This window comes from Taudactylus pleione, unplaced genomic scaffold, assembly GCF_031769625.1.
Source record: "Taudactylus pleione unplaced genomic scaffold, aTauple2 ptg000085l, whole genome shotgun sequence".
Lineage (NCBI taxonomy): Eukaryota > Metazoa > Chordata > Amphibia > Anura > Myobatrachidae > Taudactylus > Taudactylus pleione.
Genome location: NW_028284487.1, coordinates 16,061,461 through 16,349,818, shown reverse-complemented (window position 1 = coordinate 16,349,818; position 288,358 = coordinate 16,061,461). Strand labels below are relative to the sequence as shown.

The 288,358-nt window shown below is 43.7% G+C and overlaps 3 protein-coding genes across 3 annotated transcripts; 1 reads left to right on the top strand and 2 right to left on the bottom strand.

The window, feature by feature from the left end:
- Positions 1-37,915: 37,915 nt before the first annotated feature.
- EML3 (EMAP like 3) lies at positions 37,916-104,115 on the bottom strand. The gene is made up of 23 exons (XM_088468390.1): positions 103,817-104,115; positions 102,509-102,643; positions 95,647-95,713; positions 91,845-92,123; positions 70,244-70,344; positions 70,058-70,093; positions 65,320-65,443; positions 65,050-65,199; positions 63,713-63,782; positions 61,021-61,122; positions 60,599-60,694; positions 60,229-60,363; positions 59,292-59,430; positions 55,776-55,927; positions 55,095-55,220; positions 47,344-47,475; positions 44,565-44,632; positions 44,236-44,324; positions 43,903-44,093; positions 42,915-43,002; positions 42,114-42,212; positions 39,229-39,359; positions 37,916-39,077 (listed from the first exon to the last, which is right to left on the bottom strand). Exons 1-23 carry the CDS (start codon positions 103,836-103,838, stop codon positions 38,892-38,894), a joined length of 2,718 nt encoding a protein of 905 aa, XP_088324516.1. The 5' UTR covers positions 103,839-104,115; the 3' UTR covers positions 37,916-38,891.
- Positions 104,116-140,712: 36,597 nt separating this feature from the next.
- On the top strand, positions 140,713-254,585 carry ROM1 (retinal outer segment membrane protein 1). The gene is made up of 3 exons (XM_088468388.1): positions 140,713-141,384; positions 245,929-246,175; positions 253,980-254,585. The coding sequence occupies exons 1-3, from the start codon at positions 140,804-140,806 to the stop codon at positions 254,184-254,186; spliced, it is 1,035 nt and encodes a 344-aa protein (XP_088324514.1). The 5' UTR covers positions 140,713-140,803; the 3' UTR covers positions 254,187-254,585.
- A 682-nt stretch (positions 254,586-255,267) lies between these two features.
- Positions 255,268-286,619, bottom strand: B3GAT3 (beta-1,3-glucuronyltransferase 3). The gene is made up of 6 exons (XM_088468387.1): positions 286,168-286,619; positions 284,015-284,134; positions 283,704-283,827; positions 282,659-282,989; positions 258,280-258,570; positions 255,268-257,511 (listed from the first exon to the last, which is right to left on the bottom strand). Exons 2-6 carry the CDS (start codon positions 284,094-284,096, stop codon positions 257,413-257,415), a joined length of 927 nt encoding a protein of 308 aa, XP_088324513.1. The 5' UTR covers positions 284,097-284,134; positions 286,168-286,619; the 3' UTR covers positions 255,268-257,412.
- Positions 286,620-288,358: the final 1,739 nt, after the last annotated feature.

Here is a 288,358-nt window from a genome sequence, read left to right as displayed (position 1 = left end):
TATTTAAGACATTTCAACAGTTGCAATGCAAGTTTAAAATTCCAAAGCAATACTTTTATAGATATCTGCAGCTCCGTCATGCTATGGCTGCACAATTTGTGCATGCGCCCCCAGAGCTCCGAGATTCCCCTGTTAAAATGCTACTGTGAGCCGCTGGACCTAGGCACTTAGGCCCTTATTCAGAGTCGATCGCAAGAAGCGATCGCTCACTCTGAATGAGGGCGGGCACTTCTTGTTTTGAAGTGCTGCCTCCAGGTTGCAAGCTAAGCTGTGGGTTACCACCCACAGCTTAGCTTGCTATCAGGGTGATGGTCGCGATGGTCATCACCATCGCGACCATCGGGGCTTACGACCAGACCCTAAGGTTGGGTCTGGGCACTCGTAAGCCCCAGGGAACTTCCTGCTCTGATCAAAGCATTTAAGCCTGCAGTCCAGCATCAAGGGACCCCATTTTTCTGCAGGTGCCTAACACTAGCATATATGCCTAGCACATCATTACATTGCAGTTAAATGTACTCACCTCCTAGATACAGAGGGACACATCTATACAGATGCTGAGCTGCAGGCTTAAATGCTTTGATCAAATCATGACAAAATCCCCTTTGTTTTATTTGCTGCACACACATAAATTTGCAGTATATTATTGTTAGCGCCGATAGCAAAAGTTTTTCTGTTTTGTATACATATATGGCATTAATATTGCCATGCTGCTGGTACCATGTATGATATGGGTAAAACCGAGTGCGGGCATATTTCTTTTCTGTTTTATTTCAAAATTTTGCCTTGTGCTATCATGGCAGCTTTCAATTAAGGCTATAAAAGGCCTAGTTGGGTGTGGCTAACAGCCAGCCCTGTATAGATGTGTCCCTCTGTATCTAGGAGGTGAGTACATTTAACTGCAATGTAATGATGTGCTAGGCATATATGCTAGTGTTAGGGGCCTGCAGAAAAATGGGGTCCCTTGATGCTGGGCTGCAGGCTTAAATGCTTTGATCAAATCATGACAAAATCCCCTTTGTTTTATTTGCTGCACACACATAAATTTGCAGTATATTATTGTTAGCGCTGATAGCAAAAGTTTTTCTGTTTTGTATACATATATGGCATTAATATTAATATTGCCATGCTGCTGGTACCATGTATGATATGGGTAAAACCCAGCGCGGGCATATTTCTTTTCTGTTTAACTTCCTGCTCTGTTTGAGCAGGAAGTTCCCCACTGACATCATCAATGATGTCAGTGGGGCCGCCCCCAAACTGTCACTCAACATCGACAGCTCGCCTCGTCTGCTACGAGACCCCTAGCGACTGAGTGCGCATCGCTAGCCGGGTCTCGTGCATGTGCACAACGGAGCCGGCTCTGTCGTGCGCATGCTCTGTGGGGACCATCGACCCGGTTGCGAGCACATCGGTGCTTGCGACCGGGTCTGAATGAGACCCTTAGTGTCTGTTATGTATGCAGCCATAATGAGAGTGCACCATGTTACGGATTTACCATCTATTAGGCACAAATGGGAGGTTGACCTGGGAACACTTGCGGATGATGAGTGGAAAGGTGCCCTCTGTAGTCCGAGACTGTCCACTACTACAATTTGGTTTCAACAAATCCAATTTTTCTTGCTGCATAGTATATATTTAACACCGGATCATCTATTTAAATTTGGAGGTAGTTCGGATTCAAGATGCCCTCTGGAGTGTAGATCCCTCGCTGGTAATTTTTGGCACTAAATATGGACATGTCCTGTTATCAGTTCCTTTTGGGTGGCGGTTATTCGTATACTGGTGTCTAGTGGGGTTCCCCGAGATGTGCTCACCTCTACGGTGTGTACTCTAGCTGTAATTGAAGAGGATACATTGGATAAATATTTTACGCAATATGTTGCTAATCTGTGTATGCTCGCTAAAGTTTGCATAGCTAGAACATGGCTGGCCCCTGATGATCCAACGCTAGGATCGTGGATAGCATTGGTGAATGAGACCATGGCACATGAGAAATTTGTTTACCTAGCCAGGAAGGCTGAAAAAAAATTTCACCTTGTCTGGGGTAGATGGCTAGACTCACCCAGCGGCGTACAAAGCCCTGCCGGGCCCAGGTAAAGAGTGGGCGTGGCCTAATCGAGGGAGGTGTGGCCACACTCCCTTGAGCCCCAAAAAAACACTTGTGCAGCGCCGCAAAGCTGGGGAGGGGGGCGCTGTGAGCCCTTCAGCCTGGTGCAAAGCCAGGGGGTGCGCGATCAGTGTGATCGCTCCCCCCCACAGACATATGAGACTGCTGTGGCTGTCACTGCAGCTCAGCACATGCTGTGTGCTGGGCTGCTGTGAGAGAGGGAGAAGGGAGGGGGGCGTGGCGCCGGGCCCCTCAGGAAGCCCGTGCCCAGGTAAATAGTACCCACTCCCCCCTCTCGGCGCCCCTCGACACGCCATATGGGCAGAGAAGGGGTAATGTGAGATCCGACCAGATGTGGGTAACTAATGGGGATGGAGTTGTGCGAACTGCCTAAAACCTGCACTTTCTATGATCCGCCCCTCAGGAAGCCCGAGCCCGGGTAAATAGTACCCGCTCCCCCCCTCTCGGCGCCCCTCGACTCACCATATGGGCAGAGACGGGGTAATGTGAGATCCGTCCAGATGTGGGTAACTAATGGGGATGTAGTTGTAACTGCCTAAAATCTGCACTTTCTATGATCTGGTCAAGGTAATGTCTATATAAAGTGTTGCTGTACACTCAGGAGCTATGTAGTTGCCTCGCTGCCATATTGTTATTGCGTTTTCTCATTTTTGTATGATATGTAATATATATATCGAATTGTACATTTCTAGTCTAAATATATGCTGTATTGTGTTTTATTCTGTTTAAAACAGTCGGATGTATTTAAAAAAAGAGACCACATCTACAATGTTTATTGTAATGTGTAAGTTTTATTTTATTGCTGTATGTTTGTTTTTCTGAAAAATAAAATAAAAATTATTGAATTAAAAAAAAAAGAATAACTTAACACAAACATGAAATAAAAATAATAATAAAGGAAACACTAAAGAAAATAGTCAAAAAAAGAGGGGGAAAGGGGGAATACATGTGCACAATATACAAGCATTAATTGACAAATCTATTGCATACAATAACAACACTTTACAGTAATAAAAAGATAATAAAAGGAGTGACGATAGGTCATATAAAGACCCCAAATTTGAAAATGGAAACTAATTAAATTGTGACTGGGATAAAGCCCTTTATTGAGAAATGGAGACTCCAGAAGAACTAGCTACTCCTGCTTCAGTCTTAGAAGTGACTCGGTAATCGTTCCACCCAAACCACTTCACCAGTGGGTTATTAGTGGATGATGAATAGGGAACCCCTGGTGTCTCAAAGTCACAGTGGGCCTGGACTTTTGTTTCTATCGCATCAAGCTGTGGTATGTCATCAAAGCGTCAGTGCTGAGCTATAAGAGCTTTCGTTGCAATTAAACTCTGTCCAATCGACTTCCGGTTCTGGCTTCCATGCCCTAGCAGCCGAGCTCCGGAGCTCCGTTGCTACGGCGGCTATTTCCAGCCATAATCGCCGAGTCTCGGCGTCCTAGGGCTCCCAGCCTCCCCCCAGTGCCTGGTGATCTCCTCAGGAGCTTTGATGGAGAGATTTTTCTCTCCCACTATGCCACCTAAGTCACAAAGAGTGAAGCCATCAAAGGGCCACGAATCCAATATGGCGGTCACGCTGGGAGATCAGACTCTGCAGGCAGCCCCTGACACCAGGCTCTCCTCGGCACTGGATTTATCCTTACCTTCCTCTGCAACAGCTACAGTCCCTCCCATTACCTATTCTGTGCTGGTTCAGGCAATCCAGGATACTATAAAGCACCTGCTGCAGGAGCAGGCAGATCAGTTTACACAGGCTATGCAGCAAATCTCTACACAGGTTACCCAGCTGAAGAAAGACATGGAAGTGCTGGAAAATAAGGTAGGGGCTAATTTTCATGATATCCATGAGGTCCAGACTCTCTCAGCCCGTTTACAAAAAGACTCATATCAGATTTAGAACAAGCTAGATGACCTGGAGAATTGTTCCAGACTAAATAATATGCGTGTGCGTTATACCAGTTTTTATCCTTGTTGGATATTGATGATACCTGTGCAGATCTAGTTGTCGAACGTGCTCATCGTATTGGTCCTGTGCGTGAACAGCACAACAACTGCCCTCATGTGGTGATATTTCGATATTTAAATTATGCTCACAAAGAAGTCATTTGGATGGCATCCCGTCGCCAGCGTGATCTGTCATGGGAAGAAACTAAACTGATGATTTTCCAAGATTACACTGCAGAAGTGACGAAGGCCACTAGGAATTCTCACCTGTCTGTTCTCAACTCATCAAACGGGGAAAGAAGTTTTCTCTTCTATTTCCAGCTAAGCTAAGAATTTTTGATGGTACCAATCTGGTAGATTTCGCTTCAGTTGGATGATGCCCTCGCTTATCTCCGGGAGTCACAGATGACCGGTTCTTCCCAACCTCATTCATCACCTAAATCTACGATGGACTTACCGAATTAGAACACTTTCCATGTCACTATGAATCAGCTGAACACTGCTCCAATTACTTATCAGCATAATGACAAATCTCTATATGTGCTTCTTGATCAGGACCTGGTTTCGAGATTTTCTTGTGGTCACATATGGTTTTTCATATTTGTCTATATTCCTATATGAATAATGCATTATTATTCTGTTTTTCTATTTGTACTGTTGATATGCCATCTACTGATGTCCTTTGAGGTTATATTTTATATAGTTCTGCTATAGGCATATCATGTCCCTGACTTATTGGTTATTTTTGTTACATATATTTCTATTCAGTTAGCTAAGTGTATGTGTTGGGGTTACTCCTAATATAATATTTATCGCCAGATTAGTTGCGGCCAGCTAGGGGCCCTTGGCCCTGATCTGTTGGTGTATTTCATTTTTCTCTATTTTGATTGATCGTGGAAGCTCTCTTTTTTCCATGTTGGTAATGTTAGATCAAATGACCTCGGTTTTTTTGTCTCATTGGATTAACAATTTTTTTATTTTTTTATTTTTTTTGAGTATTATTATTTTTTTGAATTTATTTCAATGTGTTTTTTTATTTTTTCCCCTTCTTTCTTACCCTTTCTTCCCAGGGATCGATCCACCCTGCACAGATTACTACCCGATAGTCTGTTACGTCTGAATTCAATAAGTTTATATTTTATTACTGAGATAGTTTCTTATTTTCCCAACTTCTGATAAATGGTCTCGTTAAAACTATGGTCATGGAATGTAGGCGGTATTAATTAGCCGGTGAAAAGGAAATGTATTTTTACTTATCTTAGAAAATTACATATAGATGTCGCCCTTCTACAGGAAACGCATCTTACAGATTTAGAAACGTGTAAACTGAATATGTGTAATAAGGTTGTGCTTGCTTCCGCCTCCTTCAATCCTAAAGCTAGGGGTGTGGTGATACTTCTAAATAAATCTCTTCCTTTTGTGATTCATTCATCTGTTATTGATCCTGAAGGGATTTTTGTGATAGTGGATGCCCACCTTGGCGTCAGCATCTGGCTCCTGGCATAGACTCCTCCCCTTACTATTCCTGACTCCTCCCACATCTTAGACAATGCTCTTACATATATAATTCATATTAGAACAACATACAAGTGTACATCATTCTCTCTATTAAAATACACACAACAGAGCTCTTCCTGCCAGGGATTCAAACGTGTCATGGTCAGACATTTGGTATTTGGCTGGTGCTGTTAGCTATATGTGGTACGTCATTGGTGTAGGTCACACACAAAGAAAAGGGAAGGCATTTTCCAATTGACCAAGCCCTATCTTAGCAGTTGTAGAGGATTAGATAGCATTCACTGTAGGAATTTTTAGGGCAGGGGTGCTAAACCACACATCTGTACACATCAAAGCAGAGCCATAACTACACATTGTGGTGCTCTGTTTACATAAAGAGCATTGGTGCCCCCTCCACACCCCAAGGTGGGGAAGAGCGTGCCGTAGGCGCGCTACGAAAAAAACAGGGTGTAGTCTCGCTGGCAAAGGGTGTGACCACACAATAGTACCTCCAATTCAAATTATGCAACACAGTAATGCCCATTAGTCACATTACAGCGCACAGTAGTGTCCCTTACACATTATGCCACACACCTTAATGGCCCTTACACATTATGCCATACACCATAATGGCCATTACACACATAGGCAATACTAGACATTTGGTAATGGGTGGTCCCAGCAGGGCTGCCAAGACAATGGACAGGCCCAGCTATGGTGGAATTGCATGACTACATGGGAGGACATGGCAACCCTCTCATTTACAGCATGATTATAGTGTGAGCTGCTGTGAAGGTGTGAGTTGAATTGTGTGTTGTTGCTGCATATTGGAGATATTGGTTATACCTCTCCTGTACTCCCATGCGACTAAAGATATTTGGGTACTTTGTACCCATCCTCCTGGGTCCCAGTTCCGACCCATCACCAGAACTTTTGTTTCCTAGAGAGTTTGCCACTACATAGATCTCATGACCTTTACGTAGCTAAAAAGTTTCTATCTTCAACTCTAGTCCCTGTGATGTGTTGTGCTGGGCATACACTATCAGAAGATCGCCCTGATAATTGTACTGTGTGCGGGCGACCGAGCGTAAAATATCAATTGGTCGGGCATGCCGGATGGTCCTGCTTGCCTGTCCGATGCGAATTTCTGTCAATTAAATGTCGGCCAAATTCGGCAGTGTATACCCAGCTGCGGCCCACTGACAGACATTTCCCTTTTCCTTCACCGGGAAGGAAAGGGGAAATGTCTCCTCCCCAGGGGCGGAGGACAGAGTAATCCTGCAATATATGTTGTTGTTGGGGGCCAGGCTGCCAGATAAAATGTCTGTCGGTCTGACAGGCATTATATCTGCCAGTGTATACCCAGCATTAGGAATGAAGCTGCATCAACAACATCTTCACTCCGCTTACAGGACTCCTGCCCATGCCTGGTCTGCTGACTACTCATGTGCAGCGGCCACTGCTGGGGAGGGCTCCGGGCAAACACCGGCAACCCGTACACATCCCATATATATATATATATATATATATTATATATATAGTCATTAACGTCCTGCACTCACACCTTAGAAGGTCCTTTTTACTAGGGTGCTCCTCTTTGGACTTGAGCCAAATATTCATACATTCATATGTGCTACATACCAAAGTGCATAGACACAAGGGCACTCACCAGATTTCTTCAAAAACAGTGTTCAAGAGTTTATTTCCCATCAGTGCAGACAAATCATTCCAGGTTGCATTCAAATAACTCCAATGTTTCGGTCTAGAAACAGACCTTTATTCAAGGCTTGCAATCCATGTTTAAATTCATTTAAACTCGCAAAAGATCAATTCAACCGTCCAATACAGCAACCATCACAAACTGCATTAGGCCAGGTCCCAGACATAAATACCCCAATTCAAATCACATGTATCAGTAAGGCAGAAAACCCGGATAGTAATCCGCTTCATAATACCAAAACATCCTGCACTTACTTCCAGCTAAGGTGCTGCATGCCACTCCGGCTTCCATCTCTGTCACCCTCATTCCTAAAAGAGCATCAGCTGCTATAATCAACCCAGCCAATGCACTCTCATAAAATTGTCATCTGTGGGGTGCTCTTCAATCGGTGTGTAATATATATATATATATATATATATATATATAATAACCAGGGGTGCACTCAGCAGTATTCATGCAGTATTCATTTATTGTATCATATCAGTAAGAGAGTAATCAGAGACTTCATATCAGCGTTTCGGTCCGGTACATGGACCTTTCTCAAGAACGCTGCATACAGTAAGTGGACTAAACACACTATATGGGGGTACTGTATATACTGTAGTGTGTTTGGTCCACTTATGGAGACGTTGATGTGAAGTCTCTGATTATTCTCTATGTGATATAATGCAATAAATGAATACTGCATGAAGGCTGGTGAGTGCACCCCTGGATATTATCTTTTTCTAAAAAATGTTTGGACTTAATGTAGTCCTTCATTGGGTAGCAACCCCAGCACTTTAACTTGTGTGGACCTTTCTGGATGTGTGTATGTATATATATATATATATATATATATATATATATATATATATATACATACATACAGTCAGGTCCATAAATATTGGGACATTGACAGAATTTTCTGATTTTGGCCTCTATTCACCACCACAATGGTTTTGAAATGAAACAAACAAGATGTGCTTTAACTGCAGACTTTCAGATTTAATTTGAGAGTAATTACATCCAAATCGGGTGAACGGTGTAGGAATTACAACGGTTTCAATATGTGCCTCCCACTTTTTAAGGGGCCAAAAGTAATGGGACTATCAACTCAAAAGCTATTTCATGGACAGGTGTGGGATATTCCCTCGTTATTTCATTATCAATTAAGCAGGTAAAAGGTCTGGAGTTGATTCTAGGTGTGACATTTGCATTTGGAATCAGTTGATGTCGACTCTCAATATGAGATCCAAAGAGCTGTCACTATCAGTGAAGCAAGCCGTCATTAGGCTGAAAAATCAAAACAAACCCATCAGAGAGATAGCAAAAACATTAGGTGTGGCCAAATCAACTGTTTGGAACATTCTCAAAAAGAAAGAATGCACCGGAGAGCTCAGCAACACCAAAAGACCTGGAAGACCACGGAAAACAACTTTGGTGGATGACAGAAGAATTATTTCCCTGGTGAAGAAAAACCCCTTCACAACAGTTGGCCAAATCAAGAACACTCTCCAGGAGGTAGATGTATATGTGTCAAAGTCAACAATCAAGAGAAGACTTCACAGGAGCGAATATAGAGGGTTCACCACAAGATGCAAACCATTGTGAGCCACAAAAACAGGAAGACCAGATTAGAGTTTGCCAAACAAAATCTAAAAAAGCCATTACAGTTCTGGAACAACATCCTATGGACAGATGAGACAAAGATCAACTTGTACCAGAGTGATGGAAGAGAAGAGTATGGAGACGTAAAATAAACTGCTCATGATCCAAAACATACCCTCATCAGTGAAGCATGGTGGTGGTAGTGTCATGGCGTGGGCATGTATGGCTGCCAATGGAACTGGTTCCCTTGTATTTATTGATGATGTGACTGCTGACAAAAGCAGCAGAATGAATTCTGAAGTGTTTCAGGCAATATTATATGCTCATATTCAGTCAAATGTTTCAGAACTCATTGGACGGCGCTTCACAGTGCAGATGGACAATGACCCGAAGCATACTGCAAAAGCAACCAAAGACTTTTTTAAGGCTAAAAAGTGGAATGTTATGCAATGGCAAGTCAATCCCCTGACCTGAATCCGATTAAGCATGCATTTCACTTGATGAAGACAAAACTGAAGGGAAAATGCCCCAAGAACAAGCAGGAACTGAAGACATTTGCAGTAGAGGCCTGGCAGAGCATCACCAGGGATGAAACCCAGCGTCTGGTGATGTCTATGCGTTCCAGACTTCAGGCTGTAATTGCCTGCAAAGGATTTGCAACAAAGTATTAAAAAGTGAAAGTTAGATTTAGGATTGTTTAGATTGTCCCATTACTTTTGGCCCCTTAAAAAGTGGGAGGCACATATAGAAACCGTTGTAATTCCTACATCCTCACCTGATTTGGATGTAATTACCCTCAAATTAAATCTGAAAGTCTGCAGTTAAATCACATCTTGTTTGTTTCATTTCAAAGCCATTGTGGTGGTGAATAGAGGACAAAATATGAAAATTCTGTCAATATCCCAATATTTATGGACCTGACTGTATATATACACATACATACACACACATTTGGCTCAATAAAATTTGGGGGGCAAATCTATTTTTGATACCCTGATATTGCATATTTTCCTGCACACCTGGAACACACACACATACATATCTATATATCCACAGTCCCACACGCACACACATATATATATATATATATACATATACACACACACATATATATATATATACACACACATATATACATATATATATATATATATATACACACATACATATCTATGTATACACATATAGCCCTCTGACGAAGTCTGATGATGAAACGCGTTAGGGCGGGGCTTAAAAGACGACTGATCTATCCAGGCTGGTCTCGTGGTGTCTGCCTCTCGGGTCACCCGACACGCCATTACCTCGTGGAGAGTCGTGGCGTGGTGCACAGGTCTCCTGCGGTGTGCGGAGCTCAGAGTTTTGCCTGGTTTGGATTTTCTTCTGCCATGTGGTAACCAGTCCACAGAGTCATCTATTGTGGTACGAGTATACTGATGCTTATGCTTGGATGACCAGTACTGTGTTTCTTAAATAAACTGTAGATGCACTATGGAGCGCCTTCTTTTGTGTTTCCATCTCTATATATATATATATATATACACATACACACAGTGTATATATATATATATATATATATATATATATTCCAATCTGGAATAGCGGCATTCTCAGCGGACTTAGAAATAAATGCAATGACGCACTGTGTGACTATCACTTGGATACTATATACAGTATATATATATATATATACACATTTATACAGGCAACTAAGAACTGAAAAGGGGTTACAGCCTCACCACCTACCTGCAGGTTGGTGCTGCTGTGATCATCAGCTGGTGGGTGATCTTGCATTCGCGGGGGATGCTCTTGTGATCGCGAGGGAGAGGGGGGGCACTGGCGGGGAAGGGGGGGCACCCGCGGGGGGTGCACCTGTGATGTGCTGCACCCAGGGGCAGCAAAAGCTCCGCCTCCAGCCAAGCATGGGCTGATTTACAGACACTAGAGCCCATCTGTCCCTCTGGTAATTGCATTAAATTACACTATGTGGCGGCGGCCATTTTGGAAAGGATTTTTATCACATAGATGGCCGGGCATCTCAGCAGCTGGACCGGCCCATCTTGGCATCGGCCCTTCTGGCATTTGCCAGAATTTCCAGATGGCCAGTCCAGCCCTGCCCAAATGTATATTACAAGTTGTTTTTCAAATGTTTGTTAGCTATACTCTCCTTTATGTATTCTTCAGAATTGTAGGGGGCGATTTCAATTTAGTCTCTTCTAATACTTCGGATAGACAAAGTATTAGAATAGTATTTGGATAGTCGTTCTCCCCTACCTAAATTTGGTGTTCCATTTTTTGCTCAACAGTTCCAGCTCTCTGATGTTTGGAGGGTGCAGCATCATAGGCAAACGCAGGGGGGGTTTCCGTCTGCCTGGAAACCCCCCTCCCCAGCCCACACCATGACCACAATAGAAATAGTAATATTATAGATTGTTACTACTGCTGCATGTTCTTCTCAGTATCACAAATTAATTAATTATCACCACCTTTGGATCTTTTAACATGTATCAGCCTGTAAAAAATAACCTGTGCACCAACTAGAAGATTTGGAAAACATGCACTGTTAGAGATGCACTGCTATAGAGCCCAACATGTACATATATGTCCAGGGCAGTGCTCAGTGCCAGATTAAGGTCCACATGGACCTGGAGCTGAAATTGAGAAAGGGCCTATTGTGTGCCACCATGGGTGTGTCCAGCACAATGAGAGTGTGGCTAGTGATGATGCCGGAGAAGCGGGGACCTTTGTCAAGACAGCCAAGAATACAGCATAGTACAGAAGTCACCAAAACACAAGATAAAAACATTCACCTACATTAGGCTTCTTATATAACCCTATCAATAAAGTTAATAGCCACAATGTGGAAATAGGCAGCAGCTGTGGCCCGTGACCCGGAAGTGACATCACTTCCGGAGTAAATAATTCTCATATATAAGCCAAAAATTAAAATTGTAAAATACTATGTGGCTGGGCTAGCGTGACATATGTCAAGGTTTAGCACTCATCCAGCATGCCACAATCAAACAGCAGTACTGGGGAGATGCCACATTGGTACCGTCCATGTACCGGAAGTGACATTACTTTTTGACCTTGTCAATTCCAGTTCACGGACTGCAGCTGCTGCCTATTATCATGTTGTACATTCTTAGATACATTCTTTAACTGGATCTGTTTCCATAGACATTTCTCATATAAATAATCTGTGTACACACACACACTAATTGCGTAAGGTCTGCCACGTCTCCTCAGTGGGGGGGGGCAGAGGAATCCTGGACTTGCACCCCATTGGCTACCACTGCCAGGGGAACCTGGCAGAGGATGACCAGCCACTGGGAACAAGTATGGGAGCATGAGTTAGGGTAGAGAGGCAGGATGGAGCACATGGAGAGAGGGTAGAACAGAGCAGTTAAGGGTCGGATGTCACACACATACACAGCGGGACACGTGTGCAACCACAGCGTGGTACAGCGAATGGCGGTTTATCTCTGTTGTTATATTTAGGTATACGTTCCCTTGAATGAATCAGTCGGGTTACATTATGGTGAAGTTGCACCTAATTCTATTATGTCCCTGTTGAAATTTTATTTAGAGTTGTGACATACCAGTTGTTTTAATACAATATATATGTCATTATGTTGAACTGAGGTCTTGAGAAAGGTCCAGATGTGTACCAAAACGTCGACCATTAATACGATTCCTTTCATGTCCTAAGATGAATAAAACTTAATACGTTGTCAAAACGGAGAGAGCATCCTTCCTTCCAGGAACTCTACATGTGTATATATATATATATATATATATATATATATATATATATATATATTAGGGGTGAGCGGGTTCGGTTTTACTCGGTTCTTATCGCCACTTTACCGCAATTTCGGCTCGATTTCATTCGCTATCCAAAACACGTGTTCGGCGATAGCCAATAAAAAGATCCGAGTAAAACCGAACCCGCTCACCCCTAATATATATATATATATATATATATATATATATATATATATATCTATAAAACTTGCAGGGAGCGGAGCACTGAGTCTCAATCTATGTACCTGATCAGCCTCTGCAACAGAAGCCCATTCCCAATTAGCAGCACCAGCACTTTACCAATCAGCAGCAACACGCAATCCCCGATAAGCAGCAGCAGCACTTTCCCGATCAGGACACCCTCAGTCGCCATGATCAACTGTCCACCTTCACGGAGCCGATTGAGCTATGCTCAGCTGCTGTCGATGGACTTGACGGTGCTGTGCGGCGGGGCTTGTCACATGGTGCAGAGGGGGAGGAGGAGCTGAGAAACTGTGTGTGCAGTGCAGGGATGGTTTATGAACTTTATGAAACCTCCCACTGCACCACTGGTATTATGCCCAGCGCTGGTAGTTGATCTGCCTGTGGGATGGGTAGGCGGGGAATTGCAGTTTCAGTGGGCGGGTATTGAGCGGGACAGGGGCAGCCATAGTACATACTGTAAATATTTGTTTTTGTCTCCAGCTGCCCTGCAGATCTTGTGAGGCCTATTCCAATAGAGGGCCTGGAGCTGTAGCTCCATCCGCCCCATTGTTAATCCGGCCTTGGCAGTGCTAGGTTCTTCTGCTGCTCCTCCAGGCTCTTGGACTTGCTCCAATAGTCTGGAATGGTGCCCACATCTAAAATAAAAACATTCAGCTCAGGCAGGATGGCCTACTGACGCATCTAATGGCTTACTGTGATCGCTGGTCCTGTATATGCTGGAATTATTACACACTTTGTATGACGCTTATTAAAGCTGGTTAAGTACTAATTCTGCCCTCTTCATTGACAGGCAACACTCGCTCTAAAATTAAGCATTTGGAAACCCCCCTCTGGAAATTCTGCGTTTGCCACTGATCATCCTATTGATTGTGAAGTTACATGTCTCTCTGCTGCGCATGGTATGTTATCTCGGATTGATTACTTATTCTTAGCTACACATTTATTGCCTAGAGTCTGGGATTCGGCAATAGAACCGATCTGCATCTCAGACCATTAGTCTAGTGTGGTTCACTCCTACTGTAGACCGTGGTCCCTATCGCCAATGGCGAATCCCTACTAATCTGTCTAATTCCTTAAAATTTAGGAACATGTTGGAAGCAACGTGGCAGTCATATCTTCATGATAATAGCGCAGCAGCACCCTCAATTGTTCTGGCAAGCCGGTAAATCGAGGGGCTATTTTGTCTTTTGTAAAACAACACTCTTTATATATGAATGCTTCCTATGTTACAACACAGGAATCACTCACAGAAGCCTATGAGGCTTATAAACAGTTTCCTAATCCTACTATGAAAGATGAATATTTACACTCTAAAGTAGAATTTGATACTGTACTTTTTCAAATTGGTGATAGGTTTGCTTTTCAACTAAATTTTCGTTTTCATATGCACGGCAATAAGGCAGGCCGTTTACTCTCTAATATGTTAAAAGGGGCACATTCACCTTCAATCATCAAATCCCTACAGATGCTTAATGGGTCTTATGTTCACTCTGGTAAACAAATCTCTGCTATTTTTCGTGATTTTTATTCTGCTTTATATGCTGCTGAGATGATTAATTTAGGATGTGAAAAAGTATTTTTGGGAAGGTGTGACATTACCCCAGATAATGGAAGAACAGGCGGAGGCCTTGACAGTTCCTATATCCTTAGATGAAGTTACAGCTGTTGTAAAAGCGCAAAAAAAGGTTTACAGCCCCCGGCCCGGATGGCTTCACAGGTGAATATTATAAAATTTTACTACCTTACATAGGTGACACATTGGTTTCCATGTATAATGACATTATTGAAAGGAAAACATTGCCCTTGTATTTTAATTCTGCTACTTTGTAGGTCCTCCCCAAGCCTAGTTGCGATTCGGAGCCCCTGGGATCTTACCATCCCATTTCTTTATTAAATTTAGATTATAAAATATTGACAAAGATTATTGCAGATAGTCTTAAATTGATTCTTCCATTTATCATTCATGTTGATCAAACTGGATTTGTCTGGGGTAGGCATTCTGTGGTCAATCTGCGTAAAGTACTTGCAGTACAGCAATGGCTAGAATCAGCTGGGGAACCGTGTGACGCTGTCCTCTTGTCATTAGATGCCGAAAAGGTTTTTGACATGGTAACATGGGATCATCTATATGAGGTCATGGGTCAGTTTAGTTTCATTTATTCAAACAGTACAAACTTTCTATTCTGCGCCGTCGACTCGCCTGTAATGGTTATCTATCACCTCCATTTCAGGTAGAACGGGGCACGAGGCAAGGTTGCCCCCTTTCCCCACTTCTATTCGCGCTCACCCTGGAACCCCTGGCTACAGATTTAAGACACCTTCACAGGAATCCGAGTGGGGTCAAGGGAAATTAAATTGGAACTTTTTGCGAACGACGTGCTTTTATTTGTAAGCAACCTGGCCATTTTGGTCCCCACGATAATTAACCTTTTGGCTATCTTTGGCTCCTTTGCGGGTCATAAGGTTAACTTAAATAAATCTGAATTTTTACCACTGGGTTCTGATTTTTCCCGTTTTTTTGTGGCTCAGCTTTCCAGGGCGGGCGCATCTATGAAATACCTTGGCATATCTATCACCTCTCATTTGTCAGGTTTATATAAGGCTAATTTTACTCCCACATTAACTAAAACTGAACATTTATCGGATAGTTGGCAGCTGTATCCTTTGTTACTGTTATGCCGCATAGTGGAACTGAAGAGGATAATTTTCCCCAAATTATCCTATTTAATTCAAATGTTGTCTTTAAGCCTTTCTAAGAGAGATATAGGCTCTTGCTCTAATCTTTTTTTAAAATTTATTTGGAAACATAAAAAGCCCCGATTCTCTTTGGCAAAGCTTCAATTACCTCGCACTCAGTGGGGTGTAGGGATTCCAAATTTGATTAATTTTACTAGAGCAGTGTTTTTTCGCTATGTTGTGGATTGGATTTATGGACGTAGCTCTTACTCTAACTACTCTTTAGAACTAGCCCTTTTTTCACCATATTTGCCATGTGCACTATTACATGCTCCTAGGTCATCTATCCCCCATGACATATTGAACAATATCCTTTTTAGGGATACATATTTTTCTTGGTTAGCTGTTCATTGGAGTTACAATGCAATCCCCATAGCTCCAGGTTTACCACATTTTAGGGAAATCCTCTTTTTCCTTCAGGACTTGAAAACGTTATTTTTCTACAATGGCGCTCTAAAGGTATTGCTGCTATTCATAATATCTTTGAAAGGAAAACATAGTGCCACCTGGATCAAAGTCTCAAAGATAAATACAATATTCCTAATGGACAGTTTTTTATGTACTTACAAGCCCGGCACTTTGCACGTTCTCTCCCTCCCCCTTTGCTTGGTAGTAATGAAAAAGATGATCTTGTTTCTTTGCTTACCTCACTTGCTACTTTAAATTATAAAACTAAATGGCTCACCTCCCTTTTAGTACAACGTCATGCGACCTCTTTTTTGTCAACTACAGTGAAAAGTTGGAAATATTTAATTCCTGCTTTGGAGAATCAGGAACCTCTCCTAAAATATTATGTCTCTACACTCCGTTACCTTTCTTCTGTTTCTTTACACGAAACCCATGTAAAGATATTATATCAAATGTATATTTCACAGGCCCAGAGGAGGCATATGGTTGCTGAAGAGACAGGTCAATGTCCCAAGTGCCATATTACTTCTGCTACTATTTATCGTAATATATGGGAATGCGGAAAGATTCGGAAATTTTGGGGCAAAGTAATGTTTTTTTTATAAATTACCTTCTCTCTTTGCGATTATGTGCTGATCCATTGGCTTTGCTCTGTTCTAACTACGACAATCGGTTTCTAGGCCCGCACAAAAAGGCATTGCTTCCACTGCATACTACCATTATAGCAGTGGCGAAAAAGGTCATAATGCAAAATTGTACAGTGAAAACAGTGGCGTCCCTCCCCGTGGTGTCACCTGGTGCGGAGAGGGACAATATGCGCGCGGCACAGCCATGCGCTGCTGAAAAGAGGGCGTGGTCATGCTTACAGGAGGCGTGGCCTCGCTGCCGAACCCGCGTGGTCCTGTTGTTACTGGGGGGCAAGGGGGGGTGCCGGAGCTGCGGACTGCCCTGTGTGCAGTGCCGGCCGCTCCCTCACAGTTGTCAGGAGCCGAGTGCTGCACTTATTATACAGTGCAGCACCCGGCTCCTGTCACTGAGGGGGAGTCTGCACCTTGGTGTCACCCCTCGGCTGGTGATACCCGAGTGCGGCCTGCACCCCCCTTGTGTGACGCCACTGAGTGAAAACTCCCCCTTTCTTAAGCTCGGTTAAATGTTTACTTTTGCAAGTAATGTATTATGATAGGCGAACAACTTTACCTGATATTGAGAAGGGTGTTAAGTTTTATTCAAAATTGAGTTTCTTTATTGATAACCTGACTCACATAAACAAGCATCCATACTGATATTATTTGAGACAACCAATTGGTATTTATACAGAAAACTGTCTTGAATTGTATAACAATTGAAATGCAGGAGGACTCTCCCCCTCTTCTTTCCCCTTTCTCACTTCCCTCCCTATTGTATTGTTTTTCTTATATGTAATATGATTTTGATTATGTTTATCTCAGTCAAGTTGTGTATTTATGACATGATTGTATAATCTAGAAAGAAGAGAAATGAAGGAATCTGTATCTGGTGCACTATATTAAAATGTAACTTTTATTCTTTTACTTAAAATATTCAAACAATATATAAAGCAACGCAAAATATTGGGTTAAAATATAGTAAGAATTGTTTATAAATAAAATAGAAAAAGTGATTAAAATAAAAGAATATAATTTCTTTTAATGTCCGAGTGTCAGGTTATTTCTCAATAAGACATAATTTCAGTACTGTTGTATTGATGTTTAAGGCCCTCATTCAGAGCCGTACGCTCTGAGCAGAGCGCACGCTCTGAATGAGGGCCGGGCTCCATTTTCATGGAGCGTCCTCCTGGACGCTCGTATAGCTGTGGGTCACCACCCACAGGCTATACGAGCGTGCATTGTGATGGTCGCGATGGTCGAGACCATCGCGACCATCGAATTTGCAAGCCAAAATCACTAGTGATGTCAGTGGGCCGGCTTCTGACGGGAGGCGTTCCCGTGGGAACGCCCCCGTCAGGGAGGCACGCCCCCGGCACGCCCACCAAAGGGGGCGTGCTGTCAATCAACATTGACAGCACGCCCCCTTTGATCGGACACAACGAGCGAAGGACTTTCCTTCGCTCGTCGCGTCTGGCGCATGCGCACGACGGAGCTCCCTCCGTCGTGCGCATGCTCAGTCCATAACATCGACCCACTTGCGAGCGGACAGCCGCTCGCGAGTGGGTCTGAATCAGGCCCTAAGTGGTTAATTGTACTGGTTTCAATAGTATAATGGAATTTTCTACTATAATTTATAACTCTAATTGAACCGCGTTAGGTTAATACCACCTGGCTGGTTCTAAATCTCCGATGGAGTGAAAATGTATCCCTTGTATTGCTGTCTCTAATTGCAACAAATGTTAATTAAATGTATCAAACATCATTGCTGCTGATTGTAGTGGATACAGTTGCAATTAGGGAAGAGATAGATCCCCTTCCGTTTCTGTACGATAATGTCATCTGCCAGTGCCCGACACATTCCCTACCATCCAAGTGGGCATAGAGGGGGAATATATTCTTGTGGCGAGCGTAGCAAGCCACCAAACCCCCAGCGCGGCAAGCGAAGCGAGCCCGCAAGGGGCCAACTTTCTTATTTTCATGGAAAGTGTGGGCAGAAACCTCCACTTCTGCCCTCACTCACGTCACTTCCAGGCACGGCTAGTTAAGGGGATTTATACTCTTTCGTTGCAATTATGAGAGTGTTCTGCATTCTAAAACCTCCAGCGGTAACTGGATTTGTTTGATGAGGTTCCTCACATCATATCCCACATGTGATTTCTGCACTATCTACTTCATACATGGTAATAACATTGCCTGTGTATTTACTCTAGTATTGTGGACATATATACTGTAGATATCTGATCCTGCGGAGAATCTTCACCGACCTCACTAGATTCGGTTTCTAGGCATAGTATTCACAAGCTTTAGAATGATGTCCTGTCTTGTTCAGTACTCTCTATACTGGGCTCTGTGTAATTGATTGCAATAGGAATTATTTGCATACACAGAGTATGAACTTCTGCAGAGTTTTTCCCATTTATTCAGATAATATTGTACTTCCCTTTAGAATCCCTATATAGGGTTCATTGTGTGCTATTCTTTTAGGAACCTCATATTCAGTTACATGGTCAGCGCACTTGTAATTATGATTAGTAGTATCCTTTTGATGTGCGGTGTCTGTGTATATATATTTTGAAACTGTAAACGTCACTTATACATTCACTGCATGTGCTTTATTATCGTGACTTCACAGTATTTACTCCTTAAACTGAATACTATACCTAGAAACCGAATCTAGTGAGATCGGTGAAGATTCTCAGCAGGATTAGATATCTATAGATGTCCACAATACTAGAGTAAATACACAGGCAATGTTATTACCATGTATGAAGTAGATAGTGCAGAAACCACATGTGGAATATGATGTGAGGAACCTCATCAAACAAATCCAGTTACCGCTGGAGGTTTTAGAATGTAGAACACTCTCATAATTGCAACTGTATCCACTACAATCAGCAGCAATGATGTTTGATACATTTAATTAACATTTGATGCAATTAGAGACAGCAATACAAGGGATACATTTTCACTCCATCAGAGATATAGAACCAGCCAGCTGGTATCCTGACACAGCTTCAATTAGAGTTATAAATTATAGTAGAAATTTCCATTATACTATTGAAACCAGTACAATTAACCATTTAAACATCAATACAACAGTACTGAAGTGATGTCTTATTAAGGAATAAACGGACACTCGGACATTAAAAGAAATTATATTATTTTAATCACTTTTTCTATTTCATTTATACACAATTCTTACTATATTTTAACCGGGTGTGGTATAAGAGATAGACAGTAATTAGATAGACAATGTCTAGGTAGACACCAGATGTAAACAGACAAATGGTCGACAGGGTCACAAGGTCGACACGAACATTATTATTTTTGTTTATCCCTAATCTTCACCCCAACCCTTCCCTTGGTGCCTAACCCTCCCTCCTGGTGCCTAACCCTAACTGTCGGGGTAAGTGCCTGATCCTAACCGTCCCTTCTAGTGCCTAACCCTCCCTCCTGGTGCCTAACCCTAACAGTGGTGGCTGCCGCCTTCTCTCTCCTTCATTCTTCTCCTTTCCTCCGGGTGCCAGCCTGTCACCCACATAAGAAGCTCTAACCCCCCTAGACAACACTGGAGCTGCTGCTTGGTAAGGTATGTTATGACTTTTTGGTGAGTAAAAAGGATTAATGGGTGGGTGAGTGTGTGTGTGTAGGGGGCTTGTGTGTGTTAATGAATGTAGATAAGCTTAGTGATAGTGTGTGTATGGGAGTGGTTTCATTGAGTGCTGACAGGGTTAGTGTGTGTGTGGGGGGTTAATGAGTGGTGGCAGGGTGAATGTGTGGTTTAATAAGTGCAGACAGAGTTAGTATGTGTATGGGGTGGGGGGTTGGTTTTATTGAATGCTGCAGGGTGAGTGTGTGTGTGGGGAGGTTAATGAGTGCTGGCAGGGTGAGTGTGTGGGGATTAATGAGCACTGGCAATGTGTGTGAATGTTAATGAGTGCTGGCAGCGTAAGTATGTGTATGGGGGTTAATGAGTCCTGGCAGGATGAGTGTGTGCATGTGTTAATGAGTACTGAAATAATTAGTGTGTGTGTGGGGGGGGGGGTCATGAGTGCTAAGGGGGTGAGTGTGTGTGTGTGGGGGGGTCATGAGTGCTGACAGGGTGTGTGTGTGGGGGGGGGTTACTGGGTGCTAACATATATTGGGGCACAGATGTGGTATAAATGTGTACTGGCATAATAGGGGGTCTTTTGTGGCATAATTCATGGCTATGTGGACTACAATACATTTGGTGCACAGCTGTGTAACACAACTTGGGTGCACAAATATGTGGCATATTATGTTTTGGGGGTACAAATGTGTGGCATATTATGTATTGGGGGCACAAATGTGTGGCATATTATGTATTAGAGGTATTGATGTGTAGCAGTATTATGAATTGGGGATACAGCTGAGTGGCATATAATAAATTTGTGGCACAGATGTGTGGCATATTATGAATTGGTCAGTGTTATGAGGCACAGTTTGATTTTGGGGCTCTGCTGTGTGGCATATTAGTTGGGGCATTTCCATATAGTATATTATAAATTGGGACACTAATGTGTGGCATATTATAAATTGGGACACTAATGTGTGGCATATTATAAATTGGGACACTAATGTGTGGCATATTATAAATTGGGATCACTAATGTATAGCATAGGATGAATTGGAGGAAGCAGGGGTGATGGGTGAAAGGTTGTCTAGGGCGCCCAAACACCTTGCACCGGCCCTGGACTTAGGTCTGCGCAGTGTATTGCAGTCAGCATTTAGCTCCTCCCAGGATCACCACCCACTCCAAAACTACCTGTAGCCAATCAGATTTTGTTATATTATGCATGGTGTGCTATTGCGTAGAGATCACAAACTTAGAGACCGTGACCATATATGAAACAATGTTAAATATGGTCAGTTTAATACAGTAGTAAAATAGTATGTAAATGCCTGATTAGGTAATTATTATAATTTACAACTGATGTTAATATATTTACATAGTTGTGAAAATAAACTGTGGGCTCTGATGTCAGCACTTTAGTGTTCATTAGGATGCCTGTGTAGAATAGGGAATAATGCCTTCCTTAATGCCAATTATTACAGAGATTAGAATTCACTTTAGATTTTTGTGACCTGTATATATTTTATATGACAGAACTTTATTGATATTGGATAAAACCAATGCAGAGATAGAAATGATAGCGGACTCTGGATTAGAATAGCTTTGTAGTCATCCAACCAGTAGGCCGCTATTAATTATTGTCCTATGTCAGATGCTCAGAGATTATTACAAACGGTGGCCAGCAGAAGTCATCAATACTCGCACAACACTGAATTTAACAATTTCTGGTGGTTTGCTCCAAAGTACCAGTTGGGGTATGAAGGGGGCAGAGGCTGTATAAGTACTGCAGAGACAACAGTAGATTCTTCACATTTGACTCCCAACTCGTCACAGGGGGAGTCTTAAAATCATATAGTAGACTTCCGGTGGGCAGACCTAACAGACTGGCCTCATTTTTATAGGGCTCCCATGGCGTCTCTCTCCCACCGCGTTGCAGCACGGTTTGGAGAGGTTTGCTGGACTCCCCAAGTCATCCGAGGATCCCCGGGATACTGCGGGTAAGAGCGGCATTTACCTCGGCCCCCCCGCACTGCTTACACACAGAAGTATGGCCGCACAAAGGAAGTGGCGCTGCCCACGCCGCCATATTGGATTACGGCTGGGTACACTCTCACCTCCCCCTCCAGGAACAGCTGTCTGTGGGGCAGACGACTATGGATGGTCAGCGGGGCATTCGGCTGCCTTCCCCAGGCTGGCTCACTCCTGTACAGCTCTCTCCGCATATAAGACCTCATGCGGCCGCCATTTTGAAGACTGGTCAGATTGACCCACGCAGCACCTGCTTTCCCCTCACAGCCTTCTACTTCACCTGCCTACACTGTGGTACTGTGTGGTCGCCTTTCCACATTCAAGGCTTCCTCCTCCTCTCCCCAAATTTCCCAGCCTGTTTTCATTAACTAGGATACAGGTTTTATTTCTCATTTTATCCATTTCTTGTATCTGGATCGTCTGGAGCTCCCTCTAGTGGCCTTGGATTTACCTACACTCCATTCTATTATATTATGGAGAAGTTTGTGGCTAGACTGCAACGTGTGCCTAAAAACCAAACGGCTAAGGGGAAAGAAAAAAATACAACTTCTTCCTCCACTCCTGGCTCTCCTACGTCACCCCCCCACTGATAACATCTTGGATGGAGTGGCTAATTCGGCTCAATTTAGCACTGCTTCGCTAGCCAAGGCTCAAGAAATATCCGAACTACTCTCTCCTTTGCTAGATAAAAAACTGGCTGGCCTCAAAGAAGCTATAGATTCTGCACTCTCACAATTTAAGGAACATGGCCGACGCTTCACAGAGGCAGAACAACGTATCTCCAACATTGAAGATGATTCAGCGATTTTGGCTATGCAAGATAAATTAGAAGACTTGGAGAACAGAAATCGTCGTAACAACCTGCACCTTATAGGCTTACCGGAATCTGGAAAACAAACAGATTTTATTGACCTGGTATCTCGTTGCTTGCCCTCTGAGCTCAACTGCCCCATCCCCTCTAATACTCTCATCATCGAACGAGTCCATCGCATAGGCCCTGATCGGTCGTCATAATGACGGTGCTGAACTACCTGGACAAGACCCGTATCTTTGATGCCTATCGCAAGTCTGAAGGACTTATGTATCAAGGACATAAATTATTGCTGTTCCAAGATTTCTCATACCAAGTGGCGATGAGAAGAGAGTTTTCACCTGTCTACAAGGCATTATTTGATCTAGGTCTAAAATTTGCATTAATGTATCCTGCGAAACTGAGGATCCTACATGACGGCAAACAGCACTTTTTTGATTCTCCAAAGCCTGCGAAGATCTTCCTGGACTCTATCTGGTGCTACTGCTTCTATCATTGATACCGATGACTGAGAAGTCATGTCTTATCTTTTATATCCACTTGATATCATAAGTATGGAGAGTTTACTCTCAGATGTATACATTTTATATCTGCTTTATTGTTTGTTATTTTTCTTACTAATTACTGGATATCTATGGCAGAAATCACAAGCTATCTGCCGGTTTACTGCTTTTCTCCTTTTTTCTTTCACACTCACCCATTTATCACCCTATTTTTTACTTCTCTTTCTCTTTACTTCTCCTTTTACTTTTACACTTTAAAGTGTTTATATGGGCCCACTTGGACTCATTCCTGGGTTCTTAAAATGTTTCAAATTTGTAAGGCTGCATTATGTTTATTATTTTTCTTATATTACTGGTCAAGTTTCTGTCTTCTGTATTTTTCTTCAGTAGGAATTTCGGTGATTAATTGTAGACTCTCCCTGCTCGTTGGGACTGGGGGAGTCACATTTCCCCTAGGTCAGACCATTCTGTTATTCTATAGGACAGGTATAGGATAATATGTTGCACCCTGTTATTGATTCCACTACTGTTCAGCAAAATTTAAATTTTATAACATAGAACGTAGAGGGTTTAAACTTTAAACACCCCTATTAAGCGTCTTAAAATTCTACAGCAACTTAAAAAATTTAAACCTGATATAGCAGTTCTACAGGAAACTCATTGGAAACAGGGCGATCCCAATATCCTTCGAGACTCTTTGATAGGTGACTATACAGCAGCATCCTTCACGTCCAAGAAGCGAGGGGTGGTAGTGGCCAGGTGATGGTCGCGATGTCCTCGACCATCGCGATTGCGACGAGACCCTTGTGGTAGGGTCTCATCTGCAGCAAGCCCCAGTGAGTTTCCGGCTCTAATAGAGCCGGAAGCTTACCACTGACATCACTCGTGATGTGAGTGGGGCCGCCCCCAAACGGCAGGCGTTCCTTCGGGAATGCCTCCGTTTGCACACCCACCCCCCCTCCCCGCCTGCAAAACGGGGCGAGCTGTCAATCAATATCGACAGCCGCCCCGTCTTGTAGTGAGCCCAGGAGCGACAGAGCTGCTGTCACTCGCTGGGGCTGACGCATGCGCACGCCGGCTCCGGCGTGCGCAGTGGGGGACCATCGACCCGCTTGCGAGCGCTGTGTGCTCGCGAGCGGGTCTGAATCAGGCCCTCAATATGGAGGGAAGATTTGTATTTCTTAAACTAACTTTGGAAAGTGAACTATTTACCCTTGTTACTTTGTATGCTCCCACAGGTTCCAACTATGTGTTCTTTTCTGACATTTATGCTCGACTTCAAGGGTGGGCGGAGGGAGCCCTTATCTTGGGAAGGGACTTTAATACCACTCGTTCTCCTAGTTTGGACAGAACAGGAGTATCAGGTGGGTGGCGGGGCAGCACATCTCCCTCATTACAATTGCTAATTGACTTCCTAACCTTAGTAGATCCATCCGTGGAGACACCTCCATCCCCTGGCTTGTGTCTACACATTTTACTCACATCCTCATCATTCCTCGGCTAGATTAGATTTTTGGCTGGTCATCGATTCGTTACTCACTAGGATCCAAACTGCACATATTGAAAATATAATCATATCTGATCATGCTCCCTCATAGTTTTTATTACAATGATCTACTCCCAAAACTTCTTCCTTTAACTGGAGATTCCATTCATATTTATATACTACTGCTCCCAGCATATTCTTGCTGCATGATACTTGTAAAGGACTACTGCTTTGAACAATTAACTTAGATGTAATGTTAAATTAAGTAGTATATCACTGCATAGTATCTGTAGTTGATGGTTTAGAATATAGTTTTATGTTTGTGTTTTCTTAGTTCGATTCTAGGTATATAGACCCAGATGCTAGCTTAATGGTATGTGCTGTTTGTTTAAGGTAATTTATTGCTTGCAATAATAGTGGGAGTGTTTTGGGGGTAGTTAGAAATTAGTGGTTTCACATGCTAGGTCTCCTATGTAAGGTTCATTAGAAGGCTGGACTAGCCTTGGCTGGGTGCCCTATCTTTAGAAGTGTCCTATTTTAAAAGTGTCAACTTCTTTTTAAATCGATTAATTGGCGTTATATCAGTGTTAAACAGCAGTGAAACAGAAGGAAACCCACCAAACTACAAACAAACAACAACCTCACCATTAATTGGACAAAGTGGAATGAACAATTGTGAGTTCACAGTCTCCATACTACTAGCTCCTGTGGATACATAACCAGGACTTTCATTATTGAACTCCCTGTCTGGTGGCTACATAAACCTGGTGCCTCCCTTCCTACTATTGCTGCTGGCTCTGTGCTTTACATATAATCCTAATGCATACTTATCTCGTACCCTCCAACATTTTGCAGGTAAAAACCGGTACATGGGCGTGGCCACATATATCAGGGGCGTGGCTACTGAAAAAGGGGCGTATCCATGGGTACTGTACATTGGAGCAGCTGGTGCATATTGCTGGCTGTTTGTTTTCAGTGCCTACGATTATACATATATATATATATCACTTGGGGTGTTTATAATTTATTTACATTATTATATGTAAATACTGGGCGGGCGGGCGGGCGGACTACCTACCTCTCTAGGGGAACAAGTGCATTGTGATTGTGCACTGGTTCCCCTACAGCCGCCGAGGAGTTGCAGCAGCCGTAGCTCTCAGCCTCGCAGTGAGTCATTGTCTCGCGGGATGATGACGTCATCATCTCGCGAGACTTTGACTGGAGAAGGTCCTCGGCAGCCTGCTGCAAGTAACAGCCGAGCTGAGAGAACACGGAGGTAGGAGCCGCCTGTCACTTAGCAGCGCTGCGGGAGTCTGTGTTCCCACAGCGCTGCTATTGATATCTGGTCTTTTTACTAATCCGGTACAAACAGTACAGCCCGTTTGCCGGTACAGACCATTAAAAAACGGTACTGTACCGGCTAAATCGGTATAGTTGGAGGGTCTGTTATCTGTGTTATGTCAGTTTACCTCTATAATAATGTACTTTTACCTTAGCTCTTTTTCTAAGTCTTATATCATCTAGCTCCTACCACTGTATATTTTACTATTTAATTTCTGCTCCCACCAAATCTCCACTTTTTTATACTCAATAATAAACTTCTGAAGTACAGACTCTTTTCCCACACTGTACTATTACTTACGTTTCTGGAAATCTGCTCTCTCCTACATTCTGTCTTCATTCCTACTTTTAACTTTTCTTCCCCTATTTATATCATCCTTACTATTACCATGTTTTCTTCAAATCCCACCTTCACTCAGTGTCTACCTAATCTTTTGTTCTGCCCCTTGCTTCCACCTTTATCCTTTCCCCCTTGTCTCTTCCATTTCCTCTTCCCCTTATCTCCTCTCCTCTGTTTACCTTCCTCCCCATCTTCTCCCATTACTCCACTTTCATTCTCTTATACTCCACAGGGGTCCTACAACCTCACTGCTAATCCCTCCTCCCACTCCCCTCTCCATGTCACTTTACCCCACATCCATCCACACATCATTAATTTCCCTTCCTGCCCACCTTCTACTGGCTCCCCTTCTAGCACTGGAGTCCGCACCATCGCTACACTCTATTCAGCTCGGTCCCCCAAATTAATCTCACCCCCACGCTACAGCAACCCTGATAATCTCATTCAAATCTCTCCAACAAACTCTGTCCCTCTATCCTGTGCCCTCTGGAATGCCAGGTCACTCTGTAATAAACTGGTCCCGACCCATGACCTTTTCATCTCCAACTCCCTGAATCTCCTAGCTATTACTGAAACCTGGATTTCACCCTCTGACACCGCTTCTCCTGCAGCTCTCTCCTCTAGGGGCCTCACCTTTTCCCACACCCCACGACCTGGGGGTCACCATGGTGGTGGTGTTGGGGTCCTTCTATCCCCTGGTTACTCATACCAACCCATTCCCTCTGAACCATCCCTCACATTCTCTTCATTTGAAGTCCATGCTATACGCCTCTTCCACCCAGTACACCTCCAAGTAGCTGTCATTTACCGTCCCCCTGGCCCTCCCTCCAAGTTCCTTGACAACTTTGCTTCCTGGCTCCCTCACTTTCTCTCCTCAGACCTCCATTATCCTAGGTGACTTCAATATTCCAATTGATATCCCCACAGAATCCTCTGCCTCCAAACTCCTCTCCCTCACATCGTCACTTGGTCTCTCCCAATGGACCTCCTCACCCTCCCATGTGAGTGGCCATGTGCTTAATCTGGTCTTCACACACCGTTGTGATATTTCTGACCACCTCAATTCCCCATTCCCTCTTTCTGACCATCACCTTCTCTCTTTTAACCTGTCCCTCTCTCCTTCCCCTCCTCTACCTCCAAAAGCCTCCATTACTAAGCGTAACATTGACGCTATCGACACAGGTTCCTTTTCTTCCCTGCTTGACTCACTTCTCTCCCCTATCCTCTCTCTCTCCTGCCCTGAACAAGCCACTTCCCTATACAATGCATCCCTTACTTCTGCTCTGGACTCTGTTGCCCCAGCGATCACTATTCACACTCGCAGATCTACTCCTCAACCCTGGCATTCCAAATGCACCAGATACCTGCAAAAGTGTTCTCGAACTGCCGAGCGACAGTGGAGAAGATCACGCTCTAAGGCAGATTTTCTCCATTTCAAATTTATGCTCTCATCCTATAGTGCTGCGCTCTCCCTCTCTAAACAGTCATACTTTAAGAACCTCATCTCCTCTCAGTCCTCTAAACCCCAGCGTCTCTTCACTACTTTCAACTCCCTCCTTCGCCCACCCCCTCCTCGTCTCCCCACCTTGCTCACTGCCCTTGACTTTGCTACCTACTTTACATCTAAAATTGATTCCATACGTCAGGACATCATATCCAACCAGTCCCCCAGCTCTCCACCTCCTCCTTTCCCAAATCACCCCTCCCCATCAACTTTACCAACTCTAACATCCTTCTCCCCTGTATCTGGAGAGGAAGTCATGGCCCTCATCCGGTCCTCCCCTCCTTCCACCTCCCCCCTTGATCCCATCCCCTCCCGCCTCCTCCGCTTCCTCTCTCTGCCTGCTCCCATCTTGCCCACCTTATTAACCTCTCCCTCTCATCAGGCACTGTTCCTTCTGCATTCAAACATGCCCTTGTCTCCCCCATTCTTAAAAAACCTACCCTTGATCCTAACCTTCTTTCTAACTACCGACCCATCTCTCTCCTCCCCTTTGCCTCCAAACTCCTTGAGCGGATTGCCTTACCACTTTTCTTTCCTCCCACTCCCTCCTTGACCCTTTTCAGTCTGGCTTCCGTTCTCTCCACTCCACTGAAACTGCCCTCACAAAAGTCAGCAATGACCTCCTTGCTGCCAAATCCCAAGGCCACTACTCTCTTCTCATTCTCCTTGATCTCTCTGCTGCTTTTGACACTGTGGACCACCCTCTCCTGCTGAATATCCTTCACTCCCTTGGTCTACGTGAAACTGCCCTCTCCTGGCTGTCATCCTACCTCTCTGAACGATCTTGCTCAGTTTCCTCTCACGACTCCTCTTCCCCCCACAGCCTCTTACAGTAGGTGTTCCCCAAGGTTCTGTTCTTGGTCCTCTCCTATTCTCCCTCTATACTTCCTCTCTAGGTGAACTCATCAGCTCTTTTGACCTCCATTATCATCTCTATGCTGATGATACTCAAATCTACCTTTCCTCCCCTGATCTCTCCCCCTCTCTTCTGACTCGTATCTCCAACTGTCTCTCTGCTGTCTCTTCCTGGATGTCCCAGCGATTTCTTAAACTTAATATGTCTAAGACAGAGCTGATCATCTTCCCACTCTCCCACATCACCTCACTTCCCACTATTTCTTTATCAATTGATGGAATAACTATCTCATCTAGTCCCAAGGTGCGCTGTCTTGGAGTTATCCTGGACTCATCCCTCTCCTTCAAACCACATATCCAGAATCTTTCACAGTCCTGTCGTTTCCATCTCAAAAATATTTCTAAGATCAGACCCTATCTCACCCAGGATGCTACTAAAACCCTCATACACTCACTGGTCATCTCCAGATTGGACTATTCTAACCTCCTCCTATCTGGCCTCCCCAAATCCCATCTCTCTCCTCTCCAGTCTATCCTTAATGCTGCTGCACGGCTTATCTTCCTCTCCAAGCGCTCTACATCTGCCTCCCCTCTCCTACAAGCTCTCCACTGGCACCCCTTCCCTTTTAGAACCCAATTTAAGGTTCTCACGCTCGCTCACAAAGCCCTCACCCAATCTTCTCCCATATACATCTCTGATCTCATCTCCATTCACGCTCCTCTCCGCCCTCTTCGCTCAACTAATGCACGCCGCCTTTCATGCCAGCTGATTACTTCCTCCCACTCCCGCCTCCAAGATTTTGCCCGCACTGCTCCCCACCTCTGGAACTCTCTCCCACTCCTCATCAGACTCTCCACCTGTTTGCAATCCTTCAAACGGGCTCTCAAGACCCACTACTTCATCAAAGCCTTCCAGCTATCATTCTAACTCCTTGCTACATGCTCCTTCGTCCCCATCTGTGTCAACCCAGTTTGTCTTCCCCCACCTTTTTAGAATGTAAGCTCTCACGAGCAGGGCCATCTACCCTCTTGTGCTTCTCCTTACTATAGTGTCATTTACTTCTTACTCACCACTAGGGCACCTAACACTTGGTTGCTTATGCTCTGTTGCTTATCTGGGTGATATGGTCGCTAATGTAGCAATATATATTATCCATGTCCTGTATTGTATTGTTCTGTAAGTCACTTGTATACAATTTGTTTTTGTACTTTGTAAGGCGCTGCGGAACACTTGTGGCGCCATATAAATAAATGATAATAATAATAATAATAATAATAATAATATACTTCTCCAGATTTCAAACAACAGATAGAACAACAATTCCTCAATTAGAATACTGATAATATTTCTCATGTTGATGATATTTCCTTATTTTGGGCTGCATCTAAGCCAGGGCTGAGAGGACACATCTTAATTCACGTTTTGTAGAACTGAGTAAAGCTCTGTCGCAGTCATATGCCATTATGTTACAGATGGATACCGAGGAGTCACGACAACTCTATCTGAATAATAAGAGATTGTATGACACACTGTGCATTGAGAGGGCGCAACATAATCTTGACTTTCAGAAACATTGCTATTCCGTTGGGCAAATAAAGCGGGCAAGCTTTTGGCTGGTGTAGTGCGAAGTCAGAGATCATTTACCCAAATTATATCACTAAAAGGTCCTTCTGGATCCCTTTACAAAACTGAAGATTTTGCAGACTCCTGCACATACCTTTGCCCTCTATTTTTCAATCTTTTGTCAGACTTAACAAACAATTAATCTCGGCATCATATGCCGAAATCCATTATAAATTACTGCATCGTGCTTATTTTACCCCTAAACTGAGATTCCTTACTGGCGCTTCCACCGACTCTGATTGCTTCAAGTGTAAACAGCCCCATGCAGATCTAATGCATTGTATGTGGTCCTGTGTGGAGGTACAGAGGTTCTGATCCCTAGTCCACGCATATACAGTATATCCACCACGTTGGGAATTAGCTTTGAATTAACGCTTGAGTGGGCGATGTGGGATATCCTGCCAACGTCTGAGTCATCTTGTCCCCCTAAAGGTGCCCATCAGCTATTAGCAAAGAAAACCATTTTATCCCCATGGATCTCTGCTGATACTCTGACGCTCACTCTCTTACATCACAGAATTTCATATTTATTTCATATAGATTGGTTGGAGTTATCTCTTAATAAAGATAAAGGGGTAGAGAAGTTTTTTGCCATTTGGCTACCCTATGTTCATACATTGCCCTCTCAGAATAAAGATACGCTCCGTACTGCAATCCAAGTTACAGCTTGGTATAACGAAGAAACTATGGGCCTGATTCAGAGCCAGACGCTATTTGTGCTCGCTCGTTCAGAAAAAGGGGCCGGCTATTTAAATTGAGCGCTCGCTCTTTGCGGTTTGTTGACGCCTCTATGTCTGAGCGAGCGAACGAAACATGCGCTCGCTACTTTGTAAAGACGCCCCCTGGCCGCTCGCATCCTACGTCATCTCCGCTATTTATTTGATTAATCGAGTACATCGAAAGGCATCTGAACTGCTCGCAGTGCTTGTGGTAGGATTTTCCTACCGCAATCATGCGAACAGTTTAGGCTAAGAGATAACCAAGTGACGTGGTCGATGACGCTGCTTTGTTAATTCTGCACACCCTTAAAACGCCCGTTTTGACCTTTTCGCACGCCTGCGTTCGGATCACCACTCCCCGTTTTCAAGCACCTTCCCCTGTTACCACCCACAAACGCCTCATCCTGTCACTCAAATTAGCAGGCACTCGCTATTTTGCGAGCGCTCGATTTCCGACCGCAATGACTGGTTGGCGCATGCGCATTACGACCCATGCGCAGATGTGCGAACATCGCTCGGAGCGAACGAGCGGCCGCTTACGAACGGCTCTGAATCAGGCCCTATATCTACAGGTATCCCTCCCTTTTAAGAATACAAATAAGAAATTGGGGGGCGGGGGGGGGGGATTTCTGTGGCTCGCACCGTGGGTTGACAAAATAGCTAAATTGTATGTTGGATTTTGTCAACCTTATTATAACTGGTGTATGTCTTGATGACTCTACACTCTCCATGGATTTTGCCATAGATTATTGCTGTCTACCTTTTTGATGTTTTGAGATGTTTATTGCAGTCTTACAATAAAATATGTTTAAAAAAAAAAAAAAATCATATGGTAGCAATGTGGAAACCCATTTTAGTTAAAACTTACTTGTCATTGCCTGAGATGGAGGACATATTTCTTTGCAGTTTTAGGCCTCTATAGTGATCCATACCTATATAGAATGTTGGAGTGGCTTACTGACAGCCAGCATACCTTCTTAAGCTAGGTACACACTGACCGATACATTGGCCGTTCAATTGGGCAGCGTGAACCCGCGATATGTCGGGGAACGTCGGCGTTCACCGACATATCGCATTGGCTATGCTGCACAGCCGATGGACAGATATGTCTGCAGACATATTTGTCCATCGGCAGGTGTGTACGGGAGGACAAACAGCGGCAGCCATGAGGAGGGGGGCAGGAAACGCCCCCCGCCGGGACACACCCCCTGGTCGCCGGGACCAGCAGCAAGACACAGACGGCACTGACTGCAACCTATTATGCTATATAGCAGCCTGGATATATCTAGTTCTGAACTAGAACAATAATAATAACTAAGGCCCTGATTCAGAGCCGGACGCTCTGACCAGAGCGCTCGCTCTGAATCAGGGCCCACCTCCATTAATATGGAGCGTCCTCCTGGACGCTCGTATAGCTGTGGGTCACCACCCACAGCATATACGAGCGTGCAGGATGATGGTCGCGATGGTCTTGACCATCGCGACCATCGAAACTGCGAGCAGAAGCCTGCGGTTGAGTTTTTCAACCGTAAGGCCAGGAGTGATTTTGGCTCTAACAGAGCCAAAATCACTCCCACTGACATCACTAGTGATGTCAGTGGGGCCGGCTTCAGACGGTATGCGTTCCCTTGGGAACGCCTCCGTCTGGCAGGCACGCCCACCAAAGGGGGCGTGCTGTCAGTCAACATCGACAGCACGCCCCCTTTGATGAGACACTCCGAGCAAAGGAGAGTCCTTCGCTCGTCGCGTCTCGCGCATGCGCACGACGGAGCTCCCTCCGTCGTGCGCATGCGCAGTGCAGACCATCGACCCACTTGCGAGCGGACAGCCGCTCGCGAGTGGGTCTGAATGAGGGCCTAAATTCCTTAGGCTGGTGGTCTGCATACAAGCTAAGATACCCAGAACCCATTAAGCTCACCTTCACCTAGTTATGTCCATGCTGCTATATAGCATAATAGGTTGCAGTTAGTGCTATTTTTGTATATATATATTTGATGTATTTTTTGGCGTTTACTTCGGCAGCAATGGTGATGATGTCACAGGAATGGACGTCCTCTCCACGCTGACTGCATGACGACGTCATCCAAATGCGCCGCCGGGCTTGTGAGCAGTCCCAGCTTCGGGGGAACGGCTTCACATGTGGTGAGATGCCTGTATATAAGGTATGTACTTGGTTTTTTTTGCTAGCTTGAAAAAAGTCTTCATTGAACTGAAACATTGATCCAGCAAACCGCTTCTTGTCAGCTGATTTGTTATGCTTTGAGTGCCGCACCTTTCGTTATATATATATATATATATATATATATATATGTTAACATACACACACACACATATACAGGATTTTAGTACTTACCGACAAATCCATTTCTCCAATTCCACAGGGGACACTGGAGCTAAGACACTGGGGTATAGCCCGTGGTAGAGTTGAGCCTGGCAATTTTAAATTTATTTATAAGTGTGACTGGTTCCTCCCCCTCTATGCACCATAAACCCCAGTTAGAGAAACTGAGCCCGAGTACTGGCCTGGCGTAGAGTGTCCCCTGCAGAATCGGAGAAATGAATTTTTCGGTAAGTACCAAACTCCTGTTTTCTCCTTCATCCACTAGGGGACACTGGATCTAAGACACTGGGGGCTTCCCTCCTGGGTGGCAGAGTGCTGATAAACCTGCAAAACCCTGCGGCCAAAACTGGAATCTAAGGCCGCAACGGTGTTAAAACGATAAAACCGAACAAAGGTATGTACCGTGGACCAAGTAGCCGCACAAGCAGAGCTGCGACGCAGAAGCACCTCTACATGCAGCCCAAGAGGTTCCCACCGAGCGCCAAAATGGAAACCTGTGGAGGGAGAGCACTGGCCATGTAAGCCTGAAGAAAGCCAGCAGGATCCATCTGGCCAACGTCTGCTTGGAGGCAGGCTCGCGCGCCATGCAGCATCATAGAGCACAAAAAGGGAATCCGATTTGCGTAATGCCGCTGTTCGGGCCACATAGGCTTGAAGGTCCCGAACAACATCCAAGGAGTGGGAAGCCTGGAGTCGTCCGACAAGACCGGGACTACAATCGGCTGATCGATGCCGAAGGCAGAAATCACCTTTGGCAGAAAAGCAGGTCACGTGGAAGCTCTGCCCGATCATCATGGAAGATTAGGTAGGGAGAGCCACAAGATAATACCCCAAGCTCAGACAGACGCCGAGCCAAGGCCAAAAGGAGAACAGTCTTCCAGGACAGGTACTATAGATCTACCTCCTCCAGAGACTCAAAAACTCAAAACAAAGTTGAGGTCCCAAGAAGAAGTAGGGAGAATAAAAGGCGGTTGAACCCGAAGAACTCCCTGAAGGAATGCATTTTAGTCTTAAATTTGCGGCCTCAACAACCATGCCATTAAATTCAGCTACTGTAAGGCAGGGTACATGAACGGACCCTGTGGAAGAAGATCCGAGCATAGAGCGACTGATATATGCCATGGCCGTGGCATTGTCTGACTGCACCCAAATGTCCAGACCCGACAAAAGAGGAGATGCATCCAGTAGGGCATTGTAAACTGCCCTAAACTCCAGAATATTGACTGAAAGGAGTGCCTCATGGCACGACAAGCTGTACTGGAATTGGCTGTCCAATACCACTGCTACCCAACCACAGAGACTGGCGTCCGGAGTAGAATGGTTCTCAGGATACCTTCCATGGCCTGAGAGCCATTCTGACCAATTCTCAGATCGCCTCTGCCTTGTCCGCTGTAAGGAACACTTGCTGTAGGCATGTATCCAGAATCATCCCCAGAAACTGAATGCATTGAGATGGCACCAGATTGGACTTCTGGAACAAGGACACCTGATCCAGAAGCTTTTCCACTGATGGAGCCTTGATAAGAAGGTCGTCCAGGTAAGAGACAATAGTCACTCCCAGGGACGCCATCACCTTGGTAAAAACCTTTGGGCAGGCGACAGTCTGTAGGGCAGGGCCCGAAACTGAAAATGAACATCCTTGATGGCAAACTGGAGGAGCACCTGAAGCGGTTCCCAAAATCTATGGTGTAAATACGTATCCTTGATGTCCAAGGACGCTAGGAACTCCGCAGCTTCCATCCCCGCAATGACCGTGTGTAGGGATTCCATTTTGAACCTGTGGAATGTTAAAAAGAGATTTAACGATTTGCAATTCAATATAGGCCGGACTGAACCATCCAGATTCGGAACCACAAACAGATACGAATAGAATCCCTGCGTGCGTTGGTGCAGCGGAATTGGAACTAATACCTTTGAGGTCAAGAGCTTGTCGATCACCTGTTACAACACTACCTGTGGTTAAGAAACAAACTGGGGGAGGAAAAGCTGAGGGATATAAGACTGCAAATCCAAACATCAGAACAAGTCTAGAACCAAATCTCCCTGAACTGAAAGAGATGAGCACGCATTGTGGGAGCCCCCAGGTGGGATGGAAACCGTCATGCCACAGGCTTGTCAGTATGCTTAGGGTTCAGACGACAGGCCGTACCTGGTTTTTGACCTCTGGTCCGTCCACCTCTTCTACACCTCTAAAGCTTTGCTTCGCAATCTGGTGGGGGCCGGAAAGAAAGGACCAGTGTAGGACAGTCACTGAGGAGGTCAAATAGGTACTTTTTCCACCTGTGGCCAAGGAGATCCATTTGTCCAGCTCTGGACCAAATAAAATATCCTCAGTGAACGGGAGAGCTACCACCGCCTGTTTGAACTCCGCATCTGCTTACCAGGCCCTAATGTGGGCCTGAGTCCATGATCTGAACCAATCCCTCAACTGAACGGGCCAAACCGAGCCCAGGCTGGTTCAGCTTGAGAAGAAGACAAAATATTAGTACTGGAACCTTTCCGTGCAGATTCTTGTTCCCTACGGGAAGCCGCCAACTCAGTGGTCAAATCGGACATGACACCTGCTAAGGTGGCTACCCAAGGTCTAGTTACAGTCTGACTAGGATTAACCCTATGACTCACAGGAGTCACACAATGCTGAGCCTTCCGAGCTGGCATGTGAAAACTTCTTCTTGCACTTAGTGCAAGCACCTTCTGAGAAACACCCTTATCAAAGGCTTTTCCTGCCATTGTGTCTCCAGGAGGGAAAACTGCGTCTCACACACACACACAGAGCTCTCTTGCAGAATGCAAGAAACCAGGCACAGAAGGCACAAGGAGAAATAGCACAGTAAGAAACAGCTACAGTATATAGGGGAGGAGGAGTGTACTTACAGGAAGATTTATACAATAATCTCACCAGCCCCTAGCAATTGACTCACAGACCCCAGCTACTTTTAGTGCTGAACAGAAGAAGCTGCTCAGCTAGCATAAGCAGCAATGGCTCTGCACTGAGACCAGAGCTGTAGTTTAGCTATCTGAGCCACACGTGTAGATGCTTGAGAAAATGATGCCGCTCCTATGTGAAAAAGCGTGCCTTGCAGGGGAAAAGCAGAACCCCCTTCCTGGTGATTGCCAATAGAAGGAGCCGGAATCTAACCGGCGCTGAATAGAGAGAGAGGTAGCCTCAAGCTTCACCCCCCAGACTGGGCTTAGGCATAGTTAGCTGACAACGTTAGCTTAATATTAGCTCTGTTACAGGAGAACCCCTGATTTGTAGGGAACAGGCAGGGGTAAAGTACCTCACACGGCAGCTTATAGAGAGTCTCTGCTGCTGCCGAAAACGCTGCGGTGGCTGGGGGTGTTACCTAGCCCGCCGCACTCCCCCTGCTTATCACGGGTGGTGGGATATACTCACCACTGTCACCGCCGGGTTGCTAGGTGTAGGGGCATGTGGGGACCCGGACACAAGCTGTGGTAAGCTGGGGCGTGTCCCCAAAGTCTAAACAACCCCAGACACTGGCCGCTGCAAGCCATGACAGGTCCCTCCTGGCGCCTCCCACATTGCAGGCAAACTGCTACAGCCTGCAGTCTGCCTGTTCTCAATCTTATATGGAAAGAAAAAATACTAATTAAGTAATAGGTTAACAAAGGCTGGAGACAGCTTAATGTGCCACTGGCTCCTTCAGGCACGTTTCTAAAACTGCGGCTGATGGTGCATAGAGGGGGAGGAGCCAGTCAACCTTCTAAATTAATTTAAAGTGCCACTCTACCACCGTCTATACCCCAGTGTCTTAGCTCCAGTGTCCCATAGTGGATGAAGAAGAAATATAAGTTTGTGATCAGCACTCTAATATAGCGCACTGTGTTATCGGGAACAACCGGTACTCGAGATGTCCAACCCTCACCGTTTTCTTAATTCACTCAATGGATTTGTATATTGCTATTTTTCAGGAGTACTGTGTCTCCCATTATAACTGGCAATAAAAAAGGCTTTCACACCTATCTGATTTTCACTAAACAATCATCACCTGATTACACCCACACACATCTACACTTACCCAAGGTGCAGCACTGGCTACAACCGTTTTTCACTTTATTAAGTCACACCATCCATAATGTTTCATATATATATTTAATAAAAAATCCATATAATTTGAAGAACCGTAATTAAACATATTTTATATACATTAGAGGAATGGAGGAAAGTGCTTTGGAGGGAAATTTAATCTTGGACAGAGGGAGGGTGTAGGGCACTATGAGAGCACACGGGGAGGAGACAAGATATATGGTTCTCCATTCAGTAGGTGTGGCTCTCATGTTAGTTGGGTCTGTACTGATGGCCTCCGCATAAATATCAGTTCTGTGTGAGGAAACGTTAGGAGATAGAAAGCTTTCCTGTATTTTGTGACGTGATGCAGTTGTAGAAATAGCTCACCTGCACATATTTGAAGCAACGCTTTATAACAGGACTAGTGCATTTGCCATTGTGTTACGGAGGTTTGGCTTGCATGTACCAGAAAAGTGCCTAGCCCTTATACCTCCAAATATATATTTTTAATTAATAATACGCATTAAAAGCAATAAATTCTGTACCCTGACAATGAAAATGTTGGGCTCTAGAAGCTTGATGCATAGGGGATGTGCATTCACTGTATTTATAATGTGTAAGTAGTATCAGGATATCTGGCTCTACCTTGGCGTGTCTGCATTTCAGTAGTTGTGGAGGCATCAAAACCCCCTTGGGCTCAGTTTCAAAAGTAGCATTTTCAGTATATTGATGTGAAGGTGAATTTAGAACTGCAACTCTGCTGGGAAATGTACTGAACATAAAACAAGGCCTCTGGCAGGTGTATACATATACTTGGTATATGGCACAAAGCACAACAGTGTGCTGTATCCTATTAAGACTTATGGTCTTGTACACAAGGTACAGGCACCTATATTGGAACTGTGGCCCGAAGATGCATTGGTGTTAAAACTGGCTCAGATTTACCTTGTGTGTAAAATGCCAGGCCAAGCTCATGGTTCTATGTCTGCGGACATGGCTCTGTGTTAGCTAGGGTGACTCTTGCAGGCTGTGACCCTCTGTCTGGGGAGGTGTCACTCAAAGGGGATTGATGAGGTGGAGGATAATGATTGGCTGCGAGTTTGGTGGACTCCTCTTACAACCCTCCATTGAAAAATGCTTGCATCTTTTCCACCCAACGAGATAAGGTAGCTGTCATCGTGAGTGAAGCGAACATTGGTCACATGACTCCCATGGCCAGAATACACATAGCTTGGTGCCTAATGGAGAGACGCATATGTAATGTGAATTAATTATATGAACATTGTTTGAGGTGAAGGACATGCTACCTGTGATATACCAGTTTGTGCAATATTATCAGTAATATAAAAAACTTGTTATAAAAATATATTAAAATGTCAGAGTTCATACCTTTGGCTTATTGCAAGGGTAGCGAAAGAGGTGAACTTTGCAGAAATCATCTGCGACAGCGATCATGGTCATCCCACGGGAGCGGGCGAGAGCGTTAATATCTGTCCCGTCAGAACCCTCAGGCCACACCCCTGTATAAATGACAATAAAAATTATCATTTTCTTTCTATCTATCAGTCAATCTTATATACATAAGGGCATACACTATATAGGTATACAGTGGAACTCTTCCAAACTATTTTTATCAAGCACATCTAGAAAACAATCAAATGATATCATACAGAGAAGACATTGTAAGGTAAAAGATTATACAGGCGGGAGTTACATGAGAAAAAACACAGGCAGACATTGCTATAGATTAGTACATTTTACTCTGGTGGTGTGTCTCTGATGGCTACCCCAGTCACTATGGTGGTGTGTCTCTGATAGCTACCCCAGTCACTCTGGTGGCGTATCTCTGATAGCTACTCCAGCAACTCTGGTTCCAGTGGCGTAACTTCATCCCAGGTGCCCGGAGGCAAGATAAATGTTGGTGCCCCCCCCCCCCAAAAAATATAAAAATAGAATTAACCATCCCCCCCAGCACCTATGCCAGCCCCAGCTGCCGTCGCCCCCCCTATGCAGTTCCCCCAGTAGTGGTCCCCCTGTGCAGTGTCCTCTGTAAGGGGTCCCCCTATGCAGTGCCTGCCTATGTAGTGCCCCCCAGTAATGGTCCCCCTATGCAGTACCTCCAGTAGTTGTGCCCCTATGCAGTGCCCCTGGTAATAAGGGCCCCTGTAGTGCCCCCAGTAGTAATGCTCCCTGCAATGCCCCAATAGTAATGCCCCTTGAAGTGCCCCCAGTAGTAAGGGCCCCTGTAGTGCCCCCAGTTGTAGTGCTCCCAATAGTGCCCCCAGTAGTAAGCCCCCTGTAATGCCCCCAGTAGTAAGCCCCCTGTAATGCCCCAGTAGTAAGCCCCCTGTAGTGTCCCAAGTAGTAAGCCCCTGTAGTGACCCCTGTAGTAAGCCCCAGTACTGCCCCTGTAGTAATGCCCCCAGTAATGCCCCCTGTAGTGCCAGTAATGCCCCCCAGTAGTGCCCCCAGTAGTAATGCCCCCCTGTAGTAAGCCGCAGTAGTGCCCCCTGTAGTAAGCCCCAGTAGTGTCCCCTGTAGTAAGCCCCAGTAGTGCCCCCAGTAATACCCCCTGTAGTAAGCCCCAGTAATGCCCCCTGTAGTGAGCACCCCCCGTGCGCGCACACACACAAACACACACAAAAAAAACAATACTTACCTTGAACCCTGCTCCAGTGCTGCTGCCGTCCGTCCCCGGCGCCCGCTCCTCGGAACTATGGGAGTAACATCATGACGTCACTCCCATAGTGCACTGCGGGACCCGGAAGCCGGAGCTCAGGAGTGAGCTCCGGCTGGCGTCGGGGGGGGGGGGGGAGAGAAGGAGCCAGGCGCCCCCTGGTAACACACTCAGCGGGTGCCCGGCATATGGAGAGTGTGGGGGGTGCGACCACACCCCTTGCACCACCCGTAGTTACGCCAATAGAGGTGGAGCGCCGGTCAGCGGCGCTCCTTCTCCATGCAGTGCCCGGAACGGCCGGGGGACAATGGAGCCAGGTGCCCCCTTCAGGGCTGGTGCCCGGCGGCAAATGACTCCATTTTCTCCGGGAGTTCCGCCACTGTCTGGTTCTATCTCTGATAGCTACCCCAGTCACTCTGGTGGCATCTTTGATAGCTACTCCAGCCACTCTGGTGCTGTCTCTGATAGCCACCATTAGGGCTTTTCTAGTATACAAGCCACCTTTCATGCCAATTGATTACTTCCTCCCACTCCCGCCTCCAAGATTTTGCCCGCGCTGCTCCCCACCATTGGAACTCACTCTCTCTCCCCATCAGACTCTGCACCTCTCTACAATCATTCAAATGAGCTCTTAAGTAAGACCCACTACTTCATTAAAGCCTTCCAGCTCTCATCCTAACTTGCTGCTACATCTTCCTTCCTCCCCGCCCACCCCATCTGTGTCACTCCTGTTTGTCTGTCCCTCCCTTAAAGAATGTAAGCTCTTTCGAACAGGGCCCTCTACCCTCTTGTGCTTCTTCCTACTGTTTTTCATTTATCTCTTACTCCCCACTAGGGCAACACTTGGTTGCTTATGTGGGCGTAAAGGTCGCTAATATAACAATGTTTATTATCCATGTCCGTGTCCTGCTTTGTATTGTATTGTAAGTCGCTGGTTACTTATATGTTTATGTACTTTGTAAGTCGCTGCGGAACACTTGTGGCGCCATATAAATAAATTATAATATTAATAATAATAGTATTTCAATCAAATAATTCCCTGCTTTTATAACTAACATGTCGGATTTCCTTGATTTGCCAATCTGTCCAAAATATGATCGTGATTGGTAAATCAGGGATTTTTAACATGACGCATTTCCCTGATTCCCCGATGGATTGTCGATCATTGATGGCCGCCAATCGGCATTTCCGATAGGCGGAACATCAGTGCTGGTTAGATTGGGGAATCGGAGATAAAGTCGCCTGATGTATGGGGCCCTAAAGACAGTTTAAATAATGTCATGGCTGCAGAAAGCAGGTAGGATAATTACTGACCCAGCAAAATAGACTAACTCACTTGTACATGATTACAGAAATCCACACATGTCCTGTTGGTGGTACTTGAGGACTGGAGTTAAGAACCTCTGCTTTAACTAACATTAATACTGTGTCAGCATAGTGTGCTCATCATCACAGTGTATCTGCCAGCAAAGCATACCAATTCCATGTCATTTACAGTATCACAGCATATACAGCAATGCAAAGTCACTTTTCCCATGACATACCTAAAGGTACTGTGTAGATTATAACCTACATTAGGTCATGCCCAGTCACTCACCAAAAACATGGTATCCCAGCACACATGTGTATGTCGCCCACTCACGATCTCTGCTTTCATATCTGTTTCTGAGAAGTTTACAACCCCCAGCGATATCCCCTATCATGAGTATAAGTGATACACAAGGAAAGAGTAAGTTATTTGCAGAAAGGTGGGAGGTTATCATACATTTTTTATAATGTCTTTTTCTATGTTACACAAAAGTGCTCACATTTCTTAAAGTTACTAATGTTGGGTACACACAGCAACGGCAGATCGGTATACTTACCAAACAGCCACTCCATATGTCTGGCCAGACATAACAACTGGGCAGGCAATTAGAATTGCCTGCCCAGTTGAGATGTCAGTGTCGGCGTCTCTGCATCAAGTGTACGTGTGGTCGGCAGGACGCCCATACACACATGCAGATGCACTGATGTATCTTTCGGCTGTGCTACAGGGCCGACCTGATATGTCTGTGAACTACATTGATCCCAGACATAACGGCTGTAACCACCCGCCGATGCACACTCACGACATATCGTCCGTTGATCGAAAAACTATATATCAACAAGTGTGTTAGCATTAGTTTAAAATGTGTTGCTTTATAATGTCAACTACTTATGAGATTATTGTTACAATATGTAGGACTGGATGCAATTCTGGCAAGTAAGCCGGTATTCTAACAGCACCAATAGTAATTTATTACATAGGGCCCTTACTGTGATAGTTGGTGCTTTTGCATGCTTAGAGATGCTAAGTGTGCTGATTTTACAAGCATATCAATAAACTCTTATATATAGTAGTAAGAGGAATACTCACAGTATAGTATCTCATAGTCACCAGAGTTTGACATGATATATTTTCCATCCTTGGACCAGTCCAAATGTGTGATAAAACTAGAGTGACCCTATGATTTAATAAAGGAAGTTAAATTACAATGATTAAAGATGCACTAAGGCTGTAAATGAGTCCTCATACCAAAATATATCGCCAAATACAAGAATAAATCTAAACCCTAATTTGTAGATTTAAGTGAAACAAAAACAAGTAAACGGAGAACATTTTTTAGCTCCTGAAAACCATGTTTGTATCCTTCATGAAAATCATTGTGAGACCAGCATTCAAAATCAGATGGGCAATTCCTCAGCGTTCAAATAATACAGACCATACTCTGCATTTGGAGCCTAGCGCGGATTTGGTGGCAATTGCGCCAAAGAAGACAGGTGAAATTTGTGTTCATTAAAAGAGCCACAATTATTGTGTACATAGGCAAATGTATTATTATATGCTATGCATTGGCCTCAGGCTATATACAGTTATGGATTTGAGGTCCATCCTCGGATAGGAGCCTGTGTTTGAGGATCGTGCGGCTATTGAGAGTTTAGGAAGATGAAGCACTTACACATTGAGCTTCAGCATTAGTCTAATATATATGAAGACTGGACAACTATCACTTCTGAGGATATTTAATCAGTTTTATATCTGCGCAAATATATTATTGGGGTGCTTTTTATATTGCATATGGTGAGTATAGAAGTAAAGTTAATTGGTAAAAAACATTTAGTGCTTTCTCTTCATTATTTGTTTTTGGTACAATTTTTTGTGAGGGTCAGATCTAAGGAGCAGCAATCAGGTTTATACATCTAAATAGTTACACAGAGTCATCAGCACCTTGTTTCATTGCTTTACATTATACCACATATCACTAAATAACACCAAACGAGAACAACAACTGTGGAATAGGGAGAGAGAGAGAGAGTCAGGTGATAGAGTGTGAAATAAATGAGATAAGAGAGCGGTCTCTTACCACACACTTTCCATATCGCGTGTAGCGCTGCACTCTCTCAGACACATAGCTATCTCCTTCTCCCTCTTCTTGAGAACTGTCTTTTTCTTCTAAAGAGCCGTCTCGTGAATAATCACCCTTGCGGTCTCTCTGACCTGTGCTGTATATGTAGATGACGTTATCATGGGATCCAATAGCCAGGAAATTCCCATCTGTAGGATAGAGAGGGTCAGGAGGAGCCATATGCAATGAGACCTACTGTGTCTGTGTGTAGACTACAGTTCTGCTAAGTATAATGACGATGGGATACAAGAAATAAAATGCACTGACAGAGCAGGCTACTCCTTATCTCACCTGGTGAGTATCTGACCACAGACAGCTGCTCATTGCCATCAGAGTACACAGACAGACTGCTGCGAGACTGCATGTCCAGGACCAGCCACCTGCAAAGGAGAGACATCTGACTCTGTGACAGACAATAAAGAGGAAAGAGTAGGTGAGAGAGAGGGCAACACTAGATATGGAAGTCAGTGACAAATGATAATATGTTGGGTAAGAGCAGCAGAGAGGAAAGCAGATAGAGGCAGCACAGAGCACGTCATATAAATAAAGGACAGCGCTAGAGAGATAAGGAAGAGAACATGAAGAGTCAAATGTATTAATAAATGTATTTTCCTTCTTACTTTCCTGTGCTCAGACCCACGCAAGCTTCTCTTCCATTGGGGTGGAAATCTGCACATAAACCATGATCCTAAAACAAATAAAAAATTATTAAGTCTGTCCATATGTAACCCGGGTATCTCCCAGTGTGCTTAATACACTCAGTAGTGTAATTCATGCTGACCTCTAGTGGCTTTACAAGAGTGGACAGCTAACATTCACACTGGCAGAGCAGCTCTGTGTCCGGACAACCTCTAGTCTACACAGGAGCACAAGATACACCCCTAACTGCTCTGTGCCATATACTGCAACCAACCTTCAATCAAACTGTGATACATTCATCACAACTGTTAGCGGCTCTACTGACCCCATTTAGCACAGAAGGTATGCCATAGAAGGAGCGTTAGTCCAAACTAAAAACTTTATTACATCAAGCTGTCAATCTGCAGATACTTGTTTCATCTTTCTCACCGTAATACATATGTGGCCATTTTTTTTTTCGATTACTACACCTAACCCAGCAGACAACTGTTGCACTGTATATCTTTCTCATAATTTAAATCACGTGGGAAGGGGATACTCCCAGGACAGTAGAAATACAGCTCTTTAACCAAAAAAATAGAGACTACACAGGGGAAGTGCAGCTCTCACAGCTACTCACCCAAATACATATAACTGGTCTGGTCACAATGAACCATAAAAGTGTCTTTTCTTTGTCTGACAGCACAAGTTTAATACTTTGCATATAATTTGCTTTGGTTTTGCATTGCTGTTTTTGTATTGTACAACACAACTACAAATTTATGTTCAAGTTGGCAATCTTCGTACTGTACAGAACTGTGCCCAATTATCGCTTGTCAATGCCTAATGTCATGCCATATTGTAGTTTGTCTTATTTTTAATTTCTTTCAAACTGACTAACACAAATTTACTAAGAAAACAATTGTGTCCAGTACTGGGTTTATAATTAGACCCAGGCTAGCCCTGTGTAATAACCTGTGCACATTAGCTGTCAGTCGTCTCAGTTTACATGGAACCTACCCTTAAAATCTATTGCTGCTGTTTTCAAACAACGTGGGTTATCAATGAACAGGGAAAAAACTGCAGCACTTAATTTCATTGGCAAATGCCCCTCTCTCCCCCCAGACGCACAGTCTGGAGCATGATCAACAAGTGCCAACACTTCATACAACACTGTAAGGCTGGGTACACACTATGTGATATGACGATGAACAATATATTGCATAGTGCATCGGCTTGTGTGTACATATGATATTATGTGAACGACGTTACGGAGAGTTTATGTTAATGCTGCAGCCGATGGGCTACCTACTGAGACACTCACGGCTGCGGCTCTATTCCGATGCTGTGTTAAGAAAGTCGCACCATCGAGCGGACATCGGCAGCACCATCGGACATTAGAGCAACCCTTTGGTTGCTCAGAATGTCTGACCATACATGGCTGCCGATGCTAGTGGAACTGTGCGTTTTAACACAATCCCTGACACCGCCACACACAACACAGGCTGATAGCCAAGATAGCTGATACTGCCAGCGGTTTGAGCTATCTAGCCTGACACAACCGCCTCTTTTATCTGGCTTTTTTACAGTGGGTTTTACTGGGTTTTGTGAAATCACAGGTTTATATATCTAGCAGTCCATATGTAAAAAATGAGGATGGTGATTTGTAGCGTGTTAGGATGGTGATTTGTAGCTTGTTAGGATGTAGCGTGTTAACATGGTGATTTGTAGCGTGTTAGGATGGTGATTTGTAGCGTGTTAGGATGGTGATTTGTAGCGTGTGAGGATGTAATGTGATAGGATGGTGATTTGTAGCTTCTTAGGATGGTGATTTGTAGCTTCTTAGGATGGTGATTTGTAGCTTCTTAGGATGGTGATTTGTAGCATGTTAGCATGGTGATTTGTAGCTTGTTAGGATGGTGATTTGTAGCGTGTTAGGATGGTGATTTGTAGCGTGTTAGGATGGTGATTTGTAGCGTGTTAGGATGGTGATTTGTAGCGTGTTAGGATGGTGATTTGTAGCGTGTGAGGATGTAGTATGTTAGGATGGTGATTTGTAGCTTGTTAGGATGGTGATTTGTAGCGTGTTAGGATGGTGATTTGTAGCGTGTTAGGATGGTGATTTGTAGCGTGTGAGGATGTAGTGTGTTAGGATGGTGATTTGTAGCGTGTAAGCATAGTGATTTGTAGCGTGTGAGGATGTAGTGTGTTAGGATGGTGATTTGTAGCTTGTTAGGATGGTGATTTGTAGCGTGTTAGGATGGTGATTTGTAGCGTGTTAGGATGGTGATTTGTAGCGTGTTAGGATGGTGATTTGTAGCGTGTTAGGATGGTGATTTGTAGTGTGTGAGGATGTAGTGTGTTAGGATGGTGATTTGTAGCGTGTTAGCATGGTGATTTGTAGCGTGTGAGGATGTAGTGTGTTAGGATGGTGATTTGTAGCGTGTTAGGATGGTGATTTGTAGCGTGTTAGCATGGTGATTTGTAGCGTGTTAGGATGTAGCATGATTTGTAGCGTGTTAGGATGGTGATTTGTAGCGTGTTAGGATGGTGATTTGTAGCGTGTTAGGATGGTGATTTGTAGCGTGTTAGGATGGTGATTTGTAGCGTGTTAGGATGGTGATTTGTAGCGTGTTAGGATGGTGATTTGTAGCGTGTTAGGATGGTGATTTGTAGCGTGACGTTTGGCTTTGAAAATGGCGCTTTGCTATGATTTTCCGGAAGTTTGAAGACTGCCAAAAAAGCTATTTTAATACGTTTACCGCATCTTCTGTGTCTCACCTCCAGCACACATGCCCAGCTCAGGGTATGATCAACACCATTCCAGATACACAATTGCTTGTCATGCCCAGATGTCATGAAGATATTCTGAGAGGGGTGTGTAGCCAATCCCCACAGCTCATCTATGTGCCCCTGTAAAAATATAATATCCAGTACAAAATAAGAAAAATAGGAAAAAATGCATTGATAATACACAATTAAGTGGATTTATCATGGAGATAAATGAGACACTCATAGGGAAAAGAGCATAACAATGCTGCAAGGTATTTAAAAACATCTGCCCCAAGCAAGAGGGAGTATCTCCTGCACAGACTGTCACAGCGATAGGAGGACTCACTAGACCACAGGGTTGGTGGGTGAAGCTATAAATGTTGGTACATTACAATTACTGCATTCTGACAATGAAGTCCCCTGTGTTATGATCATTTCAATTACTGTTCAAAATGATATAGTCTACAGGCCAACTTCAATTATCCTCGAAGTGAGGATTAGCCGCGATTCAGCGCCTGGGGCTATTCAATTACAGCGTGCAGGCTACACTTAATGTGGATTTCTGTTCACCTCTTCCTAAGACTCAAACAAAAATCTGTGTTAAATTGGGCTTTCTGCTCTTATGGCAGCTGCCACAAACGCTCCGGGGTAATGCACGTTAGCCGCAGATTTACAGCACGAGTAAAAGGGCTTTTAAATGTATAGCTGCGGGCGTTTAAGCTCTAGGCTACAATACTTTTCCTCACGCAGTAACATATCAAGGATAATTGAATTCAGCCTAATAATTCAATGAAATGAATAAGGTGTTACTGTGTAGATAGAGTTTACTGTTGTCTGCTACTTGGCCTTTCTAGATGTGCTAATGACTAGGTGTAACCATGTGATGCTTGCAAGTTTTGTATTACATCTCTGTATGTCTAGGGACAATATATATACTTCAGTCTTACTAAATGTATTATGCTACATACTTCTATGAAAACAGATCAATTCTTTTTGCACAATGCTCAAGATTTAAATAATGACAGTAAGGGTAAAACCTACCTTCGTGAACTCTCTTTCTTCAAAGTCTATAGGGTCCACAGGGAGACATTGGGGTGTAGGTGTGGCCTGGAGGATCGCACACCAACTGCAAAGCTTTTCAATCCAAGGTTGCTCCAGTCCTTTCCCCTAAGCCCCGCCCACAGCCTGAGGACACTTCAGTTTTGTTAACAAGCCCAATCCAGGAGCAGGATAGGAGACAAGGAAGACTGGTACACTGAAGAATCACACAGAGAGGGGTATTCAATAAGAAACATTAACTTCACTGCTGAAGTTAACGTTTCATATCGAAGTTTTTTTCTGCGTTAAGTCAGCTGCGCGCTTCCGCTTATCCCCGTATTCAATATCAAATTAACGAAAACGGGAAACTCCGAAGTTGGATTTGCGTAAAGTTACGAATTTTTCCTTAAAATAATTGTAAGACCCCCCTAAAGTTGTAAAAACATGGGGGAACACTATGGGTACCCCCGTTTTAGCCTTTAATTGAAAGTCGGGGATTTAAATAGCCGCAGCAGGTGTTTTTTTCCCGACATTGAAGAAGTGTTGCAGAAGAGCACTTAGGTTTTTTTTTTTCGTTTTTTTTTAAGTGGTCCCATCAAATTTGGGGTACATGAAAATGGGCACTAGCATATTTTGGTGTCCCTAAAGTCAGTTTTTAAAAATTCTGCATTTGTGCACCTGCCGCTATAATTCTATTCTAGAAAACACCTGCCGCATACATGCAGAATAGCCCTGAACCTATTTGCCTATTGTTTAACAATTTTTTCCCATTTTTTTTTTTTGCAACCCAAGTTTTTAATAAATTTTTTGGGGTGTCCCTATTTTTTTTTTTTTACTTTTTTTGACACAGTTCTTCTTTAAATGTCATTCTCAGGGGTGCAGGCTATTTTTAAGCCTGCACCCCAAAACCCCAATTCTGCACTTTTTTTCGACACCTATCCAATGGTGAAAAGTTATCACCGTTTTTTATCAAAGACTTTTCAAAACTGCGATAAGTCTTTGAAATTGAATACGGTGTAAAACTAAAACCAGTGATATTAACGCAAAAAAGTTTAAAAGTGCGATATTAACGCAAAAAACTGACTTATCGCTCCCATATTGAATACCCCCTAAGAGAAGGAAACAAGTGACCAATAGAAGAAACCCATAGAAGCCAGGCGCGTCAGGGCGGGTTCCCTGTGGACCCTATGGACCTTGAAGAAAGAGTTAACAAAGGTAAGTTTTACCATAACTCTCATTTTCTTCTTCAGGGTCCATAGGGCTCTACAGCAGTTATTCAAGGGCGGAAATGCTCCTGTGCTGATAGGAGAACCCTATGCACGAAGGAAGCATTCTGAGCAGCAAATTAATCAAAGGCATAAAACCTAAGAAAGGTGTGGACAGAAGACCAGGGGGACCCGTAGCGCAAGAAGAATGAGCAGAGACTGTAGTCGGCACAGGAAGGCCCGTCTGAGTGTAAGTCTGTGAGATAGTCATGCGAGTCCATCTGGCCAGAGTCTGTTTGTCAGCTGGCCATCTCCTTGTGGAATTCGTATAGGACAAAGAGGACATCCGATTTCCTGATGGAAGTAGTATGGCCCACGTAGATCTTTAGAGCACGGACCACATCCAAAGAGGCCTCACCTGCCCAGAAGTCTGGTAAATTATAGGCCAGAACCACAATTTCTGTGTTCAGGTTGAAGTGAGAAACTACCTTAGGAAGAAAGCCTGGGCTAGTTCAAAGAACAGACCTATCCTGATGAAATATCAAAAAGGGGGAGCACCATTAAAGGCCCCTAAATCTGATACCCTACGAGCAGATGCTATAGCCAGAAGAAACAGTCTTCATAGTGAGCCATTTGATATCTACAGATTCCAGAGGTTCAAAGGGAGGTTCCTGAAGTGCTTTGAGCACCACTGATAAATCCCATGGAGCCACAGGAGGGACAAAGGGATGTTGTATCCGTAGAACACCTTGCATGAAGGTGTGGACATCTGGCATAGAGGCAATCTCGCGTTAAAACCAGATAGACAAAGCAGAAACTTGCACTTTGAGAGATGCTAGGCGGAGGCCTAGATCTAGTCCAGCCTGAAGAATGGCAAGAATTCGAGAAACTCTAAAGACCCGATGGGCATAGTTTTGAGTAGCACACCATTGGAAATATGAATGCCAAATTCTGTGGTAAATCCTTGCTGAGGCCGGTTTACATGCTCTAAGCATGGTCTGGACCACAGAGCTAGAAAATTCTGAAGCCGTTATGAGGGAAGCAACAAGAGCCAAGCAGTTAAAGACAGACGGGCTAGGTCCGGATGTAGACAGAGACCCTAGGACAACAGGTCTACTCATAGAGGAATGTCTATAGAGAGTCCGAGTACCAATGACGTCTGGGCCTAGCCAGAGCTATTAAAAGACTGTGTCTCCTTCCTGTCTGAATTTCCGAAGCAGTCGAGGACTTAGGGATATTGGAGGGGAGAGATATGCCAACTGGAAAGTTCATGTCACTGACAAGGCGTCTATGAAGGCTGCGACAGGGTCCTTTGTTCTTGCTCCGTTAACTGGACGTTTGTTTTTGTGTCTTGAGGCCACGAGATCCACTTCTGGAGGACCCCATTTGTCCACCAGAAGCTGAAAGACTTCTGGGTGTAGAGACCTTCTCCTGCATGCACTTCGTGACGGCTGAGGAAATCCGCTTCCCAATTGAGGGACCCAAATTATTACTCCTGAATTCAGTAAGAACTGAATGGCTGTGGAGCAGCAGGGCCTTGGTTGAGTCCGATGGAGATCCTGTGCAAAAGAACTGTGGGGAAGGTCGCCTCAGGAAGGAGAGTGCATATCCTTGGGAGACCACTTCTCTTACCCAGGCATCTGACCTGCTCTGATGCCAAACCTGGGAGCCTCCAGGAAGAGGCCTGCCCCGTCAGGCTGCAGGATTGTTCATAGACTTGGCTGTGGACGTCTAGTAGCCCAGGCCTATTTGGTCCTAGGCTTGGAGGCCTTGGCTGACGTCTGGTGCCGTGGAAAAGACTGACCTTTGGCTTTTTATTGAGGGTGAAAGGACCGAAAGTATGACGTCCAAAGCTTTGTATTATATGCAGAGGGCAGGAACACCATGGTAGTCACAATTTTATCTAGCTCTGAACCAAATAGGATGTCCCCCGAATAGGGAAGAGACGTTTTGAATATGAATCTGCTTTCCAGGAATGGAGCCAAACAATACGACGGGCCACTACCGAAGTGGCAGATATCCTGGAGGCCAGGAGAGCTATATCCATAGCTGCCTCACCTAAGTAGGAGCCTGCATCCCTAATGTGAGATACATAGGAGAGTTGTTCCCATGAAGCATCAGAGGGAAGTGTTTGTTCTAGGGCTTCTGTCCAACTCTCAATGGCTTTCTCCACCCAGACCGTAGCCCTAGCAGGACAAGTAATAGCTCGTGTAAGAGTAAATAGCTTTATGACAAGCTTCTATACGTCTATCTGTAGTCTCCTTCAAGGAGGTAGCTGTGTGAATGGGTAACGTGGCATTCTTAACCAAAAAAGTTACATGAGAATCCACTGCTCGGGCAACTTCCCATTTAGTATAATCAATAGCTGGAAGAGGGTAAAAGGAACTAAACCGTTTGGGGATTTGAGACCTTTTACCAGGCATGATCCATGCTTCACTCATGTGATCAGATAGATGGTCTGATTGAGGGAACTCTGGTAAAACTACCTATTGTTGTTTAAAAAGTGCATTCTTTTTCTTAGGAGTGGGTGCATCCTCTTCAAATTGTAAAATGAATTGTACAGCTCTAACAAGAGCAGGTATATCTAGGTTAGAGGGTGGCTCCTCTTCTCTGGAGACAGAGGGCCTGATTCAGAGCCGGACGCTCTGACAGAGCGCTCGCTCTGAATCAGGGCCGGGCTATTTTTTTTTTTAACGGCCTCCTGGCCGCTCGCATAGCTGTGGGTGACCACCCACAGCTATAGCGAGCGGCCAGGAAGATGGTCGCGATTGTCAAGACCATCGCGACCATCGGGCTTGCGACGAGACCCTTGTGGTAGGGTCTCGTTGCCACAAGCCCCAGAGAGATTTCGGCTCTAACAGAGCCGAAATCTCTCCCACTGACATGACTCGTGATGTCAGTGGGGCTGGCCCCAGACGGAGGCGTTCACATGGGAATACCTCCGTTTGGGCAGCCACTCCCCCGGCCCGCCCACCAAAGGGGGCGTGCTGTCACTCAACATCGACAGCACGCTCCCTTTGTTGCGAGACCCGGAGAGACGGAGTGCCCTTCGCTATCCAGGTCTCTCGCATGCGCACTGGCCCACCATCGACCCGGTTGCGAGCGCACAGCGCTTGCGACCGGGTCTGAATCAGGCCCAGAGTCAGAGTGAGAGAGGTCTGCATCTTCAATTTCCCCAGATGATATGTCAGAATAAGATAAATGAGTGGACTGGGAGGAAAACAGAGCCCGTTTAGCGGGTTTGGTAGGTAAAGGCTTTTCCTTGTGTAGCAGTTGCTGCACGCCGTCGAAGTAGTAGCCAAACTCTGTACTGAGGTAGATAGTATGTCTACTCATGGGGGAGGCAAAGGATTTGCAGGGAGTACCTGCTGTGGCCATCCCACAAGGGGAGCCACTACAGGGGCCGTTCTCTGTTCCGAAATTTTTATCAGCATTTGTGAAAAGGCAGCCCAGGGGAGAGTCCTGAGGGAGAGACACCGACGCTGAGGGACCAGGGGCTGTGTAGCAATTAGTGTAAAAACCCACCCTGAATAAGGAGGGCCAAACCAGCTGAGCAGGCTTTACAGGACAACAGAATAGGGGCAGGATCCTGAGGCTGTTTATTATAGTTTCCTCTGCCCGCCATAGTAATGATACAATGCAGTAAACACATTGCAGTGTGGTGAAATATTAGTGTGCAAACATGCTATATATGACCCAATATCATATGAAAAAGCTCTATATATGGCATGATGTAATATGCAACAGCGTTAAAAATTACAGCATGTAGTATGCAACGCTATATATGTGCAACAGCGCAATATATGTATATAAATGTAGCACAATATAGTATGCAACTGCACTGCTGGTAGCCCCCCTGGAGTGACAGTGCTTTACAAATTAGTTGCAAAAGCGCTACATCTGATACCAGGGAGCGTGCAACCGCGTTAGATCTGGCACCATGTAGTGTGCAACGCGGTGTCAAGTATGTGATAGCCCTCACAAATGTGAGCTACAATGACCCTCTATACCTTAGTATGACAGGGTACAGTAGAGGAAAGGGATAGTCATGACAGTATAGAAAAGGAAAAGTTAGCGCTAGCACAAGTCACATACAAATCAGAAAGAAAAAACACATTTTCTGCAATGGGCACTAATATCAACTACACAGACCACAGTGGCTGGTAGGAAATAGCGCTGTATGACCTGGCCTTTGGGAGAGGTATACAGGGAGGCTGGACCCAGCGATTCCCGTAGATCTGCTTGCCTAAAATGGCTGCCGTGTGTCTCTGAGGGGGTGAAGGGTGATGGTGGAGCAGCCCAGGGAACACCAGGACCGCAGTGGAGCTGTGGGAAGGGCTGCAGGGAGAGCGCATTTTTCCCCTGGCTGACGTTAACCACTGGGTCCCCTGGCCTTAATTATGCCTCTGCGCCAGTATGTTAATGACCCGGTGGTCTAGTGGAGTGGTGGGCTGCCTCCCCAGTGTCCACATCAGCACCTTCGGTCTGTCTCCAGAGACAAGAATGCACTATTATGCGGGTCCCCGCAAACGGTGTTCCGCCTTACCTGTCCCCTGGATTCCGGGCTGCAGTCTGGGGATCCTGCTAGCTAGTTCCCCTCGGAGCACCGCCGGGAGTACCTAGCACAAGCTTGAATTCAGGGCGCCGCGGAGTGGTGATGGGGTGGCAGCACAGACATCCGGAGGACAGTCTGGTGCTGCTCACCCTTCTGGTAGAAATAAAACTGAAATAAATGAAAATAAAAGCTTGGGCTGCATAAGGCAGCCCCCTGTTATAATGGTGGTCCAGCTCCTTGCCGGACACCAACGAAACTGAAGTGCCCTCAGGCTGTGGGCGTGGTATAGGGGGAAGGACCGGAGCATCCTGGGATTGAAAAGCTTTGCTGTTGGTGTCCGGTCCTCCAGGTCCCACCTACACCTCTATGTCTCCCTGTGTAGCCCTATGGACCCTGAAGAAATACTGCGTAACTTTCATTGCAGTGGTGCTCTGCAAAATGCACAACGTGTGGTGTTCTGCAAGAATAACGATTCAGATATGTTTTGTCATTCTCTTTCCAGCGTTGTGGTGCGATTCCTATTCTTGTAGCGTTCAACATGATTGTCAGTCCTATAGTGTTCTGTAGGACTCCGCGCTCAATTCTATAGCATACTGTATGACAGACTCAATTATTCATGTTCTGCAAGATACCTGTGGCTATCTGCATGATTCTCAAACTTGTTGGGGGTGATTCAATATTGCAGAACCTTTATGGGCTATGAAGGAAATTCTGCCATGTTTATTGCTGCAAGTTGCTGGAAAAATGTTCCGACTGCTGGCAACTCGCGGCCATCACTAACAATTGAATAACCGCCAGTTGTGATTTGAGGAATTCTAATGACTCTTGCGTTGTCCAGGAAAGTTCTCAATTCTGCAGTATTCCACATGATTCTCATTTATATGCTTCAAGAGTCTATGCTGCTCTACAGACTTGTTTTTTCACAGGAATTTATTCATATAATACAAATGTACTATTCATACCTGTATAATAGGTGTGAATCCCTGTTCCAGAGAGCCTTTCAATAGCACATTCTTTGTTGTACCAACAAACAGTTCTCCTCCAATGCCCTCTGCAATGGAACGCACAGCCCCAAACTGCTCAGGAATCTGTATAGGACAATTAAGAAATGTGGTGGAGGAAGCTATTGCCAAATCCATGGCCTATCCTGGATGTATCCTAGCAAAAAACACTGTGCAAGCATAAAGCATTCCAGTGATGATACATGGCGCTATTACAAAGTAGGCAGAGCAAGATGGGTGTGCACATAGCAAGCATTACATGGATGGGTCTGTGTGGGTACTTCATACTATATGCTTTATTATGTTCATTTCATGCAAGCTTTTTCATGACCATCTGCTGCCTGCTAAATATTTTATGGTGTTTAAATAATGTATTTTAAGCAATAAGTATGCACCTAGTAATCTTCATAGCTCCAAACATTCAAAAGTTAGGGTGAAATACAATTATCCATGTATTCCAAACACTGCTATTAGTTTAAATGAAGCCATCGTAAAATAGGAAAATATTCCACTTAATCTCATGCAAAAAACACTGAAAATGCTGAGTAACATGATACTGTCCCACAATATTCTGCAGATCCATGTTATAATGTAGCTGCTGTTGCTGCCTGACATGGTCCAGGCTGGATTCTTCCATCTCACCTCACACTCCTTAAGCTGACTCAGTGTCTGGCTCCATAACACCAAGCGCTTGTCCTTCCCTCCAGAACTCAGCACCTGGCCTCCTCGGAGAGCAGTGAGCGAGGACACGCTGCCGTCATGTGCACGTGTGTGACGTACTATCTGGTATGTATCTGGGAGAAATAATAATGGTTAGGTATAAGGTCAGTGTAAATGATCTGATTTTTATGTGTCATTACAACTGGGATATGTGCTGATATTAATAACCGCTGTGGTGATAAAGGAACGGCTGTATACAGACCATGTACTAGTGATAGGCAATATCATACACTACTGGAGGCCACGCAAGCTAGAACAAACAAATAGGACAGGAAGCAGGAAGGAGATCTGGGCAGCAAGTGAAAGCTCAGAGGGCTGCGGTCAGTCCTGGGGCCGCCTGTCACACATCACTGAATTATACAGTGGAGACACTTACACTCAATCAGGTGTATTTATAGTACAGTGTAGGAAACACAAATTAACTGTAACCAACAGCAACCAAACAGATACTACTGCTATATTAATAATTCAAGATAATGACTGATTGCAAAGAATTACAGCATATTTCCATTATGGATCTTCCATGTCAAAGCAGGTTAAAATAGGCGTTTTAAGGGTATATTTACTAAAGTGCGGGTTTTTAGAAATGGAGATGTTGCCCATAGCAACCAATCAGATTCTAGCTATTATCTTCTAGAAGGTGCTAGTGAAATATTAAATAGAATCTGATTGGTTGCTATGGGCAACATCTCCATTTCTAATAACTCTCACTTTAGTAAATATACCCCTTATAATCCAGATAAATTCTGATAACACAGGAATATGTGGATGTACAGGATTCGGTATGATTTACCGCCGGAATCCTAACACCAGCATAACGGCAGCAGTGGAAATCCCGATCGTCCTCAGGTAAGTATTAGCTAACCTAATTCTACCCCCTAACCCTATCCCTCCCTTAGGGGTGCCTAACCCGAACCTCCACCCCAGTACCTAACCCTAATCCTCCCTCTAAGTGCCTAAACCTAACCCCCCCTTCCCCGCTGCCTAAACCTATGTCCCCCGGGGAGTGCCTAACCCTAACCTCCCCCCGGGGGTGCCTAACCCTAACTCCCCCCTTCCCCGAGCCTAAACCTAACCTCCGGGGGGGGTGCCTAACCCTAAGTCCCCCCCGGGAACCCTAAAATGGCTATCCGCGCTCGGCGTTCCTTCGATCGGGACGCCGGGCGTCGGGCTCCCGGTGTATGTCTAATGACAGGCGTCGGCATATCGACGCCTGTCTTTGGACCCTTGCCGGGATATGACAGTCGGGAAGCCGGCTGTCGGGATTAGGTCCGCCGGCTTCCCGACTGCATACCGGATGTACATGTTCCTTCAGCAATTCACGAACATATGCATGCTTATGTATTTTACCATTTCCTGTATTGTAATTAAGAGCATATAGAAATGATTTAGATTATATTTATATAGTTGTGTGAGTTGCAGAAGGCCGCATTTGTTGAATGGGCTCAGGCCTAGAGAGGATAAGGCCTTCCCTTTCTCTCTAAAGTAAGCAAGTGTGTGTCTGATGCAGCATCCATCTTGTTTAATATTTTAGCTAAAGGTATGTTAAATGATGTATTAAAAAGTATATAGAGATTAGTGTTTTATTTCTTTGCAGGTGTGATTAACTGCAGAGATATGTATAGGTTAAACTGCTATATCCATTGTTCTAGCAATAAGAATTGTGGGTTTAAAATGTATCAGCTTTGATATGTGCAGAACAGCTGACAGCAAGTCTCAGTTTTTATAAGCAAAATAGTTAAATCAAGATAGCATTTGTCTGCAATAGTCAGAGGTGAAGGCTAAATGAGCAATTATGTTAGAATTCTACATGGGAACAAAAAGATAACACAGAATAGGGTCAATATTATGGTTAAGACACAGATAACTAATTAGGGCCTAGCACGTAAGAATATTAATTAAATTAATATTACCCATTGGATTAACAGGAGGTATAGCCAAAATGATAGTATAAAACTCACCAGAGAAGGAGGGAGGGGGGGGAGCAGTCGGAGAACAGCGGAGAGAGCACACACCGAGGGTCTGGGGGTGCCGTTGCCGTACTTATGTATGAAATTGGCTGGCTGCTATTCTGCACTGTCATAAATTTATTTTACAAGTATTCCCTACTGCTGCTGATATAACCTATGTTTTTTTTGTAAGTCTGCACTGGCAAAATACATGTATAATTAAGCTGTCTTTAAGTAAAAGCATTTATTTTAGAATCTGTATTTGTGTGAATTATTTCATTATCTTTTATAACAAGTAAGGTTTATAAGTAATCCAGAATACATCGCGTTATCACTTACCATGTGTTATATACATATATAGATTTCTTAAAACATGCCAGAACAATTCAGAATCCATAAAAGCAGCAGCTGAGTTTAAGATAGGAGCAGCAGATGATAGAGTAAGCTACAATAACGGGTAGGAGGCAGTCCCAATTTTTTGGGACTGTCCCACTCATTTTGACTTTGCCCTGACGGCAGGGAAAGTTTCGAGGTATATCCCGCTTCAGGCTGCTCTGTTCGTGAAGGGAAAACAATGTGCACCTAACAATAGTGAATGCAGCCTAGAACTAACTAAAATAATAGCCACACCCCTTTACATGATGGTCACACCCACTTTGGTGACATGACATGGAATCCCCCCCCCCCTTAGAAATGCTGCATTTGCCACTGAGTTTATCACAACACTCTATCAGACGAAAGCAGTTTCACCCCATTTTGGGAGAAGGAAAAACTCTTGACTTTTTGTTTGTTAAAACGGTTTGAAATAGCTTTTGTTATAACAAAGGAGAAAGTAGATGTTTTGATAAAGTTTCCTAAAAAGGGAACTATGGTCTGAAGGATTAGACTGCATAATCAAAAATGACGTTGGTTACTGTGACACAGGAAACTATGTGATACGTGCAGGATAGTTTTTACCGCCCTAGTGTACCAGGTCATTGTATTTTTTTTTTTCAAAATATTTTTATTTAAGCAATGAATGTTACATATGATTATAATAAACATATATACAGAACAAATAGTTGTTGCCAATAGATACATTTTCTGCATTGAAAATTGAGAATGAAACAAAATATCTTTGGATAACTCCGTACAACTTTTGTTTAGAAAAAAAGGAAATAAAAAATACATAAAAATTAATCAATACAGTACATGAACAAAGTCCAACACATCAAAAGAGATGCGCCCGTTCGCCTCAACCCCTCTCCCCCCAATTTTGCGGATAAGTTAATTATTGTAATATAAAATGACAAGGCTATTGTAGGGTCATTATCCGCCAGGCGAAGCATATACCATGTGGTATTTGAAAAAGAGCTATGAATTTCGGTTTTAACAGCCACTGAAAGTGGCGCTGTATAGCTTTCCCATACTGCAAAGAAATGTTCGACCTTAGGTCATTATATTTTTAGTGAAGATCTCTGCTTTACTTTTTATATAGACTTTAGCTCACCTTTTGCACCTCTCCCCAATGTCCTGGTGTCTGCTGCACTTCTGCCCCAGGTTAATATCTGACCCTCTGAATCTCCAGTCAGGACATCACCAGTTCGATCAAACAGCAAACACTGCACATAGCGGGGCTTCTTGTACTTCTAAAAGGGATCAAAAATGTACAAATACCTGAGATAGACCTAACAAGTAGACAAGTAAATGTCTACAGCTTGGGAGGCACTACCTCCAAATCCACATTGATAAAATACAAGAAACTCACAGAAAGACAAGTAAAATGGTGCATAAGCTGCAAACCAATAATCAGGAAGGACTTGAAGAACTGGATATGTACAGCTTAGAGGAGAGAAGGGATCAAAGGATATGCCAGAAACATTCAAACATAGCGAAGGATATGCCAGAAACATTCAAACATATCGAAGGATATGCCAGAAACATTCAAACATATCGAAGGATATGCCAGAAACATTCAAACATATCGAAGGAACGAATATAGTTCAGGAGGGCAGCATTGTTCACAATCAGATTTTGGATCCACTTTGACATTAAAGGGAAGAAGACTGAAAGTGAACAAAATAAAGAACTTTTATATAAAGAAGGTCATAGATCCATGCTTTTTCAGCCACTGCAGTCAAGTACAGTAACCTAATGTGAGAATTCATGGCACTAACATATTGCTATTATGGTAAAGATAGAAATATAAAGAAAAAAAAAAATAAGGCCCTAACCCAAAATAAATAAACCAAAATACACACAAAAGATCTTCTCGTCAGCCAAATTCTGTTAGTAAGCAAGACTGTAGCCATGGTTTTGCCAGCAGAAGGAGGAGTGGAGAAGATTAATAGGGACCGGAAATGGTATAGTGCTATAGGTGTCACCTGACAAAGACTGCAGGCAGTATATGTAAAACATTTTGTTGTAATGAGTTAGTTAACACCTACCCCAAAAATGCCTTGTTTCTTAGTAAGCGAAGCACCACTCCAGCTCCAAAAGTGTATATGTGACTTGCCTACAGTGACAATGTAAAAGCTGTCCACGGGATTGAAAGCCACACACAGCACTGGCTCATTTGTGCACTTCAAGAAAACAGTAAAAAAACATATTTAATGTAAACAAAATGAAATAATTACTGCAGACCTATAAAAGGACAAGAAGCAACATCTGAAACATCCAAACAAATGAAATATGATAGAATAAATGTCAATACTCATCTAAAACTGACCAGACCTGTCACTGTATGATCAGTTTTATGGCCTTTGCACAAGGAGCTGCCATTGCTCCCATTACTGTACCCACAATACAGTAACAAACCTTTGTTTCTGCAATCTTGTTCCCTTTTGCTGTGTCCCAGATAGATAAAACATGTTCATTGCAGTCATCTACAACACACAGGTATAAGCCAGAGTCCTGTAAAAGGATTGGGATATGTGTAAGATGTTTATAAAGAGAATATAAATAAAAACAGATAGGGGAGATAAAAATAAGAAAACACTAACAAGGCAGGGTTTATGCGATATGAAATAATGACTTCCTAAATAATTACATATAAACAACAATTTTCAATGGTCTTTTAGGTAGTCTGTAAACTGGTGACTGATCGTCAGCCTGGCAACCCCTGAAAATCACGCCAAATTAAGGAGTGAGAGAATAAGACAACTGGGAAATGAACATTTGACAGAATTCTGGACAAAGAATGGACGGAAAGGGAGTAATTGCTGACTACTGAGACTTACATGGGTGGAAAACGCGAGACAGCCCACACCTCTTTCAAAGAAGCCGAGACCAATCTGATGTAATATCTGGAGTGTCGATGAATCCCATATAAACACCATAGGCTGCAAATAGAAAATTATAAGAATAATGTGTCTGCTCCAAAAATAATCACTAGTATATGGATTTTATGCTGGTCTTTCTACATGGGTCAGTACACTGATATCAATGGTAGAAGGTGATGAGTGCACTATTATGAACTAGTAATTAGAGAAGTATTTTAGTACCCCCGTGCTCCAATGCAATTGGAGTGCAGCTTAAAGATGTGACATACACACGTCACTGAAATTACGTATACAAAACAAACAATTCTTAAGCGCTCCTCCTTCTGAGGTATATCATACAAAACTCTGTTCAATTACAAATTCTATTCACTGTCCTGTAAATAATAAAGTCTCAAGTTCTTGGAAAACAATCACAGGTGGCGGATATATTCAGCAGGTTTTTCTTTCTCTCTGGATAGTAATTTTCAACACACTAGTATGAAGCCCTTCAGTGTCAGACAGCATCTCAAAGAAATCATAAAATGCGAACTCCCATAGTGTAGAACTGTCAGATTTATTTCAACTTAAAAGTATTTGCATAAAATTATTAAAAAGCATAGAATAATAGAAAAGGCAGCGTACCACAATTAACCTTTTTTAGAAAGGCACAGTAATAAGCATTAGGGGTGATATAGCTACCCCCAAAGCTGAAGGGGTTCATACTAGTGTGTTGAAAATTACTGGAAAGTGAATAGAATTTGTTTTTTCATTTGACATTGACCAGAGGGTCTCATTCAGACCCGCTCGCAAGCGCTGAGCGCTCGCAAGCGGGTCGATGTTGAGGCCCTGCGCACGCACAGCGGCTGCACTTTGCGTGCGCCATCCCCGGAGCGACAGAAAAATTAACTCGCTCCGGGCCTCATACAAAAGTGGCGGCTGTCGATGTTGATCGACAGCTCGCCCCGTTTTGTAGGCGGGGTGGGAGGTGGCTGGCCAAACAGAGGCGTTCCAGAAGGAACGCCTGCCGTTTGGGGGCGGCCCCACTGACATCACTCGTGACGTCAGTGGTGAGCTTCCGGCTCTATTAGAGCCGAAAGCTCACTGGGGCTTGCGGAAGACGAGACCCTACCACAAGGCTCGTCGCAAGCCCCGATGGTCGCGATGGTCTTGACCATCGCGACCATCAACCTGGCCTCTCGCTAAAGCTGTGGGTGGTCACCCACAGCTTAGCAAACGGCCAGGAAGCCGACTCTTTACAGAGAAGCGGCCGCCCTCATTCAGAGCGAACACTCGCATTTTGCGAGCGACTCTGAATGAGGTCCAGAGTTTTGTATGATATACCTCAGATGGAGGAGCGTATTGTTTGTTTTGTATATGAAATAGTAATGTTTACTGGAAGAACCATTCATTTCAAAATACTACACTTCACGGAATATTACACATAACTATGCAGGAACTCAGCAAATATAATTTCAACAATAACCCTGAAGTAATTGTACAAGACACATTCCTCAAGGTAGAATGATAAATACAGATCAGCAGCCATATATGTGCAGTGGTTTACATGAAAAAGCCAGAAAGATTTGGTCTCTTCTGTTTCCTAGCAATACTGCAGTAATCTATTTATTGGTAAGCGTGACTGCAGAGCCTGAGCACTGTGAAAGAGCCAGACAAGCAGATTTCATGGTTTGGGGCTTCTTGCCAATCTACCAATTTAGATGTAATCTTCTTAAATACAAAAACTGTTTAACCATCTCCTGAATTAAACATGGTAAATTCCACAATCCAGTATTACCCACTAGGCACACTGAAGATTATAAAGCGCTTCCTTTACACCCTCTCTGCATCTCTGAGTCTGCATGTGTTTCTCCGAACACAGAAAGTAGAATACTGTAAAGGATGCCAGCTCTCTACAGCCAAGCATTCTGCCCACCCTCTGCTTTTCTCTCTTGCGGAACTTATACACTCATTCGGCCTCCAGTACCACCTATATTCTGAAGACACCCACATTTACTTTCCCCCTGACCTTACAACATCTGTACTATCTTGTTTAATCAAAATGTCTCTCTGCTATTTCCACATGGATGTTGCGGTGTTACCAAAAGCTCAACATGTCCAAAAGTGAGTTTATTATCAGCGCTCCGGCCAGAGTCACCGGCTCCTGTCAATTCTCCATCCCCACAATTTCTTGTCTCCCAAGCCCACTGCCTCGATGTTACACTCTACCCTCTGCTTTACTCCTCACATTCAACCCATGTCCTTTTCTTAGATAGGGTGCAAGCAAAACTCTTATCCACATCCTCATCATTTCCTACTTTGACTACTTCAATCTCCTATCTGTATTCCTCACTTCAATCCAAATTAAATGCTGCAGCAAAACTGATATTCCTTTCTAATCGCTCATATTATATGTCCCCTTAGTTCTATTCTAATGAAGGTATGTAAAGCCAAAGATGGATATTTGGAGAGTTGGATATTTAAGCAACTCCAGGTAACGATGTCTACTATGTCTTGTACAATCCAGGATTCCCTTGAGATAAATGTAAAGGCTCACTGGAGTGGACTTGGATTGGGCCTAATAGCACCTGAAAAGAGGCATAGTATATGTACTGTATGGACTAATAACTGTATCAGATAGGAGATACACAGTAATGTATTCATCTTTGCTCACCTTACCGTCTTTGTCCACTCCAGCTGTTTGTCCAGAGGCCACTCTGACCCCATCAGGATGGACAGCTAAGCTGCGTGAGATGACAGAGCACAGGAAGGTTAGATACAGAGAATATAGGACATGTTTCAGAAATAGTGCAAAAATTAGTTTAATTGTTATATAAAAAAAAATATTGGGGTTCTCAGTCCTTAAATTACCTTATTTAACTGATTACTACATATCCACTTGCAAGTCTTACCTGCCTGCCTTATAACTGTAAACTGGCACTATTAGGCAGAATTATTTATTCTTGTTGCCCTTGGATATGATAGAGTTCTGCTGTATTTTCTGCATTGGGCATGTTGTATCCGTAGAGCAACTGTGTCATATCCCATCAGTAGTGATATAAAGACAATGCTGAGAAGCACAGTAGGTAGATCGAAAAAGCTATTCAGTAGAAGTTGCAGATGGCCATCTATGAAGTATATTAATCACTAAACTGAAGTGGTCATATGGGAATGCAGCCAGCTGTGCTTCAGCTTACAAGGTGTGACAGTACTGCCCCTCTGTGTTTTTGAACGGAACGGATCTCCTCTTACTTCCCGGACTCTCCTGCGGACCCGGCAATTTCTGACCGGTTTTGCCGGAAAAATCGTAAATTAAGTGGTTAAAGCTGCCCGTGACCGAGCCCCCCTTCAGACTAAGCTTTTTTTTCCTTTATTTGTTCTCTTCCTAATAACCTTCATTAAAATCCTAAAACTAGTTATTGCATTATATTTCCCTGAAATAATTTGTCAATCTATACCCAGTGTGGTCCTATAGCCAAGGGTGATTGGCAAATTGGTCATTCAGGTATGAAACCGTTGCATTAAACAATTTCTAAAACACTATTCAAAAGCAAGTTATCTAGGCAGGAACTAACGTCTTACATTTCATATGAGAGATTCACCCCTACCTATAGGTCCTATGCACTCCCTACCAGGATCACACACAGGGGCGTCTTAAGTGAGGAGGAGTCCTCTCTCCCCGGCGGCCGGCAGCCGACTGGCGCGGCTGGCCGGCCACTGCAGAATCAGTAGACTCTGGCCACTAGAGTGTATCCAGAGTCTACTGTGCATTCCCCAGCGATTTCCTCACTGCTCATGCGCAAAACTCCGGAAAAATGGCAGCGGCGGCCACTTTACGGCAGTTTTCAGCAGCACGGAAATACCCAACGCAGGACCTCGTAGAGGTAAGTTTTAGATAATATGGGTGCAGGGTGCGCGGTGCGGGCCCCCCCTGGGCACCGCACACCCTGCACCCATTATAGATACGCCCCTGATCACACATTTTCACTAATCAGTCTATATTGGACTCACCAGCGTACACAATCCGTGTGCCGCAGAAAGTGGCGCTGGGTCCCACGGTTCACATCACAGATGACAATGACACAGGCAGTAAAGTAGATCACTTCTCCAGATAGAAGCATGCGGAGACTACATCGGGAATCACGGCCACGACAGCCATAGCTACAGGATGGGGGTCAAGGGAAATTATAGATAATTATAAACAGGAGAAGCAGATCTCCTGTAACACAGCCGAAATGCATGTCCTGCCCAGCTGACATAACCAATGAAAGCGAAGGATACACCCACTCTAACTGCAACTTCTCACTGGGAAGCTCTGGCTTCTGGTCATCGTGGTTCTGTATGCTGGATGGTATATACATTGTGATTGGACGGCCGCGGAGAAAAACTTTAACACTGACACCCTCTAAGGAGAAAAAGAGCAAATATTTGCATAGACACACTAGCTTATCAGACAAATAAGAACACATAAAACATTATCTGTAGGGCACTGTGAAATACAGAATAGTGATACATAAATAAATCTTAATAATTAATGCAGTAGTAGGACATTTAGGGAGCCATAGACAGGATTATCATTGAATGTCTATCTGTGTTACAATCATAGAAATGTTTTACACTATAACATAACCTAAGGTAACTACTGTGATTAAGCCTTTCACTCTAAAATGTCACAGTGACAAACCAGGACCGTAACTAGGGTAGTGAGATCTGTGCCATGGCACTGCAGGGCAGGGAGCGCTGTTTGGGTCTGTGAATATTTTTATTTATTATCATTCTCACTTGTAGTTTCCTCTTCTTTTATCCCCAACATCTCCTGAGTACCCCTATCTCTTCCCTGGCCCTTCCCCATGAAGCCATGGCCCTTTTACAGGTGCACTGTCTTATGTCCCTATTTAAAAAATGGGGACATACAGGTATGTCTTGTACTCATGATATTATGTTTAATATATTTGGTAAAGTGATCTGATCATTGTGACCTGTGTATGTGTATACAAATGTAACCAAAGGGACACAACAGAAAAAAAAGCATGTCACATTAGCAATCATTTTATGTATAGGTGGTCTCACCAAGACAAACAAACATGAAACAAATGTATGGAAAACGGGATTAATGGATTCCTTATTTAACGAACCCGTATGATCATTATCCCTATAGCATCTATTATCATAGTTAGAAAAAACATGTATAATTGACATGGGTAGGAAAGAAGGTGGGAAATATGTGTAGGTGATAAGGAAATATGTGAAACCAAAGAAGGGACAATGTGTAATACCACATTCACAATGTATAGATCATTTACAAGGAAATGCCAGAAATAATTCCAAAATTTGTTCCAGCAAGCCATAAAAAGCAATTGCATAGATATGTAATTAGGTCTTATTCTATAATAAAATGCAAAACCACTGGTGAGTCTATAACCATATTGCATTAATTGTAGTCAGAAGAATGCTAGGTAATTGCAATTTATAGTAACGTACAGTGGCGTAAGTTCATCCCAGACGCCCGTAATCAAGTTATAATTTGGTGCCCCCCCGTCACAGCTGCTGACACTGTACTGTAGCATTTCGCAAGCAGATACATCCACAGTTGCACACAAAATATAGGCATATAAAGGAGTGTCTATGGAGAGACTCCGTAGGTCGGTGAACCAATCACTGTGCTGCCTTCTTGCTTGAACTTTCTGAGAACCCTTGGGATGAGGGAGATCGGAGGAAAGAGGTATGCAAGATTGAAGTCCCACCTCACTGCCAAAGCGTCCATGAAGGTGGCTGAGGGGTCTCAGGTCCAGGACCCTTACCTGGGGACCTTGAGCAGTCTTGGACCCAGGCATCTGTTGTTTTATCGCCAAGAGTCAGCAAATCGAAGAAGTCGGCCTCCCACCCTGGGATTCCTCAAGATGGTTTGTGATCCGACTTGGAAACCGGACATCTGGCTGATCAAAACTGCTTGGCTTGCGGCTTGGTGGTCTTGTGCGAACTAGACAACCTGGGGAAGGACTGTCCTCTTGCCTTACCCTGAGGGCGAAAGGACCGAGAAGAGGACATCCTTCGATAGCCTTACCCACCCAGGCCGCAGCCATAGCTGGCCTAGTGATAGTGCTAGAAAGTGAGTAGACTGACTTGAGACAAGTTTCTAGTCTTCTATCTGTGGCAATCTTAAGGGAGGATGTAGACAGTAAAGGCAGCGTGGAGCTTCTGACAAAGCTTGCCACATGTGAATCAACAGTGGGAAGGACTTCCCACTTAGTACACTCACTAGTAGGGAGAGGGTAAAAAGACTCTAGCCTTTTTGAGACCTGGAACCGTTTGCCAGGAGTACCCCAAGCTTCTCCCATTAACTCAGTGAGCTGTTCTGACACAGGGGATTCAGCCTTAACCAGCTTTTGAGGTTTAAACATCGGAGTTTTAGGCTTAGGGGCCGGTCCTTCATCCTCTATATGCAGGATTGATTTAACCTCTCTCACTAAAAAAGGAACATCCACTGTTGAATGACGGTGCTCCTCGCCCGAGTGTGACTCGGAGAGAGAACCTTGTGCATCATCTGCCTCCTCAGATGATGCAACAGAATCCGAAAGCTGGATAGACTGAGAGGATGATACAGTCCGCCTATGTGCTTTGGTGGCTAACAGTCTTTCGGCCTGTAAGCTTTGCTTATAGGCGGCAGACGTTTGAGCCGTATTCTGAACTGAGTGGGCATAAACATCCATCCAAGGAGGATGCATAGGGGGTACCAACATAGTAGGCTGTAATAGCTGTGGGTACCCCATGGTGGGGGCTGCTAAGAAGTCATCTAGCTGCGCAATAACCTGGGATAAGAAGAACACCCAAGGTGGCTCCTGGACAGGGGCTGGTAAGGTGGACTGGTGAGCAGATTTATATAAATTAGCACACAGACCATCCGGTATGAAATCCTGAGGAGACAAGCCCGCAAAACAGGATTTGCATGTAACCAGCACAGGGGCCTCAGCCTCCTGTTCATCCTTGCCTTTAGAAGACAAAGAAGTGTATAGCTAATAATGCAATGTGACAAACTTCACAAATACAACTAAATGTGAAGTAATAATGAACCCCTACACACCTTGTAGTTAAGGGTTTAAGAAAAAGCAGCAGGGATAGATATAACTGACAGTCAGAAAATTTAAGGCAGTATATCACAACTGCAGAGCTAGCACAAATCACATACAATGCATATAAATATACTTATAATGGGCAGTAGATCAACTACACAAGCCTCAAAGGGCTGGTAGGATCTGTGCGCTGTATAACCTGGCCCCAGGGAGAGGTATACAGGGAGACTGGACCCGAAACTCATGAGACCTGTAGCTTCAGAAAAGCCCTGATTAATGGCTGCTGAGTCTCATATAGGGAGGAGGGTGAGAAGGAGGAGCAGCTCACAGGCAGGAAACCTCTTGTGAGAGATTGCTCTCTTGGCTGGGGGAGGGGCTGCCGGGGGAGAGCTTACCTCCCCGCTGCTGCATGAACCGCCGGGTGCCACTGGCCTCTACATGGTCCCCGACGCCAGCATTTAACTGCCCCAGTGGTCTAGTGAGGGAGCGGATGAACCAGTCGCCCCACTGCAGCATCCTCTGGCAGGTCTCCACCGCCGGAGGTAAGGACTGCACAATATGGGGACTCGCCTTACCTGTTCCTCTCCGTCTGCTCGGCTGCAGTCCTGGGTCCCCAGTGGAGCGGCTAGCAGAGTTCCGCTGGTGCCCACCGTAATCACCGGACCACTCACCGGTCTTGCGGCGCCGGTCGGAGGTAGCTGAAGCAACCGCATAGGCTCCCAATAAAAATAAAGTTTGGGGCTGCCTAAGCAGTCCCCCTGTTCTAAAGGAGCGACCGTTCCTGTCCATCACCAAATGAAAAAACTGTCTGCCTGTGGCTGGGGCGGGGTATATGTGGAGGAGGCCTGAGGCATCCTGGGAGCTAAAGCTTTAATTGTTTGGTGCCCAGATCACTCCAACCACGCACACCCCATGGTATCCCTGTGGATCCCCTATGGACCCTGAAGAAGAAAAGTCAGATACATTTCAATGCTAATCTCTAGCATCTTAGCTGTGCAGATATGCAGCAGATTCTCCATCTGTACAATTTCATATACAGATGTGTCCTCATCATGCCAGGTCCTGTGCGACTCGGCTTGCACCATGCACCTTTTTAATCCGCATATGAGTTTTTGTTGCAATGCAATTAAACAAAACTGCTTCAGGAGACTGTGCTGATTAAGCTGATAATGCAACACTTGTATATCTGTGTGCGACTGAGTCTCTGAATCTGTGTACAAAGTGCTACAATGCAACGGGCGCTGCTTTTTGCCACGCCAAGCTTCGTTGTGCCTCGTAAACAAAATAAGTCGCACACAGATATACAAGTGTTGCATATCAAATTAATCAGAGCAGTCTCCTGAAGAGAGAGAAGCTACAACACTTGGCGCAGCTCACTCGTGCCAAGCATCTAGTACCACATGGCGTCTTGAGGCTAGGTATAAGAGTACACATCTGTACATAAAATGCAAGGTCATATTAACAGTACATTGATATGAAGAATGGGATAACGAAATAACCATGAGAGAGTATAAATGACACAAATGAAAAACAAAAAGATATTTATATTTTTACTGCTGCCAGGATGTGCTTTTCTTTGTGGGCACACAATGACACAAATGGCCATATCTCCTAACATTGGGTGAATACAGGTCAGGTGTAGGCATGTCTGCGGCATGCTGGGTTCATAACCGCGTTATACAGTATTAGGTGTAGCCACATAGGCCATTTTTCCGGTGTGCAAAAACACATTTTAGGCCATAGGTAGTGGAGATGAATTACCTTCCAAACCCTGTAAATTGGGGAAGACATGTCCACACCTCACATCTGGACGAGTGGGAGGTGTGGGCAAAGTGTCCGCACAGAGTCACTGCACAAGAACCAATAGTGAGCGTGTACCTTATATATGCAAAAGGTGGTCAAATGCCCAATGTTGAGGAGTTAATTAATTATAACTGTTAAATACTGACCTAAATTATAATTTCCTCTTCTGGACCCAGAGGAGCCTGAAATACAGTCATACAAGAAATTAAAGACCACAGACATGCAAAAATATTGTAATCAAAGGAAAAACAACTAACAATGAAAGATAAGATACAAATATGTGCTTTATGTATGAACGATACACAGGGCAATGTACTCAGCCACACGCTCACCACTGAGGAGATTTGCAGAGGACACCGCTTTCCTGTCTAGCTTTTTGCTTCTATCTTTTGCATCTTTCACCAGTTTATCAGAAGAACTGTTTCTGCGTAACCTACGAAAGCAAGATATAGTTTGATTAAAGCTATACACACATATTATTTCCTTATGTGACTGAACTGCATCCTGCTCCACATTTTATCTTAAAGAGTAAATTCAGTAAAGGCCTCCATACATGGTGCGATTTTTTACACGATTTGCCCATTTTCGATCGATTGGAATGTGTAAAAAGTGCAGTGTGTGGGGATGATCACGATGCATATGCATGCCCCCGCCGTCATACATAGTCATCGCTGATCAATTGAACATGCAGAAAGAATTCGACATATCGTACATGATTTGACACACATTGTTACCTTTATTTTGTAGTGAGTATATACATAGCGCCTGTATTCCACTGCACCACCAATGTACCCACTGCCCCACCAATGTTTATTACCCTTGCTCCGCCAATGTACCCACTGCCCCACCAATGTGTTTTGACCCCTGCTCATCCAATGTACCCACTGCCCCATCAATGTGTATTAACCCCTGCTCAGCCAATGTACCCACTGCACCACCAATGTACCCAAAGCCCCATCAATGTGTATTAACCCCAGCTCCACCAATGTACCCATTGCCCCACCAATGTGTATTAAACCCTGCTCCGCCAATGTACCCACTGCCCCATCAATGTGTATTAACCCCTGCTCCGCCAATGTTTATTAACCCCTGCTCCACCAATGTTTTTAACCCCTGCTCTGCCAATGTACCCACTGCTCCACCAATGTTTATTAACCCCTGCTCTGCCAATGTACCCACTACTCCAACAATGTTTATTTACCCGTGTACCACCAAGCTATTTTTTCCAAAAAATATTTTATGAAAAAGAACACTCAATGGTAATGATAAATTTACTATGAAAAAGCAATGCCACATTTAATACACTAAATATAAATTTTTATTGTAATTAGAAAACATAATTAATAAACATTAAAAAAAAAAAATTCAAACTGGTAAAACATTCAAACAGGAAAAAAAGTATAAACAGTATAAAAAAAAAACATTAAAATAATTTGAGTATTAAAACAGTTGTTTTTCTGTTTTCCTACAGAGAGGACTAGTGCGAGAGAGAGGCAATTCATTACTGTCTTTCTGGAGCTGTACAGAAGCCAAATATGTCTTTGGAAAATAAAAACAAAATATTAAAGCAACAAACAGAAAAAAGCTGCAGCCATAGATGACCTAGTGACATACAGGTTGCCCTATCACGATGAGGCGTGTCCGAGATGGGTAAAGGCCCGAATCCAGAACCTGAGGACTGTCTACCGAAAAGAGCTCAAGAAACAAATGGACTCACGGGCTACAGGGGCAGAAGACATGTACACAAGTACATTATGGTACTTTGACCTGCTCAGGAACAGGAACCACAGAGAGCTTCACAAACTCTAATGTTGGAGAATGAGCCTGGAGAGCAAGAGGAGGACACACAGGAAGTGGATCAACCATCCTCTTTGGATGTGGTAAGTACAGACACAGTGCATTCACACCATGCCAAATGTTTGCAACAAGTCCGATAATTGTCCAAGTCTGTTCAATGGAGACAGTCCTCCTGCCATGGCACTGCCCCAACTCCATTAAAATAGGCCAGGTATTGACCTCTTTAGCCCATGCAGTCCTCATTTACTCCAGATTTCCTGGTGTTGACACAGAGGGCATTTGGACGGTCTCCTCTGGCTGGTCTGAGTCGTCTGGCATTGCTGTGCCTGATGTCCTTTGTTGGATGGCTGTTTTGTACCTTAAAAAGTTGTGCAGTACATAGCATGCCAAGACGACCCAATCATTTTTTTCCACACGGAGATTAATGGCGGTATGGAATAAGCGGAATCGGTTACTCAGGATCCCAAAGGCGTTCTCCACAACCCGCCATGCCCTGAATAGCCGGTAATTGTATATTCGCTTTTCCCTGGTCAGGCCCCTTTGCCTGTACAGCTTCATCAAGTGTTCGTGTAGTGCAAATGCCTAGTCGCCACAAACACAAAGTTAAGGCCATGCTTCATTTCCGCTGTTGTTGGCAATTTCAGGCTACTGGAGGTAAGCCTTTCATAGAAGCCGGTGTTTTTAGGAGCCACCATCCGAAGCATGGCCATTTTTCGCAATATCCACATTGATGAACTCCTAGTTGGCGTTCACCACCCCCATAAGTAGAACACTAAAAAAACCTTGTAGTTGTAATAAAGAACCTGCTATTGGCAGGTGGGGTTTATGCGGATATGCTTCCTGTCGATTGCTCCCCCACAGTTTGGGAAATTCCACCTCCTATCAAATTCCTCACCAATGGTTTGCCACTCCTCCACTGTTGACAGGAACTAGAAGTGGGTATTTTAAAGGAGCCACCATCCGAAGCATGCACCTGCAATCTAAAAAACACCTCCCCTATACTTGTAGGCCCCCCAAAAGTCTATTTCACTAGTTTAAAAGTTTGTACCCCCGACTTTGCACTTATTCGCCCCCATTTTCTGAAATTTTTTGGGGTGTTACTCACTTTTTTAAAGTTTTTTTTTACACAGTTATCCTTTGGGGTGCTATCCCAAAGGTGCTGAGTGGTTTCCCCACCTTTGCACCACTAAATAGCGATTTTGCACTTCTTTCCAACACCTATTCATAGGCGAATCTATTTTGCCTATTACATTGCACTGCGTTTTTGCGTACACGAAATGTGTTTACAATTAAATATGGCGAAAAGTTTCCGCCTGGCGAAATGACGTCATCTGCGATACTTTTTCGCGGATTCCGACTTTTCGCCGTTAATTGAATATGGGCCATAGTTGGCGTTCACCGCCCCCATGAGTACAACACTAAAATACCCCTTGTAGTTGTAATAAAAGGATCCACTATTGGCAGATGGGGTTATGCAGATATGCTTCTCATCAATTGCTTCCCCGCAGTTTGGGAAATTCCACCTCCCATCAAATTCCCCACTTTTTCATGCACCTCTGCCATGTCACTTTTTGAGAAAAAGATGGATGACCATGAGTCCCGCAAATCACCATTTGTAATTGAAGCTGGAATTTCACATTGCCGTTATGTATGCGAGTGTCATGATGAGAATTTTCTTCTGCAAAACTGCATGTAACTGAATTTGTAATACCCCACTATATGAGGTATTATGTCTGACTGTGCATTGCACTAAAGCGCATGTCTGTCATTACACAGGCAGACACCCAGTAATCTCTGTAGCTGCTCAAGAGGTCAGCAGCAGGTCACATGACCAGTGTCAGGCGGTCAGACATATGAAATGTTGGAAGCGAGCGGCAGTTGATCAGTTAGTGCCTGAGGTGATGTTCGGAGAGCAGGACGCTGCCGCTGGTGGTAAAAGGCTCCTGACAGGAACCCGCGGCTGTGTGAGCTGAGGCAGCAGACGGCCCCAGAAGGCGGGGAGGTGCTTAGTGGACCAGCCCAAAACCAGCCCTTCAGCCTGCAGAGGGATAAATAGGCCGCAGCTTATGAGGACTGATAGCGGGAGCTGTCACTGCAATCGTGATAATTCAACAAATATTGTGAAGCTCTAGGAGTATAGTACCTACTGCTCCCCCTCTGCAGTGTGTTAGTGGCAGAGCACACTCACTTCTATAGTGACAGAACCGTTGATTAAGTGAGGAAATAGAGACTAAAGGAAACTGCTCCAAGAAGCTAGCTAATGGTCCCTAGGTGCAGAATAATATGTTACTGAACCAGAGGCTAATGAGAGCAAGTAAGCGCTCAGCTCACCTGACCGTGGCAGGAAATACCTGGGGGCTGCAGTACAGTAAGTTCTGCATGTAGCCGTGCTGAGCTCCAGTGTGACCTCAGGACAGGGAGACTCATTCACAGCAGCACTAACAGCAGCAGCAGCCCACACACACTGGGCGGAATTCAATTGTTTTCGCGGCCCGCATCTCCCGTCTAAAGTGACAGGAGATCGCGGGCCGTTATGCAATTGTTCGAGATTTTCATGCTGATCGCGCCCAAAGTGGTCGGGTTTAGCCGCGTAAAGCAGCTAAACCCGACCAAAGTGCTGGGTGCAATCGCGAAAAGTGATGTTTGGGCGCCCAAACATGTCACTTTTCGCATACTTCAGCTCTCATCCCCTTGGGGCTGCGAGCTGAAATGTAGCGCTGTCAGCTGATCGTGCCCGACAGGAGCAAGAATTGAATAGCTCCGTCGGGCGCGATGGGGGCAGGAATCAATTGAATTCCGCCCTCTGAGGCTATATCAGAACAGTCAGTATAGCCTGTGATAGACGTCATGATCTGCAGCAGCCAGCGTTTTAGGATCAGGTGACCTCTGACTCTTGCGTCAGACATTACCTTAACGTCTCAGAAGAAAGCTTCTTAAGGAAAGGAGCCATCAACCGACATTTTATACTTCCGCAACAAGTTTTACCAGTGTAATTCCCAAACTGACCCTCAGCCTAGGACTGCTACACTGCATAAAAAGTCAGGATCCAGCTTTGACAGGAACACAAAGTGTATTTCGCTAAAGTTTCCTTAAAAACCAGCCAGTTCATCTTTCATTTCTTTATTCCGTAATGTGCACAGACGACGGCCTGGCCAGGCAGGACTGGCAGGTTTAGCTGGGTATAGTGTATTACTAATGAATTGTATTTGTATGCATATTGATGGGTAGAGGTAAGCTAGTCTCTGTGGTTAGAAACCAACAAAAAAAGTGATCTCGCACCAATAAATATATAGATATGTTATATCAAGAGAAATGAAATATATCTTTTATTATTCTGGGCCCATCAACTTCATTTGTATTATTATAATGCTTATATAAATATGAAGGTGCTACCTTAGAATCCTATAATCAACATACATTGAAGAAACAAAAGAAAAGATAGGATTTTCACAGTGCACAGATCTTTTCTTTTGTTTCTTTAGTCTCTATGGTTATTTAATGTGTGCAATTGAAGGTTCTAATACACTGTAAACATTATGTAATTCTATTTCTGGGGTATTAATAGTAGCAAAGTGGAGAGCTAGTGTAAAGATATAGGAAGCATGGTTACCGTTTCTTAAAGCATACAGTACATAATCATAAGTTATTGTTGCACTTTAATTGAAAGTCTTCCCATATCAGTTAGACTAGACATTTAATGGTCATTTTAATTCACAATTCCTGAAATGTATATACGTGACGCATGTATATCCTATTTGTCGCAATAGTTTGCTGTGGCATATTAAGTTTTACTTAAAGACATATTCAGGTAAGGAAATCAAAGGAAAACCCCCACTGTCGTAGGAGTTACTATTTAATAAAGCGATTGTGACTTTACACTGTGTCAATTGCTGTGTTGGGAATGGGGACCACCTGCCTCTCTGCTGTGGCATAGGAAAGAAGAAAAACCAGGAACAACGTAACATTTAAAAATTCCATACTACAGATTCTAACCACACTTGGGTATTACAAATTGACATGCAATTATTTTTATTATTAAAAATTGTATACTAGGTTTCACTATTCCACATGCCTGCCTACGGCTGATGGTTCATCAATATAAAAATCAACCTATATGACCTTGTGAAGATATAGTAATGTGTTATAAATGGATTTCTCATGTTGTTGAACATGTAAAATAAAATTAAACTGAAAGGGAACCTCTTAAACCGATAAGGCATGTATGTCCAAAATGTAAAAGGATAATCTATCTATTGCAACCACAAGTTCCAGACTGCACTTCCTGTTCTAGAGAATGAGTTGTCGGGCTTCCCTAAATGCTCTGCATTACATTGCACAGATCAGACAAGTAATGCAACAAAAATAAAAAACAAAAACCACAGTTTAACCAGTCAGCACACAAGGAGCAGATGTAAGGAAATATTCCAACTATTTCTCTGTGTCTATTTCTGTACAAAAGACATTGATTGTTCCAGTATCCGTTTAATAAAGGGACAGTTGTTTCCTTATACTCTGGAGAAAAGGCCTGTTGGGCTCCTATTCTGGCCTCCACGTCTCATTTAGATAAGCCTTTGGTTCTCATCAACTAGGAACTGAAAACCAAAGCAGTGATGTGACAAGACATTGCTTCAGCTCGAGTAGCAGTCCCTTTGCTTCCTATGGGGAGTATACAGCTAGAGGGACCTATTCACACTGACTCGGGTAAGCTGAGTGATTCAAGGAACTGGACGTTTGAAAAATAAAAAGTCTGTGTTGCAGATAAGATCACAATTAAGATGTTACATTATACGGTTATTATTATATAAGTGCAATTATTGGACATAATTACAGCAATCTGAATTTATTGGAGAGCTTTCTTATTAATTAATTCAGCAAGGTATCATTTGTAATGATTAGGAGGTTTGGAGCCTGATTCAGAGTTAGAAGCAGACGCATCTTTTGGCGATCGCCTGTCTGCGACTTTATGCCTATGCTGCTACCAATCCCTTCCCTGGCATACATACCAGTGTATGGATGTGCAAGGACTGAGACATCCACTTTAAGAGTCTACATGCTGTTATACCACCCAGTGAGTCTTTACGTGCCACCGTTTGGCGCATCATCAAACCTTGCACCAACTCTATGGCAGGTGCAGATTCTCTGTGTGAGTATGGCCTTCACTGTGACCGATTGAGCATCTGTGTGCCCAAACACTGCCCATGACACTCCCATAACACGCCCATAAGACGGACCATCGCCAGTCGCAGCCCAGGAACATCCAGCACTTTTCCAAGACATTTCTTACACCATGCGCCTCAATCACAGCAGCGCCTCTATGTGTACACACTGGGCCTTATTCAGACCTGGTCGCAAGTGCTGAGGTCTGAATAAGAGCAGGAAGCTCCCTGGGGTTTGCGCTTGCCGTGACCCATCCTTACGGTCTCGTCGCAAGCCCTGATGGTCGCGATGGTCCTGACCATCGCGACCATCAACCTGGTCGCTCGCTAGAGCTGTGGGTGGTAACCTACAGCTTAGATAGCAACCAGGAGACCGCACTTCACACCACAAGCGGCCGCCCTCATTCAGTGTGACCGCTTGTATCTAGCGATCGACCCTGAATGAGGGCCACTGTGTAATGCACGCATATGCACCGTAGGAGTTTTTAGGGACTTTTGTGCAGGCACAGTAGCAGAAAAATTGCCCAACTCTGAACATCGGCATTGTGTGTGTGTTCAGAATCAGGCCCTTGGTGTCTAAGTGGCAGACTTCTGATGCATGCAATCCCAGGTTCAGGCAAACTCACCAATTTACTGCAGTGTGACCACATGTAAATGCCTTCTTTCTCTACCCTATGTTTTGAATAATCTATATATAAACACACAACTAAGCAAAGAAAAAACCCAACATGTGCACTATATAAAGTAACTCACTCAACACTGCACAATTGTAAAAAAAAAATATATATATATAAATTTTACAGGAGTCATTTGGTACAGTCCATCAGAGAGGGTCAATGCTTAACAATTAAAGGAACAGGATTAGTTTACAGAAAGTTCCTTTAGGGATCTGAAGTTTCATAAAAATACATTTATTCTTGAATATTTGCTTTAAAAGCGAGGACTGAATGTTGTTTCCTTTATAAGTATAAATGTTTCGGTCTATAATCTCTGCAATACAGATAATAACTGCTCATGAAAGAAGTCTGTTTCTGTTTAATTATGACACCAGAAGTATATTTTGTAGGTTCTTCAGTAAATCCCAGTGCCAGTTCTCTGGCTTATACCTTTGCACAATGTAGTTCTAGCAGTCTATGCACAAAGGGCCTGATTCAGCTTTGGGAATAGAGTGAGAACAGTGGCGTATCTATAATGGGTGCAGTGTGTGCAGGGTGTGTGGTGAGGGGCCCCCCTGGGTCCAGGGGGGCCCCGCACCACACACTCTGCACCCATATTATTTTAAACTCACCTGTCTGTGGTCCCGCGTCTGGTGTCAGCGCTGCTGAGAACACTGAAAAATGGCCGCCACGGCCATTTTTCCAGTGTTCTGCGCTTGCACAGTAGACTCCAGGCACACTCTAGTGCCCGGAGTCTACTAATGCTGCAGTGGCCGGCCAGCCGCGTCAGTTGGCTGCTGGCCCCCGGGAAGAGAGGAGGGGGTCCCGCACGGGGAGTGCACACGGGCCCCCTTCCTCTCTTAAGACGCCCCTGAGTGAGAATTAGCACTTAACTGTGAACCTGGGCAAACCATGTAGCAATGCAAGGGGTGTAAATGCATACATATTTTTGCATGTAATGTAAATACTGGCTGCTTTTGCATGTAGCCCACAAATACTGCACAGCTTTATTATTACACTACACTTTAGATGTCAGTTTGGACACCTCCCTCCCAAATCTAAATCTCTCTGCATAATTTAAAACTGCGCCACCTGCAGTGCAGCATGGTTCACCAAGATGATCAGTTAAGTGCTAAATCTCACTCTATTCCCAAAGATGAATCAGGCCCAAAGTACTGAGAGAGATAAAGTGGAAGGAGATAAAGTACCAACCAATCAGCTCTTAACTGTCATTTTTCAAAAACAGCCTGTAAAGTAACAGCTAGGAGCTGATTGGTTGACACTTTCTCTCCATCCACTTTATCTCTCTCTAAGGCTTAGTACATTGACCCCCTAATTAGGGAAGTGTCACTTTTAGTGATTTTACAGAACTGGGGCTGAAGGATCTCTGTGGATCTCGCTTTGCATGAAATGGGCTAAAACTTGGCAGCAACATGCAAGGATCTGTCTTGTGGAAGAGCCATGGGTGTGTAGCTACAGCTCCGTGCGTATAGAGAATGAAGTGTCGATGCTATTGACGGTTGCAGCGGTGGGTAGCGCAACTTCCCGCTTTAAAACGTACGGATTCTCGCATTAGCTCTACGGAATCTCGCATTAGGCTAAGGGAGTAAATCTGGCTTCCATGAGTTCATGCAAAAACTTTGGGGGGAATGCAATTAGCCGCGCGGGGAAAAGTTCATAGATTCACACACATAGCTATTCAATAAAACAGCCTTTTCCGTGCACGATAACTCCTGGGTTACTGCTCACTAACCAATTGACTCCATCTAAAATGCGGAACCAATAGGTTTTTCCCACGCGTTAAACATCATCAGGGTACCTTTTATCACTGACTTTTCCTCACATCCCCTGAAGCTGCAGGGAAAAATCCACCTATGGGTCTTAACACACAGGGTAAACCCCCGATGCACTCGGCCAACTCAGGTAATTAGCCGTGGGGTAAACTGTCCAGCTAATTGGATTACCTCCTTTAAGACCAACTCATAATGAGGGCCACTATGTGCAAGGATTCAGACAGAAAACTAAAACTCAGATACTTCACTGCAAACACTAATCCAATAGTAGCACAGACCACCACCTGTTTTTCCCTGTAACATCAAAACCAATCTGCATGCAGCTTGGTTCCACCAACAATCCTGAGAGTCAGAGAGAAGATAATACAACATGAAGGTGGAAGCCTGCAAATATGTATCTTTCACAATATTACTTCACAGAAGGCCAGGCAACCTCTGTATTTGTATCTGTATTATACCATGTTGTATAGGCAAGTATGTATGAAGTAGGTTCAATAACTAAGGTAACAAGTCCTCTCACGTGTGTAATGTTCTCTATTTCATTCTAATTTCCCACCAGGCCACAGCAGGTAGACCACTGCTTCCCCTCACGGCCATTAGACTGTGCCTCATATCAGTGATTACTGTCCCAACATCAGTTGTAAGATGGCAGGGCTGGAGGAAACATGGTCAAACATTGAGGTGCGTAGTGTGATCAGATTTCAGCATCTAAAGGTCACATCAACAGCTGAAATTCATTGCCAACCTGTCAAGGTGTTTGGTGAGAACAACACGTCACGGAAACAGTTTTGGGTTTGAATACGGCTGAACATACGTTCAATTTGACGCGGTCCCTTGGAGCAGGGAGTGATGTTCCTGCAGCGTATTTTTACATGCGTTGAAACGTAGGTGCATCATGTGACACCAGAGGTGAAGCAAGCATCCATGACATGGAAACACACATCGTCCCCACCTTCAAAGAAATTCAAAACAACTCCATCAGCAAAGAAGATCATGGCGACCGTGTTTTTGGACCACAAGGGCGTGCTTCTTGTTGATTTCCTCACTAAAGGAGGTACTGTGACTGCTGTCCGCTATTGTGACACACTGAGCCAGTTGCAGTGGGCAATTCATTGATAATGACCTGGGCTACTGCAAACAGGAGTCGTATTGCTGCACAATAACACCAGGCCACACTCAGGTGTGAGTTGCTACAGCGCTACCATAGGGAGGCACTGGACCATCCTCCCTACAGCCCTGACCTGGCACCGAGTGATTTCCATCTCTTTGGACCATTGAAGAAACTCCTGGATGCCCAGGAAAGATTCGCTGTGTGACGCACAGTACATTTACATACTTTTAAGTATGTGAACTTTTTCTATGCCACAATTTTTTTTCTGGTGTCCCAGTCTTAAATGCTTTGTGGTAGAAAATATACACCAGAAAAAATGTTACTACAGTAAACCGTTCCTTCTGGAATCTTTAAAAACTCTGCATGTTGCATGGGACTCAGAGAGTCTTGAATGTATGTAAAATAAATGTCCCATGCGTCACACAGATAATCACCCGAATGCTTAGACAAGTATGGGGACTATGTGGAAAAATAATCTATACCAAGGCCATACTATTGATTATACGTATATGTACGAGTTGAATACATTTACGCAAAGAGAGGTCTTGTTACCTTATTTATTGAACCACCCTCGTATTCACCCTAGAATAGCTGTTTGAAAGTCAAATTTCAGTTTCATTATACTGTTTTTGCCCAGCATCAATTTTTACAATGTCCTCACCCCAATGTCTATTATCATGTTTTAGCCTTTTACATTAGTGCTTTTAGAAAACAGGCTAACTCGCCAGAAGAGTAGCAGAAAGTTAGGACATTGTATGGAAGTAGATATCAATAAATCACTTTTTTTCTTTAATCCATTTGTAGGACTTGGAAAGATGGAGACTACTACATTTGGCCCAAGTACCTGCTTTGAATTTAATTGGATACTTGCTAGGCATGAATGCACGATACTGCCTTATCCTGCATGGCCCTGCTTTCAGTATAACATTAGCACAGTGCTTTATGTGAACGTATAACAAATATGGAGCCACAATCTCTATACAGTTGCCATCTTTCAACTTTAAAGTATCCCCTATGCCTTCTCACCTCAGGAGCAGCCATGTTGCGCACAAAGCCAACATTCATGCCAAATGTATCATTAACCACTTAACCGACGTGGACGTATGGGATGCGAATGCTGCCAGCTGTGCTTCAGCTGACAAGGTGCGACCTCACCACCCCACTGTGTTTTTTGGAGAACGGATCTCCTCTGACTCCCCTGCGGACCTGACAATTTCTGACCGATTTTGCTGGAAAAATCGTCAGTCAAGTGGTTAATGACATCACAGAGAGGCATGAGTCACACTTTATACATATCTCCAATTGGTTTGGAAAGATAACATTTTTGAAAATGACTATATATAGCATAGCAAACCATAATTTGGGTCCCATCCTATAAATTAATAAGTAATGCTGTAAAGTACTACTTAGATAATATTATTTATTTTACAGCATCTTGAAATTATTAATACTTTGTACAGCTGATCTCATTTTGTAGCAAACAACGATTGCTATATTAAGGTCAATCAAAAGTGATTGCATAATAATATATAAATAGTTTTTAAGTCGTAATATGCTTTAATAATTTGACCACTAGAAAACAGTCCTATTCCTTACCCATCATATCCTTTATGCAGGGCATACACTCATACTAATAGTGCAAAACATGTGGTTGTCTATGCAGAATAAACAAATAGACAGAATTCAGAACTGGATCATATTATTGTTTTGAGTATAGAATTCAGAACTGTAGTTACAATTTGTCTATAAAGCTAAATTATTTGAAAGGACTGCCCAAAATGTGGGAATTCCTCTGGTCATATGCTGAGGGGAGACATGGCTTTGATTTTTACAGATCTTATGCTTGCTTGTCATTCTACGTGGACTTTGATCCCTTTCAGTAATTTATCATGTTGAATGGGTCTTACTCTATGATGTGTCACTTTACAACTCCGCAATCGCAACGGAGCGCTGCCCTTTTCTACAATGGTATCTCAGCAGTGTTTATTTATAGTTTGTTGTTTATATATAGGCTTTTTGTATGATTATTTGTTCATATGTGTTACTTTGCATGTTTGGTTATGTTTTTTTTGTAGATTTATAATCTGTAAATTCTTTTCAATAAATACACACAATTTAAAAATACAAAAATAGTTAAATCAATTGAAACGCAACAAATAAAAGTTGAGTGGTCACGCTGGCCTTACTCAAAGAGTGTATGATTAGGAGTGATTCCCCACCGTGGTGCTCAGTGCTATTAACTTGTAATATGTTTCTTCAGAGAAAAAGAAGGGAACCAAACGACACCAATGTACATATCTTCACTTATCTCAAAATATCTCCCAACCCGACATCTCCGCGTCTCTCATCCACACACATCACTTGTTCCCATTCACAGTTACAGGACTTTTTTCAGGCTTCACCCACTCTGAGGAATGCCTTCCCACGCACAATGAGACTTTTCTCTAGTCTCCAAACCTTCAAGCATTCCCTGAAAACTCATCTCTTCAGACAAACTTGTCAGATTCCAGGACCGCCCACATAACCTTCAAAGGCTTCTCTATCTAATTATATCCCTTCTTACAGACCACACATGACCTCACATATTTTCTCTTTCTTCACTTTCACATCCTCCCAACCCTAGGCCAATATTCCTGTGTGACTGGATCATACAGCTCACCAAGAACCTCTGCAATCTGGCTGGACCAATTTGCAATATGTAGCACCTATACCTGTGAATCAATGCCTATTTCCCTATAATTTGTAAGCTCGCTAGCAGGGCCCTCTTACCTTTATGTCTGTCTCTTACAACCCAGTTTTGTTCTATTAATGTTGTCTCCAATTGTAAAGCGCAACAGAACATACTGCCCTATATAAGAAACTGTTAATAAATAAATCTGATAAAAAAAAAAACAATAGGAATGACTTCGGTTATAATCAACCAAGCGTTTTCCTCACATGTGTTCCAAATTAAATATCATACAATAAAACCACTAGGGACATAGCACAACATAGAAAATAACTGATCTCTATGTTGTACGGCCAATGCTGTCCCCAGCTGTTATATACAGTATGCAGTTCACAGCTAACCATCATTTCCCAGCAGCACCACTCAAAAAAATGCCCTTATTCTAGTTGATCAGATCAGGTCTAAGAAAGAAATGTGTTCTTAAAACTGTGTTGAATGAAGAATGTCAGGTTGATGATATATTTCTGAAGATGGTTATATTAAAGAGTTAGGGGTCTAGTTATAAAAGCAATTCTGTTTAAGGCAGAACGGAGCAACAGCCCTGGCGGACTGAAGCTACTTGCGTGATAGCCTTAGCAATTAATTTTTACTCATCTGAGTCCATGTCCCGGTAACACAGATATATTGCAGAGATTGTTACAAATATCATTTTAGAATCAGAGTTAGGATATCTTTCAGAGCCCTATAAATACCTATCGGGGTCTGAGAGCCGCAATACTTTTATGGTAGAGCAAAACCTGTTAAGTTATGCCTCTGCATATCTATAGACCTGCAATAAAACCTTCAATGAAAAGTTAACACGGTCATCACAAGGTGAAATTACGTCATGTATATTGCCAGAGATTTCAGAAATGCCAAATAAACCCTTAAATTTAACCTCTGAAATAAAAAACTGGGATGTGAAATGTGCTTAGACCAATCAATTTGCATTTAAATGCAAATTCAGTCCATAGGGAGTATGGCAACCTAAGCATTGTTAGTTAGTTAGTTAGTTAGTTAGTTAGTTAGTTAGTTAGTATGAGAGAGTAGGTAGAGTATCCAGGGAAGCAGGGCAGATGAGAGCCATTCCTTACAATATATTGTCTTGTAACGCAGAGGTTTCCAAACTCCGCCATTGCAGACCATGTTTTAAGGATATCCATGATTGAGCACAGATGACTTATGAGGTAATTAGTAACTCAGGGCCTGATTCAGCAAGAATCGCTATTCTGCCAATACACACGCAACGCAGTTGCTAATATCAGCGGTGATATGCAAATAATTGCATTTGCATTGCGAAAGCAGCTTAACATAAGGACGCCCACTTCCCCTTACTCACATCCGTATACTTTAGCAACATAGCGAATTAATCGGTAACATCGGACCCATACACACAGTTAATGCAGGGTAAGACCTCACTCAGGAACTGCTAACTTCAGCGCACGCTATGAGACCTCAGGCTGCATATGGTATCGCAGTGGCTAATTTATGCACGCCCCTGTAACGGCGTTGAAATGCACTGGCACGCCTACGTTAGCCCGACCATCCACAAACAGTCACTTCTTGTCAATCACTCTTCGATGGGTCTGCGTAGTCATTGCAATCGCAGTGAAGCTTTTGCGCATGCGTACTGCAATGCATACGCAGTACGCAACAATCGGCAGTCTGAGTACGGAATCACAGTTGCAATTGGTAATGAATCAGGCCCCCAGTCCGTTATTTCCCAGTTCCAAATCTGGTTATTGAAGTCTCCTGTCAATCACTCTGCGATTCGTCTGCGTCACGCGCACTGCGATGCGTACGCATGAGCAGTGCAAAATAATTGGCCGATTGCGTGCATATTAGCAACTGCGATCCTTGCTAAATCAGGCCCTCAGTCAATTTGATGTAACCATCTGGACTCATGCATGGATAGTCTTAAAAACCCAGACTGTGACTCCTGTATGGCATAACCCAGCATTTTCTCCAGGTTTTAACCTCACTCGCTTCTCCTGGATAAAGGGAGGCGTTAGCAGGGGCGCCGAGAGGGGAGGGGGAGCGGGTACAGATTACCCGGGCCCGGGCTTCCTGAGGGGCCTGGTGGGGGCCCGGGTCCGACGCCGCCCCCCTCTCCCTCACAGCAGCCCAGTACACAGCGTGTGCTGAGCTGCAGTTGGAGACTGCTCGTGGCTGCTGAGCAGCAGCCACAGCAGTCTCCTATGCCTGTGTGGGGGAGCGATCACACTGATCGCGCCCCCCCTGGCTTTGCGCCGGGCTGAGGGGGCTCAGAGTGCCCCCCTCCCCGGCGCTTCGTGCCGCTGCAAATCTTTTTTATTTTTTCGGCAAGGGGGCGTGGCCACGCCTCCCCAGATTAGGCCACGCCCCCTATTACCGAGGCCCACCTTGGCTCTTGGCGGCCCTGGGCGTTAGGGTGGTATCTGATCTCTTTGAGTCAGGTCGGTGCCCCTCTCTGCATTCATGCAGAGTAAATTTGGTATACCTACTATTAACTGTTTTGCCTACATTCATATTCAACACTTTATTGACTACCCCTGCGCTCAATTGATAGGTCTCTGACTACATGTGAGTTTCTGTGTCTCTCTGTGTCTCCATAATCCTATGATGGAGGGTATTATATTGATCCTTTATAACCTCTTGCTTCATGTTAAACTACCAGACACTACTAGTCATGAACTCCAGTGGGAGAAGGATTTGGGGAGCCCACCTGATGAATACACATGGTCTGTGGTGAAAGAGAGGGTCTATAAGTCCTCTATCTCAGCCTCAAATATGGAGAATGCCCACAAGATTTATAATAGATGGGACTTGGTACAGACCCGTATACACAAAATGTACAATTCCACCACAGAACGGTGTTGGAAGGGTTGCGGTGAGGCGGGCACTTACTTACATATCTGGAGGTCATGCCCAAAGATAGTTCAATTTTGGGATGAGGTTACTCGTCTCCTATCCGAAGTTCTGAAGGTAGCAATGACTAAGTCGCCCTGGTCTTTTCTCCTTGGCTGTCCATTAGAGGGCCTCAATAAACACTCTGATGTCATGCTCCGGCCCTTATAACCACTTTCTTACCTCTACGGTGTCTGTCCAGACTAGCACAGAGGTCTGCTCACGCTGCACATCACTCCCGGCTGGTGCTGAGGCTTGTCTGTGCTGCTCCTGCCCCGTCAGCTCAGTGTACTGTCACTGAACATGGAGATGGATCTCAGCATCCCCTTGCTCGCAGAGTATCTTCCCAGCATGATGGCACACAAGCTGCACGCCAGAGTTCCCTCCTAAAGTACAGTATGGGCGCAGCCATGTTGCACTGTCACCTGACACTCTTCCTCCACTCAGTGCGCTGCTCCCAGAGCAGCTGATTGCAGCATCCAATCCCTGGAATCCTCCCCTATATTTCCCGACTGGCCTCTGTTGCCAGTACAACGTCGCTTCTCTGCAGGGGCGTCTTAAGAGAGGAGGGGGCCCGTGTGCACTTCCCGTGTGGGGACCCCTCCTCTCTCCCCGGGGGCCAGTAGCCGACTGACCCGGCTAGCCAGCCACCGGAGCCTTAGTAGCATCCGGGCACTAGAGTGTGCTCGGTGTCTATTGCACATGCACAGAACGTCGGAAAAATTGCTGCAGTGGACATTTTCCAGCGTTCTGTGCATTCGCAGTAGACTCCGGGCACACTCTAGGGCCCGGAGTCTACAGCGCATGCGTAGAACACCAGAAAATGGCCGCGGCGGGCATTTTTCAGGTGTTCTGAGCAGCGCAGACACCCGACGCGAGAACACGGACAAGTCTAAAATAATATGGGTACAGTGTGTGCGGTGCGGGGCTCCCCTGGACCCGGGTGCCCCGCACACACTGCACCCATTATAGATATGCCACTGCTTCTCTGTATCTGAACGGCCTGATTAATTACGGATCGCTATTGTGATCGCAGCTGCGATTATGCACGCAGTCCCACTGCGAAAATATGCTAATGATTGCTGTCGCAGCCTAACATAAGGATGCCCACTTCACCTTACACACATTCGTAATACTTAGCAAGTCTGCGAAACCATAGGTACCATCAGAGTCTCATGCACACTTGCACAAGGCCTGACCATACTCAGAAATTGCTAACCTCATCGCACGCAGTGAAAGGCCAAGCTGCGTATGGCATCGCAGTGGATAATTTATGCACGCCCCTGTAACGGCGTTCAAAACGCACTGACACGCCTGCGTTTCGCCGACCACCCCCCGTCACCACCCCCAAAATGGTCACTTCCTGTCAATTGCTCTGCGATGGATCTGTGTAGTCACTGCGATCACAGTGAAAATTTCACACTTGCGCACTGCGATGCATATGCAGTAAGCAACAATCGACAGTCTGTGTGTGTAATCGCTGTTGCAATTGGTAATGAATCAGGCCCCCAGTCCGTTATTTTCCAGTTCCAAGTCTGGTTATCGAGTCTCCTATTCTACAGTATCTAACATTCCAGTCTGGTTTTACCGCAGAGACTTGTTCACATTAACCTATATCGGTTCCAGACGATACCTCCAACCATCGGTCCCATCTGATACTTCCATCATCGGTCCCAAACCGATCCAGTAATGCAATTCATCATCATCGGTTAGAAACCGATCCAGTACCTCAATTCATCATCATCGGTTCCAAACCGACCCAGTACTGCAATTCATCATCATCGGTCCCAAACAGTACTGCAATTCAGCATCATCGGTCTCAAACCGATCCATCTCTCATTCCAGCATCATTTGTCCCCATCCGATTCTGCCCATCTCTTCAGTATTATATATCCAGTTCCTATTCCAACCTGCTGCTCAATAAAGACTTTTACTTTACTGTCCTTGCTTTCGGGCCCATCATCCTCTACAGTTCATATTACTCTTCTTCAGCCTCCCACGCCTGTTCTGACCAACTCCTAACCTCAGGCGTGACATCTGATAGGCTTTCTTTACATATTTTGAATGCAACTTGCTGCCTAATTGCTAAACAATGGAAGTGTACTGCCCCTCTTTCTCATCAGCAACTCATGAACAAAATTTGGCACATGGCGGCCATGGAGAAAATATTCACGTATCTACACAATACCTCCCATAGGTTTCTCCTGGTTTGTGTGATTGGTTTATATACAATAGCATCACACCACATGGAACTCTCCCCTATGGCTTTTCAGCCCTCCTCCTACCATTATGTTGCAGAGTACATCTCTTACCATGGTTGTTTTTGTGGAAACTTTCATTTAGTTTCCCCTAAACTGTGCTGATGACCCGGACTAGCCGCCCCTCTCTTTTCTCCCTCCCCCTCTCCCCTGCTTTCACATTTCTCTTATTTTATCACTTTTTGCCTTGAAATATTTTCTATGGCCTTTTCAAATATGTGCCTCAGTACTGAGCACTTTCTATCTTCCTACACCTAACCCAGCTCAGCTCTTTACTAAAATTGTCCATCCATGTTTCTATGCAATTCTAGAAATTGTGTTTTGCATATTTCTGATGCTTTATTTGCCCATGCACGGATTTCTGTAATTAGCCCTTTAAAACCCTAAATAAATATGTATAGAATAAAAACCTGGACTGTAATTGCAGAGTTTGGGGACCTCTGTAACTGAATGCCAGGACAAATAGGATGTATCTACAGTATGTATATATTCAGAGATAGAGGCAGATTAGTCCTTGCTTTTCTATATCAGCAGCGTTTAATGCTAGGCAGTCACTGTATCCAACTTGCAACATTTTACCACTAAAGATACAATACACACTGAAACATGTGTCTTATCCGGTATTATCATTCGGTTTTCTTCCATTAAGATTATTATGAATTTGGAAACGTAAGCAGCTTTTGGTAAAAGTAGTCACAAAAACTGTAGTCTTGAATGCTAAAGTCTAATGAACCTTCATTTAAGTGCTGCTATACCCATGTTTCCACATTATTATTATTATTATTATTATTATTATTATAAAGAAAATTATAAAAGAACATTCCGCCCTCCTTCATAAACAGCAACAAATCCCATATCATTTTACAGCTCATTTATAAAAGTACAAAAGAACAGTCCAAATGCTGAATTGTGATGTCAATAGTTTTGAACAAAAGCACCTTTTTTAAGTAAGATGATGGCCGGTATCCAATTAGCCCCAATATATTTTTGGGGACAAAAACGGGATTCTTTGCCGATAATCCCCATTTTTCGACAATTTTTTTTTTATCGCCCTTTTCTATTTGTTGTGCCAGACTTCTGGGCTAATTGCATACTGGCTGGATTTACAGCTGCTAATTCCATACCAAGTCACGCTACCTATCATTCACTGCCTTCATACCTTCAACCCTCTCCCTGCCTTTAGATGTATTGTAGTGTCAGTGGTTACCCTATGTATCATTGTATAATTGTGTTTAATTCTTGCATGGTGCTACGGACACCCTGTGGCACCATATAAATAAAGAGTAATAATAAAAATCTGTAATATTTAGATGATTATGCCCCTGTAGCCGTGGTACCTGTAAATATCTTGTACTTGTATATGTTACTATACTAGTGTCACCCCAATCTGTTATTTGTTAAAGTAAATATGATCTAGGTATTGAATTATTAATGTTCAGGTATAATCATTAAAATACACAAGCCTAGACGCAATGAGTCCCTCTGGACTTTCAAATGTCTAGCCCACATGAAATGGAACCAAGGGCCTGATTCAGAGCCGGACGCGCTGACCAGAACGCTCGCTCTGAATCAGGGCCCTCCTACCTAAAAATGAAGCCGCCTCCTGGACGCTCGCATAGCTGTGGGTTACCACCCACAGCTTATGCGAGCGTCCATGATGATGGTCGCGATGGTCAAGACCATCGGACTTGCGACGAGCCCCTGCGGTAGGGTCTCGTGGCCACAAGCCCTGGAGTGATTTTGGCTCTATCAGAGCCAAAATCACTCCCACTGACATCACTAGTGATGTCAGTGGGGCCGGACCCAGACGGTAGGCATTCCCATGGGAACGCCTCGGTCTGGCAGCCACGCCCACCAAAGGGGGCGTGCTGTCAGTCACCATCGACAGCACGCCCCCTTTGGTGCGAGACCCGGAGCGACAGCTTGGCTGTCACTATGCGGGTCTCGCGCAAGCGCACGACGGAGCTCCCTCCGTCGTGCGCATGCGCATTAGGGCACCATCGACCCGCTTGCAAGCGTCCTAAGCTCGCGAGCGGGTCTGAATTAGGCCCAAAGTCACTTCTTATAGAACTCCCTACAAAGCCTGACTTTCAATGGTTTCTGAGGCAGTTGTATAAACTAGCGCTGTTCTCAATCCTACAAGATCCCTTCCATATTAAAAATCACCCCTGATCTACGCCGATAAGAGCAGACCCTCCAACATGACCCCTTCCATCTAGTACAAAATGCTCTGCTCCTTGACTTACTTCTTAATTGATGATTGCAGCCACCTGTGGTGAAACACCTGTCTCATCTATTAACTTGCTCAACACAGGTGGCTGCAATCATTAATTAGGTGGAAAGTCCAGGAGCAGAGCAATTTGTACCGGATGGAAGGGGTCATGTTGGAGGGTAGGTAAGAGCATTACAACATACACAACCCAATCGCAAAAAAATCAGCCAAGTGTTACAGAAATGGAGACAAAATATGTTTGAAACACCCACCTAAATGGAACAAAGTTCATATATCGAAGGCGTATATTGCATCGTATTCCAGAGGAAAATATAAACATTGAAAATAATGATAGGTTGGTCTGATATGTTGGTCTCTAAAGCAATATTTGTAATGTTTCAACCATGCATATTTCTAGGTGAATCTGCAAACCACCAAAATGATGTGCATCCCAAGTGTAGGGCATGTACTTTTGTTCCAAGTGTAGGGCATGTACTTTTGTTCCAAGTGTAGGGCATGTACTTTTGTTCCAAGTGTAGGGCATGTACTTTGAAATACGCAGATTGGTATTAATAGTCTTCATTTTTTGCAGTTCCTAAATGAGCCTTATTGAAAAAGTTATCTGATGTAAGTCAAAAATCTATAATGGCAAAGCTAAGCACATCAGTTACTTCGGACGGACAATAATGTGGTGTTAAAATCCACTAATATGAACAGACAATTTTTGTTAACTGGGAGAGTACAAATCAATCATTTGGAATAGGATTGAAATGCCGGCGGCGGATGCCCGACAGGATCAAGATCCCGACTGGGGCAGGTGAGTAGCCTAACCCTCCCCTTTCCCTTCCCCTAATCCTACCTTAGTGGTGCCTAACCCTATCCTTCCCCCCCCTAGTGCCTAACCCTAACCCCCCCCCAACCGCTCCCTAAACCTAACCCTCCCAGGGGGGGTGCCTAACCCTAACCTCTTCCTGGGGGTGCCTAATCCTAACCCTCCCACTTAGGGGTGCCTATCCCTAACTCTCCCCCCTAGGGGTGCCTAACCCTAATCTCCCCCCCCCCCAAACCTAGCCCTAACCCCGCAAGACTCCCTAATCCTAACCCTCCCCCCCTGCAGCTAACGCTAAGGGTGCCCCGGATTTGCCGGGATTGTTACCACCCGCCTTGCGGCCGCCGGTCACATGACTAGATGCCTAATATATCAAACTCATGCTTTTAAACTAAACCAAAGTGATGTAAGCTAGAGATGCTCCATCTGCTGAACTTTTTAAGATGACAAATAAACAACTGGATGGAACAATTGGCATGTTGTATGTGCATTAGCCCTGCATTAGAGTTTGCACAATATTTCACTTACAGGTCCTTCTTGTTGTGTCGCAGAGCAGTAACAGCGCGTACAGTGGCTCCTCCCTCTTCCGGTGTTGGGCTCTGGAACACCTTCTCCACCTCTTGTGTCTCCTCGGAGTCAGTGATCCCATCTGCAGTTTCACCATTCAGGGAGTCATTCTCACACAATAGTGTCCCATCCACTGTATCTAGACTTTCTTTGGATCCTTTCTCCACCAGAGACAACTCCGTCTGTGTCCCAACAGAACTATGTAACGAACCAAAATCTTGTGCACTTTCCATAGGCTCACTGTCATAAAAGTAGAGTATTTACATTATTATATGTAATATAATCATGTGCGATTTTTGGCAACATCAGTTTTAAATGCAAAACCTTAATCTTAATGATTAACCATAGCAGGAAGCATTCCTTCCTCCTTCAACAGTAGGAGTATCTGTAAATATAATATCTACATAGGCTCAGTGTTTAAGCATTAGATGCAAGATAAACATGTGTGATTTTTGACAGCATCTATTTTATATGAAGAAACATAATCTTAAGGGTCCCATACATCTGCGATGGATTGCCTCGATCCTGCGATGCTGCAACCCGGCATCACAGGATTGCAGAAATCCCACATGTTGGATTTCACCGTTATGACAATCAAGATAAAAAAATGATAGCGTTTGTCAAATCGGAGAAATTTAACATGTCAAATTTCAGTGATCCTGCGACGGATTGCTGAACATCGATGGTCCCAGGTCGGCATTTCCGACAGGCATTTCCACTTCCACTGCGACGATCCGTCGCAGATGTATGGGGACCTTAAGGTGTATATGAAACATAAATGCATTCTGTGTTTACATTTGGGTCCCATTCCCAAGATATCTCATTATTGTATGCACATATTCCAATATATGGAATATTCCGATATCCAAAATACCCCTGGTCCCAAGCATTTTGGCTATGGCAGACTCAACCTGTAAAAGGTGTTCCAAAACACAAATTGCACCACAGGCTCATTACTATTATCCATACCTTCAAATGAGCCCTTACGACTCATCTCTTCATAGAAACCTCAATACTCAGCCCCTATGTCCGCTCTCACCTAAGGATAAATTTACTAAAGTGAGAGTGTTTAGAATTGGAGATGTTGTCCATAGCAACCAATCAGATTCTAGCTATTATCTTCTGGAAGGTGCTAGTTAAATGTTAAGTAGATTCTGATTTGTTGCTATGGGCAACATCTCCACCTCTAATAACTTTCACTTTAGTAAATATACCTCCTACTCTCTATCCCAGTTTGACCTCCTGGTTCCACCCCTTTTTCCTAGACGGTTAGCCCTCACAGACAAGGTCCTGCTAGCACTATCCCAACCATTAGTTCCCTTGTTTCCCACCATTGTCTCTGATCCTGTCTGCCCACTTGTTGAGAACAGGTTAATTAAGTGTTGACTTAGGGCCTGATTCAGACCCACTCGCGAGCGGCTGTCCGCTCGCAAGTGGGTCGATGGTGTGCACTGCGCATGCGCACGACGGAGGGAGCTCCGTCGTGCGCATGCGCGAGACGCGAAGAGCGAAGGACTTTCCTTCGCTCGTTGTGTCTGATCAAAGGGGGCGTGCTGTCGATGATGATTGACAGCACGCCCCCTTTGGTGGGGGTGCCGGGGGCGTCAGAAGCCGGCCCCACTGACATCACTAGTGATGTCAGTGGGAGTGATTTTGGCTCTGATAGAGCCAAAATCACTCCGGGCCTTGCGGTTGAGAAACTCAACCGCAGGCTTCAGCTCGCATCAACCTGCACGCTCGTATATGCTGTGGGTGGTGACCCACAGCTATACGAGCGTCCAGGAGGACGCTCCATAATTATGGAGGTGGGCCCTGATTCAGAGCGAGCGCTCTGGTCAGAGCGTCCGGCTCTGAATCAGGGCCTTACTTCCTATGACTTATCACTACTGAGTCACGCTAACTATGCTTCACTTCCTCCATACCTTCAACCCTGTCCCTGCCTTTAGATGTATTGTAGTGTCAGTGGTTACCCTATGTATCATTGTATAATTGTGTTTAATTCTTGCATGGTGCTACGGACACCCTGTGGCACCATATAAATAAAGAATAATAATAAAAATCTGTATCATTTAGATGAATATGCACCTGTAGCCGTGTAAATGTCTTGTACTTGTAAATGCTACTATTCTAGTGTCACCCCTGTCTGTTATTTGTTAAAGTATTATATGATCTAGGTATTGAATTAATAATTTTCAGGTATAATCATTTAAATAGACAAGCCTAGATGCAATGTGTAGCCCTCATGAAATGGAACCAAGTCACTTCTTACAGAACTCCCTACAAAGCCTGACTTTCAATGGTTCCTGAGGCATTTGTATAAACTAGCGCTGTTCTCAACCCTACAAGATCCCTTCCATATTAAAAATCACCCCTGAACTACGCCAATAAAAGCAGACCCTAAAACATGACCCCTTCCATCTAGTACAAAATGCTCTGCTCCTGGACTTCCTTCTTAACTGATGATTGCAGCCACCTGTGGTGAAACACCTGTCTCATCTATTAACTTGCTCAACACAGGTGGCTGCAATCATTAATTAGATGGGAAGTCCAGGAGCAGAGCAATTTGTACCGGATGGAAGGGGTCATGTTGGAGGGTAGGTAAGAGCATTACAACATACACAACCCAAAAAAATCAGCCAAGTGTTATAGAAATGGAGACAAAATATGTGTGAAACACCCACCTTAAGGGAACAAAGGGCCTGATTCAGAGCCGGACGCTATTTGCGCTTGCTCGTTCAGAAAAAGTGGCCGGCTATTCAAATTGAGCGCTCGCTCTTTGCGGTCTGTTGACGCCTCTATGTCTGAGCGAGCGAACAAAATATGCGCTCGCTATTATGTAAAGACGCCCCCTGGCCGCTCGCATCATACGTCATCTCCGCTATTTATTAGATTAATCGAGTACATCGAAAGGCGTCTGAACTGCTCGCAGTGCTTGTGGTAGGATTTTCCTACCGCAATCATGCGAACAGTTCAGGCTAAGAAACAACCAAGTGACGTGGTCAATGACGCTGCTTTGTTAATTATGCACACCCTTAAAACGCCCGTTTTGACCTTTTGGCACGCCTGCGTTCGGATCTCCACTCCCCGTTTTCAAGCACCTTCCCCTGTTACCACCCACAAACGCCTCATTCTGTCACTCAAATTAGCAGGCATTCGCTATTTTGCGAGCACACAATTTCCGACCGCAATGACTGGTTCGCGCATGCGTATTACAACCCATAGGCATGCGCAGTTGTGCGAATATCGCTAGGAGCGAACGAGCGGCCGCTTACAAGCGGCTCTGAATCAGGCCCAAAGTTCATATATCGAAGGTGATTAAAACATACAGAGGTCATGCGATTGTTACTGCTGTAAATGAAGATGTTTAGGCTAGCCACATTCATATCAATTCATAGGACAGTGTGGTTGTGCCTGACCAATATGCTTTCCACCAGAAGGCACCCGAGAAAACAATGACAATAAGTAGCAATTCATCTTATTATCAGTCAGGTGATAAGAGCTTTAAAAAATGTGCACACTTAGGGGCCTATGTATCAAAGCTGGAGAAAGAGAAAACTGTAACAAATAATTAGGAGCTGATTGGTTTGTTATTTATCATTTTTGAAACACAGCCTGCAAAATGTATATTGGAAGCTGATAGGTTAGTACGTTATCTCTCATTTTAGCAGATGTGATTCCCTAGGCAATAGTTTGGAAAATGATGACTGTAAGAAACCGTGACAATGCAAACTTATATTTAAATGCATATATTTACTTTTAGTACCTGCTGACTTTGAAGGCTGCAATAGCATCACTTACAGGATGCGCCAGGGAGGATGGGGAGGAGACACCTGCAAAAGTAAAAATTCAAAATCGATGTTTGTTCTTTCCATTGTAATCAATACCTAATGGTGCCAGGGATTTGTGTATAGCACAGATGTGCTATGTAGACCATGTCAAATGCACATTAATGCTGCTTTTATACCGAAATTCCGGGTCTGACCCGGAGGTTGGAACAGGGTTCCAATCCGGATCAGATACGGAATTTCCCCGGCACTGACCCAGGATAATCCTGAGTTGGCGCCGTTCACACCGGAGCCGGGTCTGCAGAGACCCAGCTTTTCTGGCGTTGAAGTGGACGCTTGGAGCTGACGTTCATCTCTAAGCGCCACTGAAGCCGGCCAATTGGCAGGCATGCGGCACGATCCAGGTCACCGTGACCCGGATCGCGCAGTTTACATTGCGGGGTTTCACGGGTTATTCCCGTGTTAAACCCTGCAAATTACCTGGATTGGATTGCAAGGTAACTATGCAATAACCCAGCTTTTAGCTCTGGTGTAAAAGAGGTATAAGGGGCACATAAATTGGGAGCAAGGTTTTCACCGCAAAAAATCATGCGGACCTCGTGCCCAATTGTGGAATACCACGCTCTCAAATAAAAAAAATGTGCAGTGCTGTAAACCCTGTAGTGCAAAAAAAAAAACACCTACTTACCATTCCGTTGGTCTCCACGGCTCCCGGTCATCTCCCCACTATCTTTGCACTGGGTAGGGGGCTGCTGGGAGTGAAGGAGGCTGCTGGTATATGTTGTTCTCCCTGCAGCTGCCTCTGGAGGGGGAGGGGGTCACACAGACACTCACATACACACACAATCACTTGCACACACTCACACAAACTTACACATTACTACACACACTCACACAACATACTTACACACACAGCTGCTGCAGAAGAACGGGTCCTGACGCTGGAGGGAGAAGACACCACTTCGGAAGGTGAGTATTTTCTGACAGATTAAGCTAATTGGAAACTTCCAATTGTTTAATTAGTCATTAAGAGGGGTGCTGCCGAGTCCCAGAGCATTTCCCGACCATTTTTCCTAAAAATATGGATTTTAGGAAACATTGGTCGTGCTCTGGAGGTGCGCAAAGAAAAACCTCCCAGCGCTCAAAAAAATGTAAAATTCTACACCTAATTGAATAGCAAAAATCCTGCACCTGCAGGAAAAACCCAGCAGGAGCAGGAAAAACCCAGCAGGAGCAGGAAAAACCCAGCAGGAGCAGGAAAAACCCAGCAGGTGCAGGATTTTTGGTATTCTCGCACCTAATTGAATATGCCCCTAATACCTCTTTCACACAGAAAGGCAAATTACCGGTTAAAGCACTTTTACCCGGTAATTTGCTGAACAGCATGGGTTTTTTTCTGTGTGAAAGGGTCAACCCAGGTCTCCGACCCTTGTTTTTTGCAGGGTCGGAGACCCGGGAATTGCATCCCAGGTTGACCCTTTCACACAGAAGAAAAACCCATGTTGTTCAGCAAATTACCGGGTAAAAGTGCTTTACCTGGTAATTTCATTTTCCTGTGTGAAAGAGGGTACAAAGTGGAACCAGCAAAAAACCTGTGCTTCAAATTCTGGATAAAAGCCAATTTTTTGCTAGTTCCAGTGTGAAAGGAGTATATTTACTAAAGAGTGGTTGCCCATAGCAACCATTCAGATTCTATTTATCATTTATCTAGCATCTTCTAGAAGATAATAGCTAGAACCTGATTGGTTGCTATGGGCAACAACCCCACATCTAAACACCCTGCACTTTAGTAAATATACCCCTAAGGGGAAATACAATTCCTGACATATATGCGATGTGCCGTTCTGTAACAACACATGGCAATTTTTCCTAAATGTCGGCACTACTGTAAGTGGCCGATATGTGGGCAGTTGCAAAACATCTTGTCAAATTAAATTCCCCCTAAGTGGCTGATTCTAAGTTGGACGCAAAGTGTGCATATTTGCGAAAGCCAGGTTTACTAGCTTATGTTAATGCGGGATTACATTCAGCTAATATGAGGATCCGTGTGTCTGTAAGCGGGACGCCAGGCTGCCCACTGATTTACACCAATTGCCACAATCATCATTAGCAACACACTTGCACCAGCTCCATGCTAGGTGCAAGAGGTCCGTCTGAAACAGGTTTTCCCTCACCATGTGTGTAACTCAGAATAGCACAAAGCTTTAGATACACGCTCACGACACTGGCATGACACTTTTACATGTGCTGTATGCGAAATCTCGCTATTTGCATCCGTGCACAGATTCATCCGACTGAGAAACAGCCTCTGGGCCTAATTTCTTGTGCATTTCCCTTAACATGTGTCTGATTTAAATATTACCAGATTACTGGTGTTTCCCAAGCTTAGCCCCAGGGACCCTTTACAGTGCATGAATTCCAGATCTCCTAATTAGGGCACAGATCTACTCATTACTGGATGACACATTTTAAAAGCTATATTGTCCCAAGGGAAGGGAAGAAAGGGAGGATAGCCGAAGCCCAGGATATATGTGTGTGACAGAGAGGGTAGGTCTTATCCAGAGTCTTAAGTTAATAAAGCCCAATACGGGAAAATAAATTCAAACACTGGAGGTGCTCCCATGAGAGTAAGAGATCTGTGCTATGTGAGAGCACTGGATTCTGTGATGATGTTGTATGTACTCACTGTTACTGCTTTATATGTTATGTTGGGCTTTAACTAATGTTGCCTGGCATAAAAGATATCTCAAACATGTCAGACGTGTTGTATTGAAACCTCTATGTGTCGGATTCAGAGATGGACACTAATGCGATCGTAGCTGCAATTTCATATGGAACACAGCTGCAAAACTATGCTAATGGTTCAAAAGATCCCCATGGCATAGGGACACCCAATGCTGCCTTTTTAGCTGCGTACGACGCTTACCTGCGTAAATATCAGTAACATTGCCGCACATCAAGCAGCCATCTTGCTCTTGCGGACCCGGAGAGCCGTTAGCATTAGCCATGAGGGGGGGGGGGGCGGGGGTATGGGCTAGGATTAGGGGCTCTAGCAGGGTTAGCGTTAGGTTTGGGGGGTGAGATTAGGGTTAGGCACCCCTAGGGGGTGGGGTTAGGCACCACCGGGGGAAAGGTTAGGGTTTGGCATCCCTCTGGGAAGGTTTAGGGTGCAGGGAGGGGGGGTTAGAACTAGGCACCTAATCCTCTCGGCCTGGCGCTGTCGGGATTTGAACCGGCGGCTAAACAGCCACCGACATATCAATCCCAATCCCTTTTAAACAGTTGTCACTAACTATAGATAAATCATGATGATGTACAGCTGTAATATCACCCAGCTGCGGGAGTGGTTTCATAGCAGGTGTAGGGTCTCATTGGTGTTATACCATTGCAGCTAAGGGGGCCCATACATTAACAACCAATTGGGTGAATTATTGTGTAAAAATAGTTGGCAATGTATGGGGTTCACCAATCTCTGATTCCAACCAAAAAATTATCGGAATCGGCAAATCAGGATTTCCAACATGTTGGATTTTGTGGACAAATCATGGCTGTAGATTGGCAGTGTATGGTAACAATCAGCCGTTTTTTAGTGAAAATGATCTGTAAATTGATGGTACATAATCGCCATTGTATAGACATATATTGGTGTATTGGAGAATCGTTAAATCGGGGGAAATAACGTTGGATCGGGAAACTGTTTAATGTAATTGCTGGTGTATGGGCCCCTTTAGTCAGCAGGCAAAGGGGGAGTAGTCCAAAATCCTAATATCTCCTACAGAAAGAGATATCAATCAATTAAAGACTGTACAGTGGCTATTCAATGGTATGCACCTCCTTTGGAATATTTGACATTTAATTTTCTTACATCATGTAATATAAATGGATGTACTTGGGGAAGTCTTACTCGTGGTCAATGCATAATAAATAAAATTAGAAACAATTTTCTTAATTACTTACAAACAAATTGATCATTTATTTCATAATCATTCAACTCTTTTATGAAGATACACCAAAATGACATCTTCAGGCACGATATAATGAAGAGTTGACCTTTGTACAAATAAAAAGGTTTTATCTCATTTCCAAATATAGACGCCTGTCTTTGGGGGCTCCTCAGTTAATTAGTGAATGACAAAAAGAAAAACTTTGCTGAGGAAAAGAGTTTCCCAGACTGTGGAGGAAGATTATATGGTCTGATGAGACCAGGAGGGACATTTTTGACACAAAATCCCAGGCACATGATCGGTAGTTGGTGCACAATGTGCATAGGGGTCAGGAAAACTTGTCAGAATGGATGTAACAAGGTACAGAAACAGTTTGAGTGAAAAACTGGGAGATTTATATTACAGCAGGATGGAGTGACTCAAATGCTAAAAACAAATCAATGTCCTGGGGTAGTCAAACCTCACTCCTAACAAGAATCTGAGCAGTGATTTGAACACTGTCCTCATCCAACCTAATAGACTTTAAGCAATACTGCAAATAAGAATGGCTGGCTGAAAATCGCATATTCCAGATGTGCCAACCCAGACTCACAGCTGTAATTGCATCTAAAAGACACTTCTGCCAAATACAAAAAACAAGGTTATACATTTAGGTCATGGATTTTCTACTCCAGTCCTCAAGGTCATGTTTTCAGGATTTCTTTAATCATGCACAGTCAATTGAATCTATTTTTCTGGGTCAGTAATTATCCAACAGTTTCCACACATAGAAATCATGAAAACATGACCTTATGTCACCTATTAGTTTTTGTTGTTTTTTTTATAATTAAATGAGGGGAAACATAGCTTTTTTCTTGGCATCAGAAAGTATTTTGCATTGACCAGTCATAAAAAATCTGGTTTATTTCATAATGTAAGAATACAAAATGTGAAAAATATATAAATGATTTATCCTTTTGATAACTATATTACAAAGGCAATATCATGGGAAACCAAAGTTGGGAACACGAGACTCAAGCAGTCACTTTAAGATACACTTAGGATTACAAAGAGATAGGCAAGTGATAATTTAAAAAAAAAGAGACACCATACTAGGGGGCCTATGTATCAAAGACTGGAGACATAAAATTGTGAGAGATAAAGCACTAACCAATCAGCTTCTAACTTACATTTTACAAGCTGTGTTTGAAAAATGACAGTTAGGAGCTGATTGGTTAATACTTTTTCTCTCATAATTGTATCTCTGATCAAGCTTTGATACATAGGCCCCTAGGTGTTCTCATTGTGTAGTCTCATAACTAATGGGAGTGAAACCCTCCTGGTCCTGTATGTTTGTTGCCTGTATTCAGAGAAACAACACTAATGCTGGGCATACACTATACAATTATCTGTCAGATATCTGTCCAATCTGGCTGGTTGAAATGAAAACCCGTTAATGTATGGGAGGAAATGACAATCGTCCATTTGCTCACAAACACTGGAAAATAACCAAAAATGGTCGTTCAGACAAATTTGTTAAAACACACAAATTTAACCAATTTGAACAATTTTTTTTGTTGTTTTTTCAGTGTTTAAAACCATATGATCGACTGTCAATTGCTCCCATACATTACCAGGTTTTCATTCTAGCCAGCCAGATTGGACAGATATCTGACAGATAATTGTATAGTGTATGCCTAGCATTAGATAAGATCTAACTATGGTCACCAATTAGGGCACACCGGCACCAGTACCCCACATGCATCAACTCAATTTGAGTTTAATCACCCCACACACAAATCACTTGTAGCTCTTATGCATTCTGCCCAGTACTGATCTTTTACATTTCAAGATGATCATTACATTAGGGATACAGGAACAATTGCCTACTCTTTGCTGTAATATTGAACTGCACAAATTGTAATTCACCCATTTGATTAGGGTCAAGATGTACAAAGGCAACGTGTTTACACAAGAAACACTACAAGAAACTTATAGACCACAGACTGTTACTGATATTCATTATTATCATCATCTTTTATTTATAAGGATCCACAAAATGTACACTGCGTTGTTCATAGCATACATAAAACATTTGACAATAACAGGGCATAAGATCTTCAATACAAAGCACAAGGAATGCCATTGCATACGTGCCAACATTAACATTATAGCAGACTGGGAAGGACAGATGACTTGGGCATGGGATGGGCAACTCACTGAAGCTAGCAGGAGTCATAGGAAGGAATCAATTCATTATTGGTATTCTTGTACGAAATGTATGGGCGAGCAGAAGAAGTCGGAGTCACTGAAGAGGAGAAGGAGAAAAGGGAGCAGATCACTGGTGACAAGGGAGGGAAGAACAAGAGGGAGGACCCTCCCGTAAGAGCTTACATACCATGAGAAGGAAAGAACAGCCACGGCCATTGAGACAGCCATAGAGCCCGGGTACTGTGGGATGTGGTCTAAACCAGGAAGTATGGCCACACACCCTCACATAAAAATCAATGTAAAATACTATGCTTGGAGACATTTGTCCCCCTTTGCAGCTGGCTCGGGCCCCTCCAACAGGCCCAGGCCTGGGTAATTAGTACCTGCCCACCCCTCACTGCGCGCCTGAGAGCAGCTAGAAGGTGAACTAGTGACGATAAATGGTCCAGGATTGCAGAAAGGTTGGTTATTCATTGCTTAACAAAGGACCTGTTAGGGACCATAGCTCACAAGCAGTGGTGGCTCCAGAGGTCGGGCTGCAACACAGTCCAAAATTCAAATAGGGGAGTCACACCAATGTTGTTTGGCAGCATTTGGTGTGGCAGTTAGTCTGACTCCCCGATTTGAATTTTGGACTGTGCTGCAGTCCCACCTCTGGAGCCACCACTGGTCACAAATCAAAATCACGACTATCAGAATTACTTACATGAGTGTCCAGGAGGGAAGTGACTCTCCAGGTTACGAATCCTTTGCAGAACATCACACAGTGCTGACTTCAGCAGCATAACTTCCCCCTCCTGTGCCCGTAGACGACTCTCCCACCCAGCTGTTGGGCACTCATCTGTGTAAAGTGAAACAATGCTTCACCAGGCTGCTCCTAATCACACATTAGCCGTTATGACGCAACAGTATAATGGGTACATTCGGAGACTTTTGTTCGCAATCTCAGCATACTTTGTTAAATCACATGTGTATTACAGTAGCATGTTTACCAATCATCAGTTCATTTAGTATGAGACAGCAACAGCTTTTTATTTTTTTATTTTGCCCATCGGTAAGAAGGAGGAAACTCAATATCAGTTACATGTACCGAATAACTCCCTCTCACAATATTACACATATCATTCACCATGCCAATGGGTTCAGTCTGAATCTTGGGTCTCTCACTGTTTTATACATTTCAGTATTTTATAAATAATGTTCTAATATTGGTCTATAGTACAATTTTATAAAACTAAGTGCAAAAAAAATGTTTTGAGTTCGGGTCCCTGTTCATGGCTTTGGAGCCAGCTCTGAAGGTGCACGTACACCACCAATATTTGTGCTGACCACCGTTATGTCTGTGCATAGTATTTTTGAGCCATATAGTGGATACAATGCAAGCACCCCCAATAATTTAAAAAAAGCTGTCTCCCATGGCTCATGGTACTTGTATAGGTGGTATAACTTATACGTTTATTCCTACATCCTATACATCTATTCCCGCACTGTTATCCCCCCTCCCCCCTAATTACAGCATTGTTTCACACTTCAATTCTTAAACTTTACCACTGTAATTCAAGTTTACACACCCATCTCTGCTATGTCTGCATACATGCACACCCAACCTATAATATTCCTACAGACAAGACGGCCATACACATCTTGTCCTTATACCAATTATGCTATTGCTCTGTTTCTTTCTAGATTGTAAGCTCTTCATCCAATAAATCAAAACAATAAAAATGATTTATTGGTAACTAACTTTCTAACCAACTGTGTAAGAAACCACTCCAAATAATCAAGGCATTAGGGCCCACCTGGAAGTTTTCAGGAGCTTTATACATGTCACAATATATTTATACAGGGTATAAAGGTAAATAGTATATACAGGAAGAATACAAACAAGCATACATGAGATAGAGGTAGTGACTTTTATCTGAGCTACTTATATAGTGTTGCACATATCTGTATAGCTCAGTGCTGTACACATTGTCAGTATTCGCTACTACCCATATACTTTATGTGCACTCACCTGCACAGCTGTCCTCCTCCATTGCAGTAGTGCTCCTGACAGGGGGCTGTCACTAATATGTTACCCTCCTTCCTCTCTTGGGACTGGAGTAGTAGCTCTGTGAACTGTAGGAGAGGGGGGGTTACAGCAGCCCTGGTTGCCTAGCACTACTCCTCCAATACACATTCCCTAGATCCCCTCTCTCTCCTGTGCTCCCCTCCTTCTGTGGTTCCTCTCTCCCCTCCGTCTCTTCCTCTCCCCCGCACTCTCTGCTCGTCCCTCCCCGACAGAAGAGACAGTCTGTGTCAGGGCAGTGACTGTCCCTCCCTCAGGAAGCGCGTCTCAATCAGACAGGCACTAATACAGCGAGTGCACCGCAGACTCAGAGGGGGAAAGAAAGGAGCGGAGGAGGGGACGTTCAGTGAGGGACAAGGAGGGGAAAGTTCTAAAACCAGAAATATATTGCAATTGACAGGGTGTTAGAGTTACAGAGACCGACTGATGAAGGCATAGATTAGTATTCAGAAGTTACTACATGATGTGCATGCAGGGTTACCCAAGAGAGCAGTGGCATCTACCACTCACTGCAAGGAGCCAGAATGTAACACACACTAGTAAACCCTCTAAATCCCTCTACTGTATGGTGACAGGACACAGACTATATTTACTGAGTGCACACTGGGGCCAAATCTGAGTCGCACGCACGCAAGTTGGCCGCATAGGGCGCCTGATTCAGATTCGGAGGCAAATGCCATCGCAGCTGCGATCTCTCACGGATTCACAATCGCGAAAATATGCTAATGACTCGCCGTCCAGTGCTTAGAGACGCCCACTGATAGCATCTCACAGTCGCCGCTCATGCACAAAACCAGAAACACCAAACGCAGATCAGGCGGCCATCAGCCTTCTGAGTAAGTCTAAAGGTGCGTATCCACTTACAGACATAGAAACGAGTGCACGATTAGGACATTGTAATCGTGCAGTCGTTTCACAGTCTGTGATGTGCCTACACTGAACGTTCAGTGTAGGCACATCAATCATCCCCGAACATGGGCAACCTGACAGCATCGTTAGGTTCACCAGCATGTTCAAGCGATGATAGATGTCAAAAAACGACCAGCAGGCATGCGCATCGCTGGTCGTTTTCGACATTTACATGTCCGATTTGTGAGCGATTAACAAACGATTGACTGATAATGTCGTTAATCAATCGGTGGATACGCACCTTTAGTTGTCGCAGACCAAGCGGGTCTCCAGACATGCAGAGGGCTCTCCTGCTGCGCGCAAGAATGCAATGGCTAATTTGTGCACGCCCAGAAAACAATGTTTAAATAGTCCTGGCACGCCTGCACTTTTCTGACCAACCCCCAGATGCTGACTACCTGTCACTCACTTTGTGAGTGAATCCTCTGTGAGAGCGTAATCGCAATTCAATCGCTGCAAGTGCACAGAGCGGCTCACACGTATGCACAATGGATAACATTTGCTCATCTGTGTAAATATCGGCATTGCATCCACATCTGAATGAGGCCCAGGGTTGCTAGATTTCAAAAACAAAAAACCGGGACATATTTACAGGGATCCTTCCAGCACAAGAAGAAAGGTTATTACACAATTTATCAGATAAATGACATTGGGGGAGATGTATTATAGCAGCACTTATTGGGTCGCTATAACGCTTCCTGCTTCGCCTCTTTACCGAGGCGAAGCAGGAAGCACTAACGATGAGATGTATTAACATCTCATTAGCCGGAGCGGGGAAGTGATAGCCGAGTGCTGATGCGCTGTGTCTCAGTCCCGGCCGGCTCCCCTGAGCATGCGCGGGATGTCGTAAGTATCGCGAGATCCTGTGTGCAGCCCTGCAGCCAGCAGCCCCCGCAACAAGGACAGAATTGTCCCTGCTGTGGGCATCGGACATCGCCAGGCTGCAGCTGTCGATAGCGACAGCTGCTGCGGGCGGAACGGTCAGGCAAACTGACCCTTCATACATAGTCCAGACTATCAGTGCTATCTTGTAGATAGCAGCGACGATAATGACGGGTGCATAACGCCCCTGTCATTTACCGCCCAAACCCCCAATCATACATGGGGAGAAGCGGTATCAGCGCACATAACGTGTGCTGATGTCACTTCGCCGGTTAATACATCTCCCCCATTATCTCTTATGTAGTGGCATACTTAAATAATTATAAATTAGAACTATGAGCTTAAATGCAAAATAAAATTAACATAAATGGTGGGAGACAATTTTTTGAGTCAAAAGACCCAAGCAGAGTTAGCCGCGCACGACCAAAAATGGGGGTGTGGTCTAACTAATATAGGCCCCACCCCTAAATGATGATATTTGGGGGCACGCCTCCCGTTAATATCAGGCTGGGGGCAAGCCCAGCACTATGTCAGTAGCTGGGCTAGCCCTATGCGCGGTATCCATTCCTCTTCCACCGGCTGCGATGGTGGAGGTGCCTGTCCACCCACGGGACACTTTGCCCTGCGGGTGGAACAGCGGGGCAGTGCCGAAAACGGGACTGTCCCACTGAAATCGGGAATGGTTGGGAGGGGTGTGCCCTCTATGGAGTGGCGCCCCTGTTCGAACGCACTGCTCGAACATGCCTCGAGCCGGCCCTAGACCAGAGACTAAGTTGAAATATAAATATATGTTTATCCCTTATTGCAGGGTAATAGTCTAGCTTATATTTACTAGTATATGGAGTTATTCACACCGCTTAGTAATGGGAAAATTATTTTCCAGACTCAGAGTAAAAGTTTGTGTAATTTTACAGTGACTGTGTGTGTCACTGTCACAGCCTGCTGCTGGTGCCTACATGCTCTATCTCTATCTATGCTCTTTATTTCTATCTATTGTATGTGGGGACAGTCATGATTGGACCTCAGATTACACTTAGTGACGGTGGCCTTGGGAGGCAGAGGTGGAGTAGGAGTGAGGGATAAGTTAAAAGAGAGACCTTGAAGATGATGATCAGAGAGAGGGAATGGGGAATTAGTGAAATCAGAGACATCACAACCGTGAGTAAAGACCAGATCACATGGGATGGTGAGGAGGTCACTTGAGAGAGACCAAGTGAGGGTAAGGAGTTTAGAAGGAAAGGGATCATTGGGGGCATCAAAAGGGATATTGAAGTCACCTAAGATGATGGAGGGAAGTTCTGAAGAGAGGAAGTAGGTAGCCAGGAAGTAAAGTCAATGAATTTGGAGCTAGAGCCAGGGGAACGATAGGCGACAGCTATATGAAGGTAAACAGCCTAGAATCGGCCGTTACTCACCTCTGTACCGGCTTCCCCTGATCTTTAGAGCGGTCAGACAGGTGCAGCAGCGAGTGACGCGCTGAGGATTATACCCAGGGTCTTCTAAGATGTCCACGTGCTCGCTCTGTGATGTGGTTTCTGCGGTTGCTGTCATGGACGCAGCCATGACAGTCTATTTTCATCGGACTAACCCTTTACGCAATGGTTGCTGTCAGCTGACAGTGTCCTCCAATGGACTGCTACCTTAGGGTATATATCCAGGCTCTGGACAACAGGCAGTTGCCTGTACAATGTCGTTACCTCTAGTGTAAGCTTGCTGTTGCAGCGTTCCAGGGGCCTGATTCAGATTTGAGAATAGAGGGGGTCATTCAGACCCGCTCGCAAGCACAGGACGCTCGCAAGCGGGTCGATGTTACCCCAATGCGCATGCGCACGATGGAGGGAGCTCCGTCGTGCGCATGCACAAGACCCGAACAGCGACTGTCAAGCTGTTGCTCCGGGTCTCGCACCAAAGGGGGCGTGCTGTCGATGGTGACTGACAGCACGCCCCCTTTGGTGGGCGTTCCGGGGGCGTGGCTGCCAGACGGAGGCGTTCCCATGGGAACGCCTACCGTCTGGGTCCGGCCCCACTGACATCACTAGTGATATCAGTGGGAGTGCTTTTGGCTCTGATAGAGCCAAAATCACTCCAGGGCTTGCGGTCACCGAGACCCTACCGCAGGTCTCGTCGCAAGCGCGATGGTCACCCACAGCTATGCGAGCGGCCAGGAGGCCGCTCCATTTTTAGGTAGGAGGGCACTGATTCAGAGCGAGCGCTCTGGTCAGAGCATCCGGCTCTGAATCAGGCCCAGAGTGAGAATTAGCACTTAACTGTGGGCCTGATTCAGAGCCGCTCGTAAGCGGCTGCTCGTTCGCTCCGAGCGATGTTCGCACATCTGCGTATGGGTCGTAGGTCGTAATGCGCATGTGCCAACCAGTCTTTGCGGTCGGAAATCGTGCACTCGCAAAACAGCGAGGGGCTGCTAATTTGAGTGACAGGATGAGGCGTTTGTGGGTGGTAACAGGGGAAGGTGCTTGAAAACGGGGAGTGGAGATCCGAACACAGGCGTGCCAAATGGTCAAAACGGGCGTTTTAAGGATGTGCATAATTAACAAAGCAGCGTCATCGGCCACGTCACTTGGTTGTCTCTTAGCCTGAACTGTTCGCATGATTGCGGTAGGAAAATCCTACCACAAGCACTGCGAGCAGTTCAGACGCCTTTCGATGTAGTCGATTAATGTAATAAATAGCGGAGATGACGTATGATGCGAACGGCCAGGGGGCGTTTTTACAAAATAGCGAGCGCATATTTTGTTCGCTCGCTCAGACATAGAGGCGTCAACAGACCGCAAAGAGCGAGCGCTCTATTTAAATATCCGGCCCCTTTTTCTGAACGAGCGAGCGCAAATAGCGTCCAGCTCTGAATCAGGCCCTGTGTACCTGGACAAACCATGTTGCAATGCAAGGGGTGTAACTGTAAATACATAAAATTTTTTGCATGTAGTGTAAATACTGGCTGCTTTGTATGTAGCCCATAGGCAAACACAGGGGGGTTTCCGTCTGCCTAGAAACCCACCTCCCCAGCACATACCATGACCACAGTAGAAATAGTAATAGAATAGAATTTTACTAGTGCTACATGTTCTTCTCAGTATCACAAATGAAATAATTTGCACCACCTGTGGATCTTTTAACATGTATCAGCCAGTAATAAATGACCTGTGCACCAACTAGGAGATCTGGAAAACATGCACTGTTAGGGATGCACTGCTATAGAGCCCAATATGTACATATATGTCCAGGGAAGTGCTAGTTTCTTCTGCTGCTCCTCCAGGCTCTCGGACTTGCTCCAATGCCCTGGAATGGTGCTCACATCTAAAAAGCTCAGGCAGGATGGCTTACTGCCACATCAAATGACTTACTGTGATCCTGTATATGCTGGAATTATGACACACAATACACATTGTATGACGCATATTAAAGCTGGATAAGTACTAATTCTGCCCCCTTCATGGACTGGCCACACTCGCTCTAAAATCAAACATTTGGAAACCCCCCTCTAGAAATCCTGCATTTGCCACTGTAGCCCACAAATACTGCACAGCTTTATTATTGCTCTATAATTTAGATGTCAGTTTGGACACGTCCCTCCCAAATCTAAATCTCTCTGCACCTTTTAAATCTGCCCCACCTGCAGTTCAACATGGTTTCACCAAGATGATCAGTTAAGTGCTAAATCTCACTCTATTTCCAAAGCTGAATCAGGGCCTGATTTCAGAGTCGGACGCTCTGACAAGAGTGCTCGCTCTGAATCAGGGCCGTCCTGCCTATTATTGGAGCGGCCTCCTGGCCACTCGCATAGCTGTGGGTGACCACCCACAGCTTATGCGAGCGGCCAAAAAAATGGTCGCGATGGTCAAGACCTTTGCGACCATCGGGCTTGCGACGAGACCCTGCGGTAGGGTCTCGCTGCCGCAAGCCCAGGTGTGCTTTTGGCTCTATCAGAGCCAAAAGCACTCCCACTGACATCACTAGTGATGTCAGTGGGGCCGGACCCAGACGGTAGGCGTTCCCATGGGAACGCCTCCGTCTGGGCAGCCATGCCCCTGGCCCGCCCACCAAAGGTGGCGTGCTGTCACTCACCATCGAGAGCACGCCCCCTTTGGTGCGAGACCCATAGCGACGGCTTGGCCGTCGCTATTCGGGTCTCGCGCATGCGCACGACGGAGCTCCCTCCATCGTGCGCATGCGCACTAGGGCAACATCGACCCGCTTGCGAGCGGAGCGAGCAGGTCTGAATCAGGCCCCAGGTTCCAAGCTCCGTTCTCTTTAGTGACGGGTTCCTAGTGTTTTCTATGGTGTGTGTACTCAGAACGTTTCCTGAATACAATCTATTTAGAGTGTACTTAGGGCCTGATTCAGAGCTGGACGCTCTGACAGAGCGCTCGCTCTGAATCAGGGCCGGCCCTCCTGGCCGCTCGCATAGCTGTGGGTGACCACCCACAGCTATAGCGAGCGGCCATGATGATGGTCAAGACGATCGTGACCATCGGGCTTGCGACGAGACCCTTGTGGTAGGGTCTCGTTGCCGCAAGCCCAAGAATGCTTTCGGCTCAAACAGAGCCGAAAGCACTCCCACTGACATCACTTGTGATGTCAGTGGGGCTGGCCCCAGACGGTAGGCGTTCCCATGAGAATGCCTCCGTCTGGGCAGGCACGCCCCCGGCCCGCCCACCAAAGGGGGCGTGCTGTCACTCAACATCGACAGCACGCCCCCTTTGGTACGAGACCCGGAGCGACGGTTTGCCCGTCACTATCCGGGTCTTGTGCATACGCACGACGGCGCTGGCTCCGTCGTGCGCATGCGCACTGGGCCACCATCGACCTGCTTGCAAGCGCATAGCGCTCGTGAGCGGGTCTGAATCAGGGCCTTAGTACATTCATCAAGTACCATCTCGTGATACCATTCTTCAGTGACAGTGCTGCATCTAAAGCCACAGCGTGTGTACTTAGGGCCTGATTCAGACCCGCTCGCGAGCGCTGAGCGCTCGCAAGCGGGTCGATGGTGGCCCAATGCGCATGCGCACGACGGAGGCGGCTCCGTCATGCGTATGCGCGAGACCCGGATAGCAACGGGCAAGCCTTCGCTCCGGGTCTCACTACAAAGAGGGCGTGCTTCACAGACGGAGGCGTTCCCATGCGAACGCCGTTTGTGGGCGGCCCTACTGACATCACTAGTGATGTCAGCAGGTGGACTTCCTGCTATAATAGTGCAGGAAGTCCACTGGGGCTTGCGGCAATGAGACCCTACCTCAAGGGTCTCATCGCAAGCCCGATGGTCGCGATGGTCTTGACCAACGCGACCATCATCATGGCCGCTCACATAAGCTGTGGCCGCAACAAGAAAAATAAAAAGCACACGCCCTGATTCAGAGCGAGCGCTCGCTTTTTGCGAGCGGCTCCGAATCAGGCCCATAGTGAGATATCTCTCTCAACTGTGAACCTGAACAAACCATATTGCAATGCAAGGGGTGTAAATACATACATTTTTTTACATGTGGGGTAAATATTGGCTGATTTTGCATGTAGCTCACAAATACTGCACAGCTTTATTATTACTCTACAATTTAGATGTCCATTTGGACACCTCCCTCCCAAATCTAAATCTCTCTGCACATTTTAAATCTGCCCCACCTGCAGTGCAGCATGGTTTCACCAAGATGATCAGTTGAGAGAGATATCTCTCTCTATTCCTAAGTCTGAATCAGGTCCTTAGTACATTCATCAAGTACAATCTCGTGATACCAGGGGAAGAACTATGGGAGACAATGGAGGCGCCTGCCGTCGGGCTCCAGCTCTGAAGGGGCACCTCCTCCATTATCCACAACATATTCACCCCACTTAGGGCTGTAACTATGTACCCGGAGTGTACCATCACAGCTGCCTAATACATGGCAGCCCTTCACGATGTCTGAGAAGCCACCATACACTAGTGGAGACCTCCATGTCAGACCATCAGCTGCTGCCTGCGTCTATCTATAGCCTGTCTGCATGCAAATTGCTACATTAGTGTCAGCGGCTGTGACAGCGGGGGGCACCAAATTATAACTTACCTCCGGGCGTCTGGGATGAACTTACGCCACTGCGTGATACCATTCTCCTGTGACAGTAAAGCCACAGCGTGTGTACATAGTACATTCATCAAGTACCATCTTGTGATACCATTCTCCTGAGCCAGTTCTGCGTCTGAAGCCACAATGGATGTATTTAAGTACTCATCACATCATCCTCCAGTGCCAGCTCTGTGTCTGAAAAGCATTTAGTGTGTGTTCTATACATGACTTTATTCAAAACCTCCAATAACTATCCCCTATGTTTCTCTGTCATAGTGTTCTTTCATTTGTTCCCACTTGTGCCGGATACCTGACCAAAGGGCCGCGACCTGCTTACTGGGTGCAGCTTAAGCAGCTTAAGCCCAAATTCCGCTTGGAGGAGTCACTGGTGAACACCTCCCAGTAAGTTAGACTTTGGTCAGGTCTCGCCAACATCCAGTACTAGTGGATGTGGAAGACACTGATCCAGGCCCCTCGCCTCCTGTTCCGTCCTCAAGCTGGATCCACGTCTTCCAACTCCGTGGCAGAGAAACATCCTAGCCTGATCGTGACACTCAAATGTAGTAAATGAAAGTGGTGGTTGTGAGCGTTTCAGTTGATTGGAGCAACCAGAGCATAGTATGATCCTAACTCCACCACCATGGCGTCCTCCTTGGCGGTGGTATGAAAGAACTTGAGGCCCCCAGAGGAGAATGCAACAGGAGAAGTGGTGTCTGAGGGGGAAATCCAGGATTCAGTGATGGCTAGAAGATTAAGGGCCCTATTTACTACAATCCAAATCCACATTTAAAATGCGGTTGTAATGCGATATTATTGCCTAAATTTGCATGGCTAATTTAGGGAATATCAGGGATTTAGCAAAAATCAGAGCTTGCGATAAAGCTCTGTCCCGGCAAATCCCATCCGTAGTCTTCTCACTGTATTTTTCACAAAAAATACAGTGAGGTGCCCACGCATGTGCCGACCAGCTCACCATCCCCCCCGTGACCGCGCTCCCTTCCCCCTCACTTTCACATACCAATGGTGATCGGTGCTCCGGTGATGTCCTCTGGTCAGCTGGTCTCCCGGGCCTGTACTGTGACCCCGGTCAGCTCAGCTGTTCTGTGCAGCAGCTGACCAGGGTCACAGTGTAGGGGCAGGGAGACAAGCTGTCCAGAGCACCAGAGGCATCACCGGAGCTCCGATCACCCTGGATGCAGGTAAGTTTTTTTTTTCAGTGATCAGCTTGTGGTCTGTGCCTTTCGTTCTGTGGCCGGCTCCTCAGTCTGACAGCGCAGACGTCACGCGCACCTTGTCTAAAAAACAACAACTTTATTTATTGTACCAGGCAGCTGCCGGCAAGCGCCAGTGGCTGCCCGACCCTGGACATCTACACTGGTTAGGAGCCAGGGGTGGGCCCAGGACTTCAGTCCTGGCAGTCCCACCCTGATTTAACCGTCTGGCAGTGGGTGGCACCAACGGACAGCTCCCCTTCTTGGCCAGTGCCCTTGGCGAGTGCCATCCTGACCAAGGGGTAGATACACCCCTGCTTAATGGTAGGGAGAAGTGCGGGAAGGAACCAGAGGGGCTTAAGGAAGAAAGAAGAGGGGAGACAGGGGAGGCGGAGATGCAGAAGAATAGAGGGGGAGGGGGGCGCCTTGTGGCCCCATTCACGTCACTGTGGGTGCGTGCCCATCTCTCTCTGAGATGCTGTGCTACCCCCAGGCTCCCCCCATACACTGTGAGTAGATTCCCCCCCCCTTCCCCAGTAAATCCCACCACTTGCAGGGATTGCCTAGCAGTGGAACTGCTATCTGCTAATCACAGCCAGACAGGCAGTCCCAGGGGGAGGTGTTTTCTCCACTTGACAAACGTGGAAAAAAAACTAGAACAACAAGTAAAACTTTTCCAGTGCGCCTCCTCCATACCTTTCAATAGAAACTCTCCTTCTGCCCGTCTCTACCCGTTGGCATTTGAAATCTGCTTCTTCGCACACAATTTCCATCTTGATCTGAAACCTATTTCATTGAGCGAAATCTAGGCACATATGTGCAAATTAAGGAGTACAACAGGACCAAAGCTGATCTTGCACTGCACAAAAGATATTTTTCACTTCACCTCTATCAACTATATTACCCTCATGCAGACTTAATAACGCTAGGGGCAGATTGAATAACATATAAGCTTCCATCAGAACCTTCAGTGAACTGTAGCTGCACAGATTTCAGGCCATTAAGGTACAGAAACATTGCTTGTTGCAGGTCACATCTCTATGGGGTGCGAGCTGCAACAAGCGGGATTCTCTGGCTGGAAATCCTGCAGTGCATTGGCGCGCAGTGGGCATGATTCATAGGTGGATACAGTGGCGATGTTGGATGCAAGCGCCCAATGTTTTCAGTCTGCGCATGCGTTAATGCCCAAAGATACTATCGAAATTGCACGCAGAGAGATGCAATTTCAGTGGGCATTAGTGGGTGGTAACAGGGGGGGTGGCTAGCCAGAGGCGGGCATGTCACAGTCAGCAACTGTGTCTAAAGATGCAGGTACACTGACACATACGGACATGTTCAGATAGTGATTCAGCGCCTCCATAGGGCTGATGCAATCTCTCATGGTGGAACCGATGGATGTCTTACGAGGTGTGGCTATTAAATAACGAGACTGATGCTATATTTTTTGTTCAATTATATTAAGTATATTTTAACTCTGTTCCCCTTCTATGTACTCCCTTTCTGCATCCACACACCGCTGCATTCTTATTTTCCATTAGTCAAAGCCGCGCTGTAGCTCATTATCTGTCAGCTGTCTCATCAGCTCCGTTGTTTTCTTCTTTACTTCAGTAACTGATGCACAATGGGATCCCCTGAGTACAGATTTTACTTTCGGGAAAAGAAAGAAGTCACACAGTGCTAGGTCTGGCAAGTATTAGGGTGTTCTAGCGGTGAAATGTGTTCACAGAGAGAGCTATGTGGACTGGTGCGTTGTCCTAATGGATGATGAAACCATTTTTCCACACCTCTAACCTCTTTCTTCTGATTCTTACCTGCAAAGTTGCTGTGACGTGCTTTCTTCATTCATTGGTGATGATGGTGTTTTCCAGCACATGGACTGACGTTTTGTCTCAGGATAGTACTGGAAGATCCAGGTTTCATCACATGTAATAACCTGATCTAAAAAATACGAATCCGCTTGAATTTGTTCCAAAATGTCCGTACACTTTAGATTTCTTTCTGCCTTGAAACCTTTTATCATATTAAGATCTTGATGAAAAACTTGCCTCACAGTTTCTTTGTCGATTTGAACAATTTTCAATAAATGTTCAACATTTTAATTTGTTTTTGATGTGCAAGGCCTTCTGGGATGTTCATTATCTTTGACATCCTCACGACCATCACTAAATCTTTTGTGCCACTCAAAGACACGTGCACGTGACATACAATCTGCCCCGTAAACCTCGGTTAGCATACGGAAAGATTTGGTGGAAGTTTGTTCAATTTAACTAAAAAATTTAAATTAACATGTTGCTCTACTTTTGAACTAAGCATTTTTATAACGCACAGGAAAAACACAACTTCTGTGTGAGAGGGGTGAAACTTGCAAAAACATTTTGGGATAGCACAAGGTCAATGCTCCCCCACTTCCTTTTAACTCACACAGTATGGTTTATTTTTTACAAGTACAATCTCATTATTTAATAGCCACACCTCGTATTATGCACAGTGATGGATTAGCGCCGCAGATGGTGGGCGTCTCAGTAGGAAGAATTTTGGTCTCAGCATTAGCATAAAGACGCAGTCGCGGCTGTGGCAAAAGACGCTGTCACCACTGCAGCCGCATCAACCTCTAAATCAGGCCCTATGTTTTCTGACGGAACCTGGCAGCAAATTTAATCAGCCTCCTAATCTTCCTAAAAAGAGGGTCACATGGAAAAGACAGCAATATATGAATGTGTGTGTGTATGCATTATATATATATATATAAATATACACATATATATACATATATACTGTATATATATATATATATATATATATATATAACATTAAAAAAAAGGTACACACAGAAATTGAATATTTGTGAAGGTTGTAGTGATTTTAGGGAAATTTCCAAAACAATGTTATAACACTTTATGTAGTTACAGAAAAAAGGGGTCCATGACTGCACCGGTTTTAACGGGTGTAGAAGGTATTACCGCCGGCCGTAGCGGAAGCCTGGCAGGGGTGAAATCCTGATCGCTAATAAGGTAAGAATAACTAACCCTATTTTCCCCCCTAAAGCTAAACCCTCCATTAGGTGTGCCTAACCCTAACCTCCCCCCCTAGTGCCTAACTCTAACCCTCTCCTAATGCCTAAACCTAACCCCTACGTTCCCGCAGCCTAAACCTAAGTCTCCCGGGGAGGTGCCTAACCCTAACCTCCCCCCCCCCACGTGGGTGCCTAACCCTAACCCCCCCTTCCCCTAGCCTAAACCTAACCTCCCGGGGGGGTGCCTAACCATAAGTCCCTCCGGGAGCCCTGACACCTAACCCTCCCCCCTTGCGGCTGTCCGCGCCCGGCTTACCTTTGTTCGGTATGCCGAGCTCCTGGCGTAGGTCTAATGACAGGCGTCGAGTTTTCAACACCTGTCAAAAGTACCTTGCCAGGATTTGACAGTCAGGAAGCTGGTGGTCGGCATTCAGACCATCGGCTTTCTGACTACATCAAGTTTGAACAGTATGACAATAAATATATACTAAATCAGGCTGTGACTATAAAACTAGTAGTGAAATACTCATATAATATGAAGTCAACTAACAATATCACTATATGTAATTTCCAACAAAGGGATAATATGTAGCCTACTAGTGGTGCACCCCAGAGTCAGGTTTAATCAACAAGAAAGAAATCCCCAATATGGGAATAATGCTGATGCAAGAGGAAGGGAATGATCAGCCACTATTAGTTTTATCAGCGCTAGCTGTGGAATGTTTATATTGAAATTTCTGTATCAAACAGCATCAGCTGAAAAATGTGTTTATGTGATTATTGCTTAATATTTTGCTTTGGTATAATAATGTTTGTGTATTACTGAGTATATTTTTAGCAATATGTGTAATTTTTGATGAACAAAATTGTTCTAAAGAAATCTGTAATTTTTGGTTATTTGGTATCACAAATTGTGTGACAGAGGACCTGATTCAGAGTCGGACGCTATTTGCGGATGGTCGTTCCAAAAAAGGGGCCGGCTATTTAAATTGAGCACTCGCTCTTTGCGGTTTGTTGACGCCTCTATGTCTGAGCGAGCGAACGAAAAATGCGCTCGCTATTTTGTAAAGACGCTCCTTTGCCGTTCGCAACACACGTCATCTCCGGTACTTATTAGATTAATCGGGTGCTTGTGGTAGGTTTGTCCTACCGCAATCACTGCGAGCAGTTCAGGCTAAAAGACAACCAAGTGACGTAGTCGATGACGCTCCTTTACTAATTATGCACTCCCATTAAACGCCCTTTTGACCGTTTGGCATGCCAGCGTTCGGATCTACACTCCCCCATTTTCAAGCACCTTCCCCTGTTACCACCCACAAACTGTACATTCTGTCAATCAAATTAGCAGCCCCTCGCTGTTTTGCGAGCGCACGATTTCTGACCGCAATGACTGGTTTGCGCATGCGCATTGCGACCCATACGCATGTGCAGTTGTGCGAACATCGCTCAGAGCGAACGAGCTTCGCTTACGAGCGGCTCTGAATCAGGCCCAGAGTCAGCAATATGGACATATGATGATTGTAGATGAGTTATGTATTTCACCTCGTGCAATGTCCATAGGACCTATTGTATGCACATAGGAACATCGATGTGTACAATAAGGGGTCAATCTGTGACGTCTCATTATGTGGGTATGTCCTATGTATGTCCTTTATTAGGTGTATGTCAATTAACATTTTGTCAGTATAGAATTTTATTAGCATCATAATAAAAGCTAAGATTTAGATTTTTCTTCTGGGAGTAACCAGCGTAGGCCCGTATTCAATTTGATTCGCACCCGTAATTTTTTTGCCTCCCGGAATTACCACCTATATTATGTGTTTTGGGTGCAAAAACTTTTCGTGCGCGTCCCCGCGATTCCCCTTATTCATTTATTTGAAAGTACTTGAAAACGGCACCCGGCGAAACTTGAACAGACGGAAAGTCCTCTCCAAAATGGGGTAATCAGCCTGACACCCCCCAAAAGATGCATGGAGGATTACTATGGATACCCCCGAATTGCCCGGCTGAAGGTATTTGGGGCACTTGAATGGTCTCAATAGGTGCTGTTTTGCGTATTTGCATAAGGGGTGAAGAATAGCATTTAGAAGTTTTTTGGGGGTGAAAATAACTAGTCCCAGTAAATTTTGGGTACCTGAAAATGGGGGGTATCATATTTTAAAGTTGCTAATGTAAAGTTTAAAAAATCATGAAAAATCCACCTACAAAGTAAAAAAACACCTGGGGCATATTTGGAGACCCCCCTGGAGTCTATTGCGCTAGTTTTTAAGGTTGTCCCCCAACTTTTTTTCTTTCCCGCAAAATGGAGTGTTCAAAAGTGTGTTTTTATCTTTATTTTGACACAGCTAACCTTTGGGGTACTGTCTTAAGCCTGCACAGGGGTTCCCACAATTTTGCACCCCAAAACCCTAATTCTGCACTTTTTTCCGCCTCCAATTCATAGGTAAAACTGTTTTGCCTATTACATTGCATTGACTTTCCGCCTAGGCGGAAAGTCTTTGAAATTGAATACGGCGATACTCTTCCACCTGGCGAAATGACGTCATCGGCGAAACTTCTTCGCGGATCTCGGCTTTTCGCTCCAAATTGAATATTGGCCTAAATTGCAGAGTTCATACAAGAACTGCATATGTACAAATTCTGATTTCATCACTAATACAGCTGTTTCTATTTTCAAGCGTGCCCCCTAACCGAGTCCTTTCCATACTTGTTCTTTCTTGGGCAGGGGCGGACTGGCCATCTGGCAGTTCTGGCAAAAGCCAGAAGGGCAGATGCCATGATGGGCCGGTCCGGCTACTGAGATGCCTGGCCGAAAATCCCTCCCAAAATGGCCGCAATGTAATGGGCTCTAGTGTGCGTTAGGGCAGCACATGCTCAGTTAGAGGCGGAGCTATTGCTTCCCTGGGTGCTGCATATCCCCCCCCCGCGGTCACTAGAGTGCCAACAACCCCTCCGCAAACACCTCGGCGGGTACCCCCTGCGATCACATCTGTGCCTACCTACACACCAGAGATCACAACAGCCGCGCCCCCCCGCGCGGGTTCACAACAGCCGCCCACCACCCTGTGCGGGTTCCCACCACAATCACAACAGCGCACCCCCACCCCCGGGTCCTCCCCCCCGATCAAAACAGTGCACCCCCGCGGGTACCCCCATCCCCCGCGATCGCAACAGTCCCTGTGACGGGGCAGCGCATAGATTTCAGCCAGGATTCCGAGGAGAAGCCGGATGATGGAGTGGGGCTGCGGGAGAGTTACTGGAAGCAGCCACAGCAGAAGGAGGAAAAATGTGAGTTATATACTGTATATAAACTATTGCTTACTATACACGTCACATACTGTTCTCTCTCCCTTTTGCCCCTGTGTATATACAGTCCTCCCTCCCTGTTCCCCTATGTGTGCTGTCCTCCCTTCCTTATCCCCCTGTGTGCGCTGACCTCCCTCCCTATCCCCCTGTGTGCGCTGACCATCCTCCCTATCCTCCCTCCCTGTCCTCCTGTGTGCTGTCCTCCCTTCCCATCCCCCTGTGTGTGCTGTCCTCCCTTACTATCCCCCTGTGTACGCTGATCTCCCTCCCTATGCCCCTGTGTGTGCTTACCTCCCTCCCTATACCCCTGTGTGCGCTGACCTCCTCCATGTCCCCCTGTGTGCTGCCCTCCCTCCCTATGCCCCCTGTGTGCGCTGACCTCGCTCCCTGTCCCCCTGTGTGCACTGACCTCCCTCCCTATCCCCCTGTGTGCGCTTTTCTATCCCGCTGTGTGTGCTGACCTCCCTCCCTATCCCCCTGTGTACACTGACCTCCCTCCCTATCCCCCTGTGTGCGTTGTCCTCTCTCCCTGTCCCCTGTGTGCGTTGTCCTCCCTCCCTGTCCCCCTGTGTGCACTGACCTCCCTCCCTGTCCCCCTGTGTGCGCTGACTTCCCTCCCTGTCCCCTTTTGTGCACTGACCTCCCTCCTGTCCCCCTATTTGCTGACCTCCCTCCCTATCCCCGTGTGCCCTATCCCCCTGTGTGCGCTGACTTCCCTCCCTGTCCCCCTATTTGCTGACCTCCCTCCCTATCCCCTATTTGCTGACCTCCCTCCCTATCCCCCTGTGTGCGCTGACCTCCCTCCCTGTCCCCTTGTGTGCACTGACCTCCCTCCTGTCCCCCTATTTGCTGACCTCCCTCCCTATCCCCCTGTGTACGCTGACCTCCCTCCCTATCCCCCTGTGTGCGCTGCCCCTCCCTACCTATCCCGTGTGCACTGACCTCCCTTCCTATCCCCCTGTGTGCGCTGACCTCCCTCCCTATCCCCGTGTGCTCTGTCCTCCCTTCAGATCCCCCTGTGTACGCTGACCTCCCTCCCTATCCCCCTGTGTGCGTTGTCCTCTCTCTCTGCCTCCCTGTGTGCATTGTCCTCTCTCTCTGCCCCCCTGTGTGCGCTGACCTCCCTCCCTGTCCCCCTGTGTGTGCTGACCTCCCTCCCTATCCGCCTGTGTGTGCTGACCTCCCTCCCTGTCCCCCTGTGTGCATTGTCCTCTCTCTCTGCCCCCCTGTGTGCGCTGACCTCCCTCCCTATCCCCTGTGTGCGCTGACCTCCCTTCCTGTCCCCCTGTGTGCGCTGACCTCCCTCCCTGTCCCCCTGTGTGCGCTGACCTCCCTCCCTGTCCCCCTGTGTGCGCTGACCTCGCTCCCTGTCCCCCTGTGTGCGCTGATCTCCCTCCCTATCCCCCTGTGTGCGCTGACCTCCCTGTCCCTCTGTGTGCGCTATCCTCCCTCCCTATCCCCCTGTGTGTGCTGACCTCCGTCCCTGTCCCCGTGTGCGTTGTCCTCCTTCCCTGTCCCCCTGTGTGCGCTGACCTCCCTCCCTGTCCCCCTGTGTGCGTTGTCCTCTCTCTCTGCCCCCCTGTGTGCGATGACCTCCCTCCCTATCCCCCTGTGTGCGCTGCCCTCCCTCCTTATGCCCCTGTGTGCGCGGAACCTCCCTCCCTGTCCCCCTGTGTGCTGTTCTCCCTTCCTATCCCCCTGTGTGTGCAGACCTCCCTCCCTATCCCCCTGTGTGCGCTGACCTCCCTCCCTATGCCCTTGTGTGCGCTGACCTCCCTCCCTGTCCCCCTGTGTGCGCTGACCTCACTCCCTGTCCCCCTGAGTACATTGTCCTCTCTCCCTCTCCCCCTGTGTGCGCTGACCTCCCTCCCTATCCCCCTGTGTGCGCTGACCTCCCTACCTGTCCCCCTGTGTGCGCTGACCTCCCTCCTTGTCCCCCTGTGTGCTGTCCTCCCTTCCTATCCCCCTGTGTGTGCAGACCTCCCTCCCTATCCCCCTGTGTGCGCTGACCTTCCTCCCTGTCCCCCTGTGTGCGTTGTCCTCTCTCTCTGCCCCCCCTGTGTGTGCTGACCTCCCTCCCTATCCCCCTGTGTGTGCTGACCTCCCTCCCTATGCCCCTGTGTGCGCTGACCTCCCTCCCTGTCCCCCTGTGTGCTGTTCTCCCTTCCTGTCCCCCTGTGTGCGCTGACCTCCCTCCCTGCCCTCCTGTGTGCGCTGACCTCACTCCCTGTCCCCCTTAGTGCATTGTCCTCTCTCCCTGTCCCCCTGTGTGCGCTGACCTCCCTCCCTATCCCCCTGTGTGCGCTGACCTCCCTCCCTGTCCCCGTGTGTGCTATCCTCCCTCCCTGTCCCCCTGTGTGCGCTGACCTCCCTCCCTGTCCCCCTGTGTGCATTGTCCTATCTCTCTGCCCCCCTGTGTGCGCTGACCTCCCTCCATGTTCCCCTGTGTGCGCTGACCTCCCTCCCTGTCCCCCTTTGTGTGTTGTCCTCTCTCTCTGCTCCCCTGTGTGCGCTGACCTCCCTCCCTATCCCCCTGTGTGTGCTGACCTCCCTCCCTATCCCCCTGTGTGTGCTGTCCTCCCTTCCTATCCCCCTGTGTACGCTGACCTCCCTCCCTATGCCCCTGTGTGTGCTGACCTCCCTCCCTATGCCCCTGTGTGCGCTGATCTCCCTTCCTGTCCCCATGTGAGCGCTGACCTCCCTCCCTGTCCCCCTGTGCGTGCTGACCTCCCTCCTTGACCCCCTGTGTGCTGTCCTCCCTTCCTATCCCCCTGTGTACGCTGACCTCCCTCCCTATCCCCCTGTGTGCGCTGCCCCTCCCTACCTATCCCCGTGTGCACTGACCTCCCTTCCTATCCCCCTGTGTGCGCTGACCTCCCTCCCTATCCCCCTGTGTGCTCTGTCCTCCCTTCAGATCCCCCTGTGTACGCTGACCTCCCTCCCTATCCCCCTGTGTGCGCTGACCTTCCTCCCTGTCCCCCTGTGTGCGTTGTCCTCTCTCTCTGCCCCCCTGTGTGCATTGTCCTCTCTCTCTGCCCCCCTGTGTGCGCTGACCTCCCTCCGTGTCCTCCTGTGTGCGCTGACTTCCCTCCCTGTCCCCCTGTGTGCATTGTCCACGCTCTCTGCCCCCCTGTGTGCGCTGACCTCCCTCCCTGTCCCCCTGTGTGCACTGTCCCCCCTCACTTTTCCCTTGTGTGCGCTGTCCTCCTTCACTGCCTCCAGGTGTGCGCTGTCCTCCCTCTCTGTCCTCCTGTGTTCGCTGACCTCCCTCCCTGTCCCCTTGTGTGTGCTGACCTCCCTCCCTGTCCCCATGTGTGCTGTCCTCCCTCACTGACCCCGTGTGTGCACTGACCTCCCTCCCTGTCCCCGTGTGCATTGTCCTCTCTCTCTCTGCCCCCCTGTGTGCTCTGACCTCCCTCCCTGTCCCCCTGTGTGCATTGTCCTCTCTCTCTGCCCCCCTGTGTGCGCTGACCTCCCTTCCTATCCCCCTGTGTGCGCTGACCTCCCTCCCTATCCGCCTGTGTGCGCTGATCTCCCTCCCTGTCCCCCTGTGTGCATTGTCCTCTCTCTCTGCCCCCCTGTGTGCGCTGACCTCCCTCCCTGTCCTCCTGTGTGCGCTGACCTCCCTCCCTTTCCCCCTGTGTGCATTGTCCTCGCTCTCTGCCCCCCTGTGTGCGCTGACCTCCCTCCCTGTCCCCCTGTGTGCACTGTCCCCCTCACTGTTCTGTTGTGTGCGCTGTCCTCCTTCACTGCCTCCAGGTGTGCGCTGTCCTCCCTCTCTGTCCTCCTGTGTTTGCTGACCTCCCTCCCTGTCCCCTTGTGTGTGCTGACCTCCCTCCCTGTCCCCATGTGTGCGCTGACCTTCCTCCCTGTCCCCCTGTGTGCGCTGAACTCTCTCCCTGTCCCCCTGTGTGCGTTGTCCTCTCTCTCTGTCCCCCTGTGTGCGTTGTCCTCTCTCTCTGCCCCCCTGTGTGCGTTGTCCTCTCTCTCTGCCGCCCTGTGTGCGCTGACCTCCCTCCCTGTCCCCCTGTGTGCGTTGTCCTCTCTCTTTGCCCCCCTGTGTGCGCTGACCTCCCTCCCTGTCCTCCTGTGTGCGCTGACCTCCCTCCCTGTCCCCCTGTGTTCCCCTCTCTCTCTGCCCCCCCTGTGTGCGCTGAACTCTCTCCCTGTCCCCCTGTGTGCACTGTCCCCCTCACTGTTCCCTTGTGTGCGCTGTCCTCCTTCACTGCCTCCAGGTGTGCGCTGTCCTCCCTCTCTGTCCTCCTGTGTTCGCTGACCTCCCTCCCTGTCCCCTTGTGTGTGCTGACCTCCCTCCCTGTCCCCATGTGTGCTGTCCTCCCTCACTGACCCCGTGTGTGCACTATCCTCCCTCGCTGTCACCTCCTCTGTGTACTACACTGCATCGGTGTGCCTCACTACCTCGGTGTACCTGTCCACCCCTGTATGTCTCACCGAAAAAGTGCAGAGTTAAAGAGGGATAAAGTTTGAGTGGTGCAGGGGGTAAGTAAGGGAAGGTGGAAGAGGAGCAGGGAAGACATGAGACATTAAGGGAATGGTTGTGTATAAATCCCCTTCTGTTTCTATAGGTGTAAGTGACGTGCAGTGAGGGCGGAAATGCGGTTTCCTGCCCATACAATCCACCAAAAGAACACAGTTGTCCCCTAACGGGCTCGCTTAGCTCGCCACAAGATTGTATTCCCCCTCTATGCCCACGTGGATGGTAGAGAATGACGTTGGACAGTAACTAATGATGTCATGGTACAGAAACGGAAGGGAATCTATCCACTACCTTAAGGGAATGCTGACAAGACCGCATTTTGAGTGGCAACGCCCTTGACGCATGGCCACACCCATTATTTTGTGCGCGTGACTATGGCACATGCACCATTAAACACACGTCTGTTTCCAGAGGGCACCGCAGCACGAGATATCTCTATGTGGAGAGTGATGGTCGGTTTGTAGATATACATATTGTGACACAGTTAGGTTTTCAAGTGTCTCTGAGCAAACTCCCTGTCTGCTCTCCCAGGTGAGACAATCAGCCCTCAACACACTAGGCTTATATTGGCCACTCTCAGGTGGAAACCCTAACAAGCCTGTTACCAGGCTAAGAGAACCAAAACCTGGAGTGGCCGTGGGTGGAGCCCTCCCTCTCCTCTCACCCACAACCCCAGGTCCCAAACCGGCTTTTCAAAAAGCCAAGACCCAAGCCTGCTACACTGCAGACTTTCTCCTGGAGGTTTAAAACACATAAGACAGGAATCTGGGACAAATGTACCTGCCACAGACCACTTTACCAATGATCCTATCACAATATATATATATATATATATATATATATATATATATATATATATATAGTAGGGATGTGCAGGCTCGGATAGGTTCGAGTTTGCACGTTGAGTTCGGATTTTTCCCTCCAAAAAAAACGGAACTCAGAAAGAGGCAAAACGTCATCTTGCATGGACGAACATCATCATTCCTGGACAAAAGTATGTATATATATATATAGTAGGGATGTGCAGGCTCGGATAGGTTCGAGTTTGCACGTTGAGTTCGGATTTTTCCCTCCAAAAAAAACGGAACTCAGAAAGAGGCAAAACGTCATCTTGCATGGACGAACATCATCATTCCTGGACAAAAGTATGTATATATATATATATATATATATATATATTATATATCAAATACATAGGAAGGGGCGCTAATAATGATTTGTAGTCTGTAAACGATGAATGATCTCAGTCTATTCTTTTTAGTGATTCAATCTTTTAGTAGAGGGAGATACGATGATGACCCAGAATTCTTGTTGTCTTCTCTGAGACTGTATGATCCACGTTGTAACCTTTCTCTGGAAGGAATTTTTTTGTGGCTGACCTTTTACTAGAAATAAACCCTCGCACCAAGGGAAGAACACCCAAAATATAATAAGTCAACAGTTCATGTGGACATGAATATATTTATTCCAGTATAAAATCTTTTTTGATAAAAAAATCTTTACAAGATATTTTCCATAACAAAAACAATAAAACTCAGAATAATGAAGTGCAGCATTTGTTTTACAAGTATTTTTTAAAAAAGGTTTCCCCACCTTTGCATTCTTTGATTCACAAATTGTGGGGACCCAAAACAAACGTGCTCAAAACTGTACCCAATGCGTACAACTATACAACTACGGTATATGACAATACTAATTAAATTTCATATTTAGCCCTGGTAATAGACTTTGATAATAAGAGTAATTTTTGTTGTTTTGGTGCTTAAAAATAAATGAATAAATCTCTCTATAAAGTGCAACTTTAATTATTAATTATGAAGCACTAATGGAGAATTCATAACACATAGAATATATAATAGAGATATAGTGATAGATTATTTAATATATTTTTTAGAATTAAATAGAGGTAATATTAGTTCACTAAATAAGTTGCACTTTATAGAGAGATTTATTCATTTATTTTTAAGCACCAAAACAACAAAAATTACTCTTATTATCATAGTCTATTACCAGGGCTAAATATGAAATTTAATTAGTATTGTCATATAGTTGTCCCTTTAGATAAGATCAGTTGCATATAAGAAGAATCATATATGTATATATAGTGTGTGCCATGAAAAGATTTTTTGTGATATACGTTGCAGTTTATGTTTGATATCTAATACTATATGCAAAATAAAATATAACAAAAAATATTATCTTCAACAAAATGGCCGCCGTTATAAGATCTATGTTTGTTAATAAAGGATTTACTTAATTAATAATACGATAGAGGATTTTCTCTATTTGTGTATCAGCATTAGATAAAAAGCTCTTTCAAAACCATCAGTTAATATAAAGCTCCCTCCTTGGAGAATTTAACTATCCTAAGACGATTATGTCATATACAAAATGGCCGCAGACGGATAATCCCTGTCTTTCCCCTAGTATCCATATAGAACTTTCAGCTCTATGACGGAGCAGTGTGCATAAGCATACTAGGGAGATCACCTGATCACGGACTAACGATCACATGATTAAGTCCTAAGGAACACGATCGTGGGCTAGTGACCACGTGACTAGGTCCTTTGGAGCGCACGCTGCTAATCACAGAAAGCGGGATGACACGCACGGAAGGCATGATGGGTAAATATACCCAATTAGACCAATATAAACATTGTGTTATCGGAATTAGAAGTTTGACATGGATAAATATATAATGTTCACGCGAGCTAGGTTAAGAAACAAAAAGCCGTATGCTCACCATAGGAAATTAAGTACTATATTAGATCTAGTGTCACTGGGAATTAATTATTGGAGGAAGTGAGGTCACTAAGCCCAGGTGAATAAATAGGAAGTCCTACACTACACTAACCATGTGCTCAATACTGCTGGTAGGACTGAAGTTACAGGTCCAGGTAAGACCATACTTGCTTCTTCATAATGCTTGCGATTAAGATAATTATATGTATGTTGTACATTATGCTATAATGTTGGAATTACTGATCTCTGAATGCCCACAACTTAGATAAGTTGTGAATACTGTAAATAATGTTCCTGAAATTCAGGTTAATCATTTATATATAGCCTATTTTGTGGTAAGGATCACAGCCACCTAAAACTATATATTGGGGACATATAAAACGAGCAATTATAGGAGAGTAATGTTATTCATACTATCCTACAAGAGAGGAGTAGTTGTTTACATATTTATAAATTCCTTTGCTGAGTAATTATAAGAGAGTAATGCTATCCATACTGCCCTATAAGAGAAGAGAAGCCGCTTATATATCCTCTTTGATTTATTTCTAGTATTTGATAAACCAGACAAAGTATTTTTAACCAGTACAGACCTGAGAAATTGTTTCTATTAAATTATAGGCATTGTATAGACTTTTAAGGTTTGGATCCCAGAATATTTGAGGTCTGGATCGCAGAATATTTCCATCTACTGGTTTGGTGAGGCATTATGCCTATGGTATGTTCGTCTTTATAAATTATTTAAATCTATTATAGGTACCTTGCACTATTATGTCTAACACCCATTTTTATTGTTATAATGTAGTGTTAAAACTACCCCTGAGGAAGCCCTTATTAGGGCGAAACGCGTTGGGTACAGTTTTGAGCACGTTTGTTTTGGGTCCCCACAATTTGTGAATCAAAGAATGCAAAGGTGGGGAAACCTTTTTTAAAAAATACTTGTAAAACAAATGCTGCACTTCATTATTCTGAGTTTTACTGTTTTTGTTATGGAAAATATCTTGTAAAGATTTTTTTATCAAAAAAGATTTTATACTGGAATAAATATATTCATGTCCACATGAACTGTTGACTTATTATATTTAGGGTGTTCTTCCCTTGGTGCGAGGGTTTATTTCTAGTAAAAGGTCATCAACGGAAAAATTCCTTCCAGAGAAAGGTTACAACGTGGATCATACAGTCTCAGAGAAGACAACAAGAATTCTGGGTCATCATCGTATCTCCCTCTATTAAAAGATTGAATCACTAAAAAGAATAGACTGAGGGCCTAATTCAGACCCGCTAGCGAGCACTGAGCGCTCGCAAGCGGGTCGATGGTGCCCTAATGTGCATGCGCACGACGGAGGGAGCTCCGTCGCGCGCATGCGCGAGACCCGCATAGCGACAGCCAAGCTGTCGCTATGGGTCTCGCACCAAAGGGGGCGTGCTGTCGATGGTGACTGACAGCACGTCCCCTTTGGTGGGCGTGCCGGGGGCGTTGCTGCCCAGACGGAGGCGTTCCCATGGGAACGCCTACCATCTGGGTCTGGCCCCACTGACATCACTAGTGATGTCAGTGGGAGTGCTTTTGGCTCTGATAGAGCCAAAAGCACTCCTGGGCTTGCGGCAGCGGGACCCTACCGCAGGGTCTCATCGCAAGCCCGATGGTCGCGATGGTCTTGACCATTGCGACCATCTTTTTGGCCGCTCGCTATAGCTGTTGGTGGTCACCCACAGCTATGCGAGCGTCCAAGAGGCCCCTCCAAGTTGAGGTAGGAGGGCCCTGATTCAGAGCGAGCAATCTGGTCAGAGCGTCCGGCTCTGAATCAGGCCCTGAGATCATTCATCGTTTACAGACTATAAATCATTATTAGCGCCCCTTCCTATATATTTGGTGTGTTTTTTCTAATCCTTCTAACAGGGGATTTTGTGAAGGGAGCAGCTTGTGAACTTATTAAGTACTGGTATTTATCTTCTATATATTTTATATTTGAAGCGCAAGTTGAAGGCATTGTCTTTGTGTGATATATATATATATATATATATATAATGTAGTGCATATGCCGGCGGATGGGATGTTGGGCGTTGATGCCGGAATCCCGATGCCCGGCAAAATGCAGACGACGATATCTCGAATGGGACCAGGATACCGGAGTCCGCTGTATGGCTACCGGAATCCCGAACTAAGGATCTGGGTAAGTATCCGTGGCTGCTCAGGGATGGGGGTTTAGCTTTAGGGTTAGACACCCCCGAGAAGGTTAGGGTTAGGCTGCGGGAAAGGGGGTTAGGGTTAGGCACCCCCCAGGGAGGTTAGGGTTAGGTACCACCAGGGGTGGGTTAGGGGGGAGAGTGGAGGGATAGGGTACTTACCAGCCGGCGTCAGGATTTTCAATAGTCAGGCTTCCGGAGTCGGGATTTGAACCCATGGCTCTATATAAAAAGGTAATAACCAGGGGTGCACTCACCAGTCTTTATGCAGTATTCGTTTATTGTATTATTACAGTATATCACATAGAGATAATCAGAGACTTCACATCAACATTTTAGTCCGGTACGTGGACCTTTGTCAAGATAACCACATAAGTGGACCAAACACACTATGGGTGTGTTTGGTCCATTTATGTCGTTATCTTGACAAAGGTCTACGTACCGGATTGAAATGTTGATGTGAAGTCTCTGATTATCTCTATGTGATATAATACAATAAATAAATGACAGAATATCGCATCGGACGGGCAGGCTGAACGATCCGGCATGCCCGACCAGTCGATATTTTACCCTCGGTCACCCTACCTACGTAATGGTCATGACACAAGGTGGCAAACTGTCAAGGTAACAAAAGTTCTGGCGATGGGTTGGAAGCGGGACTCAGGATGACGGGTAAAAGTACCCAAGTCTCTTTAGGGCCATGGGAGTACAGGAGTGGTGTAACCAATGTCTCCAATATGCAGCAACCACACACAACTCGCACTATAATCATGCTGTAAATGAGAGGGAGTTGCCATGCCCTCCCATGTAATCATGCACACCCTCCATACCTGGGCCTGCTGAGTGTCTTGGCAGCCCTGCTGGGACCACTGTATGTGTGTAATGGCCATTATGGTGTATGGTATAATGTGTAAGGGCCATTACAGGGTGTGTGGCATAATATAGTGTAAAGGACACTACTGTGCGGTGTAATGTGACTAAAAGCACACATCCACCTAAAGACATGAAAACGACTGCACGATTACAACATTGTAGTCGTTTGTTGAGCAGTCGTTCAGTGTAGGCACAATCAATCACCTGCAGACATGATGAACCGGGCGTTATCGTCAGGTTGTACAACATATATGCCGATGATAGGTGTCCAAACGACCAGCGGGAGCACGCATCACTGGTCGTTTTAGAAATTTTTTAAATGATGTGCAAACGATTTTCAAACGATTATTGAACAATAATGATATCGTTATCATTCAATCGCTCAATTTAATCGTCTAGTGGATGTGTGCCTTAAGGGGTATTACTGTGTGGCATAATTTGAATAGGGGGTACTATCATGTGGTAACGCCCTTTCCCAGTGAGACTACACCCAGGGTTTATTTTCGAAGCGCGCCTACGGCGCGCTCTTTGCCTCCTTGGGGTGTGGAGGTGGGCACCAATGCTCTTTATGTACACAGAGCAGCAAAATATGTACTTTCGGCTCTACTTTGGTGGCACAGATGTGACCTCCTCCGTGTTCAGCTCCCCTGCCCTAAAAAAGTCCTACAATGATCACTATCTAATCCTCTACAACTGCTAAACTAGGGCTTGGTCAATTGAGAAAATGCCTTTCCTTATCCTTGTGTGTGACCTACACCAATGAAATGCCAGCTTTACCTAACAACCAAACAAATACCAAATGTCTGACTATGGCACATGTATGAATCCCCTGCAGGATGAGCTCTGTTGTATGTATTTTAATACAGAGAATGATATATACTTGTATGTTGTTAATTATTAATGATGTTATTAATTATATTTATTTATAAAAGTATAGACTAAGAAGTAGGAGGAGTCAGCGATAGTAAGGGGAGGAGTCTACGCATGGGGCCAGATGCTGACGCCAAGGTGGGCCTCTGTGTTCTTTAAATGCCAGGGCCTATTTTTAGTCCCAGTCCGGCCCTGTTCTTGGGTATCTTCCTTGTACTTTATATAGTTAATAAAGTATCATGAATCTCTAATATTTTAATGATATAAATTTCTAGTAATAAATTTAACATTTTTACATTCTACTGTAAATGTACTGACTGTTAGCAAAATGTACATTAGCTACTATTTCTTGTAATCTGGGAACACAGTGATTTTTAGTCACAATAAAGTGAGAAAGAAGGAATATTCCTATCATGGGATACTGGAGAAGAAAGGAGTTTGATAGCACATAAGCATGTAATAAATTGAAGACACCTGCAGATATAAACCAGCATGGTTGTTCTCGGCTGACCATTGCCCATTGTCTAGCTCATACTTACTTATATATTGCTGCTCCCCTCCATGAGATCTTGGAGATAAGGTCCAATGTTACGGTACTGAGTTTTGGCGACAATATTTGCGTCAACACGGAATCAGTATGTAATACCGCCGGCCGCATGAGCGGCGGTTCTAATCCTGACAGCATAAGCCTGGCAGGGGTGAAGATCCCAACCGCTAATTTAGGTAAGTACCGCTAACCTAACCCCCTACCCTAACCCTCCTTTAGGGGTGCCTAACCCTAACCCCCCTCTAAGTGCCTAAACCTAACCCCCCCTTCCCTGCAGCCTAAACCTAAGTCTCCAGGGAGGGTGCCTAACCCTAACCTCCCCCCGAGGGTGCCTAATCCTAACCCCCCCTTACTCTAGCCTAACCCTAACCTCCCCCGGGGGGTGCTTAACCCTAACCCCCTCTTCCTCTAGCCTAAACATAACTTTTCTGGGTGGTGTCTAACCCTAAATCCCCCCCGGGAGCCCTAAAACCTAACCCTCCCCCCCGCGGCTGTCCACGGCCGGCGTCTGGCTTACCTTCGTTCGGTATGCCGGGTGTCGGGCTTCCGGCGGTGATCTAATGACAGGCATCAGGATTTTGACTCCTGTCATTAGTACCTTGCCGGGATTTGACAGTCGGGAAGCCGGTGGACGGCTTCCTGACTGCATCCCGTCAACACGCCTCAGCCACCACTAACATATGCTACAATTCAACTTAATTGGGGATGGGTGTGGGATCCGGGTGGGTGGGATACTCTTTCTGGAGTCTGGGGAAACTCACCTAATTTCAGGAACTATCCAAACATTCTGGCAGAGTAGCCAAGCATGGGTCAGTTCCAGCGCCCCAAGTTAATCAATTAAAATTAAAATTACATTTGATCTGGCAGTATAGAAAACAAGTCGTGTGATATCTCACCCTGCATGTGTGCAAGGTAATTGTCTGACACTTAATTAGTAGGGAAACGTGCTACCAGTTTCTAAAGTAATGCTGACCATACACTAGTACGACTAGCATAAGCTACGATTCTCCATATGTTTTCCCTTGAACTCCTCCCAGCCGTACGATTTTGTACTTTTTTGACACACTATGTACATACGATCTGACGCACGATCACTCGCCCCTATACGACTGGTCGTGATACGATCGATTGTGTGCCTCACGATCATAATAGATTTATATGAAGCTGCTAGGACGGTCGGACGTACAATGCATCGCATGCGCAAATACACGGCACGATCTGCATACGATTACGACGGATAATATGGGCTGCACGTCTGATCATAAGATAGATACGCGCATCGGATCGCATTCCTACCTAAATACTACACAATTTCCACACAATGCGTCGTACGAGGCGTCTAAAATCGTGCAATCGGCCCAAAATCGCGCTAGTGTATGGCCAGCATTACTGTATTGGTCTGTGTAACTTAATGCTTTGGATGTGATATATCTCACAAACCCTGTTTTATGGCGTCTTCAAATCCATTTCAATTACAAGCATTATAGCCAGCTCTGTTAGGTCCCTTTTAACAACATAAAATATTCATTGTCTTATAAACAAAGACTGAATAAATTGGGAAGGATTGTTCTAATTCCAAACAATACAGTTGAGAGGAATAAATGCAATAAATGGGCTATCAATCTTTCAGGGGTCTATTTACTAAGCTTTGTTAGGAGATAAAGTGAACAATGATAAAAGTACCAGCCAATCAGCTCCTAACTTCAAACACAGCCTGTGACATGGCAGTTAGGAGCTGATTGATCATTTACACACAGTGAAGGTAGCCATTTTGTTGGCTTAAACCAATATATTTTGAGAATGCAACCTTTGCAAGTAATTTTGAGTCACATGCCTCAATAATGTCACCAGTTCCTAGAGAATTTATAGAAGAAGCGCCATCTCACACTTCAGAATTACACAGGCACAGCTGTGTACTACAAGCATATTAATTACAATACCCAACAATTGTTCATGCTGGAACATGCAGATGAAATATAAGTGACATAATTCTTCACTCTAGCAAGGTGCGCTTCTAACTAGGCTAGATCTACATGGTACATGGCAATTTATAGTTATTGTCTTAAATGTGTAAATTCTTGGTACACCAAGCAAACCTTTTGAGATCTCCTCCAAGTTTGGGAGGCTTTCTGAAATTCAGGGAGAGTAAGCATGTTTATTTAATAAGTAATGCCCTGGATGTTCTAAATAAATCCGCAAGACGATATGTTGTCCAATCCGGCATCGGCCAGTGTGTACCCGCTATGTCGTTGAAGATGCGAGCTCCCGCACGTCGTCAGTGACATCACCCGTCGGACCTGCATGCAGGTCGATGGGCGTTATCGTCAGCAGGGGCCATGCTGCGGAATGTAATATGGTCCCCGCCGTCGTTCCATCGCTGTCGGCATTGGCAAGTGATACACGGTCCCGCCGTGAACAACAGTCTGCTGGGTACACATCGTTTAGTGTGTACTCAGTTTAGACTTTTCTTAAACTAATTCTTGCATTACCTTATTAATCCTATGCATACTGGATAGCAGTATTCTAGATGCATGCATGCTCTAAATTTTGTGCAGTGCTCTAAAGACAACCAGTCACACGAGTATATACATGGACTGGGATTTGATGCATACTTGCCTACCCTCCCGATTTGGTCGGGAGCCTCCCGAAAATCGGGTGCCGCTCCCGACCTCCCGGGAAGGCAGGCAATCCTCCCTGCTGCCAGCGACCCCTTCTATCCCCCCCGTACTTACATGTAAAGCCCCCGCAGCGGGGGCAGTGTGTAGAGGGGGCGGGGCCAAAATGACGTGATTGCGTGGCTCCGCCCCCCGCCCCACCCGCAAACTCTCATCCACTGGCCGCCCCCGCCCCCGTTTGTTGGCCACGCCCCCCAGTCATGCCGATCTGGCTGCTCCCTCCCGGAAGGGGCAGCCAGATTATCGGCAAGTATGATTTGATGTCACATAATTGTGTAATGGGAACATGAGATTAAGTGGTAGAAAGTGATTAACCCCTTACAGCTACAACCAAGTCGTGTGTGCAGAGAGAACAAACATCACAGTGTCAGACGGGATGACCTCTAGTTAATAGACCGGCGGACGCAATGCCCCGGACTAAATTCCGACACAGGACTTAAGATAGGCATCGAAATACAGACACCTATCTTAATCCCGATGCCGGAACACCGATCGTCGTCTGACGGGTAAGTATAACACTTAGGGTTAGGCAACCCCCCGGGGAAGGTTAGGCTTAGACTATGGGAAGGGGGGGGTTAAAGTTAGGCGCCACTAGGGAGAGGTTAGGGTTAGGCACTCCCCGGGAAGGTTATGGTACCCACACAGTGGGGCTGATTCAGACTCACTCGCAAGCGCTATGCGCTCGCAAGCGGGTCGATGTTTGACCCCTGCGCATGCACCACCTCCGGCGTGTGCATGCGCGAGACCCGGCCAGCGACGGGTGCTCCGTTGCTACGGGTCTCGCACCAACACGGGGTGGCTGTCAGTTGTGATTGACAGCTCATCCCGTTTTGGAGACGGACAGGGGGGGTGGCTACACAAACGGAGGCGTTCCCGTAGGAATGCCTGCCGTTTGTGGGAGGCACCACAGTCATCACCAGTGATGTCAGTGGTGAGCTTTCTGCTCTATTTAGAGCAGGAAGCTCACTGGGGCTTGCGGGAACGAGACCCTACCACAAGGGTCTCGTCGCAAGCCCCGATAGTCGCGACCATCACCTGGCCGCTCGCAGTGGCCCTGATTCAGAGCCAGATGCTCTTTCAGAGCGCTCGCTCTGAATCAGGGCCACTGGGCAATGTGGTCACAATCCGATATCCTTTGAACTCTCCCCGGCAGTTGTGGACCCGATTTTGAGTAAAAACTGTCCAAATTATCACACAAACTCACTATCGTGCATCGTGTCCAATGACGAAATCGTGAGATCGTACACGATAAATCGTTTGCACACCACGATGAATGGTCAGATTGTACAAAAATGTAAATAATGGGTGGGCTTAAGTCAGGGGTATGTAAAGCAGGCGCAATTTTAGGTCTGTGCACTTCTGCTCTGTGACTAGTGAGGCTTGGTGTATACCTGCTGAACGCTGTACATTGCTATTGTGCTATACTTTGTTTTGCTTTGCTCAATAAAGTGTTTTTTTTTTCTATATTTTATCTATTCTGTCCTGTATTCTGTGCTGATGGATCCCTATCGGTATAGAGTGATGGTTGCTTATGCTGGGATGAAGGTAATGAAGGAGAGGGTCCAGCATAGGAGGAGAGCATGCTGGACCAAGGAGTGGCTGCTGCAGAGAGAAAGTCGCTCTCACATGTCCCTGCTAATGGAGATTTGGGAGAACAATCTGGATGACTATCGCAACTACTTGCGCATGGATGACGCCACATTCCAGAGTTGCTGCATTTGGTGAGCCCGTTTATACAGAAGCAGGACACAAGGCTGCGGAGGGCTATCGCTGCTTAGGAGAGGCTGGTGGCTACCCTGAGGTACCTGGCTACAGGACGGTCACTGGAAGATCTGAAGTTTGGGACCCTCATATCCCCTCAGGCTTTGGGTGTCATCATTCCGGAGACCTGCAAGGCTATTGTCAAAGTGCTGCAGTACCAGTTTTGCAAGGTAAGGAATAACAACACTACACATTTGTTTCTTGTGAAAGAAAAAAAAAAAACTTCATTTTTTTATTTTTTTTTTCAAATGTCGAAAAGGACTGTATAAACAGTTTAAAACTGGGTCAAAATTTCAGCCAATATGGCTGCAAGCTTAAAACTGTCTTTATGACAGCAGTATAAACATTGCCATTCCAAACATGTAATACATAACTTAGCAATTGTGGTTTTGAAGAAAGCTGCTATATGCATTTATAATGTAAAAGTATTTATAATGTAAAAGCAATTAAAATGTAAAAACTGCATTAACCCCAAATTTTAACAGTCCCAATACCTAGCCTGTTCTATGATATACGGTGGGTCAGATGCCGGATTGAATAGGTCAATACCCACATGGCGCAAGGACAGATTGTGGCCCCGGCTTCCAACAATCTGTCCTTGCGCCATGAGGGTATTGACCGTGTCCAATCAGCATCTTCACCACCGTATACCATAGGGCAGGTATTGAGAGTGTTAAAATTTGGGGATAATGCAGGCAACAACAACAAAAATTGAAGTTTACATTTGGTAAAACCCTGTATTGTCATCATCCGCCTCTAAAAGGGCACTATATATAGCCTGTCTTGTGGTGGGAGAGTTAGCGAATGGTGGAGTAAGCTGCGCCTGGGATGGAGGCATCTCAGAGGCAGTTGGGGTAGGTGGGAAGTGTACAGGGTCGCAAATATAGGTAGCTGGGAATAGGTTGTTACCCATCGCCCTGATGAGCAACTTATACACGAGACACTGGAATTGATTTTTCATTTCATCACTCATCTTCCACATGGTGCTGTTAATATTAGTAGTAAAATTATCAAGATGGTCTCGGGGCCTTCTTGACAGCTCTTCTGCTTGTTGCCAAAATGTGTCCGCAGGATCTTTGTTTTGGGTCTTTTTCCCAGGATGTTTTCTTTTTTGTTGGGTAGGTGCTGGGGGTGTTGTGGTTGGTGGTTTGCATGGGGATAAACAGACATCCCCCTCACTGTCTGCAATGCAGCTTAAATTGGCGTAGACCCCAAATCTAGTTCTTGTGTTGGAGTCTGTATTGAAAGAAAAAAATTAAAAATTATTCATGTTTCAACATTGTATTTGCTAAGCGCGTTAGAAGACTAATGGATTATGAGAAAACCCTTGAAAACCCTTGTGCAATTATGTTAGCACAGCTGAAAACGGGTTTGCTTATTAGAGAAGCTATAAAACTGGCCTTCCTTTGAGCTAGTTGAGTATCTGGAGCATCACATTTGTGAGTTCGATTATACTCTCCAAATGGCCAGAAAAAGAGAACTTTCATGTGAAACTTGACAGTCTATTCTTATTCTTAGAAATGAAGGCTATTCCATGCGAGAAATTACCAAGAAACTGAACATTTCCTACAACGGTGTGTACTACTCCCTTCAGAGAATAGCACAAACAGGCTCTAACCAGAGTAGAAAGAGAAGTGGGAGGCCCCGGTGCACAACTGTGCAAGAAGACAAGTACATTAGATTCTCTAGTTTGAGAAATAGACGCCTCACAAGTCCTCAACTGGCAGCTTCATTAAATGGTACCCGCAAAACGCCAGTGTCAACGTGTACAGTGAAGAGGCGACTCCGGGATGCTGGCTTTCTAGGCAGTGTGGCCAAGAAAAAGCCATATCAGAGACTGACCAATAAAAGGATAATACGGGCAAAAGAACACAGACATTGGACAAAGGAAGATTGAAAAAAGTGTTATGGACAGACGAATCGAAGTTTGAGGTGTTTGGATCACGCAGAAGAACATTTGTGAGATGCAGAACAAGTGAAAAGATGCTGGAAGAGTGCCTGACGCCATCTGTCAAGCATGGTGGAGGTAATGTGATGATCTGGGGCTGCTCTGGTGCTGGTAAAGTGGGAGATTTGTACAAGGTAAAAGGGATTTTGAATAAGGAAGGGTATCACTCCATTTTGCAACGCCATGCCATAACCTGTAGACAGTGTTTGATTGGAGCCAATTTCCTCCTCCAACAGGAAATTACCCAAAGCACACCTCCAAATTATGCAAGAACTATTTAGGGAAGAAGCAGGCAGATGGTATTCTGTCTGTAATGGAATGGCCAGCACAGTCACCAGATCTCAACCCCATTGAGCTGTTGTGGTAGCAGCTTGACCGTATGGTACGCAAGAAGTGTCCATCAAGCCAATCCAACTTGTGGGAGGTGTTTCAGGAAGCGTGGGGTGAAATTTCTTCAGATTACCTCAACAAATTAACAGCTAGAATGCCAAAGGTCTGCAATGCTGTAATTGCTGCAAAAAGAGCATTCTTTGACAAAAGCAAAGTTTGAAGGACAAAATTATTATTTCAAATAAAAATCATCATTTCTAACCTTGCAAATGTCTTGACTATATGTTCTGTTCATTTTGCAACTCATTTGATAAATAAAAGTCAGTTTTCATGTAAAACACGAAATTGTCTGGGTGACCCTGAACTTTTAAACGGTACTGTGTGTATATATATATATATATATATATATATTGTGATAAGGTTGGGGTAGGGGGTCCCTCTCCTGGGGTAGATGGACACCACCTTACACGCAGCAGCCAGGGAATAGCACTCTAGTCGTGGATTTTCGTACAAGCTGGTCGGCGACAGTTTTTATTGTACAATATCAATAACCAAAGAAACAAAACTTAAGATAAACCCTAGCCCGGCTGGGCACTAAATAGACAGTAAGTTCCCTCACTACCAGAACACTAAATAAATCTCCATCGTCAGTACCTTCTGGTTTGTAGCCAACAGTGTCCAAGAGCAAGCTAACCTGCTCTCCCAGGTATAAGACACTCAGCCCTAACTAAACCCAGGATAAATCAGCCATTTCCAGGTGCAAGCCTTAATGAGCCTGCTACCAGGCTGAAAGGCCCAACACATGGAGTGGCCTGTGGATGGAGCCCTCCCTCTCCTCATCCACGCCCCCAGGACCCTTTCTGGCTTTTCACAGAAGCCGACATTTCTAGTCTGCTTTATCCAACAGACTTCTCCTGGGGGTTTTAAAAGACATAAGACAGGAATCTGGGACAGATATGGAAGCCATTCCACACTTCTCCAGTGCTTCTATCACTATATATATATATATATATATATATAAGTGACTGTTTGACTGTTTTAAAAGTAGTTTGTGGGTTAGTTTTTAAAGTTGTTTTGGTTTGGTTCTGTTTTTGGTTTGGTTAAGTTGTTATGGTGTTTTAAATTATTTAAATCCTGATTGCATTTTAAATAATTTACTTGAGTCAGTTGGGCGATGCATTATACACATATAGGTGGTCAGTGGGTGGGTGGGAAATGCATTGAACACATAGGTGCTAAGTGGGTGGGTGATGCATTATACACATATAGGTGGTCAGTGGGTGGGTGGGCGATGCATTATACACATATAGGTGGTCAGTGGGTGGGTGGGCGATGCATTAAACACATAGGTGCTGAGTGGGTGGGTGGACGATGCATTAAACACATAGGTTCTGAGTGGGTGGGCGATGCATTAAACACATAGGTGCTGAGTGGGTAGGTGGGCAATGCATTGAACACATAGGTGCTAAGTGGGTGGGTGGGCAATGCATTATACACATATAGGTGGTCAGTGGTTGGGTCACATTAGTGGCCAATGGGTCAGGCATATTAATTGGTGGACAGGGTCTGCATATACATCAGTGTTGGCTAACCTTGACACTCCAGCTGTTGTGGAACTATATATCCCAGCATGCCCTGCCACAGTTTTAGCATGCCCTAATAGCAAAACTGTAGCAGTGCATGCTGGGTTATGTAGTTCCATAACAGCTGGAGTGTCAAGGTTAGCCAACACTGATATACATTGATGCTCAATACAAATACACTCACCAAATTCCCAGCTTCCACGATCAGGTGTGCTGAACTTTGTAATCGTGTCCGTCTTCCTTGAAGTCATGATGCTGCACAAAATGGAGACTGTGCGTGTACAGGGGAAGTCAGTTAAGTGACGGAAGGGACGGTAGATCGTGCATTGGATCGTGAGTACAAACACACATACGATCCGCACCACATCGGGTCCAAGATTGGTAAATCTTGCCTGCAGCAGGCAAGATCTGAATATGCGATGTACGACCATCGGGGACGCGCATCGGCATCGTGAGTAGAGACTCGCGATTAGGACATATTCACACGATCTGTCGTCCCAATGCGTCGGAATCTGGCTGATTGTGTAAAATATCGCCCAGTGTGTGGGCACCTTTAGGTTTAGGGAACGGGGAGGGGGGGTTAAGTTTAGGCACCCCTGGGGGAAGGTTAGGGTTAGGCACTAGGGAGGGAGGTTAGAGTTAGGCACCCCTAAAGGAGAGTTAGAGGGGAAGAGGGGAGGGTTAGGGTACTTACCACCAGCAGTCCGGATCTTCATCTGCCGGCTTTTCGCTGACAGGATTTGATGTTCAGCCGCCGGTATTTCAATCCCATTCCTATCAGACACAGATTTAGCAGGATGCAGTGAAAGTGACAGAGTGAGAGGGAAAGTAACAGTAACAGGGTGTGGAGGAGATGGGCGTGATCCAGGCAAGCTGCTAACAGGGTCATTATGGAATTAGAGAGCTGGCAGCTGTTAACAAGATTGTGTCTGTGGTAATCAGGGAGGAGATACCTGTCAGACAAGAACCAGATCCTTATAATAGGATGACTGTGAGACTATGCACAGTAAGGTCTAATGCAAATAATAAACACCTCTGCATTCCTTATGACACATGCATTACATCCTGTCTGTACCCTAATCTGTAGGGTCATTTGTGCACTAAAGTGATTAAAGTTTAGAACAAAATAGATTCTAGAGACAAGAAGATAGGGACATTGGTTGTCTATAACCTGAAGAGTTTACATTCAAGGCAGTTATTAAATTAGAAAGCAATATTAATAAAAATGTATATCTGATAATATTTGGTTATACAGTTATGTAAGATGCAGCTTTGATGGAAATATAGAAAGACAGAAACAATGGTTAAAAAGAGATGCATGGGGTTAGATGATGAGAGGTTTACAAAATAAAAGACAGCAGGGCAGGAGGGGAGAGCGTTAATAGAAATAGCTGAGTCCAGGATTATTCACTAGGTAATCCGATTCTCTTTTCATCGCCGACTCTCTCTGCTACCTGGTCTTGCATTGAAAACCTTTGGGTCTCTGTATCTCACCCCCAAATCCTACCCCTCTAGGATAAATAAGAAGGGGTTCTTGGATCCCCTTTCAGAATGGTCCTCTTCAAGGCCAAATTTACTTTTCAGAGACGGGTGAAACTTGCACAAACCCTCTGGCTCCTCTCATGGGTCAGTGTCCTAGTAGGGTGCCTGAGCTTTGGATTGGGGATTTTCCTCAAGGTGCAGTTTTGGATACACTACGAAGTGATGGACAATACCGTGGCTCATGCTGTCCCCAACACTGTGATAACAGCTGGACTTGTGGGAGTCATCCTTGGTCTGTTAGCAGGGAAGATCAGTCAGGACTCACTTGATATGGCCAAATATCCCCGCTGGAAGCCATTCATGCTCCCTTATTTCTTCCTGACTATCCTGAGCTGTGTGCTTTGCCTGGCCGCTCTGTTCCTCAGTGTTGTAATGAGAGGAAGCCTGGAGGAATCTCTGAAGATAGGTCTGAAAAATGGGATAAGGTTCTATAAGGACACTGACACTCCAGGCCGTTGTTACCAGAAGAGGACAATGGACAAGTTGCAAATGGACTTCCAGTGCTGTGGGAACAACCACTACAAAGACTGGTTTGAGGTACAGTGGATCAGCAATCGTTACCTGGACTTCTCCTCCAAGGAAGTCAAAGAGTGAGTTATGATTTAGACATTTACTGTAGGATATCATGTCTATTAACAGCACTAAATATATACACAGTTACATCCTATAAGTATAATAGCCCATGAAAATTCCAAATTTCCTTACCAGATTTTCCTTCCAACCAATCAACTAGTTGGATGGTTGGACAGACAATCTTTAGGTATGTATGCAGCATTAGACAACTGCATTTGGCTCCCAAAAGGAAGTAATGATTGGTAATTAAATACCATATACCAACAGTCAGTTTAAACCAATCATGTCAGGAGTATCTAATCTACTGTCCGTAGCTTTTTAACAGTGATCTATTGTACATGCTTCCATATGCATGACTATATTACTCGCTGGTAGAGTAGAAATCTTAAACTTCATATCGCTGCATTTGCTTAACCATGTAGATTTATTTATCTAATACTGCTTTTATACCTAAATTCCGGGTCTGACCTGGAGGTTGGAACAGGGTCCCAAACCGGATCAGACCAGGAATTTAGCAGGACCGACCTAGGATTTTCCCAAGTCGGCACCGTTCACACCGGAGCCGGGTCTGCAGTGACCCGGCTCTTCCAGTGTGGAAGTGGACGCTTGGAGATGTTGTCATGATTGGCCGGTATGGGTGCGCTCCAGGTCATCGTGACCCGGATCGCGCCGTTTACACTGCAGGGTTTCACTGGTCATTCACATGTTAAACCCTGCAAGTTACCTGGGTTGGATTGCCGGGTCACTCCACACAGGAATCAAACCCTGTCCCCCTTTACACCAAGGAGCTACCCGGGTTAACCCTGCAATAACCCGGATTTTAGCTCTGGTGTAAAAGGGGTATCATACTGCTAAGCAGGTCTGACCCTATAAGTAAGCACACTAGGGGCCTGACTGAGTCGCAGGCAATGCTGATGTTCACAGACCTGAGCGATAACCCTAAGAACTCTCATAGAGCATGCATTACACTGTGTGTACACACAGAGGCGCTGTTGCGATCTCCGATGCACGCAAGCGGAAATGTATTACAAAAGTGTTGTTGTTCCTGGGTGGTGACTGGGAGGTAGCTAATTTACTGTCTAGGCGTGTTATGGGAGTGTCACGGGCATGACGCTGAAGTGATTGTGTACATAGGGCCTGATTCAGAGCCACTCATAAGCGGCAGCTCGTTCGCTCCGAGCGATGTTTGGCCAACTGCGCATGCGTACGGATCGTTATACGCATGCGCGAACCAGTCAGTGCGATCGAAATTCATGTGCTTTCAAAATAGCGAATACCTGATAATTTGAGTGACAGAAAGAGGCGTATGTGGGTGGTAACAGGGGAAGGTGTTTGAAAACGGGGAGTGGAGATCCGATCGCAGGCGTGCTTAAAGGTCAAAACGGGCGTTTTATGGGTGTGCATAATTAAAACAGCAGCGTCATTGACCACGTCACTGGGTTTTTTTTAAGCCAGAACTGCTCGCAAAATTGTGGTAGCAAAAACCAACCACAAGAATAGCGAGCAGCTCATACCCTGGTCGATGTACTCGATTAATCTAATAAATAGCGGACATGACGTAGGATGCGAGCGGCCAGGGGGCGTAGTTTCTCCAAAAACGACCACAAGTTTTGTTCGCTCGTTCAGAACAAGAGGCGTCAACAGACCGCAAACAGCGAACGGTTCATTTGAATAGCCACCCCTATTTTCAGGACGAGCGAGAGCTAATTGCGTCCGGCTCTGAATCAGGCCCATAGACAGCTAATCGCTCACATTGGAAGCCATACTCAGACAGAATACCTGCACCTACTACAGGAGCTGCTACAAGTCTTGCTGGTGCGACAGATGGTGGCGTCTAAAGAAGCACCAGGCTGTATTGCAGCATCTGAAGAGGCTGACGGTGGGGTCTCAGTCCTTGCAGACGCACGCTTCTACACCAGTGCTGATACTAGCGTTAGAATACAGTCACAGATGTGACTACAGAAAAGTACGTCGCAGCAGCTCCTAGGCCTTCTCTGGTGACAAAGAAAAAGAAAGCATCTTCAGTGGGAACCATTTGTATTATTAACTATTTACAAGTTTGAACTAACCCAATTTTACTAGCAGCTGTTTTACTTACATGTCTTCTATTTTACAGATAATCCCATCTGCAGGGCAGTTACATGTCTCCTATGTAATTGATAATCCCATCTGCAGGGCAGTTACATGTCTCCTATATTACTGATAATCCCATCTGCAGGGCAGTTACAGGTCTCCTATGTTACTGATAATGCCATCTGCAGGGCAGTTACAGGTCTCCTATGTTACTGATAATCCCATCTGCAGGGCAGTTACATGTCTCCTATGTTACTGATAATCCCATCTGCAGGGTAGCTACATGTCTCCTGTTTTACTGATAATCCCATCTACAAGGCAGTTACATGTCTCCTATGTTACTGATAATCCCATCTGCAGGGCAGTTACATGTCTCCTATTTTACTGATGAGTCCATCTGCAGGGCAGTTACGTATGTCATAATTCACTGATAAATCCATCTGCAGGGCAGTACCAGGTCTCCTATTTTACCGATAATTCCATCTGCAGGGCAGTACCGGTTCTCCTATTTTACCGATAATTCCATCTGCAGGGCAGTTACAGGTCTCCTAATTTACAGATAATCCTATCTGCAGGGCAGTTACAGGTCTCCTATTTTAACGATGAGTCCATCTGCAGGGCAGTTACATGTCTCCTATTTTACTGATAATCCTATCTGCAGGGCAGTTACAGGTCTCCTATCTTAACGATGAGTCCATCTGCAGGGCAGTTACATGTCTCCTATTTTACTGATAATCCTATCTGCAGGGCAGTAACAGGTCTCCTATTTTAACGATGAGTCCATCTGCAGGGCAGTTACATATCTCCTATTTTACTCATGAGTCCATTTGCAGGGCAGTTACATGTCTCCTATTTTACTGATAATCCCATCTGCAGGGCAGTTACAGGTCTCCTATTTTAACGATGAGTCCATCTGCAGGGCAGTTACATATCTCCTATTTTACTGATGAGTCCATCTGCAGGGCAGCTACATGTCTCCTATGTTACTGATAATCCCATCTGCAGGGCAGTTACAGGTCTCCTATGTTACTGATAATCCCATCTGCAGGGCAGTTACATGTCTCCTATGTTACTGATAATCCCATCTGCAGGGTAGCTACATGTCTCCTGTTTTACTGATAATCCCATCTACAAGGCAGTTACATGTCTCCTATGTTACTGATAATCCCATCTGCAGGGCAGTTACATGTCTCCTATTTTACTGATGAGTCCATCTGCAGGGCAGTTACGTATGTCATAATTCACTGATAAATCCATCTGCAGGGCAGTACCAGGTCTCCTATTTTACCGATAATTCCATCTGCAGGGCAGTACCGGTTCTCCTATTTTACCGATAATTCCATCTGCAGGGCAGTTACAGGTCTCCTATTTTAACGAGGAGTCCATCTGCAGGGCAGTTACATGTCTCCTATTTTACAGATAATCCTATCTGCAGGGCAGTTACAGGTCTCCTATCTTAACGATGAGTCCATCTGCAGGGCAGTTACATGTCTCCTATTTTACTGATAATCCTATCTGCAGGGCAGTAACAGGTCACCTAATTTAACGATGAGTCCATCTGCAGGGCAGTTACATATCTCCTATTTTACTGATGAGTCCATCTGCAGGGGAGTTACATGTCTCATATTTTACTGATAATCCTATCTGCAGGGCAGTAACAGGTCTCCTATTTTAACGATGAGTCCATCTGCAGGGCAGTTACATATCTCCTATTTTACTGATGAGTCCATCTGCAGGGCAGTTACATATCTCCTATTTTACTGATAATCCTATCTGCAGGGCAGTAACAGGTCTCCTATTTTACTCATGAGTCCATCTGCAGGGCAGTTACATGTCTCATATTTTACTGATGAGTCCATCTGCAGGGCAGTTACATGTCTCCTATTTTACTGATGAGTCCATCTGCAGGGCAATTACATATCTCCTATTTTACTGATGAGTCCATCTGCAGGGCAGTTACATATCTCCTACTTTACTGATGAGTCCATCTGCAGGGCAGTTACATACAGTGGTGTCACAAGGGGGGTAAGGGCCGCACCCGGGTGTCACCCGCCGAGGGGTGACACCAAGGTGCAGACTCTCTCTGAGTGACAGGAGCCGGGTGCTGCACTGTAGAATTACGTGCAGCACTCGGCTCCTGACATAGTGAGGGAGCTGGATCTTCAGACAGGCTGGTCCCTGGGGGCAGCCCACACCTCTGGCACCCACGGTGTGACAAAAATGTGTCTCAAATCACGAGACCACGCCCCTCCCAATAGGCCACACCCCCTTATTCCCAGGCGCGTGGCAGAGCTGGGCGAACTAGTAACTGAGCCATCACTACCCCCCGCACTGGGTGTTTAATGAGGTAGGGACGCCACTGGTTACATATCTCTTATTCTACTGATTATCATGATGCGGCCTGGGATCGGCCGCTACTCACCTCTGCGCCCGCGTCCTTGGGCTTAGGTGTTCAGTCGCTGGGAGTGCAGGTGAGAGGTGTCTGAGTATACTCCCTGGGGTCTGCTAGGGCTTCCGTGCATGCGTCCTGGTTCCGGGGTGCCGTGCATGGGCGCAGCCATGTTAGTTCATATCACCTGACTAGTCTCTCCCAATGGTAGTCCTGTGGTCACTCAGCTGATCCAATGACCTGCTACCCATGGGTATTTAAGTGTGACTCCAGGAACAGGTAACTGCTGTTCCACTTCGCTGTTCCAGTGACTGTGATTCTCACCAGTGTTGTTCTCTGTTATTCCCTGCAGAGTGTTGCTTCAGCCTATTCACAGTTTTCCAGGGTAACCGGTATTAGCTTTCATGCTAAATTCTCAGTCTGAGACTTTAGTTCTCTCTCAGAACTCCAGTGTTTTATGCTATTTTTTCTGTGTGTCTTATAGTGTGCTGCTAGCTCTACTGCAGCTTCCCTGTGTTACTGAGGTGTCAGGTTTCCTGTTAATTTCTAGTTAGTTCTCAGCTGGATCTATAGCAATCCCCAGTACATGCCTGTGTCCACTTCTCTCTGTGTCTCTCTGTGCAAATCAGCACCTGAATCTGTAGCAGTTCCCAGTACATTTCCCTGTGTTCTCAAGAAAGCCTGCGACTAGGATTTCTACATTCTCAAGTTCATCGCTAGTGTTCAAGTATTCCGTTCATCACCAGTGTTCAAGTATTTAGTTAATCTCCTGTGTTCAAGTATTCCGTTCATCACCAGTGTTCAAGTATTCTGTGCCTCTCCAGTGTTCAAGTATCTAGCTCATCTTCAATATTCAAGTATCCAGCTCATCTTCAGTATTACAGTATTAGTTTATATACTATTCATTTCATCTAGTTCCGGTCTTCTGCCATTCCCAGGTACCTGTCCAGAGGGCCGCGACCTGCCCACTTGGTGCAACAAAACCCAAATCCCGACTGGTGAAGACCACCAAGTGGGTTAAGCTGCCCACACACATAGCGAAATTTTACCCGTTCTGGCCCATTCCGACACATTAGAACGACAGATCGTTTAAAATATGGCCAAATCATGACGAAATCGTGAGTCCCCACTCACGATCATGATGCGTGTCCTCGCAGGTCGCACATCGCATCTTCAGATCTGCCATGCTCTAGGGCAGATCTGACAATCTCAAGTCAGGATGCACTGGAGTAGTAAGGAGGCATGATAGATCGTGTGTCACATTGGCAGCATTTCAGACCAAATCGTGTGCAGGACTGGCAGGGAGATCCCGGGGAGTATTCAAGGGGAAATAGTACACATCGTGTGATTGAGATCCAATCGCTATGTGTGTGGACACCTTCAGACTCCGCGCCTCTGGGCAGGTCTATTCAAACCAGGGTTTGGCCGCAAAAGGGAGACCTAGCTGTCACTCACCTTCTTGTTCCCTAGCCACCCTACCCCCTGGCTTCTTCACTACGGTTCGTGACACTGATGAGTCCATCTGCAGGGCAGTTACAGGTCTCCTATTTTACTGATAACCCCATCTGCAGGGCAGTTACATGTTTCCTATTTTACTGATAATCCCATCTGCAGGGCAGTTACAGTTCTCCTATTTTACTGATAATCCCATCTGCAGGGCAGTTACATATCTCCTGTTTAACTGATAATCCCATCTTCAGGGCAGTTACATGTCTCCTATTTTACTGATAATCCCATCTGCAGGGCAGTTACATGTCTCCTATTTTACTGATAATCCCATCTGCAGGGCAGTTACATGTCTCCTATTTTACTGATGAGTCCATCTGCAGGGCAGTTACATGTCTCCTATGTTACTGATGAGTCCATCTGCAGGGCAGTTACATGTCTCCTATGTTACTGATTAATCCCATCTGCAGGGCAGTTACAGGTCTCCTATTTTACTGATAATCCCATCTGCAGGGCAGTTACATGTCTCCTATGTTACTGATAATCCCATCTGCAAGGCAGTTACAGGTCTCCTATTTTACTGATAATTTCATCTGCAGGGCAGTTACGTCTCCTATGTTACTGATAATCCCATCTGCAGTTACATATCTCCTATTTTAATGATGAGTCCGTCTGCAGGGTAGTTACATGACTCCTATTTTACTGATAATCCTATATGCAGGGCAGTTACAGGTCTCCTATTTTAACGATGAGTCCATCTGCAGGGCAGTTACATGTTTCCTATTTTACTGATAATCCTATCTGCAGGGCAGTAACTTGTCTCGTATTTTACTGATGAGTCCATCTGCAGGGCAGTTACATGTCTCCTATTTTACTGATGAGTCCATCTGCAGGGCAGTTACATATCTCCTATTTTACTGATGAGTCCATCTGCAGGGCAGTTACATATCTCCTACTTTACTGATGAGTCCATCTGCAGGGCAGTTACATACAGTGGCATCACAAGGGGGGTAAGGGTCGAAACCGGGTGTCACCCGCCGAGGGGTGACACCAAGGTGCAGACTCTCTCTGAGTGACAGGAGCCAGGTGCTGCACTGTAGAATTACATGCAGCACTCGGCTCCTGATATAGTGAGGGAGCTGTATCTTCAGACAGGCTGGTCCCCGGGGACAGGCCGCACCTCCGGCACCCACAGTGTGACAAAATGGGACTCAGATCATGAGACCACGCCCCTCCCAATAGGCCACGCCCCCTTATTCCCAGGCGCACGGCAGAGCCGGGCGAACTAGTAACCGAGCCATCACTACCTCCCGCACTTGGTGTTTAATGAGGTAGGGACGCCACTGGTTACATATCTCCTATTTTACTGATTGTCATGATGCGGCCTGGGATCGGCCGCTACTCACCTCTGTGACCGCATCCTTGGGCTTAGGTGTTCAGTCACTGGGAGTGGAGGTGAGTGGTGTCTGAGTATTCTCCCTGGGGTTTGCTAGGGCTTCCATGCATGCGTCCTGGTTCCGGGCTGCCGTGCATGGGCACAGCCATGTTACTTCATGTCACCTGACTAGTCTCTCCCAATGGTAGTCCTGTGGTCACTCAGCTGATCCAATGACCTGCTACCCATGGGTATTTAAGTGTGACTCCAGGAACAGGTAACTGCTGTTCCACTTCGCTGTTCCAGTGACTGTGATTCTCACCAGTGTTGTTCTCTGTTATTCCCTGCAGAGTGTTGCTTCAGCCTATTCACAATTTTCCAGGGTAACCTGTATTAGCTTCCATGCTAAATTCTCAGTCTCAGACTTTAGTTCTCTCTCAGAACTCCAGTGTTTTATGCTATTTTTCTGTGTGTCTTGTAGTGTGCTGCTAGCTCTACTGCAGCTTCCCTGTGTTACTGAGGTGTCAGGTTTCCTGCTAATTTCTAGTTAGTTCTTAGTTGGATCTATAGCAATCCCCAGTACATGCCTGTGTCCACTTCTCTCTGTGTCTCTCTGTGCAAATCAGCACCTGAATCTGTAGCAGTTCCCAGTACATTTCCCTGTGTTCTCAAGAAAGCCTGCGACTAGGATTTCTACATTCTCAAGTTCATCGCTAGTGTTCAAGTATTCCGTTCATCACCAGTGTTCAAGTATTTAGTTAATCTCCTGTGTTCAAGTATTCCGTTCATCACCAGTGTTCAAGTATTCTGTGCCTCTCCAGTGTTCAAGTATCTAGTTCATCTTCAATATTCAAGTATCCAGCTCATCTTCAGTATTACAGTATTAGTTTATATACCATTCATTTCATCTAGTTCCGGTCTTCTGCCATTCCCAGGTACCTGTCCAGAGGGCCGCGACCTGCCCACTTGGTGCAACAAAACCCAAATCCCGACTGGTGAAGACCACCAAGTGGGTTAAGCTGCCCACACACATAGCAATATTTTACCCGATCTGGCCGATTCCGACACATTAGAACGACAGATCGTTTAAAATATGGCCAAATCATGGGGAAATCATGAGTCCCCACTCACGATCACGATGCGCGTCCCCGCAGGTCGCACATCGCATCTTCAGATCTGCCGTGCTCCAGGGCAGATCTGACAATCTCAAGTCAGGATGCACTGGAGTAGTTAGGAGGCATGATAGATCGTGTGTCACATCGGCAGCATTTTCAGACCAAATCATGTGCAGGACTGGCAGGGAGATCCCAGGGAGAGTTCAAGGGCAAATAGTACACATCGTGTGATTGAGATCACATTGCTATGTGTCTGGGCACCTTCAGACTCCGCTTCTCTTGGCAGGTCTAGTCAAACCTGGGTTTGACTGCATAAGGGAGACCTAGCTGTCACTCACCTTCTTGTTTCCTAGCCACCCTACCCCCTGGATTCTTCACTACGGTTCGTGACACTGATGAGTCCATCTGCAGGGCAGTTACATCTCTCCTATATTACTGATAATCCTATCTGCAGGGTAGTTGCATGTCTCCTATGGTACTGATGAGTCCATCTGCAGGGCAGTTACATGTCTCCTATGTTACTGATGAGTCCATCTGTAGGGCAGTTACATGTCTCCTATGTTACTGATAATTCCATCTGCAGGGCAGTTACATATCTCCTATTGTACTGATAATCCCATCTGCAGGGCAGTTACATATGTCCTATTTTACTGATAATACTATCTGCAGGGCAGTTACATATCTCCTATTTTACTGATGAGTCCATCTGCAGGAGAGTTACATGTCTCCTATTTTACTGATAATCCCATCTGCAGGGCAGTTACAGGTCTCCTATGTTACTGATAATCCCATCTGCAGAGCAGTTACATGTCTCCTATATTACTGATAATCCCATCTGCAGGAGAGTTACAGGTCTCCTATTTTGCTGATAATTTCATCTGCAGGGCAGTTACATGTCTCCTATTTTACTGATAATCCCATTTGCAGGGCAGTTACATATCTCCTATATTAATGATAATCCCATCTGCAGGGAAGTTACATATCTCCTATGTTACTGATAATCCCATCTGTAGGGGAGTTACAAGTCTCCCATGTTACTGAGGAGTCCATCTGTAGGGCAGTTACATGTCTCCTATGTTACTGATGAGTCCATCTGCAGGGCAGTTACATCTCTCCTATATTACTGATAATCCTATCTGCAGGGCATTTACATGTCTCCTATGGTACTGATGAGTCCATCTGTAGGGCAGTTACATGTCTCCGATGTTACTGATACTCTCATCTGCAGGGCATTTACATGTCTCCTATTTTACTTATTAATCCATCTGCAGGGCAGTTACAGGTATCCTGTTTTACTGATAATCCCATCTGCAGGGCAGTTACAGGTCTCCTATTTTACAGATAATCCCATCTGCAGGGCAGTTACAGGTCTCCTATTTTACTGATAATCCCATCTGCAGGAAAGTTACATATCTCCTATTTTACTGATAATCCCATCTGTAGGGGTGTTACAAGTCTCCTTTGTTACTGATGAGTCCATCTGTAGGGAAGTTACATGTCTCCTATGTTACTGATGAGTCCACCTGTAGGGCAGTTACATGTCTCCTATGTTACTGATGAGTCCATCTGCAGGGCAGTTACATCTCTCCTATATTACTGATAATCCTATCTGCAGGGCATTTACATGTCTCCTATGGTACTGATGAGTCCATCTGTAGGGCAGTTACATGTCTCCTATTTTACATATAAATTCATCTGCAGGGCAGTTACAGGTATCCTGTTTTACTGATAACCCCATCTGCAGGGCAGTTACAGGTCTCCTATTTTACTGATAATCCCATCTGCAGGGCAGTTACAGGTCTCCTATTTTACTGATAATCCCATCTGCGGGGCAGTTACAGGTCTCCTATTTTACTGATAATCCCATCTGCAGGAAAGTTACATGTCTTATATGTTACTGATGAGTCCATCTTTAGGACAGTTACATGTCTCCTATGTTACTGATGAGTCCATCTGCAGGGCAGTTACAGGTATCCTGTTTTACTGATAACCCCATCTGCAGGGCAGTTACATGTCTCCTATTTTACTGATAATCCCATCTGCAGGGCAGTTACAGGTGTCCTAATTTACAAATTATCCCATCTGCAGTGCAGTTACAGGTCTCCTATTTTACTGATAATCCCATCTGCATGGCACTTACATGTCTCCTATGTTACTGATAATCCCATCTGCAGGGCAGTTACAGGTCTCCTATTTTACAGATAATCCCATCTACAGGGCAGTTACAGGTCTCCTATTTTACTGATAATCCCATCTGCAGGAAAGTTACATATCTCCTATTTTACTGATAATCCCATCTGTAGGGGTGCTACAAGTCTCCTTTGTTACTGATGAGTCCATCTGTAGGGAAGTTACATGTCTCCTATGTTACTGATGAGTCCACCTGTAGGGCAGTTACATGTCTCCTATGTTACTGATGAGTCCATCTGCAGGGCAGTTACATCTCTCCTATATTACTGATAATCCTATCTGCAGGGCATTTACATGTCTCCTATGGTACTGATGAGTCCATCTGTAGGGCAGTTACATGTCTCCTTTGTTACTGATACTCTCATCTGCAGGGCATTTACATGTCTCCTATTTTACATATAAATCCATCTGCAGGGCAGTTACAGGTATCCTGTTTTACTGATAACCCCATCTGCAGGGCAGTTACAGGTCTCCTATTTTACTGATAATCCCATCTGCAGGGCAGTTACAGGTCTCCTATTTTACTGATAATCCCATCTGCAGGGCAGTTACAGGTCTCCTATTTTACTGATAATCCCATCTGCAGGAAAGTTACATGTCTTATATGTTACTGATGAGTCCATCTTTAGGACAGTTACATGTCTCCTATGTTACTGATGAGTCCATCTGCAGGGCAGTTACAGGTATCCTGTTTTACTGATAACCCCATCTGCAGGGCAGTTACATGTCTCCTATTTTACTGATAATCCCATCTGCAGGGCAGTTACAGGTGTCCTAATTTACAAATTATCCCATCTGCAGTGCAGTTACAGGTCTCCTATTTTACTGATAATCCCATCTGCATGGCACTTACATGTCTCCTATGTTACTGATAATCCCATCTGCAGGGCAGTTACATATCTCCTATTTTACTGATAATCCCATCTGCAGGGCAGTTACATGTCTCCTATTTTACTGATAATTCCATCTGCTGGGCAGTTACATATCTCCTTTTTTACAGATAATCCCATCTGCCGGGCAGTTACATATCTCCTATTTTACTGATGAGTCCATCTGCAGGGCAGTTACATGTCTGCTATGTTACTGATAATCCCATCTGCAGGGCAGTTACAGGTCTCCTATTTTACTGATAATCCCATTTGCAGGGCATTTACATATCTCCAATATTAATGATAATCCCATCTGCAGGGCAGTTACAAGTCTCCTATTTTTCTGATAATCCCATCTGCAGGGAAGTTACATATCTCCTATGTTACTGATAATCCCATCTGTAGGGGAGTTACAAGTCTCCCATGTTACTGAGGAGTCCATCTGTAGGGCACTTACATGTCTCCTATGTTACTGATGAGTCCATCTGCAGGGCAGTTACATCTCTCCTATATTACTGATAATCCTATCTGCAGGGCATTTACATGTCTCCTATGGTACTGATGAGTCCATCTGTAGGGCAGTTACATGTCTCCTATGTTACTGATACTCTCATCTGCAGGGCATTTACATGTCTCCTATTTTACTTATAAATCCATCTGCAGGAAAGTTACATATCTCCTATGTTACTGATAATCCCATCTGTAGGGGAGTTACAAGTCTCCTTTGTTACTGATGAGTCCATCTGTAGGGAAGTTACATGTCTCCTATGTTACTGATGTGTCCATTTCCAGGGCAGTTACATCTCACCTATATTACTGATAATCCTATCTGCAGGGCAGTTACATGTCTCCTATGGTACTGATAACCCCATCTGAAGGGGAGTTACAAGTCTCCTATGGTACTGATGAGTCCATCTGCAGGGCAGTTACATGTCTCCTATGTTACTGATGAGTCCATATGTAGGACAGTTACATGTCTCCTATGTTACTGATGAGTCCACCTGTAGGGCAGTTACAGGTCTCCTATGTTACTGATGAGTCCATCTGCAGGGCAGTTACAGGTATCCTGTTTTACAGATAACCCCATCTGCAGGGCAGTTACATGTCTCCTATTTTACTGATAATCCCCTCTGCAGGGCAGTTACAGGTATCCTAATTTACTAATTATCCCATCTGCAGTGCAGTTACAGGTCTCCTATTTTACTGATAATCCCATCTGCATGGCATTTACATGTCTCCCAAATTACTGATAATCCCATCTGCAGGGCAGTTACATATCTCCTATTTTACTGATAATCCCATCTGCAGGGCAGTTACATATCTCCTATTTTACTGATAATACTATCTGCAGGGCAGTTACATCTCTCCTATATTACTGATAATCCTATCTGCAGGGTAGTTGCATGTCTCCTATGGTACTGATGAGTCCATCTGCAGGGCAGTTACATGTCTCCTATGTTACTGATGAGTCCATCTGTAGGGCAGTTACATGTCTCCTATTTTACTGATAATTCCATCTGCAGGGCAGTTACATATCTCCTATTTTACTGATAATCCCATCTGCAGGGCAGTTACATATCTTCTATTTTACAGATGAGTCCATCTGCAGGGCAGTTACATGTCTGCTATGTTACTGATAATCCCATCTGCAGGGCAGTTACTTGTCTCCCAATTTACTGACGAGTCCATCTGCAGGACAGTTACATGTCTCCTATATTACTGATAATCCCATCTGCAGGGCAGTTACATGTCTCCTATTTTACTGATAATCCCATCTGCAGGGCAGTTACATGTCTCCTATGTTACTGATAATCCCATCTGCAAGGCAGTTACAGGACTCCTATTTTACTGACAATTTCATCTGCATGGCAGTTACATGTCTCCTATTTTAATGATAATACTATCTGCAGGGCAGTTACATCTCTCCTATATTACTGATAATCCTATCTGCAGGGTAGTTGCATGTCTCCTATGGTACTGATGAGTCCATCTGCAGGGCAGTTACATGTCTCCTATGTTACTGATGAGTCCATCTGTAGGGCAGTTACATGTCTCCTATGTTACTGATAATTCCATCTGCAGGGCAGTTACATATCTCCTATTGTACTGATAATCCCATCTGCAGGGCAGTTACATATGTCCTATTTTACTGATAATACTATCTGCAGGGCAGTTACATATCTCCTATTTTACTGATGAGTCCATCTGCAGGAGAGTTACATGTCTCCTATTTTACTGATAATCCCATCTGCAGGGCAGTTACAGGTCTCCTATGTTACTGATAATCCCATCTGCAGAGCAGTTACATGTCTCCTATATTACTGATAATCCCATCTGCAGGAGAGTTACAGGTCTCCTATTTTGCTGATAATTTCATCTGCAGGGCAGTTACATGTCTCCTATTTTACTGATAATCCCATCTGCAGGACAGTTACAGGTCTCCTCTTTTACTGGTAATCCCATTTGCAGGGCAGTTACATATCTCCTATATTAATGATAATCCCATCTGCAGGGAAGTTACATATCTCCTATGTTACTGATAATCCCATCTGTAGGGGAGTTACAAGTCTCCCATGTTACTGAGGAGTCCATCTGTAGGGCAGTTACATGTCTCCTATGTTACTGATGAGTCCATCTGCAGGGCAGTTACATCTCTCCTATATTACTGATAATCCTATCTGCAGGGCATTTACATGACTCCTATGGTACTGATGAGTCCATCTGTAGGGCAGTTACATGTCTCCGATGTTACTGATACTCTCATCTGCAGGGCATTTACATGTCTCCTATTTTACTTATTAATCCATCTGCAGGGCAGTTACAGGTATCCTGTTTTACTGATAATCCCATCTGCAGGGCAGTTACAGGTCTCCTATTTTACAGATAATCCCATCTGCAGGGCAGTTACAGGTCTCCTATTTTACTGATAATCCCATCTGCAGGAAAGTTACATATCTCCTATTTTACTGATAATCCCATCTGTAGGGGTGTTACAAGTCTCCTTTGTTACTGATGAGTCCATCTGTAGGGAAGTTACATGTCTCCTATGTTACTGATGAGTCCACCTGTAGGGCAGTTACATGTCTCCTATGTTACTGATGAGTCCATCTGCAGGGCAGTTACATCTCTCCTATATTACTGATAATCCTATCTGCAGGGCATTTACATGTCTCCTATGGTACTGATGAGTCCATCTGTAGGGCAGTTACATGTCTCCTATGTTACTGATACTCTCATCTGCAGGGCATTTACATGTCTCCTATTTTACATATAAATCCATCTGCAGGGCAGTTACAGGTATCCTGTTTTACTGATAACCCCATCTGCAGGGCAGTTACAGGTCTCCTATTTTACTGATAATCCCATCTGCAGGGCAGTTACAGGTCTCCTATTTTACTGATAATCCCATCTGCAGGGCAGTTACAGGTCTCCTATTTTACTGATAATCCCATCTGCAGGAAAGTTACATGTTATATATGTTATTGATGAGTCCATCTTTAGGACAGTTACATGTCTCCTATGTTACTGATGAGTCCATCTGCAGGGCAGTTACAGGTATCCTGTTTTACTGATAACCCCATCTGCAGGGCAGTTACATGTCTCCTATTTTACTGATAATCCCATCTGCAGGGCAGTTACAGGTGTCCTAATTTACAAATTATCCCATCTGCAGTGCAGTTACAGGTCTCCTATTTTACTGATAATCCCATCTGCATGGCACTTACATGTCTCCTATGTTACTGATAATCCCATCTGCAGGGCAGTTACATATCTCCTATTTTACTGATAATCCCATCTGCAGGGCAGTTACATGTCTCCTATTTTACTGATAATTCCATCTGCTGGGCAGTTACATATCTCCTTTTTTACTGATAATCCCATCTGCAGGGCAGTTACATATCTCCTATTTTACTGATGTCCATCTGCAGGGCAGTTACATGTCTGCTATGTTACTGATAATCCCATCTGCAGGGCAGTTACATGTCTCCAATTTTACTGATAATCCCATCTGCAGGGCAGTTACAAGTCTCCTATTTTTCTGATAATCCCATCAGCAGGGAAGTTACATATCTCCTATGTTACTGATAATCCCATCTGTAGGGGAGTTACAAGTCTCCCATGTTACTGAGGAGTCCATCTGTAGGGCACTTACATGTCTCCTATGTTACTGATGAGTCCATCTGCAGGGCAGTTACATCTCTCCTATATTACTGATAATCCTACCTGCAGGGCATTTACATGTCTCCTATGGTACTGATGAGTCCATCTGTATGGCAGTTACATGTCTCCTATGTTACTGATACTCTCATCTGCAGGGCATTTACATGTCTCCTATTTTACTTATAAGTCCATCTGCAGGAAAGTTACATATCTCCTATGTTACTGATAATCCCATCTGTAGGGGAGTTACAAGTCTCCTTTGTTACTGATGAGTCCATCTGTAGGGAAGTTACATGTCTCCTATGTTACTGATGTGTCCATTTCCAGGGCAGTTACATCTCACCTATATTACTGATAATCCTATCTGCAGGGCAGTTACATGTCTTCTATGGTACTGATAATCCCATCTGAAGGGGAGTTACAAGTCTCCTATGGTACTGATGAGTCCATCTGCAGGGCAGTTACATGTCTCCTATGTTACTGATGAGTCCATCTGTAGGACAGTTACATGTCTCCTATGTTACTGATGAGTCCATCTGTAGGACAGTTACATGTCTCCTATGTTACTGATGAGTCCATCTGCAGGGCAGTTACAGGTATCCTGTTTTACTGATAACGCCATCTGCAGGGCAGTTACATGTCTCCTATTTTACTGATAATCCCCTCTGCAGGGCAGTTACAGGTATCCTAATTTACTTATTATCCCATCTGCAGTGCAGTTACAGGTCTCCTATTTTACTGATAATCCCATCTGCATGGCATTTACATGTCTCCCAAATTACTGATAATCCCATCTGCAGGGCAGTTACATATCTCCTATTTTACTGATAATCCCATCTGCAGGGCAGTTACATGTCTCCTATTTTACTGATAATTCCATCTGCAGGGCAGTTACATATCTCCTATTTTACTGATAATCCCATCTGCAGGGCAGTTACATATCTTCTATTTTACAGATGAGTCCATCTGCAGGGCAGTTACATGTCTGCTATGTTACTGATAATCCCATCTGCAGGGCAGTTACTTGTCTCCCAATTTACTGACGAGTCCATCTGCAGGGCAGTTACATGTCTCCTATTTTACTGATAATCCCATCTGCAGGGCAGTTACATGTCTCCTATGTAACTGATAATCCCATCTGCAAGGCAGTTACAGGACTCCTATTTTACTGTCAATTTCATCTGCATGGCAGTTACATGTCTCCTATATTACTGATAATCCCATCTGCAGGGCAGTTACATGTCTCCTATTTTACTGATAATCCCATCTGCAGGGCAGTTACATATCTCATATATTACTGATCATCCAATCTGCAGGGCCATTACATGTCTCCTATTTTACTGATAATCCAATCTGCAGGGCAGTTACATATCTCCTATGTTACTGATGAGTCCATCTGTAGGGCAGTTACATGTCTCCTATGTTACTGATGAGTCCATCTGCAGGGCAGTTACATGTCTCCTATTTTACTGATAACCCCATCTGCAGGGCAGTTACATGTCTCCTATTTTACTGATAATCCCATCTGCAGGGCAGTTACATATCTCCTATTTTACTGATGAGTCCATCTGCAGGGCAGTTACATGTCTCCTATGTTACTGATGAGTCCATCTGCAGGGCAGTTACATGTCTCCTATGTTACTGATTAATCCCATCTGCAGGGCAGTTACATGTCTCCTATTTTACTGATAAACCCATCTGCAGGGCAGTTACATGTCTCCTATGTTACTGATAATCCCATCTGCAAAGCAGTTACAGGTCTCCTATTTTACTGATAATTTCATCTGCAGGGCAGTTACGTCTCCTATGTTACTGATAATCCCATCTGCATTTACATATCTCCTATTTTAATGATGAGTCCGTCTGCAGGGTAGTTACATGACTCCTATTTTACTGATAATCCTATATGCAGGGCAGTTACAGGTCTCCTATTTTAACGATGAGTCCATCTGCAGAGCAGTTACATGTTTCCTATTTTACTGATAATCCTTTCTGCAGGACAGTTACAGGTCTCCTGTTTTACTGATAATCCCATTTGCAGGGCAGTTACATATCTCCTATATTAATGTTAATCCCATCTGCAGGGAAGTTACATATCTCCTATGTTACTGATAATCCCATCTGTAGGGGAGTTACAAGTCTCCCATGTTACTGAGGAGTCCATCTGTAGGGCAGTTACATGTCTGCTATGTTACTGATAATCCCATCTGCAGGGCAGTTACTTGTCTCCCAATTTACTGACAAGTCCATCTGCAGGGCAGTTACATGTCTCCTATATTACTGATAATCCCATCTGCAGGGCAGTTACATGTCTCCTATTTTACTGATAATCCAATCTGCAGGGCAGTTACATGTCTCCTATGTTACTGATAATCCCATCTGCAAGGCAGTTACAGGACTCCTATTTTACTGACAATTTCATCTGCATGGCAGTTACATGTCTCCTATTTTACTGATAATCCCATTTGCAGGGCAGTTACATATCTCCTATGTTACTGATAATCCCATCTGTAGGGGAGTTACAAGTCTCCCATGTTACTGAGGAGTCCATCTGTAGGGCAGTTACATGTCTCCTATGTTACTGATAATCCTATCTGCAGGGCATTTACATGTCTCCTATGGTACTGATGAGTCCATCTGTAGGGCAGTTACATGTCTCCTATGTTACTGATACTCTCATCTGCAGGGCATTTACATGTCTCCTACGGTACTGATGAGTCCATCTGCAGGGCAGTTACAGGTACCCTGTTTTACTGATAACCCCATCTGCAGGGCAGTTACATGTCTCCTATTTTACTGATAATCCCATCTGCAGGGCAGTTACAGGTCTCCTATTTTACTGATAATCCCATCTGCAGGGCAGTTACATGTCTCCTATTTTACTGATGAGTCCATCTGCAGGGCAGTTACATGTCTCCTATGTTACTGATGAGTCCATCTGCAGGGCAGTTACATGTCTCCTATGTTACTGATTAATCCCATCTGCAGGGCAGTTACAGGTCTCCTATTTTACTGATAATCCCATCTGCAGGGCAGTTACATGTCTCCTATGTTACTGATAATCCCATCTGCAAAAAAGTTACAGGTCTCCTATTTTACTGATAATTTCATCTGCAGGGCAGTTACGTCTCCTATGTTACTGATAATCCCATCTGCAGTTACATATCTCCTATTTTAATGATGAGTCCGTCTGCAGGGTAGTTACATGACTCCTATTTTACTGATAATGCTATATGCAGGGCAGTTACAGGTCTCCTATTTTAACGATGAGTCCATCTGCAGGACAGTTACAGGTCTCCTATTTTACTGATAATCCCATTTGCAGGGCATTTACATATCTTCAATATTAATGATAATCCCATCTGCAGGGCAGTTACAGGTCTCCTATTTTTCTGATAATCCCATCTGCAGGGAAGTTACATATCTCCTATGTTACTGATAATCCCATCTGTAGGGGAGTTACAAGTCTCCCATGTTACTGAGGAGTCCATCTGTAGGGCAGTTACATGTCTCCTATGTTACTGATGAGTCCATCTGCAGGGCAGTTACATCTCTCCTATATTACTGATAATCCTTTCTGCAGGGCATTTACATGTCTCCTATGGTACTGATGAGTCCATCTGTAGGGCAGTTACATGTCTCCTATGTTACTGATACTCTCATCTGCAGGGCATTTACATGTCTCCTATTTTACTTATAAATCCATCTGCAGGGCAGTTACAGGTATCCTGTTTTACTGATAACCCCATCTGCAGGGCAGTTACATGTCTCCTATTTTACTGACAATCCCATCTGCAGGGCAGTTACAGGTCTCCTATTTTACTGATAATCCCATCTGCAGGGCAGTTACATGTCTGCTATTTTACTGATAATCCCATCTGTAGGGGAGTTACAAGTCTCCTTTGTTACTGATGAGTCCATCTGTAGGGAAGTTACATGTCTCCTATGTTACTGATGTGTCCATTTCCAGGGCAGTTACATCTCACCTAGATTACTGATAATCCTATCTGCAGGGCAGTTACATGTCTCCTATTTTACTGATAATCCCATCTGCAGGGCAGTTACAGGTCTCCTATTTTACTGATAATCCCATCTGCAGGAAAGTTACATATCTCCTATTTTACTGATAATCCCATCTGTAGGGGAGTTACAAGTCTCCTTTGTTACTGATGAGTCCATCTGTAGGGAAGTTACATGTCTCCTATGTTACTGATGTGTCCATTTCCAGGGTAGTTACATCTCACCTAGATTACTGAAAACCCCATCTGCAGGGCAGTTACATGTCTCCTATTTTACTGATAATCCCATCTGCAGGGCAGTTACAGGTCTCCTATTTTACTGATAATCCCATCTGCAGGAAAGTTACATATCTCCTATTTTACTGATAATCCCATCTGTAGGGGTGCTACAAGTCTCCTTTGTTACTGATGAGTCCATCTGTAGGGAAGTTACATGTCTCCTATGTTACTGATGAGTCCACCTGTAGGGCAGTTACATGTCTCCTATGTTACTGATGAGTCCATCTGCAGGGCAGTTACATCTCTCCTATATTACTGATAATCCTATCTGCAGGGCATTTACATGTCTCCTATGGTACTGATGAGTCCATCTGTAGGGCAGTTACATGTCTCCTATGTTACTGATACTCTCATCTGCAGGGCATTTACATGTCTCCTATTTTACATATAAATCCATCTGCAGGGCAGTTACAGGTATCCTGTTTTACTGATAACCCCATCTGCAGGGCAGTTACAGGTCTCCTATTTTACTGATAATCCCATCTGCAGGGCAGTTACAGGTCTCCTATTTTACTGATAATCCCATCTGCAGGGCAGTTACAGGTCTCCTATTTTACTGATAATCCCATCTGCAGGAAAGTTACATGTCTTATATGTTACTGATGAGTCCATCTTTAGGACAGTTACATGTCTCCTATGTTACTGATGAGTCCATCTGCAGGGCAGTTACAGGTATCCTGTTTTACTGATAACCCCATCTGCAGGGCAGTTACATGTCTCCTATTTTACTGATAATCCCATCTGCAGGGCAGTTACAGGTGTCCTAATTTACAAATTATCCCATCTGCAGTGCAGTTACAGGTCTCCTATTTTACTGATAATCCCATCTGCATGGCACTTACATGTCTCCTATGTTACTGATAATCCCATCTGCAGGGCAGTTACATATCTCCAATTTTACTGATAATCCCATCTGCAGGGCAGTTACATGTCTCCTATTTTACTGATAATTCCATCTGCTGGGCAGTTACATATCTCCTTTTTTACAGATAATCCCATCTGCCGGGCAGTTACATATCTCCTATTTTACTGATGAGTCCATCTGCAGGGCAGTTACATGTCTGCTATGTTACTGATAATCCCATCTGCAGGGCAGTTACATGTCTCCTATTTTACTGATAATCCCATCTGCAGGACAGTTACAGGTCTCCTATTTTACTGATAATCCCATTTGCAGGGCATTTACATATCTCCAATATTAATGATAATCCCATCTGCAGGGCAGTTACAAGTCTCCTATTTTTCTGATAATCCCATCTGCAGGGAAGTTACATATCTCCTATGTTACTGATAATCCCATCTGTAGGGGAGTTACAAGTCTCCCATGTTACTGAGGAGTCCATCTGTAGGGCACTTACATGTCTCCTATGTTACTGATGAGTCCATCTGCAGGGCAGTTACATCTCTCCTATATTACTGATAATCCTATCTGCAGGGCATTTACATGTCTCCTATGGTACTGATGAGTCCATCTGTAGGGCAGTTACATGTCTCCTATGTTACTGATACTCTCATCTGCAGGGCATTTACATGTCTCCTATTTTACTTATAAATCCATCTGCAGGAAAGTTACATATCTCCTATGTTACTGATAATCCCATCTGTAGGGGAGTTACAAGTCTCCTTTGTTACTGATGAGTCCATCTGTAGGGAAGTTACATGTCTCCTATGTTACTGATGTGTCCATTTCCAGGGCAGTTACATCTCACCTATATTACTGATAATCCTATCTGCAGGGCAGTTACATGTCTCCTATGGTACTGATAATCCCATCTGAAGGGGAGTTACAAGTCTCCTATGGTACTGATGAGTCCATCTGCAGGGCAGTTACATGTCTCCTATGTTACTGATGAGTCCATATGTAGGACAGTTACATGTCTCCTATGTTACTGATGAGTCCACCTGTAGGGCAGTTACAGGTCTCCTATGTTACTGATGAGTCCATCTGCAGGGCAGTTACAGGTATCCTGTTTTACAGATAACCCCATCTGCAGGGCAGTTACATGTCTCCTATTTTACTGATAATCCCCTCTGCAGGGCAGTTACAGGTATCCTAATTTACTAATTATCCCATCTGCAGTGCAGTTACAGGTCTCCTATTTTACTGATAATCCCATCTGCATGGCATTTACATGTCTCCCAAATTACTGATAATCCCATCTGCAGGGCAGTTACATATCTCCTATTTTACTGATAATCCCATCTGCAGGGCAGTTACATATCTCCTATTTTACTGATAATACTATCTGCAGGGCAGTTACATATCTCCTATTTTACTGATAATCCCATCTGCAGGGCAGTTACATATCTTCTATTTTACAGATGAGTCCATCTGCAGGGCAGTTACATGTCTGCTATGTTACTGATAATCCCATCTGCAGGGCAGTTACTTGTCTCCCAATTTACTGACGAGTCCATCTGCAGGGCAGTTACATGTCTCCTATATTACTGATAATCCCATCTGCAGGGCAGTTACATGTCTCCTATTTTACTGATAATCCCATCTGCAGGGCAGTTACATGTCTCCTATGTTACTGATAATCCCATCTGCAAGGCAGTTACAGGACTCCTATTTTACTGACAATTTCATCTGCATGGCAGTTACATGTCTCCTATTTTAATGATAATACTATCTGCAGGGTAGTTACATCTCTCCTATATTACTGAGAATCCTATCTGCAGGGTAGTTGCATGTCTCCTATGGTACTGATGAGTCCATCTGCAGGGCAGTTACATGTCTCCTATGTTACTGATGAGTCCATCTGTAGGGCAGTTACATGTCTCCTATGTTACTGATAATTCCATCTGCAGGGCAGTTACATATCTCCTATTGTACTGATAATCCCATCTGCAGGGCAGTTACATATGTCCTATTTTACTGATAATACTATCTGCAGGGCAGTTACATATCTCCTATTTTACTGATGAGTCCATCTGCAGGAGAGTTACATGTCTCCTATTTTACTGATAATCCCATCTGCAGGGCAGTTACAGGTCTCCTATGTTACTGATAATCCCATCTGCAGAGCAGTTACATGTCTCCTATATTACTGATAATCCCATCTGCAGGAGAGTTACAGGTCTCCTATTTTGCTGATAATTTCATCTGCAGGGCAGTTACATGTCTCCTATTTTGCTGATAATCCCATCTGCAGGACAGTTACAGGTCTCCTCTTTTACTGGTAATCCCATTTGCAGGGCAGTTACATATCTCCTATATTAATGATAATCCCATCTGCAGGGAAGTTACATATCTCCTATGTTACTGATAATCCCATCTGTAGGGGAGTTACAAGTCTCCCATGTTACTGAGGAGTCCATCTGTAGGGCAGTTACATGTCTCCTATGTTACTGATGAGTCCATCTGCAGGGCAGTTACATCTCTCCTATATTACTGATAATCCTATCTGCAGGGCATTTACATGTCTCCTATGGTACTGATGAGTCCATCTGTAGGGCAGTTACATGTCTCCGATGTTACTGATACTCTCATCTGCAGGGCATTTACATGTCTCCTATTTTACTTATTAATCCATCTGCAGGGCAGTTACAGGTATCCTGTTTTACTGATAATCCCATCTGCAGGGCAGTTACAGGTCTCCTATTTTACAGATAATCCCATCTGCAGGGCAGTTACAGGTCTTCTATTTTACTGATAATCCCATCTGCAGGAAAGTTACATATCTCCTATTTTACTGATAATCCCATCTGTAGGGGTGTTACAAGTCTCCTTTGTTACTGATGAGTCCATCTGTAGGGAAGTTACATGTCTCCTATGTTACTGATGAGTCCACCTGTAGGGCAGTTACATGTCTCCTATGTTACTGATGAGTCCATCTGCAGGGCAGTTACATCTCTCCTATATTACTGATAATCCTATCTGCAGGGCATTTACATGTCTCCTATGGTACTGATGAGTCCATCTGTAGGGCAGTTACATGTCTCCTATGTTACTGATACTCTCATCTGCAGGGCATTTACATGTCTCCTATTTTACATATAAATCCATCTGCAGGGCAGTTACAGGTATCCTGTTTTACTGATAACCCCATCTGCAGGGCAGTTACAGGTCTCCTATTTTACTGATAATCCCATCTGCAGGGCAGTTACAGGTCTCCTATTTTACTGATAATCCCATCTGCAGGGCAGTTACAGGTCTCCTATTTTACTGATAATCCCATCTGCAGGAAAGTTACATGTTATATATGTTATTGATGAGTCCATCTTTAGGACAGTTACATGTCTCCTATGTTACTGATGAGTCCATCTGCAGGGCAGTTACAGGTATCCTGTTTTACTGATAACCCCATCTGCAGGGCAGTTACATGTCTCCTATTTTACTGATAATCCCATCTGCAGGGCAGTTACAGGTGTCCTAATTTACAAATTATCCCATCTGCAGTGCAGTTACAGGTCTCCTATTTTACTGATAATCCCATCTGCATGGCACTTACATGTCTCCTATGTTACTGATAATCCCATCTGCAGGGCAGTTACATATCTCCTATTTTACTGATAATCCCATCTGCAGGGCAGTTACATGTCTCCTATTTTACTGATAATTCCATCTGCTGGGCAGTTACATATCTCCTTTTTTACTGATAATCCCATCTGCAGGGCAGTTACATATCTCCTATTTTACTGATGTCCATCTGCAGGGCAGTTACATGTCTGCTATGTTACTGATAATCCCATCTGCAGGGCAGTTACATGTCTCCAATTTTACTGATAATCCCATCTGCAGGGCAGTTACAAGTCTCCTATTTTTCTGATAATCCCATCAGCAGGGAAGTTACATATCTCCTATGTTACTGATAATCCCATCTGTAGGGGAGTTACAAGTCTCCCATGTTACTGAGGAGTCCATCTGTAGGGCACTTACATGTCTCATATGTTACTGATGAGTCCATCTGCAGGGCAGTTACATCTCTCCTATATTACTGATAATCCTACCTGCAGGGCATTTACATGTCTCCTATGGTACTGATGAGTCCATCTGTAGGGCAGTTACATGTCTCCTATGTTACTGATACTCTCATCTGCAGGGCATTTACATGTCTCCTATTTTACTTATAAGTCCATCTGCAGGAAAGTTACATATCTCCTATGTTACTGATAATCCCATCTGTAGGGGAGTTACAAGTCTCCTTTGTTACTGATGAGTCCATCTGTAGGGAAGTTACATGTCTGCTATGTTACTGATGTGTCCATTTCCAGGGCAGTTACATCTCACCTATATTACTGATAATCCTATCTGCAGGGCAGTTACATGTCTTCTATGGTACTGATAATCCCATTTGAAGGGGAGTTACAAGTCTCCTATGGTACTGATGAGTCCATCTGCAGGGCAGTTACATGTCTCCTATGTTACTGATGAGTCCATCTGTAGGACAGTTACATGTCTCCTATGTTACTGATGAGTCCATCTGTAGGACAGTTAAATGTCTCCTATGTTACTGATGAGTCCATCTGCAGGGCAGTTACAGGTATCCTGTTTTACTGATAACCCCATCTGCAGGGCAGTTACATGTCTCCTATTTTACTGATAATCCCCTCTGCAGGGCAGTTACAGGTATCCTAATTTACTTATTATCCCATCTGCAGTGCAGTTACAGGTCTCCTATTTTACTGATAATCCCATCTGCATGGCATTTACATGTCTCCCAAATTACTGATAATCCCATCTGCAGGGCAGTTACATATCTCCTATTTTACTGATAATCCCATCTGCAGGGCAGTTACATGTCTCCTATTTTACTGATAATTCCATCTGCAGGGCAGTTACATATCTCCTATTTTACTGATAATCCCATCTGCAGGGCAGTTACATATCTTCTATTTTACAGATGAGTCCATCTGCAGGGCAGTTACATGTCTGCTATGTTACTGATAATCCCATCTGCAGGGCAGTTACTTGTCTCCCAATTTACTGACGAGTCCATCTGCAGGGCAGTTACATGTCTCCTATTTTACTGATAATCCCATCTGCAGGGCAGTTACATGTCTCCTATGTAACTGATAATCCCATCTGCAAGGCAGTTACAGGACTCCTATTTTACTGTCAATTTCATCTGCATGGCAGTTACATGTCTCCTATATTACTGATAATCCCATCTGCAGGGCAGTTACATGTCTCCTATTTTACTGATAATCCCATCTGCAGGGCAGTTACATATCTCATATATTACTGATCATCCAATCTGCAGGGCCATTACATGTCTCCTATTTTACTGATAATCCAATCTGCAGGGCAGTTACATATCTCCTATGTTACTGATGAGTCCATCTGTAGGGCAGTTACATGTCTCCTATGTTACTGATGAGTCCATCTGCAGGGCAGTTACATGTCTCCTATTTTACTGATAACCCCATCTGCAGGGCAGTTACATGTCTCCTATTTTACTGATAATCCCATCTGCAGGGCAGTTACATGTCTCCTATTTTACTGATGAGTCCATCTGCAGGGCAGTTACATGTCTCCTATGTTACTGATGAGTCCATCTGCAGGGCAGTTACATGTCTCCTATGTTACTGATTAATCCCATCTGCAGGGCAGTTACATGTCTCCTATTTTACTGATAAACCCATCTGCAGGGCAGTTACATGTCTCCTATGTTACTGATAATCCCATCTGCAAAGCAGTTACAGGTCTCCTATTTTACTGATAATTTCATCTGCAGGGCAGTTACGTCTCCTATGTTACTGATAATCCCATCTGCATTTACATATCTCCTATTTTAATGATGAGTCCGTCTGCAGGGTAGTTACATGACTCCTATTTTACTGATAATCCTATATGCAGGGCAGTTACAGGTCTCCTGTTTTACTGATAATCCCATTTGCAGGGCAGTTACATATCTCCTATATTAATGTTAATCCCATCTGCAGGGAAGTTACATATCTCCTATGTTACTGATAATCCCATCTGTAGGGGAGTTACAAGTCTCCCATGTTACTGAGGAGTCCATCTGTAGGGCAGTTACATGTCTGCTATGTTACTGATAATCCCATCTGCAGGGCAGTTTCTTGTCTCCCAATTTACTGACAAGTCCATCTGCAGGGCAGTTACATGTCTCCTATATTACTGATAATCCCATCTGCAGGGCAGTTACATGTCTCCTATTTTACTGATAATCCAATCTGCAGGGCAGTTACATGTCTCCTATGTTACTGATAATCCCATCTGCAAGGCAGTTACAGGACTCCTATTTTACTGACAATTTCATCTGCATGGCAGTTACATGTCTCCTATTTTACTGATAATCCCATTTGCAGGGCAGTTACATATCTCCTATATTAATGTTAATCCCATCTGCAGGGAAGTTACATATCTCCTATGTTACTGATAATCCCATCTGTAGGGGAGTTACAAGTCTCCCATGTTACTGAGGAGTCCATCTGTAGGGCAGTTACATGTCTCCTATGTTACTGATAATCCTATCTGCAGGGCATTTACATGTCTCCTATGGTACTGATGAGTCCATCTGTAGGGCAGTTACATGTCTCCTATGTTACTGATACTCACATCTGCAGGGCATTTACATGTCTCCTACGGTACTGATGAGTACATCTGCAGGGCAGTTACAGGTACCCTGTTTTACTGATAACCCCATCTGCAGGGCAGTTACATGTCTCCTATTTTACTGATAATCCCATCTGCAGGGCAGTTACAGGTCTCCTATTTTACTGATAATCCCATCTGCAGGGCAGTTACATGTCTCCTATTTTACTGATGAGTCCATCTGCAGGGCAGTTACATGTCTCCTATGTTACTGATGAGTCCATCTGCAGGGCAGTTACATGTCTCCTATGTTACTGATTAATCCCATCTGCAGGGCAGTTACAGGTCTCCTATTTTACTGATAATCCCATCTGCAGGGCAGTTACATGTCTCCTATGTTACTGATAATCCCATCTGCAAAGCAGTTACAGGTCTCCTATTTTACTGATAATTTCATCTGCAGGGCAGTTACGTCTCCTATGTTACTGATAATCCCATCTGCAGTTACATATCTCCTATTTTAATGATGAGTCCGTCTGCAGGGTAGTTACATGACTCCTATTTTACTGATAATCCTATATGCAGGGCAGTTACAGGTCTCCTATTTTAACGATGAGTCCATCTGCAGGGCAGTTACATGTTTCCTATTTTACTGATAATCCTTTCTGCAGGACAGTTACAGGTCTCCTATTTTACTGATAATCCCATTTGCAGGGCATTTACATATCTTCAATATTAATGATAATCCCATCTGCAGGGCAGTTACAGGTCTCCTATTTTTCTGATAATCCCATCTGCAGGGAAGTTACATATCTCCTATGTTACTGATAATCCCATCTGTAGGGGAGTTACAAGTCTCCCATGTTACTGAGGAGTCCATCTGTAGGGCAGTTACATGTCTCCTATGTTACTGATGAGTCCATCTGCAGGGCAGTTACATCTCTCCTATATTACTGATAATCCTTTCTGCAGGGCAGTTACAGGTATCCTGTTTTACTGATAACCCCATCTGCAGGGCAGTTACATGTCTCCTATTTTACTGATAATCCCATCTGCAGAGCAGTTACAGGTCTCCTATTTTACTGATAATCCCATCTGCAGGGCAGTTACATGTCTGCTATTTTACTGATAATCCCATCTGTAGGGGAGTTACAAGTCTCCTTTGTTACTGATGAGTCCATCTGTAGGGAAGTTACATGTCTCCTATGTTACTGATGTGTCCATTTCCAGGGCAGTTACATCTCACCTAGATTACTGATAATCCTATCTGCAGGGCAGTTACATGTCTCCTATTTTACTGATAATCCCATCTGCAGGGCAGTTACAGGTCTCCTATTTTACTGATAATCCCATCTGCAGGAAAGTTACATATCTCCTATTTTACTGATAATCCCATCTGTAGGGGAGTTACAAATCTCCTTTGTTACTGATGAGTCCATCTGTAGGGAAGTTACATGTCACCTATGTTACTGATGTGTCCATTTCCAGTGTAGTTACATCTCACCTAGATTACTGAAAACCCCATCTGCAGGGCAGTTACATGTCTCCTATTTTACTGATAATCCCATCTGCAGGGCAGTTACAGGTCTCCTATTTTACTGATAATCCCATCTGCAGGAAAGTTACATATCTCCTATTTTACTGATAATCCCATCTGTAGGGGAGTTACAAGTCTCCTTTGTTACTGATGAGTCCATCTGTAGGGAAGTTACATGTCTCCTATGTTACTGATGTGTCCATTTCCAGGGCAGTTACATCTCACCTAGATTACTGATAATCCTATCTGCAGGGCAGTTACATGTCTCCAATGGTACTGATGAGTCCATCTGCAGGGCAGTTAGATGTCTCCTATGTTACTGATGAGTCCATCTGTAGGACAGTTACATGTCTCCTATGTTACTGATGAGTCCACCTGTAGGGCAGTTACATATCTCCTATGTTACTGATGAGTCCATCTGCAGGGCAGTTACAGGTATCCTGTTTTACTGATAACCCCATCTGCAGGGCAGTTGCATGTCTCCTATGTTACTGATAATCCCATCTGCAGGGCAGTTACATGTGTCCTAATTTACTAATTATCCCATCTGCAGTGCAGTTACAGGTCTCCTATTTTACTGATAATCCCATCTGCAGGGCAGTTACATATCTCCTATTTTACTGATAATCCCATCTGCAGGGCAGTTACATGTCTGCTATGTTACTGATAATCCCATCTGCAGGGCAGTTACATGTAACCTATGTTACTGATAATCCCATCTGCAGGGTAGTTACATGTCTCCTATTTTACTGATAATCCCATCTGCAGGGCAGTTACAGGTGTCCTAATTTACTAATTATCCCATCTGCAGTGCAGTTACAGGTCTATTTTACTGATAATCCCATCTGCATGGCACTTACATGTCTCCTATGTTACTGATAATCCCATCTGCAGGGCAGTTAGATATCTCCTATTTTACTGATAATCCCATCTGCAGGGCAGTTACATGTCTCCTATTTTACTGATAATTCCATCTGCAGGGCAACTACATATTTCCTATTGTACTGATAATCCCATCTGCAGGGCAGTTACATATCACCTATTTTACTGATAATCCCATCTGTAGGGCAGTTACATGTCTCCTATGTTATTGACGAGTCCATCTGCAGGGCAGTTACATGTCTCCTATGTTACTGATGAGTCCATCTGCAGGGCAGTTTCATGTCTCCTATTTTACTGATAATTCCATCTGCAGGGCAGTTACATATCTCCTATTTTACTGATAATCCCATCTGCAGGGCAGTTACATATCTCCTATTTTACTGATGAGTCCATCTGCAGGGCAATTACATGTCTGCTATGTTACTGATAATCCCATCTGCAGGGCAGTTACTTGTCTCCCAATTACTGATGAGTCCATCTGCAGGGCATTTACATGTCTCCTATATTACTGATAATCCCATCTGCAGGGCAGTTACATGTCTCCTGTGTTACTGATAATCCCATCTGCAAGGCAGTTACAGGTCTCCTATTTTACTGACAATTTCATCTGAATGGCAGTTACATGTCTCCTATGTTACTGATAATCCCATCTGCAGGGCAGTTACATGTCTCCTATTTTACTGATAATCTCATCTGCAGTGCAGTTACAGGTCTCCTATTTTACTGATAATCCCATCTGCAGGGCAGTTACATATCTCCTATTTTACTGATAATCCCATCTGCAGGGCAGTTACATGTCTGCTATGTTACTGATAATCCCATCTGCAGGGCAGTTACATGTCTCCTATTTTACTGATAATCCCATCTGCAGGGCAGTTACAGGTGTCCTAATTTACTAATTATCCCATCTGCAGTGCAGTTACAGGTCTATTTTACTGATAATCCCATCTGCATGGCATTTACATGTCTCCTATGTTACTGATAATCCCATCTGCAGGGCAGTTACATGTCTCCTATTTTACTGATAATTCCATCTGCAGGGCAGTTACATATCTCCTATTTTACTGATAATCCCATCTGCAGGGCAGTTACATATCTTCTATTTTACAGATGAGTCCATCTGTAGGGCAGTTACATGTCTGCTATGTTACTGATAATCCCATCTGCAGGGCAGTTACTTGTCTCCCAATTTACTGACGAGTCCATCTGCAGGGCAGTTACATGTCTCCTATTTTACTGATAATCCCATCTGCAGGGCAGTTACATGTCTCCTATGTAACTGATAATCCCATCTGCAAGGCAGTTACAGGACTCCTATTTTACTGTCAATTTCATCTGCATGGCAGTTACATGTCTCCTATATTACTGATAATCCCATCTGCAGGGCAGTTACATGTCTCCTATTTTACTGATAATCCCATCTGCAGGGCAGTTACATATCTCATATATTACTGATCATCCAATCTGCAGGGCCATTACATGTCTCCTATTTTACTGATAATCCAATCTGCAGGGCAGTTACATATCTTCTATGTTACTGATGAGTCCATCTGTAGGGCAATTACATGTCTCCTATGTTACTGATGAGTCCATCTGCAGGGCAGTTACATGTCTCCTATTTTACTGATAACCCCATCTGCAGGGCAGTTACATGTCTCCTATTTTACTGATAATCCCATCTGCAGGGCAGTTACATGTCTCCTATTTTACTGATGAGTCCATCTGCAGGGCAGTTACATGTCTCCTATGTTACTGATGAGTCCATCTGCAGGGCAGTTACATGTCTCCTATGTTACTGATTAATCCCATCTGCAGGGCAGTTACATGTCTCCTATTTTACTGATAAACCCATCTGCAGGGCAGTTACATGTCTCCTATGTTACTGATAATCCCATCTGCAAAGCAGTTACAGGTCTCCTATTTTACTGATAATTTCATCTGCAGGGCAGTTACGTCTCCTATGTTACTGATAATCCCATCTGCATTTACATATCTCCTATTTTAATGATGAGTCCGTCTGCAGGGTAGTTACATGACTCCTATTTTACTGATAATCCTATATGCAGGGCAGTTACAGGTCTCCTATTTTAACGATGAGTCCATCTGCAGAGCAGTTACATGTTTCCTATTTTACTGATAATCCTTTCTGCAGGACAGTTACAGGTCTCCTGTTTTACTGATAATCCCATTTGCAGGGCAGTTACATATCTCCTATATTAATGTTAATCCCATCTGCAGGGAAGTTACATATCTCCTATGTTACTGATAATCCCATCTGTAGGGGAGTTACAAGTCTCCCATGTTACTGAGGAGTCCATCTGTAGGGCAGTTACATGTCTGCTATGTTACTGATAATCCCATCTGCAGGGCAGTTACTTGTCTCCCAATTTACTGACAAGTCCATCTGCAGGGCAGTTACATGTCTCCTATATTACTGATAATCCCATCTGCAGGGCAGTTACATGTCTCCTATTTTACTGATAATCCAATCTGCAGGGCAGTTACATGTCTCCTATGTTACTGATAATCCCATCTGCAAGGCAGTTACAGGACTCCTATTTTACTGACAATTTCATCTGCATGGCAGTTACATGTCTCCTATTTTACTGATAATCCCATTTGCAGGGCAGTTACATATCTCCTATATTAATGTTAATCCCATCTGCAGGGAAGTTACATATCTCCTATGTTACTGATAATCCCATCTGTAGGGGAGTTACAAGTCTCCCATGTTACTGAGGAGTCCATCTGTAGGGCAGTTACATGTCTCCTATGTTACTGATAATCCTATCTGCAGGGCATTTACATGTCTCCTATGGTACTGATGAGTCCATCTGTAGGGCAGTTACATGTCTCCTATGTTACTGATACTCTCATCTGCAGGGCATTTACATGTCTCCTACGGTACTGATGAGTACATCTGCAGGGCAGTTACAGGTACCCTGTTTTACTGATAACCCCATCTGCAGGGCAGTTACATGTCTCCTATTTTACTGATAATCCCATCTGCAGGGCAGTTACAGGTCTCCTATTTTACTGATAATCCCATCTGCAGGGCAGTTACATGTCTCCTATTTTACTGATGAGTCCATCTGCAGGGCAGTTACATGTCTCCTATGTTACTGATGAGTCCATCTGCAGGGCAGTTACATGTCTCCTATGTTACTGATTAATCCCATCTGCAGGGCAGTTACAGGTCTCCTATTTTATTGATAATCCCATCTGCAGGGCAGTTACATGTCTCCTATGTTACTGATAATCCCATCTGCAAAGCAGTTACAGGTCTCCTATTTTACTGATAATTTCATCTGCAGGGCAGTTACGTCTCCTATGTTACTGATAATCCCATCTGCAGTTACATATCTCCTATTTTAATGATGAGTCCGTCTGCAGGGTAGTTACATGACTCCTATTTTACTGATAATCCTATATGCAGGGCAGTTACAGGTCTCCTATTTTAACGATGAGTCCATCTGCAGGGCAGTTACATGTTTCCTATTTTACTGATAATCCTTTCTGCAGGACAGTTACAGGTCTCCTATTTTACTGATAATCCCATTTGCAGGGCATTTACATATCTTCAATATTAATGATAATCCCATCTGCAGGGCAGTTACAGGTCTCCTATTTTTCTGATAATCCCATCTGCAGGGAAGTTACATATCTCCTATGTTACTGATAATCCCATCTGTAGGGGAGTTACAAGTCTCCCATGTTACTGAGGAGTCCATCTGTAGGGCAGTTACATGTCTCCTATGTTACTGATGAGTCCATCTGCAGGGCAGTTACATCTCTCCTATATTACTGATAATCCTTTCTGCAGGGCAGTTACAGGTATCCTGTTTTACTGATAACCCCATCTGCAGGGCAGTTACATGTCTCCTATTTTACTGATAATCCCATCTGCAGGGCAGTTACAGGTCTCCTATTTTACTGATAATCCCATCTGCAGGGCAGTTACATGTCTGCTATTTTACTGATAATCCCATCTGTAGGGGAGTTACAAGTCTCCTTTGTTACTGATGAGTCCATCTGTAGGGAAGTTACATGTCTCCTATGTTACTGATGTGTCCATTTCCAGGGCAGTTACATCTCACCTAGATTACTGATAATCCTATCTGCAGGGCAGTTACATGTCTCCTATTTTACTGATAATCCCATCTGCAGGGCAGTTACAGGTCTCCTATTTTACTGATAATCCCATCTGCAGGAAAGTTACATATCTCCTATTTTACTGATAATCCCATCTGTAGGGGAGTTACAAGTCTCCTTTGTTACTGATGAGTCCATCTGTAGGGAAGTTACATGTCTCCTATGTTACTGATGTGTCCATTTCCAGGGCAGTTACATCTCACCTAGATTACTGATAATCCTATCTGCAGGGCAGTTACATGTCTCCAATGGTACTGATGAGTCCATCTGCAGGGCAGTTAGATGTCTCCTATGTTACTGATGAGTCCATCTGTAGGACAGTTACATGTCTCCTATGTTACTGATGAGTCCACCTGTAGGGCAGTTACATATCTCCTATGTTACTGATGAGTCCATCTGCAGGGCAGTTACAGGTATCCTGTTTTACTGATAACCCCATCTGCAGGGCAGTTACATGTCTCCTATGTTACTGATAATCCCATCTGCAGGGCAGTTACATGTGTCCTAATTTACTAATTATCCCATCTGCAGTGCAGTTACAGGTCTCCTATTTTACTGATAATCCCATCTGCAGGGCAGTTACATATCTCCTATTTTACTGATAATCCCATCTGCAGGGCAGTTACATGTCTGCTATGTTACTGATAATCCCATCTGCAGGGCAGTTACATGTAACCTATGTTACTGATAATCCCATCTGCAGGGCAGTTACATGTCTCCTATTTTACTGATAATCCCATCTGCAGGGCAGTTACAGGTGTCCTAATTTACTAATTATCCCATCTGCAGTGCAGTTACAGGTCTATTTTACTGATAATCCCATCTGCATGGCACTTACATGTCTCCTATGTTACTGATAATCCCATCTGCAGGGCAGTTAGATATCTCCTATTTTACTGATAATCCCATCTGCAGGGCAGTTACATGTCTCCTATTTTACTGATAATTCCATCTGCAGGGCAACTACATATTTCCTATTGTACTGATAATCCCATCTGCAGGGCAGTTACATATCACCTATTTTACTGATAATCCCATCTGTAGGGCAGTTACATGTCTCCTATGTTATTGACGAGTCCATCTGCAGGGCAGTTACATGTCTCCTATGTTACTGATGAGTCCATCTGCAGGGCAGTTTCATGTCTCCTATTTTACTGATAATTCCATCTGCAGGGCAGTTACATATCTCCTATTTTACTGATAATCCCATCTGCAGGGCAGTTACATATCTCCTATTTTACTGATGAGTCCATCTGCAGGGCAATTACATGTCTGCTATGTTACTGATAATCCCATCTGCAGGGCAGTTACTTGTCTCCCAATTACTGATGAGTCCATCTGCAGGGCATTTACATGTCTCCTATATTACTGATAATTCCATCTGCAGGGCAGTTACATGTCTCCTGTGTTACTGATAATCCCATCTGCAAGGCAGTTACAGGTCTCCTATTTTACTGACAATTTCATCTGAATGGCAGTTACATGTCTCCTATGTTACTGATAATCCCATCTGCAGGGCAGTTACATGTCTCCTATTTTACTGATAATCTCATCTGCAGTGCAGTTACAGGTCTCCTATTTTACTGATAATCCCATCTGCAGGGCAGTTACATATCTCCTATTTTACTGATAATCCCATCTGCAGGGCAGTTACATGTCTGCTATGTTACTGATAATCCCATCTGCAGGGCAGTTACATGTCTCCTATTTTACTGATAATCCCATCTGCAGGGCAGTTACAGGTGTCCTAATTTACTAATTATCCCATCTGCAGTGCAGTTACAGGTCTATTTTACTGATAATCCCATCTGCATGGCATTTACATGTCTCCTATGTTACTGATAATCCCATCTGCAGGGCAGTTAGATATCTCCTATTTTACTGATAATCCCATCTGCAGGGCAGTTACATGTCTCCTATTTTACTGATAATTCCATCTGCAGGGCAACTACATATTTCCTATTGTACTGATAATCCCATCTGCAGGGCAGTTACATATCACCTATTTTACTGATAATCCCATCTGTAGGGCAGTTACATGTCTCCTATGTTATTGACGAGTCCATCTGCAGGGCAGTTACATGTCTCCTATGTTACTGATGAGTCCATCTGTAGGGCAGTTACATGTCTCCTATTGTACTGATAATCCCATCTGCTGGGCAGTTACATATCTCCTATGTTACTGATAATCCCATCTGTAGGGTAGTTACATGTCTCCTATGTTACTGATGAGTCCATCTGCAGGGCAGTTACATGTCTCCTATGTTACTGATAAATTCATCTGCAGGGCAGTTTCATGTCTCCTATTTTACTGATAATTCCATCTGCAGGGCAGTTACATATCTCCTATTTTACTGATAATCCCATCTGCAGGGCAGTTACATATCTCCTATTTTACTGATGAGTCCATCTGCAGGGCAATTACATGTCTGCTATGTTACTGATAATCCCATCTGCAGGGCAGTTACTTGTCTCCCAATTACTGATGAGTCCATCTGCAGGGCATTTACATGTCTCCTATATTACTGATAATCCCATCTGCAGGGCAGTTACATGTCTCCTGTGTTACTGATAATCCCATCTGCAAGGCAGTTACAGGTCTCCTATTTTACTGACAATTTCATCTGCATGGCAGTTACATGTCTCCTATGTTACTGATAATCCCATCTGCAGGGCAGTTACATGTCTCCTATTTTACTGATAATCTCATCTGCATGGCAGTTACAGGTCTCCTATTTTACTGATAATCCCATCTGCAGGGCAGTTACATATCTCCTATATTACTGATAATCCCATCTGCAGGGCAGTTACATGTCTCCTATTTTACTGATAATCCCATCTGCAGGGCAGTTACATATTTCCTATGTTACTTATATAATCCCATCTGTAGGGCAATTACATGTCTCCTATGTTACTGATGAGTCCATCTGCAGGACAGTTACATGTCTCCTATGTTGCTGATGAGTCCATCTGTAGGGTAGTTACATGTGTCCTATGTTATTGATGAGTCCATCTGCAGGGCAGTTACATGTCTCCTATGTTACTGATGAGTCCATCTGTAGGGCAGTTACATGTCTCCTATGTTACTGATGAGTCCATCTGCAGGGCAGTTACATGTCTCCTATGTTACTGATGAGTCCATCTGTAGGGCAGTTACATGTCTCCTATGTTACTGATAATCCCATCTGCAGGGCAGTTACATATCTCCTATGTTACTGATAATCCCATCTGTAGGGTAGTTACATGTCTCCTATGTTACTGATGAGTCCATCTGCAGGGCAGTTACATGTCTCCTATGTTACTGATAAATTCATCTGCAGGGCAGTTTCATGTCTCCTATTTTACTGATAATTCCATCTGCAGGGCAGTTACATATCTCCTATTTTACTGATAATCCCATCTGCAGGGCAGTTACATATCTCCTATTTTACTGATGAGTCCATCTGCAGGGCAATTACATGTCTGCTATGTTACTGATAATCCCATCTGCAGGGCAGTTACTTGTCTCCCAATTACTGATGAGTCCATCTGCAGGGCATTTACATGTCTCCTATATTACTGATAATCCCATCTGCAGGGCAGTTACATGTCTCCTGTGTTACTGATAATCCCATCTGCAAGGCAGTTACAGGTCTCCTATTTTACTGACAATTTCATCTGCATGGCAGTTACATGTCTCCTATATTACTGATAATCCCATCTGCAGGGCAGTTACATGTCTCCTATTTTACTGATAATCTCATCTGCATGGCAGTTACAGGTCTCCTATTTTACTGATAATCCCATCTGCAGGGCAGTTACATATCTCCTATATTACTGATAATCCCATCTGCAGGGCAGTTACATGTCTCCTATTTTACTGATAATCCCATCTGCAGGGCAGTTACATATTTCCTATGTTACTTATATAATCCCATCTGTAGGGCAATTACATGTCTCCTATGTTACTGATGAGTCCATCTGCAGGACAGTTACATGTCTCCTATGTTGCTGATGAGTCCATCTGTAGGGTAGTTACATGTGTCCTATGTTATTGATGAGTCCATCTGCAGGGCAGTTACATGTCTCCTATGTTACTGATGAGTCCATCTGTAGGGCAGTTACATGTCTCCTATGTTACTGATGAGTCCATCTGCAGGGCAGTTACATGTCTCCTATGTTACTGATGAGTCCATCTGTAGGGCAGTTACATGTCTCCTATGTTACTGATAATCCCATCTGCAGGGCAGTTACATATCTCCTATGTTACTGATAATCCCATCTGTAGGGCAGTTACAGGTTTCCTATTGTACTGATAATCCCATCTGTGAGGCAGTTACATGTCTCCTATGTTATTGATGAGTCCATCTGCAGAGCAGTTACATGTCTCCTATTTTACTGATGAATCCATTTGCAGGACAGTTACATGTCTCCTATTTTACTGATGAGTCCATCTGCATGGTAATTACATGTCTCCTATGTTACTGATAATCCCATCTGCAGGGCAGTTACAGGTCTCCTATTCTATTGATAATCCCATCTGCAGGGCAGTTACGTCTCCTATGTTACTGGTAATCCCATCTGCAGTTACATATCTCCTATTTAATGATGAGTCCGTCTGCAGGGTAGTTACATGACTCCTATTTTACTGATAATCCTATATGTAGGGCAGTTACAGGTCTCCTATTTTAACGATGAGTCCATCTGCAGGGCAGTTACATGTCTCCTATTTTACTGATAATCCTATCTGCAGGGCAGTTACATATCTCCTATTTTAACGATGAGTCCATCTGCAGGGCAGTTACATGTCTCCTATTTTACTGATGAGTCCATCTGCAGGGCAATTACATGTCTGCTATGTTACTGATAATCCCATCTGCAGGGCAGTTACTTGTCTCCCAATTACTGATGAGTCCATCTGCAGGGCATTTACATGTCTCCTATATTACTGATAATCCCATCTGCAGGGCAGTTACATGTCTCCTGTGTTACTGATAATCCCATCTGCAAGGCAGTTACAGGTCTCCTATTTTACTGACAATTTCATCTGCATGGCAGTTACATGTCTCCTATGTTACTGATAATCCCATCTGCAGGGCAGTTACATGTCTCCTATTTTACTGATAATCTCATCTGCATGGCAGTTACAGGTCTCCTATTTTACTGATAATCCCATCTGCAGGGCAGTTACATATCTCCTATATTACTGATAATCCCATCTGCAGGGCAGTTACATGTCTCCTATTTTACTGATAATCCCATCTGCAGGGCAGTTACATATTTCCTATGTTACTTATATAATCCCATCTGTAGGGCAATTACATGTCTCCTATGTTACTGATGAGTCCATCTGCAGGACAGTTACATGTCTCCTATGTTGCTGATGAGTCCATCTGTAGGGTAGTTACATGTGTCCTATGTTATTGATGAGTCCATCTGCAGGGCAGTTACATGTCTCCTATGTTACTGATGAGTCCATCTGTAGGGCAGTTACATGTCTCCTATGTTACTGATGAGTCCATCTGCAGGGCAGTTACATGTCTCCTATGTTACTGATGAGTCCATCTGTAGGGCAGTTACATGTCTCCTATGTTACTGATAATCCCATCTGCAGGGCAGTTACATATCTCCTATGTTACTGATAATCCCATCTGTAGGGCAGTTACAGGTTTCCTATTGTACTGATAATCCCATCTGTGAGGCAGTTACATGTCTCCTATGTTATTGATGAGTCCATCTGCAGAGCAGTTACATGTCTCCTATTTTACTGATGAATCCATTTGCAGGACAGTTACATGTCTCCTATTTTACTGATGAGTCCATCTGCATGGTAATTACATGTCTCCTATGTTACTGATAATCCCATCTGCAGGGCAGTTACAGGTCTCCTATTCTATTGATAATCCCATCTGCAGGGCAGTTACGTCTCCTATGTTACTGGTAATCCCATCTGCAGTTACATATCTCCTATTTTAATGATGAGTCCGTCTGCAGGGTAGTTACATGACTCCTATTTTACTGATAATCCTATATGTAGGGCAGTTACAGGTCTCCTATTTTAACGATGAGTCCATCTGCAGGGCAGTTACATGTCTCCTATTTTACTGATAATCCTATCTGCAGGGCAGTAACATGTCTCGTATTTTAACGATGAGTCCATCTGCAGGGCAGTTACATGTCTCCTATTTTACTGATGAGTCCATCTGCAGGGCAGTTACATATTTCCTACTTTACTGATGAGTCCATCTGCAGGGCAGTTACATACAGTGGCATCACAAGGGGGTAAGTGTCGCACCCGGGTGTTACCCGCCGAGGGGTGACACCAGGGTGCAGACTCTCTCTGAGTGACAGGAGCCAGGTGCTGCACTGTAGAATTACATGCAGCACTCGGCTCCTGATATAGTGAGGGAGCTGTATCTTCAGACAGGCTGGTCCCCGGGGGCAGGCCGCAAATTCGGCACCCACGGTGTGACATAATGGGACTCAGATCACGAGACCACGCCCCTCCCAATAGGCCATGCCCCCTTATTCCCAGGCACATGGCAGATCCGGACGAACTAGTAACCGAGCCATCACTACCTCCCGCACTGGGTGTTTAATGAGGTAGGGACGCCACTGGTTACATATCTCCTATTTTACTGATTGTCATGATACGGCCTGGGATCGGCCGCTACTCACCTCTTTGCCCGCGTCCTTGGGCTTAGGTGTTCAGTCGCTGGGAGTGGAGGTGAGTGGTGTCTGAGTATTCTCCCTGGGGTTTGCTAGGGCTTCCATGCATGCGTCCTGGTTCCGGGCTGCCGTGCATGGGCACAGCCATGTTACTTCATATCACCTGACTAGTCTCTCCCAATGGTAGTCCTGTGGTCACTCAGCTGATCCAATGACCTGCTACCCATGGGTATTTAAGTGTGACTCCAGGAATAGGTAACTGCTGTTCAACTTCGCTGTTCCAGTGACTGTGATACTCACCAGTGTTGTTCTCTGTTAATCCCTGCAGAGTGTTGCTTCAGCCTATTCACAGTTTTCCAGGGTAACATGTATTAGCTTCCATGCTAAATTCTCAGTCTGAGACTTTTGTTCTCTCTCAGAACTCCAGTGTTTTATGCTATTTTTTCTGTGTGTCTTGTAGTGTGCTGCTAGCTCTACTGCAGCTTCCTTTGGTTACTGAGGTGTCAGGTTTCCTGTTAATTTCTAGTTAGTTCTCAGCTGGATCTATAGCAATCCCCAGTACATGCCTGTGTCCACTTCTCTCTGTGTCTCTCTGTGCAAATCAGCACGTGAATCTGTAGCAGTTCCCAGTACATTTCCCTATGTTCTCAAGCAAGCCTGCGACTAGGATTTCTACATTCTCAAGTTCATCGCTAGTGTTCAAGTATTCCATTCCTCACCAGTGTTCAAGTATTTAGTTAATCTCCTGTGTTCAAGTATTCCGTTCATCACCAGTGTTCAAGTATTCTGTGCCTCTCCAGTGTTCAAGTATCCAGCTCTTCTTCAGTATTACAGTATTAGTTTATATACTATTCATTTCATCTAGTTCCGGTCTTCTGCCATTCCCAGGTACATGTCCAGAGGGCCGCGACCTGCCCACTTGGTGCAACAAAACCCAAATCCCGACTGGTGAAGACCACCAAGTGGGTTAAGCTGCCCACACACATAGCAATATTTTACCCGATCTGGCCGATTCCGACACATTGGAACGACAGATCGTTTAAAATATGGCCAAATCGTGGGGAAATCGTGAGTCCCCACTCACGATCAAGATGCGCGTCCCCTCAGGTCACACATCGCATCTTCAGATCTGCCGTGCTCTAGGGCAGATCTGACAATCTCAAGTCAGGATGCACTGGAGTAGTTAGGAGGCATGATAGATCGTGTGTCACATTGGCAGCATTTTCAGACCAAATCATGTGCAGGACTGGCAGGGAGATCCCGGGGAGAGTTCAAGGGCAAATAGTACACATCGTGTGATTGAGATCACATTGCTATGTGTCTGGGCACCTTCAGACTCCGCTTCTCTTGGCAGGTCTAGTCAAACCTGTTGGCTGCATAAGGGAGACCTAGCTGTCACTCACCTTCTTGTTTCCTAGCCACCCTACCCCCTGGATTCTTCACTACGGTTCGTGACACTGATGAGTCCATCTGCAGGGCAGTTACATCTCTCCTATATTACTGATAATCCTATCTGCAGGGCAGTTGCATGTCTCCAATGGTACTGATGAGTCCATCTGCAGGGCAGTTACATGTCTCCGATGTTACTGATGAGTCCATCTGTAGGGCAGTTACATGTCTCCTATGTTACTGATGAGTCCATCTGCAGGGCAGTTACAGGTATCCTGTTTTACTGATAAAACCATCTGCAGGGCAGGTACAAGTCTCCTATTTTACTGATAACCCCATCTGCAGGGCAGTTACATGTCTCCTATTTTACTGATAATCCCATCTGCAGGGCAGTTACATGTCTCCTATTTTACCGATGAGTCAATCTGTAGGGCAGTTACATGTCTCCTATGTTACTGATGAGTCCATCTGCAGGGCAGTTACAGGTATCCTGTTTTACTGATAAAACCATCTGCAGGGCAGTTACAAGTCTCCTATTTTACTGATAACCCCATCTGCAGGGAAGTTACATGTCTCCTATTTTACTGATATTCCCATCTGCAGAGCAGTTACATGTCTCCTATTTTACTGATAATCCCATCTGCAGGGCAGTTACATATGTCCTATTTTACTGATAATCCTATCTGCAGGGCAGTTACATATCTCCTATTTTACTGATGAGTCCATCTGCAGGAGAGTTACATGTCTCCTATTTTACTGATAATCCCATCTGCAGGGCAGTTACAGCTCTCCTATGTTAATGATAATCCCATCTGCAGAGCAGTTACATGTCTCCTATATTACTGATAATCCCATCTGCAGGGGATTACAGGTCTCCTATTTTACTGATAATTTCATCTGCAGGTCAGTTACATGTCTCCTATTTTACTGATAATCCCATCTGCAGGACAGTTACAGGTCTCCTATTTTACTGATAATCACATTTGCAGGGCAGTTACATATCTCCTATATTAATGATAATCCCATCTGCAGGGAAGTTACATATCTCCTATGTTACTGATAATCCCATCTGTAGGGGAGTTACAAGTCTCCCATGTTACTGAGGAGTCCATCTGTAGGGCAGTTACATGTCTCCTATGTTACTGATGAGTCCATCTGCAGGGCAGTTACATCTCTCCTATATTACTGATAATCCTATCTGCAGGGCATTTACATGTCTCCTATGGTACTGATGAGTCCATCTGTAGGGCAGTTACATGTCTCCTATGTTACTGATACTCTCATCTGCAGGGCATTTACATGTCTCCTATTTTACTTATAAATCCATCTGCAGGAAAGTTACATATCTCCTATGTTACTCATAATCCCATCTGTAGGGGAGTTACAAGTCTCCTTTGTTACTGATGAGTCCATCTGTAGGGAAGTTACATGTCTCCTATTTTACTGATAATCCCATCTGCAGGAAAGTTACATATCTCCTATTTTACTGATAATCCCATCTGTAGGGGAGTTACAAGTCTCCCATGTTACTGAGGAGTCCATCTGTAGGGCAGTTACATGTCTCCTATGTTACTGATGAGTCCATCTGCAGGGCAGTTACATCTCACCTAGATTACTGATAATCCTATCTGCAGGGCAGTTACATGTCTCCAAAGGTACTGATGAGTCCATCTGCAGGGCAGTTACATGTCTCCTATGTTACTGATGAGTCCACCTGTAGGGCAGTTACATGTCTCCTATGTTACTGATGAGTCCATCTGCAGGGCAGTTACAGGTATCCTGTTTTACTGATAATCCCATCTGCAGGGCAGTTACATGTGTCCTAATTTACTAATTATCCCATCTGCAGTGCAGTTACAGGTCTCCTATTTTACTGATAATCCCATCTGCAGGGCAGTTACATATCTCCTATTTTACTGATAATCCCATCTGCAGGGCAGTTACATGTCTCCTATTTTACTGATAATCCCATCTGCAGGAAAGTTACATATCTCCTATTTTACTGATAATCCCATCTGTAGGGGAGTTACAAGTCTCCTTTGTTACTGATGAGTCCATCTGTAGGGAAGTTACATGTCTCCTATGTTACTGATGTGTCCATTTCCAGGGCAGTTACATCTCACCTAGATTACTGATAATCCTATCTGCAGGGCAGTTACATGTCTCCAATGGTACTGATGAGTCCATCTGCAGGGCAGTTACATGTCTCCTATGTTACTGATGAGTCCATCTGTAGGACAGTTACATGTCTCCTATGTTACTGATGAGTCCTCCTGTAGGGCAGTTACATGTCTCCTATGTTAATGATGAGTCCATCTGCAGGGCAGTTACAGGTATCCTGTTTTACTGATAACCCCATCTGCAGGGCAGTTACATCTCTCCTATTTTACTGATAATCCCATCTGCAGGGCAGTTACAGGTGTCCTAATTTACTAATTATCCCATCTGCAGTGCAGTTACAGGTCTCCTATTTTACTGATAATCCCATCTGCAGGGCAGTTACATATCTCCTATTTTACTGACAATCCCATCTGCAGGGCAGTTACATGTCTCCTATTTTACTGATAATTCCATCTGCAGGGCAGTTACATATCTTCTATTTTACTGATAATCCCATCTGCAGGGCAGTTACATGTCTGCTATGTTACTGATAATCCCATCTGCAGGGCAGTTACATGTAACCTATGTTACTGATAATCCCATCTGCAGGGCAGTTACATGTCTCCTATTTTACTGATAATCCCATCTGCAGGGCAGTTACAGGTGTCCTAATTTACTAATTATCCCATCTGCAGTGCAGTTACAGGTCTATTTTACTGATAATCCCATCTGCATGGCACTTACATGTCTCCTATGTTACTGATAATCCCATCTGCAGGGCAGTTACATATCTCCTATTTTACTGATAATCCCATCTGCAGGGCAGTTACATGTCTCCTATTTTACTGATAATCCCATCTGCAGGGCAACTACATATTTCCTATTGTACTGATAATCCCATCTGCAGGGGAGTTACATATCTCCTATTTTACTGATAATCCCATCTGTAGGGCAGTTACATGTCTCCTATGTTATTGATGAGTCCATCTGCAGGGCAGTTACATGTCTCCTATATTACTGATAATCCCATCTGCAAGGGAGTAACAGGTCTCCTATTTTTCTGATAATCACATCTGCAGGGCAGTTACATGTCTCCTATGATACTGATAATCCCATCTGCAAGGCAGTTCCAGGTCTCCTATTTTACTGATAATTTCATCTGCAGGGCAGTTACATGTCTCCTATGTTACTGATAATCCCATCTGCAGGGCAGTTACATATCTCCTATGTTACTGATAATCCCATCTGTAGGGCAGTTACAGGTCTCCTATTGTACTGATAATTCCATCTGTGGGGCAGTTACATGTCTCCTATGTTATTGATGAGTCCATCTGCAGAGCAGTTACAGGTCTCCTATTCTATAGATAATCCCATCTGCAGGGCAGTTACATATCTCCTATTTTACTGATAATCCCATCTGCAGGGCAGATACAGGTCTACTATGTTACTGATGAGTCCATCTGCAGGGCAGTTACATGTCTCCTATGTTACTGATGAGTCCATCTGCAGGGCAGTTACAGGTCTCCTATTTTACTGATAATCCCATCTGTAGGGCAGTTACATGTCTTCTATTGAACTGATAATCCCATCCGTAGGGCAGTTACATGACTCCTATGTTATTGATGAGTCCATCTGCAGGGCAGTTACATGTCTCCAATGTTACTGATGAGTCCATCTGCAGGGCAGTTACATGTCTCCTATGTTACTGATGAGTCCATCTGCAGGGCAGTTACAGGTCTCCTATTTTACTGATAATCCCATCTGTAGGGCAGTTACATGTCTCCTATGTTACTGTTGAGTCCATCTGCAGGGCAGTTACATGTCTCCTATGTTACTGATAATCCCATCTGCAGGGCAGTTTCATGTCTCCTATTTTACTGATAATCCCATCTGCCGGGCAGTTACAGGTCTCCTATTTTACTGATAATTCCATCTGCAGGGCAGTTACAGGTCTCCTATTTTACTGATATTCCCATCTGTAGGGGAGTTACAAATCTCCTATGTTACTGATGAGTCCACCTGCAGGGCAGTTACATCTCTCCTATATTACTCATAATCCTATCTGCAGGGCAGTTACATGTCTCCTATGGTACTGATGAGTCCATCTACAGGGCAGTTACATGTCTCCTATGTTACTGATGAGTCCATCTACAGGGCAGTTACAGGTAACTGCAGTTTACTGATAACCCCATCTGCAGGGCAGATACATGTCTCCTATTTTACTGATAATCCCATCTGCAGGGCAGTTACATGTCTCCTATTTTACTGATAATTCCATCTGCAGGGCAACTACATATCTCCTATTGTACTGATAATCCCATCTGCAGGGCAGTTACATATCTCCAATTTTACTGATAATCCCATCTGTAGAGCAGTTACATGTCTCCTATGTTACTGATGAGTCCATCTGCAGGGCAATTACATGTCTCCTATGTTACTGATGAGTTCATCTGCAGGGCAGTTTCAAGTCTCCTATTTTACTGATAAATCCATCTGCAGGGCAGTTACATATCTCCTATTTTACTGATGAGTCCATCTGCAGGCCAATTACATGTCTACTATGTTACTGATAATCCCATCTGCAGGGCAGTTACTTGTCTCACAATTACTGACGAGTCCATCTGCAGGGCAGTTACATGTCTCCTATATTACTGATAATCCCATCTGCAGGGCAGTTACATGACTCCTATTTTACTGATAATCCCATCTGCAGGGCAGTTACATGTCTCCTGTGTTACTGATAATCCCATCTGCAAGGCAGTTACAGGTCTCCTATTTTACTGACAATTTCATCTGCATGGCAGTTACATGTCTCCTATGTTACTGATAATCCCATCTGCAGGGCAGTTATATGTCTCCTATTTTACTGATAATCTCATCTGTATGGCAGTTACAGGTCTCCTATTTTACTGATAATCCCATCTGCAGGGCAGTTACATATCTCCTATATTACTGATATTCCCATCTGCAGGGCAGTTACATGTCTCCTATTTTACTTATAATCCCATCTGCAGGGCAGTTACATATCTCCTATGTTACTTATAATCCCTTCTGTAGGGCAGTTACATGTCTCCTATGTTACTGATGAGTCCATCTGCAGGACAGTTACATGTCTCCTATGTTACTGCTGAGTCCATCTACAGGGCAGTTACTGGTAACTGCAGTTTACTGATAACCCCATCTGCAGGGCAGATACATGTCTCCTATTTTACTGATAATCCCATCTGCAGGGCAGTTACATGTCTCCTATTTTACTGATAATTCCATCTGCAGGGCAACTACATATCTCCTATTGTACTGATAATCCCATCTGCAGGGCAGTTACATATCTCCTATTTTACTGATAATCCCATCTGTAGGGCAGTTACATGTCTCCTATGGTACTGATGAGTCCATCTGCAGGGCTTTTACATGTCTCCTATGTTACTGATGAGTCCATCTGTAGGGCAGTTACATGTCTCCTATTTTACTGATAATCCCATCTGCTGGGCAGTTACATATCTCCTATGTTATTTATAATCCCATCTGTAGGGCAGTTACATGTCTCCTATGTTACTGATGAGTCCATCTGCAGGACAGTTACATGTCTCCTATGTTACTGCTGAGTCCATCTGTAGGGCAGTTTCATGTCTCCTATTTTACTGATAATTCCATCTGCAGGGCAGTTACATATCTCCTATTTTACTGATGAGTCCATCTGCAGGGCAATTACATGTCTGCTATATTACTGATAATCCCATCTGCAGGGCAGTTACATGACTCCTATTTTAATGATAATCCCATCTGCAGGGCAGTTACATATCTCCTGTGTTACTGATAATCCCATCTGCAAGGCAGTTACAGGTCTCCTATTTTACTGACAATTTCATCTGCATGGCAGTTACATGTCTCCTATGTTACTGATAATCCCATCTGCAGGGCAGTTATATGTCTCCTATTTTCTGATAATCTCATCTGCATGGCAGTTACAGGTCTCCTATTTTACTGATAATCCCATCTGCAGGGCAGTTACATATCTCCTATATTACTGATAATCCCATCTGCAGGGCAGTTACATGTCTCCTATTTTACTTATAATCCCATCTGCAGGGCAGTTACATATCTCCTATATTATTTATAATCCCATCTGTAGGGCAGTTACATGTCTCCTATGTTACTGATGAGTCCATCTGCAGGACAGTTACATGTCTCCTATGTTACTGCTGAGTCCATCTGTAGGGCAGTTTCATGTCTCCTATTTTACTGATAATTCCATCTGCAGGGCAGTTACATATCTCCTATTTTACTGATGAGTCCATCTGCATGGCAATTACATGTCTGCTATGTTACTGATAATCCCATCTGCAGGGCAGTTACTTGTCTCCCAATTACTGACGAGTCCATCTGCAGGGAAGTTACATGTCTCCTATATTACTGATAATCCCATCTGCAGGGCGGTTACATGTCTCCTATTTTACTGATAATCCCATCTGCAGGGCAGTTACATGTCTCCTGTGTTACTGATAATCCCATCTGCAAGGCAGTTACAGGTCTCCTATTTTACTGACAATTTCATCTGCATGGCAGTTACATGTCTCCTATGTTACTGATAATCCCATCTACAGGGCAGTTATATGTCTCCTATTAAACTGATAATCTCATCTGCATGGCAGTTACAGGTCTCCTATTTTACTGATAATCCCATCTGCAGGGCAGTTACATATCTCCTATATTACTGATAATCCCATCTGCAGGGCAGTTACATGTCTCCTATTTTACTGATAATCCCATCTGCAGGGCAGTTACATATCTCCTATGTTACTTATAATCCCATCTGTAGGGCAGTTACATGTCTCCTATGTTACTGATAAATCCATCTGTAGGGCAGTTACATGTCTCCTATGTTATTGATGAGTACATCTGCAGGGCAGTTACATGTCTCCTATGTTACTGATGTGTCCATCTGTAGGGCAGTTACATGTCTCCTATGTTACTGATGAGTCCATCTGCAGGGCAGTTACATGTCTCCTATGTTACTGATGAGTCCATCTGTAGGGCAGTTACATGTCTCCTATGTTACTGATGTGTCCATCTGTAGGGCAGTTACATGTCTCCTATGATACTGATGAGTCCATCTGTAGGGCAGTTACATGTCTCCTATGTTACTGATAATCCCATCTGCAGGGCAGTTACATATCTCCTATGTTACTGATAATCCCATCTTTAGGCCAGTTACAGGTCTCCTATTGTACTGATAATCCCATCTGCAGGGCAGTTACATGTCTCCTATGTTACAGATAATCCCATCTGCAGGGCAGTTTCATGTCTCCTATTTTACTGATAATCCCATCTGCAGGGCAGTTACAGGTCTCCTATTTTACAGATAATTCCATCTGCAGGGCAGTTACAGGTCTCCTATTTTACTGATAATCCCATCTGCAGGGCAGTTACATATCTCCTATGTTACTTATAATCCCATCTGTAGGGCAGTTACATGTCTCCTATGTTACTGATGAGTCCATCTGCAGGACAGTTACATGTTTCCTATGTTACTGATGAGTCCATCTGTAGGGCAGTTACATGTCTCCTATGTTATTGATGAGTACATCTGCAGGGCAGTTACAGGTCTCCTATGTTACTGATGTGTCCATCTGAAGGGCAGTTACATGTCTCCTATGTTACTGATGAGTCCATCTGCAGGGCAGTTACATGTCTCCTATTTTACTGATGAGTCCATCTGTAGGGCAGTTACATGTCTCCTATGTTACTGATGTGTCCATCTGTAGGGCAGTTACATGTCTCCTATGTTACTGATGAGTCCATCTGCAGGGTAGTTACATGTCTCCTATGATACTGATGAGTCCATCTGTAGGGCAGTTACAGGTCTCCTATGTTACTGATAATCCCATCTGCAGGGCAGTTACATATCTCCTATGTTACTGATAATCCCATCTGTAGGCCAGTTACAGGTCTCCTATTGTATTGATAATCCCTTCTGTGGGGCAGTTACATGTCTCCTATGTTACTGATGAGTCCATCTGCAGGGCAGTTACATGTCTCCTATGTTACTGATAATCCCATCTGCAGGGCAGTTTCATGTCTCCTATTTTACTGATAATCCCATCTGCAGGGCAGTTACAGGTCTCCTATTTTACTGATAATTCCATCTGCAGGGCAGTTACAGGTCTCCTATTTTACTGATAATCCCATCTGCAGGGAAGTTACATATCTCCTTTTTTACTGATAATCCCATCTGTAGGGGAGTTACAAGTCTCCTATGTTACTGATTAGTCCACCTGCAGGGCAGTTACATGTCTCCTATATTACTGATAATCCTATCTGTAGGGCAGTTACATGTCTCCTATGTTACTGATGAGTCCATCTGGAGGGCAGTTACATGTCTCCTATGTTATTGATGAGTCCATCTGCAGGGCAGTTACATGTCTCCTATGTTACTGATGAGTCCATGTGCAGGGCAGTTACATGACTCCTATGTTACTGATGAGTCCATCTGCAGGGGAGTTACATCTCTCCTATATTACTCATAATCCTATCTGCAGGGCAGTTACATGTCTCCTATGGTACTGATGAGTCCATCTGCAGGGCAGTTACATGCCTCCTATGTTACTGATGAGTCCATCTACAGGGCAGTTACAGGTAACTGCAGTTTACTGATAACCCCATCTGCAGGGCAGATACATGTCTCCTATTTTACTGATAATCCCATCTGCAGGGCAGTTACATGTCTCCTATTTTACTGATAATTCCATCTGCAGGGCAACTACATATCTCCTATTGTACTGATAATCACATCTGCAGGGCAGTTACATATCTCCTATTTTACTGATAATCCCATCTGTAGGGCAGTTACATGTCTCCTATGGTACTGATGAGTCCATCTGCAGGGCTTTTACATGTCTCCTATGTTACTGATGAGTCCATCTGTAGGGCAGTTACATGTCTCCTATTTTACTGATAATCCCATCTGCTGGGCAGTTACATATCTCCTATGTTACTGATAATCCCATCTGTAGAGCAGTTACATGTCTCCTATGTTACTGATGAGTCCATCTGCAGGGCAATTACATGTCTCCTATGTTACTGATGAGTTCATCTGCAGGGCAGTTTCATGTCTCCTATTTTACTGATAAATCCATCTGCAGGGCAGTTACATATCTCCTATTTTACTGATGAGTCCATCTGCAGGGCAATTACATGTCTGCTATGTTACTGATAATCCCATCTGCAGGGCAGTTACTTGTCTCACAATTACTGACGAGTCCATCTGCAGGGCAGTTACATGTCTCCTATATTACTGATAATCCCATCTGCAGGGCAGTTACATGACTCCTATTTTACTGATAATCCCATCTGCAGGGTAGTTACATGTCTCCTGTGTTACTGATAATCCCATCTGCAAGGCAGTTACAGGTCTCCTATTTTACTGACAATTTCATCTGCATGGCAGTTACATGTCTCCTATGTTACTGATAATCCCATCTGCAGGGCAGTTATATGTCTCCTATTTTACTGATAATCTCATCTGCATGGCAGTTACAGGTCTCCTATTTTACTGATAATCCCATCTGCAGGGCAGTTACATATCTCCTATATTACTGATAATCCCATCTGCAGGACAGTTACATGTCTCCTATTTTACTTAAAATCCCATCTGCAGGGCAGTTACATATCTCCTATGTTACTTATAATCCCATCTGTAGGGCAGTTACATGTCTCCAAGGTTACTGATGAGTCCATCTGCAGGACAGTTACATGTCTCCTATGTTACTGCTGAGTCCATCTATAGGGCAGTTTCATGTCTCCTATTTTACTGATAATTCCATCTGCAGGGCAGTTACATATCTCCTATTTTACTGATGAGTCCATCTGCAGGGCAATTACATGTCTGCTATGTTATTGATAATCCCATCTGCAGGGCAGTTTCATGTCTCCTATTTTACTGATAATCCCATCTGCAGGGCAGTTACAGGTCTCCTATTTTACTGATAATTCCATCTGCAGGGCACTTACAGGTCTCCTATTTTACTGATAATCCCATCTGCAGGGAAGTTACATATCTCCTATTTTACTGATAATCCCATCTGTAGGGGAGTTACAGGTAACTGCAGTTTACTGATAACCCCATCTGCAGGGCAGATACATGTCTCCTATTTTACTGATAATCCCATCTGCAGGGCAGTTACATGTCTCCTATTTTACTGATAATTCCATCTGCAGGGCAACTACATATCTCCTATTGTATTGATAATCCCATCTGCAGGGCAGTTACATATCTCCTATTTTACTGATAATCCCATCTGTAGGGCAGTTACATGTCTCCTATGGTACTGATGAGTCCATCTGCAGGGCTTTTGCATGTCTCCTATGTTACTGATGAGTCCATCTGTAGGGCAGTTACATGTCTCCCATTTTACTGATAATCCCATCTGCTGGGCAGTTACATATCTCCTATGTTACTGATAATCCCATCTGTAGAGCAGTTACATGTCTCCTATGTTACTGATGAGTCCATCTGCAGGGCAATTACATGTCTCCTATGTTACTGATGAGTTCATCTGCAGGGCAGTTTCATGTCTCCTATTTTACTGATAAATCCATCTGCAGGGCAGTTACATATCTCCTATTTTACTGATGAGTCCATCTGCAGGGCAATTACATGTCTGCTATGTTACTGATAATCCCATCTGCAGGGCAGTTACTTGTCTCACAATTACTGACGAGTCCATCTGCAGGGCAGTTACATGTCTCCTATATTACTGATAATCCCATCTGCAGGGCAGTTACATGACTCCTATTTTACTGATAATCCCATCTGCAGGGTAGTTACATGTCTCCTGTGTTACTGATAATCCCATCTGCAAGGCAGTTACAGGTCTCCTATTTTACTGACAATTTCATCTGCATGGCAGTTACATGTCTCCTATGTTACTGATAATCCCATCTGCAGGGCAGTTATATGTCTCCTATTTTACTGATAATCTCATCTGCATGGCAGTTACAGGTCTCCTATTTTACTGATAATCCCATCTGCAGGGCAGTTACATATCTCCTATATTACTGATAATCCCATCTGCAGGGCAGTTACATGTCTCCTATTTTACTTAAAATCCCATCTGCAGGGCAGTTACATGTCTCCTAGGTTACTGATGAGTCCATCTGCAGGACAGTTACATGTCTCCTATGTTACTGCTGAGTCCATCTGTAGGGCAGTTTCATGTCTCCTATTTTACTGATAATTCCATCTGCAGGGCAGTTACATATCTCCTATTTTACTGATGAGTCCATCTGCAGGGCAATTACATGTCTGCTATGCTACTGATAATCCCATCTGCAGGGCAGTTACTTGTCTCCCAATTACTGACGAGTCCATCTGCAGAGCAGTTACATGTCTCCTATATTACTGATAATCCCATCTGCAGGGCGGTTACATGTCTCCTATTTTACTGATAATCCCATCTGCAGGGCAGTTACATGTCTCCTGTGTTACTGATAATCCCATCTGCAAGGCAGTTACAGGTCTCCTATTTTACTGACAATTTCATCTGCATGGCAGTTACATGTCTCCTATGTTACTGATAATCCCATCTGCAGGGCAGTTATATGTCTCCTATTAAACTGATAATCTCATCTGCATGGCAGTTACAGGTCTCCTATTTTACTGATAATCCCATCTGCAGGGCAGTTACATATCTCCTATATTACTGATAATCCCATCTGCAGGGCAGTTACATGTCTCCTATTTTACTGATAATCCCATCTGCAGGGCAGTAACATATCTCCTATGTTACTTATAATTCCATCTGTAGGGCAGTTACATGTCTCCTATGTTACTGATGAGTCCATCTGCAGGACAGTTACATGTCTCCTATGTTACTGATGAGTCCATCTGTAGGGCAGTTACATGTCTCCTATGTTATTGATGAGTACATCTACAGGGCAGTTACATGTCTCCTATGTTACTGATGTGTCCATCTGTAGGGCAGTTACATGTCTCCTATGTTACTGATGAGTCCATCTGCAGGGCAGTTACATGTCTCCTATGTTACTGATGAGTCCATCTGTAGGGCAGTTACATGTCTCCTATGTAACTGATGTGTCCATCTGTAGGGCAGTTACATGTCTCCTATGTTACTGATGAGTCCATCTGCAGGGTAGTTACATGTCTCCTATGATACTGATAAATCCATCTGTAGGGCAGTTACATGTCTCCTATGTTACTGATAATCCCATCTGCAGGGCAGTTACATATCTCCTATGTTACTGATAATCCCATCTGTAGGCCAGTTACAGGTCTCCTATTGTACTGATAATCCCATCTGTGGGGCAGTTACATGTCTCCTATGTTTCTGATGAGTCCATCTGCAGAGCAGTTACATGTCTCCTATGTTACTGATGAATCCATTTGCAGGACAGTTACATGTCTCCTATTTTACTGATGACTCCATCTGCAAGGCAGTTACATGTCTCCTATGTTACTGATAATCCCATCTGCAGGGCAGTTACATGTCTCCTATTCTTTTGATAATCCCATCTGCAGGGCAGTTACATATCTCCTATTTTACGGATAATCCCATTTGCAGGGCAGTTACAGGTCTTCTATTTTACTAATAATCCAATCTGCAGGGCATTTACATATCTCCTATGTTACTGATAATCCCATGTATAGCACAGTTACATGTCTCCTATGTTACTGTTGAGTCCATCTGTAGAGCAGTTACATGTCTCCTATTTTACTGATAATCCCATCTGCAAGACAGTTACATGTATCCTATGTTACTGATGAGTCCATCTGCAGGGCAGTTACATGTCTCCTATATTACTGATAATTCCATCTGTAGGGCATTTACATGTCTCCTATGTTACTGATGAGTCCATCTGCAGGGCAGTTACATGTCTTCTATATTACTGATAATCCTGTCTGCAGGGTAGTTACATGTCTCCTATGTTACTGTTGAGTCCATCTGCAGGGAAGTTACATATATCCTATGTTACTGATGAGTCCATCTGCAGGGTAGTTACAGGTCTCCTATTGTACTGATAATCCAATCTGTAGGGCAGTTACATGTCTCCTATGTTATTGATGAGTCCATCTGAAGGGCAGTTACATGTCTCCTATGTTACTGATGAGTCCATAGGCAGGGCAGTTACGTGTCTCTTATTTTACTGATAATCCCATCTGCAGGGCAGTTACATATCTCCTATGTTACGGATAATCACATCTGTAGGGCAGTTACATGTCTCCTATGTTACTGATGAGTCCATCTGCAGGGCAGTTACATGTCTCCTATATTACTGATAATCCTATCTGTAGGGCAGTTACATGTCTCCTATGTTACTGATGAGTCCATCTGCAGGGCAGTTACATGTCTCCTATGTTATTGATGAGTCCATCTGCAGGGCAGTTACATGTCTCCTATGTTACTGATGAGTCCATGTGCAGGGCAGTTACATGACTCCTATGTTACTGATGAGTCCATCTGCAGGGCAGTTACAGGTCTCCTATTTTACTGATAATCCCATCTCCAGGGCATTTACATATCTCCTATGTTACTGATAATCCCATCTGTGGGGCAGTTACATTTCTCCTATGTTACTGATGAGTCCATCTGCAGGGTAATTACATGTCTCCTATATTACTAATAATCCTATCTGCAGGGCAGTTACATGTCTCCTATGTTACTGATGAGTCCATCTGCAGGGCAGTTACAGGTCTCCTATTTTACTGATAATCCCATCTGTAGGGCAGTTACATGTCTCCTATGTTACTGATGAGTCCATCTGCAGGGCAGTTACATGTCTCCTATTGTACTGATAATCCCATCTGTAGGGCAGTTACATGTCACCTATGTTATTGATGAGTCCATCTGCAGGGCAGTTACATGTCTCCTATGTTACTGATGAGTCCATCTGCAGGGCAGTTACATGTCTCCTATGTTACTGATGAGTCCATCTGTAGGGCAGTTACATGTCTCCTATTCTATTGATAATCCCATCTGTAGGGCAGTTACAGGTCTCCTATTCTATAGATAATACCATCTGCTGGGCGGTTACATATCTCCTATTTTACTGATAATCCCATCTGCAGGGCAGTTACAGGTCTACTATTTTACTGATAATTTCATCTGCAGGGCAGTTACATGTCTCCTATTTTACGGATAATCCCATTCGCAGGGCAGTTACAGGTCTCCTATTTTACTGATAATCCCATCTGCAGGGCAGTTACATATCTCCTATGTTACTGATAATCCCATGTATAGCACAGTTACATGTCTCCTTTGTTACTGATGAGTCCATCTGTAGGGCAGTTACATGTCTCCTATGTTACTGATGAGTCCATCTGCAGGGCAGTTACATGTCTTCTATATTACTGATAATCCTATCTGCAGGGTAGTTACATGTCTCCTATGTTACTGATGAGTCCATCTGCAGGGCAGTTACATATCTCCTATGTTACTGATGAGTCCATCTTCAGGGTAGTTACAGGTCTCCTATTGTACTGATAATCCCATCTGTAGGGCAGTTACATGTCTCCTGTGTTATTGCTGAGTCCATCTGAAGGGCAGTTACATGTCTCCTATGTTACTGATGAGTGCATAGGCAGGGCAGTTACATATCTCCTATGTTACTGATAATCCCATCTGCAGGGCAGTTACATATCTCCAATGTTATGGATAATCCCATCTGTAGGGCAGTTACATGTCTGCTATGTGACTGATGAGTCCATCTGCAGGGCAGTTAAATGTCTCCTATATTACTGATAATCCTATCTGTAGGGCAGTTACATGTCTCCTATGTTACTGATGAGTCCATCTGCAGGGCAGTTACATGTCTCCTATGTTACTGATGAGTCCATCTGCAGGGCAGTTACAGGTCTCCTATTTTACTGATAAACCCATCTGCAGGGCAGTTACATAGCTCCTATGTTACTGATAATCCCATCTGTAGGGCAGTTACATTTCTCCTATGTTACTGATGAGTCCATCTGCAGGGCAGTTACAGGTCTCCTATTTTACTGATAATCCCATCTCCAGGGCATTTACATATCTCCTATGTTACTGATAATCCAATCTGTGGGGCAGTTACATTTCTCCTATGTTACTGATGAGTCCATCTGCAGGGTAGTTACATGTCTGCAGGGCAGTTACATGTCTCCTATGTTACTGATGAGTCCATCTGCAGTGCAGTTACAGGTCTCCTATTTTACTGATAATCCCATCTGTAGGGCAGTTACTTGTCTCCTATGTTACTGATGAGTCCATCTGCAGGGCAGTTACATGTCTCCTATTGTACTGATAATCCCATCTGTAGGGCAGTTACATGTCACCTATGTTATTGATGAGTCCATCTGCAAGGCAGTTACATGTCTCCTATGTTACTGATGAGTCCATCTGTAGGGCAGTTACATGTCTCCTATTCTATTGATAATCCCATCTGTAGGGCAGTTACAGGTCTCCTATTCTAACGATAATACCATCTGCAGGGCTGTTACATATCTCCTATTTTACTGATAATCCCATCTGCAGGGCAGTTACAGGTCTACTATTTTACTGATAATTTCATCTGCAGGGCAGTTACATGTCTCCTATTTTACGGATAATCCCATTCGCAGGGCAGTTACAGGTCTCCTATTTTACTGATAATCCCATCTGCAGGGCAGTTACATGTCTCCTATGTTACTGATGAGTCCATCTGCAGGGCAGTTACATGTCTCCTATGTTACTTATGAGTCCATCTGCAGGGCAGTTACAGGTCTCCTATTTTACTGATAAACCCATCTGCAGGGCAGTTACAGGTCTCCTATTTTACTGATAAACCCATCTGCAGGGCAGTTACATATTTCCTATGTTACTGATAATCCCATCTGTAGGGCAGATACATTTCTCCTATGTTACTGATGAGTCCATCTGCAGGGCAGTTACATGTCTCCTATATTACTGATAATCCTATCTGCAGGGCAGTTACATGTCTCCTATGTTACTGATGAGTTCATCTGCAGGGCAGTTACAGGTCTCCTATTTTACTGATAATCCCATCTCCAGGGCATTTACATATCTCCTATGTTACTGATGAGTCCATCTGCAGGGTAGTTACATGTCTGCAGGGCAGTTACATGTCTCCTATGTTACTGATGAGTCCATCTGCAGTGCAGTTACAGGTCTCCTATTTTACTGATAATCCCATCTGTAGGGCAGTTACATGTCTCCTATGTTACTGATGAGTCCATCTGCAGGGCAGTTACAGGTCTCCTATTGTACTGATAATCCCATCTGTGGGGCAGTTACATGTCTCCTATGTTACTGATGAGTCCATCTGCAGGGCAGTTACATGTCTCCTATGTTACAGATAATCCCATCTGCAGGGCAGTTTCATGTCTCCTATTTTACTGATAATCCCATCTGCAGGGCAGTTACAGGTCTCCTATTTTACAGATAATTCCATCTGCAGGGCAGTTACAGGTCTCCTATTTTACTGATAATCCCATCTGCAGGGCAGTTACATATCTCCTATGTTACTTATAATCCCATCTGTAGGGCAGTTACATGTCTCCTATGTTACTGATGAGTCCATCTGCAGGACAGTTACATGTCTCCTATGTTACTGATGAGTCCATCTGTAGGGCAGTTACATGTCTCCTATGTTATTGATGAGTACATCTGCAGGGCAGTTACAGGTCTCCTATGTTACTGATGTGTCCATCTGTAGGGCAGTTACATGTCTCCTATGTTACTGATGTGTCCATCTGTAGGGCAGTTACATGTCTCCTATGTTACTGATGAGTCCATCTGCAGGGTAGTTACATGTCTCCTATGATACTGATGAGTCCATCTGTAGGGCAGTTACATGTCTCCTATGTTACTGTTAATCCCATCTGCAGGGCAGTTACATATCTCCTATGTTACTGATAATCCCATCTGTAGGCCAGTTACAGGTCTCCTATTGTACTGATAATCCCATCTGTGGGGCAGTTACATGTCTCCTATGTTACTGATGAGTCCATCTGCAGGGCAGTTACATGTCTCCTATGTTACTGATAATCCCATCTGCAGGGCAGTTTCATGTCTCCTATTTTACTGATAATCCCATCTGCAGGGCAGTTACAGGTCTCCTATTTTACTGATAATTCCATCTGCAGGGCAGTTACAGGTCTCCTATTTTACTGATAATCCCATCTGCAGGGAAGTTACATATCTCCTATTTTACTGATAATCCCATCTGTAGGGGAGTTACAAGTCTCCTATGTTACTGATGAGTCCACCTGCAGGGCAGTTACATCTCTCCTATATTACTCATAATCCTATCTGCAGGGCAGTTACATGTCTCCTATGGTACTGATGAGTCCATCTGCAGGGCAGTTACATGTCTCCTATGTTACTGATGAGTCCATCTACAGGGCAGTTACAGGTAACTGCAGTTTACTGATAACCCCATCTGCAGGGCAGATACATGTCTCCTATTTTACTGATAATCCCATCTGCAGGGCAGTTACATGTCTCCTATTTTACTGATAATTCCATCTGCAGGGCAACTACATATCTCCTATTGTACTGATAATCCCATCTGCAGGGCAGTTACATATCTCCTATTTTACTGATAATCCCATCTGTAGGGCAGTTACATGTCTCCTATGGTACTGATGAGTCCATCTGCAGGGCTTTTACATGTCTCCTATGTTACTGATGAGTCCATCTGTAGGGCAGTTACATGTCTCCTATTTTACTGATAATCCCATCTGCTGGGCAGTTACATATCTCCTATGTTACTGATAATCCCATCTGTAGAGCAGTTACATGTCTCCTATGTTACTGATGAGTCCATCTGCAGGGCAATTACATGTCTCCTATGTTACTGATGAGTTCATCTGCAGGGCAGTTTCATGTCTCCTATTTTACTGATAAATCCATCTGCAGGGCAGTTACATATCTCCTATTTTACTGATGAGTCCATCTGCAGGGCAATTACATGTCTGCTATGTTACTGATAATCCCATCTGCAGGGCAGTTACTTGTCTCACAATTACTGATGAGTCCATCTGCAGGGCAGTTACATGTCTCCTATATTACTGATAATCCCATCTGCAGGGCAGTTACATGACTCCTATTTTACTGATAATCCCATCTGCAGGGTAGTTACATGTCTCCTGTGTTACTGATAATCCCATCTGCAAGGCAGTTACAGGTCTCCTATTTTACTGACAATTTCATCTGCATGGCAGTTACATGTCTCCTATGTTACTGATAATCCCATCTGCAGGGCAGTTATATGTCTCCTATTTTACTGATAATCTCATCTGCATGGCAGTTACAGGTCTCCTATTTTACTGATAATCCCATCTGCAGGGCAGTTACATATCTCCTATATTACTGATAATCCCATCTGCAGGACAGTTACATGTCTTCTATTTTACTTAAAATCCCATCTGCAGGGCAGTTACATATCTCCTATGTTACTTATAATCCCATCTGTAGGGCAGTTACATGTCTCCAAGGTTACTGATGAGTCCATCTGCAGGGCAATTACATGTCTGCTATGTTATTGATAATCCCATCTGCAGGGCAGTTTCATGTCTCCTATTTTACTGATAATCCCATCTGCAGGGCAGTTACAGGTCTCCTATTTTACTGATAATTCCATCTGCAGGGCAGTTACAGGTCTCCTATTTTACTGATAATCCCATCTGCAGGGAAGTTACATATCTCCTATTTTACTGATAATCCCATCTGTAGGGGAGTTACAGGTAACTGCAGTTTACTGATAACCCCATCTGCAGGGCAGATACATGTCTCCTATTTTACTGATAATCCCATCTACAGGGCAGTTACATGTCTCCTATTTTACTGATAATTCCATCTGCAGGGCAACTACATATCTCCTATTGTACTGATAATCCCATCTGCAGGGCAGTTACATATCTCCTATTTTACTGACAATCCAATCTGTAGGGCAGTTACATGTCTCCTATGGTACTGATGAGTCCATCTGCAGGGCTTTTACATGTCTCCTATGTTACTGATGAGTCCATCTGTAGGGCAGTTACATGTCTCCCATTTTACTGATAATCCCATCTGCTGGGCAGTTACCTATCTCCTATGTTACTGATAATCCCATCTGTAGAGCAGTTACATGTCTCCTATGTTACTGATGAGTCCATCTGCAGGGCAATTACATGTCTCCTATGTTACTGATGAGTTCATCTGCAGAGCAGTTTCAAGTCTCCTATTTTACTGATAAATCCATCTGCAGGGCAGTTACATATCTCCTATTTTACTGATGAGTCCATCTGCAGGGCAATTACATGTCTGCTATGTTACTGATAATCCCATCTGCAGGGCAGTTACTTGTCTCACAATTACTGACGAGTCCATCTGCAGGGCAGTTACATGTCTCCTATATTACTGATAATCCCATCTGCAGGGCAGTTACATGACTCCTATTTTACTGATAATCCCATCTGCAGGGTAGTTACATGTCTCCTGTGTTACTGATAATCCCATCTGCAAGGCAGTTACAGGTCTCCTATTTTACTGACAATTTCATCTGCATGGCAGTTACATGTCTCCTATGTTACTGATAATCCCATCTGCAGGGCAGTTATATGTCTCCTATTTTACTGATAATCTCATCTGCATGGCAGTTACAGGTCTCCTATTTTACTTATAATCCCATCTGCAGGGCAGTTACATATCTCCTATATTACTGATAATCCCATCTGCAGGGCAGTTACATGTCTCCTATTTTACTTAAAATCCCATCTGCAGGGCAGTTACATGTCTCCTAGGTTACTGATGAGTCCATCTGCAGGACAGTTACATGTCTCCTATGTTACTGCTGAGTCCATCTGTAGGGCAGTTTCATGTCTCCTATTTTACTGATAATTCCATCTGCAGGGCAGTTACATATCTCCTATTTTACTGATGAGTCCATCTGCAGGGCAATTACATGTCTGCTATGCTACTGATAATCCCATCTGCAGGGCAGTTACTTGTCTCCCAATTACTGACGAGTCCATCTGCAGAGCAGTTACATGTCTCCTATATTATTGATAATCCCATCTGCAGGGCAGTTACATGTCTCCTGTGTTACTGATAATCCCATCTGCATGGCAGTTACATGTCTCCTATGTTACTGATAATCCCATCTGCAGGGCGGTTACATGTCTCCTATTTTACTGATAATCCCATCTGCAGGGCAGTTACATGTCTCCTGTGTTACTGATAATCCCATCTGCATGGCAGTTACATGTCTCCTATGTTACTGATAATCCCATCTGCAGGGCAGTTATATGTCTCCTATTAAACTGATAATCTCATCTGCATGGCAGTTACAGGTCTCCTATTTTACTGATAATCCCATCTGCAGGGCAGTTACATATCTCCTATATTACTGATAATCCCATCTGCAGGGCAGTTACATGTCTCCTATTTTACTGATAATCCCATCTGCAGGGCAGTAACATATCTCCTATGTTACTTATAATCCCATCTGTAGGGCAGTTACATGTCTCCTATGTTACTGATGAGTCCATCTGCAGGACAGTTACATGTCTCCTATGTTACTGATGAGTCCATCTGTAGGGCAGTTACATGTCTCCTATGTTATTGATGAGTACATCTGCAGGGCAGTTACATGTCTCCTATGTTACTGATGTGTCCATCTGTAGGGCAGTTACATGTCTCCTATGTTACTGATGAGTCCATCTGCAGGGCAGTTACATGTCTCCTATGTTACTGATGAGTCCATCTGTAGGGCAGTTACATGTCTCCTATGTAACTGATGTGTCCATCTGTAGGGCAGTTACATGTCTCCTATGTTACTGATGAGTCCATCTGCAGGGTAGTTACATGTCTCCTATGATACTGATAAATCCATCTGTAGGGCAGTTACATGTCTCCTATGTTACTGATAATCCCATCTGCAGGGCAGTTACATATCTCCTATGTTACTGATAATCCCATCTGTAGGCCAGTTACAGGTCTCCTATTGTACTGATAATCCCATCTGTGGGGCAGTTACATGTCTCCTATGTTTCTGATGAGTCCATCTGCAGAGCAGTTACATGTCTCCTATGTTACTGATGAATCCATTTGCAGGACAGTTACATGTCTCCTATTTTACTGATGACTCCATCTGCAAGCAGTTACATGTCTCCTATGTTACTGATAATCCCATCTGCAGGGCAGTTACAGGTCTCCTATTCTTTTGATAATCCCATCTGCAGGGCAGTTACATATCTCCTATTTTACTGATAATCCCATCTGCAGGGGAGTTACAGGTCACCTATTTTACTGATAATCCAATCTGCAGGGCATTTACATATCTCCTATGTTACTGATAATCCCATGTATAGCACAGTTACATGTCTCCTATGTTACTGTTGAGTCCATCTGTAGGGCAGTTACATGTCTCCTATTTTACTGATAATCCCATCTGCAAGACAGTTACATGTATCCTATGTTACTGATGAGTCCATCTGCAGGGCAGTTACATGTCTCCTATATTACTGATAATTCCATCTGTAGGGCATTTACATGTCTCCTATGTTACTGATGAGTCCATCTGCAGGGCAGTTACATGTCTTCTATATTACTGATAATCCTGTCTGCAGGGTAGTTACATGTCTCCTATGTTACTGAAGAGTCCATCTGCAGGGAAGTTACATATATCCTATGTTACTGATGAGTCCATCTGCAGGGTAGTTACAGGTCTCCTATTGTACTGATAATCCAATCTGTAGGGCAGTTACATGTCTCCTATGTTATTGATGAGTCCATCTGAAGGGCAGTTACATGTCTCCTATGTTACTGATGAGTCCATAGGCAGGGCAGTTACGTGTCTCTTATTTTACTGATAATCCCATCTGCAGGGCAGTTACATATCTCCTATGTTACGGATAATCACATCTGTAGGGCAGTTACATGTCTCCTATGTTACTGATGAGTCCATCTGCAGGGCAGTTACATGTCTCCTATATTACTGATAATCCTATCTGTAGGGCAGTTACATGTCTCCTATGTTACTGATGAGTCCATCTGCAGGGCAGTTACATGTCTCCTATGTTATTGATGAGTCCATCTGCAGGGCAGTTACATGTCTCCTATGTTACTGATGAGTCCATGTGCAGGGCAGTTACATGATTCCTATGTTACTGATGAGTCCATCTGCAGGGGAGTTACAGGTCTCCTATTTTACTGATAATCCCATCTGTAGGGCAGTTACATGTCTCCTATGTTACTGATGAGTCCATCTGCAGGGCAGTTACATGTCTCCTATTGTACTGATGAGTCCATCTGTAGGGCAGTTACATGTCACCTATTCTATTGATAATCCCATCTGTTGGGCAGTTACAGGTCTCCTATTCTATAGATAATCCCGTCTGCAGGGCGGTTACATATCTCCTATTTTACTGATAATCCCATCTGCAGGGCATTTACAGGTCTACTATTTTACTGATAATTTCATCTGCAGGGCAGTTACATGTCTCCGATTTTACGGATAATCCCATTCGCAGGGCAGTTACAGGTCTCCTATTTTACTGATAATCCCATCTGCAGGGCAGTTACATATCTCCTATGTTACTGATAATCCCATGTATAGCACAGTTACATGTCTCCTTTGTTACTGATGAGTCCATCTGTAGGGCAGTTACATGTCTCCTATGTTGCAGATGATTCCATCTGCAGGGCAGTTACATGTCTTCTATATTACTGATAATCCTATCTGCAGGGTAGTTACATGTCTCCTATGTTACTGATGAGTCCATCTGCAGGGCAGTTACATATCTCCTATGTTACTGATGAGTCCATCTTCAGGGCAGTTACATGTCTCCTATTGTACTGATAATCCCATCTGTAGGGCAGTTACATGCCTCCTATGTTATTGATGAGTCCATCTGAAGGGCAGTTACATGTCTCCTATGTTACTGATGAGTGCATAGGCAGGGCTTTTACATGTCTCCTATGTTACTGATAATCCAATCTGCAGGGCAGTTACATATCTCCTATGTTACGGATAATCCCATCTGTAGGGCAGTTACATGTCTGCTATGTGACTGATGAGTCCATCTGCAGGGCAGTTAAATGTCTCCTATATTACTGATAATCCTATCTGTAGGGCAGTTACATGTCTCCTATGTTACTGATGAGGCCATCTGCAGGGAAGTTACATATATCCTATGTTACTGATGAGTCCATCTGCAGGGCAGTTACAGGTCTCCTATTTTATTGATAAACCCATCTGCAGGGCAGTTACATATCTCCTATGTTACTGATAATCCCATCAGTAGGGCAGTTACATTTCTCCTATGTTACTGATGAGTCCATCTGCAGGGTAATTACATGTCTCCTATATTACTAATAATCCTATCTGCAGGGCAGTTACATGTCTCCTATGTTACTGATGAGTCCATCTGCAGGGCAGTTACAGGTCTCCTATTTTACTGATAATCCCATCTGTAGGGCAGTTACATGTCTCCTATGTTACTGATGAGTCCATCTGCAGGGCAGTTACATGTCTCCTATTGTACTGATAATCCCATCTGTAGGGCAGTTACATGTCACCTATGTTATTGATGAGTCCATCTGCAGGGCAGTTACATGTCTCCTATGTTACTGATGAGTCCATCTGCAGGGCAGTTACATGTCTCCTATGTTACTGATGAGTCCATCTGTAGGGCAGTTACATGTCTCCTATTCTATTGATAATCCCATCTGTAGGGCAGTTACAGGTCTCCTATGTTATTGATGAGTCCATCTGAAGGGCAGTTACATGTCTCCTATGTTACTGATGAGTCCATAGGCAGGGCAGTTACATGTCTCTTATTTTACTGATAATCCCATCTGCAGGGCAGTTACATATCTCCTATGTTACGGATAATCACATCTGTAGGGCAGTTACATGTCTCCTATGTTACTGATGAGTCCATCTGCAGGGCAGTTACATGTCTCCTATATTACTGATAATCCTATCTGTAGGGCAGTTACATGTCTCCTATGTTACTGATGAGTCCATCTGCAGGGCAGTTACATGTCTCCTATGTTATTGATGAGTCCATCTGCAGGGCAGTTACATGTCTCCTATGTTACTGATGAGTCCATGTGCAGGGCAGTTACATGATTCCTATGTTACTGATGAGTCCATCTGCAGGGGAGTTACAGGTCTCCTATTTTACTGATAATCCCATCTGTAGGGCAGTTACATGTCTCCTATGTTACTGATGAGTCCATCTGCAGGGCAGTTACATGTCTCCTATTGTACTGATGAGTCCATCTGTAGGGCAGTTACATGTCACCTATTCTATTGATAATCCCAGCTGTTGGGCAGTTACAGGTCTCCTATTCTATAGATAATCCCGTCTGCAGGGCGGTTACATATCTCCTATTTTACTGATAATCCCATCTGCAGGGCATTTACAGGTCTACTATTTTACTGATAATTTCATCTGCAGGGCAGTTACATGTCTCCGATTTTACGGATAATCCCATTCGCAGGGCAGTTACAGGTCTCCTATTTTACTGATAATCCCATCTGCAGGGCAGTTACATATCTCCTATGTTACTGATAATCCCATGTATAGCACAGTTACATGTCTCCTTTGTTACTGATGAGTCCATCTGTAGGGCAGTTACATGTCTCCTATGTTACAGATGATTCCATCTGCAGGGCAGTTACATGTCTTCTATATTACTGATAATCCTATCTGCAGGGTAGTTACATGTCTCCTATGTTACTGATGAGTCCATCTGCAGGGCAGTTACATATCTCCTATGTTACTGATGAGTCCATCTTCAGGGCAGTTACATGTCTCCTATTGTACTGATAATCCCATCTGTAGGGCAGTTACATGTCTCCTATGTTATTGATGAGTCCATCTGAAGGGCAGTTACATGTCTCCTATGTTACTGATGAGTGCATAGGCAGGGCTTTTACATGTCTCCTATGTTACTGATAATCCAATCTGCAGGGCAGTTACATATCTCCTATGTTACGGATAATCCCATCTGTAGGGCAGTTACATGTCTGCTATGTGACTGATGAGTCCATCTGCAGGGCAGTTAAATGTCTCCTATATTACTGATAATCCTATCTGTAGGGCAGTTACATGTCTCCTATGTTACTGATGAGGCCATCTGCAGGGAAGTTACATATATCCTATGTTACTGATGAGTCCATCTGCAGGGCAGTTACAGGTCTCCTATTTTACTGATAAACCCATCTGCAGGGCAGTTACATATCTCCTATGTTACTGATAATCCCATCTGTAGGGCAGTTACATTTCTCCTATGTTACTGATGAGTCCATCTGCAGGGCAGTTGCATGTCTCCTATATTACTGATAATCCTATCTGCAGGGCAGTTACATGTCTCCAATGTTACTGATGAGTCCATCTGCAGGGCAGTTACAGGTCTCCTATTTTACTGATAATCCCATCTCCAGGGCATTTACATATCTCCTATGTTACTGATAATCCCATCTGTGGGGCAGTTACATTTCTCCTATGTTACTGATGAGTCCATCTGCAGGGTAATTACATGTCTCCTATATTACTAATAATCCTATCTGCAGGGCAGTTACATGTCTCCTATGTTACTGATGAGTCCATCTGCAGGGCAGTTACAGGTCTCCTATTTTACTGATAATCCCATCTGTAGGGCAGTTACATGTCTCCTATGTTACTGATGAGTCCATCTGCAGGGCAGTTACATGTCTCCTATTGTACTGATAATCCCATCTGTAGGGCAGTTACATGTCACCTATGTTATTGATGAGTCCATCTGCAGGGCAGTTACATGTCTCCTATGTTACTGATGAGTCCATCTGCAGGGCAGTTACATGTCTCCTATGTTACTGATGAGTCCATCTGTAGGGCAGTTACATGTCTCCTATTCTATTGATAATCCCATCTGTAGGGCAGTTACAGGTCTCCTATTCTATAGATAATACCATCTGCTGGGCGGTTACATAACTCCTATTTTACTGATAATCCCATCTGCAGGGCAGTTACAGGTCTACTATTTTACTGATAATTTCATCTGCAGGGCAGTTACATGTCTCCTATTTTACGGATAATCCCATTCGCAGGGCAGTTACAGGTCTCCTATTTTACTGATAATGCCATCTGCAGGGCAGTTACATATCTCCTATGTTACTGATAATCCCATGTATAGCACAGTTACATGTCTCCTTTGTTACTGATGAGTCCATCTGTAGGGCAGTTACATGTCTCCTATGTTACTGATGAGTCCATCTGCAGGGCAGTTACATGTCTTCTATATTACTGATAATCCTATCTGCAGGGTAGTTACATGTCTCCTATGTTACTGATGAGTCCATCTGCAGGGCAGTTACATATCTCCTATGTTACTGATGAGTCCATCTTCAGGGTAGTTACAGGTCTCCTATTGTACTGATAATCCCATCTGTAGGGCAGTTACATGTCTCCTGTGTTATTGCTGAGTCCATCTGAAGGGCAGTTACATGTCTCCTATGTTACTGATGAGTGCATAGGCAGGGCAGTTACATATCTCCTATGTTACTGATAATCCCATCTGCAGGGCAGTTACATATCTCCAATGTTACGGATAATCCCATCTGTAGGGCAGTTACATGTCTGCTATGTTACTGATGAGTCCATCTGCAGTGCAGTTACAGGTCTCCTATTTTACTGATAATCCCATCTGTAGGGCAGTTACATGTCTCCTATGTTACTGATGAGTCCATCTGCAGGGCAGTTACATGTCTCCTATTGTACTGATAATCCCATCTGTAGGGCAGTTACATGTCACCTATGTTATTGATGAGTCCATCTGTAGGGCAGTTACATGTCTCCTATGTTACTGATGAGTCCATCTGTAGGGCAGTTACATGTCTCCTATTCTATTGATAATCCCATCTGTAGGGCAGTTACATGTCTCCTATTCTATTGATAATCCCATCTGTAGGGCAGTTACAGGTCTCCTATTCTATAGATAATACCATCTGCAGGGCGGTTATATATCTCCTATTTTACTGATAATCCCATCTGCAGGGCAGTTACAGGTCTAATATTTTACTGATAATTTCATCTGCAGGGCAGTTACATGTCTCCTATTTTACGGATAATCCCATTCGCAGGGAAGTTACAGGTCTCCTATTCTATTCATAATCCCATCTGTAGGGCAGTTACAGGGCTCCAATTCTATAGATAATACCATCTGCAGGGAGGTTACATGTCTCCTATTTTACGGATAATCCTATTCGCAGGGCAGTTACAGGTCTCCTATTTTACTGATAATCCCATCTGCAGGGCAGTTACATATCTCCTATGTTACTGATAATCCCATGTATAGCACAGTTACATGTCTCCTTTGTTACTGATAATCCTATCTGCAGGGTAGTTACATGTCTCCTATGTTACTGATGAGTCCATCTGCAGGGCAGTTACATATCTCCTATGTTACTGATGAGTCCATCTGAAGGGCAGTTACATGTCTCCTATGTTACTGATGAGTGCATAGGCATGGCAGTTACATGTCTCCTATGTTACTGATAATCCCATCTGCAGGGCAGTTACATATCTCCAATGTTACGGATAATCCCATCTGTAGGGCAGTTACATGTCTGCTATGTGACTGATGAGTCCATCTGCAGGGCAGTTACATGTCTCCTATATTACTGATAATCCTATCTGTAGGGCAGTTACATGTCTCCTATGTTTCTGATGAGTCCATCTGCAGGGCAGTTACATGTCTCCTATGTTACTGATGAGTCCATCTGCAGTGCAGTTACAGGTCTCCTATTTTACTGATAAACCCATCTGCAGGGCAGTTACATATCTCCTATGTTACTGATAATCCGATCTGTAGGGCAGTTACATTTCTCCTATGTTACTGATGAGTCCATCTGCAGGGCAGTTACATGTCTCCTATATTACTGATAATCCTATCTGCAGGGCAGTTACATGTCTCCTATGTTACTGATGAGTCCATCTGCAGGGCAGATACAGGTCTCCTATTGTACTGATAATCCAATCTGTAGGGCAGTTACATGTCTCCTATGTTATTGATGAGTCCATCTGAAGGGCAGTTACATGTCTCCTATGTTACCGATGAGTCCATAGGCAGGGCAGTTACGTGTCTCCTATGTTACTGATAATCCCATCTGCAGGGCAGTTACATATCTCCTATGTTACGGATAATCCCATCTGTAGGGCAGTTACATGTCTCCTATGTTACTGATTAGTCCATCTGCAGGGCAGTTACATGTCTCCTATATTACTGATAATCCTATCTGTAGGGTAGTTACATGTCTCCTATGTTACTGATGAGACCATCTGCAGGGCAGTTACATGTCTCCTATGTTATTGATGAGTCCATCTGCAGGGCAGTTACATGTCTCCTATGTTACTGATGAGTCCATGTGCAGGGCAGTTACATGTCTCCTATGTTACTGATGAGTCCATCTGCAGGGCAGTTACAGGTCTCCTATTTTACTGATAATCCCATCTGTAGGGCAGTTACATGTCTCCTATGTTACTGATGAGTCCATCTTCAGGGCAGTTACAGGTCTCCTATTGTACTGATAATCCCATCTGTAGGGCAGTTACATGCCTCCTATGTTACTGATGAGTCCATCTGCAGGGCAGTTACATGTCTCCTATGTTACTGATGAGTCCATCTGTAGGGCAGTTACATGTCTCCTATTCTATTGATAATCCCATCTGTAGGGCAGTTACAGGTCTCCTATTCTATAGATAATCCCATCTGCAGGGCGGTTACATATCTCCTATTTTACTGATAATCCCATATGCAGGGCATTTACAGGTCTACTATTTTACTGATAATTTCATCTGCTGGGCAGTTACATGTCTCCTATTTTACGGATAATCCCATTCGCAGGGCAGTTACTGGTCTCCTATTTTACTGATAATCCCATCTGCAGGGCAGTTACATATCTCCTATGTTACTGATAATGCCATGTATAGCACAGTTACATGTCTCCTTTGTTACTGATGAGTCCATCTGTAGGGCAGTTACATGTCTCCTATGTTACTGATGATTCCATCTGCAGGGCAGTTACATGTCTTCTATATTACTGATAATCCTATCTGCAGGGTAGTTACATGTCTCCTATGTTACTGATGAGTCCATCTGCAGGGCAGTTACATATCTCCTATGTTACTGATGAGTCCATCTTCAGGGAAGTTACAGGTTTCCTATTGTACTGATAATCCCATCTGTAGGGCAGTTACATGCCTCCTATGTTATTGATGAGTCCATCTGAAGGGCAGTTACATGTCTCCTATGTTACTGATGAGTGCATAGGCAGGGCAGTTACATGTCTCCAATGTTACTGATAATCCAATCTGCAGGGCAGTTACATATCTCCTATGTTACGGATAATCCCATCTGTAGGGCAGTTACATGTCTGCTATGTGACTGATGAGTCCATCTGCAGGGCAGTTAAATGTCTCCTATATTACTGATAATCCTATCTGCAGGGCAGTTACATGTCTCCAATGTTACTGATGAGTCCATCTGCAGGGCAGTTACAGGTCTTCTATTTTACTGATAATCCCATCTCCAGGGCATTTACATATCTCCTATGTTACTGATAATCCCATCTGTGGGGCAGTTACATTTCTCCTATGTTACAGATGAGTCCATCTGCAGGGTAATTACATGTCTCCTATATTACTAATAATCCTATCTGCAGGGCAGTTACATGTCTCCTATGTTACTGATGAGTCCATCTGCAGGGCAGTTACAGGTCTCCTATTTTACTGATAATCCCATCTGTAGGGCAGTTACATGTCTCCTATGTTACTGATGAGTCCATCTGCAGGGCAGTTACATGTCTCCTATTGTACTGATAATCCCATCTATAGGGCAGTTACATTTCACCTATGTTATTGATGAGTCCATCTGCAGGGCAGTTACATGTCTCCTATGTTACTGATGAGTCCATCTGTAGGGCAGTTACATGTCTCCTATTCTATTGATAATCCCATCTGTAGGGCAGTTACAGGTCTCCTATTCTATAGATAATACCATCTGCAGGGCGGTTACATATCTCCTATTTTACTGATAATCCCATCTGCAGGGCAGTTACAGGTGTACTATTTTACTGATAATTTCATCTGCAGGGCAGGTACATGTCTCCTATTTTACGGATAATCCCATTCGCAGGGCAGTTACAGGTCTCCTATTTTACTGATAATCCCATCTGCAGGGCAGTTACATATCTCCTATGTTACTGATAATCCCATGTATAGTACAGTTACATGTCTCCTTTGTTACTGATGAGTCCATCTGTAGGGCAGTTACATGTCTCCTATGTTACTGATGAGTCCATCTGCAGGGCAGTTACATGTCTTCTATATTACTGATAATCCTATCTACAGGGTAGTTACATGTCTCCAATGTTACTGATGAGTCCATCTGCAGTGCAGTTACAGGTCTCCTATTTTACTGATAATCCCATCTGTAGGGCAGTTACATGTCTCCTATGTTACTGATGAGTCCATCTGCAGGGCAGTTACATGTCTCCTATTGTACTGATAATCCCATCTGTAGGGCAGTTACATGTCACCTATGTTATTGATGAGTCCATCTGCAGGGCAGTTACATGTCTCCTATGTTACTGATGAGTCCATCTGTAGGGCAGTAACATGTCTCCTATTCTATTGATAATCCCATCTGTAGGGCAGTTACAGGTCTCCTATTCTATAGATAATACCATCTGCAGGGCGGTTACATATCTCCTATTTTACTGCTAATCCCATCTGCAGGGCAGTTACAGGTCTACTATTTTACTGATAATTTCATCTGCAGGGCAGTTACATGTCTCCTATTTTACGGATAATCCCATTCGCAGGGCAGTTACAGGTCTCCTATTTTACTGATAATCCCATCTGCAGGGCAGTTACATATCTCCTATGTTACTGATAATCCCATGTATAGCACAGTTACATGTCTCCTTTGTTACTGATGAGTCCATCTGTAGGGCAGTTACATGTCTCCTATGTTACTGATGAGTGCATAGGCAGGGCAGTTACATGTCTCCTATGTTACTGATAATCCCATCTGCAGGGCAGTTACATACCTCCTATGTTACGGATAATCCCATCTGTAGGGCAGTTACATGTCTGCTATGTGACTGATGAGTCCATCTGCAGGGCAGTTACATGTCTCCTATATTACTGATAATCCTATCTGTAGGGCAGTTAAATGTCTCCTATGTTACTGATGAGTCCATCTGCAGGGCAGTTACATGTCTCCTATGTTACTGATGAGTCCATCTGCAGGGCAGTTACAGGTCTCCTATTTTACTGATAATCCCATCTCCAGGGCATTCACATATCTCCTATGTTACTGATAATCCCATCTGTGGGGCAGTTACATTTCTCCTATGTTACTGATGAGTCCATCTGCAGGGTAGTTACATGTCTCCTATATTACTGATAATCCTATCTGCAGGGCAGTTACATGTCTCCTATGTTACTGATGAGTCCTTCTGCAGGGCAGTTACAGGTCTCCTATTTTACTGATAATCCCATCTGTAGGGCAGTTACATGTCTCCTATGTTACTGATGAGTCCATCTGCAGGGCAGTTACATGTCTCCTATTGTACTGATAATCCCATCTGTAGGGCAGTTACATGTCACCTATGTTATTGATGAGTCCATCTGCAGGGCAGTTACATGTCTCCAATGTTACTGATGAGTCCATCTGCAGGGCAGTTACATGTCTCCTATGTTACTGATGAGTCCATCTGTAGGGCAGTTACATGTCTCCTATTCTATTGATAATCCCATCTGTAGGGCACTTACAGGGCTCCTATTCTATAGATAATACCATCTGCAGGGCGGTTACATGTCTCCTATTTTACGGATAATCCCATTCGCAGGGCAGTTACAGGTCTCCTATTTTACTGATACTCCCATCTGCAGGGCAGTTACATATCTCCTATGTTACTGATAATCCCATGTATAGCACAGTTACATGTTTCCTTTGTTACTGATAATCCTATCTGCAGGGTAGTTACATGTCTCCTATGTTACTGATGAGTCCATCTGCAGGGCAGTTACATATCTCCTATGTTACTGATGAGTCCATCTGAAGGGCAGTTACATGTTACTGATGAGTGCATAGGCATGGCAGTTACATGTCTCCTATGTTACTGATAATCCCATCTGCAGGGCAGTTACATATCTCCTATGTTACGGATAATCCCATCTGTAGGGCAGTTACATGTCTGCTATGTGACTGATGAGTCCATCTGCAGGGCAGTTACATGTCTCCTATATTACTGATAATCCTATCTGTAGGGCAGTTACATGTCTCCTATGTTACTGATGAGTCCATCTGCAGGGCAGTTACATGTCTCCTATGTTACTGATGAGTCCATCTGCAGGGCAGTTACAGGTCTCCTATTTTACTGATAAACCCATCTGCAGGGCAGTTACATATCTCCTATGTTACTGATAATCCCATCTGTGGGGCAGTTACATTTCTCCTATGTTACTGATGAGTCCATCTGCAGGGCAGTTACATGTCTCCTATATTACTGATAATCCTATCTGCAGGGCAGTTACATGTCTCCTATGTTACTGATGAGTCCATCTGCAGGGCAGTTACAGGTCTCCTATTTTACTGATAATCCCATCTCCAGGGCAGTTACATATCTCCTATGTTACTGATAATCCCATGTATAGCACAGTTACATGTCTCCTTTGTTACTGATAATCCTATCTGCAGGGTAGTTACATGTCTCCTATGTTACTGATGAGTCCATCTGCAGGGCAGTTACATATCTCCTATGTTACTGATGAGTCCATCTGAAGGGCAGTTACAGGTCTCCTATGTTACTGATGAGTGCATAGGCATGGCAGTTACATGTCTCCTATGTTACTGATAATCCCATCTGCAGGGCAATTACATATCTCCAATGTTACGGATAATCCCATCTGTAGGGCAGTTACATGTCTGCTATGTGACTGATGAGTCCATCTGCAGGGCAGTTACATGTCTCCTATATTACTGATAATCCTATCTGTAGGGCAGTTACATGTCTCCTATGTTTCTGATGAGTCCATCTGCAGGGCAGTTACATGTCTCCTATGTTACTGATGAGTCCATCTGCAGCGCAGTTACAGGTCTCCTATTTTACTGATAAACCCATCTGCAGGGCAGTTACATATCTCCTATGTTACTGATAATCCCATCTGTAGGGCAGTTACATTTCTCCTATGTTACTGATGAGTCCATCTGCAGGGCAGTTACATGTCTCTTATATTACTGATAATCCTATCTGCAGGGCAGTTACATGTCTCCTATGTTACTGATGAGTCCATCTGCAGGGCAGATACAGGTCTCCTATTGTACTGATAATCCAATCTGTAGGGCAGTTACATGTCTCCTATGTTATTGATGAGTCCATCTGAAGGGCAGTTACATGTCTCCTATGTTACCGATGAGTCCATAGGCAGGGCAGTTACGTGTCTCCTATGTTACTGATAATCCCATCTGCAGGGCAGTTACATATCTCCTATGTTACTGATAATCCCATATGTAGGGCAGTTACATTTCTCCTATGTTACTGATGAGTCCATCTGCAGGGCAGTTACATGTCTCCTATATTACTGATAATCTTATCTGCAGGGCAGTTACATGTCTCCTATGTTACTGATGAGTCCATCTGCAGGGCAGTTACAGGTCTCCTATTTTACTGATAATCCCATCTCCAGGGCATTCACATATCTCCTATGTTACTGATAATCCCATCTGTGGGGCAGTTACATTTCTCCTATGTTACTGATGAGTCCATCTGCAGGGTAGTTACATGTCTCCTATATTACTGATAATCCTATCTGCAGGGCAGTTACATGTCTCCTATGTTACTGATGAGTCCTTCTGCAGGGCAGTTACAGGTCTCCTATTTTACTGATAATCCCATCTGTAGGGCAGTTACATGTCTCCTATGTTACTGATGAGTCCATCTGCAGGGCAGTTACATGTCTCCTATTGTACTGATAATCCCATCTGTAGGGCAGTTACATGTCACCTATGTTATTGATGAGTCCATCTGCAGGGCAGTTACATGTCTTCTATGTTACTGATGAGTCCATCTGCAGGGCAGTTACATGTCTCCTAAATTACTGATGAGTCCATCTGTAGGGCAGTTACATGTCTCCTATTCTATTCATAATCCCATCTGTAGGGCAGTTACAGGGCTCCAATTCTATAGATAATACCATCTGCAGGGAGGTTACATGTCTCCTATTTTACGGATAATCCTATTCGCAGGGCAGTTACAGGTCTCCTATTTTACTGATAATCCCATCTGCAGGGTAGTTACATATCTCCTATGTTACTGATAATCCCATGTATAGCACAGTTACATGTCTCCTTTGTTACTGATAATCCTATCTGCAGGGTAGTTACATGTCTCCTATGTTACTGATGAGTCCATCTGCAGGGCAGTTACATATCTCCTATGTTACTGATGAGTCCATCTGAAGGGCAGTTAAATGTCTCCTATGTTACTGATGAGTGCATAGGCATGGCAGTTACATGTCTCCTATGTTACTGATAATCCCATCTGCAGGGCAGTTACATATCTCCAATGTTACGGATAATCCTATCTGTAGGGCAGTTACATGTCTGCTATGTGACTGATGAGTCCATCTGCAGGGCAGTTACATGTCTCCTATATTACTGATAATCCTATCTGTAGGGCAGTTACATGTCTCCTATGTTTCTGATGAGTCCATCTGCAGGGCAGTTACATGTCTCCTATGTTACTGATGAGTCCATCTGCAGCGCAGTTACAGGTCTCCTATTTTACTGATAAACCCATCTGCAGGGCAGTTACATATCTCCTATGTTACTGATAATCCCATCTGTAGGGCAGTTACATTTCTCCTATGTTACTGATGAGTCCATCTGCAGGGCAGTTACATGTCTCCTATATTACTGATAATCCTATCTGCAGGGCAGTTACATGTCTCCTATGTTACTGATGAGTCCATCTGCAGGGCAGATACAGGTCTCCTATTGTACTGATAATCCAATCTGTAGGGCAGTTACATGTCTCCTATGTTATTGATGAGTCCATCTGAAGGGCAGTTACATGTCTCCTATGTTACCGATGAGTCCATAGGCAGGGCAGTTACGTGTCTCCTATGTTACTGATAATCCCATCTGCAGGGCAGTTACATATCTCCTATGTTACGGATAATCCCATCTGTAGGGCAGTTACATGTCTCCTATGTTACTGATGAGTCCATCTGCAGGGCAGTTACATGTCTCCTATATTACTGATAATCCTATCTGTAGGGTAGTTACATGTCTCCTATGTTACTGATGAGACCATCTGCAGGGCAGATACATGTCTCCTATGTTATTGATGAGTCCATCTGCAGGGCAGTTACATGTCTCCTATGTTACTGATGAGTCCATGTGCAGGGCAGTTACATGTCTCCTATGTTACTGATGAGTCCATCTTCAGGGCAGTTACAGGTCTCCTATTGTACTGATAATCCCATCTGTAGGGCAGTTACATGCCTCCTATGTTACTGATGAGTCCATCTGCAGGGCAGTTACATGTCTCCTATGTTACTGATGAGTCCATCTGTAGGGCAGTTACATGTCTCCTATTCTATTGATAATCCCATCTGTAGGGCAGTTACAGGTCTCCTATTCTATAGATAATCCCATCTGCAGGGCGGTTACATATCTCCTATTTTACTGATAATCCCATATGCAGGGCATTTACAGGTCTACTATTTTACTGATAATTTCATATGCTGGGCAGTTACATGTCTCCTATTTTACGGATAATCCCATTCGCAGGGCAGTTACTGGTCTCCTATTTTACTGATAATCCCATCTGCAGGGCAGTAACATATCTCCTATGTTACTGATAATGCCATGTATAGCACAGTTACATGTCTCCTTTGTTACTGATGAGTCCATCTGTAGGGCAGTTACATGTCTCCTATGTTACTGATGATTCCATCTGCAGGGCAGTTACATGTCTTCTATATTACTGATAATCCTATCTGCAGGGTAGTTACATGTCTCCTATGTTACTGATGAGTCCATCTGCAGGGCAGTTACATATCTCCTATGTTACTGATGAGTCCATCTTCAGGGAAGTTACAGGTCTCCTATTGTACTGATAATCCCATCTGTAGGGCAGTTACATGCCTCCTATGTTATTGATGAGTCCATCTGAAGGGCAGTTACATGTCTCCTATGTTACTGATGAGTGCATAGGCAGGGCAGTTACATGTCTCCAATGTTACTGATAATCCAATCTGCAGGGCAGTTACATATCTCCTATGTTACGGATAATCCCATCTGTAGGGCAGTTACATGTCTGCTATGTGACTGATGAGTCCATCTGCAGGGCAGTTAAATGTCTCCTATATTACTGATAATCCTATCTGCAGGGCAGTTACATGTCTCCAATGTTACTGATGAGTCCATCTGCAGGGCAGTTACAGGTCTTCTATTTTACTGATAATCCCATCTCCAGGGCATTTACATATCTCCTATGTTACTGATAATCCCATCTGTGGGGCAGTTACATTTCTCCTATGTTACAGATGAGTCCATCTGCAGGGTAATTACATGTCTCCTATATTACTAATAATCCTATCTGCAGGGCAGTTACATGTCTCCTATGTTACTGATGAGTCCATCTGCAGGGCAGTTACAGGTCTCCTATTTTACTGATAATCCCATCTGTAGGGCAGTTACATGTCTCCTATGTTACTGATGAGTCCATCTGCAGGGCAGTTACATGTCTCCTATTGTACTGATAATCCCATCTATAGGGCAGTTACATTTCACCTATGTTATTGATGAGTCCATCTGCAGGGCAGTTACATGTCTCCTATGTTACTGATGAGTCCATCTGCAGGGCAGTTACATGTCTTCTATATTACTGATAATCCTATCTACAGGGTAGTTACATGTCTCCTATGTTACTGATGAGTCCATCTGCAGTGCAGTTACAGGTCTCCTATTTTACTGATAATCCCATCTGTAGGGCAGTTACATGTCTCCTATGTTACTGATGAGTCCATCTGCAGGGCAGTTACATGTCTCCTATTGTACTGATAATCCCATCTGTAGGGCAGTTACATGTCACCTATGTTATTGATGAGTCCATCTGCAGGGCAGTTACATGTCTCCTATGTTACTGATGAGTCCATCTGTAGGGCAGTAACATGTCTCCTATTCTATTGATAATCCCATCTGTAGGGCAGTTACAGGTCTCCTATTCTATAGATAATACCATCTGCAGGGCGGTTACATATCTCCTATTTTACTGCTAATCCCATCTGCAGGGCAGTTACAGGTCTACTATTTTACTGATAATTTCATCTGCAGGGCAGTTACATGTCTCCTATTTTACGGATAATCCCATTCGCAGGGCAGTTACAGGTCTCCTATTTTACTGATAATCCCATCTGCAGGGCAGTTACATATCTCCTATGTTACTGATAATCCCATGTATAGCACAGTTACATGTCTCCTTTGTTACTGATGAGTCCATCTGTAGGGCAGTTACATGTCTCCTATGTTACTGATGAGTGCATAGGCAGGGCAGTTACATGTCTCCTATGTTACTGATAATCCCATCTGCAGGGCAGTTACATACCTCCTATGTTACGGATAATCCCATCTGTAGGGCAGTTACATGTCTGCTATGTGACTGATGAGTCCATCTGCAGGGCAGTTACATGTCTCCTATATTACTGATAATCCTATCTGTAGGGCAGTTAAATGTCTCCTATGTTACTGATGAGTCCATCTGCAGGGCAGTTACATGTCTCCTATGTTACTGATGAGTCCATCTGCAGGGCAGTTACAGGTCTCCTATTTTACTGATAATCCCATCTCCAGGGCATTCACATATCTCCTATGTTACTGATAATCCCATCTGTGGGGCAGTTACATTTCTCCTATGTTACTGATGAGTCCATCTGCAGGGTAGTTACATGTCTCCTATATTACTGATAATCCTATCTGCAGGGCAGTTACATGTCTCCTATGTTACTGATGAGTCCTTCTGCAGGGCAGTTACAGGTCTCCTATTTTACTGATAATCCCATCTGTAGGGCAGTTACATGTCTCCTATGTTACTGATGAGTCCATCTGCAGGGCAGTTACATGTCTCCTATTGTACTGATAATCCCATCTGTAGGGCAGTTACATGTCACCTATGTTATTGATGAGTCCATCTGCAGGGCAGTTACATGTCTCCAATGTTACTGATGAGTCCATCTGCAGGGCAGTTACATGTCTCCTATGTTACTGATGAGTCCATCTGTAGGGCAGTTACATGTCTCCTATTCTATTGATAATCCCATCTGTAGGGCACTTACAGGGCTCCTATTCTATAGATAATACCATCTGCAGGGCGGTTACATGTCTCCTATTTTAGGGATAATCCCATTCGCAGGGCAGTTACAGGTCTCCTATTTTACTGATACTCCCATCTGCAGGGCAGTTACATATCTCCTATGTTACTGATAATCCCATGTATAGCACAGTTACATGTCTCCTTTGTTACTGATAATCCTATCTGCAGGGTAGTTACATGTCTCCTATGTTACTGATGAGTCCATCTGCAGGGCAGTTACATATCTCCTATGTTACTGATGAGTCCATCTGAAGGGCAGTTACATGTTACTGATGAGTGCATAGGCATGGCAGTTACATGTCTCCTATGTTACTGATAATCCCATCTGCAGGGCAGTTACATATCTCCTATGTTACGGATAATCCCATCTGTAGGGCAGTTACATGTCTGCTATGTGACTGATGAGTCCATCTGCAGGGCAGTTACATGTCTCCTATATTACTGATAATCCTATCTGTAGGGCAGTTACATGTCTCCTATGTTACTGATGAGTCCATCTGCAGGGCAGTTACATGTCTCCTATGTTACTGATGAGTCCATCTGCAGGGCAGTTACAGGTCTCCTATTTTACTGATAAACCCATCTGCAGGGCAGTTACATATCTCCTATGTTACTGATAATCCCATCTGTGGGGCAGTTACATTTCTCCTATGTTACTGATGAGTCCATCTGCAGGGCAGTTACATGTCTCCTATATTACTGATAATCCTATCTGCAGGGCAGTTACATGTCTCCTATGTTACTGATGAGTCCATCTGCAGGGCAGTTACATGTCTCCTATGTTACTGATGAGTCCATCTGTAGGGCAGTTACATGTCTCCTATTCTATTGATAATACCATCTGTAGGGCAGTTACAGGTCTCCTATTCTATAGATAATCCCATCTGCAGGGCGGTTACATATCTCCTATTTTACTGATAATCCCATATGCAGGGCATTTACAGGTCTACTATTTTACTGATAATTTCATCTGCTGGGCAGTTACATGTCTCCTATTTTACGGATAATCCCATTCGCAGGGCAGTTACTGGTCTCCTATTTTACTGATAATCCCATCTGCAGGGCAGTTACATATCTCCTATGTTACTGATAATGCCATGTATAGCACAGTTACATGTCTCCTTTGTTACTGATGAGTCCATCTGTAGGGCAGTTACATGTCTCCTATGTTACTGATGATTCCATCTGCAGGGCAGTTACATGTCTTCTATATTACTGATAATCCTATCTGCAGGGTAGTTACATGTCTCCTATGTTACTGATGAGTCCATCTGCAGGGCAGTTACATATCTCCTATGTTACTGATGAGTCCATCTTCAGGGAAGTTACAGGTCTCCTATTGTACTGATAATCCCATCTGTAGGGCAGTTACATGCCTCCTATGTTATTGATGAGTCCATCTGAAGGGCAGTTACATGTCTCCTATGTTACTGATGAGTGCATAGGCAGGGCAGTTACATGTCTCCAATGTTACTGATAATCCAATCTGCAGGGCAGTTACATATCTCCTATGTTACGGATAATCCCATCTGTAGGGCAGTTACATGTCTGCTATGTGACTGATGAGTCCATCTGCAGGGCAGTTAAATGTCTCCTATATTACTGATAATCCTATCTGCAGGGCAGTTACATGTCTCCAATGTTACTGATGAGTCCATCTGCAGGGCAGTTACAGGTCTTCTATTTTACTGATAATCCCATCTCCAGGGCATTTACATATCTCCTATGTTACTGATAATCCCATCTGTGGGGCAGTTACATTTCTCCTATGTTACAGATGAGTCCATCTGCAGGGTAATTACATGTCTCCTATATTACTAATAATCCTATCTGCAGGGCAGTTACATGTCTCCTATGTTACTGATGAGTCCATCTGCAGGGCAGTTACAGGTCTCCTATTTTACTGATAATCCCATCTGTAGGGCAGTTACATGTCTCCTATGTTACTGATGAGTCCATCTGCAGGGCAGTTACATGTCTCCTATTGTACTGATAATCCCATCTATAGGGCAGTTACATTTCACCTATGTTATTGATGAGTCCATCTGCAGGGCAGTTACATGTCTCCTATGTTACTGATGAGTCCATCTGTAGGGCAGTTACATGTCTCCTATTCTATTGATAATCCCATCTGTAGGGCAGTTACAGGTCTCCTATTCTATAGATAATACCATCTGCAGGGCGGTTACATATCTCCTATTTTACTGATAATCCCATCTGCAGGGCAGTTACAGGTCTACTATTTTACTGATAATTTCATCTGCAGGGCAGGTACATGTCTCCTATTTTACGGATAATCCCATTCGCAGGGCAGTTACAGGTCTCCTATTTTACTGATAATCCCATCTGCAGGGCAGTTACATATCTCCTATGTTACTGATAATCCCATGTATAGTACAGTTACATGTCTCCTTTGTTACTGATGAGTCCATCTGTAGGGCAGTTACATGTCTCCTATGTTACTGATGAGTCCATCTGCAGGGCAGTTACATGTCTTCTATATTACTGATAATCCTATCTACAGGGTAGTTACATGTCTCCTATGTTACTGATGAGTCCATCTGCAGTGCAGTTACAGGTCTCCTATTTTACTGATAATCCCATCTGTAGGGCAGTTACATGTCTCCTATGTTACTGATGAGTGCATAGGCAGGGCAGTTACATGTCTCCTATATTACTGATAATCCCATCTGCAGGGCAGTTACATACCTCCTATGTTACGGATAATCCCATCTGTAGGGCAGTTACATGTCTGCTATGTGACTGATGAGTCCATCTGCAGGGCAGTTACATGTCTCCTATATTACTGATAATCCTATCTGTAGGGCAGTTAAATGTCTCCTATGTTACTGATGAGTCCATCTGCAGGGCAGTTACATGTCTCCTATGTTACTGATGAGTCCATCTGCAGGGCAGTTACAGGTCTCCTATTTTACTGATAATCCCATCTCCAGGGCATTCACATATCTCCTATGTTACTGATAATCCCATCTGTGGGGCAGTTACATTTCTCCTATGTTACTGATGAGTCCATCTGCAGGGTAGTTACATGTCTCCTATATTACTGATAATCCTATCTGCAGGGCAGTTACATGTCTCCTATGTTACTGATGAGTCCTTCTGCAGGGCAGTTACAGGTCTCCTATTTTACTGATAATCCCATCTGTAGGGCAGTTACATGTCTCCTATGTTACTGATGAGTCCATCTGCAGGGCAGTTACATGTCTCCTATTGTACTGATAATCCCATCTGTAGGGCAGTTACATGTCACCTATGTTATTGATGAGTCCATCTGCAGGGCAGTTACATGTCTCCAATGTTACTGATGAGTCCATCTGCAGGGCAGTTACATGTCTCCTATGTTACTGATGAGTCCATCTGTAGGGCAGTTACATGTCTCCTATTCTATTGATAATCCCATCTGTAGGGCACTTACAGGGCTCCTATTCTATAGATAATACCATCTGCAGGGCGGTTACATGTCTCCTATTTTAGGGATAATCCCATTCGCAGGGCAGTTACAGGTCTCCTATTTTACTGATACTCCCATCTGCAGGGCAGTTACATATCTCCTATGTTACTGATAATCCCATGTATAGCACAGTTACATGTCTCCTTTGTTACTGATAATCCTATCTGCAGGGTAGTTACATGTCTCCTATGTTACTGATGAGTCCATCTGCAGGGCAGTTACATATCTCCTATGTTACTGATGAGTCCATCTGAAGGGCAGTTACATGTTACTGATGAGTGCATAGGCATGGCAGTTACATGTCTCCTATGTTACTGATAATCCCATCTGCAGGGCAGTTACATATCTCCTATGTTACGGATAATCCCATCTGTAGGGCAGTTACATGTCTGCTATGTGACTGATGAGTCCATCTGCAGGGCAGTTACATGTCTCCTATATTACTGATAATGCTATCTGTAGGGCAGTTACATGTCTCCTATGTTACTGATGAGTCCATCTGCAGGGCAGTTACAGGTCTCCTATTTTACTGATAAACCCATCTGCAGGGCAGTTACATATCTCCTATGTTACTGATAATCCCATCTGTGGGGCAGTTACATTTCTCCTATGTTACTGATGAGTCCATCTGCAGGGCAGTTACATGTCTCCTATATTACTGATAATCCTATCTGCAGGGCAGTTACATGTCTCCTATGTTACTGATGAGTCCATCTGCAGGGCAGTTACAGGTCTCCTATTTTACTGATAATCCCATCTCCAGGGCAGTTACTTATATCCTATGTTACTGATAATCCCATGTATAGCACAGTTACATGTCTCCTTTGTTACTGATAATCCTATCTGCAGGGTAGTTACATGTCTCCTATGTTACTGATGAGTCCATCTGCAGGGCAGTTACATATCTCCTATGTTACTGATGAGTCCATCTGAAGGGCAGTTACAGGTCTCCTATGTTACTGATGAGTGCATAGGCATGGCAGATACATGTCTCCTATGTTACTGATAATCCCATCTGCAGGGCAGTTACATATCTCCAATGTTACGGATAATCCCATCTGTAGGGCAGTTACATGTCTGCTATGTGACTGATGAGTCCATCTGCAGGGCAGTTACATGTCTCCTATATTACTGATAATCCTATCTGTAGGGCAGTTACATGTCTCCTATGTTTCTGATGAGTCCATCTGCAGGGCAGTTACATGTCTCCTATGTTACTGATGAGTCCATCTGCAGCACAGTTACAGGTCTCCTATTTTACTGATAAACCCATCTGCAAGGCAGTTACATATCTCCTATGTTACTGATAATCCCATCTGTAGGGCAGTTACATTTCTCCTATGTTACTGATGAGTCCATCTGCAGGGCAGTTACATGTCTCCTATATTACTGATAATCCAATCTGTAGGGCAGTTACATGTCTCCTATGTTATTGATGAGTCCATCTGAAGGGCAGTTACATGTCTCCTATGTTACCGATGAGTCCATAGGCAGGGCAGTTACGTGTCTCCTATGTTACTGATAATCCCATCTGCAGGGCAGTTACATATCTCCTATGTTACTGATAATCCCATATGTAGGGCAGTTACATTTCTCCTATGTTACTGATGAGTCCATCTGCAGGGCAGTTACATGTCTCCTATATTACTGATAATCTTATCTGCAGGGCAGTTACATGTCTCCTATGTTACTGATGAGTCCATCTGCAGGGCAGTTACAGGTCTCCTATTTTACTGATAATCCCATCTCCAGGGCATTCACATATCTCCTATGTTACTGATAATCCCATCTGTGGGGCAGTTACATTTCTCCTATGTTACTGATGAGTCCATCTGCAGGGTAGTTACATGTCTCCTATATTACTGATAATCCTATCTGCAGGGCAGTTACATGTCTCCTATGTTACTGATGAGTCCTTCTGCAGGGCAGTTACAGGTCTCCTATTTTACTGATAATCCCATCTGTAGGGCAGTTACATGTCTCCTATGTTACTGATGAGTCCATCTGCAGGGCAGTTACATGTCTCCTATTGTACTGATAATCCCATCTGTAGGGCAGTTACATGTCACCTATGTTATTGATGAGTCCATCTGCAGGGCAGTTACATGTCTTCTATGTTACTGATGAGTCCATCTGCAGGGCAGTTACATGTCTCCTAAATTACTGATGAGTCCATCTGTAGGGCAGTTACATGTCTCCTATTCTATTCATAATCCCATCTGTAGGGCAGTTACAGGGCTCCAATTCTATAGATAATACCATCTGCAGGGAGGTTACATGTCTCCTATTTTACGGATAATCCTATTCGCAGGGCAGTTACAGGTCTCCTATTTTACTGATAATCCCATCTGCAGGGCAGTTACATATCTCCTATGTTACTGATAATCCCATGTATAGCACAGTTACATGTCTCCTTTGTTACTGATAATCCTATCTGCAGGGTAGTTACATGTCTCCTATGTTACTGATGAGTCCATCTGCAGGGCAGTTACATATCTCCTATGTTACTGATGAGTCCATCTGAAGGGCAGTTACATGTCTCCTATGTTACTGATGAGTGCATAGGCATGGCAGTTACATGTCTCCTATGTTACTGATAATCCCATCTGCAGGGCAGTTACATATCTCCAATGTTACGGATAATCCCATCTGTAGGGCAGTTACATGTCTGCTATGTGACTGATGAGTCCATCTGCAGGGCAGTTACATGTCTCCTATATTACTGATAATCCTATCTGTAGGGCAGTTACATGTCTCCTATGTTTCTGATGAGTCCATCTGCAGGGCAGTTACATGTCTCCTATGTTACTGATGAGTCCATCTGCAGCGCAGTTACAGGTCTCCTATTTTACTGATAAACCCATCTGCAGGGCAGTTACATATCTCCTATGTTACTGATAATCCCATCTGTAGGGCAGTTACATTTCTCCTATGTTACTGATGAGTCCATCTGCAGGGCAGTTACATGTCTCCTATATTACTGATAATCCTATCTGCAGGGCAGTTACATGTCTCCTATGTTACTGATGAGTCCATCTGCAGGGCAGATACAGGTCTCCTATTGTACTGATAATCCAATCTGTAGGGCAGTTACATGTCTCCTATGTTATTGATGAGTCCATCTGAAGGGCAGTTACATGTCTCCTATGTTACCGATGAGTCCATAGGCAGGGCAGTTACGTGTCTCCTATGTTACTGATAATCCCATCTGCAGGGCAGTTACATATCTCCTATGTTACGGATAATCCCATCTGTAGGGCAGTTACATGTCTCCTATGTTACTGATGAGTCCATCTGCAGGGCAGTTACATGTCTCCTATATTACTGATAATCCTATCTGTAGGGTAGTTACATGTCTCCTATGTTACTGATGAGACCATCTGCAGGGCAGTTACATGTCTCCTATGTTATTGATGAGTCCATCTGCAGGGCAGTTACATGTCTCCTATGTTACTGATGAGTCCATGTGCAGGGCAGTTACATGTCTCCTATGTTACTGATGAGTCCATCTGCAGGGCAGTTACAGGTCTCCTATTTTACTGATAATCCCATCTGTAGGGCAGTTACATGTCTCCTATGTTACTGATGAGTCCATCTTCAGGGCAGTTACAGGTCTCCTATTGTACTGATAATCCCATCTGTAGGGCAGTTACATGCCTCCTATGTTACTGATGAGTCCATCTGCAGGGCAGTTACATGTCTCCTATGTTACTGATGAGTCCATCTGTAGGGCAGTTACATGTCTCCTATTCTATTGATAATACCATCTGTAGGGCAGTTACAGGTCTCCTATTCTATAGATAATCCCATCTGCAGGGCGGTTACATATCTCCTATTTTACTGATAATCCCATATGCAGGGCATTTACAGGTCTACTATTTTACTGATAATTTCATCTGCTGGGCAGTTACATGTCTCCTATTTTACGGATAATCCCATTCGCAGGGCAGTTACTGGTCTCCTATTTTACTGATAATCCCATCTGCAGGGCAGTTACATATCTCCTATGTTACTGATAATGCCATGTATAGCACAGTTACATGTCTCCTTTGTTACTGATGAGTCCATCTGTAGGGCAGTTACATGTCTCCTATGTTACTGATGATTCCATCTGCAGGGCAGTTACATGTCTTCTATATTACTGATAATCCTATCTGCAGGGTAGTTACATGTCTCCTATGTTACTGATGAGTCCATCTGCAGGGCAGTTACATATCTCCTATGTTACTGATGAGTCCATCTTCAGGGAAGTTACAGGTCTCCTATTGTACTGATAATCCCATCTGTAGGGCAGTTACATGCCTCCTATGTTATTGATGAGTCCATCTGAAGGGCAGTTACATGTCTCCTATGTTACTGATGAGTGCATAGGCAGGGCAGTTACATGTCTCCAATGTTACTGATAATCCAATCTGCAGGGCAGTTACATATCTCCTATGTTACGGATAATCCCATCTGTAGGGCAGTTACATGTCTGCTATGTGACTGATGAGTCCATCTGCAGGGCAGTTAAATGTCTCCTATATTACTGATAATCCTATCTGCAGGGCAGTTACATGTCTCCAATGTTACTGATGAGTCCATCTGCAGGGCAGTTACAGGTCTTCTATTTTACTGATAATCCCATCTCCAGGGCATTTACATATCTCCTATGTTACTGATAATCCCATCTGTGGGGCAGTTACATTTCTCCTATGTTACAGATGAGTCCATCTGCAGGGTAATTACATGTCTCCTATATTACTAATAATCCTATCTGCAGGGCAGTTACATGTCTCCTATGTTACTGATGAGTCCATCTGCAGGGCAGTTACAGGTCTCCTATTTTACTGATAATCCCATCTGTAGGGCAGTTACATGTCTCCTATGTTACTGATGAGTCCATCTGCAGGGCAGTTACATGTCTCCTATTGTACTGATAATCCCATCTATAGGGCAGTTACATTTCACCTATGTTATTGATGAGTCCATCTGCAGGGCAGTTACATGTCTCCTATGTTACTGATGAGTCCATCTGTAGGGCAGTTACATGTCTCCTATTCTATTGATAATCCCATCTGTAGGGCAGTTACAGGTCTCCTATTCTATAGATAATACCATCTGCAGGGCGGTTACATATCTCCTATTTTACTGATAATCCCATCTGCAGGGCAGTTACAGGTCTACTATTTTACTGATAATTTCATCTGCAGGGCAGGTACATGTCTCCTATTTTACGGATAATCCCATTCGCAGGGCAGTTACAGGTCTCCTATTTTACTGATAATCCCATCTGCAGGGCAGTTACATATCTCCTATGTTACTGATAATCCCATGTATAGTACAGTTACATGTCTCCTTTGTTACTGATGAGTCCATCTGTAGGGCAGTTACATGTCTCCTATGTTACTGATGAGTCCATCTGCAGGGCAGTTACATGTCTTCTATATTACTGATAATCCTATCTACAGGGTAGTTACATGTCTCCTATGTTACTGATGAGTCCATCTGCAGTGCAGTTACAGGTCTCCTATTTTACTGATAATCCCATCTGTAGGGCAGTTACATGTCTCCTATGTTACTGATGAGTCCATCTGCAGGGCAGTTACATGTCTCCTAATGTACTGATAATCCCATCTGTAGGGCAGTTACATGTCACCTATGTTATTGATGAGTCCATCTGCAGGGCAGTTACATGTCTCCTATGTTACTGATGAGTCCATCTGTAGGGCAGTAACATGTCTCCTATTCTATTGATAATCCCATCTGTAGGGCAGTTACAGGTCTCCTATTCTATAGATAATACCATCTGCAGGGCGGTTACATATCTCCTATTTTATTGCTAATCCCATCTGCAGGGCAGTTACAGGTCTACTATTTTACTGATAATTTCATCTGCAGGGCAGTTACATGTCTCCTATTTTACGGATAATCCCATTCGCAGGGCAGTTACAGGTCTCCTATTTTACTGATAATCCCATCTGCAGGGCAGTTACATATCTCCTATGTTACTGATAATCCCATGTATAGCACAGTTACATGTCTCCTTTGTTACTGATGAGTCCATCTGTAGGGCAGTTACATGTCTCCTATGTTACTGATGAGTGCATAGGCAGGGCAGTTACATGTCTCCTATGTTACTGATAATCCCATCTGCAGGGCAGTTACATACCTCCTATGTTACGGATAATCCCATCTGTAGGGCAGTTACATGTCTGCTATGTGACTGATGAGTCCATCTGCAGGGCAGTTACATGTCTCCTATATTACTGATAATCCTATCTGTAGGGCAGTTAAATGTCTCCTATGTTACTGATGAGTCCATCTGCAGGGCAGTTACATGTCTCCTATGTTACTGATGAGTCCATCTGCAGGGCAGTTACAGGTCTCCTATTTTACTGATAATCCCATCTCCAGGGCATTCACATATCTCCTATGTTACTGATAATCCCATCTGTGGGGCAGTTACATTTCTCCTATGTTACTGATGAGTCCATCTGCAGGGTAGTTACATGTCTCCTATATTACTGATAATCCTATCTGCAGGGCAGTTACATGTCTCCTATGTTACTGATGAGTCCATCTGCAGGGCAGTTACAGGTCTCCTATTTTACTGATAATCCCATCTCCAGGGCATTCACATATCTCCTATGTTACTGATAATCCCATCTGTGGGGCAGTTACATTTCTCCTATGTTACTGATGAGTCCATCTGCAGGGTAGTTACATGTCTCCTATATTACTGATAATCCTATCTGCAGGGCAGTTACATGTCTCCTATGTTACTGATGAGTCCTTCTGCAGGGCAGTTACAGGTCTCCTATTTTACTGATAATCCCATCTGTAGGGCAGTTACATGTCTCCTATGTTACTGATGAGTCCATCTGCAGGGCAGTTACATGTCTCCTATTGTACTGATAATCCCATCTGTAGGGCAGTTACATGTCACCTATGTTATTGATGAGTCCATCTGCAGGGCAGTTACATGTCTTCTATGTTACTGATGAGTCCATCTGCAGGGCAGTTACATGTCTCCTAAATTACTGATGAGTCCATCTGTAGGGCAGTTACATGTCTCCTATTCTATTCATAATCCCATCTGTAGGGCAGTTACAGGGCTCCAATTCTATAGATAATACCATCTGCAGGGAGGTTACATGTCTCCTATTTTACGGATAATCCTATTCGCAGGGCAGTTACAGGTCTCCTATTTTACTGATAATCCCATCTGCAGGGCAGTTACATATCTCCTATGTTACTGATAATCCCATGTATAGCACAGTTACATGTCTCCTTTGTTACTGATAATCCTATCTGCAGGGTAGTTACATGTCTCCTATGTTACTGATGAGTCCATCTGCAGGGCAGTTACATATCTCCTATGTTACTGATGAGTCCATCTGAAGGGCAGTTACATGTCTCCTATGTTACTGATGAGTGCATAGGCATGGCAGTTACATGTCTCCTATGTTACTGATAATCCCATCTGCAGGGCAGTTACATATCTCCAATGTTACGGATAATCCCATCTGTAGGGCAGTTACATGTCTGCTATGTGACTGATGAGTCCATCTGCAGGGCAGTTACATGTCTCCTATATTACTGATAATCCTATCTGTAGGGCAGTTACATGTCTCCTATGTTTCTGATGAGTCCATCTGCAGGGCAGTTACATGTCTCCTATGTTACTGATGAGTCCATCTGCAGCGCAGTTACAGGTCTCCTATTTTACTGATAAACCCATCTGCAGGGCAGTTACATATCTCCTATGTTACTGATAATCCCATCTGTAGGGCAGTTACATTTCTCCTATGTTACTGATGAGTCCATCTGCAGGGCAGTTACATGTCTCCTATATTACTGATAATCCTATCTGCAGGGCAGTTACATGTCTCCTATGTTACTGATGAGTCCATCTGCAGGGCAGATACAGGTCTCCTATTGTACTGATAATCCAATCTGTAGGGCAGTTACATGTCTCCTATGTTATTGATGAGTCCATCTGAAGGGCAGTTACATGTCTCCTATGTTACCGATGAGTCCATAGGCAGGGCAGTTACGTGTCTCCTATGTTACTGATAATCCCATCTGCAGGGCAGTTACATATCTCCTATGTTACGGATAATCCCATCTGTAGGGCAGTTACATGTCTCCTATGTTACTGATGAGTCCATCTGCAGGGCAGTTACATGTCTCCTATATTACTGATAATCCTATCTGTAGGGTAGTTACATGTCTCCTATGTTACTGATGAGACCATCTGCAGGGCAGTTACATGTCTCCTATGTTATTGATGAGTCCATCTGCAGGGCAGTTACATGTCTCCTATGTTACTGATGAGTCCATGTGCAGGGCAGTTACATGTCTCCTATGTTACTGATGAGTCCATCTGCAGGGCAGTTACAGGTCTCCTATTTTACTGATAATCCCATCTGTAGGGCAGTTACATGTCTCCTATGTTACTGATGAGTCCATCTTCAGGGCAGTTACAGGTCTCCTATTGTACTGATAATCCCATCTGTAGGGCAGTTACATGCCTCCTATGTTACTGATGAGTCCATCTGCAGGGCAGTTACATGTCTCCTATGTTACTGATGAGTCCATCTGTAGGGCAGTTACATGTCTCCTATTCTATTGATAATACCATCTGTAGGGCAGTTACAGGTCTCCTATTCTATAGATAATCCCATCTGCAGGGCGGTTACATATCTCCTATTTTACTGATAATCCCATATGCAGGGCATTTACAGGTCTACTATTTTACTGATAATTTCATCTGCTGGGCAGTTACATGTCTCCTATTTTACGGATAATCCCATTCGCAGGGCAGTTACTGGTCTCCTATTTTACTGATAATCCCATCTGCAGGGCAGTTACATATCTCCTATGTTACTGATAATGCCATGTATAGCACAGTTACATGTCTCCTTTGTTACTGATGAGTCCATCTGTAGGGCAGTTACATGTCTCCTATGTTACTGATGATTCCATCTGCAGGGCAGTTACATGTCTTCTATATTACTGATAATCCTATCTGCAGGGTAGTTACATGTCTCCTATGTTACTGATGAGTCCATCTGCAGGGCAGTTACATATCTCCTATGTTACTGATGAGTCCATCTTCAGGGAAGTTACAGGTCTCCTATTGTACTGATAATCCCATCTGTAGGGCAGTTACATGCCTCCTATGTTATTGATGAGTCCATCTGAAGGGCAGTTACATGTCTCCTATGTTACTGATGAGTGCATAGGCAGGGCAGTTACATGTCTCCAATGTTACTGATAATCCAATCTGCAGGGCAGTTACATATCTCCTATGTTACGGATAATCCCATCTGTAGGGCAGTTACATGTCTGCTATGTGACTGATGAGTCCATCTGCAGGGCAGTTAAATGTCTCCTATATTACTGATAATCCTATCTGCAGGGCAGTTACATGTCTCCAATGTTACTGATGAGTCCATCTGCAGGGCAGTTACAGGTCTTCTATTTTACTGATAATCCCATCTCCAGGGCATTTACATATCTCCTATGTTACTGATAAACCCATCTGTGGGGCAGTTACATTTCTCCTATGTTACAGATGAGTCCATCTGCAGGGTAATTACATGTCTCCTATATTACTAATAATCCTATCTGCAGGGCAGTTACATGTCTCCTATGTTACTGATGAGTCCATCTGCAGGGCAGTTACAGGTCTCCTATTTTACTGATAATCCCATCTGTAGGGCAGTTACATGTCTCCTATGTTACTGATGAGTCCATCTGCAGGGCAGTTACATGTCTCCTATTGTACTGATAATCCCATCTATAGGGCAGTTACATTTCACCTATGTTATTGATGAGTCCATCTGCAGGGCAGTTACATGTCTCCTATGTTACTGATGAGTCCATCTGTAGGGCAGTTACATGTCTCCTATTCTATTGATAATCCCATCTGTAGGGCAGTTACAGGTCTCCTATTCTATAGATAATACCATCTGCAGGGCGGTTACATATCTCCTATTTTACTGATAATCCCATCTGCAGGGCAGTTACAGGTCTACTATTTTACTGATAATTTCATCTGCAGGGCAGGTACATGTCTCCTATTTTACGGATAATCCCATTCGCAGGGCAGTTACAGGTCTCCTATTTTACTGATAATCCCATCTGCAGGGCAGTTACATATCTCCTATGTTACTGATAATCCCATGTATAGTACAGTTACATGTCTCCTTTGTTACTGATGAGTCCATCTGTAGGGCAGTTACATGTCTCCTATGTTACTGATGAGTCCATCTGCAGGGCAGTTACATGTCTTCTATATTACTGATAATCCTATCTACAGGGTAGTTACATGTCTCCTATGTTACTGATGAGTCCATCTGCAGTGCAGTTACAGGTCTCCTATTTTACTGATAATCCCATCTGTAGGGCAGTTACATGTCTCCTATGTTACTGATGAGTCCATCTGCAGGGCAGTTACATGTCTCCTATTGTACTGATAATCCCATCTGTAGGGCAGTTACATGTCACCTATGTTATTGATGAGTCCATCTGCAGGGCAGTTACATGTCTCCTATGTTACTGATGAGTCCATCTGTAGGGCAGTAACATGTCTCCTATTCTATTGATAATCCCATCTGTAGGGCAGTTACAGGTCTCCTATTCTATAGATAATACCATCTGCAGGGCGGTTACATATCTCCTATTTTACTGCTAATCCCATCTGCAGGGCAGTTACAGGTCTACTATTTTACTGATAATTTCATCTGCAGGGCAGTTACATGTCTCCTATTTTACGGATAATCCCATTCGCAGGGCAGTTACAGGTCTCCTATTTTACTGATAATCCCATCTGCAGGGCAGTTACATATCTCCTATGTTACTGATAATCCCATGTATAGCACAGTTACATGTCTCCTTTGTTACTGATGAGTCCATCTGTAGGGCAGTTACATGTCTCCTATGTTACTGATGAGTGCATAGGCAGGGCAGTTACATGTCTCCTATGTTACTGATAATCCCATCTGCAGGGCAGTTACATACCTCCTATGTTACGGATAATCCCATCTGTAGGGCAGTTACATGTCTGCTATGTGACTGATGAGTCCATCTGCAGGGCAGTTACATGTCTCCTATATTACTGATAATCCTATCTGTAGGGCAGTTAAATGTCTCCTATGTTACTGATGAGTCCATCTGCAGGGCAGTTACATGTCTCCTATGTTACTGATGAGTCCATCTGCAGGGCAGTTACAGGTCTCCTATTTTACTGATAATCCCATCTCCAGGGCATTCACATATCTCCTATGTTACTGATAATCCCATCTGTGGGGCAGTTACATTTCTCCTATGTTACTGATGAGTCCATCTGCAGGGTAGTTACATGTCTCCTATATTACTGATAATCCTATCTGCAGGGCAGTTACATGTCTCCTATGTTACTGATGAGTCCTTCTGCAGGGCAGTTACAGGTCTCCTATTTTACTGATAATCCCATCTGTAGGGCAGTTACATGTCTCCTATGTTACTGATGAGTCCATCTGCAGGGCAGTTACATGTCTCCTATTGTACTGATAATCCCATCTGTAGGGCAGTTACATGTCACCTATGTTATTGATGAGTCCATCTGCAGGGCAGTTACATGTCTCCAATGTTACTGATGAGTCCATCTGCAGGGCAGTTACATGTCTCCTATGTTACTGATGAGTCCATTTGTAGGGCAGTTACATGTCTCCTATTCTATTGATAATCCCATCTGTAGGGCACTTACAGGGCTCCTATTCTATAGATAATACCATCTGCAGGGCGGTTACATGTCTCCTATTTTACGGATAATCCCATTCGCAGGGCAGTTACAGGTCTCCTATTTTACTGATACTCCCATCTGCAGGGCAGTTACATATCTCCTATGTTACTGATAATCCCATGTATAGCACAGTTACATGTCTCCTTTGTTACTGATAATCCTATCTGCAGGGTAGTTACATGTCTCCTATGTTACTGATGAGTCCATCTGCAGGGCAGTTACATATCTCCTATGTTACTGATGAGTCCATCTGAAGGGCAGTTACATGTTACTGATGAGTGCATAGGCATGGCAGTTACATGTCTCCTATGTTACTGATAATCCCATCTGCAGGGCAGTTACATATCTCCTATGTTACGGATAATCCCATCTGTAGGGCAGTTACATGTCTGCTATGTGACTGATGAGTCCATCTGCAGGGCAGTTACATGTCTCCTATATTACTGATAATCCTATCTGTAGGACAGTTACATGTCTCCTATGTTACTGATGAGTCCATCTGCAGGGCAGTTACATGTCTCCTATGTTACTGATGAGTCCATCTGCAGGGCAGTTACAGGTCTCCTATTTTACTGATAAACTCATCTGCAGGGCAGTTACATATCTCCTATGTTACTGATAATCCCATCTGTGGGGCAGTTACATTTCTCCTATGTTACTGATGAGTCCATCTGCAGGGCAGTTACATGTCTCCTATATTACTGATAATCCTATCTGCAGGGCAGTTACATGTCTCCTATGTTACTGATGAGTCCATCTGCAGGGCAGTTACAGGTCTCCTATTTTACTGATAATCCCATCTCCAGGGCAGTTACATATCTCCTATGTCACTGATAATCCCATCTGTGGGGCAGTTACATTGATCCTATGTTACTGATAAACCCATCTGCAGGGCAGTTACATGTCTTCTATTGAACTGATAATCCCATCCGTAGGGCAGTTACATGACTCCTATGTTATTGATGAGTCCATCTGCAGGGCAGTTACAAGTCTCCTTTGTTACTGATGAGTCCACCTGTAGGGCAGTTACATGTCTCCTATGTTACTGATGAGTCCACCTGCAGGGCAGTTACATCTCTCCTATATTACTCATAATCCTATCTGCAGGGCAGTTACATGTCTCCTGTGGTACTGATGAGTCCATCTGCAGGGCAGTTACATGTCTCTTATGTTACTGATGAGTCCATCTACAGGGCAGTAACAGGTAACTGCAGTTTACTGATAACCCCATCTGCAGGGCAGATACATGTCTCCTTTTTTACTGATAATCCCATCTGCAGGGCAGTTACAAGTCTCCTATTTTACTGATAATTCCATCTGCAGGGCAACTACATATCTCCTATTGTACTGATAATCCCGTCTGCAGGGCAGTTACATATCTTCTATTTTACTGATAATCCCATCTGTAGGGCAGTTACATGTCTCCTATGTTATTGATGAGTCCATCTGCAGGGCAGTTACATGTCTCCTATGTTACTGATGAGTTCATCTGCAGGGCAGTTTCATGTCTCCAATTTTACTGATAATTCCATCTGCAGGGCAGTTACATATCTCCTATTTTACTGATGAGTCCATCTGCAGGGCAATTACATGTCTGCTATGTTACCGATAATCCCATCTGCAGGGCAGTTACTTGTCTCACAATTACTGACGAGTCCATCTGCAGGGCAGTTACATGTCTCCTATATTACTGATAATCCCATCTGCAGGGCAGTTACATGACTCCTATTTTACTGATAATCCCATCTGCAGGGCAGTTACATGTCTCCTGTGTTACTGATAATCCCATCTGAAAGGCAGTTACAGGTCTCCTATTTTACTGACAATTTCATCTGCATGGCAGTTACATGTCTCCTATGTTACAGATAATCCCATCTGCAGGGCAGTTATATGTCTCCTATTTTACTGATAATCTCATCTGCATGGCAGTTACAGGTCTCCTATTTTACTGATAATCCCATCTGCAGGGCAGTTACATGTTTCCTATGTTACTGCTGAGTCCATCTGTAGGGCAGTTTCATGTCTCCTATTTTACTGATAATTCCATCTGCAGGGCAGTTACATATCTCCTATGTTACTGATAATCCCATCTGCAGGGCAGTTACATGTCTCCTATGTTACTGATAATCCCATCTGCAGGGCAGTTATATGTCTCCTATTTTACTGATAATCTCATCTGCATGGCAGTTACAGGTCTCCTATTTTACTGATAATGCCATCTGCAGGGCAGTTACATATCTCCTATATTACTGATAATCCCATCTGCAGGGCAGTTACATGTCTCCTATTTTACTGATAATCCCATCTGCAGGGCAGTTACATATCTCCTATGTTTCTTATAATCCCATCTGTAGGGCAGTTACATGTCTCCTATGTTACTGATGAGTCCATCTGCAGGACAGTTACATGTCTCCTATGTTACTGATGAGTCCATCTGTAGGGCAGTTACATGTCTCCTATGTTATTGATGAGTACATCTGCAGGGCAGTTACATGTCTCCTATGTTACTGATGTGTCCATCTGTAGGGCAGTTACATGTCTCCTATGTTACTGATGAGTCCATCTGCAGGGCAGTTACATGTCTCCTATGTTACTGATGAGTCCATCTGTAGGGCAGTTACATGTCTCCTATGTTACTGATGTGTCCATCTGTAGGGCAGTTACATGTCTCCTATGTTACTGATGAGTCCATCTGCAGGGCAGTTACATGTCTCCTATGTTACTGATGAGTCCATCTGTAGGGCAGTTACATGTCTCCTATGGTACTGATAATCCCATCTGCAGGGCAGTTACATATCTCCTATGTTACTGATAATCCCATCTGTAGGGCAGTTACAGGTCTCCTATTGTACTGATAATCCCATCTGTGGGGCAATTACATGTCTCCTATGTTATTGATGAGTCCATCTGCAGAGCAGTTACATGTCTCCTATGTTACTGATGAATCCATTTGCAGGACAGTTACATGTCTCCTATTTTACTGATGAGTCCTTCTGCATGGCAGTTACATGTCTCCTATGTTACTGATAATCCCATCTGCAGGGCAGTTACAGGTCTCCTATTCTATTGATAATCCCTTCTGCAGGGCAGTTACATATCTCCTATTTTACTGATAATCCCATCTGCAGGGCAGTTACAGGTCTCCTATTTTACTGATAATTTCATCTGCAGGGCAGTTACATGTCTCCTATTTTACGGATAATCCCATTCGCAGGGCAGTTACAGGTCTCCTATTTTACTGATAATCCAATCTGCAGGGCAGTTACATGTCTCCTAGTTTACTTATATTCCCATCTGCAGGGCAGTTACATATCTCCTATGTTACTTATAATCCCATCTGTAGGGCAGTTACATGTCTCCTATGTTACTGATGAGTCCATCTGCAGGACAGTTACATGTATCCTATGTTACTGCTGAGTCCATCTGTAGGGCAGTTTCATGTCTCCTATTTTACTGATAATTCCATCTGCAGGGCAGTTACATATCTCCTATTTTACTGATGAGTCCATCTGCAGGGCAATTACATGTCTGCTATGTTACTGATAATCCCATCTGCAGGGCAGTTACTTGTCTCCCAATTACTGACGAGTCCATCTGCAGGGCAGTTACAAGTCTCCAATATTACTGATAATCCCATCTGCAGGGCGGTTACATGTCTCCTATTTTACTGATAATCCCATCTGCAGGGCAGTTACATGTCTCCAGTGTTATTGATAATCCCATCTGCAAGGCAGTTACAGGTCTCCTATTTTACTGACAATTTCATCTGCATGGCAGTTACAGGTCTCCTATTTTACTGATAATCCCATCTGCAGGGCAGTTACAAATCACCTATATTACTGATAATCCCATCTGTAGGGCAGTTACATGTCTCCTATGTTACTGATGAGTCCATCTGTAGGGCAGTTACATATCTCCTATGTTACTGATGAGTCCATCTGCAGGGCAGTTACATGTCTTCTATAGTACTGATGAGTCCATCTGCAGGGCAGTTACATATATCCTATGTTACTAATGAGTCCATCTGCAGGGCAGTTACAGGTCTCCTATATTATTGATAATCCCATCTGTTGGGCAGTTACATGTCTCCTATGTTATTGATGAGTCCATCTGAAGAGCAGTTACATGTCTCCTATGTTACTGATGAGTCCATAGGCAGGGCAGTTATATGTCTCCTATGTTACTGATAATCCCATCTCCAGGGCAGTTACAGGTCTCCTATATTATTGATAATCCCATCTGTTGGGCAGTTACATGTCTCCTATGTTATTGATGAGTCCATCTGAAGGGCAGTTACATGTCTCCTATGTTATTGATGAGTACATCTGCAGGGCAGTTACATGTCTCCTATGTTACTGATGTGTCCATCTGTAGGGCAGTTACATGTCTCCTATGTTACTGATGAGTCCATCTGCAGGGCAGTTACATGTCTCCTATGTTACTGATGAGTCCATCTGTAGGGCAGTTACATGTCTCCTATATTACTGATAATCCTATCTGCAGGGCAGTTACATGTCTCCTATGTTACTGATGAGTCCATCTGCAGTGCAGTTACAGGTCTCCTATGTTACTGATAATCCCATCTGTAGGGCAGTTACAGGTCTCCTATGTTACTGATAATCCCATCAGTAGGGCAGTTACATGTCTCCTATATTACTGATAATCCTATCTGCAGGGCAGTTACATGTCTCCTATGTTACTGATGAGTCCATCTGCAGGGCAGTTACATGTCTCCTATGTTACTGATAATCCCATCTGGAGGGCAGTTACATGTCTCCTATGTTACTGATAATCCCATCTGTAGGGCAGTTACATGTCTCCTATTTTACTGATAATCCCATCTGCAAGGCAGTTACATGTCTCCTATGTTACTGATGAGTCCATCTGCAGGGCAGTTACATGTCTCCTATGTTGCTGATGAGTCCATCTGCAGGGCAGTTACATGTCTCCTATTTTACTGATAATCCCATCTGTAGGGCAGTTACATGTCTCCTATGTTACTGATGAGTCCATCTGCAGGGCAGTTACATGTCTCCTATATTACTGATAATCCCATCTGTAGGGCAGTTACATGTCTCCTATTCCATTGATAATCCCATCTGCAGGGCAGTTACATGTCTCCTATGTTACTGATAATCCCATCTGCAGGGCAGTTACAAGTCTCCTATTTTACTGATAATTTCATCTGCAGGGCAGTTACATGTCTCCTATTTTACTTATAATCCATTCTGCAGGGCAGTTACATGTCTCCTATTTTATGGATAATCCCATTCGCAGGGCAGTTACAGGTCTCCTATTTTACTGATAATCCCATCTGCAGGGCAGTTACGTATCTCCTATGTTACTGATAATCCCATCTATAGGGCAGTTACATGTCTCCTATATTACTGATAATCCCATCTCTAGGGCAGTTACATGTCTCCTATGTTACTGATGAGTCCATCTGCAGGGCAGTTACATGTCTCCTATATTACTGACAATCCTATCTGCAGGGCAGTTACATGTCTCCTATGTTACTGATGAGTCCATCTGCAGGGCAGTTACATGTCTCCTATATTACTGACAATCCTATCTGCAGGGCAGTTACATGTCTCCTATGTTCCTGATGAGTCCATCTGCAGGGCAGTTACATGTCTCCTATGTTACTGATGAGTCCATCTAGAGGGCAGTTATAGGTCTCCTATTGTACTGATAATCCCATCTGTAGGGCAGTTACATGTCTCCTATTTTATTGATGAGTCTATCTGCAGGGCAGTAACATGTCTCCTATGTTACTGATGAGTCCATAGGCAGGGCAATTACATGTCTCCTATGTTACTGATGAGTCCATCTGCAGGCCAGTTACATTTCTCCTATGGTACTGATGAGTCCATATGCAGGGCAGTTACATGTCTCCTATTTTACTGATAATCTCACCTGTAGGGCAGTTACATGTCTCCTATCTTATTTATGAGTCCATCTGCAGGGCAGTTACATGTCTCCTATGTTACTGATGAGTCCATCTGCAGGGCAGTTACATGTCTCCTATTTTACTGATGAGTCCATCTGCAGGGAAGTTACATGTCTCCTATGTTACTGATAATCCCATCTGTTGGGCAGTTACAGGTTTCTTATTCTATTGATAATCCCATCTGCAGGGCAGTTACATGTTTCCTATGTTACTGATAATCCCATCTGCAGGGCAGTTACATGTCTCCTATTTTACTGATTTCATCTGTAGGGCAGTTACATGTCTCCTATGTTACTGATACTCCCATCTGCAGGGCAGTTACATGTCTCCTATTTTACTGATAATCCGTTCAGCAGGGCAGTTACATGTCTCCTATTTTACGGATAATCCCATTCGCAGGGCAGTTACAGGTCTCCTATTTTACTGATTTCATCTGTAGGGCAGTTACATGTCTCCTATTTTACTGATAATCCCATCTGCAGGGCAGTTACATATCTCCTAAATTACTGATAATCCCATCTATAGGGCAGTTACATGTCTCCTATGTTACTGATGAGTCCATCTGTAGGGCAGTTACATGTCTCCTATGTTACTGATGAGTCCATCTGCAGGGCAGTTACATGTCTCCTATGTTACTGATAATCCCATCTGTAGGGCAGTTACATGTCTCCTATATTACTGATAATCCCATCTGTAGGGCAGTTACAGGTCTCCTATGTTACTGATAATCCCATCTGTAGGGCAGTTACAGGTCTCCTATATTACTGATAATCCTATCTGCAGGGCAGTTACATGTCTCCTATGTTACTGATAATCCCATCTGTAGGGCAGTTACATGTCTCCTATATTACTGATAATCCTATCTGCAGGGCAGTTATATGTCTCCTATGTTACTGATGAGTCCATCTGTAGGGCAGTTACATGTCTCCTATGTTACTGATAATCCTATCTGCAGGGCAGTTACATGTCTCCTATGTTACTGATGAGTCCATCTAGAGGGCAGTTATAGGTCTCCTATTGTACTGATAATCCCATCTGTAGGGCAGTTACATGTCTCCTATTTTATTGATGAGTCCATCTGCAGGGCAGTAACATGTCTCCTATGTTACTGATGAGTCCATAGGCAGGGCAATTACATGTCTCCTATGTTACTGATGAGTCCATCTGCAGGCCAGTTACATTTCTCCTATGGTACTGATGAGTCCATATGCAGGGCAGTTACATGTCTCCTATTTTACTGATAATCTCACCTGTAGGGCAGTTACATGTCTCCTATCTTATTTATGAGTCCATCTGCAGGGCAGTTACATGTCTCCTATGTTACTGATGAGTCCATCTGCAGGGCAGTTACATGTCTCCTATTTTACTGATGAGTCCATCTGCAGGGAAGTTACATGTCTCCTATGTTACTGATAATCCCATCTGTTGGGCAGTTACAGGTTTCTTATTCTATTGATAATCCCATCTGCAGGGCAGTTACATGTTTCCTATGTTACTGATAATCCCATCTGCAGGGCAGTTACAGGTCTCCTATTTTACTGATTTCATCTGTAGGGCAGTTACATGTCTCCTATGTTACTGATACTCCCATCTGCAGGGCAGTTACATGTCTCCTATTTTACTGACAATCCGTTCAGCAGGGCAGTTACATGTCTCCTATTTTACGGATAATCCCATTCGCAGGGCAGTTACAGGTCTCCTATTTTACTGATTTCATCTGTAGGGCAGTTACATGTCTCCTATTTTACTGATAATCCCATCTATAGGGCAGTTACATGTCTCCTATGTTACTGATGAGTCCATCTGTAGGGCAGTTACATGTCTCCTATGTTACTGATGAGTCCATCTGCAGGGCAGTTACATGTCTCCTATGTTACTGATAATCCCATCTGTAGGGCAGTTACATGTCTCCTATATTACTGATAATCCCATCTGTAGGGCAGTTACAGGTCTCCTATGTTACTGATAATCCCATCTGTAGGGCAGTTACAGGTCTCCTATATTACTGATAATCCTATCTGCAGGGCAGTTACATGTCTCCTATGTTACTGATAATCCCATCTGTAGGGCAGTTACATGTCTCCTATATTACTGATAATCCTATCTGCAGGGCAGTTATATGTCTCCTATGTTACTGATGAGTCCATCTGTAGGGCAGTTACATGTCTCCTATATTACTGATAATCCCATCTGTAGGGCAGTTACAGGTCTCCTATGTTACTGATAATCCCATCTGTAGGGCAGTTACAGGTCTCCTATATTACTGATAATCCTATCTGCAGGGCAGTTACATGTCTCCTATGTTACTGATAATCCCATCTGTAGGGCAGTTACATGTCTCCTATATTACTGATAATCCTATCTGCAGGGCAGTTATATGTCTCCTATGTTACTGATGAGTCCATCTGTAGGGCAGTTACATGTCTCCTATGTTACTGATAATCCCATCTGTAGGGCAGTTACAGGTCTCCTATGTTACTGATAATCCCATCTGTAGGGCAGTTACAGGTCTCCTATGTTACTGATAATCCCATCTGTAGGGCAGTTACAGGTCTGCTATCTTATTGATTATTCACATATGTTAGACAAAAAAACAGACTTTTTCATGATAGCTGCCTGTTTCTAAGATTGTAAATGAGGAAGTGGAAAATGGGTAACCTTACTGTCTTGCGGAGATACCATATTGTGTAATTATTCAATATTTATACTGCTACTATAGCAACTAAAGCTAAATCTGCATGCACGTCTTTGATGTTTCACATTCTTCCATGATATGCTTACATTTTATGTCATCCTCCGTCTAACCCTCTTATCCTTGTTCACTTTGCAGTCGCATTAAAAGCAATGTGGATGGCAGGTACCTGATGGACAGTGTCCCATTCAGCTGTTGTAACCCAAACTCTCCCAGACCTTGTATCCAGATGCAGATAACCAATAACTCGGCCCATTACAGCTACAATTACCAGACAGACGAGCTAAACATCTGGGTAAGGGGCTGCCGGGATGCCTTACTCAGCTACTATACTGGAATTATGGCCACAAATGGGGCTGCTGTGACTCTATTCTTTCTTCTACAGGTGAGATTAAAAAAACAAAACAACAAAAACTGGTACTGTCTAATGACTAAAAAATGTGGAGCGATAGTGTCAAAGCAAACCCTGGCGATATTCAGCCATGAAAACATTGGTGACCAAAAATGAGCGATAGTAATACAGTATACGTCACTAAATATCACAATGTCATGATAAACCATTTCATATGTATTAAATACATAGGTAAGATAACAGGGCCTGATTCAGCAAGGATCGCAGTGACCACACAGACCCATCGCAGAGTGATTGACAGGACATGCCGTTTGTGGGTGGTGACGGGGGGTAGTCGGACGAATGCAGGCATGCCAGTGCGTTTCAATGCCGTTACAGGTGCGTGCATACATTATCCACTGCTATACCATACGCAGCCTGAGGCATCATAGCGTGCGCTGAAGTAAGCAATTCCTGAGTGAGGTCTGACCTGCCTTAACTGGGTGTATGGGTCCGATGTTACCGATTATTTCATTATGTTGCCCAAGTATACGTATGTGAGAAAGGGGAAGAGAGCATCCTTATGTCAGGCTGCGATCCTAATGCGAATGCAAACATTTACATATCGCCGCTGATATTAGCAACTGTGTTGCGTGTGTATAAGCAGAATAGCAATCCATGCTGAATCACGCCCAGTCTTTACAATGACATTATACAGTAGTTACATTTGAACAATCCACATCTCCTTTACACTACATACGGGATATAGTTAGAATACCGACGCACGGGAAGCCGTCTGACGGATTCCCGGCATCGAAATGTCGACTTAGTACTAAACATAGGCGTCTAAATACCGACGCCTATTTTTAGCCCGACGACGGAATCCCGACAGACAGTTTGCCGAACAAAGGTAAGCGGGGACAGGGTTAGTGTTAGCCGGGGGAGGGGGGGTTAGCTTTAGGCACCCCCGGGGGGACTTAGTGTTAGGCACCCCCGGGGAGGGTTGAGGGAAGGTGGGTTAGGGTTAGACACGCCCCAGGGAGGTTTAGATTTAGGATGCGGGAAGGGGGGGTTAGGTTTAGGCACCCCCGGGGGGGACTTAGGGTTAGGCACCTTCCCGGGAGTTTTAGGTTTAGGCACTCCTAAGGGAGGGTTAGGGGAGGAGAAGGGTATGGTTAGTATACTTACCTGCCCTGTCGTGATTCTGGTATTTCGGGGCTTACAGTGTTGGCTTTTCACCTGGCGGCTGAACATGTTAGGCTGATGTCACAAATTCATTTATCAAAACACATAAAACAATTCTGCATAGTAAGGCTGTTAATCTCTCTCACTCACTCTACACGCAATATAGACAAAAATCTCTATCATCATCAGTTTATCGACATTCAAAATGTCAACACTGACATAATGTCAGCATTATGATTGTATACAGTCTAATGTCGACACTATTTTAGGGTTATTGTTAGGCATCAATTAGGAGTTAGGCTGCAGTTAGGGTCAGGGTTACAGTTAGGCTGAGGTTAGGCAGTAAATTCCATTGTTGACATGCCTACTGTAGACATTCACAATGTTGACATTCTCACAAAGTCGACATTGTTAATGTCGACATAATATACCACACCCACTTAGACAAATCAGGAGCACATGCTGTAAAATGTCAGTTTCAAATCTGCATATTTCCTGCTTCCTGGTCACTACGGGTTTTTTCTTTTAAATGCACTTAAAATGCTTTAGTACATACATAACACGAATCTAGTAACTCCTGGTCATGGCCAGATTGCACTGTAAACAGGAAGATAAACCTATAAGTGGGAACAGTGTATAGACACACTGAGCATGTTATCTGCATGTTTACATACCGATGAATAGACTATGACTCCTATCAATAAACCTTCAATTAAAGAGGTGATTATACACAGTCACAGGTGACTATACAGTTTTATTACAAACAATACATGTACGAAATGTTTATCTATGCTGTGTATTCAGTTATCATTTGAATAGATAACTTCATTGATCTGGATTCTGAGTCACATGCTTCTCCTGCCGCTGTCCCCTACGGGCGCGGCCTTGTACTCACTCTCATCACCTGAGGGTGCAGGCCTATCCCGTCCATTGTTCTAGCATCCATAGCCATCATCATTAGTAGCAACACTTGCACCAGCAAGAGATCTGCCAGAAACAGGCTTCCCTTCACGAAATGCACGACTTAGAATCATACGGAGCACAGATACATGTCCAAGACACTCCCATCAGAAATAGCCGTTCCATATGTCTTGATACTTGCCACCCAGAAACGCTGGTCTCTTTTCACACAAGGAGCCTGAGTCAGCAAGGTATTGCGATCGCAGTAGCAATCACAAACACAGTTCTGCTGCGAATGTATGCTAATAATTGCAATCGCAAATCACTCTTACTGACAATATGTAGACGCCCACTTCCCCTCTCGCACATCAGTAATACCTTGTAATCCAGCCAAAACATCGGTAACATCGAAGTACATCGGAGGCACTCAACACATATAAGCCAGATCTGACCCTACCACTAAATTGCTAACTTTCCTGCACGCATTGAGAGCTCATGCTGTGTATGACATCGCAGTGGCTAATTTATGCACGCCCCTGCAACAGCGTTCAAACGCACTGACACGCCTGTTTCTCCAACCATCCCCCCATCACCTCCCCCAAACGGTGCTTCCTGTCAATCACTATGTGATGGGTCTGTGTAGTCACTCTGATCGCAGAGGCTGGTTTGCGCACTGCGATGCCTACGCACTACACAACAATCGGCCATCTGTGTACGCTTTAGCAGTTGCAATCCTTGCTGACTCAGGTCCTAGATGCGACACTCATGCACCTGCTTGAGACTTCAGCCACATTGAGAGGTGCATGCGCACACCATGTTTTGCAATTGAGATACATGTGCAGTCAGATCATTTTTGCCAACTAGATGTCACTGACCCCAGTAATGCCACTGGCATAAATGTACAAATGGTTAGATCCTGGGTACATGGATCTAACAGTGCTTAGCCTTAGAGCTGCAGCTACATACAGGTTACACTGGATCTATCAATGTTGGCAAGCTTCATATCCAACAGTGGTTAGCTAGCTACTATTTCATACGATTTAACAAATTTGTGTTCATTTTCTACTCAAGAAGGAAAAAAATAATCCATAATATATACAGTATATGCAGACAAAAACTGGGGCACTCACAGGACCTTTAAATGAAGACTCCAGACAATACTGCATCAGTGTTCAGCATTTCAGTCTTGATAAAAGTTGAGTAGACTGAACCGTTGAACGCCGATACAGTATTGTCTGGAGTCTTCATTTAAAGGTCCTGGGAGTGCCGCAGCTTTTGTCTTTGCATATGTTTGGGTATTGCCCAATGGCCCTCTGAGGGCATCTGGGCAGTTGTTTTATTTTACATGTGGAGTGCCGGCTTTACATCACATCTCTGCGATAGGACTTCTGCACACATATCACTCGTTGCTGTCCATGAGTAAAAGGGGCGATTTATCAGTTGCAAAAGGGTTACTTTATGCACGCCCCTGCAATGGCTGACAACTCTGCACATTACCAGGGTTGAAATGCCGGGTTATTTCATCCTAGCCCTTTCACACTGCACAGTAACCCGGGTTGCTGCGTGTTCACATGTAATAACCTGGGTTATTGCTGGCAATGTGAAAGGGGTATTAGTCAGTGGTACCTTATGAACTTCTATAACAGAAGAGAAGTAACTTCATCCCAATATTGAGCTCTCAAGTACCTACCTCGCAGCAACCTTTCCAACACCAGCCTGAGGCGGAATTGTACATTCTGTGGAAACAGGCAGGTACCATCTATAGTAGATCTTGTATGTATTCTCCTTCATTGAGGAGATAGAGGACTTAGATACCCTCTCCTGCACCTCAGATGGGTGCAAATATTGGCTTCTTTGGATGGTGGGCGCTGAGCTAATCAGTACATACCTAGGTGAAGCGTAAGCTGGGCACAGAAATGCTAGTTCCATCACTTACAGTGGTAAATTTGCTAAACTGAACCAAGGCCTTCCATCTGTCCCTTCCCCACACATGGAACATTAATTCCATCAGGCAGAAATGCAATTATTAAATATCCTTTTTTATAAATGGGCTGAGTTTTATCTCCATGCAGCTGTTCAAAGCAAGTGTTCCTCAAGCAGTAGCAGCACTTACTTAACTGCATATATGACACTAGCTGTCAGAAAAGGAAGCTTCTGTGACCAATCGCGTGTTGTATCTCCCCTACCCGTACTGCTAATGCCCTATGTTACCTGAAGCTAGATGGCAGACTGCATTTAATACGGCTAAAGCCAATGTTTGACATGACATGAACAGCTCCACAACAGACAGTGGCAGATCTAGGAGAGGAGGGGGGGCGATTGCAGCATTCACAAATACCCCTAGCACAGGCCCCAAACACTCCCCCAGACAGGACGCAGCCTCATGGTCCAGGTACGAGTCGCGACCACAGAGTAACTTTCTAAACAAGTGCTACTGGCTGATGGTCCCGCCTCCTGCTCCTGTCTGTGTCTGGGTACAAGTACTGCTCCTGATGCCCGCTGTCTAGGTCACAGGAATTACAGTAGGATAGCATGACGTGACAGCGGCTCCAGGGCCGGGCAGTAACAAGGGAAGCAACTCTGAGGTGATAGAATGCTCCATACATGGATCCATGAGATAGACCATCTCCTCCCCCTTTATTATCACCTCTCTATCCCTCCTGCTACAGTAACGTCCGAGCCTCCCCTCCTCCTCATCCCTCCACCCTGCCTCCCTGGTATCAGTACCGCAGGTGCCGCACTGTGGGAGCAGCCAGTGTCTGCAGCCCTGGGAAGGAGGAGAGGGGGCTGGGGATGGTTAACGTATGGCTGTGTGTGTACTGTACATGTGGAGCGGAGGGGAAAGTGTGTGTGTGTGTGTGTGTATATATATATATATATATATATATATATATATATATATACACACACATATACACAAACACACACACATACATACATACATACACACAGTGGTGGCCAAAATTGAGGACACTTTTTGAAATTTTAATGTTTTTCAGCTTCGAATGCTTATAAAAACTGTTACACCTCATGCAGTGCAATGATTCATATATCAAATGAAAGGAAATTTAATGCTGAATTCAACACAATAAACAGAGGTCAATTATTTGCATTACAAGGGAAGTTATGCAGTGAAAACAAGACTTAGGGTGAAAAACCCTGTGTACTTATGATGTTACTGTCCTATCAGTATTTCGTTGGGTATCCTTTATTTGTCAAGACAGCAGCACAGCGATGTGGCATTGAGCCAACCAGTGTTTGGAGCTCTTCCTTCTTTATTATGTGGTGCCATGAGACAATCATAGCCTCAATTAATTGTCTTTTATTGGATGGATGCCTCAGATGTACCAGGTTTTTCAAACGGAACCACAAATGGTCTATGGGGTTCAGGTCTGGGCTGTTTCCTGGCCATCCCAGCACCTGTATGTCATTCTCCGTGAACCACTGTTCTCATATCCATGCAGTGTGGCAGGGAGCTGAATCCTGATGGGAAAAAAATGGGGCATTATCTGGGAGATCCCTGATAGAAGGTAAAAGTTTTGGTTGTAGGATGGTGTCAATGTACTTTCTGCTGTTCAGTGTGCCATCTATGACATAAAGGCGGCCTACGGCAACTGCTGTCATACATGCCCAGATCATAACACTTGTAGGATTCTTTGTTGTCACTTGAATGCAATCTGGATGTACTTCTTCCTCAATGCGACGTCTCACATATTTTCTCCCATCACTGCCTAATTTCGATATCTTAGTTTCATCACTCCATATCACTCTGACCTTCTGTCCATGCAATGTGTTATTTTGCCCACTGTATTAGTTTCTGCTGCCGCTTTTTATTCAGCAATGGCTTTTTTGGGGGAATCCTACCTTTTAGGCCAACCTCCATTAGTCTTCTCCGTACCGTTCTTGCACTGACAAATACACCAGTTGCACTCAGGTCACTGCTAATGGCTGCAGATGACATCCATCTGTCCCTGACACAAATTCTTTTTATTCTCCTATCAACAGCTGTTGTGCACTTTCTCCAGCCTTTTCCTTCTTTGTTTTGTATAGATTGTGGGCCTGATTCAGACTCACTCGTAAGCAGCAGCTCGTTCGCTCCGAGCGATGTTTGGCCAACTGCGCATGCGCACGGATCGTTATACGCATGCGCGAACCAGTCAGTGCGGTCGAAATTCATGTGCTCGCAAAATAGCGAATGCCTGATAATTTGAGTGACAGAAAGAGGTGTATGTGGGTGGTAACAGGGGAAGGTGCTTGAAAACGGGGAGTAGAAATCAGAACGCAGGCGTGCTTAAAGGTCAAAACGGGCGTTTTATGGGTGTGCATAATTAAAACAGCAGCGTCATTGACCAAGTCATTGGGTTATTTTATAGCCAGAACTGCTCGCAAAATTGTGGTAGCAAAAACCAACCACAAGAATAGCGAGCAGTTCATACCCTGGTCGATGTACTCGATTAATCTAATAAATAGCGGACATGACGTAGGATGCGAGCGGCCAGGGGGCGTAGTTTCCCAAAAAACGACCGCAAGTTTTGTTCGCTAGTTCAGACCTAGAGGCGTGAACAGACCGCAAACAGCGAACGGTTCATTTGAATAGCCACCCCTATTTTCTGGACGAGCGAGCGCTAATTGCGTCCGGCTCTGAATCAGGCCCAGTGTTTCCTGATAGCGTAAACAAAACTTTCGTATTCCTGATGTCACATTCCCACCATTATCTCTCGCAACTGCTGCATACGAAAGACCATTTTCATGTAACACCACAATCCTGGATCACGTTGCTGTGCTGCTGTCTTGAAAAATAAAGGATACCCAACGAAATACTGATAGGACAGTAACATCATAAGTACACAGGGATTTTCACCCTAAGCGTTGTTTTCACACCATAACTTCCCTTGTAATGCAAATATTTGACCTCTGTTTATTGTGTTGAATTCAGCATTAAATTTCCTTTCATTTGATATATGAATCATTGCACTGTGTGAAGTGAAACAGTTTTTCTAAGCATTCGAAGTTGATAAACTTTCAAAAAGTGTCCGCAATTGTGGCCACCAGTGTGTGTGTGTGTGTGTGTGTGTGTGTGTGTGTGTATATGTATGTATGTATGTATATATATATATATATATTTATTTATTTATATATACACACACACACAGATAAATGGAGTTATATATAACTCTATGTGTGCGTACGTGGATGTAGATATTTTATATATATATATATATATATATATATATATATATATATATATAATCTCAGTGTGTTTTCAATTAAACGGGGGATTCCTACCAAGTGTCTGTATACATAGATTCTTTCCATGCACCTGTCCACAATTGCACTGGGGTGTGTTCCCCCCAAACCCGGAAGGGTAGGTGCCAGGAAAGGAGTCCTGGTCATCATTAAAGCCCCCCCCCCCTAAATGAAAAGTCTAGATCCGCCTCTGACAACAGAGCTATATGGAATGGGTTCCAGGAGGGAGAAGGGAGGGGGGAGAATCACCTATTTGCTGTATGTAGGGGATATGTTCTCTTAAAAAGGGTGGTTGATCAAAAATTAACAACCCCTTTAAACAAAATTACCCAGAATAGCCATTTTCCTGTTCAAACCCTAAGCAGGTTCCAATACACAAACTGAACAGAATTTTTAGTGATAGTATGTTATTTCCAGTTCCTAATTTTATCACCAATACATATTAAATATTATTTTGCGTTACGTCAAATTATTTTCAACATGCCACCAACCAAGAGTCCTATATGTACAATCTCTTTCTTTTCAGGCCGCAGTCCTAATCAGCATTCGTCTCCTCCAGACCTCCATGGAAAAGATAACTGGAGTGGAGGATGTCGAGACTGATTCTGAAGGATTCCTGCTTGAAAAGGGTGTAGGTGAGACCATTAGCAGCAGCCTGGAGAAAACCAAAGCACTCTTCAAGTCCAATGCTGGGGAGGCAGCTGGTGGAGGGGGAGACGCTGCAGCCAGCTAAACCAAACATGGAGGAGTGCACAGGAAAATGCTCTGGAGATTGTATAGACTGTAGAGATAGCCCAAGGCTACTTGTATATTAAATACCTGCCCTCTGAACGGAAGACCCTGGGTGTCCCTCCTGTGTTTGCTGCTGCCATTGAGATGTGGGTGGGATAAAATTATTTGGAGGAGGGGACGTGGTTCTCCCAGATGTAGATGCAAAAAAAAATGTAGATTCAGCAGAGAAGGAAATAAAAAAAGACTGTAATACAATGTTGTATTGTGGGGACTGAAGGAGAATGACACACAGAGAATATGCACCAATGACATCTAAAGAAGCACAGAGCATGACATTTATTACCATCTCCTAATTCTATGTAGGACGCACACTAGGATGTATGATTACAATAAATAAAGACACAAGATTCTATGCTGTAAACTGTTTATTCATGTGGTCACCCACAACTCGGCTCTCTCCAATAACTTATAAAAGGGACATTTATGTACAAATAATTCAGGCTCGGTGCCCTTAGTAAACATTCTTTATTAAATACCAAGACCCATCTCTTCATGTAAAATTCCCCGCAGTTACAATCATGTCTGTGACTCTAGTGAACATAAACAACTACATGCACTATGTTTTATTCTACGTTACATACATGATGTGTATTAAAATTGGTTTATTCATATAGAGGAAAAGCCCAGTCACTATTACTATTCTCAACCAGAGAATATTTATGAACAATAAAATGAGAAAATATGTACAGACGCCTATTACAAGAGGGCAAAAATTAAAATTTGAATACAAAGCTCATTCATGAAGACATGGAGATCAGATTAACTGATTGGAGGTGCTGACGGCTTCACTCCAAGTAATAACAGCAACCTGTAGGTGTCCTGGGTGCAGGTCATTGCAGTTTTACTAGTTGGGGGAAGTTATTTTTAGTTTGTAAAAACAATCACATGAAATTCTGCCAATAGGTTGAGCCAGATGTAGACAATAAGTTGGAGATGGAATTAAATAGGATGTTCAGTCACAGCACATTGCAGTCAGTAATATGGCTAGTTTTTCCATGCACTCCATTGATATGCGCAAACCCCCCCCCCCCCCCCCAAAAACAAAAAAACTGGCAATGTTGAGTATACGGTATATGGCGGACACGTGAGAAGCAGATAACCGCAGTAATGTTCGGCGTCACATCACTGAATTGAACTGGCCACTAAGTATCTCGGTTCCCTAGTTTCTTAAAATTTCAGTGGAAATGATCTGCTTAACAAGGTAGATGTGGGAACACAGCTTCATGAATAGTTGCAGACCACCATAATCTTCCTGCACGGTTTGTCAGGGGCCTCTAATCACTATTCTGGCCTAGCCTCTCTTACCAGAAGCTAGACTACACATGGTGGCATATACAATTAGCCATGATCTCCCATTGAAGCCTCAGGCTAAGTGCGACTGTGCATTTTCCAGGTATGAGGGCAGGTAAACAATGCTTATTTTTGTTCACAGCTCTATGGGACACAACCAATAATAAAGAATGATTCTTACCAGTAATACCAGAGATCTCTCCTACTTGTAAGCCTCCGTAGGCTTAAAGCAGTTTACACCATCTGAAGATGGTGACTGCAAACCAGCAGGGCCAAAGCCCTCTTTGTACATAGGGGTCAGATTGTAACACACATTGATGATAAGGGGGACTGCGATCTGCAGTGCTAAGCCAGGTATTGCTGTGACATCCCCTGCATTGTGCTATTAGTACATAGCAACAATTCATAAATTATGCAGAAACGGCAATTGCTACAATTTTTTTTTTTTTTTAAAGATTGATAAATAGGGCAGGAATCATTTTGATACAATTAAAATTTAAACAAGTATTTGGAGTCGCTGGTTAACTGTAGCAAAAAACTTGAAAGTAAAAGGGGCCCATTTATCAGCAATCAGACACAAAGGGCCAAATGTAATAGGGTGAGAGTTTAGAAAATGTGAGAGTTTAGCAGTAATCTCTCACATTGGTTGAGCTTTATCTTCAAAATGGGAAAACATATGAATGAGATTTTAAATCGTGAGAGTTTTTTAAGTCTAAAAAAACATGCAAGTTCGCTCTGTTACTTTGTCTTTGGACTCTATTACATTGGCAAAGTTGAAAAAGTGTCAGAAACTCTCACCTTTCTAAACTCTCACTCTATTACATTTGGCCCATAATCTATTCAGCGGTTCTGCGTTTTTTCCCGATTCTCCAACATGCACACATACATTACAAATCGTTTTCAGTGATTTGTATATAATTTTCAGCAAATATCAGATCTGCCAATTGTGAAAGGCTCATCATTTTATTAGTATCGGTTGGCAAATTGGCTGATCATTACCATACACTAGCACTCTACTGACTCGATTGCTCGGTGAAATCCAACATGTTGAACACTTTTTGCTCGGAATCGTCAATCGGTGAACCCCATACATTTCAGATATAATTACACAATCATCAGCAAAACGGGAAATTGCCCCAATTGTTTGGTTATTTTATGTGGCCCATACATCAGCAATCACAATGATAAATAAACTCAGAAGTTTACTTTTTGTAACAAAAAAAAATTTAAAATAATAATTATATAAAATGTAAAACAACCACAGGCAACATTTATAAAACCGGTTCCAAATGTTACTAAACAAAAGCTTGTATTGTCTACAGTAACCAGATGTTGGGTTTCCTTTTCTAAAATGACAATCTAATTGGATGTTATGTGCTATATCTACTTTTATAGATCTACACAATAGTTTCCAAAATTGTATTTATATCTCTCAATAGCTTGAACTACGGTATTATATTTCCAGCATCATGCGATAACTGACTGAGAACAGCATGTTGAGGGCTTATTAAGATTCTGAATATTCTATTTTTGGATTTAAGACCCCTTAAAGTATTCATTCCAAAATAAGAACACACACGTTTGTGGTCCACAAATAATTAGAAGTTTGTTATAGGTCTAATATTAGTATTATAATTTAATGTCTATTTTAAAAATATAATATAACATAGGAATATTTTATTTGATCCATGTGTTCTTCTTTTTACAAAAAAACTCCCCATAAAATATCAAACACCATTGCTTTGCAAACAATGTGCTATAGGAACATATATACAAACACACATATACAGTCCCTGCCGAACTGTTATACATACATAAAGTCAGGATCTGAAAGCTGGGTCACTTATATAAATGGAAGACAACCATTTGTGATTGGATCACACCTGTATTTTAGGGTTTGACCCCCTTCCTTGTTTCTCCAGTAAATCTTCCTGCTTGAGTTTAGGTTTCTCGGTCCTTGTATGCCACACCCAGATCTGTGTAGGCAGATGGTCACATGTCAGATACATGATGAATAGAAGTTGGAAAACAGGTGGCAGGCAGGCCGCCATCACATACATGCAAATTATAATCCCTAATTACACAGATGGTAAAAATCCTTAACCAGTTTGTGTCAGTTTTCCTACCTGATTTCTGATCACATTTATTAATCTCTGGGCTATCTGCATATCCAAGGCTATAGTGCCGCTACGCAGACATATTCTGTTAAAGGGCCATCAGTAGTAAGAAGAATATAGAACTGTTAAAATCACCTGAGAATGCTTTGTAATAGAGTGACAATAGTGTAGGACTCTTTCTTTCCTAAGGCTATAAACTAGACACAAAGGAAGCCAATAATAAGTAAATACTTCAAAGACTATAATAAAACTGTGCTGTGGAAAACTGAATGTAAATGAATATTTTTGGAACACTATAAGATCCCCTTTGCTTTGTGCTTCATCTCTACTTAAGAGTTTATTTCTCCAATAAACTTTCTACTCTGTAAGGGGTAAATTTACCAAAGTGAGAGTTTTTAGAAGTGAGTTTTAGAAGAGATGTTGCCCATAGCAACCAATCAAATACAAAATATTATCTTCTAGAAGGTGCTAGTTAAATGTTAAGTAGAATCTGATTAGTTGCTATGGGCAACATCTCTTATAAAACTCACTTCTAAAAACTTTCACTTTAGCAAATTTACCCCTTCTTCATCCTGCTCTTACTATGGTATCTCTGCATTAGCCACACATAGATACACACATACCCACCTTAGTGCAGTTATCGGCTCGTGGCTCCAGTTCACTCACTGTCACCAGCTGTCCCAGTAAGCTGCTCTCCAGGAAGCCCCTCTCAGCATCTGGGTCAAAGCATGCCTTGGGATGATTCAGAAGTAAGGACAAAGACACTGCAAATCCAGCCATGTCTATGGGGAATGGTCTGTGGGTCTTCCAGGCAGTGTGAAAACCAACTACTCTGCCCCCATCCACTAGTGGCCCCTCATACATCAGTCCTCCGACCAAGCCAACTGGCCAGATAGACACTTTCAGTGTGTGGCGCATCTATAAATAGAAAACCCACATTATAGCACAACTATGGAAATACTAAATGATGCCTCAGGCACTATACCTGTATATTATCTGTTCTTTAATAAAAATAAGCAGTGAAGATAATTTACTGCACCATCTAAGTAATAAACTGCATGTACACAATCATCAGTAGGGAGAGCGAGAAGTAGTACACATACTGTATATACATAATCATCAGTAGGGAGAGCGAGAAGTAGTACACATACTGTATATACACAATCATCAGTAGGGAGAGCAAGAGGTACATATACTGTATATACACAATCAGTAGGGAGAGCGGAAAGTACATATACTGTATGTACACAATCATCAGTAGGGAGAGCGGGAAGTAGTACACATACTGTATATACACAATCATCAGTAGGGAGAGCAAGAGGTACATATACTGTATATACACAATCATCAGTAGGGAGAGCGGGAAGTACATATACTGTATATACACAATCATCAGTAGGGAGAGCGGGAAGTACATATACTGTATATACACAATCACCAGTAGGGAGAGCGGGAAGTACATATACTGTATATACACAATCACCAGTAGGGAGAGCGGGAAGTACATATACTGTATATAAACAATCACCAGTAGGGAGAGCGGGAAGTACATATACTGTATATACACAATCATCAGTAGGGAGAGCGGGAAGTACATATACTGTATATACACAATCATCAGTAGGGAGAGCGGGAAGCACATATACTATATATACACAATCATCAGTAGTGAGAGCGGGAAGTAGTACACATACTGTATATACACAATCATCAGTAGGGAGAGCGAGAAGTACATATACTGTATATACACAATCAGTAGGGAGAGCGGGAAGTACATATACTATATATACACAATCATCTGCAGGGAGAGCGAGAAGTAGTACACATACTGTATATGCACAATCATCAGTAGGGAGAGCGAGAAGTAGTACACATACTGTATATACACAGCAGTAGGGAGAGCGAGAAGTACATATACTGTATATACACAATCATCAGTAGGGAGAGCGAGAAGTACATATACTGTATATACACAATCATCAGTAGGGAAAGCGAGAAGTAGTACACATACTGTATATACACAATCATCAGTAGGGAAAGCGAGAAGTAGTACACATACTGTATATACACAATCATCAGTAGGGAGAGCGAGATGTAGTACACATACTGTATATATACAATCATCAGTAGGGAGAGCGAGAAGTAGTACACATACTGTATATATATATATATACACAATCATCAGGTGGGAGAGCGGGAAGTAGTACACATACTGTATATACACAGCAGTAGGGAGAGCGAGAAGTACATATACTGTATATACACAATCATCAGTAGGGAAAGCGAGAAGTAGTACACATACTGTATATACACAATCATCAGTAGGGAGAGCGAGATGTAGTACACATACTGTATATACACAATCATCAGTAGGGAGTGCGAGAAGTAGTATACATACTGTATATATATATATATATATACACAATCAGGTGGGAGAGCGGGAAGTAGTACACATACTGTATATACACAATCATCAGTAGGGAGAGCGAGAAGTAGTACACATACTGTATATATACAATCATCAGTAGGGAGAGCGAGAAGTACATATACTGTATATACACAATCATCAGTAGGGAGAGCGGGAAGTACATATACTGTATATACACAATTATCTGTAGGGAGAGCGAGAAGTAGTACACATACTGTATATACACAATCATCAGTAGGGAGAGCGAGAAGTACATATACTGTATATACACAATCATCAGTAGGGAGAGCAAGAGGTACATATACTGTATATACACAATCAGTAGGGAGAGCGGAAAGTACATATACTGTATGTACACAATCATCAGTAGGGAGAGCGGGAAGTAGTACACATACTGTATATACACAATCATCAGTAGGGAGAGCGAGAAGTAGTACACATACTGTATATACACAGCAGTAGGGAGAGCGAGAAGTACATATACTGTATATACACAATCATCAGTAGGGAAAGCGAGAAGTAGTACACATACTGTATATACACAATCATCAGTAGGGAGAGCGAGATGTAGTACACATACTGTATATATATATATATATATATATACAATCATCAGGTGGGAGAGCGGGAAGTAGTACACATACTGTATATACACAGCAGTAGGGAGAGCGAGAAGTACATATACTGTATATACACAATCATCAGTAGGGAGAGCGAGAAGTAGTACACATACTGTATATACACAGCAGTAGGGAGAGCGAGAAGTACATATACTGTATATAGACAATCATCAGTAGGGAGAGCGAGAAGTACATATACTGTATATACACAATCATCAGTAGGGAAAGCGAGAAGTAGTACACATACTGTATATACACAATCATCAGTAGGGAGAGCGAGATGTAGTACACATACTGTATATACACAATCATCAGTAGGGAGAGCGAGAAGTAGTACACATACTGTATATATATATATATATATATATATATATATATATACAATCATCAGGTGGGAGAGCGGGAAGTAGTACACATACTGTATATACACAATCATCAGTAGGGAGAGCGAGAAGTAGTACACATACTGTATATATACAATAATCAGTAGGGAGAGCGAGAAGTACATATACTGTATATACACAATCATCAGTAGGGAGAGCGGGAAGTACATATACTGTATATACACAATTATCTGTAGGGAGAGCGAGAAGTAGTACACATACTGTATATACACAATCATCAGTAGGGAGAGCGAGAAGTACATATACTGTATATACACAATCATCAGTAGGGAGAGCGGGAAGTACATATACTGTATATACACAATCATCAGTAGGGAGAGCGAGATGTAGTACACATACTGTATATACACAATCATCAGTAGGGAGAGCAAGAGGTACATATACTGTATATACACAATCAGTAGGGAGAGCGGAAAGTACATATACTGTATGTACACAATCATCAGTAGGGAGAGCGGGAAGTACATATACTGTATGTACACAATCATCAGTAGTGAGAGCGGGAAGTAGTACACATACTGTATATACACAATCATCAGTAGTGAGAGCGGGAAGTAGTACACATACTGTATATACACAATCATCAGTAGGGCGAGCGAGAAGTACATATACTGTATATACACAATCATCAGTAGTGAGAGCGGGAAGTAGTACACATACTGTATATACACAATCATCAGTAGGGCGAGCGAGAAGTACATATACTGTATATACACAATCAGTAGGGAGAGCGGGAAGTACATATACTGTATATACACAATCAGTAGGGAGAGCGAGAAGTACATATACTGTATATACACAATCATCTGCAGGGAGAGCGAGAAGTAGTACACATACTGTATATACACAATCATCAGTAGGGAGAGCGGGAAGTAGTACACATACTGTATATACACAATCATCAGTAGGGAGAGCGGGAAGTAGTACACATACTGTATATACACAATCATCAGTAGGGAGAGCGAGAAGTAGTACACATACTGTATATATACAATCATCAGTAGGGAGAGCGGGAAGTACATATACAGTATGTACACAATCATCAGTAGTGAGAGCGGGAAGTAGTACACATACTGTATATACACAATCATCAGTAGGGAGAGCGAGAAGTAGTACACATACTGTATATATACAATCATCAGTAGGGAGAGCGGGAAGTAGTACACATACTGTATATACACAATCATCAGTAGGGAGAGCGAGAAGTAGTACACATACTGTATATACACAATCATCAGTAGGGAGAGCGAGATGTAGTACACATACTGTATATATATATATATACAATCATCAGGTGGGAGAGCGGGAAGTAGTACACATACTGTATATACACAGCAGTAGGGAGAGCGAGAAGTACATATACTGTATATACACAATCATCAGTAGGGAGAGCGAGAAGTAGTACACATACTGTATATACACAGCAGTAGGGAGAGCGAGAAGTACATATACTGTATATACACAATCATCAGTAGTGAGAGCGGGAAGTAGTACACATACTGTATATACACAATCATCAGTAGGGAGAGCGAGAAGTACATATACTGTATATACACAATCATCAGTAGGGAGAGCGGGAAGTACATATACTGTATATACACAATTATCTGTAGGGAGAGCGAGAAGTAGTACACATACTGTATATACACAATCATCAGTAGGGAGAGCGAGAAGTACATATACTGTATATACACAATCAGTAAGGAGAGCGGGAAGTACATATACTGTATATACACAATCATCAGAAGGGAGAGCGAGAAGTACATATACTGTATATACACAATCATCAGTAGGGAGAGCGGGAAGTACATATACTGTATATACACAATCATCAGTAGGGAGAGCGAGATGTATTACACATACTGTATATACACAATCATCAGTAGGGAGAGCGAGAAGTAGTACACATACTGTATATATATATATATATATACAATCATCAGGTGGGAGAGCGGGAAGTAGTACACATACTGTATATACACAATCATCAGTAGGGAGAGCGAGAAGTAGTACACATACTGTATATACACAATCATCAGTAGGGAGAGCGAGAAGTAGTACACATACTGTATATACACAATCATCAGTAGTGAGAGCGAGAAGTACATATACTGTATATACACAATCATCAGTAGGGAGAGCGGGAAGTACATATACTGTATATACACAATCATCAGTAGTGAGAGCGAGAAGTACATATACTGTATATACACACTCATCAGTAGGGAGAGCGGGAAGTACATATACTGTATATACACAATCATCAGTAGGGAGAGCGGGAAGTACATATACTGTATATACACAATCATCAGTAGTGAGAGCGGGAAGTAGTACACATACTGTATATACACAATCATCAGTAGGGAGAGCGAGAAGTACATATACTGTATATACACAATCATCAGTAGGGAGAGCGGGAAGTACATATACTGTATATACACAATCATCAGTAGGGAGAGCGGGAAGTACATATACTGTATATACACAATCATCAATAGGGAGAGCGGGAAGTACATATACTGTATATACACAATCATCAATAGGGAGAGCGGGAAGTACATATACTGTATATACACAATTATCAGTAGGGAGAGCGGGAAGTACATATACTGTATATACACAATCATCAGTAGTGAGAGCGGGAAGTAGTACACATACTGTATATACACAATCAGTAGGGAGAGCGAGAAGTACATATACTGTATATACACAATCATCAGTAGGGAGAGCGGGAAGTACATATACTGTATATACACAATCATCAGTAGGGAGAGCGGGAAGTACATATACTGTATATACACAATCATCAATAGGGAGAGCGGGAAGTACATATACTGTATATACACAATCATCAGTAGGGAGAGCGAGATGTAGTACACATACTGTATATACACAATCATCAGTAGGGAGAGCGAGAAGTAGTACACATACTGTATATATATATATATATATACACAATCATCAGGTGGGAGAGCGGGAAGTAGTACACATACTGTATATACACAATCATCAGTAGGGAGAGCGAGAAGTAGTACACATACTGTATATACACAATCATCAGTAGGGAGAGCGGGAAGTACATATACTGTATATACACAATCATCAGTAGGGAGAGCGGGAAGTACATATACTGTATATACACAATTATCAATAGGGAGAGCGGGAAGTACATATACTGTATATACACAATTATCAGTAGGGAGAGCGGGAAGTACATATACTGTATATACACAATCATCAGTAGTGAGAGCGGGAAGTAGTACACATACTGTATATACACAATCAGTAGGGAGAGCGAGAAGTACATATACTGTATATACACAATCATCAGTAGGGAGAGCGGGAAGTACATATACTGTATATACACAATCATCAATAGGGAGAGCGGGAAGTACATATACTGTATATACACAATTATCAGTAGGGAGAGCGGGAAGTACATATACTGTATATACACAATCATCAGTAGTGAGAGCGGGAAGTAGTACACATACTGTATATACACAATCAGTAGGGAGAGCGAGAAGTACATATACTGTATATACACAATCATCAGTAGGGAGAGCGGGAAGTACATATACTGTATATACACAATCATCAGTAGGGAGAGCGGGAAGTACATATACTGTATATACACAATCATCAATAGGGAGAGCGGGAAGTACATATACTGTATATACACAATCATCAGTAGGGAGAGCGAGATGTAGTACACATACTGTATATACACAATCATCAGTAGGGAGAGCGAGAAGTAGTACACATACTGTATATATATATATATATACAATCATCAGGTGGGAGAGCGGGAAGTAGTACACATACTGTATATACACAATCATCAGTAGGGAGAGCGATAAGTAGTACACATACTGTATATACACAGCAGTAGGGAGAGCGAGAAGTACATATACTGTATATACACAATCATCAGTAGGGAGAGCGAGAAGTACATATACTGTATATACACAATCATCAGTAGGGAAAGCGAGAAGTAGTACACATACTGTATATACACAATCATCAGTAGGGAGAGCGAGATGTAGTACACATACTGTATATATATATATATATACAATCATCAGGTGGGAGAGCGGGAAGTAGTACACATACTGTATATACACAGCAGTAGGGAGAGCGAGAAGTACATATACTGTATATACACAATCATCAGTAGGGAGAGCGAGAAGTAGTACACATACTGTATATACACAGCAGTAGGGAGAGCGAGAAGTACATATACTGTATATAGACAATCATCAGTAGGGAGAGCGAGAAGTACATATACTGTATATACACAATCATCAGTAGGGAAAGCGAGAAGTAGTACACATACTGTATATACACAATCATCAGTAGGGAGAGCGAGATGTAGTACACATACTGTATATAAACAATCATCAGTAGGGAGAGCGAGAAGTAGTACACATACTGTATATATATATATATATATATATATACAATCATCAGGTGGGAGAGCGGGAAGTAGTACACATACTGTATATACACAATCATCAGTAGGGAGAGCGAGAAGTAGTACACATACTGTATATATACAATCATCAGTAGGGAGAGCGAGAAGTACATATATTGTATATACACAATCATCAGTAGGGAGAGCGGGAAGTACATATACTGTATATACACAATTATCTGTAGGGAGAGCGAGAAGTAGTACACATACTGTATATACACAATCATCAGTAGGGAGAGCGAGAAGTACATATACTGTATATACACAATCATCAGTAGGGAGAGCGGGAAGTACATATACTGTATATACACAATCATCAGTAGGGAGACCGGAATTACATATACTGTATATACACAATCATCAGTAGGGAGAGCGAGATGTAGTACACATACTGTATATACACAATCATCAGTAGGGAGAGCAAGAGGTACATATACTGTATATACACAATCAGTAGGGAGAGCGGAAAGTACATATACTGTATGTACACAATCATCAGTAGGGAGAGCGGGAAGTACATATACTGTATGTACACAATCATCAGTAGTGAGAGCGGGAAGTAGTACACATACTGTATATACACAATCATCAGTAGTGAGAGCGGGAAGTAGTACACATACTGTATATACACAATCATCAGTAGGGCGAGCGAGAAGTACATATACTGTATATACACAATCAGTAGGGAGAGTGGGAAGTACATATACTGTATATACACAATCAGTAGGGAGAGCGAGAAGTACATATACTGTATATACACAATCATCTGCAGGGAGAGCGAGAAGTAGTACACATACTGTATATACACAATCATCAGTAGGGAGAGCGGGAAGTAGTACACATACTGTATATACACAATCATCAGTAGGGAGAGCGGGAAGTAGTACACATACTGTATATACACAATCATCAGTAGGGAGAGCGAGAAGTAGTACACATACTGTATATATACAATCATCAGTAGGGAGAGCGGGAAGTACATATACAGTATGTACACAATCATCAGTAGTGAGAGCGGGAAGTAGTACACATACTGTATATACACAATCATCAGTAGGGAGAGCGAGAAGTAGTACACATACTGTATATATACAATCATCAGTAGGGAGAGCGAGAAGTACATATACTGTATATACACAATCATCAGTAGTGAGAGCGGGAAGTAGTACACATACTGTATATACACAATCATCAGTAGGGAGAGCGAGAAGTACATATACTGTATATACACAATCATCAGTAGGGAGAGCGGGAAGTACATATACTGTATATACACAATTATCTGTAGGGAGAGCGAGAAGTAGTACACATACTGTATATACACAATCATCAGTAGGGAGAGCGAGAAGTACATATACTGTATATACACAATCAGTAAGGAGAGCGGGAAGTACATATACTGTATATACACAATCATCAGTAGGGAGAGCGAGAAGTACATATACTGTATATACACAATCATCAGTAGGGAGAGCGGGAAGTACATATACTGTATATACACAATCATCAGTAGGGAGAGCGAGAAGTACATATACTGTATATACACAATCATCAGTAGTGAGAGCGGGAAGTACATATACTGTATATACACAATCATCAGTAGTGAGAGCGAGAAGTACATATACTGTATATACACACTCATCAGTAGGGAGAGCGGGAAGTACATATACTGTATATACACAATTATCAGTAGGGAGAGCGGGAAGTACATATACTGTATATACACAATCATCAGTAGTGAGAGCGGGAAGTAGTACACATACTGTATATACACAATCATCAGTAGGGAGAGCGAGAAGTACATATACTGTATATACACAATCATCAGTAGGGAGAGCGGGAAGTACATATACTGTATATACACAATCATCAGTAGGGAGAGCGGGAAGTACATATACTGTATATACACAATCATCAATAGGGAGAGCGGGAAGTACATATACTGTATATACACAATCATCAATAGGGAGAGCGGGAAGTACATATACTGTATATACACAATTATCAGTAGGGAGAGCGGGAAGTACATATACTGTATATACACAATCATCAGTAGTGAGAGCGGGAAGTAGTACACATACTGTATATACACAATCATCAGTAGGGCGAGCGAGAAGTACATATACTGTATATACACAATCAGTAGGGAGAGCGGGAAGTACATATACTGAATATACACAATCAGTAGGGAGAGCGAGAAGTACATATACTGTATATACACAATCATCTGCAGGGAGAGCGAGAAGTAGTACACATACTGTATATACACAATCATCAGTAGGGAGAGCGGGAAGTAGTACACATACTGTATATACACAATCATCAGTAGGGAGAGCGGGAAGTAGTACACATACTGTATATACACAATCATCAGTAGGGAGAGCGAGAAGTAGTACACATACTGTATATATACAATCATCAGTAGGGAGAGCGGGAAGTACATATACAGTATGTACACAATTATCAGTAGGGAGAGCGAGAAGTACATATACTGTATATACACAATCATCAGCAGTGAGAGCGGGAAGTAGTACACATACTGTATATACACAATTATCAGTAGGGAGAGCGAGAAGTACATATACTGTATATACACAATCATCAGTAGGGAGAGCGGGAAGTACATATACTGTATATACACAATTATCTGTAGGGAGAGCGAGAAGTAGTACACATACTGTATATACACAATCATCAGTAGGGAGAGTGAGAAGTACATATACTGTATATACACAATCAGTAAGGAGAGCGGGAAGTACATATACTGTATATACACAATCATCAGTAGGGAGAGCGAGAAGTACATATACTGTATATACACAATCATCAGTAGGGAGAGCGGGAAGTACATATACTGTATATACACAATCATCAGTAGGGAGAGCGAGAAGTAGTACACATACTGTATATATATATATATATATATACAATCATCAGGTGGGAGAGCGGGAAGTAGTACACATACTGTATATACACAATCATCAGTAGGGAGAGCGAGAAGTAGTACACATACTGTATATACACAATCATCAGTAGGGAGAGCGAGAAGTAGTACACATACTGTATATACACAATCATCAGTAGTGAGAGCGAGAAGTACATATACTGTATATACACAATCATCAGTAGGGAGAGCGGGAAGTACACATACTGTATATACACAATCATCAGTAGTGAGAGCGAGAAGTACATATACTGTATATACACACTCATCAGTAGGGAGAGCGGGAAGTACATATACTGTATATACACAATCATCAGTAGTGAGAGCGGGAAGTACATATACTGTATATACACAATCATCAGTAGTGAGAGCGAGAAGTACATATACTGTATATACACACTCATCAGTAGGGAGAGCGGGAAGTACATATACTGTATATACACAATTATCAGTAGGGAGAGCGGGAAGTACATATACTGTATATACACAATCATCAGTAGTGAGAGCGGGAAGTAGTACACATACTGTATATACACAATCATCAGTAGGGAGAGCGAGAAGTACATATACTGTATATACACAATCATCAGTAGGGAGAGCGGGAAGTACATATACTGTATATACACAATCATCAGTAGGGAGAGCGGGAAGTACATATACTGTATATACACAATCATCAATAGGGAGAGCGGGAAGTACATATACTGTATATACACAATCATCAATAGGGAGAGCGGGAAGTACATATACTGTATATACACAATTATCAGTAGGGAGAGCGGGAAGTACATATACTGTATATACACAATCATTAGTAGTGAGAGCGGGAAGTAGTACACATACTGTATATACACAATCAGTAGGGAGAGCGAGAAGTACATATACTGTATATACACAATCATCAGTAGGGAGAGCGGGAAGTACATATACTGTATATACACAATCATCAATAGGGAGAGCGGGAAGTACATATACTGTATATACACAATTATCAGTAGGGAGAGCGGGAAGTACATATACTGTATATACACAATCATCAGTAGTGAGAGCGGGAAGTAGTACACATACTGTATATACACAATCAGTAGGGAGAGCGAGAAGTACATATACTGTATATACACAATCATCAGTAGGGAGAGCGGGAAGTACATATACTGTATGTACACAATCATCAGTAGGGAGAGCGGGAAGTACATATACTGTATATACACAATCATCAATAGGGAGAGCGGGAAGTACATATACTGTATATACACAATCATCAGTAGGGAGAGCGAGATGTAGTACACATACTGTATATACACAATCATCAGTAGGGAGAGCGAGAAGTAGTACACATACTGTATATATATATATATATACAATCATCAGGTGGGAGAGCGGGAAGTAGTACACATACTGTATATACACAATCATCAGTAGGGAGAGCGAGAAGTAGTACACATACTGTATATACACAGCAGTAGGGAGAGCGAGAAGTACATATACTGTATATACACAATCATCAGTAGTGAGAGCGGGAAGTAGTACACATACTGTATATACACAATCAGTAGGGAGAGCGAGAAGTACATATACTGTATATACACAATCATCAGTAGGGAGAGCGGGAAGTACATATACTGTATATACACAATCATCAGTAGGGAGAGCGGGAAGTACATATACTGTATATACACAATCATCAATAGGGAGAGCGGGAAGTACATATACTGTATATACACAATCATCAGTAGGGAGAGCGAGATGTAGTACACATACTGTATATACACAATCATCAGTAGGGAGAGCGAGAAGTAGTACACATACTGTATATACACAGCAGTAGGGAGAGCGAGAAGTACATATACTGTATATACACAATCATCAGTAGGGAGAGCGAGAAGTACATATACTGTATATACACAATCATCAGTAGGGAAAGCGAGAAGTAGTACACATACTGTATATACACAATCATCAGTAGGGAGAGCGAGATGTAGTACACATACTGTATATATATATATATACACAATCATCAGGTGGGAGAGCGGGAAGTAGTACACATACTGTATATACACAGCAGTAGGGAGAGCGAGAAGTACATATACTGTATATACACAATCATCAGTAGGGAGAGCGAGAAGTAGTACACATACTGTATATACACAGCAGTAGGGAGAGCGAGAAGTACATATACTGTATATAGACAATCATCAGTAGGGAGAGCGAGAAGTACATATACTGTATATACACAATCATCAGTAGGGAAAGCGAGAAGTAGTACACATACTGTATATACACAATCATCAGTAGGGAGAGCGAGATGTAGTACACATACTGTATATACACAATCATCAGTAGTGAGAGCGGGAAGTAGTACACATACTGTATATACACAATCATCAGTAGTGAGAGCGGGAAGTAGTACACATACTGTATATACACAATCATCAGTAGGGCGAGCGAGAAGTACATATACTGTATATACACAATCATCAGTAGTGAGAGCGAGAAGTACATATACTGTATATACACAATCAGTAGGGAGAGCGGGAAGTACATATACTGTATATACACAATCAGTAGGGAGAGCGAGAAGTACATATACTGTATATACACAATCATCTGCAGGGAGAGCGAGAAGTAGTACACATACTGTATATACACAATCATCAGTAGGGAGAGCGGGAAGTAGTACACATACTGTATATACACAATCATCAGTAGGGAGAGCGGGAAGTAGTACACATACTGTATATACACAATCATCAGTAGGGAGAGCGAGAAGTAGTACACATACTGTATATATACAATCATCAGTAGGGAGAGCGGGAAGTACATATACAGTATGTACACAATCATCAGTAGTGAGAGCGGGAAGTAGTACACATACTGTATATACACAATCATCAGTAGGGAGAGCGAGAAGTAGTACACATACTGTATATATACAATCATCAGTAGGGAGAGCGAGAAGTACATATACTGTATATACACAATCATCAGTAGTGAGAGCGGGAAGTAGTACACATACTGTATATACACAATCATCAGTAGGGAGAGCGAGAAGTACATATACTGTATATACACAATCATCAGTAGGGAGAGCGGGAAGTACATATACTGTATATACACAATTATCTGTAGGGAGAGCGAGAAGTAGTACACATACTGTATATACACAATCATCAGTAGGGAGAGCGAGACGTACATATACTGTATATACACAATCAGTAAGGAGAGCGGGAAGTACATATACTGTATATACACAATCATCAGTAGGGAGAGCGAGAAGTACATATACTGTATATACACAATCATCAGTAGGGAGAGCGGGAAGTACATATACTGTATATACACAATCATCAGTAGGGAGAGCGAGAAGAAGTACACATACTGTATATATATATATATATATATATACAATCATCAGGTGGGAGAGCGGGAAGTAGTACACATACTGTATATACACAATCATCAGTAGGGAGAGCGAGAAGTAGTACACATACTGTATATACACAATCATCAGTAGGGAGAGCGAGAAGTAGTACACATACTGTATATACACAATCATCAGTAGTGAGAGCGAGAAGTACATATACTGTATATACACAATCATCAGTAGGGAGAGCGGGAAGTACATATACTGTATATACACAATCATCAGTAGTGAGAGCGAGAAGTACATATACTGTATATACACACTCATCAGTAGGGAGAGCGGGAAGTACATATACTGTATATACACAATCATCAGTAGTGAGAGCGGGAAGTACATATACTGTATATACACACTCATCAGTAGGGAGAGCGGGAAGTACATATACTGTATATACACAATCATCAGTAGTGAGAGCGAGAAGTACATATACTGTATATACACACTCATCAGTAGGGAGAGCGGGAAGTACATATACTGTATATACACAATTATCAGTAGGGAGAGCGGGAAGTACATATACTGTATATACACAATCATCAGTAGTGAGAGCGGGAAGTAGTACACATACTGTATATACACAATCATCAGTAGGGAGAGCGAGAAGTACATATACTGTATATACACAATCATCAGTAGGGAGAGCGGGAAGTACATATACTGTATATACACAATCATCAGTAGGGAGAGCGGGAAGTACATATACTGTATATACACAATCATCAATAGGGAGAGCGGGAAGTACATATACTGTATATACACAATCATCAATAGGGAGAGCGGGAAGTACATATACTGTATATACACAATTATCAGTAGGGAGAGCGGGAAGTACATATACTGTATATACACAATCATCAGTAGTGAGAGCGGGAAGTAGTACACATACTGTATATACACAATCAGTAGGGAGAGCGAGAAGTACATATACTGTATATACACAATCATCAGTAGGGAGAGCGGGAAGTACATATACTGTATATACACAATCATCAATAGGGAGAGCGGGAAGTACATATACTGTATATACACAATTATCAGTAGGGAGAGCGGGAAGTAGTACACATACTGTATATACACAATCATCAGTAGGGAGAGCGAGAAGTAGTACACATACTGTATATACACAGCAGTAGGGAGAGCGAGAAGTACATATACTGTATATACACAATCATCAGTAGGGAGAGCGAGAAGTACATATACTGTATATACACAATCATCAGTAGGGAAAGCGAGAAGTAGTACACATACTGTATATACACAATCATCAGTAGGGAGAGCGAGATGTAGTACACATACTGTATATATATATATATACAATCATCAGGTGGGAGAGCGGGAAGTAGTACACATACTGTATATACACAGCAGTAGGGAGAGCGAGAAGTACATATACTGTATATACACAATCATCAGTAGGGAGAGCGAGAAGTAGTACACATACTGTATATACACAGCAGTAGGGAGAGCGAGAAGTACATATACTGTATATAGACAATCATCAGTAGGGAGAGCGAGAAGTACATATACTGTATATACACAATCATCAGTAGGGAAAGCGAGAAGTAGTACACATACTGTATATACACAATCATCAGTAGGGAGAGCGAGATGTAGTACACATACTGTATATACACAATCATCAGTAGGGAGAGCGAGAAGTAGTACACATACTGTATATATATATATATATATATATATACAATCATCAGGTGGGAGAGCGGGAAGTAGTACACATACTGTATATACACAATCATCAGTAGGGAGAGCGAGAAGTAGTACACATACTGTATATATACAATCATCAGTAGGGAGAGCGAGAAGTACATATACTGTATATACACAATCATCAGTAGGGAGAGCGGGAAGTACATATACTGTATATACACAATTATCTGTAGGGAGAGCGAGAAGTAGTACACATACTGTATATACACAATCATCAGTAGGGAGAGCGAGAAGTACATATACTGTATATACACAATCATCAGTAGGGAGACCGGAAGTACATATACTGTATATACACAATCATCAGTAGGGAGAGCGAGATGTAGTACACATACTGTATATACACAATCATCAGTAGGGAGAGCAAGAGGTACATATACTGTATATACACAATCAGTAGGGAGAGCGGAAAGTACATATACTGTATGTACACAATCATCAGTAGGGAGAGCGGGAAGTACATATACTGTATGTACACAATCATCAGTAGTGAGAGCGGGAAGTAGTACACATACTGTAAATACACAATCATCAGTAGTGAGAGCGGGAAGTAGTACACATACTGTATATACACAATCATCAGTAGGGCGAGCGAGAAGTACATATACTGTATATACACAATCAGTAGGGAGAGCGGGAAGTACATATACTGTATAGACACAATCATCTGCAGGGAGAGCGAGAAGTACATATACTGTATAGACACAATCATCTGCAGGGAGAGCGAGAAGTAGTACACATACTGTATATACACAATCATCAGTAGGGAGAGCGGGAAGTAGTACACATACTGTATATACACAATCATCAGTAGGGAGAGCGGGAAGTAGTACACATACTGTATATACACAATCATCAGTAGGGAGAGCGAGAAGTAGTACACATACTGTATATATACAATCATCAGTAGGGAGAGCGGGAAGTACATATACAGTATGTACACAATCATCAGTAGTGAGAGCGGGAAGTAGTACACATACTGTATATACACAATCATCAGTAGGGAGAGCGAGAAGTAGTACACATACTGTATATATACAATCATCAGTAGGGAGAGCGAGAAGTACATATACTGTATATACACAATCATCAGTAGTGAGAGCGGGAAGTAGTACACATACTGTATATACACAATCATCAGTAGGGAGAGCGAGAAGTACATATACTGTATATACACAATCATCAGTAGGGAGAGCGGGAAGTACATATACTGTATATACACAATTATCTGTAGGGAGAGCGAGAAGTAGTACACATACTGTATATACACAATCATCAGTAGGGAGAGCGAGAAGTACATATACTGTATATACACAATCAGTAAGGAGAGCGGGAAGTACATATACTGTATATACACAATCATCAGTAGGGAGAGCGAGAAGTACATATACTGTATATACACAATCATCAGTAGGGAGAGCGGGAAGTACATATACTGTATATACACAATCATCAGTAGGGAGAGCGAGATGTATTACACATACTGTATATACACAATCATCAGTAGGGAGAGCGAGAAGTAGTACACATACTGTATATATATATATATATATATATATATACAATCATCAGGTGGGAGAGCGGGAAGTAGTACACATACTGTATATACACAATCATCAGTAGGGAGAGCGAGAAGTAGTACACATACTGTATATACACAATCATCAGTAGGGAGAGCGAGAAGTAGTACACATACTGTATATACACAATCATCAGTAGTGAGAGCGAGAAGTACATATACTGTATATACACAATCATCAGTAGGGAGAGCGGGAAGTACATATACTGTATATACACAATCATCAGTAGTGAGAGCGAGAAGTACATATACTGTATATACACACTCATCAGTAGGGAGAGCGGGAAGTACATATACTGTATATACACAATCATCAGTAGTGAGAGCGGGAAGTACATATACTGTATATACACAATCATCAGTAGTGAGAGCGAGAAGTACATATACTGTATATACACACTCATCAGTAGGGAGAGCGGGAAGTACATATACTGTATATACACAATTATCAGTAGGGAGAGCGGGAAGTACATATACTGTATATACACAATCATCAGTAGTGAGAGCGGGAAGTAGTACACATACTGTATATACACAATCATCAGTAGGGAGAGCGAGAAGTACATATACTGTATATACACAATCATCAGTAGGGAGAGCGGGAAGTACATATACTGTATATACACAATCATCAGTAGGGAGAGCGGGAAGTACATATACTGTATATACACAATCATCAATAGGGAGAGCGGGAAGTACATATACTGTATATACACAATCATCAGTAGGGAGAGCGAGATGTAGTACACATACTGTATATACACAATCATCAGTAGGGAGAGCGAGAAGTAGTACACATACTGTATATATATATATATACAATCATCAGGTGGGAGAGCGGGAAGTAGTACATATACTGTATATACACAATCATCAGTAGGGAGAGCGAGAAGTAGTACACATACTGTATATACACAATCATCAGTAGGGAGAGCGAGAAGTAGTACACATACTGTATATACACAATCATCAGTAGGGAGAGCGAGAAGTACATATACTGTATATACACAATCATCAGTAGGGAGAGCGGGAAGTACATATACTGTATATACACAATTATCTGTAGGGAGAGCGAGAAGTAGTACACATACTGTATATACACAATCATCAGTAGGGAGAGCGAGAAGTACATATACTGTATATACACAATCATCAGTAAGGAGAGCGGGAAGTACATATACTGTATATACACAATCATCAGTAGGGAGAGCGAGAAGTAGTACACATACTGTATATACACAATCAGTAGGGAGAGCGAGAAGTACATATACTGTATATACACAATCATCAGTAGGGAGAGCGGGAAGTACATATACTGTATATACACAATCATCAGTAGTGAGAGCGGGAAGTACATATACTGTATATACACAATCATCAGTAGTGAGAGCGAGAAGTACATATACTGTATATACACACTCATCAGTAGGGAGAGCGGGAAGTACATATACTGTATATACACAATTATCAGTAGGGAGAGCGGGAAGTACATATACTGTATATACACAATCATCAGTAGTGAGAGCGGGAAGTAGTACACATACTGTATATACACAATCATCAGTAGGGAGAGCGAGAAGTACATATACTGTATATACACAATCATCAGTAGGGAGAGCGGGAAGTACATATACTGTATATACACAATCATCAGTAGGGAGAGCGGGAAGTACATATACTGTATATACACAATCATCAATAGGGAGAGCGGGAAGTACATATACTGTATATACACAATCATCAGTAGGGAGAGCGAGATGTAGTACACATACTGTATATACACAATCATCAGTAGGGAGAGCGAGAAGTAGTACACATACTGTATATATATATATATACAATCATCAGGTGGGAGAGCGGGAAGTAGTACATATACTGTATATACACAATCATCAGTAGGGAGAGCGAGAAGTAGTACACATACTGTATATACACAATCATCAGTAGGGAGAGCGAGAAGTAGTACACATACTGTATATACACAATCATCAGTAGGGAGAGCGAGAAGTACATATACTGTATATACACAATCATCAGTAGGGAGAGCGGGAAGTACATATACTGTATATACACAATTATCTGTAGGGAGAGCGAGAAGTAGTACACATACTGTATATACACAATCATCAGTAGGGAGAGCGAGAAGTACATATACTGTATATACACAATCATCAGTAAGGAGAGCGGGAAGTACATATACTGTATATACACAATCATCAGTAGGGAGAGCGAGAAGTAGTACACATACTGTATATACACAATCAGTAGGGAGAGCGAGAAGTACATATACTGTATATACACAATCATCAGTAGGGAGAGCGGGAAGTACATATACTGTATATACACAATTATCTGTAGGGAGAGCGAGAAGTAGTACACATACTGTATATACACAATCATCAGTAGGGAGAGCGGGAAGTACATATACTGTATATACACAATCATCAGTAGGGAGAGCGAGAAGTAGTACACATACTGTATATACACAGCAGTAGGGAGAGCGAGAAGTACATATACTGTATATAGACAATCATCAGTAGGGAGAGCGAGAAGTACATATACTGTATATACACAATCATCAGTAGGGAAAGCGAGAAGTAGTACACATACTGTATATACACAATCATCAGTAGGGAGAGCGAGAAGTAGTACACATACTGTCTATATACAGTCAGGTCCATAAATATTGGGACATTGACAGAATTTTCAGATTTTGGGCTCTATTCACCACCACAATGGTTTTGAAATGAAACAAACAAGATGTGATTTAACTGCAGACTTTCAGATTTAATTTGAGGGTAATTACATCCAAATCAGGTGAACGGTGTAGGAATTACAACAGTTTCAATATGTGCCCCCACTTTTTAAGGGGCCAAAAGTAATGGGACTATCAACTCCAAAGCTATTTCATGGACAGGTGTGGGCTATTCCCTCGTTATTTCATTATCATTTAAGTAGGTAAAAGGTCTAGAGTTGATTCTAGGTGTGACATTTGCATTTGGAATCAGCTGCTATCAACTCTCAATATGAGATCCAAAGAGCTGTCACTATCAGTGAAGCAAGCCATCATTAGGCTGAAAAATCAAAACAAACCCATCAGAGAGATAGCAAAAACATTAGGTGTGGCCAAATCAACTGTTTGGAACATTGTTAAAAAGAGAGAACGCACCGGAGAGCTCAGCAACACCAAAAGACCCGGAAGACCACGGAAAACAACTGTGGTGGATGACAAAAGAATTATTTCCCTGGTGAAGAAAAACCCCTTCACAACAGTTTTCCAAATCAAGAACACTCTCCAGGAGGTAGATGTATATGTGTCAAAGTCAACAATCAAGAGAAGACTTCACAAGAGTGAATATAGAGGGTTCACCACAAGATGCAAACCGTTGGTGAGCCACAAAAACAGGAAGACCAGATTAGAGTTTGCCAAACAACATCTAAAAAAGCCATTACAGTTTTGGAACAACATCCTATGGACAGATGAGACAAAGATCAACTTGTACCAGAGTGATGGGAAGAGAAGGAAAGGAACTGCTCATGATCCAAAACATACCACCTCATCAGTGAAGCATGGTGGTGGTAGTGTCATGGCGTGGGCATGTATGGCTGCCAATGGAACTAGTTCCCTTGTATTTATTGATGATGTGACTGCTGACAAAAGCAGCAGAATGAATTCTGAAGTGTTTTGGGCAATATTATATGCTCATATTCAGTCAAATACTTCAGAACTCATTGGACGGCGCTTCACAGTGCAGATGGACAATGACCCGAAGCATACTGCATAAGCAACCAAGGAGTTTTTTAAGGCTAAAAAGTGGAATTTTATGCAATGGCCAAGTCAATCCCCTGACCTGAATCCGATTGAGCATGCATTTCACTTGATGAAGACAAAACTGAAGGGGAAATGCCCCAAGAACAAGCAGGAACTGAAGACATTTGCAGTAGAGGCCTGGCAGAGCATCACCAGGGATGAAACCCAGCGTCTGGTGATGTCTATGCGTTCCAGACTTCAGGCTGTAATTGCCTGCAAAGGATTTGCAACAAAGTATTAAAAAGTGAAAGTTAGATTTAGGATTGTTTAAGTTTTAGGATTGTTTAAGTTTGAGCGAGAAGTAGTACACATACTGTATATACACAATCATCAGTAGGGAGAGCGAGAAGTAGTACACATACTGTATATACACAATCATCAGTAGTGAGAGCGAGAAGTACATATACTGTATATACACAATCATCAGTAGGGAGAGCGGGAAGTACATATACTGTATATACACAATCATCAGTAGTGAGAGCGAGAAGTACATATACTGTATATACACACTCATCAGTAGGGAGAGCGGGAAGTACATATACTGTATATACACAATCATCAGTAGTGAGAGCGGGAAGTACATATACTGTATATACACACTCATCAGTAGGGAGAGCGGGAAGTACATATACTGTATATACACAATCATCAGTAGGGAGAGCGGGAAGTACATATACTGTATATACACAATTATCAGTAGGGAGAGCGGGAAGTACACATACTGTATATACACAATCATCAGTAGGGAGAGCGAGAAGTACATATACTGTATATACACAATCATCAGTACCCCTTAAAAAGTGGGAGGCACATATAGAAACCGTTGTAATTTCTACACCGTTCACTTTTGACCCCTTAAAAAGTGGGAGGCACATATAGAAACCGTTGTAATTTCTACACCGTTCACCTGATTTGGATGTAATTACCCTCAAATTAAATCTGAAAGTCTGCAGTTAAAACACATCTTGTTTGTTTCATTTCAAAGTCATTGTGGTGGTGAATAGTGGCCAAAATATGAAAATTCTGTCAATGTTCCAATATTTATGGACCTGACTGTACAATCATCAGTAGGGAGAGCGAAGTACATATACTGTATATACACAATTATCAGTAGGGAGAGCGAGAAGTAGTACACATACTGTATATACACAATCATCAGTAGGGAGAGCGAGAAGTGCATATACTGTATATACACAATCATCAGTAGGGAGAGCGAGAAGTAGTACACGTACTGTATATACACAATCAGTAGGGAGAGCGAGAAGTAGTACACATACTGTATATACACATCAGTAGGGAGAGCGAGAAGTACATATACTGTATATACACATCAGTAGGGAGAGCGAGAAGTACATATACTGTATATAGACAATCATCAGTAGGGAGAGCGGGAAGTAGCCCACATACTGTATATACACAATCACCAATAGGGAGAGCGGGAAGTAGCCCACATACTGTATATACACAATCACCAGTAGGGAGAGCGAGAAGTAGTACACAATCATCAGTAGGGAGAGCGAGAAGTAGTACACATACTGTATATACACAATCACCAGTAGGGAGAGCGAGAAGTAGTACACATACTGTATATACACAATCATCAGTTGGGACAGCGAGAAGTACATATACTGTATATACACAATCATCAGTAGCGAGAGCGAAGTACATATACTGTATATACACAATTATCAGTAGGGAGAGCGAGAAGTAGTACACATACTGTATATACACAATCATCAGTAGGGAGAGCGAGAAGTAGTACACATACTGTATATACACAATCATCAGTAGGGAGAGCGAGAAGTACATATACTGTATATAGACAATCTTCAGTAGGGAGAGCGAGAAGTACATATACTGTATATACACAATCATCAGTAGGGAGAGCGAGAAGTAGTACACGTACTGTATATATACAATCAGTAGGGAGAGCGAGAAGTAGTACACATACTGTATATACACAATCATCAGTAGGGAGAGCGAGAAGTACATATACTGTATATAGACAATCATCAGTAGGGAGAGCGGGAAGTAGCCCACATACTGTATATACACAATCACCAGTAGGGAAAGCGAGAAGTAGTACACATACTGTATATACACAATCAGTAGGGAGAGCGAGAAGTACATATACTGTATATACACAATCATCAGTAGGGAAAGCGAGAAGTAGTACACATACTGTATATATACAATCATCAATAGGGAGAGCGAGAAGTACATATACTGTATATACACAATCATCAGTAGGGAGAGCGGGAAGTACATATACTGTATATACACAATCATCAGTAGGGAGAGCGGGAAGTACATATACTGTATATACACAATCATCAGTAGGGATAGCGGGAAGTAGTACACATACTGTATATACACAATCAGTAGGGAGAGCGAGAAGTAGTACACATACTGTATATACACAATTATCAGTAGGAAGAGCAGGAAGTAGAACAGAAACTGGATGCACACAATCATCAGTAAGGTGAGCAAGAAGTAGCACACATACTCTATATACACAATCAGTAGGGAGAGCTAGAAGTGTAATCACAATACTCAGAAGGGAGAACAGGTAGTAGTACACATACTGCATGTACACAATGCTCAGTAGGGTGAGTGAGAAGTGAGAGGTTCTTCTGTAGAGGCCCCTCGTTAAGACCAGCTCACCATGCAGAACATATAGGGATGTTCCTACGCATCGGACACCAATTATTACATGAAGCCAGGAGGCGATGTATGTACATACAGGGCACTCTTAAATCAGAGTACAGATTCAGTGCTGCTGATCTATAATCTCACAACATGAATCTACTCTTGACTTCATGTAAGAGCCGGAAGGACCATGTAGCCATTTCTTCATGAAGGTGGCTTGTCTCAAAGTGGACAACTCCCTTAAACAAACAGCAGCAGATTCACTGACAAACCCCAACTAGTACAACTTGACACAATGTTATTTTATGTGAACATATACAACAGCTGGGGGAGAATTTGGCCTTCATAGTAAATGCATTAGTTAGTGAGCATACATGAGGTAACATCAAGCACAGAATCAAATAAGGCAAGCACAGCTGATTAGATAGGCAATATATCACTTACATTTATTGCTGGGACATCACAAGTATGTTGTGAAAGGTGGGCACTTCTCAATGCCGCCCTACAATAGGGCCAACTCCAAAACAGTTATTGCTAATATCAGCTGAGCCACACGCCAGACCACCACCAGCCATCTGTAAGGGTCTATCCCATAAGTCCACTGTCAAAGAGCTGGACAGCAAGTAATAGTGTTTTACCAAAGCCTGACAGATATAAAATTAAGATCACCCTTGCCTTAAGGACCTGTATAAGGAGGGATTAATTTGTGATGGAACGCACAAGGACACAGTTGCAGCTCTTGTTGTGGCCACTTCTGTATTGTCTACAATTGAAATTAAGCATGGAGTACAAGGTCATTAAGCCCTGTACATACTCATTGCGAGGTAACTACTATTGACGGCCATGATTTGGAGACCAAAATGTTCCACATGAGTAAACACAAATGGTAAAGACATTTTGCTTAAAAAAAAAATAAAAAAATAAACCCCTAAGAGGGGCATTGCTCACCTCCTGAAAGATTTTAACACTGTATGTATTGTCATCGTCAGCAAAATACACAACTCCGCGGTCCCTGGGTGATCGGTTCTCACGCAACCAGCTTAAGCCCTCGTTTCGTTGCTCGACACCACGTGGCTTCAACCAGTTTGGATCTGACTCTTTAAGCTTCATTGCCGATGGGGTCTGCACGTGCAGGTGTGTGTATTGCAGATCACTCTGCGCTAGCAGATCTGCAACGGCAGCAGTGCGTTCTGTAGAGTCCTCCACCAGAATCCAGTGGAGAGCAGGGATGAGAAGCAATGTCTGAGACAGGCGGGTAAGCTCGGCTCGTTGATGGGGTCTGACCACAACAGAGAGCAAGCAGAGACTATTAAAAAATTTACTATTCAAAACATTTGTATAAAGAATTTAATCAAGAAAACCCTAAGCGAAAATGAAAACAAGGAGTATAAGTGATTTGCTTTATATAGAGCTGGATTTCAGTCTACAGTCTTCCCGCATCGGTTTGACATGAGCCTCACAACATGACTATATTGCGGAAGAACCCTGCACCTTACACTAACTCTCAGTCTTTGATTAGCTGCCTCCCACAACATCAGCACATTAATAAGCTGGCATGTGCTGCTGCCAGCGTTCTAATGATCTGATTGGTTGTCGGATGCACTGTCCGTTTCTCATTATAAAACTAGGAACAAATTAATAAGCAGGACATGAGACAACGGTGCTGTGACCTTAACCAAAGTCAACTTAAAAATGGTAACCTTAGTTAAGGAAAACTTTTGATTAAAACAAATTCTGTTAATATGAATACTGTGAATATGCATGTTTCAATTGGGCATGTAGTCGTAATAAGATGAATTTTGTAGATTAGATACTCTAATGCAAATGGATACAGCTATCACTCATCCAGAAACTATGCTAGAAATCTCCAAAGACTTTGGTTGCTATAAAACTCCCTCATATTCCCGGTCACTCCAGAAAATAACTGAGCAGATGTAAACATGTCAGGATAGTGGGAACAAACTACGTAAGAGTACGGGAGATTCATGCTTACCGTGTGTGTGTTGGGGTTATTACATATATGATTGGCAAGTTCTCCACACTTCGGTGGTGCGGATATTCCCTTCTACGAACATCATTTGCAGAGTTCATGTGATGTGTACAGTCACATTGCTGACCTGGAAACAAATCACAGTACAGATAACCTCATGGGAAGACTATGGCAATGTATAAAGAAAAAAAACTTGCATGCACTTTACTAGATGTTCCATGTAGTAACATTTTATAGCGCTGCAGAATCTGTGCTCGCTATATAAATAACTGGTAATAAATATTATATAGTGGAAAGCTCAATATGTAACGCACCCAGCTGTAGCAAAGCATAGAAGAGACCAGCAGTGGACACCACAAAATACACTAGGAAGATGTTCCTGAGTTTCAGCCTCATGTTAAGGAGGGATCGGGGATGCACTCAGGCATGAACACCTGGGAATAAGAAAACATACTATTTACAAGTAGGAATCAACAATGACATTCTTTACGCAGACCCCACACAATCCCTGCCACAAACGTTTTACACTACTAAAATTTCCCATCACATTTTCCTGATGGGTACTGGTAACATTAATGCTCTATTTCAGGGATGGGGAACCTCAGGCCCGGGGGCCATATAAGGCCCGCGGAATCATTTGGTCTGGCCCTCTGAGCTTTTTTTCTGCTACCGTGTTTCCCCGATAATAAGACACTGTCTTATTTTTTTTTGTTAAAAAAAACACCATAGGGCTCATTTTCGGGGTAGGTCTTATATTAATTAATATTGACAGCAGTGCCCCTTATGCAGGCCCCCTTGCAGAAGTGCCCCTTATGCAGGCCCCCTTGCAGAAGTGCCCCTTATGCAGGCCACCTCCTTGCAGGCCCCCTTGTAGAAGTGCCCCTTATGCATGCCCCCTTGTAGAAGTGCCGCTTATGCAGGCCCCCCCCTGTAGCAGTGTCCCTTATTGCAGTGCACTCACTTGCGTGCCGACTGGATCTAACACGATCCAGCAGGTGCGGCCGCACTGGATCCTCAGCACGCGGGTGACGTCATGACATCACCCACGCACTGCATGACTGGGAATGCTGGTCTCTGCAACGTTCCCAGCTCAAAATGAGTTCAGGTAGGTCTTATTTTCGGGGTAGGGCTTAATTTGGACTGGGTTACAAAATTAAGGGTAGGTCTTATTTTCGGGGTAGGTCTTATTATCGGGGAAACACGGTAGCCTCATCTGGCTATAATGGCACCCTGCAGCCAGAATCTATTCAGCAGTGTCGCCTGAAGCGTCCTTAGGACACTTCAGGTGGTCACACCGCTGCCCTTACAGCTCCCCGAAGCATCCTCAGGATATTGCTGTAATCACCAGTGATTGTGGCCCCACCCCCTTGTGACATCACACGGAGGGGGCATGGTCGTGAATAATGTTATATATATGAAAATGGCCCTTGGCAGAAAAAGGGTTCCCCACCCCTGCTCTACTTCTTTCCCAAGTTCTGATAAGTAATGTGAGAACAGACTGCACAGACCTAGTATTGACTGATGGCTCCTGTATGTGTTCTGAGGCTGTATAGTGGGATCAGGAGCACGCGCTGCAGTCTGGCAGCTCCAACAAAAAATGACTGTACAAATCCACCATATCATAAAACCTACCAAAAGAAACTGTACAACTCAAATTAGGACTATTTTAAAAAGGTTGATTCTATTTTCCCTTCAGTTTAGGGGCCCGGATATGACGTCAGTGAAGGCAGAAGTGCGGTTCCAGGCCCTGACAGCGCTGTTATTTTGTCTCAACTCACCACCAATACATACCTCCCAACATTTGATTATTGTCACCCGGGACATCCCGGAAAGGGGACATGGCTTTCACATAAAGGGGCGTGCCCTATCGGCACGCTGCGTTTTCATCACTAAGAGGCGTGCCCAGCATCTCTGAGATGCTGGCCTGCCCTCCGTACTGTGAATAGATGCTGTGCGCATGCGCACAGCCTCTATTCTCGCTCTGCATACACGCTGCTATGCAGAGCAGCGGTGTATGCTTCCCCCAACTTCCCCCCCACTGCGGGACACTGCGGCCCGTGGGTGGGACAGCCCCATAAATGCGGGACAGGGGGGTACGCCAATAGTAGAAATTTGTACGCTCGCCACTCTTCAAGCATGGTGGATCGCTGCGCTTGTCACAGGTTACTATTCACACTCTATGAACACGTGGATGGTAACTGATAATGTCAGGGTCCGTTCGGTGAAGGACATCTCCCACAACCATTATACAAAGCATGCAGCAATTAATATAGAACCATACACGTGATGATGCGCAGGACACTATATACAGTACAGCTGAAGTATGTGTATTTCCTTATATTACCATACATTGCAAATAAAAAAAAGCAGTGTCTCAGGCAGCCAGTATAATATAAAGCAGATTACTGTCTTATCATATCATATAAGTCTAAATAAATAGAGCTTCTGACAAGTTCTGGATACTCGCCTCCTTCCTCTGCTCCTTCGTAAACGATTGCAGCCTGAGCTTTCCCGCATCTCCAGGCACAATGAAAGGAGATCCGAGATAGTGGCCTTTCAGGTGACATCGTCACCTAGCGCAGAGTAATGACGTCACTAGGATGACAATCAGTGACACGTGGTATTATATACATTATTTTCGGGTAGCAGTTAGAAATATCCAAGTGACGGGCTAAAGGACCTCTGGTGATGTCACAACCTTATTGACCAAATCTCCATATTAGGGGGAGAGTTAAGGTGTCAGTCAGTTATAGGGGTCACTGCAGTAAGTGGAACTGGCTGATGACGTCAGGGTACATTTACTGAAGGGGATATATCTCCAATCGACCTTGCTGCACAGTACACCCCTGGAGAACAACACCCTGCCGGCCGTGCAACTCAGTTGATTGTCTGTCTCACAGGCAGACTCCGGGCTCGGTGCTCAGCTCTTACATCCTGCTGATGGCAGACGTATCAGTGTCTCTGTACTATGCTGAGCTCAATGAATAGCGTGACCACGCTGCTCTACTGCCCGATTGTCTGCCTTCTTTCCTGCATACTGCCACTGGATGACTGCTTTCTGCAGCACTGAGTAACAGCGTTGGCACTCCCCACTGCAGTCAATTACTTGCACCATGCACTGCAGATCCTTATCCCACTCACACTCCGGCCAGTTCTGCCCTTCACCCCACTAACACTGCAGCAAAATTATTTAAGTCACACCGTGCATGTGCCGCAAAGGTCTTTCGACTGCGGTCTCAGTGAGGATTTATTTGCAAAGTGATTCACAAGATGCGTTTCAAGGCTGGCCGCATACTTGCCTACCCTCCCAATTTGGTCGGGAGCCTCCCGAAAATCGGGTGCCACTCCTGACCTCCCGGGAAGGCAGGCAAGTCTCCCGGCGGCTGCAAACCCCTCCTACCCCCCACCGCAATTACAGTAAAATCCTCGGCAGCGGGGGGCCTGTGACGCGATTCACGTCGAATCGCGTCATTTTGGCCCCGCCCCCTGCTTCACGCTACCTGTAATATCGGCAGTGTGTAGCGGGGGCGGGGCCAAAGTGACGCGATCGCGTGGCTCCGCCCCCCGCATACTATTTTAGTCTGGCCGCCCCCCCCCGTTTGTTGGCCACGCCCCCCAGTAAAGCCAATCTGGCTGCTCCCTCCCGGAAGGGGCAGCCAGATAGTCGGCAAGCATGCTGTAATGTGTAGGTGGCAACTCAAACGAAGGCATGCTGTGACCGTTTCTGGGGCGTGTAAAAGCTTGCAACTGCGATTCTATAACTGTAAAAAATGGCTTCTGCAGCTTACTTTCCACACCTATGCTGTACAACAATAGGGTCAGTCAGAAGGCTGATGATTGAGCACAGGGCCGTAGCTAGGGTAGTGCGGCCAGTGCCATCGCACAGGGCACCACAGGTCAGGGGGCACTGTTTGCGTCTGTCAAATTTCTGTTTATTATCATTCTCACTTGTAGCTTCCTCTTATTTCATCCCCACCATCTCCTGGCCTCTCCTATCTCTTCCCTGGCCCTTCCCCATGAGGCCATTCCCCTTTTTTAGGTTTATTATGGCCCTGATTCAGAGCCAATCGTAAGCGGTCGTACGCTCGTAGTCATCCGATGTTGTTAAACCACGCATGCGTCGGTGTAACAGTGCGCATGTGCGTACGGCTGATTGCGATCATTTTTTCAGTCGTTCGTCGAATAGTGAACAGGAAGTGACATGTCAAACGTGATTGACAGAACTGTCCGTTTTGGGGCGGTGACGGGTTTGGAGATGGGAAAACGCAGGCGTGTCGAGGCGTTTTTTGGGCGTACATAAATTATCTGATGCGAACGGCCAATGTGAACGGAACAAGTGTTACGTCACTGTCTGATCCACTTTCCAGTCCAACTGCTCGCTCAGCTTGTGGTCTGGTATTCTCTACCGCAATGACGATGGTCTCTTCGTTCTTCCTGTGGCTCATCGATGGTTTCCCGATTTATCAATTGAGGCCTCAAAAACAATCAGTTTTGAATTGCAAAAATGCTTGTAAGGTGTTTAGCAAATAGCCTTTTTTTAGTAGCAAAAAAACGTACGCAGTGAACTACTCAGCTGATAATTTCTGAGTTAGACAATCAATTAGCTTACAAATGTATTTTACATTTGCGTGTTTTTGCCAAATTTTTTTTTTTCCGGG

Excerpts from the sequence above, each read along its gene's own strand:
- EML3 (XM_088468390.1), bottom strand. The coding sequence starts at position 103,838 with ATGGAGGAGGACAGCTGTGCAG. Across the intron at positions 55,928-59,291 it reads ATTGGGGAGAGGTGCAAAAG|ATACATACCAGATAGTACGT; the intron begins GTGAGCTAAAGT and ends TATTTCTCCCAG. Across the intron at positions 44,325-44,564 it reads GTGGGTCTGAGCACAGGAAA|GTGGCTGGTCCTGGACATGC; the intron begins GTAAGAAGGAAA and ends TCTCCTTTGCAG.
- ROM1 (XM_088468388.1), top strand. The coding sequence starts at position 140,804 with ATGGTCCTCTTCAAGGCCAAATTTACTTTTCAGAGACGGGTGAAACTT. Across the intron at positions 141,385-245,928 it reads TCCTCCAAGGAAGTCAAAGA|TCGCATTAAAAGCAATGTGG; the intron begins GTGAGTTATGAT and ends TTCACTTTGCAG. Across the intron at positions 246,176-253,979 it reads CTCTATTCTTTCTTCTACAG|GCCGCAGTCCTAATCAGCAT; the intron begins GTGAGATTAAAA and ends CTTTCTTTTCAG.
- B3GAT3 (XM_088468387.1), bottom strand. The coding sequence starts at position 284,096 with ATGAGGCTGAAACTCAGGAACATCTTCCTAGTGTATTTTGTGGTGTCC. Across the intron at positions 283,828-284,014 it reads CTATGCTTTGCTACAGCTGG|GTCAGCAATGTGACTGTACA; the intron begins GTGCGTTACATA and ends ATTTGTTTCCAG. Across the intron at positions 257,512-258,279 it reads GAGCCGATAACTGCACTAAG|ATCTGGGTGTGGCATACAAG; the intron begins GTGGGTATGTGT and ends CTGCCTACACAG.